Raw genomic sequence first — 288358 nt, 5'->3', positions numbered from 1 at the left:
ATGCTAAGAGTTGGCTCAAGGGCTTTAGAGAATGATTGGGATAGAATCTGCAAGAAGCTAGGAGTTTGGACGGTCAGTGTGTGGAGCACAGAGATGGTTGAGAGCTGAGGTACTGAAGCTGAGAGGCTGGGAAGACATTACGGCATGACCAAGGGTTTGTCAGAAATCAAGAGAGATGCTAAGGGTTAATTTGCCAAGGACCCCAACATCCAATGCTAGGGGTTGTCACTCCAGTCAGTGAGTGTCAGGACTCTAAGATAGAGCGTTTTGTTTGTTTGTTTGTTTTTTGGGGTTTTTTGTTTTGTTTTGTTTTGTTTTTTTTTGCCTCTGCCTTAAGTCCCTAGAACATTAAGCCTCCATCTTCAAAAGCTTGAAGCCATGGTGGTTAAAACTGTCCATTTGACAGGTGTTAGAACCACAGGTCCTAAGAGGGATTCTGTAGATTAGGTCATCAATGTGGGGCGAGCCACCTTGACTGTGGGCACCACTATCCCCCGGGGATGAATAAGAAGAAATAAGGCTCATTGGGCAAGAACATTTGCTGTGCACACATTAAGGATAAGAGTTTGAGTCCCAGCATGCCATGAAAAAAAAGAAAATCCAGTCATGGCAGAGCATGTCCGTAACCTCAATATTGGGGATGGGGAGTGGAGACAAGCAGGTCCCAGGAGATCCCTGGTCAAGCTCTCCTACACAAACAAAACATCAAAGGGTTCTGGTTAAGTGAGGTACTCCATCAGTAAAGAATGAGGTAGAAAGTGATAGATCTTATCCTTAATGTGCTATAGTAAGGATCTGGAAATGGAGGGCCAAACTTCCAAAGTGGAGTGGGGAGAAGAGAGAGACAGAGACAGAGAAGACATGAGATGCAGGGACACAGAGGTTAACAGGTAAATGGACCGGAACAGGGCAGAGAAGCAGAGTTGCCGAGTGCCAGGGCGTCGCACTAGGATGAGTTGGGTTAAACTACATCGCTGGCTGGGAGACATTCCCTAGCTAAAAGACCTGAGCTATAAAATATTAAAGAGTTTGTCTGTCATTATTCGATGGCAGGTCTGAGAAAGTCCCACTGGATGGGAATGAGAAGAGGACACTGAGGAGGGCCAGGAAAAGCAGTAAGCCAGGCTGTGCAAACATTCCTGCTGAAAGCAAAGGGCCGGCTATGGCAGGACAGAGGATGTGGAATTCGATGATTTCTGTGTAGCTTGGAGGTGTGATAAAAACAGAATCCATAACCCTGAGCCGAGAAGCGGGGTAAAGTCAAGGAGTGTTGTCTTGTTTCGCTTCTTAAAAAGGTTAAAAGAAAAACCCTAATAGTTAACAATATGGATTTTTGAGACAGCAAGTTGGGGTAAAGGCTATATCATGACACTGTGGGAAATGTCCTCTTTTGACAACTTATTTTTGCTTTGCATTTTTTCATTCTTACTGAATCCTATGCCTTGTAAGGCTATAGAGGTAATTGTGTATCATACTTTGTAAGGCTACAGAGATACCTGTTATTAAGCATTTGGTTGAAGAAAAGAAAATAACATCTCTCGCCTCCTCCCCTCCTCTCCTCTCCTCTCCTCTCCCCTCCCCTCCCCTCCCCTCCCCTCCCCTCCCCTCCCCTCCCCTCCCCTCCCCTCCCCTCCCCTCCCCTCTCCTCTCCTCTCCTCTCCTCTCCTCTCCTCTCCTCTCCTCTCCTCTCCTCTCCTCCCTGGTCTTTGTAGCCAAATAGTAAAAGAAACGGGTATGGTGGTGGAAACCTTCTGGCAGGTTTTTAAAAAGAGCATGCTGTTTAATTTCGAAGCTTCAGCAATTATGATGTCATAAACATTATCTACATGCTCCTCTTTTAATCTTAATGCCAAGTGATGGTATAAGTACAATCTGTGTTGTGTGCGCACATGTGTGGAGGCCAGGGAACGATGTCTTGTGTCTTCCTCTTAGTGTCTGAGATTCGATCTCTCAACTCAACCTAGAGCTCCAGCATTTCAGGTAGACTGGCTAGCTAACAAACAAATCTTCCCCTCTGTCACTGTCACTGTCCTTCACTCTGTCACTGTCCCCTCCAGCTTGGGTTACAGGCCAGACCAGGCTCAGTTCTTTCTTTTCTTTTCTTTTTTCTTTAAGCACTTTACCCATTGAGCCAATCCCCTGGCACCAGTACAGGAGATTACAGTAGTGTCTTTGATAAGATATATTTGCTGCTACAAATCAACTCTTTTTCATCAAATAAAGTTATTTTGAAACAGACTGTCTGAGGAGCAAACTGTTTGCAGTAGCAAACAACAAATGAAGCCAGCCGACTAGTGCTTCCCTTGGCTTAGAGCTTGGTAAATAGACATGGTAAGATGGAGGAAAGCATGAGGAAATTGAGAGGAAAAAAGGAGGGGAAGAGAGGAAGAGAGAGAGAGACAGACAGACAGACACACACAGAGACACATGGTGGGGAGGGCATTTACACCAGGTCTTGGATTCAAACCCAGAACTTTAAACAAAGGAGTGCCACCCACCAGCCCAGCGCATCTGTAGCAGGTTGGTCCCTTGGGACTTCCACTCCATCCAGTAATCCAAACATCTTTACCTGCAGCTACCTCAGGACCCAGATCTGAGTTCAACAAACACAGGGGTGTCAGTTGAGTCTGAAGACAACAGAAGGCAATTTTGTGAGCATCTCCACACCATATATCTCTGTTCATATCTTCTTGTTTTTACGATTCCAATTTGTTCTATTCGCTTATTTTCTTCCTTCATTTCAAAACTGTTCCTCGCCACCATAACTTAAGGAATCCTATTTACCTTGTACCCCAAGATCACAACCTGAACATGAACAGGAAAATGCAACATAAGGGGAGTATTATCTAGGTGACTTTCAAAACTCTTTCTTGCTCATCACATCCCGTCCCTCCAAGATCTCAAATCTCTTCCCTGCTTTGTTACTTTCACTCCTAGGTCAACAAATATGTGTTCGTTTTTGAACGGCCGCGTTTATAGATTTACATGAGGCTCCCGTGAGAAGTAAGTTAGGGCGAGGGAGAACGCAGCCCCCCCACCCACTTTGGAGAACTTTTAGTAAGTAATCTCTACCTAGTGTGCCTCAGGGCAGATTATGATCTATGCCCAAAAAGGCTGGAGGAAGACAAGCTCCCTGACCTGCCAGCAAGCAGCCTCTGCTCTCTCCAGACCCAAAGGCTGGACAGATGAAACCAGCCAGCTCCACACCTGGCTAAGGTCGAACCACAAAGGGCAGCGCTGAGCCTAAAGTTGATTTGCAGCCCACTCGTTGCGAGATGCCCATTGGCTGCAGGCCGGCGCCCCTCAGTCTGAAGGGGCGGAGTCTGGAAGGGGTGGGGCCTAGTAGTGATTTGACTGTTACTCCCACCCTACCTTGGGATATCTTCTAGGGGGTCCCTTGTTTGTCGGTTTCTTTTTCCCCTTTGAGAAGAAAGTTACCAACTCCATTGCCCCTCTGCGGCTAGTCCCTCCATCCCCATTCCCGAGAGGCCGAATTCCGATGCTCGGCAGACGCCGCCCAGCGGTCCAGGCTAGGGGCCCCGTGACTCGTTCAGGGTCGCCTTTTCTCTGCTTGCACCCACGCTGCCAGGTCCCCTCTCCTGACACTCCTCCACCCCTTAACTAACACACTACAATCTCGCCATCGCCTCCACCTCACGCCGGGTTCTCTCACGTGTACCACCTCCACTTTCACCGAGACTATGTCCCGCGCAAAACCTCCTGGCTCACATTTAGGGACGGTGCCCCTGCGCGCGCATTCTCCGGTATCACCCACGTGCTCTCATTCGAATTCTGCCCCCGCCGCGGCCCGCACTGCTCAGTGGCCCTTCGCACCGCGGATCGTGAGAACCAAGCTGGGCCCCTTCGTCCCTATCCCTCCTAGGTCATCCATCTCCCACCCAGTCTGCTGCCGAGACTTCAAAGGCGCCCCTGCCGGCGCGGGCTCTCTGACCCAGTGCACAGAACAGACTGGGGCTCTCGGCGCGGGGGAGGCCAGTTGGAGCATCCTGACACGCTCGGTCCAGCAGGCGGCTGCTCGGGTACCGAAATGGCCTCGGGTCTATCCATACGATAGCCCCTGACAAGGCCGTGCCACGCTCCGGCCACCTAGGCTTGCGGCTCCCCACCCCACCCTACCCCCAGTCCCTGCAAGGTCCTTGATTCGTTTCTTCCGGAAGGAAATCTGGATCGGGACTGACTCCAAGCAGATTGAGGAAAATCATTCCTAGCGCTTGCTCTCCCCCTCCTAAAAATAAAATAAAATAAAAATATAAGAGTGTCCTCTGGCGCTTAAGCTACACTTCCTTCTTCTTCCCTCAGTCCCATTCGGACACCCCTAATTGACAGGCTCTAATCCCCGGATCGGAACTACTTCTGCCAGGAAGATTTGGCCGGCTTTTCCTTTTCTCTCAGCATTCCTGAAAAGCCAATGCGTTCTGAGCAGCATTGACGGAGGGCTGGGGGAGGAGGGCTACTTCCAACTTATGGCACCACCTGGGTGGTCGCCATAACCCAGCGGTTCCCTGTCAGCTGTGTGTTCTCCTCCACTCTATAAAGGCTGCTTTGCAGAAATCGTTAAGGTTTGTCTCTTTGTCATTGATCTGGGGAGTTCATGTATTGATTATATTTATAATCAACTACAGTGTGAGATATTGGGGGAGGGTGATGGTGCATTCCCTGCGCATGACCAACTGTGGCTGTGTCTTTTGGTTATGTTGAGTTCAAGCAGCTTTTTGCGCGAAGCTCTCTAAACACTCTTTTTCACACACTTAAAAATATTAGGACTGGGGGTTGGGGATTTAGCTCGGTGGTAGAGCGCTTGCCTAGCAAGCGCAAGGCCCTGGGTTCGGTCCCCAGCTCCGAAAAAAAAAAGAAAAAAGAAAAAAAAAAATCAGGACTGGGCTCCACAAGTCTTCATCTTGATTGGCTGTGGTTTTCTGTAGATAAAACACTCCAAGAAAAGGTGTGTGGGGTGTTGAGAGCGGAGGTGGGGGCGGGGAGGGATCTCAGCATCACTTCAAGTCCTTTGAAAGGTGTAGGTTAAACTTATGTCATCAGCACTAAGATAAATATTATGTATCTAAGCAGGAACACAGAAGCCCCGAGACTACCACTAAACAATTCAAGCTCACTCAGACGAATCATTGTTGTTCTGGTATAAAAGTCGAGCTGTGAACATGAGAGTAAACTGGACACGGATTGCTCAAATGTTGAAGATGTCAACTGCTTCAGCTTACAGAGGATTTGTCCTCTAGTGGTGCCTGGGCCTCACAGTGCCAATGAAGATGAGGGTAGACTCTAAGATGTGGACCCGGCCTGGAGGTAATTAGGTCTTGGGGACACCAATCTCAAAACCGGTTAGGTTAATGTGGTTCTTGTGGGATCCTTCTTAGTTCTGACGGGATGAATTGTGACCCTGATTTTGTCTGGCTTCCTGTCATGTGAGTGCTCCTTCTTCCCTATGCATTTCCTTTAATGCCATCTCCATGAGGTGAGCTTAAGGCTCCTCAGCACCCAAACCAATGAAGTTACCTGATCTTAGGATTTCAGTTTTCAAAACTTTTAGCCAAATAACCCTCATTTCTCTACAACATACCCAGTCTGGAGTAGTGTGTTGTTGTTGCAAAAGACAAATTCAGTAACTTAGGGTCTCACTGGCTTAGGGTTACATCCCAGATGAGCATGGTAGTGTGCACCTTTGATCCCAGCCCTTAGGAGGCAGAGTCAGGCAGATCGCTACAAGTTTGAGGCTAGTATGTGTTACATACTGAGTTCCAGAACAAACAAAAGTAGAGAGATCCTGTCAAAAAAAAACCAAAAAATAAAAAACAAAAAAAGCCAACAACAACAAAAAAACCAAACAAACAAGCATAAAACAGCAAACTAAGTTATTAAAATTGTATTTCATTTAAAGTATGAACAGAAGTTATAAGTTTAAATTTTTAGGAAAATTGGTGGCAACTCAGAATACTAAAATAAAGAACAGTTCATGACAGTATTCATGAACAGAACAGACCCCCTGTAAACTGTTGACAGTCAAGACCATTTATTTCATCTAACAATGGATTTCTGTATATTTCTTTTGAGCCAATATTGGTCTTTATTTTGTCTCTCATTGAATAAGTACACAGGCCTCCAAGCAATTAGTACTCACACTCCATTTGCTATTAGATAAATAATGTAATAACAGCTCTTAGATAAATAAAGTCAGTGGGCTCCTGACTTGCATGTGTAATTGTGTCCCTTGCTTTTGCCCCTAGATGTAGGATTTGCCAAGGTGGACAGTCACGTGTCATCATATTTGCCCTTTTCTCCATGTCTCCCTCAGGTGCTCCGCTCAGTTTGGGATATGAAATAATATGCAGTTTTAATTTAGTATGTCTTAGTCACAAATTCAAACCTTTGAAACCACCATGGTTCAATAGAATGTCCCATAGGAGTAAACCTGTGTTCCCTTGAATGGTTTTCTTTCCATCCTGAACAATTTTCTAAATTATCACCTAATTTCCTATAAAGGAAATCTCACTGTGTCAAACCAACACCTTTCAAATAGGACAGATCTGTAGAAGTCAGTCAACCTCTGGTTTATTGTCAGCACCAAACTCTAAGGCTTGCTCAGAAGCCATCCCACCCACCTTGTGTCTCCAGCTCCCACTTCCACCTCACCGCTCTATGCTAAAGCCTCTTAAAGATTGTGAGTAAGGGGCCTTTTCAGCTTGGTGTTGCCCTTTCTTCTCATACCTGCCCACACTATTTATTTTTGTGTCATCCCCACTGAGTCTCATGCTGACAAAACAATATTTCCTTATGTTGTATCTAGTTTCCACCCTGGAGCTAGCCCAGCAGCTCAGTTTGTAACTTACTGGCTTTGCGACTTACTAACTGTCCAATTCAGTTATTTAACCTCAGGAGGTTTTCTCATGCCTTTATTTGTAGGTGGGTAATGAAATTATGGGGAAATATTGAGTGCTAGATACGAAAACACACAGAAAGCTCTTAGAATCAAGTGTGGAATAAAGCATCCATTTCGTTACTATTAAAATCAGCTGGTGGCCTGTGAGGTGGCTCAGTGGTTAAAGACGCTTACTACCATGCTTGAACGCCTGAGTCCCACTCCCAGGATGCACGTGGTGGGAGGAAAGAACCAAGCTCTGTAAACCGTCCTTCAACCTCCCCACAAGGGCTGTATGTGGCACACCTTGCCTAATGCCCACCATGAGTGAATGCAATAAGTATTTAATCTAAAAAATAAAATGAGCTGTCAATAAGTATTTTTGGTTTATTACTGAACTATTTTTGCAGAAGCAGAAGTGGTTGTTTCAAACATGATCTCAAATGCCTTCAGGTTGTCACGATGACAACCACAGACTGGGCATGGCAGTACCCACCTTTGATCCCAGCACTTAGAAAACAGAGGCAGACAGATCTCCATGAGTTTGAGGCCAGCCTGGTCTACAGAGTGAGTTCCAGGATAGCCAGGGCTACACAGAGAAACCTCATCTCAAAACAATGATAAAAGCAAAAATAAACTAAACCAAATAAACAAAACAAAAGGATGTCAACCACAATGAAGAAAGCTACATCTAAAGTATTCTTGCCACCTGTAAGTCATCATCTGTCTTCTGGTGGTTGAGTAGCACTGTGTTTCACTGAAATATAGAATTGAGCATATTGATTTCCTGAAACTCTTGAAAGAGGGAAGGGCATTAAACCTTTCTCAACCAAGCCATGTAATTTTTAAAATTATTTTTAATTTTATTTATTTGCTTATTTTTAGAGACAGGATCTTGGTATGGAGCCCAGGCTGGTTTTGAACCCTCAGTCCTTTACCTTCTGCCCACCAAATGCTGGAATTGCAGGCATGTGCCCTGCTACCCTCGTGATTTATGCCAGACTAAAGTTACCTCTAAGAAAGGAAGGTAACTCTCAAGACCTTTGCAAAGATTCACTTCAATATGAAAACCCACAGTGCCTTTGGGTCCACCAATCACTATGTTTAAAAAAAAAAAAAAAAAAAAGCCAACCCTAACCCCCAGAGCCATGGCCAAGACAGAAAAAGAAAAATGGTGTTTTAATTTCAGATTCACTTGTAGGAAACAAATATTGTGGTTGGATCAGTGCTCTCTAGCTTGAGGTTACAGTGAGAGTTTAAATGGCTTTGCCCTTTGAAATGGCAGGATTCACATTTTCTGTCACCATGCCGCTGACAGTATCATCTTTGTCTCCGAAGCAGTTGCCTATCAGTGTTTTTAGCAGAGATCTGTAGCTCTCCAGAGGTGCCATTCAAATGAGAGCAAATGAGAATGTCAGACGAGAATGCACATTTACTTCTCAGGGTGATACCACATCACAGAAAGATTCACTTGTGTCTAAGCTGCTGCCCGTGCCCAATAAAACCATCTAGCTACAAAGTATTTTACTTCTTTTTAAAATATATGTTATTCCATATATAGAGATCACTGGTTGGAAGATACCAGAATTGATGGTACTCCCTGGAAGTTCCATAATTCATTTAAAATCAAAAGCAAATTGAAATGGCTACCTAGATAGAAGAGATGACATGTTCGAATACCTTGGAGTCTGGAGCAAAATCAAAGTCTAAGTGCAAAGGTTAAAAATTCCCCCACCCTCCTACCTGAGTGGCTATTCAAGCCATTACAAGGTTCTGAGAACTGATTATATTTCAAAACCCTATGATACTAATAGGTAAGACTTATAAGGAATCAAAAATTGAATTTGTGGACAAAAGAAATAAATGGTATAATATTCCAAACCAGAATTAGGCCATCTGTTTCACAAGACTTGGAGGACAGAAAACATTGTACAAGCAGATATACCTTGTCCCCTGGAGACCAATCTAGGGCAGTCTCTGTTGCGTATCTCAGACCTCTTGTACCCAAACTATGTGAGCTATGTGAGAATTTTATCAGGTAGAGAAGGGAGGACACAGTCAACAAGCACATGCTGTCAAGAGGCCCTGTGACCTTGGTAGTGGCAGCTGCCTTGATATGTCCTCAAACAACAGAGAGAGCACTTTTATCCAAGGAGCGCCCACACACGATTGAAACAAAAAAAAAAAAAAAAAAAAAAAAAAAAAAAAAAAAAAAAAACAGTCTAACAAGGTTCTGGTGAAACACATTACCTGAACAATTCTGTATGGTCAGGGGTTGAACATAGTCTCCTCTAGAATTATTGAATACCATTTTCTAAACTCCGGCCACTGGACTTAGATGTACTGACGCCTAAGCAAATTCTAAGTTCTCCTCTGATCGATGAGACAGCCTCTGTGATTAGCTGGCTCTGAAAGCCCGGGTGACATCGGACCAATGGAAGAGCAGCCCTGAGATGAGCCGGAATGACACTCTCCAATTGTCACGGGAGACGGGAGAGCAGTGTTGAGATGAGCCAGCCTGGCCTTCACACCACACCCGACTCATCCTCTCCTCACCCCCGTTCATCTCAGGAGACCAGGCTATCCTACTTGCTCTGTGGTGTTTGTGAAGAAGCCATTTTCAGCAGGGCTATACCAGGAATTCTTTCAGAAGCCAGTACAGTAGAAGCCAGTATGTGTGGGAGACTCGGCAGCCCGTAGCCTGCATTAGATCGTCATGCCTTGAAAGCAAGGAGCTATTCCAATGTCGGTGCAAAACAAGAGGTTTTCTTGACATCTAAATGGCCTAACATTTGGGGAGGTGTTCTGTTAAAAGCCCTAGGATTTAGGTTTGGAGGATTTTATATCCCCTTCACGGTTTTTGTAATGGCTTGAATTCTCTTAAATGCTGGATTCCTAGAGACAGAGGAGAGGAATGTCTCCTCTGCTCTAATGCGGGCACAGAACTATCTTTATTGGATAGTCCAACCCTCGCTTTCTTACTCAGCTGACCTTGCTCTCTTCCTGGGTAAAACCAAGGACATTTGTCCTTATATAAAATGACATCAGGCCTTGGGGTCTGTAATAGATTTCTGTAATTCTTTGCTTTGGAGAGTGTGTGTGTGTGTGAGAGAGGGGTGGGTGTTTCATGCATACTGTGAAATCATGTTTTAAATCTTTAAGGTAAGAATTTTAATGAGAAACAACTGTCAAAGAAACTCATTTTTCTGAATTTGTGTCACAACTTTACTGTGAAAAATGACCGTTGGTTGAAGCCAGCTTTGACTGGGGTTGGCCCAAGGAGGTCCTGTTTTTGAGTACCTGAAAAGAACTTGAAAACCCTGGGAAGACCCTTCCAGAGGCAGGACGTGCGCTCTGTAGGGAAGTCTCTGCCTTTCCGCCAGACTGCTGCTGCTAGCACTCTGTGCATTTGCCAAGGTGGCAGAGACACACGGCTCTTGACTGGGAGGTACCAGAAGCCCCCAACTCTCAGAAGAAAAAAGGGGCCAATGCTCAGAGACCACCCTCAGGTTTCTTGGGGTTTTTTTTTTTTTTTGTTCTTTTTTTCAGAGCTGGGGACCGAACCCAGGGCCTTGCGCTTCCTAGGCAAGCACTCTACCACTGAGCTAAATCCCCAACCCCCCACCCTCAGTTTTATTGGTTGGGCGCTGGGGAGTGGGAGATGCTTGCTAGTACTGCCCAGACCGCTGCAGCTCACACTGGAGCGTCTATCAACTCCCAAGCACCGGAACTGAACCCTCATATTACCATGAGGGTAAGCATAGCCCTCTCTGGCCTTATGAGTCACCTGATCTTTTGGGTTCTTTTGTGCCTGAGTCCACCTCACCAGAAATCCTTTGTTTATTCTCAGCAGACAGGAAACTCATAATTCCTGCCCATTTTATCGATTCTCCCTCTGTTCACAAATCCCCCTACATCCCCTCGCTCCTGTTTACCTCATTGTCCCTCTAGCCCCCACAGAGTCACTTCACACCCATGAGCCAGACAGATTAATGTCCTTGGTTTCCAAGGTGTGCGTTTGGTCTGACTCCAGCTGACCACTGGAATTTTGAGTCTTGACCCTTTCTTGAGGGTAAACTCTCCCTGCACCCTGCCCCCCCTTTTTTTTCCTACTAAATTTAAGCAATTGCCAGTCCTCAGTCTGAATTCGGAAAGAGATTAAAGAAATTTATAGTCCCAAATATTTCCAAGGTAGGCAAGGAGACTGAATTTCTCTTAGCAGACACAAACCTACTCTTCAATCCCTGCCCCTTGGGGGAGACAACTTGAACTCCATTGGTATGGTTATAGTTCCTAATAGCACAGTGAGTTTCAAAACTGTCCTGTGGATATTTTCCTGTTACTTCTTCTGGCATTTCTGAAGCTTTGAAACCATACCATACTCAATCGGCTCACCGGGTTCTTGAGTGTTACTCAGAGATGATAAGAGTAACAGTGTTTCTACCTAGGGAGAATTCTCACCAGAGCAGAGGACGGAGCATTCCTATCCCTCTTTCCTCTTCCTCCTTTCCTCTCTTCTCTTACTCTAGTGAACCAAAAGAAACCAGTAACCTGAAAGTTTCCAAATGCGATTTTTAAAATTGTTCCTTGAAGCTCTGGAGTGTACATTGCGCACATATTCTTCTACTGTAATGAGTCTACTAACCATTGCTCGATGCTAGGCTGAGATTCAAAACAGTATTCTGTGGCTTTAGACCAGCGGTTCTCAACCTTCCTAACACTGTGACCCTTCAACACAGTTCCTCATGTTGGGTGATCCCCAACCATAAAATTACTTTCATCTCTACTTCATAAGTGTAGTGTTGCTGCTGCTATGAGTCATAACGTGTTTTCTGATGGTCTTAGGTGACCCCTGTGAAAAAGTTGTTTGACATCCTCCCTAAAAGGTCACGCACGACCCACAGGTTGAGAACCACAGCTTTATGCAGCAAGTGTCTAGTTTGGTTCTCCCGCCTGCTTGACTGAGCATCTTAGGGCAAGAGCGACTTTGTAGAAATGCTTGTCCCAGGAGAAGAAGGCTCAGAAAGGGAACTAGAGAGACAAAAGAGATCAGGGAGGAGCGACTCTTCTCCATTCACCTGTGCAAACTTGCACGTTTGCTGAGTGGCACGCCTGTTCTGTTCAGGTGAGTTCAAAGCCTCAGCCTATGGTTGACTGCAAGAGCAAGAGCTAAAAAAAGCTTTACAGCGGTCTTGCTCCTGATGTGGTGATCATAGCAGAGAGTTCGCCACATTTGTGCAACACATGAGCTTTACCCTAACTCAGGTACCCGCTTTAGCTGCCTTGCATACATTTAGTAAGTTAGTCAGGCCAACTAAAGAGTAGTTTTGAAATTATACTCTCGAGAGGAACGTTATAAATAAGATGTGGTGGTTTGCCTCGGGGAGTGGCACTATTTGGAGGTGTCACCTTGTTGGTAGGTGTGGCCTTGTTAGAGGAGGTGCATCACTGTGGGTGTGAGCTTTGAGAACTTCCTCCTAGCTGCCTGAAGATGCCAGTCTTCTCCCATTCACCTTCGGAACAAGATGCTGGACTCTCATCTCCTCCTTCCTGGATGCTGCCACGCTCCTGCCTTGATGGTAATGGACTGACCCTGTAAGCCAGTCCCAATTAAATGTGGTCCTTATAAGAGTGGCTTTGGTCATAGTATCTCTTCACAGCAATGGAAACTCTAAGACATAAGGCCTGGAGTGGTTTTTTTTTTCACTAATAAATGAAAGAAATGGTAACTTATCAGACAGATGTTTCCAGCCTTGTTTTCACATCCACCCATTGTATGGTAGATCTTACTTCCCAAGAGGGTTGCTGTAGGATCTCTCACGCCATATAACCTTCTTACAGCTTGGGGCCAACACTCTTCTGATAAAGGATCAAGATGTCATTTTCCAATCTCAGAATGGACAGATCTTACACTCATGGCAGAGGTAACACTATGGCTTCAAAAAGCTATTCCATTGAAGACCATCTAGTCTCTTCCTTGTTCTCTGGGGACACTGCTCCTGGACCCTGGAGAAGGAGCCAAGAAGAGATCAACAAGCCACAAGCAGAGAGCCCCGTGTAGGTTCCAACTGGCAGATTGTGGTCTCCCCAATCAGCCCATGGCAATCACTGGTGACCCTTAAGGGGGTCCAGTCCCCAGAGGCCATCCCCAACATTTGAGTGAGCTCTCCCTACTGCCCATTTGTGAGAAAGAAGGAAGGAAGGTGACTGAGCAAATCCCCAAGTTCTAACTGTTCTCTCATGAGAACATGCCCTGTGACTGTAATCTTGATCTCTTCTCTTCTCTAAGACATTGTTGATTATTCAAATTCAGAATGGAAATATCTACCTACAGAAGAACCACCTATACCAGGACAAAGGAAGTTCCTTATAAAGCAAGGGCCAGGAACTGAGAAGAAAACACCTCTACGGGCAATGGAACCATTGTTAGAAGTACAGCCACGGGCAGCTACAGGGCACCATATGCTTACAGCACTTGAGCTGGGATGGACTGAGAAATGCTGTCATAATGGAGGGAGCTGCATCGAAAGATCAGAAGAAGCAGCAGATGAAGGAAGGATTGAACAGACAGAAGGAATTGGTGCAACGACGCAGGGTGAGGCTGTTCTTTGTACCATAGATCACAAGAGGCTAATCAGGTTCCGTCTAATTTACTGCTTTCACCAAACCCCTTCGTCTCGTCTGCAATGAAAAATCACACTCTTGTTTCTGGTTAGAAGGCTCTGATGTAACGTCCCCCAAAGAGCTACTAGAAACTTCTACCTCAGATGGCGCAGAAGGTCCCCTGCAGCTCTCCCCTGGTGATTCTGTTGAGAAGTAGCCTCTTCTACCGGAGACTTGTTCCTAAACTCACCATGAGGCATCAGGGAAAGATAGCCAAGCAGGGTCATGAAAGTTCCAAGAGTTTTCAGGCCTTCGTTCTTCAACCAACATCCCTCCCCTCCACTGTTGGAACTGATCATGGTTTCTATGGCCGAAAGTTGAAATGGTAGTCATTCTACATTTCAGAGACAAATGGATAAAAATGGGATTTTTATTTTCAGGACTAGAGGCCTAGCTTAGTGGTAGAGAACACACCTAGTGTGTGCAAAGTCCTAAATTCAATCCTCATAACTCCCAAAATGTATTTTTCGTGGCTACAATGGTACTCCTATAGACAAGAAGCTCATGCTCTGAGCGGGAAATGGCTGTAAGAAAAGGAATCCATGCTCACTCTGGGGCTCATGGGCTCTCATTAAATGAAGTGGTTAGAGGTGTGGCCTACGTTATGTAATTGCATTTTTCTCTTAAAAATTAGGTTATCTGTGTAGGGCTTACATAATTCAATTTGTTTGGTTAAAAGACATAGGCAACACCAGGGCGAGCCTGCCTTCTGAAGCTGTATGGGGGAATGTTTGACATCCTCACTGGGAACGTGTTTGGAAGCAGTCACTAGAATTCTTGAGGCAGTTTCCACATATCATCATTTCTTCAAGAGTTCCCCACAGACCGTGGCTGAGTGGTGAGCCTCTTCTCATTCTTCTCTCCCCTCAGAACAGATCTGAACACGTGTCCTTACGTGCAAATCCCAGGTCTGATCAAACTGTCCAGGCAGAGGTGATGATACACCAGCAGGCTCGCTTCTGTTGCTCCAGCCAAAACGTGCATTTGGCAAGGCCTTCCTATTGTTGAATTACAGCTAGCAACTGCCGGAGTGTGTTTCAAAGTTGCAAATATTTAAGCATTCAGAAAGCAGAGTAGGAGATGTCAGCAAACTCATCACCGAGAGTAGCGTGTTGGCAGCTTGTCTTTCTTCCCTGGAGATAACCGTGTCTTTCTTCTTTTCTCCTCATCTCTGCTCCTAAAGGCAGTGTCTTGCTGCGTACTCTCAAACCAGTGATGCCCCTGCCTCCAGCGTAATGTATTTAAGATAGGATCTCAAATAGCCCATGCTGGCCTTTAGCTCACCATGTAGCTGAGGATGAATGTCACTGATTCTCCCGGCCCTGCATGCCCACAGTGGCTTGCAGACACTACCGTGCCCATCTCCATGACAACACTTTAAACTAGTTGAAACATTACTGTGCTTCTGACTGTGATTTTTTTTTTAAATGCTGTTCCCTCTGCCTGGAACTGCTTCATGCCCTCTTCTTCCACGATTGATATTTAAGACTCAGTATCACCAGCTCTAAGCACTCTTCTCTGAGCAGCACCTGCTGTTCTAGTATCCGGTCTGTGGCTCTGATAGAACACGCTGACCAAAAGTACCTCAAGGAGGAATGGGCTCATTAGCCTTACACTTCCAGGCCACAGGCTGCCTTTCAGAGAAGAGAGGGCAAGACCTCGAAGCAGACACTGTAGACAAACGCTTGCTTGCTCACTTACTCAGACTCCTTCTCAGGTGGCTTCCACATGCAGCTCAGGAAAAACCTGCCCAGGGACTCGGCCCTCTCAAGTCAACTAACAATCAAGACAATCCTTCCCACAGATGTTTCCACAGGCCAGTCTGGTTTGGGCAATCACTCAGTTGAGAGTCTTATCTGATGACTCTGGACTGTGTCATGTTGACAGATGAAGCTAACTGGGAGACTTGCTCGGTGGGCCCTGACGTGACGCGCGAGGTTGTGGTGGTATGATCCTTAGCTACCCGTAGTCCTACCGTCATCCTTAGCTACCTGCCCTCTTCCAGACTCATCTTGAAAAGTTTCAAAGGAAAACTATTGCTGTATTTATCTTCATATGATCCAGCCTTTTCAATGTGTCAGAACTGAGGAAGCACCAGTCCATGCATCGTGGGTGCTCAGAAATACCTCATAAAGAAACACAGTGTAGCCCAATCCCCCTTCCCTCCCTGGTGAGCATCTTTCCCTCCTTCTTCCAGTAGGCCCTCCCTTCCGCTACACCGGGAAGCCGTTTTCATCATGAATGGTTCTTGACTCTGAAAGTCCTTTCTCATACCGTACTGTCAGCTTCCTGTGTGAGCACTCGTCCTCCGGTAAGTCCAGTCTCTTTTCTGAATGGCCCTCCCCTGGGTAAGTGAGCCGTTAGTGACTGTGCCTGACACATAGCTCACTGAACTAAGGAGACCATTTTGGGTGCTGGGGACCGAGGCACTACGGTGGCATTGCATTAAGGAGCTTTTACCCTGAATTCTTTCCAGAAGCTAATTGGGGCCACGAGGCCCACAGAGCACAGGTGTTCCATGTTCTCTACAGCTCGGATTCCTACGTAAACATGCCTCGACTTTCTCCAGCCAGGCGAGCTCCTGGGTGGTCCCAGGCCGCCTTCAAAGGGGGAAATACGTTGGCCTTCTCTCTCATTACCAATCATCTGAAGACTGAGTTGGAACACAACTGGACTTTATTCTGGACTCTACGGTGACAGAGCCCATGAATTCTCACTGGAGGGAAAGCCTGCCTGACCAAATCAGGTCCCAACCCTAATAAAGTAGTCAAAACAGAGAGAAGGAAACCCAGAAGAAAGAAACAGGTAACCGGTGGGAGGCTCGATATCTTTTGTTAAGCATTGATCATAACTGCGAGAAGGAAGCAATTGACATTTTCCCTCAGAAATACAGGAACACCAACGAAACGGCTATTTCTTTAAAGATCCCAGCTTTTGTGGCCCGGGCTGTAGATTGTTCCAAATAGTAAACAGTTGTCAAACTTCTGTAACAGAGCATCCATTATTCCCTCAGTCGAGTCTAGAATGTCTGTGCTAAGTACTTTGTGGACCATAGATGGTACGACCTTCTACCAGTTTGGGGAGGAAAAAAAAAAAGATAAATATTAGCTCCACTTTCCAGGCAAAACACAGTAGGCTCAAGAAAATTTGGAAACCATGCCCATTGTCAGAGAGTCACTAAGGTGCTAAAACCCATGGTGGTCTGTGCCTGTTTCCAAAATCAGCTTTACCAGGAGAACCTTGTTCTTGAGTTGGGCACTGAGTCACTTCCTGATCCTGTGTCTCTGCATCTGGTCTGCCTGGGATTAGGTACCACCCGTTTACAATACAGTGTCCTTACCTCATTCTGTTTACCCTTAAATATAGCCAGAGCACAGTATATCATTGCCAGGATGGCTACTTGTGTCTTCCTTCTACCTGGTATTGGGAGTAGCAAAAGGAAAGTAGGTTAGAGAGTGGGGGATGAGTTTTACTTAGAGCTTTCAAGAGTATGAAGTACCCAAGCCCTTTGTGTGGGGAAGACAGAAGCGGGTAATGACCTTAGCTTTCCCTCCCGATTCTGCTCTTAAGTTCTTCACTTCATTTCGGATTCTGCCAACCAGGAGTGAGCTGAATCCCAGTCGTCACTTAAGTTTGCGGGTGGGGTTTTAATCTCATCCCGCCACATCCAGTCTTCCCTGCCATGGCTGTTTGCAGTGAGAGGAGCTGCTATGAGGACCTTGCAGCCCATAAAACCCAGAATGCTTTCCGAAGGTTTGCAAAGCTTGTCTGTTGACCAGCTCTAGGGCAAAGGTCAATGATGCAATCCAGTAAGGAAGCTCTGTGTCTAGACACGAATACAGAGGACATTAGGCTTTGATGTCCGCCCGGGCTCTTAGAACCCTGCACTGTAAAGACTTAAAACCCGAGCATCGTCATCTATCTTCCTCCTCAAAAGCAAAGCTCAAGAGGAAGGAACAGGGCAACAGATGTGAACGGGTTGCAGAAAGTACATTAAAAACAGGCATTTCTGCTCTGCCAATTCCGACTACGCTCAGGCTCGAGTGTACTGACGTCTACTTGCAACACATTAATCCAACCTTGAAGACACCCAGAAGTGAGTACGGGGAAGCAAGCCATGCCCGTTTACATGGATAACAACAAGTGTCGGAAAGAAACCTCGTCACACGATTGCTTCGCTTTGCTTGTCGGTGTTCGTAAAATATCGTCCGTGCCTTCTGTGAAAAACTCCCTCTGGTCATGGAAGCTTGTCATTTTGTAAACATTTTATTAATGTGTTTATTGACCCACTGCTACAAAAGTGGAGATAGGTACACTCCCTGGAGGAAGGCGCTGCTTGGACTCTGTCCCCAAGCCTCAGGACCTCTTTCGATGTTATGATTAGTTTTTAAAAGTATTTCCATGTAATTAAGATGCATGTCTGAAAAATTGTGTATAATGTCAGAGGCCCCAAACCTTGGGACTTACAACCAGTTACTCCTCGGCATCTCTGGGATGACTGCATTTTACATAGAAAATACATCTTTTGAAATTGCAGGTTTATAAGCCTCCCGTATTCTCTGTAGGTCTTCATTTGGCTGGCTCAATGGTCACCTGGTCTTTTAACTTGAGCCAAGCTTTCTGTGAATACATGAAGGATTTCAAAAGTAGATATTTAAAGACATCTGATCCCAGATGTACCGTTTAGGATGATCATCTATAAATATATATATGTATACATAGTTTGAAATATTCATTTGGCATATTTTTCAAGCATCTCTAGTAGGAATGCACCGAATATAAATTATTTTCCTGTTGAGTTTAAAATCACAGCAAACATCTGTGAGTCAGAGAATAGAAATACATATGGAAATTCTAAAATGATTTGCGCAGAGAGAAAAATACCTATGACTTCAAAATGGGAAGAGATCCTACCTGCTAGGGAAAAACTTTGCTTGGTTCATGCACACTGGAGATGGCTTGTGGGCATGACTCTGCAGGAAGTGGGAGCTGCCACTGTGACCATGATCTGATGGAATGAAAATGGCCCCCAGAGCGTCATCGGGATTGGCACTATTAGGATCTGTGGTCTTGTTGGAGTGGGCGTGGCCTTGTTGGAGTGGGTGTGGCCTTGTTGGAGTAGGTGTGACCTTGATGGAGTAGGTGTGGCCTTGTTGGAGGAGGTGTGGCCTTGTTGGAGTGGGTATGGCCTTGATGGAGGAAGTGTGGGCTTTAAGGTTTCAGAAGCTCAAGCCAGGCCCAGTGTCTCTCTCTAGCTGTGCCAATCTGGATGTAGAGCTCTCAGCTCCTTCCCCAGCACCATGTCTGCCTGGATGCTGCTGTGCTTCCCACCTTGAGGATAATGGACGGAACCTCTGAACCTGTAAGCCAGCACCAATTCAATGTTTTCCTTTATAACAGTTACCATGGTCATGGTGTCTGTTCACAGCTAGAATATAACTAAGACAGGATGTTCCCTTATCATTCTCGTTGGCTAATATACAAATATTTTTGTCTTGTTCGTGAGAATGAAACAAATATTCAACATACCTTTTAAAAATAGGCCCTCTTTTTTTCTTCACCTGGATATGTATAATAAAATATTTAAAGCTAGGCACTTAATACTTGTTGATGGTTGACTTCGGTGTCAATCAGCTTCTCAGACTATAGGCTGAGCATCTCCAACAATAGAACATTCTTACAGACAAGAAAACTTGAGAGACAATTTATCGGTTTTGGAATTATTTAAAAGAAAACGTGATACTTTGTATTGTTATGTTATATAATAATTCATTACTCTAAAGTTTATTTAACATAATAGCAATTTATCTATAGATTAATGGGTTCAGTGACCCATTTGCTCATTTAATGAGTCAATTTTTTCCCCCAACAAGTTAATAGTGTAACAAATTTACCTCTGGGCAAAGTTAGCTGGTAATCTATTTACTTTAGAAAAAGAAGGGTTCTTTCTGCTTTTTTTTAAAAAAAAATTGAAGAATAAGGTCTGGGAAGATTGTTTTTATAGTTGAGAACATTGCCTGCTCTTCCAGAGGACCCAGGTTCAATTTCTAGCACCCACAGTGTGGCTCATAATATTCTGTAATGCTAGTCCCTGGGGATCTAATGCCCTCTTCTGGACTTCTGGGGCACTATATGCACATGTTATACAGACATACATGTGTGCAAAATGCTCTTACACATAAAATAAAAATAAAGGGTGATTCAAAAACTGAGAAAAAATGTAAAACGTGGGTAAAATACCTAATACTGTAAAAAAAATTGGAAGAAAATTAAGTGGTACAGTTCCACTTGAGTATAGTGTGTGTGTGTGTGTGTGTGTGTGTGTGTGTGTGTGCGTGTATGTGTGTGTATAAGTGTGTTTGGATGTGCAGATATGTATGTGGAAGCCACAGAGTTCAGTGTTGGATGTTCCTCAATCATTTCTCACTGCCCCTGGAGTTCACTAGTCTGGCTAGACAGGTTAACCAGTGTTCCCGGGGACCCTTCTTGTCTCTGCTCCCACTGGAATTACAGGCAATTTCTACCTGATGATTCAAACTCAAGGCTCAGTATTTGTGTTGCAAGTACCCCTTCCATGTCCTTCCTTCCATCGCCTTGGTACTTTTTTATACAGGTGCATACTCTCCTAAGAACCCATAAGTGATAGATGTACAAGGACCGAAGATGGAAGGTCCACCTCTGGAGCAGCCAACCATCCCCAGATATGGTAACAAAGAGTAAGAATGAATATCAGCCATTGTCATGCCTGCATTGCCAGTCCTCCTCTGACCTTAGAAATTGGGGCAGTAGTCAGAGACCGCATACAGATCGCTTTGGAATCTGAGAGTATGTGTAGTTGAGCCATCATCTCCCCTTTGATATTTTCAGTGGTGGCAGTTAAGAGCTATGAGGCGAAGGTAGCAGGAAGGACTCTCTGAATAATGAAAGGCATTAAGCATCTCTTCCAAAACATTGATCTATGTTGTTGTTTGTTTGTTTGTTTAATTTTGTTTTGGTTTCCTTTTAATTGGACATGGGTATTGACCAAAGAAAGTCTTTATAGGAAGCTCTCAAAGATGCTTGCCTATGTTTGTTTCCTTTGCAGCCAGAGCAGATTTCAGGGTTTTAAACAGAATGTGGGGCTGGAGAGATGGCTCAGTGGGTCAGAGCACCGACTGCTCTTCCAGAGGTCCTGAGTTCAATTCCCAGCAACCGCCTGGTGACTCCCAACCATCTGTAATGGGATCTGATGCCCTCTTCTGGTGCATCTGAAGACAGCGACAGTGTACTTATATAGAATAACTAAATCTTAAAAAAAAAAAAAAAAGAAAGAAAAAGAAACAGAATGTGATACGGTGTTTAAACTTTTAAAAGATGTTTTGGGGCTGGGGATTTAGCTCAGTGGTAGAGCGCTTGCCTAGGAAGCGCAAGGCCCTGGGTTCGGTCCCCAGCTCCGAAAAAAAGAACAACAAAAAAAAAAAAAGATGTTTTGTTTTGTTTTGTTTTTAAATTCCAAGTACCAGTGCAGAATGCCCATGTCTCACTAATCAGTTGTTCTAGCTGAAAACGTAAATACCAGAGACACAGAAATTCCTTGTCTTAGTCTTTAGTCCCAGTCTTTTGTTTCCTGTTTTTGCAAGACCTGAATCCCATGCCTTTCTTGCATCGGATCAGACAAAGGCTTTTGCACGTCCATGATTTAGGTAGCAACACAGACATGCGGCAACGAGCAATCAAGTAAACGTCTTTGTATTTCTTCTCCCTCCCGTTTTGAAGGGAAGAACTATTTCAGGTGGAGGCAACCACTAAGCGTCTTCTAGAAGTCACCAAGCTCAGCTCTTTCAAGACCTCCGTTAGCGATCAAACTAAATATGGTTTTTTAAAACATCCCTTAAGCAGAAGCAGGGTCTGCATTCACAAAGAATTTTTAGTAAGATCTCTTTTCCCGGGGTTTGGACCATCTGCTTGCCATTTTATTAGCTTTTTAAATATTATTCTGCCAACAAGCTCTGTCTGCACAGGTAAGAGAAGATTTGAAATATCTGAACAGACAAATCTGTGAGTCCAGATGAGATGCATTCTGGGAGTCACGAGGGAATTGGCAAATGCAGCCTTGCAAGTTAATGCAAGTTAATTCTCTCAAACAGCCATTTCTCAATACAGCTTCTAAAAACCACTCTCCTTAGAGTAACTTTGTAGAGATTTTGTTTGTTTTTTGTGTTGCAATAACCTCTCCAATCTGAATAAGCCCGAGCAAAGAAAACACAACTCGATTAATATGAATATGAGCTCACGCCTAGACTGGGCAGATCCACCACTCCAGTCCCCAACCCCCCCCCCCCCATGAGATCCCTTATAACTTGCGGTTTCTCCATGCTTCAGCTCCATCTTCCTTCCTCCTCTCTCCTGGACCCCCTCTCTCCCCCTCTCCTCTGCTCCACCTTTCCTTCCCCTGCCCAATCACTGGCTCTCGAGTTTATTTTACAAATTAAAATGGCGATAAGTTTCTGATGAAGTCACCTGAGTCCTGAGTAGTAGCTGGGCAGCCGTCCTTGGGGCAGGGAATTAGCATCAAAATACAGACAACTCCAGGGCAGACCACAATGTATTTTTTGTCTTTGTTTTTTTTTTTTTTTTTTTTTTTTTTTTTTTTTAATAGTAGTCAACATTTCCATAACTCCACCTTTACCTTGTATAGTGTCTTTGTTAGGGTTTCTATTGCTTGGTATAAAGACCACAAAAAAAAAAAAAAAAAAAAAAAAAGGCAACTCAGGACGTAAAGCTTTTAGTTCATCTTACAACTTTCAGGTCACTGGGGGAATTTGGGAACTCAAATTAGGAACCTAAAGGCAGGAACCAAACAGAGGCCATGGAGGGGTGCTGCTTACTGGCTTCCTCCTCATGGCTTGCTCAGTTTGTTCTCATATACGTCCTTGGACCACCAGTCCAGGGAAAATATCACTCCAATGGGGTGGGCCCTCTAACATCAATCCTTCACCAGGAAAGGGCTTACAGGCTTGCTCACGGTTCGGTCATGTGGGCAATTCCTCAGTTGTGGTAAGATAACAAAACAACAACAAGAACAACGTGGACAATAATACCCAACCAGGACAGTCTATCTTTGACAAATAGGTACATCAATTTTACCTAAAAACAAAACAAAACACCACAGGGCACTAGAAAAAGCAAAGAAAACAAACAAGGAGTGTGAGACAATATGCATTTCCCTACAAACATATAGGAGATGTTTGTAATGAAAGGGAGACATGTCAGACTGTAAGCCGGAATGCTGCTAACTATGACTCTGATTGCCAACCGCCCTATAAACACTCTATGACTGAACCTGAAAAAGACCAGGAGGCTGCCTCCTATTTTTGGATAGTGAGATGTTAGGGACCCCTGTCCTCAGAGTAGAACATGACTGCGTCATCTTGAAATCAAAGCAGTTGGGATTATCTCCACAAGACCTTCTGAGACCCACCCTCCTGCACACACACACACACACACACACACACACACACACACACACACAGAAGGAACTGAGGAGGATTATGCAGGATCATATGCAGCTGGCCGGAAGAGGCAAGGAGCAGAGGAGAAGGGTAAGTGGTTGGCACCCCTCTTCCTGCCAGCTGCACCTAAGCCTGTAATCTCCCCCTAACTGTGGTCTTGGGGTACTAAACGCTAAAAGATGCAACAGTTTTTGTTTTGTTTTGACACAATTGTCTTTGACTCACCCCTGTTTCAGTAAGCATTCAGTCATGATCCTATAAGTAGCACCAATAAGTCTGTTGAGTCACCACCAAGCTAGATTTGTGTGGAATCATTTCTTTGGTCTATTGGTGTCTTATCTGAGCCAAATAGGCATTTCTGTGCCTTTCTACAGGGAAAACCATACAACACGGGGTAAATTTCCAGTGGCTCCAATTCCTGAGCTCAGTGAACACATCCTTATTCTCTCACTTAAGCTCTGGACCAAATAAGAAAGAAGACAAACAGCTAACTAGGGTGCACAGGCTGCCATCCACCTGCTTCCTCTTCAGAAAGTTGGCTCTCAGGATCAGTCACACTTGACAGAACTTTCACAGTCAGCACAGTTCCTCATCCAAGAAGTGATGCACCTTTCTGAAGATCATGGCACAAAGGAAGTAAAGTAATAACAATGCCTGTTTTCATAGATGTGCAATTTCCAAAACAAAGTAACGAGAAACAAAGTAACAAGAAGCGGCTAGTCCAATGCTGTTTTCTTTTTTTGTTTCTGTTTTTCATTTTTGTTTTTCTAAACACACCCAAATCTCTCTGTCCTGGTCAACAACTCTGCTGGACCCATTGCTTACTCTGCAAACTCCATTTAGGATAGAGCTGCACCCCACCTCCCACCTCCCACCCCCCTTGTAGCGCTACTCCCTGACTCTGCCAAACACCTCCCACAGGCAGAGAAAACCTGGAGTGCTGTTTCCTGGGGCAGCAGATACTAGAACCCTCCTGTCATTCTTCCATGAGCAAAGGTCTCCTCTCTCTCAGCTGCACCATTGTTCTGCATTGTATGTGTTCTGAAGACACATGCCAGAGAAATCCACTCTGGCTGCAACCCGGGGAAAGATGTGTGTAGTCCTCCAACCCGCTCTGACTTCTACAATTATAGGGAAGAAGACAATCTCTTTTGCTGTTTGGAGACATTTTGCTTCAGACTTCAGGGAAAGGTTGTGGTTTGCCAGGAGAAGGTCGGAGTTTGCAAGAATGACCTTGGTCGTGGTGTCTCTTCACAGCAATGGATACCCTAACTAAGTCGGGGATAACAAGAACCATTGCTTTTCATTGTCCAGATCTGATCTAATCTAATGAAAAGAAAGTTTCCCTTAGGGAGTTTTAAAGGTCTTTGTTGTTGTTTTGTCTTGTTTGTTTCTTTTTGGTATTTTACTTTCTTTTATTTTCACTGCTGAGGATCAAACTGTGAGCATTGTGGGAGCTTTTCAATTAGTCTATCCTTCGCTCTCTAGGGAGTCACACATCTAGGTAAAAACGCTATTTCTCCATAGTTGTTTCTAGAGCCTCCAGTTGTAGTAGGCTATAACTTAAAGTCAAAAATCTCTCAGTAGCCATGACTGCTGGATAACATGAAGGAAACCTCGGTTGCTGAGGCAGTCTTCCCGCCCCAAGCGCTGAGCTGCTGTGGCCTGGTGGAGCTTCCACCGAAGGTCACATAGCAAAGCTGCCTATTCTGAAGGAAGTGGCTCAGGTCACAATGCCTGGCTGGTAAGCTGTAATGGTGATTGTCAAAACGCTGCTACCTCAATTACAGGCTGATGCCTGTGAACTGAGTACCTGTAAATGGACCACTTGAAAGTGCCTCCGTAAGTCCGAGTCGGAAACCCCTAGCAAGCGAGCTAGCACCAGGGACAGTGCTCATTAAATGAACAAACACAGTGCTCAGGGTGCAGAGTTCTGTATGAAGTATCCTGGAAGCCAGTGTTTTTTTGGTCATTTCCATAGGTCAATTTTACTTAAAAGGATTGTACCCTGGGGCTAGGGATATGGTGCTTGCTGACCAAACCTGAGGACTTGAGTTCAGATCTCCAGCACCTATTATTATGCTGGTCTGTGACCTCTGAGCTGGGGACAGAGCCAAGATTAGGGTGACCCTGGATACCAGGGGCTCTCTGAGTCAGCCAATCTGGCTGAAACAACCAGCTCCAAGTTCAATGGAGAGGGGGACCCTGTCTGGGGGAGGGAAATGTAGAGAGAAATAGAAGAAAACCCCTAACATTTTTTCTCCTGTGCATTCATGAACACGCATGCACCCACAGACATACATGTACACACACACACACACACACACACACACACACACACACACACAACCTTCAACCTAGCATATGGTGAACTCTGTTCAATAGCCCAATGTGACAAATTTTTTTTTTAACCTGCCAGTCCCCAAGCACATCAAATCACTTGTGTGGGCAGTGAATGGCCTTATCAGAAAGATATCTCAAAGGAATGTGTGTCCTTCCAATAGCGTTTCTTGGTTGCTTCACACTTCGTTTCAGGGAGAGCTCCATGTAGTTCAAGGCAGGAACTTTGCCCTTGTCCTTGGAAGTTAGCTCTCAGAATATTTTGAAAACGTAGCTTATTCACCCCCTGATTTATATGTTGTCAAGTTTAGGCTTCGATGTACTACATTTTCTGCTTTATAGATGGGCACACCTGAATTAGCTTTGGGGATAAAAGAGATACAAGAGACTTGACTGAGAGCAGACCAGCTGATATAGTTTTACTCATAAAGTCCACATTTTCTGAATGGGATCAAGATGGCCAGGTTTGCAGTATGGCTGAAACGCGAATGCATCTGACTCCTTGCCTTTTCACAAGCACTTCTCCTTAAGTGCTTCTCCCACGCATGCTCGTACTTCTGCGCGTACCTCCCTAGAATAGCTTCAACCCAGAACCTTTCTTCTGTTAGAAAGTTATACCCCCGTCCCCACCCCAGCATTCTCTATAGATTTTATCTTGACTATCCAAGTGTGAAAACCAACCATTTAAACAGCTACAGTGTTGGTATTCTGTCTAAGCTCCACCCCCACAGCTACCTGGCAACAGCCAGGTATGCTCCGCCCCACACAGTTGCCTGGCAACGACCAGGTATGCCTGACTATAAAAAGGGCTGCTTGCTCCCTCCTCTCTCTCTTGCCCTTACTCCTCTCTGCTCTCCTGCTCTCTTTGTCCCTGTCCTTTCTCTCCCCACCCACCCCCTTCCCTCCACGTGCCCATGGCGGGCCTCCTTTGTTCCTCCCCTCTTCTACTCTTCTTCTCTCATTAAACCTCTCCATGTGGAACCATGTTGGTTTGGTGTGTTCTGTCTGGACATGAGTGGAAATTTCTACTCCAACATATAGTGTAGAGAGCCTTTTGGGGCCACTTCTTCTAGACACTTGGCTGGAATTTGACATGACCATGACAAAAGGAATAAGCTCAAGGCAGGAATCTGACTTTGGGCCTGGGCTTAGGAGATAGGCCCTGATTAAGAACGTCTACATTTGAGTTAATGCAAAGCTCAGAGCAGGCTCTGTGGAGACCTGTGTAGCAGTCCTTTTGTCTTGGTCATTCTGACCAGCCCCTAGAAAGGTGTTTACAGTATTTTGTTTATTGCCTTGCTTGTTCCTTGACTCAGAACTGATCTTATTATTCTGCATGTAATTAAAGTGGTATAAAATTAGATTGGAAAATAATAAACCCACTTCAGCCTCAGAACTGACTGGAGTCCTGTTAAATGTTGTCTAATTGTCTTTCTTCTTTTTAATCCTCACTCCTGCCCTGGAGAACGTATTGACTGACTGAGCTAGCCTGGCCACTACAGACTCTGCTTACTGTTGGGGGAGGCTCTGTATCCCAGCCCTTAGGCCCTGTAAAGTTGTCTCCCTCCCCTCCCAATGAAACTTCTGTCTCCTCTCTCCAGTGAGGCAAAGCCCTCTCCATCTCCAAGGAAGAATGGAGCACCTGGGAAGTGAGTGAGTGAGGTATCCACATTTGGCTTACAGTCCAAGGCATGGAGTCCAGATGAGACTTGCTTCAGTTACCAACGATACAGTCCCTTGGTCCACCTTATCCTCTCCCAACATCTGCCTTCTTAGTCTGTTCTGTGGTGTTGGACTTTCCCAGAAGAGCCACACAGGCTAAGTTTCACCTCCGTTCTACAGGAAGATCCATATTGTAGAAAACAGGATCCTGTGCTCTCTGAGCGCTTTCTCCTCCAGGCAGGGAGACTCTGCTCCTGAGATCATTGCTGTAGCTGTGAATTCTCACAAAGAGCTGAACCACTTAGGTTTTGCCACACAAGCTACAAACAAGATGGAAGTCCTTTCTCAGAGTAGAATTCTAGGCCAGTGCTCTGTCCGGTGTCTAGCAAGGTGTTCTGTGAGATCTCAGACCTGGCCTGAATCCATCTCCAGGCTCTTTGGGTTGTAGGTTCTACATCAAGGTCACTGTGATGACGACCAAGTTCTAAGCAGTGCAATGGAGGGGATTTTGAAGTCTGGTGGAAGGGCACCTCTGCACTGTCTCATGGGAAATCTTTCCACAAAGGGCCATTTCTGCTATGGTCTATAGAAGCTTAAATGAACCAGCCCTTCTGTAGAGGAGAGAGGGGGAACTGCAGGGTTCCAGGGAGACTTGAGCTTCCTATAGCATAGAATTGCTCTTGCTCCAGAAGGCATGATGGCCTTGGGTAACAACACCTTCTGTGTCCCAGTCAGAACAAAATTGTCAGCCTTGTTTTTCTTTTCTCTTCTCTTCTCCCTCTTCTCTTCTCTTCTCTTCTCTTCTCTTCTCTTCTCTTCTCTTCTTTCTTTCCTTCCTTCCTTCTCCTCTTCCTCCTCTTCTTCTTCTTCTCCCTCCTTCCTTCCTTCTTTCTTCTTTTTATTCATCTTTCCTGTTCTTATTCTTACTCTTTTTCTTATTCTTTTAGAAATTACCATAAAGCAGTTTTACTTCACCTTATGCATGTACAAGGAAAGTACTTTTAATTTCTCAATTAAATTAAATCTGTGAGCCTTTTTTTTTTTTTTTTTGGTTCTTTTTTTCGGAGCTGGGGATCGAACCCAGGGCCTTGCGCTTCCTAGGTAAGCGCTCTACCACTGAGCTAAATCCCCAGCCCCATCTGTGAGCCTTCTTACATCATGACACTTAGGAAAACCTCAATTATTCCTTGCTTGCTACCTCCTTCCCAGGGGCACATAAAAGTGGGATGGAGGTAGAGACAGTTCTGTGTAGTTTCTGAGGACTGAGGAAAGTGCCTCTGTCCCTGTGGCATCACAGTGCCCCATGGGAGACCCATCATGTCCTCTAGTACAAATGGAGAGAGGATACTCCACTCCTTCCCTTCCAAGGGTTGAACATAAAGGTCCTTGCCAAAGCCGGCATAGCAGCCTAGATGTCAAGAATACAGGCTTTCCTGCATACTGTGCAGCTATCTCTTCCCTTCCTAAAGCTGCAGTCCTGCTTCCTTCCCAGGTCCAGCCATTTCTGCCCTTAAGGCTTCCAAACACATCTTCTGAGCTGTCCAAATCCAGACCAGTCCAACACCACATGTAAGCTTTCTATTGTTATGGTAAAAATAATAACCAAAAGCAACTCAAGAGGTGTCTTAGCTACATTTCTATTGCCTAGCTAAGACACCCTGGCTGCACAACTTACTGAAGAAAGAATTTACCTAGGGTTTATAGTTTCAGAGAGTTAGAGTCCATAACCATCATGTCAAAGAGCATGGCAGCAGGCAGGAAGTTATGGCACTGGAGCAGTAGCTAAGAGTTCATTCACATCATGAGATAGCAAAGTGGATAAGAGAGACAGAGATAGACAGACACAGAGAGAGACAGAGACAAAGAGAGACAGACTGACTGGGAATGGCTGAGTCTTTTGAAAACCCAAAGCCCACCCTCCTAATCCAGACAGACCAGACCTCCTTCAACAAGGCCACAACTCCTAATCCTTCCCAAAAAGTTTTACCACCTAACCAGGGACCAAGCATACTAATATATGAGCCTATAGGGAACCATTCTCATTCAAAGCACCCCAGGAAGAAAGGGTGTGTTGTTGTTGTTGTTTTGTTGTTGTTGTTGTTGTTGTTGTTTTAAGTCTTACACTTCCAGATCCAACACAGAGGGAAATCAAAGCACTACACCTCAAGACAGGAACCTGGAGGCAAGAACTTAGAAACCATTAAAGGCTTACTGCCTTGACCGAACCCCTGTTTGCCCAGGAGTGATGCTACCCACAGTGGCCTAGATCTGCCACAGCAGTTATTAATCAAGAAATTGCCCTACAGCCTTTCCTTTAAGCAATCTGATGGAGCCAGTTCTCCCAGATAACTGTAGCTTGTCTCATGTTGACTAAAAAAAGCCAGAACATGACATTTCCAAGGCCTTAAAGAAAACACCTTTGCCTATCTTTTGTGGACTATGACAGGAGATTCTGGTCCATGTTTTCTGCCATTGTTCTGAGTTCCTTGTTTTATCTGTTCCTTTCTAGCTGTATTTTATAATGCTGTCTCAAACCGCTCGGGCTATTTTCACCATCAATTATTTTGCTGACAGTGTCACAAATTGACTTTGACTTGCTGGTAACAGAGCTCTGACAAGAAGGTTAACTAGTAAAGGGTTTATTCCCTCATGTATAGGAAGTCCTGTACAAGTTCAGCAGTTCAGCCCAGAGTCAAAACAGAGCTCTGTGGCATCATCAGGGACTCCGTGCCTCTTTGTCTTTCTACCCTGTCACCCTGACTCATGTCTATCATCAGTAACCCAATATGGCTGCTAGCGTTCCAGCCATTGCCTTTAGTTCCAGGCAGGAAGGAGGGGTCAGGGCAAAAGTAAATAGGATGCCGATCTCAAATCAGTCCTCGCCTTTTACATAGCTAACCTTTAAAAATATTGGCAAAGAATTTCCTTTATAGCTCATTGTCTAAACTTTTTCACAAGAGCGGCTAGAAGCTACAGTCTTACCTAGATACATTGTTGCACCCAAAAGACTTGATTTTGTTATTAAAGAAGAGGGTGGGGGAAAGGGATACAGAATGGCCACATAGTATCTGCCTGCTGCAGTCACTAAGCCTGCGCCATTTTGGAAAGTCAGATGTTTGCAGCTTAGCAAAAAGGTGCCTAATTTTATTAGGACTAGGTTATCTCTGCCTCCGACTGTCTTCTTGGCTTGGCGTTATCCTCCAGAGCTAAGTGGTTGTTAGCAGAGATGTCAGCTACTCAGTTGCTGAGCTGTCTCTGATTCTGTGTGCGCTGTTGGTTTGGAGTTAGTCAGGCTCTTACTCCAGGCACTTCTATCCACGGAGTTCTAGAGAGCCCATTTTTCACTTTAGAACATCAAGCAAGATCTTCGAAACATTTTTGTTTTGTAAATTCAACTGCCTGACAGATGTTATTTTATATATATATATATATATATATATATATATATATATATAGTATAGAATAGAGTTTATTTACGAATAGGGGAGGGAAGTTGAGAGAGAGAGAGAGAGAGAGAGAGAGAGAGAGAGAGAGAGAAGACGAGAGGAGAGGAGAGGAGAGGAGAGGAGAAGAGAAGAGAAGAGAAGAGAAGAGAAGAGAAGAGAAGAGAAGAGAAGAGAGGTAGAAAAATAGAAGATTAGAGGCCCCCATGAACATGTGGAGAGAAGGAGGAAGGGGAAGGGAAGAGAAGGGACAAAGGGGGAAGAGAGTAAGAACAAGGTGGCAAGAGGGAGCAAGAGCCAGATGTTGGTTTTTTGTTTGTTTGTTTTTTGTTTTTAACAACAACAACATACCCAAGCTGGAGAGATAGCCTTGGACCTAGGGTTCTCCCACTTTCTGTTCCCAGAACCCAGGTCCAGTGCCTCGGAGGGCACCCACACATATGTATGTACCCACACACATTCACATGCGCTCTCTCTCTCTCTCTCTCTCTCTCTCTCTCTCTCTCTCTCCCTCTTCCTCTCCTCTCCCTCTCCCTCTCCTCCCTCCCATCCCCCTTTCTCTCTTTCTCATAAACACACACAGACACACAATTAAATTTTTTTAAAATACAAATAGCATTTTATTAAATTTCCAAAGAAATCACTTCTCTTAATGCCAAATCTTCCCAGATTCTATCAGTCCCATTCCCCTGACTCATACATGCACTCGAGTAAATTTTCAGAAAATGCGTGAAGCCAAAACCAAAGAAAGACAGGCAAAAACTCAAATATTGATTATGTGCCACCGATTCTGCCCAGTCGGCGATTGCATCTCCTGGCCTTCATACAGGGCTTTGGAGTCACCCTTCCGAGGATGGTATCCATTCTCAACTTAAAAATTGCAGGTACGCTCACCGTCTATCCTGTGATGGGAAGACAGACTTGGAAAAAGTTTGAAAGACAGAATAGTTGTGCCATTGACCTTGCTTCTGATTTGGGGATTTTGATATATGAAAATAAGGATGTTGCAGGGCATGGCTCTTAAAGTAGCAGTGAGTCCCAGAGAAGTCGATCGCCATCCCTGATTTCAGTGTGTATGCCCTCCACGCTCTCCTCCCCTTTCACAAAATACTTTTATGAGTCCTTTTCTCTCACTTTAGGAATCCTGGCCAGTTGCAACCTGGAAAATCAGAACTCTGTTGAGGGTAAAGGGTCCAGCATTCATTCTCCCTGAGGGAAATGGAAATTCCTTACATTCCTTCTTCATGAATTAGCCTCTCTCTCTCTCTCTCTCTCTCTCTCTCTCTCTCTCTCTCTCTCTCTCTCCCTCTCTTTCCCTCTGTCTGCCCCCTCTCCATCCCTCCCTCCCTGTCTCTCTTCCCCTCCCTCTCTCTCTCCCATTCTCTCTCCCTCTCCCTCCCCCTTCCAGGATTATCGGTAGCTCTTAGGTAAGATAGCCCCTTGCAAGCTTAGCTACCAACTATGAGTTTCACTACTTCTTCACTGTGTGCATTTGGGTACAGAAGAGATTCTTAGAAGCCTCAGCTTGCTTACCTGCTAAATGGGATTACTGACACTTACTGTGCAGGATTGTTAGGGCTAATGATGTAGCTTAAATAAGTAGTAGCTGATACAGGTGACCCTGGAGGATGTAGCACGTCAGGTGAGCTAGTCCTTTTCCTTTTTTATTATTATTCCTCTGTTTTTCTTCTAATGCGTGAGGCGGAGGTAGATTGTGGTGGCTTATTAATGATACTGGTTTATAATAAGCAGGTCATGGAGACACGTGGCTCTACCCAGCTAGGCTGCCTTTAGCTGTGCCTGGGGAAGGCACTTCCTGTCCAGATGTTAGCACTATAAAGTCTCACAGGGAATTTTGAGTAGAACTCCAAGATTCTCTCTGTGTATCACACATGCAGTGCGATCCAGGTCCCTCCACTGTGGGTGACACTTGGAAATGGGATGGGATAATTGCTCCTGGGGTGGCATTACTGTAGGTTATACTCTCCAGACGTCAAGCAATGCTCCACCACTGACTTTGTTGAGAAATTAGCTGCCAATGCAAGCCTAGATCTTGAAGTTTGGTGTCTTATTTGGGGTTTCTATTGCTGGCATAAAACATCATGACCAAAAAGGAAGTTGGGAAGGAAAGGGCTTATTCAACTTACACTTTCATAAATGCTGTTCATCATTGAAGGAAGTCAGGACAGGAACTCAAACAGGGCAGGAACCTGGAGGCAGGAGCTGATGCAGAGGCCATGGAGGGATGCTGCTTACTGGCTTGCTTCCCCTGGCTTGCTCAGCCTCCTTTCTTATAGAACCCAGGAGCCCCAGCCCAGGGATGGCACCACCCACAATGTTTGACTCTTCCTTATCAATCAGTCATTATGAAAATGCCTTACAGCTGGATCTTAAGGCAGCATCTTCTCACTTGAGGTTTCTTCCTTTCAGATAATGTTGGTTGGTATATCAAATTGACATAAGACAAGGTAGCAAAGTTGACATTGGGAGCTAAAACTGAGCCCAACAGGAAACATTGGTGTCCTATTGTCTATTCACTGGATTCTACTGAAGGCTGCAAGAGAGCTGAGCTTCAGAGAACAGTAGCCCAGAGAGCACCCTTTCTCCAGCCCAGTGAGACTGTAGTCACTCAGGGATTTCTGACCTCCAGAACTGGTAACATAATACCTGAGTGTTGCTGACCTGGATTGTAGGACTTTGTTACTTTCCAATAGAAGACTAACTCCTATCGTTTTCTTCTAGGTTCTGCTAGGCCTAAGGTCAGGTGGTAAGAAATGCCATTTCTCTTTCTATGTAGTCCAGACTGGTCTAAAATTTGCAACCTGCCTGCCTCAACATTGAGATGGTCATACAACAGACGCTATACCTCAGATGGGCATACAACAGACACTATACCTGGTGCAAATTCAGTTTCTTTATTGTGTTTGATCAGGTTTGAGCTTAGTACCAGAGAAAACTCACTTGTAAAGAGGAACCCATAATACTTAAGTTTTTCTATCTAAACAGGAGTTCCCTCATGGGATTTAATATTACCAGAGGGGACACAGGTTCCTGATGTTTTGCCTGCAATGTTTGAGTTCAGAAATTATTTTCTGATACCGGGGGTTTTTCTGACGTTCAAACACCTGATGCATAAGCACCAGAAACTCTTAACTTGGGATTTAGAACCGTCGGGATTTCAGAGTAGGGTTAACTAGTATTAATAATGTTTAATGACAAGCACAGTCCATGAGACTTAAGTAGACAGACTGCTGGTTATAAGTAGAGTGGCCATGCCTGTTATACAGAGATATTTTGTAAAGTACAGATGGCAGCCATACTTCAGGTTCAAATAGAGCTGTGTGTGACAACCTAGGACAGGGTCAGCATAGAGAGGTCAGACTTACAAAGAGGCTGTCTCCACTCAACACCTCTGTATGTTTAGCGCTTGCCTTTGTATCTCATTTATTTAAATGCTCACATTTCGACAGCCACCATAAGGTCCACAAATCCCTTCTAGAATGTGCAGAAGACTCTCCACTTACAGGGGGCCTGAGCGCTCTTCCCACTGCCCTCCCTTCAGAGAAACAGTGACACCACTAGCTTTTCCCTACATCTGCTCCAGAGAAACCAAACTGGAGAAATTTTGGGATGCTGGAGCAGATACCACCCATTGAGAAGGGAGAGCTGTTTCTTTGTTTCTTTTCGTTTCTTTGTTTCTTTTATACAGTCACTCACATTTATTCAAGATGACGGTGCGAATGCAAATTTTGACCTTCAAGTTCCACCTTCTTTCCTGTAGATTATTTTACTTTCTCCTATATTTCCTTTTGTATTACTTCTCAGGCCCATGCATCCCCAACTGTCCCAGTTGCTTTAGTGGCCTAATTGTGCAGTGGCATATTTAAAAGTCATTATTCTCACTGTCCATTAAATGTAGTCCAGAGCTGTTTAAAAAATTGGGTGAGGCATTTTTTTGTGAAAGCATTTATGATGTGGGCTGCCAAGGAATCTGCAGCTGTGGGAACTTCCTTCTCTAATCTCTGCCTTGCAATTGAAAATGTATTAAGGGCGGATACCTGTGAAGAGAAACCAACTGGATGTCCCAGGAGCTGCTAGCACCAGAGAGGGGGAGACATTTGGTCTGGACATCCTGCATCTATTAATCTTGAGAAGCATCCTTTCTAGATGGAAATGACCTAGCCCACCTTGGCTTGCACACATGGTTCCTTATAGCTCTGAAGAGAGGGCCCTTCGCACCACTGAGCCAGTAAAGGTTTAAGAGCAATCTTGGGAGTCTGGGAGCCTGTTGTGTTTTATCTGCAAGTCTCCTTTGTGTAAATCAGTGGTTCTCAACCTTCCTAATAGTGCATGTGGCACTTTAATACCTCAAGTTTGGGTGATCCCAAACCATACAATTATTTTCATGGCAACTTCAAAACTATATTTTTGCTACTGTAATGAATCATACTGTAAATATTTTTGGAGATAGAGGTTTACTAAAGGGGTCCCAGCGCACAGGTGCCCAGCTCGTGTGAATACTCCCACCACAGCTGTTTGGGAATGTCAGTGAGGTCATGGCTGCAGAAATGGGAAGAGATGTGCAATGGCATACCATCCTACGATGCCTGGACATAGGTAATGACGTAGGTAATCACACAATGAAGGATAATGACCAGGAAGTGATGATGATCCTTGAATAAAGTCATCCCTGGATAACCCTGGGGAATGGTTACAGGACTCCTCTGAAGCGACTCAAGTCTGCTATATAAAGCAACATAATTCATGGCATCCTCCTATAGGCAAATGTACAAATGATTGCTATGGCTGTAATGTTTAGGGAATAATTAGAAAATCTGTCTGCACATATTCGGTAAGTATAAATTTAACTTTTTTTTCTGCCCAAGGTTGCTTCAACCTATAGATTTAGGATATGATGATTCAGGACCCATGGCTGTTGGGGGGCGACTGGGTTTTTTGGGGGGTTGTTTCTGTTTTTTTTTTTTTTATTTTTCTTTTCAGTATAATTCATCTGGTTGTAATTTTATGTCACTTAAATTTTAAATAATGACAGTGGGAAACACCAGTTTTATCAGACCACTGAGCCCTAGTCAGTCATTAAATGATTAAACTAGGGTCATTCTGCCTCACTGTGGGTAGAGCCGCCAAAGACTGGGAAGTCAACCATAAGATCCCACTACTTTCCAGTAAGATAGGAAGAGCGAGGCGACAGACATTGGACTTAAAGAGGCTCTAACTGAGGTGGTTTCTGAAGTGGAAACTTAAGGGTTCTTTGGAGAATCGGTTGGTGCCGGATGGTGTTTTGCTGGTGCAAAGATGGGAGGGGGTGTCTTCCTGAAGTAGACACGGGTGGAAGGACGTTTCACTAAGACAGACTTGTGAAGGAACATTTCGCTGAAGCAGACACAGGTGAAAGGATGTCCTACTAAAACGAGCACATGAAAGGACATGTGATAAAGGTTTCTTCACTAATGGTAGGCATTCATATTGGTCTACCTTACAACTTTCCAGAGTTGAGTTCCTTTTGTCTGGACTCCATATAGAGAAAAACACCAAAAAACTCCTGGTGGTATGCTGCGGCTTCTTGTTGCTTCCACTGACATCGGTCAGCTGAGACAGACTCACATGCTCCAGCAAGACATGTGCTGAAGCAAGACCTGTGAAGGGCACATGATGTTTCATGGGAGTATAACCAGGAGGCAACTGATGGTGAGAGGGGCTCGCTTGTAGAGCTAGCTACTCAATGCTTCTTGGTCTCATGTCTTCACTGATAGAGGCATGGCAGAGAAAGTCTCCTGACATCCCTGGTGATCCCTGTTCCTCCTGCTCACTCAGCTGAGGCCTGGTTGTCTCTGCTAGGTCATGGCTACTATCCCAACTCTACGGAACGGGAATGCTGGTGCATCTGTCAACTGTTTGCAAACGGACGGAGCTGCTGCTGCTGACCTGTGACCTGAACTGCTGATTTCCTTACAATGCACACGGGATTTGCACCAAAGAACAATTTCTCAACAGGTCCACTTCCCCCCATCTCCTGAGGACCATTCTTTCCCACTACCTCTGCTGCTAGGTGGTGGGCTAGAAGGAAAGTTAAAACAGTCAAGAATCCTCATTAAAAGTAGGCTTTGAAAAAAAAAATCAAAGCTACAGATTTCCCAGTGTTACATCCTTAAATGAGAGGATTTCTATGTTCTAAAAAGAAGTTAGTTTTTTTTTTTTTTACCTCAACACACGCTTCCTTAAAGGAACCTACATGGAAGATGCATATCGACCCTCGGGAGCTTGGGAACACAAGCTCTCGGTCTGGTACAGAGTAAGAATAATGAGCTCGTGCCCATAGCCATTGATGCCCCACAGAGACTGCAACAAGTTTCCTAGACTACCTTCAAAGGGAGCCAGTATGCAATGCACCAGGGGCCATCCCACTGAGAGGCTGTCACTCCCTAGAGGAAGATGGGGTCCTGATGAAGGAAGAGACACCCCCAAAACCATTTGGAATGGCAATGTTAATGCCTGTATGTGAAGGTAGAGGTCAGGTACCTAGCCAGGCTTCACCAGGTGCCAGCCACAGCCCTGCTGCAAAGCATCTGCCTGCTCAGCGGCTACCAAGACCAAGGCAGGTCTGCATCCCATGCTCTCTGTCCCTCCCTCCAGCGTTCCAAGTCTCAGAAGGTGGAACAAGAGAGTAGAGGGTGGAGATGGTCGAAGAGAGGACTAATCCTGAGGTCGAAACGGAAGTATTTCATTCTGTCTGTGATAGTGGACTACAGAAAATGAGGAATGGGAAAATTGGTGGGTTTCACCAGCAAAATCAAATGCTTGATTATTGTCCAAAAGCAGTGGGAAAAGCTGGACAAAGTGTCACATCTCAGGAAGGGGAGAAACCTAGAAAACAAATTAGAAAATATATAAAAGCATTAGAGGTTTTGCTCCCCTTTGTAATTTATTGATGTAAAATTAAGGAACCAATTGCTCCTGGATACTAACCTCTCCCTTTGATATGGGATATGGTATAGTTGAGAGCAGCCTAGAACTGACCATATAGTCAAGAATGTTTATAAGGACTCTACCCTTCCATCCCAGTTCTGGGATCGCAGGCAAACACCTTGTGATCAGTTTCATTTGGTGCTGGGGATTCAACCTTGGGTCTCTGAAATGCAAGGAGATTTCTCTAACAAGTGAGCTACACCCCTAGCCCTTGTCTGGACTTCCTGCATTCTGTCCTTGAGACTCCTCACCTACTATTAAAGGAATGAGGGAAATAACCCACACTCGTCAGTGTGGAACTTTGGGGAGAAAAATCTATAGTGAGAATAGATTAAGTTTGGGATGTAAATACTAAAGTCCTCCTCAGAAAACCTTGTAATTGGGCAGCAAGGATATGTCATCTTCAGTTAAATCTTTGCCCCCCCAAAAAATGATTAAAAAAACAGTTGTCTTGTAAAAAATGAAAGTGAAGATAATTTTCCAAGGATGTCTAAATACTAACACAGCAATGCATTAAAAAGCAAAATTAAACACATGATCATTGTCAATTTTGGAGTTCAAGCAACTGGTGTTTTTCAAATTACCAGTGATGCTTTTGGTCTAGAATGTTGCACAGTCCCACAGCCTGAGAATTCGTGTTAGAAGGGATTTAACTTTTCCCACTGGAGCACTCTGTCTCTGTCTCTGTCTCTGTCTGTCTCTGTCTGTCTGTCTCTCTCTCTCTCTGTCTCTGTCTGTCTCTGTCTCTGTCTCTCTCTCTCTCTCTCTCTCTCTCTCTCTCTCTCTCTCTCACACACACACACACACACACACACACACACAAACACACACACACACAGATTTCATCCTGGCTGGGCTATTTGAGGGATAGGATAGGGCCAGCTGTAGACAGTCCCAGTATCAGGTTGGAGACTTATACTTCCACAGGCATAACACGCACTCATGCAGGCATGTACACATGCATGCATGCTTTAAGAAGGAAAGAAACCCCATTTCATGAAATAGCCTCGTGGCTGTTCAAAGTCTCCACGAGAACTCATTTGCAACAATGACCGAATGTAGAACGTGCGGTGACATCCCAAGACTGGGAAGCCAGGCAAGGATCCCCTTTCCTGGAAGGGGAGTTCGGTTCACACTCTAAATTCAAAATGATAATAAGCGTCATTTAACATCCAAAGAATGTTGATGCCCTTCCTGTGCTAATGGCCCAGAAGCAAAAATAACTGACGCGTAGATCATTGTAAATCACTGTCTCCAGTTCCTCTTGATCAACTTTCACCATTAAAGCAGCTTCCACAGTGTAGGACAGGTTCGGCAGCACCAGATGAGTGTGGGACACTTGAGAAGTCAGACCTATTGATTAGCTCCTGGAGCCCAGCTCCTCTCACCGTCACCTACCAAGCGTCACAGTGGTGGTTAGAAGCACGCAAGGGTGTGAAAGGATCTATGGTTTCCATGATGTGTCCACGATTGGTTGTCATCTGTTCAAAGAACAAGTTGTTTCAGAAAGTGTCAGGGAGGATGATACCATCAACGTCACAGATGTTTCCCTTTCGAGGTGGGCTAAATGCCCCACTAAAGAATCATTTCTTAAATTCTGTCCATTTCAAACTCTCTCTAAACAGCCCAAAGACTCGGTCATCTTTGGAAAGGAGGACTTAGTTAAATGCCGAACATCCCAAGATGTTCTCACCTTCCTGGACTCGGAGACGTGGTAGAGTTATTCACAGAAAGTTCCTGAAAGAGAAATGAGCTTGAGAAAACAGAGAGCGGCAGATCTGAGGTGGAGATGAGTACAAGAGTCTAATGGTCTGATTTATGCTCTTCAAGCCTAGATCTCACAGACAAAGAAGCAAAGCCGCCATGCTTTAAAAAAATTAAATCATGGGCTGGGGATTTAGCTCAGTGGTAGAGCGCTTACCTAGGAAGCACAAGGCCCTGGGTTCGGTCCCCGGCTCTGAAAAAAAAAAAAAAAAAGAACCAAAAAAAAAAATTAAATCATGACTACTAAAACAATTATACACACATATAATATAAAATATCTCTGTAAGGAAAGCTCTATTGTCTGACAGGCACCGCCGCTGCCGCCTCCACCGCCACCGCCGCCTCCACCGCCACCATCATCATCCTCACTATTATTACAGTACTAGGAACTGAATGTAGGGCCTTCTGCAAACTGGGAATGTGCTCCACCACAGAGCTATATTCCCAGCCTCAGGCAAGTGATATTTAAAACAGTTAGCTGACGTTCTCCTCCAGTACCTTTAGAGGTAGGTAAGATTCCATTTACAGAGTTTTTAATGAATTCCTTTTTCCAAATGGAATATGGTTATAACGGCTTTATTGAAATTGTTATTAGAAACCGTCTCTTCAGTTTGGAGGCTGTGGGAAGGAAATAGAATGTCAAGCTCCACATGAACAAGGTAGGAATGTACGGATCTCGGGAGGAGACACCGAGCCCGGAACTCCTTCCCTCCCTAATTTCTATCATTCCCGTGGAAAGCGATATTAATTAGGATTTACTATTATGGCTGAGAAGGAGTGGCGGTTCGGGGCAGTTCCACTTGGCCTCTCTCCAGCTCTTTGATACTCTGACCCAGCAGCAGACTCAGCACTGAAGGTCAGAGGTCAGCCAGCTATCACACATATGTATCTTGCAGTAATATGTTTGGAAACCGGGGAAATGACTGTCAGGTAGCCTACACACTCTTACAGACCTTGGGGCCTGCACTCTGTGTGTGCTGTCACGTTGCAGGGGCCTCCTTCTGGGGACTTGATTTCTTTAGTCCTTGGGTACCAGGATCAGAAATTGATTCAGGTTCAAAAGCATCTATGAGGTGACTGCTGCCATCCTCCTGGCGTTCACCCCCCATTTCCTTTGTTTCTATGGATTGAGTAGCACCCTTGTCGGCTGTGCATTTAGTGTGCCCATAGGGATTCTGCTCTATGAACAGTTTTCTGTGATACCTTGAGCAGGAGACCCTCCTCCTTGCCTGTGTGACATTGCTTTTCATTCCAGTAATTGTTCTACTTGGGCTTCTCATCATCCTCACTCCTGTTGAGAATGGGATCCCATCATTAGCTCAACACACAGGGAGCGGTCACTTAGGGACACCGTGACTCTCCTCATTAGCATGTCCTTCGCCACTAGGAAATGGTACTTGACCCCAGGCCTCCTGTCCATCCGTTGTTCTCTAGCCAGACATACAGCAGCTCCGGGATATCAGTCTCTCTACGCTTTTTAAGCTTCCACTCACACTACCGTGGAGGTTCTGGTATGTGCACACAGATCTCCACGTGTCTAAGTTATCAGGCTCCTTTGATTCTTTTCTTAGAGTCATCATAGCCCCTGCATCCCTACCAAGGCACTAAATCCTGCACGGTCAAGGAAGGTCTGCATGATAGCAGCCTTGAGCTGCCCTGAGCCAGAACGATCCATCTAAAAAGCTAAATGTAGGGAAAATATTGGTAATATTGGATAATACAGAATGGAAAAAGTTTATCTTTGTCATCGGATCTAGAACCAGATGGTATATTCTTGAAAGATGTCTGTTAATGCTGTAGATCTTTCTAGAATTTTGGTGTTGTTTCTCTTCTCTTCTCTTTCCTTCCTTCCCTTCCCCTCCCCTCCCCTTACCCTTCCCTTCTCTCCTCTCTCTCTCCTCTTTTCTCTTTTCAGTGTCATGCCAGGTGTGAAGGCTTGACCCTTTCAATCCCAGCGCTTAGAAGGCAAAGGCAGATAATTCTCTGTGAATTTCTGGCACTATAAACTAAAATGTTGGGAACCAAACAGCCTATCCAATAACATAATTTATAAAAGATACTTTTAAAAAAAAAAACCCTGACAAACAGTGTTTGTTGTATCAATTGCAAACAAATTATACTTAGAAGAAAATCTAGAATTTTACAAAGTGGGTGAAAATTCAACAAGTGGGTGACTAACGACTGGACTGAGCTTGACAGAGCCTCCAAGGCCAACTGATCTCGATGTCCTGTCTAACATCTTTGTTCTACTAAAATGTTACCTTTTTTTTTCTTAGAAACAGTTGCCTTCCCTCTTCTTTGCTAGATATTCCTATATGAATTTAGTCTCAACTCCAGCTAAAGCCAGCCTGGTGTACAGAGCGAGTTTCAGGACAGTTGGGGCTACACAGAGAATCTCTCTCTCTCTCTCTCTCTCTCTCTCTCTCTCTCTCTGACACACACACACACACCAACCAAAAAATAAATCAACCAACCAACCAATCCCCCCAAAACCAAACAACAACAAAAATAAGTAAGTGAATAAATAAACCAACAAGAAAATACATAAATAAAAATATACCTCATGTCTTATCATTGCAGTATGTTTCATTGGACCTCGTTTAAATTAATTTCTAGCAAACATAGGATCAAGAATTAAATATTTTCACATAAAATAAAGGATTTGAGAATTTCTTAGGACAGATCTTTTAGAGTAAAAATGTTGCTTTGTTCAGGTGGATGGGTATCTCAAGCCTTCTCAGAACACATAGCTATTAGTTAGTGTGTCTGCAGAGCTGTTTATCAGAAGCTGGTTTTGTCTGTAAGTAGGCTCTGTTCAAGACCAATGCAGTCAAGGTTGTGTCTGTTAATTGCTGGACGTTTCCATTGTCTTGGCTTAGTTTGCATGAGAGGGATCCTCTGAAACTCATGCTACGCTAAGGACGTTTCTAGAAAGCATGAGTTTTCCACCAATTAAGGAAAAGCAGATACATTTTGCCATCTGTGGGCTCAGGGATGAACTGACTAGAGACGTAGGGTGTCAAGATGGGTGGCTTGCCCTGAGCCTGAACAAGGTCTCCCGAAAGAACTCGTCTCTTTCTTGGTGGTAAAGCTCTAGACCACCAAGCACACGAATTGTCAAATAGAATAGCCAAACACACCACAAAACCCAACGTACGGACGTTCCTCCTTCACAGCTGTTTTCCATTGACCGAACCTGTGAGCGTCCCAAATAGTTTGAATAATTGAGTAGACCTAATTGACAATTAAAAGCCTGCGATTTCTTTATCATTGGGTAACTTTATGGACTTAACCACTTGTCAGTTTCACAACCGAAATCATGGCTACATTATAAATCTATATAATTTATAGCCCAGAGCATCAGGATCATACCGGTCCTTGGGTGAAATGAACAGAAACAGAGCTAAGCACTGGGTTAGATGCTCCCCCCCCCCCCTTAGCCTTCCGTCAGCTCCCTGGGAGAAGAGTATGTCTAGCTATTTCACAGAAATATGCAACAAGTGGTAATGTGTCTCAGAGATTACAGTTGAAAGTAGATTTGTCTTGAGATCAAAATCACAAGTAACTACGATGATCGTTATTTTATCCCTCTCCCCGTAATTTTTGGCCTGTTGCACTTAAAAAAAAAGAAAGAAAGAAAGAAAGAAGGTGGATTTACAGGCTGTTCTTTAATCAATAGAATCACTATATATTACAGCAGATTTTCTTCTGAAGACAGAAGTTGCAATTTCCTTAAAAGATTCTATCTACTTTCCTGCTGCTCCATGAAGCATGCCAGGTGTATCAATTCTGCAATCAGCTCTGATAATTAGAGAAACAACAAGCGTCCAGGGGGAGCATTTTCTAGTGATTGTATCATAGATACATAATATCTTTATAAGCTAAGCAGGAAAGCATTCTCAGAAGCATATTGTTCGGGTCAGTGACTTTAAAGGAATTCCATAGGATGAATGGCCCCTCTGTCAGAATAAAAGCCGTGGTGTAAATGCTGTTACGAGTTTCTTCTCTCAATCACTTGGAACCTTCTCAAAACGTCTCTTTCCGAGTGTCCCCGGTGACCGCTTCGCAAATGCGATTTTTTTTTTTAAGTGAAAGGAAAATTTGTTTCACCATCCAAGAAGGAAATAGCAATTCAACTACTTAAAAAAAAAAAAAAGACTTTTAACTATACATACTTCAAAACGGAAACTTTCGAATGCTGCTGAAAATTTTTACAATAAAATTTGTAGCACTCAGCGATTGCTGTTTTTGTTGTGTCCATTACAAACAAATTATGTCTAGCATTATAAGCAGATGTACCTAGCATTTGACAAAGCTTAATAAATGGTTGAGCTATTAAAAGTCAGAGTGAAGGCAGGACAAGGTTCGTGGAGGCACCAGTCGCTTGAGCTTGAGTAAACACTTGACTGAAGTTTGGGTCGCTGCAGTTTTTTTACACAGCCAATCGTAGTCAAGAGTAAGTAAGCATCGCCTCATCAAGCCTTCAGATGTCATGAAGGCTTGGGTGCAGCTGCATGCTGACTTTTGATGCTGGGCCTCTGTCCTCAGTGACTCCTACTCTGAGGAAGGTCTGATTAACGTGAGCTCAGTGGCCACCTGGACCTACAGAAGCCAGACTCACCTTCACCTTCAGCCTAAGAGTGACCAACTGAGCACCCCCAGTCTGCCCAGAGCACCAGAAAATGCAGAGTACCAGAGCTGCTTCTGCTCACGAAGGAGTTCCTAGATTGTGTGCATTCATACAAATTCAGAAAACAAACAAACAAAAACTTGTTAAGACAGGCACAGGAAGTATTTAACCATGGGGTTTCCATGAGAGGTTACCTGAACGAGCTACTGAACTAGCAAAGGTCACACATTATGCCTAACAGAGAAAGACAATCCAGTGACAGGCGTGCAAATGCATGGAAGGTAAAGCAGGAGGCAAACTGAAAAGTTGTCAAAAGTCAAGGAAGTTCTGACCACCTGAGTTTGTTTGAGAGAATTTTAAAGTTGAAGTGTGCTAGTAACTGGTGTGGAACTTCAGCAACAGAGACAATCAGATGTGTTATTAAGTTGTACTGTGTTTCAGCTAGGTTAGTTTAGCTTCAGATAGATAGATAGATAGATAGATAGATAGATAGATAGATAGATAGATACATACATACATACATACATACATACATACATACACAGATACATAGATATATAGATACATACATAGATACATAGACAGGCAGACAGGCAGTCAGACAGGCAGACAGATAGACAGATAAAAGCAGTTTTAACAAGCTGGGAGTAGGGTGGAAGAGATGTCTCAGTCATTAATGGCTAGGCTCACAACCACACAGAAGTGGCTAGTGTAGGTCTTATAACTGTGGAGTCTGAAGGTAGTTAGTTGATCCTGGCCAAATGGCTTTCCCTGTCAGAGATCAACCTCCTTCCAGGTTGTTCCAGTTCAAGAGAGCCTTCTGTTCAATGATGGCAGAAAAACTCAACAGGGTGCCTCCAGTCTAGTCTACATGAGAAAGGTACCCAGACGTTCGATGTGTTCTCTTTTCAGTTTCATTTACATACTATGGACTAGTGTCTTACTTTGGGTTTCTATTGCTCTGATGAAACTCCTGGCCAAAAAAAAAAAAGCAAGTAGGGGAGGAAGGGGTTGATATAGCTTACACTTCTGTATCACACTCTTCATCACTGTAGGAAGTCAGGCCAGAAATCCAAATAGGCAGGAACCTGGAGGCAGGAGCTGATGCAGAGGACATGGAGGGGTGCTGCTTGCTGGCTTGGCCTTATAAAACCTAGGGCCACTAGTCCCAGGATAGCACTACTCACAATGTTCTGGGCCCCTGTCCATCAAATACTAATTAAGAAAATGTCCTAAATCTGGATTTTATAGAGGCATTTTTTCAACTGAGATTCCCTCTTTTCAGATGATTCTATCTTGTGTCAAGTTGATGTAAGACTAGCCAGCACAACCAGAATTACTCAGGAGGCCACAGGAGACACTGGAAAAAACAAACAAACAAACAAACAAACAAACAAACAAAAACCCTGTCTTCATTCCAGGAGGCTATAAGGCCAGTTAAGAGACTGGCCACCTCTTTGCATAAGAGAAGAATGAATGTTTGTAAAGCTAATCATTTCAGCCACCCTGGTTAATGCTATAGCAGTTACAGTAAAAGAGAACCTGCTCCAAGCCGGGATCCTTGGGTTGAATTAAGCAAGAACCTGAGAACGTGACCGGTGTGGAAACCTCCTTTCACACGCTACATTTTCCAAATTTACTGAAGGTCCTGAGTGTTTGACTTCTTGAATGTTAAGGTCTAGGTTGAAAAAAGAAAAAAATACAGATCGAAGGCTGCATCTACACATTTCAGAACAAAGTGGGTCTGCAGCAACTGACGGTCACTTAGACTGTGTAGTACATCTAAGTGTTAAAAATGTCTCGACATTGTCAGAGATTTACCTCAGTCCAAAGAGTTCTCGCTTCATCCACACAGGACCATGGGTTTGATCCCACAATCTACAATTCCAGAAAAAGAAAAAAGAAAAAGAAAACTACACAGACTCCAGAATTATCCTTTCTGCCATTCTATCCTATGCTCATGCTTAAATATTTATGATCTCCTGAAAAGATCTGGTTCCTAAGAAAATATGTGTAATGCCATCCTGTCCATTTAGTACTTGGCTCCACGGTGCATTGCTCAAATATTTTAACAACGTAAAGTTCCATTTCTCTCTACATCTGTCTGTTTCAACAGGAAAGGAAAATATTTGCACGGTGCGGGACGATACTGCAACCTTTGCAGAATATATTCTTAGCCTCCCAGAGAAGCGTATTTTTCTGGTGGCGTTTCAGGGCACAGGTGATGCCAAGGAAACAGAGGGTTAGGGATCTGAACCGCTTTAGAGACAATAATGCAGGTTGTGGTTAAGAGAATGGGGTCTGTGCAGGTAAGGTGGGGATGAATGACTGCTCTGAGTTTCAGAGTTGGCTGTTGGTTATAAAGTATAGGACTCTACTTCAAAGAACTAAGGGGCTAACACATGTGTGCTCTGCATGCAGCAAGACATGAACAAAAGCTGGTGATGCATTGAAGACTAAAATTGTTGGTTTACATCCGACAGCTTATATTTTGATGGCGATCCTCAGATTCTTTTTCATCAAAAAAAAAATTTCCTTGATCAATTTAAAGTTTCCGGTTGAGCTGACTTAAGTGAGAAGAAGAACGGTTAAATTGACTTCATCGTTCTCTCTTCTTATGGAGCTGATTCAAATTTTTAGAATTACCGATTCGTAATTTTCTCTGGGATGCTAAGAACATATTCCGCAAAAGGTCGCCATATTGCCCCACACCGTGCAAATGTTCAAATCCTCACAGACACTTAGTTGTTGAAAAGATCTGTGAAATTTGCTTTGGAATTGAGCCTTTCACCACCAGTGCTCTGAGAACTACAAAATAACTGTTAAGAACTAAGAACCAAATGCACGGATACCGTTCTTCACCTTCCACCTCCTGTCCGTAAAGCATCACTCACCGCGATGGACCACGCTATCTCACAGGTTTTTTAGCTGAGAGAGCACCGCATTCTAAAGAATGAATATATCACAGGGGAAAAAACTGGAAAAATGTGAGTTATTACATCATCGTTTGCATTTCATATAAACATCAACATTGCTGTTTCCAAAGAAAATACGTAGACTATTAATTCTGATAAAAAGGAACCATTGTTAAGGAGCCAAGCACGTAGGAGATTTGCTTTACAATTTGGTTAAATAAAAAGCCCTGCTGCAAGAATTTTGTGGTACATCTGGGCCCTATTCTGCATTTTTTTTAAATGTAGGCCCAGATCTCTCTGCATTCAATGGGAGTATGCATTAATTAAACATAACAAACATATTTCCAATAAGGCGCCTATTTCATGCGCCTTTTCCCAGGCACTACTGTTTGGATCAGTAAAGAATGCTATGGTTTTATAAGAGGGCCCCATTCTGTGTCTCTAATAGTGCATATGTGTAGCTTGGAATGTCTGTGCAGCCAATAATTCAAGCAAGGGTTTTCCCGGTGAAGTCATGTCAACATGATGCCAGATGATTGCCAGCTCTTGTCAGTTTGCTGCTGAGCCAAACTGTTTGGATGAAGCCAAGGCAGGGGCATCAGAGGTTAGGAAACGCTCCCTGATGGCCTGCAGTGCTGTGATCACACTTAAATGTGAGCACCGAGAAGTAAATCCCATGGTCAGGCCTAGTTGCCCTAGTAACGGAAAGATGTCTTCCAACATCTCGGGCTTTGTGACTGGTGATAAAAGGTGGTCACTGAGTTATCTTCCTGAAGTGTTTGGTTTTCAAAGAACCTCTCTGTGTACAAAGTCAATAGCTGAGATCTCAAAAATAAATAGGTGGTGGGGCTTTGCCCTTCACAGCACACATGTGTTCCACTAAGCAAATGTATAAAACTAGTGGTGAAGAGGATGAGCGTAGAGTTACCAGCAGGAATTACACTGTACACTCTGCTCTGCTCATAGAAAATACTAATCTCTTAAAGTCACTTGCAGATGCCAGCCTCCCTCCTAAATCAGGGGAAAGTATGATTTGAGTGTTAGAAAGGTGGACTAGTTACAGTTTATTGCAGATCTTACGATGGTTAGATGAAACCTACCGTTTGATATGAGTTTAGACTTCAAACAATGGTGTTGGAAGATTGGTTTTTCAAATTGACCATTCTATTTTAGCCTTTAAACTGATTGGATCAGCCAGGTGTGGTGGCACATGCCATTAATCTCCACATTTGAAGGGCAGAGGTAAGAGGATCTCTGTGAGTTCAAGGCTAGCCTGATCTACGTAGCGAATCGTGGGATAGCCAGATCTACATAGACAGATACTGTCTCAACTGTCTCCCTCCCCAAATTACCTGATGGAATAATTTTACCTCTGATTTTCCTCTGGGCTGTGCCTCTTGTGTAACTAAGCCCCAGCTAAATAGAGCAGGGCTCTTTCTCCTCAGCTTCCCTCCCTCTCCCCTCTTCATAGCCACTTCTCACCTCTTCCCCTTCCCCATCCTTCCCTCTCCCGCTACCCACCCACTCCTTCTGGTCTCTTGCCTTTCTTTTTTGTTTCTTTCTTTGCTGTTTTCTTTCTTTCTTCCTTCCTTCCTACACGGTATGATTGAGGCTCCACCACACCTGTTTACAGCCAGACTCTTGACTATAAGATGATTTTTAATGAAGCTGTTTCTATTGTTTTTCTTCTCATCATTTTTAATTTTTTTTAAATACATTTGGGAACTACATCACTTTCCTCTGTCGGGTTCCTAGATGGCTGTGGATGTGTTATGAAGGCTTAAGAAGAATAACCTCTTGTTTTCATTTAGTTCCTCTCTTTTTCCTTAAACAGTTACTTTCAAAAACAATTCCACACAAAAGTACTGTATTTTACATCATTTCTACCCCATGTGTGTGTGTGTATGTGTGTGTGTGTGTGTGTGTGTGTGTGTGTGTGTGTGTGTGTAAAATGAATAAAACTCTCTGAGTACATTTAGTGCTCCTCATATGTGTATGTGTTTAGGAACATGTGCTTTGGCTTGGATAATTTGTTGATGGAAAGACTTTATTATCCACCATTAATGCCTACAGTCCTTCATCTAGAGGTGGAACCTTGTGAGGTTTCCCCATCCACACTGGGATGTGAACTGGTGTTCTCTTTGTGCAGGGGTTGATTAGGTGACTATATTATGAAGACTTCATGGGTGTCACTTTACATTCTACACAGAGGATGCTATCTCATAACAGATGCCCTGGTCCTCTGACTCTTACAATCTTCCTGACCTTCACTCCATGATGTTTCTTAAGCTTCAGGGGTAAGGGTTGTGCTGTACATGTACCAATTGGGGGTGGATACCCACAGTCAGTTCCTTTTTACACTGTGACCAGGCCTTTACATCATGCTAGACAAGCAGATAGATTATGAGCACAAAGGCATGTCTTTGCTCTTCTGTTGGATGACAACTTGTGAGTTAATTCTAGAGCTCAACGCTTTTGTCCTACTGGTTAAATGCTGTCTTGGCATTGGGGTAGGTTTACAAGTTGGGATGCTTTTGCTTTGAGGCAGTCCCCAAAGGATCCACCCAAGTCTTGATGTTGGCAGTGATCTCTGTCTGCGGGAAGTGTTTCCAAGTTCTTGGTGTCTTATTCAAGCCATCAAAGATGTGCACACATATAGAAAAGCACAAAGGTCTTCTTATTCAGAAGCAAAGCAGAGACACAAAGCAGATAGGCTGCAAGAAGGAATGGGTGAGATTTAGTCAGGAGCCCTGGCTTACCAGGAGTTGTAACTCAGGACAAAGTGTGGGTGGTTTCCTGTCTTGACTGATAGGCTTGGGTTATGTGAGCCTGTGTTCACTGTGCTTGCCTTCTTCCATGATGCTTCTGCTCTTAATCATGCATTCCTGACCATACACAAGCATTTATGATCATACACATGCATTCATGGTCATATATATGCATTCATAATCACATATAGGCATTCATAACCAAATAAATACAGACATTCATGATCATACACACACTTTCATGATCATTCACATGCATTCGTGGTCATACACATGCAATCATGATCACACACAGGCATTCATGCTCATACACAAACATTCATGATCATACACTCATGATCATACATACGCATTCATGACAATACACAGGCACTTATGACCATACACATGCATTCATGGTCATGCGTAGGCATATGATGGTAAATAGAGGACTTTTCCCTAAAATATTACTCAAAGAACAATGCCTGTATATGGGCCTAGAAGCCTCGTAAGCTAAGAAGGTACACTGTCCCTAGTCAAGATTATGGCCCCGTGTGTCAGACATGAAAGAGGAGTTGATAGGAGACTAATAGAAAGCTATTACACTGTAGTGTGCCTTTTATGGAGGAGTGTAGATGCGTAGATCAGTATTCAGTGTGTGGCCCTGGTTACAAAGCTATCCCTACAAATTACTCCATTTCTCCAATTGCTGTGACTCAGTAAACCTGCAAGTGGTATTATCTGGATGGAAATAAGGGTCTCAAAATGAAGTTAAGTGGGTAGAAGGTATGTCTTTTACCTTTTGATTTGGATTTTATTGGTATGAAGAGACACCATGACCAAGGCAACTCTTATAAAGGAAAACATTTTTTTTTTTTTTTGGTTCTTTTTTTCGGAGCTGGGGACCGAACCCAGGGCCTTGCGCTTCCTAGGTAAGCGCTCTACCACAGAGCTAAATCCCCAGCCCCAAAGGAAAACATTTAATTGGGGCTGGCTTATAGTTTCAAGGGTTCAGTCCATTGTCATCATGGCAGGAAGCATGGCAGTGTGCAGGCAGACACGGTGCTAAAGGAGCCAAGAGTTCTACATCTTGATCCACAGGCAACAGAAGGAGTCTGCATGCCATACTGGGCAGAGCTTGAGTGTATAAGACCCTGAAGGCCTACCCTATAGTGAGATATTTTTCCAACAAGGCCATACCCCCGATAGTGCCACTCCTTAAGACCAAGCATTCAAATCCATGAATCTATTGGGGCCATTCCTATTCAAACCACCACAGGGTATGCCCTAACTGTAATGCCTGGCGTCTAACAGAGTGAAAAAGGGAGCGTTTAATGTAGCGGAGCATAAAGGCAATGTGGAGATGGAAATAAAGGTAGAGTGAGGGGTTGGGGATTTAGCTCAGTGGTAGAGCGCTTGCCTAGGAAGCGCAAGGTCCTGGGTTCGGTCCCCAGCTCTGAAAAAAGAACCAAAAAAAAAAAAAAAAAAAAGGTAGAGTGAAGAAGAGACGGACGACTGTAGCTATCCAGGACTAGATGGGGAGCACAGACCGCTCAGAGCCTACGGAACGAACGGTAGGCTTCTTGACCTTTGAGCTACACAGGCAGCCCCAGGAAACTGATACACAGAAAGAACCTCCAGTGTGGCCCTCCAGACTGTCTGTGTCCCCAGTGCTGTCAGAATATGTTAGTCACAGCTACAGAAGACAAACTCTAACTGCTGTTTTACCAGCTGTTTCCTGAAGGAGATGGGTACCCCTGCAGCCATGCACTGGCTTCAGCTGGTGGAAGCAATTGGCCAGGGTTGCTTTGGAAGTCTCATGTTTATGGATGAACAGCTCAATTTACCCCAAGTGCCCCCAAAAGATAGATTTCCTTGGGAAGAACAACTTAGAGGTAAAAGGCAATTTAAATTGAAACCCTCTACTCAGTGCCTTTGTCAGCTACACGCCAACTTTTAGCTTTTCCCCAGGAGTGGCGCTTGATTTCCTGAGCCACTGGAAAGTTCTCGGTTTAATTCCCTTTAATTCGCATGATCTGAAATAGCTTACAATAGCGCAGGAGGAAGGGAGAGAGGAAGAAATTAAATAAGATATAATTGAAATAAGTGAAACTGAAAAGCGAGAAAGGAGGAAGGGAGAAGAGAAGGCAGTATCGGGTGATATGCAAATCAGACGGTAAGGAGGGAGGAGCCGGCCTGGTGGCTATCTGGAATGTGGAAAGTACCCCATGAACTATTAAAATCAGGCTGCTTCTGGAGAAAGTATTTAGTGTATTGTTAATTGAGACCTTCCGTGTCCTTTTAACCACATAAAGATATATGCTCATGTGACCAGTGTGGGACAGAGAGGTACAGAGTGGCCTCGTGGCAAGGGAAACCCACACCCTGGCTACTGTGTTGCAGCTGCCCCTGAAGTCTACACCTAGCCCTGGGCAGCAAGACCAACGGCCGCCCTCCTTGGTAAGGTGGGCAGCGATTGACTGCACCCTCAAGTTTCTCTCACGCGCAGCTGAAGTGCGTGCTGCCTGCATCCCCATAGCAGAGAGCTGGGAACTGCACCCTCCTATATCAAGACAGCTTTTGACCCACCAGAGATAGCCTTGTAACGATATTTCTCCTAACCCAATTTTCTCTTATTTGGGGAAGGGGGATCTGGCCTTCGGTAAAACAGAATTTCCTCTGCTTTTTTCCCCTCTTCTTCCCTCTCAGAAGGGGGAAGGGCGAGCCACAGGACAGGACATCTGGCTCCAAGCCACAACGTCCTGCAATTGAATAGTCTGCAGATGAGAAGAATGATGGCATTTAAGAACAAACAAAAGGAAAATATAAATCCTCCAAGCAGCAGATATGTGTAATTTAGTCTAGTTTTCTGTTTCAACTTTTAAAAAGAATTCAAGATCTTAGACAATAACGACCCTGACGTCGGCTCGCTGCTACACTAAATCTCCCTCGATTAGGCTCATAACGAAAGCATTATTTATAAACATGTGGTGCAACCTGATGGGTTTAAACGAAGGTGGATCTAATTTGCTATCTCCATCCACAAGGTCCCCGGAGTGGTGGAAACCCCTTCCTCCTAGAGCAGTCTCGAGTTCTCAGCAAACCCTCCACACTGTGGATTCCACAGAAGGACGAGATTCCTTTGTTATTGACTTACTTCATCTTTTTCACGTCTGCCAGTTCCCATATCTATGCAAAGTACGATTTAGCAATACACCAGTGTTGGTAAAGCCATGCATGTTTAAGGGAAAGTATTTGTCACGGCCTCATTAATAAGGCCTTGTATCTTTTCATTATGTGTAATTCTAACACTAACATCCCTAACCCCCAGGTCCAATCATATGAGTTCCTACAGAAACCCTTTAGCCTTTGTCTGTGGGTGTGATGATTTTCATCACCATGGTGAAATATCTGACACAGAGATTTCATTTTATTTGTAGTTTGAAAGCTCAGGGGCAGGTTACCTGTATCAGTTTAGACATAGTGGGGCTTCATGGTGAATGACTAACGGGAAAGTCTGTACAGGAGTGGGTGCCGAGGTGAGCAGTCACATCTCATGCCAAGAAGCAGAGTTGGTGAGACCCAAGCTTTCACTTTTTAAGGAAGCCCTCTTCAGAAAACTCAAGAGGTTACATGATACCTACTTTCCAAGAGCACGGCCCTGAATACCCAAAGACCTCCCATGGAACCCACACCCCAAAAAGTCCTTAAGTACTACCACTCTGTGGACAAAACTTTCCAATCACAATGGAGTCTGGAAGATACTTATGCCCAGAACACAGCAGCTATGCAGTACTTCTACTGGCCTTTAGAGCCCTCCCCAGCCATACCCCAAGTCCCTATCCATACACTGCTCCTTAGCACAGATGGAAACATTGACGTCATGTAGCTACACGGTGTTTGCTCTCTCCTTTGACCCTCTATTCCTTTGTTTGGATGTAGTGATTTTCTCTCTCTACCTCTTACTCCATAGCTTTACACTATATTTAGAGTAATTGTCTGTGGTGTCTGACAACTACTTAACAATACACTCTGTAGGCCAGAGGACTCAGCCACTTGTACCCCTCCGTACTCATTATCAGTCCGAGCTACGCTACTGCATGCGCGGTTTACCCTCTGGAGTCTTGCCTGCATATGTGACTAGACCACAAGTCTGAAGATGGACATTACATGATTCCAATAACAGCATAACTGGCGGGAGGTGGGGAGTGATATCAACTTGAATCACTTGTAATTAGCATGTCAAGACGAAGGAATGTCCTCTGAGTCATTTTATGTCTTTACCACGTGTTAGAATTTACACTGGGAATGTCCGTGTGCCCTTTTGAGTTTCCAGTGAAGTCAAATTGGTAAGAGGCCATTTCATTTGTAAAATGATAATATGTCACATCAATCCCAAAGCAATTTTACAATATCCCTGCCAGTGGAAATTTGAGGAAATGAATGTTTTAAGGCAAAGACTGCAACCACAAGATTTGATCCTGAAATGTCAATGATGCCAAGTCATTGAGAGAATCCAGTGGCCTGCACTGCTCAGTGGCCCGATCACCTGAGCGGAGCTCCCTGATTGCTTATCTGAGTGCAGGAATGCTTATGCCATGTGTGCATTTGATAGGAAGATTTATGTAGAAAGGAAACTATCGAGAAGGTATAAAATAGCATGGATCCCTTGGGGAGTGGTTGAGTCAGACAGGTAACACCTCTAAACTGACAGCATCTTTAATAAGTAGCCCAGCAGCTGTTTGCTTTCATAAATAGTGAGGCAGGACATGATTTTGGTGTTTAATTACTTGCCGATTAACACCAAAGGCTTTGCAGTATCACCTTTCAAAGTACCACAAAGGAAGAGGCATAAACTAGATTGCCATAAGGCAAGTGTGGGCCATAGGAGGGGGCGTGGGTTTGATTCTCAGAATGCATATAGAAAAGATGGATGCAGGGCATGTGCTTGGCCATTGGGATGCAGAGACAAGAGTGTCCCTGGGGCTCGCTTAATTAGCAAACTCCAGGCCGACCCTGTCAGATCACTAGGAAGGGCAGAAGAGACGACGCAGGGCTTAAGAGACCTCTGCTCTTCAGAAGACCCACACTCAATAGTCAGCACTCACAGCCGTTAGGCATGCCTGTGGTGCACAGAGACACATACATTACAAAGCACACAAACACACAAACAACAAGATAAAGTAAGACGAGAACCAAAGAAGACAAATAAACCACAAGGAAGGCAGCTCCAGAGAAACACTAGGCATTGACCTCTAGTCTTTACAGGCATCGACAGACAAATGCTCGTGTGTGTGTGTGTGTGTGTGTGTGTGTGTGTGTGTGTGTGTGTGTGTGTTTCCCCATGTGTGCACACGCTCCAATGTTGGATTTTATAATTGCATAACCTAAAATTTTTTTTCAATGTTCAAAAGTGCATTCTTCTTTCAATGTTTTTCCTTTTGCTGACGTTATATGGACACTTGAACCCAGGAAGCTCTGATTTTATTCCCAGATTGGCCACCTAGAGCTATGAGCTAAGCCTTTTATCCTGTTCTCTCACAAAGGGGTAGAAATGTAAGCTTAAACCAAAGCTCCTGAATTTGTCACTCTACATGGTCACATTTGCTCTTGAGATCATCCCAAACACAGTTTTGAGGATGTTCCAAATGAGCTGATTGTTTGAGTGAGTTACAGATCATCCCTGAGGTTGGGTGGACCTAGTTCCATCAAGACTAGGTTTCTGAATCATTAAGAAGATAAAAAAGGAGGGCTGGAGGGGTGGCTCAGTGGTTAAGAGCACTGGTTTCTCTTCCAGAGATCCTGAGTTCAATTCCCAGCAACTACATGGTGGCTCACAACCATCTGTAAGGAGATCTGATGTCCTCTTCTGATGTGTCTGAGGACAGCTGCAGTGTACTCATATATATAAAATAAACAAATCTGAAGAAGGAGGAGGAGGGGGGAGGAGGAGAAAGGAGAGGAGGAAGAAGGAGGAGGAGGAGAATAAGAGGAAGAAGAAGAAGAAGAGGAGGAGGAGGAAGAGGAGGAGGAGGAGGAGGAGGAGGAGGAGATAAAAAGGGCCGGATGGTGGTGGCACAGGGCTTTAATCCTAGTACTTAGGCAGAGGCAGAAGCATCTCTGAGTTCAAGGCCAGCCTGATCTACTCAATGAGTTCCAGAACAGCCAGGGCTATACAGAAAAACTCTGTCTCAGAAAAACCAAAACAAGCAAGAGAGAAGGTTAAAGTGAGTCTTTGTCTGTCAAGCCAGTGAGCAAATAGGCGTAAGGTAAATTCGTGGCTGTAAGAAAGCCACGGGGGATAAGAGTGTGCAACTGTTTGGTGATTCTGATTTTGTTTAAGCAACATATTAATGTCTGTACATGACTACACATGTATCTATACTGAATTCCAAACAAGAATAGCTAACATGTTAATTCTGATAAAAGGAGAATGTTTGTCTATAATGATTTGCTTGGAATAGCAACAGTTTCTCAAAAAGCAAATCCTGGAAGATTTTTACTCTAGGGATTTGTTAAACAGAAAGAACTGGAAAGGGACAGAGAAGGAGAGAAAGCCCTTTCTGGGTGCAGTGATAAACAATGGTAGTTTTGGCTGCATCCTGCAGGAGAACTTTGTAGCAGAAATTGTGTCTCAGTATCACTTCAGCCTGAGGTACAGCCTGAGGACTGGGATTCCCCAGTGTGACCCTGCGATGGGACCTCTGGCCTAGTAAACTAATTCCTAGAACTCACAGTTGTCTGTGCATTAAAACAGAGGCCATCGCTAGAGGCTGGGTTGGAAGACTCTCTAGCAAAAGATATAGCCAATGGCTTCTGGAAATAAAACATACTAAGCTACAGGGGAAAGGGGACTGGAGAGATGACTCAGCGGTTACACTAGCTGCCCTTGCAGAGAACCTGAGTTCAAATCCCAGTGTGCATGGTGGTTCACAGTGGGTATAACTGCAGTTCCAGGGGACCCAATGCCTTTTTTAGAACTTCATTGTACCACATCCATACCTGGAGGCTAAGTACTCGTACACATAAAATGAAATAAAAATAAACAGATCTTTAAATTACAATTATATATATATTTATATAGTATAGACATGTATGATTTATAAGTGGGAATACAAATACTCATATACATAAAATAAAAATAAATAGATCTCTAAAAACAATTATACACAAATTACACACACACACACACACACACACACACACACACACACACACACATATATCTCACCAGGTGAGAGTTGTACAGAGAACTGTGAAGCAGGATTGAGAGCAGAAGGTATAGGGTCAGGCCCAGATACAATGCACGATTATGGACAGACAGATTCAAACCACACAGTCTGTAAGATGCTCCAGTCTCCACCGAGAGGCTACTCTGAGGCATCTGGAGATCTGAAGCTGCTGTTGCCCATGAAGATGCCACTAATCCACTGCCACTTTAGGTTCCTGAACACAATCACTGTTCCCTCCCCCAGCCCCCGGTCTACTTGTCACCTGTTCTTTTGATGCTCAGTGGTTCTGGGTGACAGGTTCACAGCTCTGCCACAATTGGACATCAGGCAATATCGGGCATATGAGAAGCAATATCAAAGAAACTGACAAAATCAGCCCCATTTGTTACTGTGGCCTCTCTGTTACCTACAGTTCCAATGTCCAGTTTTCAGATTGTGGTTGACCTCAGTGACCTCAAGAGTGTGTGTGTGTGTGTGTGTATGTGTGTGTGTGTGTGTGTGTGTGTGTGTGTGTGTCTACAGAGTTTGGTACCATCAGCCTGAGCATCCAGGGGATGGACTGACTCATATTCCCCATGGATAACCTAGAATACGGGGACTTCTGTACTGTGTAAGTTTTCAAAAGAGTTGTGGCTGTGCTGGGCCTGTATTGTATGACTTAAAGAGTTAATAGTATCAAAAAAAAAAAAAAAAGAGTTAATAGTATCATGTTACTACTAGTTAGTTGCAGTGAAAAGACACATGGCCAAGGCAAATTTTATGAAAGTATCATTGGGGGCCATACTTATAGTTTCAGAGGGTTAATCCATTATCATCATGGTGGGGAGCATTGCAGCTCTCAGGCATGCATGGTGCTGGAGAAGTAGCTAAGTGATTCATCCTGATAGAGAGAGAGAGAGAGAGAGAGAGAGAGAGAGAGAGAGAGAGAGAGAGAGAGGCACAGAGGTAAAGACACAGTGAGAGACAGAGACAGACAGACAGACAGACAGACAGGAAGGAGACAAAGACAGAGAGACAGAAACAGACTGAGACAGAGACACACAGAGAGAGACAGACAGCTACACACACACAGAAAGAGAGCGAAAGAGGGAGAGAGACAGACAGACAGACAGAGAGATAGATAGAGAGACAGGAGAGACACAGACAGAGAGACAGAAACAGAGACACAGAGACAGACAGTTTTACACACACACACACACACACACACACACACACACACACACACACACACATGCATGCACACCCCACAGAGAGAGAGAGAGAAAGAGAGAGAGAAGGAGAAAGAGCAAGTTTGAAACCTCCAAGCCCACTATCAGTGATATTCCTATATTCCTCCAATAAGCCCATAGCTCCTAATCCTTCCCAGACACCTTAGGTGCCGGGGATTAAACATGCACACATGTGAACTAAGGGGGGCAATCTCATTTAAACCACCAGTGGTGCTCACTACACAGACTAGTGCTAAAGCATTTAAAGTGAACAAAAAGCAGTTGACATATTTTGACCTGGAGCTACAGTTGGAAGGGTGAGTGGGCTATTTTTCTTTCTAACTTTTGGCTTCTTACTTTTCAATTGTGTGTATGCCCATAGCTCTTGAGGGTATGTTCATGTGGTTACAAATGCTCTTGAGGGTCAGAGAAGAGCATTGATCCCTTGAAGCTGTAGTGACAGATGGTTGTAAGCCATCTGACAAGGGTGCTGGGAACTGAACTCAGGTCTTCTGTCAGAACAGTACATACCCTAACCTCGGATCCCTCTCTCCAGGGAGTCACAGAAGAGCCCACAGAACACGGACACAAGGGATCCAATCTCAAGGGAAGAGTTTGTAGTTCAGACAAGAGGAAGAATGATATCTCATCGAGCACTGTTCTTTTTTTTTTTTTTTCTTAAATATTGATGAGATTTTAACTTCACACATGGGATAGTTGTTTCTCTGTTGCTGCGATAAAGGCCCAAGACAACTTACAGGGAAAAGAGACTATTTAGGCTTATGGTTCCTTAGTGCCTTTAAACTGTTTAGGTATGGACAGATTTACTCACACTTCCCTTATTACACAGAAATAGAAACCAAATAATTCTACATTGTTTGAATGTTCTACGATGGGGATTTCCTTTAGTAGAGCGTGTGCACATTTTTGAGGAGACATTTTGTAAGAGCTTGGAAAACGGCTGAGCTGGACACAGACCCAACAAGGCCCTGAGTAGCCGCCTTTATCCTCCACAGGCAAGTTTCTTAGTCTGCCTCTTCGTGCTGGGGAAAGAAAAGGCAGACAAGGTTCTTTACAACAGACAGTTCTGCTGGAAAGTCTAGTCCTCAGGCCCTGGTGGGTTTGCTCTTTCAAATGCCGAGGTGCTACCTCAAACACTACCTCAAACACCACAGTCTTCACCCCACTCAGCTAGAAGCAGGAGGGAGGGCAGGACGGAAGGAAGAGGCCAAACAGAAGGAGGGGTCCTGGCTGTGCTCTTATAACAGCACGGAACATACCCACGAAGGTCCTTCTTTTTTTTTTTTTTTTTTTTTTTTTTTTTGGTTCTTTTTTTCCGGAGCTGGGGACCGAACCCAGGGCCTTGCGCTTCCTAGGCAAGCGCTCTACCACTGAGCTAAATCCCCAACCCCATGAAGGTCCTTCTTAAGCGTCTTAAATGTTGCAGTGAAATTTGAAGAAGGGATTTGGAGAGGACCGAAGGCCAAAGCGCCACCTAGAATCACGAAGAGAAAAACCTGGCCGCTGTCGGACAGAGATCACTCCGACTTCTCAGTCTAGTGTCCCAGACTAAGTCACGATCCAGATCTGGCGACACAGCGTATTTCTGATCAGTCCCAGGTCACGGCAGGTGCCTTGTGCAGGGACCACGCTCCAACCTCATTCACTGCTTTGTATGTCTATATTAAGATGCAATTTACATCCCAAACCTTGTGCCCATTTAGAGTGCGCAGCTCGCTAGTTTTCAGGGTATTCACAGTTGTGACGTCGTTACTACAAACAGCTGTAGAATTCTTTTTCTCATTCCCAAAAGTAAAGCTCTCACCGTACAGCAGCTGCTCTTCACTCCTCTTTTCGTTCTCCACAGAACACCAACAGACTCTCCATGCCAGCGCTTTTGTCAGTTCTGGATATTTTACATAAATGGAATCATTTTAAAAGAGGTAATATGAGTACATGTGTGTGTACGCGGGCTTGTGAGTAAGAGTTCAGTGGCCAGAGAGGTCAGAAGAGGGCCTCAGATCCCCTGCAGCTGAAACTGCAGGACGTTATGGGCTAGGCAGCATGGATACTCCAGGCCTCTGGAGGATGAGTCAGTGCTCTAACCACTAAGCTATCTCTCCAGCCCCATTAATGGAATTGTACAACAGTAGCCTTCAGAGTCTGGCTCAGCACATTTCTTTCAAGAATCATATATAGCATGTGTCATACATGTCCTAGCACATGTCAGTACTTCATGTCTTTTTCACTGTTGAGTACTATCCCAGATCATGGATGTACAGATATAACATTTTATTTTTCCAGTTACCAGATCATTAGCAATTATATCATTTATACTTGTGCTTTTCCCATGTTTTAGTCATTATGGCTACGTGGATGTATGTTTAAATTCTCCTTATATGTGTATATGTAAATGATATGATGTAATATGAAGAGACATGTTGAGTGTAGGAACTCTAGTCAGTGCGAGCATGACAAACGTGGCTCTGTCAAGCCTTACACTTCCTCTCTTCCCTCTGTCTTGCTAAGAACCATTAGATTGCACTCCTAAAGCTGGCCACCAAGGGCTAGTCCCTTATTTGGCCACTTCCTCCCCCTGAGGCTGACCAGCATGGTCCAGTTATCAATGCATTGAAGTCCAACCAGTTGTTGTAAAAATATAAAAAATAAAACAGTCTTTTATCTCCCACTAGATCCAGCACCTCAGTGCCCCAAGATATCTGTCGGATATCTTAATTCTCAGTCAGCAAAGCCTCTCATCCGCTTTGCTCCATCCCATATCACACTGCCAAAGGCCTCTCTCTGAGCCTGGCAGCAATCTCTCTACCTATCTAGTTCCCAAGGCAGGTTTCCATGCCAGAAACACACATCCCAACTCTGTGGCAGCCCAGACCAGCTGCTGTACACTTTCTCACACTTAAATGGCTACATGAAAGAACACACAACACAATAACCTTTGGCCCAATTGATAAGATATAATTGCCCACCTAAACATACAAAGCCCAATACACATCCATCGCTTAAGAACATTTGTAACAACCTGTAAAGGTATAGTGTGGAATCTTAACATCACCTGCCATATTGTCCTGCCACGGCTTCTCTCCCTCTCCCTCCTGTCTCTTCTTCTTTCCATTCCAGTCTCCTCCTCTTGCTTCAAACTTTTCTCCTGCCTATCCTTCCTTCTCGTCCAATGACAGGCCTGCTTCTATCCTGTACCTGCCTTACCTGTGACATCATCCCACATTTCACTCTTTTTGTCTAATTAAAAAAAAACTTTTCTCTCAAATATAAGCTGATCACAACTATTATCATTTTGTAATTAAAAGCATAAAATATATCTTTTTTTTTTTCGGAGCTAGGGACCAAACCCAGGGCCTTGCCAGGGCCTTGCTCTTGCTAGGCAAGCGCTCTACCACTGAGCTAAATCCCCAACCCCCAAAAGCATAAAATATATCTAACACCCAGTCCAACACTATATCAGTTAAACAGAACATTTAGTTATCTATTCCAGCTTAAGAAAGGCTTAAAATCTGTATTATATCTTGGCTAGTTTGTATACTATCTGATAACAATCCAATAAAATATGTATTTTCAGAGTTAAACAGTCTGATAGGCTATGAGACTATAATCAGTCTTCAACCCCTTCAGAAATCTGAGAATAACCAAATATCTATACACATAGGAAGCCTAACACGGCTTCCAGAACTGAGAGGTTGTAGAGACAAATCTCCACTAGCACAGTCCCCTGTTAGCAACATGTGAGCGCAAGTCTTCAGCCTTCTGGCCCAAAATCAACAGACAGACTCTTGAAATGCAGATTTTGAAGGGCTGATCACCCTGTCTTGGCAGGGTTTATCAGTCAACTATCTGCATAATTTGTCCTTTTCTGGACAGTATTAGTCTGCAGATGAAGCAGGCAGTTTTGTGTAGTGGCTGCCTAGTCACACAGTATTGCCTCATCTGGAGGTAGAGATGTTCACATTCTTCATTAAATCCACCAAAGGGAAACTGTTAGGAGCAGATATGTCTCAACAAAAGATAAATAACTTTAAATCTCAAATTTTGTGGATTTCTGACGTCTTTGAAGACCATCTATCTATATAAGACAATCTGGACTGTTGTCTTTATATCTCAATATTATCTTGAAAGTACTCTCACAAAGTCAGAACCATGAATGTGCTATTTGGCCCTTAACTCACAGGTGTAATTAACTCAGAAGTTTGTAATGACATTAATAGAAAGACTGTCTCTAAACCTTGTACTTTTAAACTTTTTTGACAAATAAATTCTATACTAAAGCAAAGCTATGATTTTAGCTTAGTTACCAAATGAGATTATGACTGTACGACTCAATCTAGCTAATTCCTCCCTGTTAAATTACAACCATTTCTAAATTCTTCATAAAAACAACTTTAGAATAACCACTTTCAGTCCCCCAAAAGTCCAGGGAATTGGGGTGATGACTCCTCTATAACTTCTTCAAGCTGTACATGGACGTTAAGATATCCTTGGGGGTAGGAGGTAGGAAGAATGAAGCAAATGCTGTAGCCGATGTGTCCTGACTGGACCCAGCTGAAAGTCCTTGAGACCAGGAATCCAAGTAGGCACACTCTGCAAAATACAACTCTCAAGACAAAAGTTTAGAATCGAGATATCTTTTGTTTGATTCTCCTGAATCAATTTTTTCAGGCAGTCTACTTCTATCAAATCAGATCAGTATGGCTCTGTGAGGTTTCCAGAGCCTAATCACACTTTTTAAAAACACAAAGACAAAATCTTTCTCCCAAAATACTGTGTTCCTTGGTCTGTAACCAGAAAAGCTTGTATCTTGCACTCTCTCCCGGAGTAATAATATAACCATAAAACTCAAAGTCACACTCATCATGAAGACTAAACGATTTTTTAAAAAGGAAGTAAGCTAAACAATGAGCCTGGTAGGCTTATGTACTCTGTGATACCAGGAAATTAACCCAAAATTCCCATGGAGCCCACATTAAGAGAATCTGAGCTTCCTATTGTGGTAAATATCAAAAGTAACCACAAACCTCACTAGCCAGCATCAACGAGCCATATGACCTTTAGCGGGGTAATTCATAAAACAACTAAACACCTCCTATCAATTCTGATACCCATAAGCAACATATCAAACCAGGACTTTAGCCCAAAATATATTGATCTGTTAAGCTCTCTACCTGGAGCCACAGATTTTTACTTAACCTTAATAACTTGTAAATATCACAATACTCTACTTGGAGTCAGTGACTAATTTTTCCCTATCTAAGTTCCGAACCATGGATGAAAATCCCCACATGATTCGGGTAATCTCTGTACTCCCCTTAAAACAAATTTAAACACCTTCTATCAATTCTAATACCAATAAGCAACTTAATCAGGACTATAGCCCAAAATATATCCATCTGTTAAGCTCTCTACCCGGAGCCATAGGTTTTTATTTAACCTTAATAACTTCTATAATATATGTCTGTATTCACTCTGCCTGGTTGTTAAAGACATTTATCACAACTCTCTAGTTGGGAGTTAGTGACTAATTTTTCCCTATCTAAGTTCTGCCCAAACCATAGATGAAAATCACCACGTGATTCCGGTAATCTCTTTACTCTCTTCTTTCTAAAAACAAACTTAATCACCTTTTAATAAACCTGTCATTAAGAAGTAGCTTGTCTAACTAGGATTTCAACCCAAAATTCCTGTGGCACCCATGTTAAAAGGAATATGAGTATCCTGAAAGACTTTCTAAACAACTTTCTTTTAAAAGCAGCTTTTAATCTCTAACTCTCTGATCTGCCATTACTTATCACACAGCAGGGGACCTACAGCCTGCCAGCACAGTTTGCTTTTGTGTTTGTTTAAAGTTCCTGAGCTTGAGATATCATGTGACTCAACATGGCGCTGGCCTCCTCTTAGAAAATAAAACTTTCTCTCAACTCTTAGGATTACTAGTGGATTCTTGCCCGTCACATTGGTTCGCCATCTGTTGTTGTAAAAATATAAAAAATTTTAAAAAGTATGGTTGTCTTTTATCTCCCACTAGGTCTGGTACCTCAGTGCCCCAAGATATCTGTTGGATATCTTAATTCTTAGTCAGCAAAGTCTCTCACCCGCTTTGCTCCATCCCATATTACAATGCCAAAGGCCTCTCTCTGAGCCTAGCAGCAATCTCTACCTATCTAGTTCCCAAGGCAGGTTTCCATGCCAGAAACACACATCCCAACTCTGTGGCAGCCCAGACCAGCCGCCATACACTTTCTCACACTTAAATGGCTACATGAAAGAACACACAACACAATAACCTTTGGCCCAATTAATAAGATATAATTGCCCACCTAGACATACAAAGTCCAATACACACCCATCACTTAAGAACATTTGTAACAACCTGTAAAGGTATAGTGTGGAATCTTAACGTCACCTGCCATATTGTCCTGCCACAGCTTCTCTCCCTCTCCCGCCTGTCTCTTCTTTCCTTTCCAGTCTCCTCCTCTTCCTTCAAACTTTTCTCCTGCCCATCCTTCCTTCTCATCCAATGACAGGCCTCCTTCTATCTTGTACCTGCCTCACCTGTGACATCATCCCACACCAACCATCAAAAGCCCCTGTTTGGCCACCTTAATTATTATGCCCAATAAAAATTAGCCAACTCGTCCAACACAGGGTTTCCCCTTTCACCTTTACAAACCAACATTTATCATGGGCCATGGCTGTCTCCTCTCTATCCAGAGGCAGTTTTCTGTTGTGTCCCTCCCCTACCCTGGACTAATATACCACTACCCTGTTCTCCCCCTCCCCCTTGTCCTCCTCTTCTTTTCCCTCATCCTCTATCTCCTACCTTTGTCTCTTATTCCCTGCTCTCTATTCCTCTGGGACAAATAAATCTCCTTTGTGCTAAGAACTTGATTTGGGGTTGTCTTGGGCTGACTCTGAGGTCCCTAAGGATGAGTCCTGTGGAAAGTGTACTCCTAAGGTTCTCATGAAAGACAGTTTACTCAAGCTACCACATCACATCTCAAAAAGCAATGTGTGAATGCACAAGTGTCCCTGAATCCTCATAACCACTTCTGCCACATGCATTGATGATCATAGCTCCCTAGTGGGAGTGACGTCACTTCCCTATGCTTCAGAGGATGACTACCAGAGCCAATGGAATATCCCTCAAATAGCATTATGAGCAAAGTCCAATGGCTTCAACCACGGGCATCCAGCCCTCCCTCTGCGGGACTAGGCATCCAATCTGGTTTTATTTCATGTGACTTCATAACAGAACTGAGGTTGTTTCTGCCATGGTGGAGCGACGGCTTTCAGATGACAAGCAGGAACAGGCTGTGGCCTGGATCTGGCACATGACACTTCTGCTTTCAAACTGTTGTCCAAAAAAATCCCTGTCACCAAACCCAACTTCAATACAGCCAGTAAGTAAACTTGGCTTGCAGAATGGAAGAGTGAGAGAGTGCAATTTTTACGGAGGAAGGAAATGAGTTATTGGGAACAACAATCCAGTTTCCCTCTCCACTCAGTTCTCTGTCTCATCTGCATCTTACTTCCTAGTCACTAACGCACTGAATCCATTATTACACTCAGACTGCAGACATTCCATCCCTTCCCCCAAACAACATCTTCCCCGAGATCTCCATTTGGGAGGATACATTAACATTTGAAATTATTAGAAGCTGAATGATTAAAACTTAGAGTGTTGGATTACACCAAAGCCGTCCCTTTGTATCAAATATTGCTAGTCACTACCCAGTATTTATGTTTACGTCCTTCTTTAAAAATCACTGAATCGAGGGGGCAGCAAAGCATTTGTGGAACAAGTATAAGAAACAGGGTTCATAGTTTCAGAGCCCCCAGAAAAGCTGAGTAGGCCTGGTGTCCATCTGTGACCCCAGCAAGCAGAGGTAGAGACAGGCATCCCCAGAGCAAGCTGACTGGCTAAGCGCCACATTTAAGAGAGACCCTCAGTATACATCTCAGTTTTCCACAGGCTTGTGCACCTGTGTACCTGTACACACATGTACCCCCCAGCGTGTGAATGAACACGTATGCCCAGCACACAGACAAACATATGAAGAGAAATTTAAGCGACAGATTTTAAACCAGGTGTGTAGCACATGGCTGTGATCCTAACATTTATAAGGTAGGGGCATCATAAGGTGGGAATTAGCCTGGGCTACACAGTGAGTTGAAGGTCCTTCTGACTTGTACAGTGAGCCCTTGTCTTAATGAACAAGCAAATCCCAAGTGATCTTATTCAGGGTAGTAAAACATCTTATATTTTATTTTTTTGCTTCTTTCTTTCTTCTTTCTTCTTTCTTCTTCTTCTTCTTCTTCTTCTTCTTCTTCTTCTTCTTCTTCTTCTTCTTCTTCTTCTTCTTCTTTTTTTTTTTTTGCAACCTCTCTCATCGGGAGCTGAGACTGACCTTGTGAAAATCTGCTGTGGATTTCTGGACCAGTCTGTTTTCCTTATTTTGCTCCTGTTTTGTCTAGCACGTGGCTGCTGAACCAGAGGTACAGTGGCCATATTTTAAAGGTGAGGTAATCATCTAGGCGAAAAGAAGAAACTTAGCATCTGGGCAGAACATGGAAGGGGGAAGGCAGACAGGGAGACTCAGGGACTTCTGCCTCCCTGGAGGATCACCGGATGTCACATTCTCGTTGATAGGATATCACTGCCTTTAAATTTTCTGCCATGTGATTTATAAATTCCTTAGTGTCGTAACATTTCAACAGATTTAACTTATATAGATTTCACCCCACATCTATTTCTTATTATTGAATTTTCCTAGGGAAGATGTAAATAAACATCTCTGTAGCTCAGATAGGACACACCAGACCATCGAAACAAATCCACACAAGTCTGGCTTGGTGACCCCATGGATTTAATTGGGGTTATTTATAGAAGCATAGGTGAGCGCTTACCCCAGAGCCACAGACAACTAACTTATAGACCACTTAAAGGCAGTTTCCCACACAAGTCATTAATGGCTTACATATATAAGAAAGAGGACTTTATACATCTCTTAGGTCCTTCCTCTATTCGGGAATGTTAGTCTTAAGGGTCAGCCCAGTCTTAAGGGTCTCCCTTAGGTAATTGTAACCACTCTTATCTCAAGGCAATAACAGCCATATCCTGTCTGGAGACCATTTGTTCTTTTCCCAAACTCATCTCTCAGTGCTCTGTTCTGTTCTATACTTAGAGCAGTAGTTCTCAACCTCCCTAAGGCTATGACCCTTTACACAGCTCCTCCTGTTGTGGTGATTCCCCCACCCCGTCCAATAACCATAACACTTTTTTGTTGCTACTTCATAACTGTAGTTTTGCTACTGTTGTGAATCGAAATGTAAATATTTTCAGAGGTAGAGGTTTGCTAAAGGGGTCGTGAGCCACAGGTTGGGAACTGATGGCTCAGAGGCTCAGGCTGGTGGTCTCAGTCACGCAGGATTCCTTAACCATGGCTGTCCTTGAGTTTGAGCAATGGTAAGCGTGACCTAAGAACTTTGAAGAAAAAGTGGGAGAGGTCAAGGTACTTTTCTCACCTCGTCGCTTCACTAGAGCCTCCTCTCTGACACTGGTCACATACTTGTCCTGGCCTGGGCTCCTACCAATATAGCTTGGGCTCCTTTCAGCATGGCTCCTCCACTTGTGCCCAGGACTACAGCATGACTTCCTCCCTCTCCTTCAGCCCTGCCGTGACAATAACTCCTCAATGCTACGCGCATGTAGGTAGCTCAGCACCTCTGTTCCTATGAACTTGTGGGATCTCTATCCTCAGCCTTTGTGACTCAGTGCTTCCCAAGGACCATCTGCCGGGAATTGTTTCCAGCTGCCTTCTGCCTAACAGACAAGCAAAACCTCTCTGGTGCGTGGTTTCAGGTTTGCATTCCAGCAACTTTTCCTCAGAATCCTCCCTAAAATTCCATTGCCCACCTCTGTGCCTAGCTGTCCTCCAAGACCCTCTGGAGGACCATTACCCACAAGTAGTTTACCATGTTCCTTGTGCTCAACACATACTCAGTGGTTATTCTTGTCTTCTGCTTTACCTTATACTAACTTGTCTACATGTAACTCTTGGCCATTTGATCAGTGTTTTGGAGATGGAACCCGCCTCCAGGTCTGACGTGCTTTTATTTCCTTCTTTCTCCTTTGTTCTTCTCTAACCTTTGGCTGTTGTCCAAAGCAAGGCTTGACACCAAGTGGATGCTCAGTTATTTACTCTTATCAGTCCTTCCTGTTTACCACTTAGACTCATATCCTACAGCTACAGTTGGTTCTCGGGGCAATGGATGTTTTGCAACAAATATACAAATTTCTCTTTGTAACAAATATATTTGTTACACTCGACACAGGCAATGTTCACCTAGGATGCACACAGTTGCCTCCTGATGTCTGCAAAGAACTTTCTCTGGAACTTCCTGCAGATGACGAAATCCGCTGATGCTCAAGTCCCTTACAAAATGGTGTGTAAGACCTATAAACACCTTCTACTACCCTTGAAGCTTCTCTAAATTGCTTATAATAATAATACCTGACACAACGTAGATACTTTGTAAACACATGCTTGTTGCATTGTTTAAGGAATATCGTCAAGAAGAAAGTCTGTACATATCCTATGCAGAAAGTCTGTACATATTCTACACAGATGAAAAATAAGATTAGTTGTTGATTGAATGTCAGGACATGGGATTCTTAGTGTGGAAGGCTAAGTGTCTATAGTAGAGGATTTTATTAGTTACTTCTTGTTGCTGGAAACATGCCTGAGGCAACCTGTAGAAGGAGTACATAGGGAGACATGGTTCTAGAGGAATAAAAGTGTGTCTTGGTGGGGAAACGTGGAAGCAAGCAGCAGGCATGTGACAGGAACAGGAAGCTGAGACCCAACATATTTAACCTCAATAAGAAGCAGAGGGAGCAAACTGAAAGCAGGTGAAGGTCATGAACTCTCAAAACCTGCCTCCATTGATGTATTTTCACCAGTGAGGCTTTACCTCCTAAACCTTCCCAAGCAGTACCGCTAACTAGGAATTAAGCATCTAAATAACCAAGCCTGTGTTTCTCATCCAAACCAAGATGATTTTACTTAAGAATTTTCAGGTGGGGGCTGGGAGATGGCTCAGCAGTTAAGAGCACTGACTGTTCTTCCAGAGGTCCTGAGTTTAATTCCCAGCAACCACATGGTGGCTTGCAACTGGCTGTAATGGGATCTGATGCCTTCTTCTGGTGTGTCTGAAGACGGTGACAGAGTACTCATTGTAAATCTTAAAAAAAGAAAAGATAGAAAAAAAAACATGTTCAGGTGATAAATTTGATTTTCTTCTACTACTTCCCTTAAGTGTCTGAGGTTCTGTGTTCTGCCTCTCCTCTCAGGGTGTCTGGATACACTGGCTTGGAGAGGACAGGGCAAAGTCCAGAATGGCTGGGGTATGCAGTCTACCTCTTCCCTTTGTGTCATCAAAGACTGCTGCCCTTCAGGTCAGGAAAGAGTGAAGCAGAGTCCTTGGTAAGCAGGATCCTGGTCAGGTTGGGAGCAAGTGCAGGAGAAGGAGGTGTCCTCTTCATGTTATGGCTCCTTTAGGCAAAGGCCTTCTCTGACAGCCTCGGAGATGATCTTAGCTTGTACACACACACACACACACACACACACACACACACACACACACACACACAGTGGTTTTGTGGGTGGGCTTGAACACATGCATTTTATTCAGGGTGAAGCAAGGGTTATATAGTTTTTGGAGAAGCATGTGAAACTATCCAAGGAGGGGAAAAAGTCATTGGCTGAAAGCCTAAGGTACAGAGATGCCTCATTAGCATGGAGAAGCATTCCAGGTGCTGTGCTATGTGACTGACTACTTGTGATCACCTGGTTGGGAGTCTCTGGGTTACATGCCCCAAGGCAAGCATGGGAACAGAGAGGGAGTTAGTCCCACTCCTGCTGGTCTCAACTTTCAGATTTCCAGGATTTGAGCTTGCTCTACCTCCCCAGGTCTATGCCAATTCCTCTGGTGGCATGATCTCTGTGCCCCACAACTGTCAAAGGAAAAACTCATGTATGCTTCAATATTCACCTGCAACTGAAGGCACAGACCTGCAATCCTAGTAACTTGGGAGGCTAAGGTAGGAAGATTGCAGCTTCAAAGCATTGTTAGACTGTAAGACAGTTTCAAAGCCAGCTGTACAAATAAAGGAGACCCTGTCTCAAAATAAATATAGGGGACTGAAAAGATGAGTGAGTCCCAAGTTAAATACTTCCTCCTCCTCCTCCTCTTCCTCTTCCTCCTCTTTCTCCTCTTCTTCCTCATCTTCCTCTTATTCTTATTCTTTTATAATAATTACCTTATTCATGGCATCTCGTCACACGAATAGCAAAGTGACTAAGATAGAAATCGGTACCAGGAGTGGGGTGTTGCTGTGACAGGCCTGACCTATGGTGTTGTTTCGATACCTATGGAAGACTTGAGGATTTTGGACTGGAAAAGCAGTTGAACACTTTTAGCAAAGCTTTCTGGGGAATCCTGATAGGAGCATAGGCTGTGCTGAGAGTGATGTGACCTATTGGAGTCCAGCTTAAAAGAGTTCAGAGGGGACCGATATTAGAAAGTGGCCTAGAAATCATTCTTGTGATATTTTGACAAATGATGTGGCTGCTCTTTGAACCTTGCCCTAAAAATCTGTCTGAGGCTAAATTGAAAGAGTTTTGTATTAAAGGCATTGGTAGAGAAAGTTTGAGGACAGCCTAATATTGACTGTGTCCTGTGAATAGCAAACAGCAAGGAAAAGGCAAAATGTACAGTTTGAGGAGAAAGGGGACATGGGGAAGTGTTTTGCTGGAGTCAGTCCTGTGCTCAAGGAAATTTAAAGTTTAAAGACAAGCCTGATGCTAAAGGGAATAAAGGAAGTGGGAACCTTGAGGCAAAACTCTACCCTTAAAACTTGGCTTTCAGCTTGTAAAAAGGTAGTAAAGAAAAGTTTAGGTAATGAAGAAAACAAAAGAACAAAAACTGATATAAGTGTAATTGAAGGGAGTGGGGCAAGTTTCAGCCTTAGTAAGCAGTAGAGCTTTGCCACATGGTTCTGGCTCGAGAGTCAAGGATATAAATAAAGAAGGGTTTGAGACTCTCCCTCTGTGAGTTAGGAAAGCCATAGTGAGTGTTAGGGGTGTCACTGCATGGAGCCTCAGAAAGGACACTGTGTGAAGCTACGAGGTAAAGCCTGGATTCTGTTGGAGATCCCAAGATGTTTGAGATGCCAGAGTCACAGGATTCCTGCCAAGGGAAGAAAGCTATAGGCAGCTTGTGAAACAAGCCCAAGAGAGGGAAGTGTGTTGCAACCAGTCAACAAAGCTGGAAGGAGTTGGTGAATCGAAGAATGGGACATCAGACATGGAGATGCAGAGTTTGGAGGTTAAGCAGTAGCAGTTCCGTCTTGCTTTGGTCCAGTCTTTCCTCGCTGTGCTTCCTCTCTTCTCTTTGGAATGGTAAATGTATATTCCATGCCATTGAATGCTGGAAGTAAGAGAGCTTCTTTAAAAAAAAATTGATTTTACAGTGGTTTACAGTTAAGGGCTTGCTCCGACTCTCCAAACTTCTGGCTTTTAAACAGTGTTGAAACTGTAAAAGACTATGGGGACTTTTGCAGTTGGATTAAATGCATTTTGCATTATGATATGGCTATAAGCCCATGGGAGGCCAGGGATTGAAATGGGTGGTTTGAATAAGAATGGTCCACAAAGGCTCATATAATTGAATGCTTAGTCACCAGGGAGAGGAACTTTTGTTAGGATTAGAAGGTTTAGGAAGTGTGGCCTTGGTGGAGGAAGTGTGTCAAGGGGCTCTGCAGCCCACCTGCACCATGCTCCCCACCATGATGATGACAAGCCTCTGAGAGCAGATCCCAATTAAATGTTTTCCTTGGATAAAGACTTGCCTTGGTCATGGTGCCTTTTCACAACAATAGTACAAAGACTAAGAAATGCACTGATCTTCACAATTGCCCAAACTTTAAGCAAAAAGGAAAAGAAAAAAGAGAAAAATAAAAGACACTCCAGTCTGCAAAAGACTCAAATATCTATACCTCTAGGCCAATAGAATTATCACTCAGTGTTGAGACTGAGAAGGCACAGAAGACTCTTAAATGCCTCTAAGTGATGGAAGAAAAATCTAAAAATCTAGAAAAAAAACAGAGCTGAGCAGATAGTAAAAAGACTTATGGTTGCCTTGGATCACTGGGGAGAGAGGGCTATCTAGGCAGAACCACAGAGAATTTTTGGCCAGTGAATCTCACTGTGCAGGAGACTGTTGAGGTGGAAACACATATTTGGGGACAACGACACAGGGTATATTGGTGTCACAGGGTGACTCTGTTACTGGCGGTACATTAACACAGGTTTGACACTGGTACCAGCATCCATAGTTGTGTGCACATGAAAGGACATGGAGGATTTTCTGTTCAATTCTGCTATTATCCTGAGACACTGCTAAAATAAAATTTATGAGTTAAAGGCTAGAAAAGAAGTATCAGAAGTGTTCTGTAACTTATGCCAAGCATACAGTGTCTGAATCTACCAATTGGCAATTACGGTTGGTTGTACCTGACAGAGACTGGAGATGCCAAGAGAACTGAAGTGGCTCAAAGGGGATCAAAGCCGTTGCTCATAAATTCAGTGTCGAGGTCAGCAGGTCAGGGCAGGGCTGGGAGAGTAACCCCACAAGTAAGCAGAACAGAATTCTCTTTCTGTGTTTCTTCTCCACTACCCTTAGTGTGGCTGCTTCACAATCTCAGAGATGCTTTCTGGAACTTTACTTATCTTGTTTGCATTCCTGACTGGAAACAGAAAGAAAATAAGGAGGAGGTCCGAAGGACGTTGCACGATCCCTCCCAGCTGAATCCGCTCTTTAAAGAGCTTTTGCAGAAGCCTTCTCAAAGACTTCTGCCTCTGTTTCCCCTGATCACCCCCAAAAGAGCAGGAGATGCAGCGTCTTATGGCTGATCAAATTTCCACCTTAATTCCATGAGTGTCCTTTTGGTAAATTACACGGATACATACAGAAATACATAATAGGCTCGGCTTTCCAGTCTTTTGAGTAATCACAGAGGCTGTTTGTAGGTCTCTTTCCTGCCACATGCTGGCATGCTGACTTCCCCCATCCTGGGAAACCAATAATAGACACTACATTCTTTTTCTTAGATTGTATTATGGTTGGCTGAATGGGTCTTGACTCTTAATTTGAGCACTGGTAGAGTTAGTGATCCTTTCTGCCTCTAGGACATCTGAAAATTTGAAAATTATACCAGGATGCTGATAAAAGAGACCACCTTTGAAGTCAGTGTCAGCACAAAGGAATGCACAACAACCAAGCCATATTTCTTTAACTCTCCACAAGGATGTCGTGAACACCACTATTAAATGCTTACTTAATTCCAGGTGCTCTGTTCTATATGCTCTGTTTTATATGTAAATTAGAATACACACACACACACACACAATGGGGCCAAGAGAAGTAATGTTGTATATGAATATTTATTAATGTGAAAAACATGTACAGCATGTTATCTAGGTGAAAACAAGCTATGAAATCAGAGGTACAGTATGAACCTGTATTTGTTCATCTAATTCTAGAAGGGCTAACATGTTTTAGGGTTATCTCGGCGTGATAAGATAATGAGATATTTTCCCATGACTTTTCTAAGCCCTATAAGTCCATCAGTGCCTCTTTCAGTTACATTTGTGATAGGAAATAAATAACTAAAGAAAAAATAAACACGAAGAAAAGCTTATCAAACCAAGTATGATAGAGCGTGCCTGAGGAAGAAAAGAACAAGAGTTGGAGGCTAGCCCTCGCTCTACACCAGGACCGTGGATCAAAATAAAGATGAATTTTTATTATTAAAAATTATAAATTATTAAAAGAGAGATTCTTGTAGAAATCACATGAGAGTGGGTTAACAAAGGATGAGACTAAAGGCTACATCAGGGACACTGGTGAGGGAGCCATCTAAATAGGAATGGAGAGGCTCTGAGTGTGGTGCAGACAAAGCAGGGACCAACAAGAAGGCAGAACTGTAGGGATGAGGGATGGAGAGGAAGGGATACTTATTCCAGGATACGGGGAAATCCCAGATAAAAGCCACATGAGGTTTTACTTGCACATTGGGACTACTAATTGGAATCTGTGTCTATCAAATCTAGTTTTTAAGTGACAATGGTGGGTCACATTCCAAACCTAATGATCCATCCAAAAACATAGTTCTTAAACAAAAACCGTGTGTGTTTGTGTCTGTGTGCATGGTAGTGTGTGTGTGTAGGTTTGTATATGCTTGGGCCAGGGAATGGCACTATTTGGAGGTGAAGCCTTGTTGGAATAGGTGTGTCACTGTGGATGTGGGCTTTAGGTCCCTTTTCCTAGCTGCCTGGAAGCCAGTCTTACACTAGTAGCCTTCAGATGAAGACGTGGAACTCTCAGCTCTACCAGGCCTGCCTGGATGCTGCTCCCGCCTTGATGGTAATGGGCTGAACCCCTGAACCTGTAAGCCAGCCCCAATTAAATGTTGTCCTTATACGAGTTGCCTTGGTTATGGTGTCTGTTCACAGCAGTGAAACCCTGACTAAGACAGTGTGTGAATGAGGCAGAGATCATATCCCCTCTACATCTCCGTTCCCACCATCCTGGGTTAGTTTAAACGAAGGGATTGGGAAGATTTAGAATTACATGCATGAATTGATGGGAATCTTTCCCTAGCTCCCAGAGTCTTACAGCCCTGGCTTTTGTTTCCTGTTTTGTTTTGTTTTGTTTGTTTGTTTGTTTGTGTTGAAAAGGGAGGGTCTCACTGTGTATGTAGTGCTGCCTAGAACTTTCTCTGTAGACCAGTCTGGCTTCAGACTCAGAGATCTGCCTTCCTCCTCCTCCCAATGCTGGGATTGAAGGCACAAGGCACCATGCTGGCTACCAACATGTTTAAGCTGAATTTGAATTTCTTGGTGCTTTAGTCTGGGTCATAGACAATAGATAACTCTGAAGCACGGATTTATATTTCTATTTTATTTAGGAGTAAGCAGACACGGAGATGAGGCTGAAAGAGATAGAAAGTGAATAAATCAATGCTTTGCTTTTTTTTTTTTTTCCTGGTTACAGCTTCTCTATGGGCTCAAGTGTCTTATGGGGGAAGGGAGGAGAGGGGGAGGGAGGAGGGGGGAGGGGGAGGAGAGGTGCTATTGCAGGGAGAACAACTCAACATAAGCATGTGAGTAACTGTGCTCCAAATCACTCTGCTTTAATTCTCCCTTGTGGCACAACAAACAAAGTCAGTAACTGGCATATCAGTGAGTGATTTGCTCACCATGTTGTAAGTCAGAAGTCAGTTATCCAATGGCTGAGGTCCCTGTGAAATTGTCAACATGCTGGGCTGTTTTCAACAAGGTTCTGGGGAAGAGGTGGGTCCGATTTCAAACTCTGTTCTTGCTGTTGGAAGAACTGACCGCTTGCTTCTCATTTGGAGAACCCTTGCTGGCAGTTAATATAAAGCTGCCCCCAGTTCCTAAATACATCCACATTCCCTGTCACATAGCCTGTCCACCCTCAGACTTGCGACAAGTTGCATCTTCCTTGAACTTCCAAAGTCTGGCTTCATCTGTTAAGATGAGGCAGAAAAAATTATCTCCCTTCCATGACTTTTGCCAATACTACATGTTAGGCATTCAATAAATAGATTTCGAGTAAACTACGGGGGACATAGAGAATAAACACTTGGAAGTATTTAGCACACTATGAACTTCAAGTGTCTTTCTGGATAACGTACCTCTGAATCCTGGGAGAAAGACAGATAGCATAGGGCAAAATCAGGTCAGTATACAGTCAATTCATTCGAACTCAAACTTTGTTGAAAACAAACTTATTTTGCTTGGTAATTCTCCAATGATGTGCCCACCCCATCGTCACCACTGGAAGCCTACCTTGGTAGCAAGTAGTCCTTCATTGTGACATCACAGGAAGCCAGCGGAGGTGAGCTTTCCTACAGTTTACTGAACACCAAGCACCAAGAAACACAACTGGGTCTGAGCCATGCAAATGCGCTCATTTTAAACACTCGAAATGTTTTTCAGCACAACTATAATGAGAGCCCCTAAAGACAGAGAGAAACATTGTACTATTACTAAGTTAGTTTATATATGCATGAAATTGTTTAGTAAATATTGGCTACACTTTTGCCACCCCATACGGAGTCACTTCCAAAATACCTGGTTAGAGTGATCCCATATAGTAAGATGTGTCCATAATGAATTCCGGAAGTTCTGAGAGGAAACCTACAAGCTATTTCTGACATGTGAATATGTTAAAATGTAAACATCATGTTGGGTAAATCTTGAGAGCCCTGATCTCCTCATCACAGCTGAATCTTCCTTTGAGAAGAATGAAGATGTCTTGCTGCAGGGTACTTCTCTTATCCTGTGTGGTATGTTTTATAACATTGTAACTGTATTAAAATGACCTTTGTCTTAGTAATGAATTAATAATGATCACCAAAAGTTTGCTATGAAGGAAATAACATTTAGATAACATGAGTGAGACAGAAACAGGGATGAGGCAATGGCCGACACGCTGTCTGTCTTCGGGGACTATACAAGCAATTTTCATATAATCATGAGAAAAGTCGAGAGGACTAAATGTCACACAGGTTGTCAAGACAGGGCTAAAAAGCATTCCCATCCAGTTGCCTTTAGAAGTGTCTCATTGTGACCCACTATCAACAAGTACTGTCTGCAAACTTAGTATGTCCTTTGTGTCAAGGGTAAAATAAGAACGATTTTGCCTGTTATGCCATAGCAGACATTGTGAATTCTGAGCACCCAAATTTTCTTTCTTTCTTTTCTTCTTTCTCCCCACCTTCCCCCAAGACAGGGTTGCTCTGTAGACCAGGCTGGCCTTGAACTGGAAAAGATCTGCCTGTGCCTGCCTCCTGAGTGTTGGGATCAAAGGCACGTGCCACCACTTCCCCAGGTGCACCCCAGTCTGTAAAGCATGTAAAGCATGGAGTAGGAGATCTTAGAGCAATTTTATGCTTGTGCAGAGAATTCAATGAGAAACACTTGGACCCAAATTTTCTATAGTATCTCAGTTATTTTTAAAACTGTGTTCTGAGTCCTCTTGTTGGATTTTACCAACCACTAATGCACTTCCTTGCCTGAGCTAAACTTCAGTCTAAAGTCTGTGTCACAGATCAGGAGAAGGCTTATTGACATACACCTAGTGTGCTGATACTCGGTTTGATGGCAGGTGAAGGAGAAAAGGAGTGATTTAGTGTAGAAAAGCTCAACCTGGAATGAATGATTGCTACAGAGAGGATAGAGAGGACCGAACGATCGAGAAACTTAAATTTGGGGATTAAACTTAAATGTGAATGAGAAAATGTTTCCTCAAGACAAAAATATAACCATTGAGCTTAATTTAAAAACTGTCATATAAAGATACCACTTCAATAATAAAATCTTGATAATTTTAAAACAAGCTTTTATGCTTTGCCTAAAAGAAAAGAAGTATACAGTAACTTGAAAGGATTAGGCATCAAAGAATAACAATGTATAAGGCTAACTAGATAAAATCTAAGGAAAAACTTGTTTATATCCTTGTCTCTATAAACTCAAAAGGGCTCACATCTGAGAACGAAATGGAATGAAAACAATTGACTGGATGTCCCAATTTTTATGCGCTTCTCTTAGATTCTAGGTTAATGCAAAACAACAACAATGACAACAAAAAACCCAAAGCAAAACCTAAAACCAACACACACACACACACACACACACACACACACACACACACACACACTAGCCACACAACAACCAGTTCAAAGCTCGCCAGTGCCATCTCACCCCACCCGGGGTGGGAATCTCTTGCTAGCATTTGTGCTTTAAACAAACAAACAAACAAAGATCCAGGGAGATAATGTGATTCTCAGCATAAAATTAGCTGACTGAAATCCTGGGTGACTGTTGCTTAAATCCATCCCCTAAAACTTTGCCTGTCCTTCTGGCAAATCGTAACCAAACAAAAATCAAAACAGAAGCCTATATTATGCATGTATGTAAAATGCACGCATCAAAAAGTAAGTGCAATCACACACACACACACACACACACACACACACACACACACACACAGAGGAAACGTGCAAACTCCTCGGCTAGGAAATGTCAGTGCACTCGTGAGAAGGTGAAATTTCAGCCCCTTTGATGAAGATACCATCTTTCACCCAAGCCCTGACAAAACCTTGGGTTCCTGTTAGACCCCTCCCTCGTCATTCAGTTGCTGGGCTCCATCTGGAGGTATGGGGGGCTCTTCCTCTCCATCAGAGCTAAGCGTTCCCAGACTCAACGCCAGCCCTGGGTTCCTGCAGAGCACTCAATGTGAAGTGTCCCAACTCTGCAGAGGGCAGCTGGAAAGGGATTTAAAACGGCAACGTTGACCAATCAGCACGGTCGCGCCCAAGCCGACATTTATACGTGCCTCAAGTACAGCGGAACCTAGCAGAGACTAGATCCTGGGTTTAGGGCTGTAAAGAAGGCGTTTTTATTCCAGGGTGGTCTATATCTTTGTAAGAAAAAAAATTCTTCACCGAGTGAACATTTTTATTTTGGAGTCAGTCCAACACAATTTTGGGTGTGATGTGTGAAAATCTGACCCTAAGATTTTCCTTTTCTTCCCCTTTCAGTTTTGTGTTATTCAAGGATGAAAAAGAGGTACATTTTAGAACGTTCTACGACTTTCAAAATCCGACTGTGGTCACGATGGTGCTCGCATAACTTAGAAACAGCCCAGACTATAAAATTAGGATTTGGCAGAAAGGAATTCTGAGGGAGAGGGTTAAAATAAAGGTAAACTTCAGGAAGAGCTAGGCAATTGGTGCGGAGGAGGGGTAAGGAATCTGTAATATTTTTTATACTCTATAGGCGTTCGAACATGGGTGCACAGCGTCTGCTCCAGTAGTCAGTCCCGGAGGGGAAAAAAGCTCCACGAAGAAGCTGGCACGCTCGATGTTCCTGTGTACGGTGTGCAAATGTGTGCATTTATTGAGAATGTAATTGCTGGCACCATCGTGTGCCTGGAAGTGTGGATGGGCAGGAGTTTTCGTGCGTGTTTACCAGTGAAGTGTGTGTGCGCGCACACGTGCATCTGCGTGCAAGCATGTCTGCGGTCACACCCGTGGGCGCGTGTATCTTCGTGCACGCTGTGTTTGTGCGCCGGCCCGTGCGCTCTGGGGTGAGGGCTCTTCTCAGTGGAGCAGAGTCGGGGATGGGGGGTGGGGTGGCGCTCCGACTCCTTGGCCACCCATTCCCCGGGGCTGAAATACTAGACAGCGGCGATTGACCCTGAATGCTTCTGGAAACTTCGGGCACGGCTCGGTGGAAGCGCAGGTAGAGGCCAAGCTTCCTAGGGTAACTCTGAGATGGTCATTTTCTCTTTCCTTCCTAGGACAACCGCCCAGGGGTGGCCTCCGGCGGCGAGTCTAAGCCCTGTCTCTTTAACCCCACTGCAGGCGGGAGCATGTGAGCCAGGGCTCCGGGTGGCACCCGGGCGCCTCCGCCGCCTCCGCCGCTGCCCAGGCAGTTGTGTTTCGAACGTTGCCTCTGGCCGGCGGCCAGGCGCCTCGGCTCGGCGGTCCGCCTGGCCTGGCCTGCCCCCTCCCCTTGCTTCTCCTGCAGCCCCCTCCCCTTTATCCACCCACGATCAGAGGTGGGCACTCCCCACTCCCGCCACCTCCTCCGCAAGTGCAAGCGCGCGTACACACACTCACACACATACACACACACCCGCGCGCGAGCACACGCACACACTCATCCCCCTTGGATCCGGGGCAGTAACTCAGAAAACTTGCATCCCGGGCTGGGCGCTCCGGGTGCAGAACGCAGAGGCCAGCAGCTTGTCCCTCTGCGTCTCGGCAGGGCCGCCGCCGCCGCCTGACCCCGCCACCCGAGGAGGCGCGGTGCCACCCACTGCTCTGTTCCTTGCTGGAGTAGAGCTGAGTGCCCCACTGGATCCCGGCAGAACCTTCCCACTCTCTCCTTGCTTTCTGACCGCACAGTCTCTGTTTCTGTCTCGTTCTGTCTCTTTGTCTCTGTCTCCCCGTCTGTCTTCTCTCTGTGTTTTTCTGTCTCTGTCCCTCTCCCTGTGTCTCTCCGTGTCTCTGTCTCCCTCCCCCCTCCTTTCTTCTCTCCCTCCCTCTCCCTCTCTCCCTCTGGGGTGGGGGAGAGGAGGAGGAATTCTTTCCCCGCCTAACATTTCAAGGGACACAATTCACTCCAAGTCTCTTCCCATTCCAAGCCGCTGCCGAGCGTCCCAGTACCCACAACTCCCGAGCCGTAGCGGAGAGAGGAACCCTCTCCACCTCCAACTCTCCCTCTCCCTCGCTTCCCGCCTCCTCTCGCTACCTCCACCTCCACCTCCACCTCCGCCACCCACCGCCCGCAGCGCCTCCTCCTTTCCTCCTCCTTTCCTCCTCCTCTCCTCCTCCTCCACTCTTCCTCCCTCCCCTCTCTCTTTTTGGCAGCTGCTGGACGTCCGGTGTTGGTGGTGGCAGCGGCGGCAGCCTAAGCAGCAGCAGCCCCCAGCGCGCGCCAGCTCGCCCGCTCTCGCCGCCCCTGCCCTCTCCAGCTCTCTCCATCCCGTCTCCCGAAAGGTGTTGGGCGGATCCGAGGCAGCGGAGGCCGAGCGGCTGCAGCGGCGGTACCGGCGGAGGCAGCGGTAGCGGCGGCGGGAGGCAGGATGAGCGCACGCGGTGAGGGCGCCGGGCAGCCGTCCACATCAGCCCAGGGACAACCTGCCACCCCGGCGCCACAGAAGCGAGGACGCGGCCGACCCAGGAAGCAGCCGCAAGTCAGTACGCCGGCGCGGAGGGGCCACTCAGCCCACCCGCGACGCCTCTGCCCCGGGGCCCCGCGACACGCCGGGCGACCGGAGCGCGGGAGCGCAGCGGCCACGGCGGCGCAAGCTAGCCCGCCCGCCACCCGGGTGTAGGTGGGCGGGAGACTGAGTCCCCCTGGCGAGTGAGCAGAGCAGTCTTCCCATGTCCCCGCGCAGTCTTCCCTTGTCCCCGCGCCCCAAGGCTCCAGGAGCTGGGGGTCCCGCGGCTCGCTGCAGCCACCGGGCGGGAGGTAGGGTCGCGCGAGGCGTGGACCGGGACTTTCGCTATTGTGAGCAGTCCTGGAGCGGCGCGGCGTGGCTGGGGGGACAACGAGCCTCTGGGGTCCCACGGATTAAAAGCGTCGCTTTGTCAGCCGCTTTTGGCGACCGGGCGACTGGGGCGTTCAGGAGGGTCAGGACGCGGCGAGTCGGAGGCTCTGAGTCCCGCGGCTTCCTCCAGCTTCTCGGGGCCGCCGTTCCGCAGGAGGCTGGTGCGCCTCGGCTGTCTCCTCGGTGCCCTCCCCACACTCCATGGCCCAAGGCTCGCGCCCTCCCGACAAAGAACGCGTGCGGAGCCTACTGCCCTCCGGTTGCTCCTCGGGATCTTTAAAAGCCCGCCGAGCTGCTGAAGCCTTCCGGGCTGGCGGGGAAGGGGAGCCCGGGGGATCCCAGGCCCCCGCGGGCCCGGGAAACGCGCTTCGCCCAGGGAGCTTTGGAAGGAGAGTGCACAGTAGCTAGGGTCGCTTCCCGCCAGGAGCCGGGTCCCCCGTTGGCTCCTTGATCCCGCGCCTCTGAGCAGCCTAAGTTTTAGCGTCCTCCTTGGCGAGTGGCTGGGGGCTGGGAAGGGATGGTCGAGGGGCACCCAGGACCCCGCGGAATGGAGGGTTTTGTCTGCGGATGCAACTAATTAAGCGTGCAGCCGGCTATTGCAGAGCTGTGCGTTGCGCTCAGGGCCGGGGGCGGGCGGGCGGGCGGGCGGGGGTTGGGGCGTCCGTAGTAATTTCCAAGCCTAGGGACGCGTCTATTGAGAACAGTTAAACTCCCTTCCCGGCCTTAAAAAAAAAAAATCTCATTTCTAATTTTGCTTTAAATCGCCTCCCTCGAGCGGATTAGAAAATAATCCTAAAGTCCCAAATTGCCCCCAAAGCGCTAGGTGGGAAATCGAAGAATGTTTGCTGGTGTGTTTTAGGAAAATGAGGAGTGTACCTTTTGGAAAACATCAAAGGAAACAAACTAATCTAGAGGCCTCCGAGTTTTCCCGCTCTGCCCTTAGCGACACTTTACAGTGCATTTGGATCCTGTTTTACACCTCCCAGGAAGTCTCCGCTCTACCCCCTTGCTCCCCACCAGCCACCCAGGTTTTCTGAATTCTACTAATCGTACCCCCTCCCCCAAAGTCTAAAGGAAAACGCAATGGGATCCGGAGGTGGCTGGGAGTTTTTACCTTTGAGTTAAGGCCGAGTTCACAAAGAAAAATGTGTTTCCGATGTGTTTGCTCTAAGTGCCCACTGGCGCTAATATCCAATGGAAGTTTCTAAGCACCCCCCTCCGCTATCCCCCTCCCCCGCTCTCTAGAATGAGAACTTCCATTGAGAACGCTCACGAGTTGTAATTAGGCTCATTTAAGCACCCAGTCTGAATGAAACAAGAGCAGATGATTCACCGGGGAGACGCTCAGCGTTCCCGGCGAATCTATCGTCGCATTTTCTTAACTGCTGACTGAGTATTGGCTACTCAACCTAGCACCCAATAAAGTAAAACGTTCATATACCTGGTGACCTCGTGGCTGTTTCAATTTCTCTTTCCCAGATACTTAGATTTTTCTCCCCACTACTCCGATTTTCTTCCCAGTCCACCCCTCCTCCGCCCAAGAGTTTCTTTCTTAAAAACGTTTTTGAAGACAACATGTTTATTTTTGTAAAAAAAAAAAGATATTTGAATTTTGACTGGAAACCATGCCTGTCTCTCCAAAAGGAAGTGGAGAATTGAAGCAATTATCTAGATAATTCAAGCAAAACCTCCCACCTCAGATTTACCATAATTATTTGGAAATTTTTAGGGGGTGTGGAATTATTCTGAGCTGAAGAGTTTGGATAATCGCTCCAACATTTCACTCAGAATGTGTGGGTTGAATCCTAAACCACCTGGAACACAGGCACATAGAGGTGACTGCAGGCCATGCATTTTTTTTTTTTTTTTGGTCTATCTTTCCAGCTATCCACGATTGTTTTTGTTGTTTGAAATGGGTAGTGGTACTCATATAAAAATGTTTGTTATTTCTGTGAGTTGCCAAGGGCATCATAGCCATGCAGACTTTACTTCGTAGCTCTAAAATCATATGCTTTTCTAGAATGGCTCTCCCAGGGTTTGCCGTCATTCCGATTTGGAGATACAACCCAGTTTTCACAGGGTAAATAGCTTCCTCCTTGAACACTGGGATTCAGACTATGGCTCTATGTTTTTCCCTTTGGTCAAAGCTGTACCACCACCATCCAACTATGCATTTACCGAATGACTTCCAGCAGGTTGGTTAAGCAGCATATGCAGAAGACACAGCCAGAGTCAGGATGGATTTCTTTCAGCCGGTCTTTAGCCACAACAGCTTGTCTTTCCTCTTTACAATCAGGAGCCAACCTGTGAGCCCTCTCCTAAGAGACCCAGAGGAAGACCCAAAGGCAGCAAGAACAAGAGCCCCTCGAAAGCAGCTCAAAAGGTGAGAGTTTCCAATGCAAGCTTTTCCAATGTTATCAATGACTTCCATGTACGTTTTTTCCATTCTAAATCTACAAATCTGAGGACTGGTCTCAGCTGGGTAACTCAAGACATTTTCCCTGTGTTTGTTATATGGGTCTTAAGCCCCCTCCCCCTTCCTGGGTTGAGGCTTAGCTTAAAAGCTTCCTGAAAATACAATGATTTTAGGCAAACAAAAAAGTCATCAAATAGTATAGCGCTTAAGGGGTGGGGGAGAATGGGGTGAGGGCTGGGGGAAGAAATGAAACTGTTAATATTTACACCCATGGTGAACTAGTTGAGAATAAATCAAAGCTAGAGATTTTGACACGTGGTGGTATTCCTGCAATTTCCTCTGGGGGGAAAATAATTGAGATTAATTTATTCAGTGCTTATTTACATGATGACTAGAAGCCAAGTCTCCCCCCCCCCCATTAATGTTAAGCACTTGCCAAATACATGCTAATTAAAAAGAAATCCAATTATGGGTCACTGAAAAGAGTTTCATGAGTTTCACAGCTTTAAATGTGGTGACAAAGTATGCTGTTTGGGTCAGATCTGCATGATATGGTGTCATAATTAGAAGAAACTTTCCCCTAGACCTGTTGTGTGACAATTTTAAATTTTTAAAACAAATATTTTATATATATTATATATATAAATATATATAAATAAATATATATATATTTAGTGGTAGTGGGGGATGCAATAGAATCCAATCAAGTGTGACAGTTTTTAAAAAACAGATTTTAAATTGCACCTTTAAAGTCATTTCATGTTGGTCATGTGTGGTAGCAAAGAGGAAGTATCTTCGAGTAAATAAATGGCTACAGAAAGAAAGGATGAAGACTATATGTCACCTTTTGGTCTTATAAAAAATTGGTGACAGTTTGCATCTTATTTGTGATTCTGTGTTGTCATCAAAAGTAATGGTTCAAAATGAGAAGTAAATCCCCCCACACCTTCTCAATAGATTGAACTATGCAACATTAGAAAAAAAAAAAGACTCTGTGCCTATCCTTGGGGAAATTAATCTCCTGTGTGTATTTTCGTGTTGAGAGGATTGCACTAACCACATTATATGGGGTGCTTCTCAGTGGTCCATGCCTGTCATAGGGACTGGTGATGTAGAAAGGCCACTTAGGACGTCATTATCACTTCTGGCTATTGAAAGAGCAGGTTTCTCTAACATTTGAATTAACTGCCTTTTAAACTTGAGCTCTGTAGTGAATATTTAACCAATTATCTCCCAGTCGTCTCTAAATAACCTTGCTATTTAAGTAACACATAATCTGGTATTCCTAGTAGGAGTGCTTTCTCTTTCTTCTATTTATAAAGGAACTAAAATAGGACTTTTTTTTTTTTACCCAAAAGATCCTGTGTTGTGTTTCTGTGACACTTATTTACTGTGTTCCCAGGGGCAGCACAGGAGTGTCTTGGTGGTAGGTATTGCAAATATGATGTGATCACTCTGAAACTGCTTCATCATAATATAAGTTAAGGCATCTTTAAAACTCACTGTAAATACATGATTTGAAAGTTAATATAAGACAGAAAGTGGATTATCTTCTTGATGTCCCTGTATAACTCTTCCACTTGAATGAATAGGTAGGAATGGTCTCATCATGGTCTCTTTAAGAGGTTTATTGTGGACAGAACGAATGGTAAAACTTGTGCCTGATTTAACATATAAAGAAACAAAACAGATAAAGCATATCCATTTCCAAGCATGTTTGGTTTTCAGTGACTTTTGCCAGAAGTATCTACAGCTGGCCCCGCTAGGCTGCCTCTTCCTGTAATTCCTCTTGTCCGTATACACGCTTGTGTGATTGCTAGAACACAAATACCCCTCCCCTCACTGAAGACCTTTCTCTGAAATCCTTCATTCTTTCAGGCAGCATCATTTCATATACTTCTGTTACAAATGTTTATAAGGGTAAACGTTTAAAATGTAAGACTTTACATTTTACAAAAGTAACAGTTTACAAGTATAAAATGTTACAAATGTGAATAAGTCCATTAGCCTAGAACTTGACTGCTATTTTTCTTCACCTCTATAAGTCACACTTCTCTTGGAGAAGATGACATTGAGGATATTGATAAATCATATCTGGAATGGATAAAATTAAGGTGTTTCACTTCCAAATGTTTTCATTGGGGATGCTCCTATGCCTTTATACACAGGACTACCAACTGTGTAGTGTATTCTAAAAAGGCAGGTTTCATTATGATGTTTCTGAACTGAAAACCCTTTTCAGGAAGAGCTGTACAGTTCAAAACATGTAAGATGAAAATACCTTACCAGAATAAGCTGAATATGTGTGAGAAAGCCTTCTATATGATTAGTGAAGTGAGTATTTTTCTGTACTCTGGGCATCTCACACACACACACACACACACACACACACACACACACAGTGGGGGAGGGAGAGAGAGAGGAAAAGAGAGAGGGGGAGGGAGAGAGAGAGAAAAAGAGAGAGGGGGAGGGAGAGAGAGAGAAAAAGAGAGAGTGCTAGTAAGTACTTGAGAGAAACGAATCTTTAAGTAAGGGGAAATGTAGTGTACATTGGAGTCCTGATGGATGCTGTTTAAATTTTCTTGCTGGTTTGGAATCTTTTTTTTTTTTTTTTAACTAAGTTTATGCTTGGACTGAGCAACTGCCCTTGGGCATTTAAAAACAAAATTGCTCATTAGAAACTTAACAGTGAGAAAGTGCATGCAGAATGCTACAAGACCAGGTGAATAACTAGTTACTAAATTAGCTATTCTTTACATTTCAATAGAGTTGATTTTTTTGTGTGACATGGACAAGAAACAAATTTGTAAAAAGGCAATTTGTTGTGTTTAGAATGTATGAAGGAGATGATGATTATTTTTCCATCAAAATTAATTCTGGGGGTAATCCTTGTGTAACAGTCATTCCTGGGAACTCTTCCACTCTGGATGTAACCTTAATAAAAGTGAAATTAGAAGTTGATATCTTCTGGACTAATGGTTTGTCTGAGTATGTGAATGTGTGTCTTTACCTTTACGGTCATTTGTTTCTAGCTCCAGGGATACCGGTGACCAATTATCTCCTAACCTTTGCATTGTGTTGTATTCCTCTTGTGGGTGGGCTTGACTCGAGATGCTTCCTATTTTCACCTTTCTTCTGTTCAGAGAGCAGGATGGTGTCATCTCCTTCATAGAATTTTGTTGTTCCCTTTTAATCAGGAGAGAACTCTGGAGGGTGGACACTCAAATCTCTACTTCAGGCCACAGGTCAAACAGCTTCAAGCTTCAAAGCGGGTCCCATTCAGGCCCTTGTGAAGGTGTTGAATGAAGTCTCATCAGAAAGATTTCAAGCATGAGGAAACCCTAATTCATAATCTCAGAAGTTTGCCCGCCCCCCCCCCCCCCTTTCACTTGAGGTGCCATGGCCAGACTAGAGAACAGAGCACAGAGTGCAAGTTGTATCTGGGCAAAGTCTGTACACTTGAGATAACACATTCAGAATAAACATTTAATTCCATCTTCACACATAACAGAAACAAGCCCCGAGGCTAACTGGGTACTCTGCAGACTGAGCCCACATCATTTGCATTCCTGGAATAAATTTTATTTTTTCCACAAATCACTACGAATATCAAGGACAGTTTAGGGATAGAGAAGGAAGGTGGGACGTATTCATCATTTCGTATCAACTGCAGAGGCTAGCTGCTTGGCGAGGACAGGATTTTCTTTAGAGGACTCAAGTTCATGGAAGAGAGGGACAAAAGGCAGTCTTTGTTGATTCGGTCCAAGATGACCCTGGGATGACCATGAAGCTCCAGCCTGTAGTTTCTACAGCACTAGTATGACTTACTGGGATCCCTGTATGCTGTAATGAGCAGGTAAGTTCTGTGAGACCCGAGGGTCCCAGCAGAGCACACATAAGGGAGGTAAAATGACGGAGTTATTGTCACTGCCCTTTTAATCTTTCGAGTTGACTTACTTCAACGGGAAACTCAGTTCTCAAAGCCTCACTTTGCTTGGGGAGAAAAAGCTTCAGTGAGTCTGTAAATTCCATAGGACACCACCGTCAAGTTATCTTAGATTGTGACACAAATCAGGGAGATTCAGATACATCAGGGTTATTTTAATCTTGTTACTTTACACCAGGGAGACCCACGCTACTATTTCTCTGGAAACTACCAGGTCTCTTACCTCTTTCCTCCAGAGCCCCGGATGACTTCAGCTGACCTATATCTTTGACCCATATCATCTCAGGGCCACAACAGATCACTTTGCAAAGGAGGCTGAATGTTCCACATTGGGATTCTATCGCATTTCAGCTCTTTGTTGAGAAAAGACAGGGTGGTGAGGAGCATTTTTTTTTTTTTTTTTTGCCAGTCATTTAAGCCTGCCTTGTCTTATGAGCTGACCTATTGCAGTTTCCAGAGTTCACCTTGGAACCACACAGCTTACACAAGGGTGGAAACTTAAGTTCGGAACCCCGGATGCTAAAGTCCTTAGCTGAATGCCTTGCTCAGCTAACCGGAAGAAAAGGGTGACCAGAGAACCAGCAATATTTTAAAACTGGCTTATGCTTATTTGTATAGCTTCACACACTGAACAATTTTGAATGGCATATTCTGCCGTTTATTTGTTTGTTTATCTTTTAGTGCCCGAAGTGGAGTCTGAGACCTTGCACAGGCTAGGAGAGTGCTTAATCACTGGACTAACACCCCCCAGCTTTCCTGTAAACCCTTATACCCATTGCTATTTCATCTGATTGCAAAGGAGGAAGGGAAGTTTAGAGTAGGGAAGTCTCCAGCTTTCAGCGAGAGAACTCTTCCAACAATTTCGGCTCTGGTTTAAACTTACTGTATGTGTATGTGGAAGCAGATGAGCGAAATAATAAGAGGAGAACTCATGCATGGGATTCCTCGGGTACATGAGCGTGAGCCGCAATGCACCATGGGGTTTTCCATATGATGTAAGCAAATTGTATCTTTTCAAGACTAAAAATGGTGGTACTTAAACTTGAGAAACCACAGAGCTAGGTTATTGAAATGATGAAATGAGAATTTACTCAACGTTTAGGCCGAATGATTGGGCCAGTTGAATTCAATGCCAGTGTGTGTTGGTTCACACTACTTGTTATTATATTATTGTTATTGTTGTTGTTGTTATTTTAGGGAAGCTAAAAGAGTTTATTTTTCTAGGTTTTGATTAGATGTCCTCATGTTTTATAGACTCTTGGGTTCAAGCATGCTTTAATCTTTAAAAAAAATGAGAATACAAATATAAGAAGATAAACAAAGCCCCTTTTGCATACAGCTCTTTTTGTTAGTTTTTTTAATTTCCTAGTTCTCTTTCTGTGTTCAAACACTTACTGGTTTGAAATAAGGATTCCTGGCTCATATGTAACGTTCACTATAACAGAAACTACAATGAGACTATTTAGAATGGTAAAAATTGAATAGCTGTCTAAATGTCTGAGCTTGACCTGAAGTTAGACTTGAATTAGCCTCTTGGTTCCAAGTCATCACTCTCGTTCATTTATTCACAGGAATATAGGAATACTGAAAATATTTTCCTGTCACTACTCATTTATCCTAAGGTATTTTCTTTTTAAAATTTTCTTTTCTTGTTTTTTTCTCTTTCATTTTCCTTTTCTTTTTTAAATTCCCTTCTTCTTCTCACACCTTGCCTCTGGTGATTTCATTTTGTATATGAGACCATCTCCATGAAGGAAAGATCTATTCAGTCTTGCCATTAGGTTGAGTCCGGTTCAACTCCTGTAGAAGTCCACCACACTATTGAATCTCCCATGAAGTGGGACCCTGGGGAGGGAATGGCTGCCCTATTTAAGTAGAAGTGTTCCTGGAAACCTACAGACTCAATAGGGACTCTTTGTAAGGGCAGTGTTTAAAAGCAGTAGTGTGTTACATTACATTTGAGTTCCTATTCAATCCTGTGGTCTTGCTGGGCCCCCTCACCCAAAGATGGGTCATTTAAAGGGTGAGGGATCACTGTGGTCCTCACAAACAATAAACCAGATTCAAAGTTGTAAACTGCCACATGCCCAGGGTTCAACCTCTCTGAAGCTCATCTTTCCATTTCTGGGGATTGCCCAGTGTTTATTCCATTCCAACCACAAGGTCAATGTGTCTCATCTTCCTTGACTACCATTCAGACAGACGTAAGTGTGTGAGAAACTTCAAGTGCGGCTGTCTCCAAGTCACGAAGGTGGAGAAATATGTGTCTTTTGCCACCAATGCTCAGAGACACTGAGCCCCAAAATAATCCCTAAGGTTTGGAGATTGCCACAGTGCAAATGTCTTATTGTTTGTCAAATAAAAAGACTATAGGAGATGGCTTTAAAACTTTACCAAGCTCCTGAGGTTTGATGGGAATAGGGAAAACACACACACACACACACACACACACACACACACACACACACACACACACGTGCTTCTTGTCTCTCTATCCTTTTCTCTCCTCTCTGTCTCTTCTTCCTCACCTCCCTCTCCTCCTTCCCTTCTTCCCTCTCTTTACTTCCCTTCACAAACAGGTAGTAGATACTATCTCCGATATGCTGGCACCAACCATCCACATTTCCCAAGTCAAGGGGGAGATGTTCACAAGATAAATAACTTTTTAAATATGGAAATAGCCACACAGGCTCAAAGTACCCATCAGCTCTTAAAGAAAGAGATAGTTCTTCCATTCACTGTGGCCCCACACTTTCACAGACTTGCCTCTGAACATTTAAAATTTAGGAAAAGATTCTGAATTATGCACTTTGCCAAGTCATGAAGAATATAATGAAGGCAGCCAGGGAAGAAAGCACCTTAAGGTGTGAGGGATGTGGATGCTAATGTAATGGCGCTGGTAAGTTTGAAAGTTTAGTTTTCTCCAGGGCAGAAAGCCTACTGGTTCTCTCTCTCTTTCCCTCTATAACAGCAGAAAACACTTAGAACTAGTTATGTCTCAATTATGTGTGTGTGTGTGTGTGTGTGTGTGTGTGTGTAGTACAGAACCAAAATCTATCCCAGAGAAAGCAAGGCAAACGTTTGCCTTTACAGTATTGTATATGTTGCTGATGCTTTAAAACAAGTGCCCTCCGTGTTTTGTTTGCCTTCTTTGAAAGAGAGTGTCCCAGTGAGCATTAAAGACACATACACAAGCCTGCTAAAGGCACAATTTCCCAGTATCTGAAAAGCCTGGAGCTAATCTGGTTTACAAACTAAAACCCCCAGCTTGTTTTGCAGCCTTTGTGGAGTTGGATCAGAATGTTTCTGTAATGTGGGTTTTAAAGAACAAGCAAGCCTCCCAGATCGGGGCCACACAGAGCAGTGGCATGTTTCTCCTAGATGTCATCTCTGAAGAGGGTTTCAGGTTACATGGGACACCAGCCTCTAAGACCAGGGGAGCAAGCTTACTTTTAACAAGTCAGAACGATAATCGTGATCTTGCGCCCTTGCGTTAATGGTAAGAATTTTATTTCTCAATGGGCTTTTTTGTAAATGGGACAATGGTTTAAAACTTATCTTATTTGCCAGGCTCCCTCTCCCCCCTCTTTCTTTGAGAGATCTGTTTTCTTGGAGTTTAAAATGTAGGGATATCCTTTTTTAAAAAACTCCTTGAGTAGATTTCAGATACAGCTAGGTCACATCACTAGCCCCTAGGATGTAAGAATTAAACAGAAATACCTGATAAAGCCCCGTTACCTTTAAGGTTAATAGCAGTCTTCCTCCATTCCATGGACCACCCAGTTCCCATGAGAAAGGCTTCCTGTGTTTCATGTTCCTGTAATTCACTCCTGGGTAAACTATGAACTCTAAGCTGCTTCCAAAGATGAGCTCAAATGAGGCTCTCTCCCAGAGGACTGTGAGCCTTTACAAGTCCCTGCATACAGTCAGGCATTTCTTCAAAGTTTTCTTCTAGAGGAGACAAGTCAGGTATACTGGAATCATTTTGCCTTGTTTTGACTGCTTGTGGGATTGGACCAACTTGAAGGAAACCTTTGCCTTAAATCTTCTCTCTGATAGCTATGAAAAGACATTGAGCATCTTGTTTGGGGTAGGCACTTCCAGGTACCTTGATGTACCCCTCAAAGCTAAAGTTACCTGTACTTTGCTGAGGAAATCCAATTAAGGTTTTTAGGGACAGGTCATAAAGTTAGGATGTCAGAGAAAGGTTTTGGACCTAAGTTTTATAAAGTGCGAACCTTCATCCATGCAGGGGACAATTTGGGAAGATTGTGGTTTTCTGGGTGTCCCCAGCTTTCACTGACCTTAAAAATCCATGCTCTCATGACTAAAGGGGAGACAGTGCTCTAACTGAGGCATCCTTGGTTGACCCTGAACAAAGCCAGAAGCAATTAGCAACCTCAAATCTTATAGTTAGCTAAAGATCCTAAAAGTACTGAAATTTCTGTTAGCTTTCAGAAATAAGCTAAGTCAGTGGCTCTGGTAACAGAGCCCTCTCAAGCACTGGGAGGAGGGTAGTAGCAGTCTTGAGAGTCAGACAGCTGGGTTCAAATTTCAGGGCCATCACTCACTGGCCGTTGTGTATGACCTAACATATCTAAGGGTTTAGTTGCGCATCTGCAAAGTGAAGTCATGATGTTGCTGCTACAAGGCTGCTATAAGGATTAAAGTAACACATGTACCTAACTTAAGCCAGAGTACTTTAAATGCTTAATTAAATCAGAGATGATGCTATAATCATATAAAGCTTGTGCTAATGATGAATCTGGATTAACCTGTGGCTAGATACCTATGCCAGCTACCTATATGCAGATTCTCTCTCTCTCTCTCTCTCTCTCTCTCCCTCTCCCTCTCCCTCTCCCTCTCCCTCTCCCTCCCCTCATCCCCCCTCCCCCCCTCCGTCCCCTCTTCTCTCTCTCTCATCATTTGTATTCATCTATTTTTATTTGGTAAGTTGAAGGGGAAGGAAGGTTTCATTTGTCACCACAAGGCTCTTAATATCACATTTTAGTATCACTGTATCAAGATCCACTAGCTCTTCACTCAGGTAGCAAAACTAAATTGCAAAACAAGTTGTCCTGATTCAGTCTGCCTCCATTGCGTTTGCGTTGAGGGGGTCTTGGGATGTTTCTTTTATACAACAGTGTGTTCTCCGCTCTTTCTTCAGAAAAGTATAAACCTGTGCTTCTTATAGAAGGTAGATGGTGTGTGCGTGTGTGTGTGTGTGTGTGTGTGTGTGTGTGTGTGTGTGTGCGTGTGTGTGCGTGTGTGTGTGTGTGTCTGGTTGTATTGATGTGCTTGGGGAATGGAATGAGGGTGACTAAGACTAGTTACTTTATGAATGTTAATATTGGAATAAAGTAGAAATAAATAACTAATATCAGAAAAAATCTATGCAGTTTAGTCATGAAGCAAACTTAAGAGGAAGTGGATTCGTGTCAAATTCATGTTGAGTGTGGGATTATTGTTAATAATGCCAATCTTTAATTCGTTATTTTTCTGCAGCCATGGTTTAAATCTCTGACACATATCAGTGCTTTTCGTTGGTGTTTTTTTCATCCTCTCTCTCTCTCTCTCTCTCCCTCCCTCCATTACTCTTCCTACTTTAAGCTGAATGATTGACAGGTGGTTGAGAGCATAGGACAGGAAATTAATCATTCAGAAGTTGTCGGCTATTTATTGTTTCATATTAAAGCATTTATAAATTATTTCCTACACTCAGACTTGCTTCCCATCGCTTCTTGACCCTTTGGCTAAGACGAAGTATGGATTTGCTTTCCGTAGAATGCAGAGAGAACTGCTGGATGGTTTAAAATGAACATGTCAGCATTAATTTTTCTAACTGGTTTCAAAAGGAGAGTCTTGACCACTGAAGGAACATTCATTCTGTAAAATGTTAATTTGCATAAATTACAGGATGTGGGAATATTTCCTTTGTACAATCAGAAACAAAGGCGAAATGGATTTAACAAAAGCATCTTCATGAATTTCTGAGGGGGTCACTCCACAGGAGTCTTTCATGGTGAGGGGTTGCATAGATACCTCTTTATAGCAGCAAATAGTGAAGAAGCAGCAGCCGCTGAAGATCACAAAAGACGAAAAGACACATTCTTGATACCTCATCTTCAGTCCAGAACATTCTAACTGGAAAAGTATTCCTCTGTTCAGCGCTTGCAAATACTGCCAGGCAGGAGACTACATGGTTCCTTTTTTTCTCCCCCCTGTTTTGCAGAAAGCAGAGACCATTGGAGAAAAACGGCCAAGAGGCAGACCCAGGAAATGGGTGAGTAAGGAGTTCCCATGCTTAAAGGGAAGAGAGTGGTTTTATTTTCTCTATGGATGGTGTGAATTGCTAACTTCTGACTTGATGAAGCCTTGGAAGACCAAGGCCCAGGACCTATGATTAACTCCTTACCATTTGTCCCCAAGAATTTACAGCTTGTTTTCCCTGGAGGTGACTCCTTCCTTCTTTCTCTTTCCATATCAAAGGAGTCTTCCCTCTCCCTCCAAGAGTAACAAAGAGACGGTTTGTTTATGGGTTTGGGTAACTAGAGTTTAAGGTATTATGAACCTTCAGAAGTTGCCTACAGTGCTGATAACATTCAGAGGAAACATGTATGAGGTCATTTTTCAAAACTCCTTCTCTCTGTTTCCTCTCTGGCACTTCTTTTCGACTGGTCTTATTCCCTAGGTGGTCTGCGTGTTCTTGAGCACATTGGCGACTACAGGAAACAGGTGTAATTTCCAGTGTCCCGGCAAACCTTAATTATCATCCTACATAGGGACAAGAGAGGCCCTGGTGCCAGGCCCCTTACCCACCTTCTCCTGGAATCTCTCTCCCACTGGCGTCTCCAAGGCAAAGGAGGCTGTTTCTCAAGAAGGTGGCTGGCTCATCTGGCCCCAGCCAGTCTGCCTTGCTCCTTTGCTCCCCTCCCCCAGAGTGTTTCTCCCGTCTGTGCCTGCCCTCTCTGACTAGTAATGTCCCTTCCTGCTCTTCTGGGCTGTGTTTTCCCTTGTTAGTTTGCCGGTCCTTAAGCCCCCAGTTCTGTGTGGCTTTCTATTTATACATCGGTGTTGTCTTTCATTTAATTTATTCATCTTGTATTCCCCCCCCCCCTGCTCCCACATGTGTTAGGATTAGATTTCTTAGCACAAGGAAACAGGGATGATGTTTAGATTAAAAACATCTCAGTGCTGTGCAGTGTGAGGGTAAAGTGAGTGCGTTTTATTTAGCCTGCTTCCCAAGAAGTGAATTCTCTCCAAATCTTATCTGCAGGGCCATTCTTCAGTCTAAAGCCTGGTGCCTTAAACAATGGGGTCGCACAGCCCTCTAGGCTGCCTCTTCCTTCCCCACAAGTGCTCAGGACTTAGAAAATCTTCGTTCCTCTTTGGAAACAACCCTGCCCCCACCCATCTCCATGCCTAACCCCTGAAATATGTAAAGCAGTTGCTTTCATTGTTGTTCACGCTAAGCCTTTAAATATTTCAGAACAATTAACAGGACCCATTTGTTCTCTTTTCTGGCGTGACTCTTTTCCAATCCTTCCGTCCCACCTCTCCTACCTCCCTACCCCTACCCCTTATTCTTTGCTGAGTAAGTTCTTTAAATGTTCTGAAATATATTCCCCAGGGCTAGGCATCATGTTCTAGGTGCAGGTTCTGTAGGTGGTGGCTTTATTACCTCTCTTGTACACATGGTTATCTAGTGCTACCTAATCAACTTCCCTGGAACTCACTAGTGTGAACAAGCTATTTCATTATGCTCTCCGGCTCTTCTGGTCAAGAGTATGGACAGGTCTTCATGTAGAGCAGAAAGGCTCTACATGAAGAGGTCAGAATCCTCTGCCAAGAGGACTCCAGCATTTAGCAATGCCTCTAAGGCCTAGCATTTGTAAGCTTCTAAACTTCAGGTCCAGTTACCTGATTGGTTGGAAGTTGTTCATATCTGAGAGTGTCCCGAGACAGCTCACACTGTAGTCTAACGGTCTCTCTAGTCTGATGCTGTCAGCCTTCTTATCGGCATTCAGGGTTCAATAACTGGGAAGTTAGCCACATACTTGCTCCTGGAAATCGGAAAGTACCACTGCTGTTCCCTTGTAGCTAGCCCAGTGCTGACATGTTGCTAGAGAATACAGGCTAAATGCAGGCCTGTCTGGTATTTCCTGAGCATCAGACTCTGAAAGCACACCCAGTCCTGCAGATGACACAAGAAAGACCTGAATACTTTTTCTAATAGTCAGTCGAATATCTTTGAGGTCAGGATTAGTAAGACTAAAGTGAAATTAAATGAAATAAGCTGTAAGCGGATACGGATGAAATTAACTAGGCAAATACCTTCTAGCAAGTAACTCCCTGCTTTCCGTACCCACCACCTTCAGGGTACGCTCTAAGGTTCTCGAGTTAACCTCCACAGGTCTTGGTCATATCTGCTCTTTTCTGAAACATTCCGTGGCTCCAGAATTGGTTGACAGGTTGACAGCCACTCCCTCAGTGGCTCACAAAATTGTTTCTACCAAATACAGAGAGTGATGTGCTTATAAAAAGATAAAGAGAGGAGGGAGTATGTTCTATGGAGGTGTGGTGAGGTATGGGGAAGGGGGTGCCTCTGTGCACCCATGCTGAAGCATCCCTCCCCCCCAGGGACCAGCCACAGGATGGTATAGCATAGAATAGAGTTTATTCAGCGCATGGGGAGGAGAGTTGAGAGGGTATTAGGTGCAGAGAGAGAGAGAGAGAGAGAGAGAGAGAGAGAGAGAGAGAGAGGAGTAAAGAAGAGTAGAGGAGTAGAGGCCAGCCATGAGCACTTGGAGAGAAGCGGGGAAGGGAATGGAAAGAGAGGGGACAAAGGGGGGAAGAGGGTGAGAGCAAGAGAGAGAGGAGGGGACAGGCAGCCACTTTTACAGTGTCAGACACACCTGGCTGTTGCCAGGTAACTGTGGGGGTGGAGCTTAGACAGAATGCTAGCATTGAGCAATTAAAGGGTCTGCATAATTTTTTCCCCAAGGGGTCCTTGTTTATTTGGAGGCTACCTGGACTATAGGTGTCTCACCTTCCAGCTGGTTAAGAAGTGCTTGGACGCATCAGCCAGTAGACCTTGGCTTCCTGCCAACAGCTGCGTGACCCCCCTCCCGCCCCCCCATTGACTTACCTGGTCTGTAATTTTTCCTGGCTGTGAGAATGGAAAGTTTTGTGTGGTGCATGGTAGCGAGTCCCCGATTTGGTCTTAGAAGAAGAGTCTCTCCACTTAGGAGAGGAAATCAAAGGAAATGGTGTATTTTTTCTAGACAACGTGTTTCCTCTTTGCTTGTGTATCTTCTGCTGGTGACTTGCGCAATCAGTCACAGCGGGGCCTTCGGCTCAGTGGCGTTATTTACTGGGAAGTTTGTATGGAGAAATAAATCACTGCATTTTCCATAGGAAATGAGCTTGTGCTTTATGTAGGGATGATGCTTTCCAACAGTTGCATTCACTGATATCCTTGAATTGGAGATACAATTTTAAACTGTCTGGATTTACTAGGCTAGATTATTCCCCTTATTCTTGTAGGTTTCGTCTTAAAGTGTTTTTGTTTTTGTTTTTTTTTCTTAAAAAAAAAGTCCTATAATTTGTTTTAAAAAACAAGTTTATTTAAACAATATGCTTGACTCAAAGGGAGTTCAAGGATCCATTCTTTTTTCCAGTGTAGTTTACCCCTACTCAAGGCAGGGTGACCTGCATGTAACATCTATATAGAGAACAGTTACAAATTGCCTTTGGTTTCACCATGATAGGTGAAAAACATTAAAATTCTCCAAGTGAACAAGATAGACAGGTAATTTCATGAGGTTTTGTTTTGTTTTTTGACTCAATAAACAGCTCACTGGATTATTAAGATATAGAAGCATGATGGGTATGTCACCAATAGAGAAAGGGAAAATTTTCACAGAACCCAGTGACTCCCCCCAGACCATCTCCAACTAATGGCGACCAGGAAAGAACATTTGCCATTTAATGAAAGAAAGAAAGAGAAAGAACAACAACATGTTTGTGCACATGCTTATTACATTGTGTGTAATTAAGGGATGGGGAGGAGGAAATGAGAGAGAAAAGTACACTGTGGTAGTCAGGATGGGGTGGAGCCAAGATGGGGATATCTTTCTTCTTTTTTTCTTTAATAAAGATTTATTTTATGTATGTGAATACATTGTAGCTGTCTTCAGACACACCAGAAGAGGGCATCGGATCTCATTACAGATGGTCGTGAGCCATCATGTGGTTGCTGGGAATTGAACTCAGGACCTCTGGAAGAGCAGTCAGTGCTCCTGTCAACAACACAATTCTGGAGTCAAGCAGCAGCTTCCCTTTTTCAGTAGACACCCCCAGTCTGTCCCTGGAACACATCAATTGTATTTTCAGTCTCCATTTCTGACCGTGTTGTGTGTGTGTGTGTGTGTGTGTGTGTGTGTGTGTGTGTGTGTGTGTGACTGTCATCTATTAACCTTGACCCACATCTACCTCACTGACAGACAGGGCTGTTCACAACAGGCTTTCATTAGTTTAATGAAAACCTGTTTCCTTCTTGAACTGCACCACAGAATGCTCACCCCCCTTATGTGACCGTTATTCTCAGTCTTGACTCTTTCCTTGGGTTTTTTACCAATCGTGGCAAACATTGGAGCCTCCTCAGCTGCTGCTTCATAAATTTGGTCTCAGATACGTACCCTGTCTTATTAATCTTGCAGATACATATAACCTGCCTGGAAAAGAGCCTTTCATGTAACTGGGATCAGTAGTTGGGTATTTAATCAAGAGTTAGTTCACCAAAAATGTGTAAATCTGAAAAGCGCCTGGTCTCAGCCCTGCCCCTTAGAAAGGTGAGGGACTGATGGGTCCAGTGATCCCGTGAGCATCTGAACTAGAGATGGCTAGGAGGACCGCTACTGTCCATTGCTTCCTTTGGTCTATTCTCTCGATGGTTTGATTGGATTTCAAATCTATTATTTCCATAGGAGTTTTCTGAATTTTCAGTCTGTCTGCAAGTAAGAGGCCAGACATAAAAAGATAGGAGAGGGTTGGGGATTTAGCTCAGTGGTAGAGCGCTTGCCTAGGAAGCGCAAGGTCCTGGGTTCGGTCCCCAGCTCCAAAAAAAAGAACCCCCCCCCAAAAAAAATAGGAGAGAACGGAACCTACCTTCCCATCCCAGCCAAGGGCTAACGTACAGGATTTGGGTTCAAGTTTTGATCCATCACTCATCTTGAACAAATTATGTGTTCATTCCATTTCCTCTGGAAAAGGTAGGCTTCTCAGAATCTGTGTGAGTGTTATGTGAGAAAACGTGTGTGAGGGCTCAATACAACTCCCAAGGCTTGGTAAACATCAGAGATCATACTTCACACCATTGTTATGCTTGCCGCTTAATGCCAACTACGGCCTGTGCTTCAGTGATCCACAGTGCTAGTAGTTAAGCATGAGGCACAGTGAATCTCTTCTGTGTATCCTGTTTCCAACATGTCTCTGTTGTACGTCATCAAATTTGAGGCTTGCTCACCAGTGATATTCAAGCAAGATCATGTGTCTATTCACACGAGGGAAAATGTTTACATCGCTGCTCAAAGCCTTTCTCTTTGAGGTAGAAGTTGGATGTTGTGCCTTGATTTAATTTGAAGAGTACTGTCTATGCTGTGTACTTCAATGTGTACTTGGAGAAACTTGACAGCTCTGGGTCTCAGAACCTCTGCAGCCTCCCCTTAGTCCACCCTCTTACCTGCCACATTCAGGTAGCACCTGTATTTTTCCATTTTGCTTTACAGTGGCGCTCATTACGGACCTGGTCCACGGGCAGAAAATATTTAGGAAACATCTGAGAGTGTGGGACTCAGGCTCAGGGGAACAAGGAAATAGTAAAGATGTTCTCTTCACTCGTGAAGCATACCATCTACTAGGGCTTCTGGGAGAAGAGGAAGCAAGGGCCAGACATGAGGCATAAGAGGGTGAGGACTATCAGTGCCTTTACCTGGTTTGCTTTTAGAACATTTTCAAGAAAGAAAAATACACCTTAATAGAAACTAATACTTTTTTTTCCAAAAGGAAAAAAATGATTCTGGAGATCATGAATTGCCCCAAGGACCAGGTGCTGACTTTAGAGGGTCACTAGAATGTCACTAACAGTCCCAGCTGCTTCCTTGACCACTGATAGTCTTTCTTTGACAGTGGGGTGTATGCAGGATGTTAAGTTAAAAATATACATTTCCACTTTACCTCCTTCCAGAGGCACTTACTTTTATTAAAAAGAGCTTGCGGCACACAGGAAAATTATGTCACTTCGTTTGTTAGTCACATACTTGAAGAGTCTAGATTGGCAAGATGGGAGATTTTTGTCTTTCCTGCTTTGTAGCCATCTCGAGACGTAAGAGATGATTTGAGGACCTTGCAGGAGATGCTCACTCAGAGTAAATTCGGATCTCATCAGACCAATTGAAACCGTTTTCTTTCAAGGACTCTAAGCATCCAGGGGCTGAAGAACCTGGAAATCTACTTGAAAGAAAGGCATTAGGTCTCTGTTTCTATTTCTTTACTTTCTAGATGTATGTTTTCTTTAAAAAAAAAAAGTGTACCCATTGTAACTAAACTTGCCTTGTTTACAATGAATATAACTTCAGTGTCTAGGAAGAGTTATCCAGTAATGCAGAGTGCAGACAATTTTAAAGTTATATGGGGGAGAGGGGTCAGAGGGAAAGAATCAACTTTGATATTAACATTTAAAAAAAAAGTCAGCTAAATGGAATTTGTAAAAACAAGATCATTTATTTTTCCTTAAAAAATTCCAATAATAACATGCTTTTATAAACTAGCAGATCTTCCATACCAATCAGCTGTTGCACAAGAATATTCCACGTGTTACCAGTAGATAGATTTGCACATTTACTGCCACTCTACTTAAAATAGCAAGAGGATGGAAGGGACTAAATGTCCATCAACGAATGAGCAGATCATGAAAATGTACTGTGGTTACATGATGGAATATTATTCACTCATGAAGAAAAATGAAATCATGGAGTTTGCAGGAATATAGTCGGACTTGTAACCCAGGAAGAAAACCACATGTTCTCCCTCATCTGTAGATCCTAGCCTGTAATGTAGACATGCGTATGTGAACAGGCGAGCGCATGGGTATAGTCTGAAGTTTAGAACAAAGAGCAAGCAAGCTATTAGGTGATGAAGATAGAGGGGATGTGGTCTAGAGAGCATCTGAGTCATGAGGGAGTATCCAGAGCTAATATTTTAATATCGTTTCAACTCTGTCATCGTTTTCCTTTTTTTTTTTTTTTTTTTTTGTGGTGGAGAAGTAGAAAAAAATGTAGTTGATAATAAGGCATGAAACCGCAGGGAAGCTCATGGCCTCAGAATGTCCATTACCATATGGATGCTCTCTGAGATGGACAGAGTTTGAAGCAGGGCAAGTGTCTGAGTGGTGCCCTTAATCTAGTTGTGCCATGCTTTATTTCTGACTTCAGTACAATAAAGTGATTTTTTAAAACACACACACACACACACACACAGAGAGAGAGAGAGAGAGAGAGAGAGAGAGAGAGAGAGAGAGAGAGAGAGCGAGCTGTGCCATCAGTAAAGCAAATATATTTCTCTATGTACTTAGTAATTACAGTAGGAAGGTGTCATGGTGTCATGGCTGGGCATGGTGGCACAACTTTAATCCCAACACCTGGGAAGCAAGGGCAGGTGGTGCTCCATGGAATTTCAGGCTAGCCTGAGCTACATAGTGAGATGCTATCTCAATAGCCTGAGCTACATAGTAAGATGCCATCTCAAAGAAAAAGAAGTGTCATGTTGATTCTAATTATATACTATGATGATAGCTTTCATTGTCTTGTCCAGATCCCTGTATGACACACACACACACACACACACACACACACACACACACACACACACACACGATTCCAACATTTCATAGCATTAATTCAACCCTCCCTTTTATACTCCAATGTGAAAAAGGACCTCTGCACTCTGTGGTCTAAATTCCTTTGGGCAAGTTGCTTCGTTTATTCATGCATTTTCTCATACTGAGGGACCCTAAAGAAACATCGTCTATGTGTAATGAGTGCCTCGAGTTGGTGGCTGTAAGACCCAAAATCCCCTATTGTCACAGCCGGTTCCATCAGCCAGGGGCTGAGGATGGAGTCTTCAGGCTCCTCCTTTGCTGTGTCCTTCCTCTTTGGCCATTTTGCTATTAGCACTTTGACCAGATGGAAGCAAGGAAAGGGACGAACGCTGGTAAACAGACTGGCGAGAAGAAGCCTGGAAACTGTGTCCAACAGAAGGTCTTTGGATTATCGGAGTGTACTTTCCCGAACACTGTTTGCAGGAAGAGCTGAACGCAGCCATGAGACTGAAGGCTGTTCCTCGCCCAGCATCTCTCCATTCTCATAAGAAATATGATCCTACAACTTAGGAAGCTTCATTTTAGGACTCTCTGGAACACAAGTATCTGTGAAATCTCTTTAACTCTCATTAGTAACCTCAGGCTGTACTTGATCTAAGGCTTCTTTTTTTTTCAACCTAAGGAAAAGACTTTGCAGTCCAGGTCCTTTATTTCCTTTGTGTCCATTAGGCCATGAGTCCGTATGGACTGGGCTCCAGCAGCTCAGGCTCCTCTCCGTTAGTCCTCACAAAGTGGGCTTCTCTGGGTGGCGCAGGCTGGCGCTTCAGCTGAACCCAGGTGCCCTTCTCTTTGGCTTCCTTTTTCTTCTGATTGTTCTCCTTCACCCACTTCAGGAAGCTGTCTCTGCTCTTCAGTGCTTGATGTGCTCAGTCCGCACATTGATCCTCTTGGCCAGAATCTTGCCTTTAACTTGCTTGTTTACAATGATGCCCATGGCATCTGGGTGACACTGTAGACTCTTCCGGTTTTGCCCTGGTAACACTTATGGGGCATTCCTTTTTGAACAGTGCCCATTCCCTTGATGTCTACCTTCTTGTAGATCACCCTTCTTGTAGATTCACATGTATGTGGCCAAAGGAATGACTCCATGTTTCCTAAAAGGTCTAGAGAACATATACTGAGTACCTCTCCTCTTTCCTTTAGTGTGCGTCATTGTGGCGAGTTACTGGAAGATGGCTGCCCCGGCGGAAAGCAATCTAAGGCTTTTTGTCCCTATTTAAACTCAAAGAATTGTACCAAATCTGTTACTACATTAGATTCAGGTTGTGGAATCTCGGCTCTTTAAATTCAGACAGCGTGGATGAGATTGCCTATGATGTTGAAAGGGTCTTACCTGGTTGTTAAAATGTTACAAAGCTCTCAATGCCCTAAGCTTATAATAATTTTTGGTTTTGTTTCTTTTTGTTTTTGAGACAGGGTTTCTCTGTATAGCATTGGCTGTCTTGGAAACTACTCTGTAGACCAGGCTGGCCTTGAACTTAGAGATCCACCTGTCTCTGCCTTCCAAGTGCTGAGATTAAAGGTGTGTACCACCACCACCCAACACGTGTAATAAATTTCATGGAAGGAAATGTCATGAAGACCGTGTTAACCAGGTGACTAAAAGAGGTCCACGTGACTATGTGTATTACGGTTTCAGGACCTTTGCCCAGAAAATGGAGCTTGAATGTAGCTGTGGCTCACACTGAGGTAGCAACTTCCTAAGCATGTCTTTGTTCCCTTGTTTGTGCTTACCTCTTGCTTGGATGTACCATTTAATCCCCAGGGCTCCAACTCAGAGACTCTGGGATTGTGTGACTTTTTTTGTTTTTTGTTTTTTGTTTTATTGATCGAACATTTTGCTAATGTCTTCTAAGGGTACTATGGGTCAAACCTGTGCCAAGTCTTGGGGAGGTAAGGGCCAGCAAAGTAGATGGGACCTGGCTTAGCCTGGGGAATCTGCAAAGGAAACCCATCATTTGAATGGACTATTCTTAATACGTAATTTATGAATGGGTGCTGTAGTGGCCATTCATACGGAGTTCTTCCCGACACTACAGCAGGTGTTCAGAGTTAACCCAGGCTTGGAAATTTGGGCATCCATAGTCCGTTACACATTCTATGGAGAAGAGAAATGAGAAAGGCCTTGATAATTCTATGTAGATATCACTTCCATACAGGTTGGTCTCGGCGTTTCTGAACAGCGATGGCAGCTGTGGGCCATTTCTGTTTCTGAAGATATATTTTAAATTACCAGGTCTTAGGGAAGCTTCCCCGCATCCTTGGGAATTTCTGAATACCCTCTGTATTTAAAAATGAGCTCTTAGCAGGTCAGAGGCATATGTACTGACCTCTGACCCTTGGCACTGGAGACAGGAGAGAACTGATCAGAGTCATTAGTAGCTTAGGCTGCCTGGCTTCAGTAGCCACTTCTTCAAGGCAAGTCACTCATTGTCACCAGTCAGCAGGTCCATGTGTGTAAGACAAAGCTTCCTCATGGGGCTGTTGTGAGGAATCCTGTGAGAAGACATTAGCAGCCTTGTTCAGCAAGCATGCATACGTTCATTATGGTTCTTGATACTCCATGTCAGGCCAATAGCAATGTCTAATTAATATTTAGTGACTAGAACGCAGTTGTTCATTAGTGTAGATAAGCTATATTACAAAGCAAGCTCTTTGAATGTTTTTTTTTCTCGTAGCGAGCGTAGTTTGACATTCATTTTTTAGCTTTATTTTTTCTCTTTAATCCAATTACGTTTGTAAAGAAACTGTATAAGGTTTATGCTCACACAGCCTGCAGTTGTGAAAACATGGCCTCCGAATAGCTTCAAGTGCTCGCTCATGCCTCGCCACTTAGTAAACTGGTGGCAGGTCTGTTTCACAGGCCCCCAGAGGATTGTGCCTCATGTCGCTTCTGCCTCCACCTCTTCACTCTGGAAATGGCAGTCTGACTTCTAAAATAGGTTTGAGCTCAGTCCCTGGAAAGGACTTTTTGACCCAGTTTTGGATCAACTCCCAAAAGAAGAGCTCACAATTGGTTTAAACTTCACAAAATAGTTTTCTAAGGCGGCTCCTCGTGTTGTAGACAGAACTCATTCTTACGACCTATTTGCGTTCTTTTCCCTTGGGGTTAGAATTTACTACTAGCATGACATTAAAGAAAAGGGGAGAAATCGGTCAATAATGCTTTTGATCTTCCATGGGGATCTTGTAGAGTTTACATCGACGTAGAGAGGCAGTGGGTGTGCTTTCAGTGTTTCATGGGGAGGTAGTCGAATCCAGAAAGCATTTTTCTCTAACACTCTTCAAGTGCTACCTGTGTATGTATGTGTGTTTGTGTATGTGTGTATATTGTAGGTGTGTATTTGTTTGTGTTTGTGTGTGTGTATATATATATGTGTGTATGTATATGTATGTGCATAAGTATATGTATGTGTATGTGTGTATATATACATATGTATGTGCATATGTATATGTGTATATATATATATATGTATATGCATAAGTGTGTATATGTATATGTGTGTATACATAAGTATGTATATGTGTATATGTGTGTATATAAGTGTCTATATGTGTATATGTGTGTATTCATAAGCGTGTGTGTATGTGTGTATATGTATATGTGTGTATACATAAGTATGTATATGTGTATATGTGTTTATTCATAGGCGTGTGTATATGTGTATACATTTATGAACCTTTCTTCTTCTGGATGTAGAAATTGTGCCCAGTTCTTCCTTCCAGCCTGATGTTCCCAGAACATTTATAAGACTCAGACTCAAAATATATTTATAAATACCTTGGCCATAGAGCCTGGCTCTGCTCTGACTAGATCATAACTAAAGTAAGTCATTAACTTTAATCTACGTTTTGCCACATGGCCAGTTGCCTGTGACCAGGTACCATGAGTCCATCTCCTCACACCTTCCCTGGGGGGAATCTCTTAAATATTTACGACAACATTTGGGATATGAAATGGTTGATAGCTGTGTAGTTTTATCCTATTCCCCAAGAGATGCCCAGGAGGGTATTGCTTGTGTCATTATGATTAAAAGCCATGGGTATGCATCGAGTCACTTTCCCCTTTTCCATAACATCCCAGACAGTTTTAAGTCTTGTTTTTCTAATCTGCCGGTCCACAGGTCTTAGGTAAGCTGGGTGGAACACTGTGCTTGAAGTGAAAATTTGATCTGTCTGGCTTCTGACCTAATGAGTTTCTAGGTTTGTGGTTTGGCTTTTAATTCTGCCTGTTTACTTCTTTTTAAAAAGATTTGTTTATGTACCTGAGCACTCTGTCTGCATGTGAGCCTGAATGACAGAAGACAGCATCAGACAGCATCAGCTCCCATTACAGATGGTTGTGAGCCACCATGTGGGTACTGGGAATTGAACTCAGGACCTCTGGAAGAGCAGACAGTGTTCTTAACCACTGAGCTATCCCTCCAGTCCAGCCTGCTCATGTCACACCTGGGGATAAAAATTGTTCCTTCTGTGTCTTCCTGAGATCAGAATAAGGTAAGAAGAAGATTTATAACTCTTGGAGCACATAGAATCTTAAAGAGATGGCAGTAAGTCAAAAACGCTATCACACAACCAGAGAACAAACTTGGTCTTGTCACACATGTAAGTTTTAACACTTTACTCAACATCTGCAACCTCACCCTCGTCTCCCACAGAAGGTGTTTGTTTCATGTGCATGGCTCTTTGGCCTGTACACACTTTTGATTCCCACTTGTGAGCCTGATTCCTGCAGAGGCCAGAGAGGGAATCAGATCCGTGGAGCTGGAGTCATTGAGTCACCGTGTGTGTGTGTGTGTGTGTGTGTGTGTGTGTGTGTGTGTGTGTGGTGCTAGTTATCAAACCCAGGTCTTCTGCAAGAACAGTGTGTGTGTGTGTGTGTGTGTGTGTGTGTGTGTGTGTGGTGCTAGTTATCAAACCCAGGTCTTCTGCAAGAACAGCCAGTGCCCCTGTGTGTTGAGCCACCTCTCCAGTCCCCCCACTGAAGTTATGAGGCATTAACTTAGTTCATTTCCATCTGCTTTTGTTGTTGGAAGGTTAAAGTTCCAGCACCGACGGTGTCACTGGTGTGTGGAGCTGGGTAATGTTTAGAAAGAGTCAAATGATGTTAGTGGGAATGAGAGAGATGGGCGGTGAATGTGCAAAGGAAGGCTTGGGGAATTTTGCCACCTGAAATAGTAGCTGTCGCATTCTAATAGAACGTGTGGACAAAGCACACATGACAGGTTGTTTGGTATAAAAGTGACCAGACAGTTGCAGGGACTCCAGACAAAGGGTGTAGCCATGTCTATGGAGATACACTCTTTACGTGTTAGGAAAGAAGAAGGTTGATGAGCTGAGTCGACCTGTGGTAAAGTTGAATCCTTGAGCTGAACCACCCAGACTAACACTGGGGAGAAACGGAAGTGTGGTAAACATCGCAGTGCTTCAGAATATTTTCATACGCTATTGTTTCTATAGCTTAAATCTATCCATGGTACAGCCAGGGCACACAAAACAAGTGTCCCTTCCTCTATGTAATTTTTTGGTTCTTTTGCTCAACTTAGTTTTGTTTCGCACTAACTGCGACCCTGAACATACACACATTTGGGCATTCTAAATACCACAATAGAATTTGGTCCGGTGCTCCTACAGTTTCTTAGCATGCTCCTGCATCCCGGAGAACCAGCTATCATGGGGCAGCTGATCTTGAGAGAGTCTCAGGGGGCTGCTTCCCTGAGGCATTTCCTTCATGGTTGCCTATGACCTTAGTCATTGAATCATTGAATTGTTTCTGGCCTCCCAAGTCAGTGACTGAGAGCAGGCAGGGTGGTAGGGTGATGTTATGTCTGGGGCCTGAGCCTGAATCCTCACCACACACGGGGCCCACCCTTCCTGGTCTGGAAAGCTCAATGCACAGTGCTTGGCGTACAGTGAACACTCAATAAATTGACTTGTTTTTCTGTCTCTTTTGGGATCCGAAGTAGAAACACTCAAATCTGAGAATGCCACCCCCCCAGAACTCTAGGTCCCCTAACTGGAATTCCCCAAGAAGGATGGGTAAACGTGTATGAATGGAGTTCCAGTTAGCCAACCCGGGAAAGGTCATGGCTCTGGCTTTATGACTGGGCTGACTGGACTCAACGATCTTAAGATTTCTGTCAGAATGGATGAGTTTTAACTTAATGCAGCATCTCTAAGCGCTTGGCATTTGGGAAAGCATTTTATAAAAAAAAAATAGCTGATTGGGTGTCACTTCTGACATCTGTGTTTTGCCTATGTTATTTGTGTTTTATCCACCCCTACACACACAAACAAGCTCGCACGCACGCACACACCCACACACGCACCAGTAGAAGTGTCTTCTACGTTTCTCCAGCTTCCTAGAAGAGGAAAACATTGAATTGGAAGAGAATCTTTTGATAGTCTTACTTGTGTATATTTATTAAATTAAAGTGGCTTTCTTGCCCTTCTTTCTTCCTCCCCTGTTACTCCAAACTCCAGCTGGATTATTTTTGTCTTCCTGGAGACTCACATGTAGTTTTAAGAAATGCCTGTTTTATTCTGTCTAGCTCCTTCACACTGGTGCCTTTTTCTCTCTTCTAATTTTTTCTGCAGCTCTGGGGATCGGCCCAAAGCCTCTACTACTGAACGATGCTCTGGCCTGTATAAACCATAGTTAACCCTGTCCACCTCAACTAGGATGCTGCTGTTAACCAGAGTCCTATCACACTCCTGGCCCCAGTTTTGTATGTAATTATTTGTGTGTGTCTGTGCAGAGATGACGTTGTGGACCACTTTTTATCACACATTTAGGTTCAGAAATATATCGTCAGCAGTATTGTCTTTTAAGATAGTTGCTTGAGAAGTTTTAACTTAGCCCATGACAAAAGACACGGAAATATGCCATGTCTTTTCAATATACTAGGACAGGGCCTAGCTGTAGGAGGATTGGCAGAGGGGCCGGTGTTTCCTTCCTGTGGCTGTATGGGTGATTCTTCAGATTCCCTTCTTATGAATAGCTGGCTAGCCCAAGCAGAATCATAGGTGGGCTTGGCACACGGTTTCTAACTTGCCTGGAGTAAGCCGTCCTTTACTGCATTAAGAGTTCTGCCAATTTGAGAGGCCGAGAAAGGAAACTGGCACGGGAGTGCAGCACACACCTGCTTTTCCTGAGGCCACATGCACCATACCTCGTTGAGTACCTGTTTGTCTTTTGGGATATGTTAAAATACGTCATCAAAGTTGTGCACTTATGGATATACCCTCCTCAGAAATAAAAGCTGTGGGTGTAGCTCCGTGGTTCAACATGTGCAGAGCATGCTCAAAGCCTTAGTTTTGATTGGCAACCCTCAAATCTAAATAAATATAGATAAGTACATAAATAAAAATTAGACCAGAAGTTACTTGTTTTACATAGATTTGTATATGTCCACACAAGCAGATAGTCGCTGGGCAAACTGCCCTGTTAATTGTACTTTGATCATCTATCCCGGTCTCTAGTATGGAGTGCAGTCAAACCTCATCACCTTGACACTGTTAGGAAGCCCTACACGAGATAGTGCAATCACAGCAGTGGGTCTCCCAACTAAAAATAATAAATATGTAAATGAATAATGAAGAAAGAAAAATGCCAGGCATCGTTCTTAACGTAAACACACTTGTGCATGTGTCTTTCTTATGTGCATATGTACACATAGACACACACACAAGTGCACACACACACACGCACACATGCACACACGTACACAGATGCATGCATGCATGCACATACGCACACACATACACATGAAGCAAAGCCTTAGCAAAACCTGGTGAAGGCCTGTCTCTGGCTAAGAATCTCCACTCTGAGAAAAACTGAGTTCATAAATAGTCCAAAGTCCTGACATTACCATTTTAGAATGGAAAGGCCTGCTGTATTCTACTGGTCATGTCTGGGATCTCAGTAGTTAGAGGACAGTGATTTATACTTAGGTATAATGACCAATGAGCCAGCTCTACAAGTGATCATTGTGTGGGCCCTTTAGAGAATATGTCGATACCTAGAGAATACATATCCAGTGCCCTGTTAGAACCCGAGTCCCTACTCCATGGTATTCTACAAGAGTGATTTTTCCCCCTTTTCTTTCGGCTAATACTATTCCTACTGACACTTTAAAAGAAAATATTTCTTAATTATAAGTGATGTTCTAATTTATTATATATGCAGATTTAGAATTTATAGTTATGTATATTATGCATACTAATTTATTATATATATCTTTTATTTAAGTAAGATGAGCACACATACACACGTGTATGTGTGTGTGTGTGTGTGTTTATCTTACTTAAATAAAATCTCACTTTTAGATTAGCCAGAGACATTTTCAGAGAATCTTTGAATTGTAGGGAAAACAAAGAAACCAACAGCACAGAAGCAAAGCCAGCATTTTAAAGGACAACATTTATGAGAGAGTACCAGAGCAGGGTACTGTTATTTCCATAGCAGGCTTCTTTCCTTCTTACCTGGTTCACATTAATGTGTGCAGCCTGCTGGTGTGGACGCGGCTGGCGGCAGATGAAGACGCAGCTGTGTTCCTGTGTCCTGTCACTGAGGTCCCTGCAGTGCCAAAACTGGAACCACGAAAGCATTAAAATGTTGCTTTGATTGGTGCTCAGCCTCCCCAGATATGAGCCTGGATTTAGTCTGTAGCTTATGGAGTTCCAGCCTCTCGTGTTCCGCAGGTGATAAAGCCAAAGCAGAGAGCAATTAAGTGTCCAGCTCCAGGACGCAAGCCCCATTACCACGACAGGAACCAGGTTTCCTGACTGCCAATCCCTTGCTTTTCTCTTTAACGAATGGCTTCATCTTATTGGCCTGACTTTCTGACTTTCCTTCGTTTTCCATTTGTAATGTTGGCCCTGATCCCCCTCTTTCCCCCAACCCCCACCCGCACCCCAGGGTCCTGTATTAGGTTTTCTGAGGGTTGATGTAACAAAGGATCGAGTGCAACAAAGTATCGCATGCCTGGGTGCCTTCGCACAATAGAAACTTACTCTCTCTCTCAGTACTGGGAAGCAGAAATTGTACATCTAGGTGTTTACAGGGTCACACTGCTCTCCAGAAGCCAGTAATGCATGATCTCTCTCCTCTGTCTCCGCACATGCCTCTTTCTGTACCCACCCCGCCGTGTGTGTGTGTATGTGTGTGTGTGTGTTAGTCTGTGTGTCTGTCTCTGTTTCTTTCTCCTTTTTGAGACAAGATCTTCAACCAGGCTAGCTTTGGATTTGCAGTGATCCTCTTACCGAGTCTCCCAAGTGCTAGGATTACAGGTGTGAGGCAGGATACTCTAGAAGCTTCTATGTGAGAATCATTTCCGTGCCTTTTCTTTAGTGTCCTGATCACTCATGGTTATTAATGTCTCTTGGATTTTAAAACTCACCACTCTGGAAGGTTTTGTCATGTACTATGTACTTTGTTGCCAATGGAGGTCCTTATGTTATGTGTTCTAGAACTCTCTCTCTCTCTCTCTCTCTCTCTCTCTCTCTCTCTCTCTCTCTCCCTCTCTCTCTTCCTCCCTCCCTCCCTTCCCTCCCTCCCTCCCCCCCCCTTAAAGGATACCTGGCCATATTTGAGCATAACCCATCCAAATAACCCTATCTTAACTTGACTATGAATACAAAGACCTCATTTCCAAATAAGGCTTCACCCCTGTAGATGCAACGTGAGTTAGAACTTCAGCAAATCTTTTTAGGGATGCAGTGTAACCTGGAGCAGGCCTCGGCTTCAAGCTCATTTGAGAATAAGGCAGGCATTTGTAACCCATGAGGAAAACGAACATGGGGTTTCATTAAATCCAAAGCATCATGGCCAACATTTGTAGTTTGTTATAAGAACACGCCGGAAAGATTTATAGGCTGTTTGGGGTGTGATTTTTGGATTAACTCCTTCCTTTGAACTGTTTGTTGGGCCCAGTGTTTTAAAAGTGGGGAATGAATAGATCCGAAAGCATCTAATTTTCATTTTCAATGAAGCTTGAAAGCTTGTGAATTTTTAAGAAGACATCTAAATAAGATAGCACAGGACACCAAGAGTGTGCCTATGGTTTCCAACTTTCTCCTCCCTTGTTTGCTTGTGCTAAGCCTCTAGTTAAGACAAAAAGCAGGACTTCAGGTCATCGTGCTTGTGGCGGTTGTTTGCTTGCTTCTGTAGTCAGACAGTCTAGAACAGAATATTTGCCTGAAATATTTAATGGTGAATGCCTATGAATCTTACTAAACATATCCCCCATTCTCAAACGTATTCCTTCCCTTAAACTTCGCTGGTTGTATACAATTCTTTTTTATTATAACCATTCTCTCTAACATGACATAATCGGTTTAGGAAGAGGTGTATATAAAACCTTAATTTGTATCTTTTAAAAATATTTTAAGTAATTGGAGTAAATTGTCTTGTCTTTTTTTTCTTTACTAACTTTTATATATGTGATTCCAATCTGCCTTTAAATTAATGTAGTTTAGCTTCAGCCTTACCCTTCCCATAAGGCTGTTCCCCATTTCCTATAATCTTACAGACCTAGGAGAACAATATTTTCCCTTTTGTCATTTTGATAATTATGTGTGCTGTGCTCAGTGGTGGCCTATTAACTCACATGAATACCTCAGGCTTGCAAAATAGCCTCAGATTTCCATACACTGGAACTGTGAGAAATTTCTGTAATGGGGCTTTAGCAACAGTGATGGAGGTGCAGGCATTTCCTGGGATTAATGACCAGCTGGGAAGAACCAGTGGCCCTTGGCTCTGCCTCCCAGCCAGCCATTAATTCCAAGGAAATGTCTTTTGCTGAGGTCGTTACTGCTATTATAAGCTTAAAATGGAAAAACATAACAGACATATGAGTTATTTTTATGGTTTGATGCCGGTTCCAATCGTATGTACCAATTCAAGAGGCTGAGTGTGCATACGTATGAGGTAGGTTGAGTCGTTTGACTCATCCCCCGGTAATCTGTGTGTTTGATGGCTGATTTTATGGTTCTCAACCATTCTTTCCCATAAAGAGAAAGAAAGAAATGAGAGAGTGGGGGGGGGGGGAGGAAGAAAGGAAGGAAGGAGGGAAGGAAGGAAGGAAGGAAGAAAGGAAGGAAGGCAGGAAGCAGTTTGGCTTGGTAATCCTACCTTGGTCTGAGGTTTGAAAGTGCAAAGTATTTATATTTGTTTCTCTTATCTTCTGCAAGTAACTCTCTCTCTCTCTCTCTCTCTCTCTCTGTGTGTGTGTGTGTGTGTGTGTGTGGTGATTAGTTTTCTTCTAGAATAAAATCCTCTAAGAATGGGGGAGGGGCAACTCCCACCCCAATAAGGACATTGCTGGGTCTCTTCGGTCTCTCTGTGATATTTAACAGACACCCTTATGCTTTTGCTTTTATGCATTGAATCCACGAGAGAGTAACATACAGCCTAATAACTCAGCATTCCAAGGCTTTAAAAAAGTATATTAACTATTGCAATAAGGGGGATCCTTTAATGCAAAGCTACCTGAAGGCCAGGCCAGAGTCAGAATGTTGTCCCTGTGCTCCCCTGTGGTTGTCCCAGTGCTCCCCTGTGGTTGTCCCCGTGCTCCCCTGTGGTTGTCCCCGTGCTCCCCTGTGGTTGTCCCCGTGCTCCCCTGTGGTTGTCCCCGTGCTCCCCTGTGGTTGTCCCTGTGTTCCCCTGTGGTTGTCCCTGTGCTCCCTTGTGGTCGTCTCTGTGCTCTTCTGTGTTGTCTCTGTGCTCCTCTGTTGTCCTTTTCAGAAACTGGCTCTCTGTGTCTACCCTAATTGACCGTCATGCTGTGTTATTTTAACCTAGATTATTAAAGGAGTCTCTAGGAATATTCACTAAGGTCATAAAAGGGAAGATCTTGACAGTCACAGATATATTGTCACCCTTGATCTTAGGAGGACATGTGGGTGGCATTGCCTAGGTAGGTGTGACGTTGGGGACCCATTTAAAATCTCTTTATTAGTCAAGGGCTCCACACTCATCAAGCATCCACCACAGGCTGGACTTCTTGGAAGACTTAAGACAAAATCACAGAACATGGGTTGCACTACAAGAGGCACAAGTGAAGCTAGGTGCTCAGCCCTGGCGTGCCCACTCCTCCTCTCTCCCCATCAGCCTCAGCCTCTACAATGGACACCATCAATAGCACCCACTTCTCCTAGGCAGAGGCAAGCCGTCTTACAGAAGGAGCAGGGATGTCCATCGAGCCCTTGCTTGCAATATTACCTGGTTTTGCTTACAGGGATCACTTTGGAGCATGATTTACATTTGATGCCATTTACCATAAGCTTCGTGTATGTGTGTGTGTGTGTGTGTGTGTGTGTGTGTGTGTGTGTGTGTGTGTGTGTGTGTAATATCTAGCTATTAAATAGTAGCTTCTTTGTACATATTTGTTGAATGGAGAAGAAAAAAAGCATGTGCTGGGCTACTCAAATCTCACAAAAAGACTTCTTAAAACCATGCAACTGAAAGTTTTAAAAGCGTTTTTCTGTAGCGTTATGTCATTAGTTACTCTATCCCAAAGGGTAGCTTCTGTTGCTAATCTCTTGGCCCCTGACACTTAGAGAAATGAATATAAGGCATGAGAACCACTGTTTTTAGTGAGATCGCAAAGTAGGAAGCAGCAGGTGTTGGAAACAAAATCTTTAAAGATGGGGAGACATAGGCTCTCTCGATTAGGCCTTGTTCAAGGTCATGGGCTTAGGGTGATGCTGTGGAAGGAGGAGCATGGAAACGTGGGTGCAGGCGCTTCTGTGCAATGGGAAGGAGATGTATTACTCCCAACAATTCCTTAGCCAGTGACTGAAGAGAGGAAGAGAGCAGTTACAGAAGAAAAAAAAATTTGCTGATCACCACAATGCACGAAAACCGAGTTGGGTGAATCAGATTCCTTGTGTTTTGTTCATTGCTCCCTGTATGCAGTTCACTGTGAAAACACGTTTCTTTTCCTTTTCAAGACACTTTATTTAGAGTCTTTTCATCTACGACCATCCATGTGTGTATCTGTCCACGTGATGTAAGCAGCTTATGTATGTGGGACCATTTTTAGTGTTTTTATTTTATTTTATGCGTACGGGTATTTTATCTGAGTACCATGCATGTGCCTGCTGGAAGAAGGTAGGTTGTCAAAGTCCCTGGAACTGGAGTTACATAGGGTTGTGAGCCAAGCGGTGGGTGCTGGGAATTGAACCTGGGTCCTCTGAAAGAAGAGCAGGTGCTCCTAACTCTTGAGCCATCTTTCTAGCCTGATATACGAAATTTTAAAAGAGTGAAGAAATGTGTGACTCTTTTCTGAATAAACTATATTTCGCATGCTAACACGCCAACCTATTTTGTAAAAAAGATCAGTTTATACACAAACTTTTTCCTAATTTTGTGGTACGACTTGGAGACGCATTGAGTAGATTTATCTGTTCTCAGAATCATGCAGCAAACATGGAGCTTATGCTGTAAAAGGAAAAAGGAAACATTTCTGAATTTACATTAGAATACTATTTTAAAATAGTCAGTATGGTGCGTATACAAAGGAAGCTAGCTATTAGAAGTCATTTGTATTCTAGAAGGTTAAACAAAACAAGGAAAATGTTTGGACTAAAAATAAGGTACAGATATTACACCTACTAGGTTTAAAAAACAATCTTGTAGAAAAATAATGGACATGAGGTATTAGGTGCAGAGGCAACGCTCACATACTCAACTACATACACATGGAGTCTAGGGGAGGGGCCAAGCTAAAGACTTTAAAACAGGACACAATGGCAGAATAGCCATAGCTGTGATTGTGGGTCGAGATCCCGAGAAAGAATGGAGGAGACAAGCGTAGACGGTGGAAAGGAAGGGGACGGTGAATGTAGAGGAGATAGAGAAGCTTGTGTTGTCTGGATGACCATCGTCTTCCCCAGCCACCTCACTGTCTACACCTCTGTCCCTCCATGCCCAGCTCATGACAGTGGCTTGGCTCTTACCGTCATTAGCGGTTGAGACGGTTCCCTACTGAGGTACATCATACGGGTTGGCCTCCTGGTAGAGCAGGCAAATGAGCCTCGAGAGGGTCCTGTGGGGGGGCTACATCATTAAGTCACACTGAGTGACGTCCCATTTGCCATATGGAAAAGATAAAGTTTTGTTGTGCAATTATCTTTATGGGACAGAGTGTTTCTGTTGGTTTACTAAAGCCATTAAGTCAAAACAGGGTACAAGTGTAAGGCCCGATCTCCCAAGTTGCCTGTACCTTCCTCCTCGTAGGATAAAATGAACATCTGTGAAGAGGACTAACATGTCTCCAGTGAGTTTAAACTAACTGCTTTGGCTTCAAGGATCATTAGATTTCAAAGATTAATATATATATTATTACATATATAATTATTAATACATATTATATACATCACTGAAACTTTCTTTGAATGGATCAGATGTTGAGAAAAGTCAGTTGTAATTTGGGATTCATTCAGACGAAGTGCTCTGCAAGATTTCACGTGAATAGGTAAAGGCCGTATACCCTGCCAGTCTCCTTGGAGGATTCTCTTGTCCAGACTACTACAGTTGAGACCCCCACAGTGTAGGGGCTTGTAAAACTTTTGTAAGCATTTTGAGGTGAGTTGGCCTGCCACAGAAATTAAACTTGGGTCTGATTTTAGCTAAGCCATTTTAGTGATCTAGCAGAAACGCTCACTTCTGCAAAGTGGATTGCAAAATAAAACCTTTACTTCTCTAGACGGGAAGCAGGTAGTGCAAATGCACCAGAGGAAAGAAATGGTTTCCCGCAGTATGGTTCTGCCATTTCAGAGCATTCCTAGAACACCGTATGTGTGCAGTAAACATTTATGACCATATGTAGGTCCAAGCAGCATGAGGGATTTTGTTCTAGTGGTGGCTGATGAGTACCCCAAATAGGAGTCCTTTAGATCTAAGGTATCCATGGTAACCAAAGAGGGTCCATTTCCATTGTGCTTACTCGTTTCCAACCTGCTAACCACACTTAGGCGCTGTGGGCTCCAGGACTCCTGATTCACGTAACGCTCTAGAGAGTAAGAAAGTGCTTTTTGGAGAAAGCAGACTTAAATAGGGGGTTTTGAGAGCTTTGCTAGGTGGTAACTCAGCAGCCAAGACAGTAATTTTTGGTCCAACTGTCAATTTAATTGAGCGGTGTTATGCAGATCAAATCACACAGGGAGAGGCAGAGTTATGATTATTAAGAAAACCAGAGTGGGCTTTTGTTTGCTCGGTTTGTTTTTGGTAGCTCTTTGGGGTCTTCTATTACCCACGCTGTTGTTTAGCAGTTTTATGAATAGCCCGCGACCGCTCTTTTCATTTGGCAAACTACACCAGCTTCACTCTTCAAGTTCCTGCTCTTTCTTAACACAAGGAAAGATTTAATACAGTAGGAAAAAAATGGTTTGAATCCAACTAGCTTCAATGTTGCAGTGTGACTATAATCCCCTTTCTCCAGGAGCACATTACGAATGCATTTTTGGGCTTCCACGCAGCCTATGTGCAGTATAACCATTTGGGTTAAATGGCAGTCATAGTAAATCGCTTCGTGAAGCGTGCCATCTACCTCTTAATATTGTTCGCTGGTGACTAGAAATATCTGGATACATTTTATGTACTTGAGCTCATTTACATATTAGCATATTCTTGATATTGTGAGAATGAACTTTTATGCTATGTATGTAAAAGTGCTGTAATAACTAAGTATACACACACACACACACACAAACACACACACGCGTGCGTGCGCTAAAAATCACCTGGGGACATGCCATGGATATGGTCAGGGTTGACGAAAAGGAAGCCTGATCCCTCGTATCCGTTCTCTCTGGGACATTCATGTACATTGGTGTGAGGTTTAAAGATGAAATAATTATTATCTTCCCCCTCTTCTCCTACCTCACATGCTTCAGCACACACTTTAGGCAGCGTTCTAAGTCGTCATTAGTGTAGTGGCCACGCTGCCTGTAGGTAGTGATAACCTGTTACACATAGACGACTCGGGTCTGAGATGTAAACCTATGTGCACCAACACTGGTTGGCCTCGTGGGCCTCGGGTGTCCCCAACTGGTGGGACACGAATGATCTCTGGGGAGAGTAGAGAAAGAAGAGGAAGAGGATGGTAGGAAAGGAATGAGTTCTGGTGGGTTCTTTGGTTTCTAAATTCTGTGGAACAAAAATAAAACAGTTTGCATAGGAAGGAAGCGCGAGACTCCTCAGCTGAGCTAGCCCACTAGTTCACGTCATGGTGGCTAAGCGCTGTGGTGACAAGATCAAGGGCCTGTCCTGCCAATTAGCTGATACTTCTGAATGTAGCCAAAGACACGGATCTGTTCTGTGATAAGCAGAGAGGTCAAACCCACTGTGGCTCCAAGCGGTTCTTTTCTCACGATTCATGCAGCCAAGAACACCTTTGCTTTTGGATAGACATATGAATTCCACCTGCCTGGTCAGGAAAGGAACTTTTAGGAACTTAATCTGTGAGGGAGAGAGCTGGGACATAGTTGGAGTGGCATCTGAGCAGGAGTCGTCAGCATTGGCGGACAAGACTTCCCTCAGCAAGTGTTTATAGCGGTAAAGTTGCAGAATTAACAACTGGACAAAGACATGAGGGACCGAGGATCCGGAAAGCCCATCCTCACGATGCTGACAAACCAGTTGGACCGTGCACACAAAGAACATGGCTGCCAAGTTCAAATAATATAAAGGGGGAGGACCTAAGCCTTGTGGGGACACAGAGTCGACATGAGAGCAATTAGTTGGCCAGTAAGGACGACTGGAGAAGTTTGGGTGGGGTTTTGAAGCAAATTAGAAGCGAATCAATGTATTTAAAGTTTCACCTTTAAGGCGAAGAGCCCCGAGAGAGCTATCATGCAGTTTCTCTGTCTCTTATGTCCCTTTTTGCCTGCTAGACTGCACATAGCAGAATTCAGCAAGAGTGATGTCAAGAGTACCATGTCGGTCTGTCTCTTTTGTTCCCTGATGTACTTCCCCCTTTGAGCCCTTTCACCTTCAGACGTTGCTCACAAAGGAAACTCTGCATCTGAGAAGGGACAGATACTCAGGCACCTCCTGTAGCTAGCCCCCACAGAGAAAGGGGGAGAAATCTCCTGAATGCTCCTCGAACTGCAATTGCGGAGTTCTCTGAGCCTGGAGCCCCCTTTTCTCACTGGAGCACCGATAAGTGCCGGGTCTTACAGTGTCCTGTTTCAGACTCCTTTGTTTTGCCTTCAGGTTTAAAAACGCCAATTTCATTTGTCCTTCAGAGTTCAGAGCATGTCAAAGAGTTCCTCTGAGTGGTAGGTGGTTTTACAGAGCACACGGAGAAAGAAAGCCGAGTCTCATCCGGGCCACTGTCCAGGGAAGACAGAGAGGGGTCGAGTTACCTCCAGTGGTGTCTGAACACGAAAAGGGAAAGAGCTCTGAGCTGATACATTACCCCCTCCGGGCCCAACGTGCCCTTTACCTCAGAGATGGAGAAAACACGAGATGTGGGTTTATTTTTCAAGATACTACATAGGCCATTGCTCCCTTCTCCAGGGTTCTTTTCCAGTTCAGGACATTTCAAAGGATGGTTACAGAACCAACGATGAGCTGTCAGGATAACCTGCACCATATCTATTTCTAACAAACACTGTCTCTGAAACCCCCACTAGATCTGACGAGAATGCTCATGTCAACATTAGTTAAGTTGTCAAGTTTGCTGAGTGTCATGATTTATTGGTTCTTAATTCAGTTCTGGTTTCAGTGTCGAGGAGAAAAGAAATCACCATTTTATCTAGGCTGACCTTGAACTTGTAATCACCAAGATTTTGGTTTCTGGAGCTGAGTGGCTACTGCACGTGGGTGTTGGTTATATTCTTTCCTTTTTTTTTAAATAAAGATTATATTTTCCTTTTAATATATGTTGAGTACACTGTAGCTGTCTTCAGACACACCAGAAGAGGGCATCAAATCTAATTACAGATGGTTATGAGCCACCATGTGGTTGCTGGGAATTGAACTCGGGACTTCTGGAAGAGCAGTCGGGGCTCTTAACCTCTGAGCCATCTCTCCAGCCCTGTTGGTTATATTCCTGCTAAAAGAATAGAACTGTGGCATTTTGAGATGGGAACTAAATTAAGAATTGTGCCAGTGACATGAGTTCCCTGGCACTGCAAGTTGACCGTGCATGTGTAGTCAGGTGAAGCTCATAGAATGCCGCTGTTACTCTTTGTACTGTGTGCTTTAAGAGAATGGAATTCCTAAACGGCCGAGCTTCCCTGGTCACCAGGGCAAACCTATTTATGAAATACTCAGCCTAAGGAACACTTGGTGAGACTGTAGCTAGGGGTAGTTTCCTCAGGACCCAACTCATGACTCAGTACCACGTAGGCTGTACTTGAATTCTGTTGTTTTTGTTTTTTGGAATGCACCCTAGGCCACACTAGTTTGCATGGACGTCATTCAAGAGCACAGTTCCATTTCCATCACCGTCTCTTTGCGCCTTCCCAAGTTGAAACTGGAAAGGGAAGATGGTAGGTCGAAGACTAACTCAGAAAGATGACAGTCATGACCAAGACACGGAAGAACTTTTATGACTGCATTTTCAGGGACCTTACTCAGGCACACATGGAAAGTTTACCTGCTAGCTGGATGGATTCTCAGTCTGATCTGATGTCATAGCTGAAGTTCACTCTTGCTGTTTGCTGAAGAAGAAGGTGTTGTCCATTGGATCAGTCCTCAGAGGTTATAGGAGAGCTCTTTCAACTGTCTGGCCTTTTTCCACAAGAAAGACCCAGAGGTTGCTGCTCTGGCTTCTACATTATAAAATCATGGTTGGGAGGTACAATTTCCATTTCATTCAGGCGTGTGCTATTCTGAGCATTGTTCCACAATGCTGGCAAAGTAAATAGGTCCTGTTTAATATTCTCAATCTATTGGTACTAATAGCAAGTGTCACAGTAGTCTAGAATGTTCCTTCAAGACATTTTATTCAGAGTTTTAGGAAAGAAGAAACAGAATGTCAGAAAATTTCAGTAACTTACATAGAAACACAAGCTAGACAGTCACCAAATTGACTCCTGGTCCTGGATGTATAACCCACATGTTTCATGATTTTCTGCGTCATATAGACAAGAAAACCCCAGGGAATCTTGTGTTTTAGCCCTTCTCACATTTAGCATCATTTATTATTAAAATTCTTTTTTTTTTATTAACTTGAGTATTTCTTATATACATTTCAAGTGTTATTCCCTTTCCCGGTTTCCGGGCAAACATCCCCCTCCCCCCTCCCCTTCCTTATGGGTGTTCCCCTCCCAACCCTCCCCCCATTGCTGCCCTCCCCCCATAGTCTAGTTCACTGGGGGTTCAGTCTTAGCAGGACCCAGGGCTTCCCCTTCCACTGGTGCTCTTACTAGGATATTCATTGCTACCTATGGGGTCAGAGTCCAGGGTCAGTCCATGTATAGTATTTAGGTAGTGGCTTAGTCCCCGGAAGCTCTGGTTGCTTGGCATTGTTGTACTTTTGGGGTCTCGAGCCCCTTCAAGCTCCAACTGATATTTAATAATCCTTTATTAAGCATATAATATGTACATGCAAGTCATTTTAAGTTGTGTGCAATTAAACCAAACATGGCTTTAAGCACAAGGATTTATATAGCTTAAGGGTAGGCGAGATAAAGCTATTTATTTTGAGCTCCAACTCTATTCCCGACATCATGGTGGGCTTTATTAACATCGTCTCACCTCCTTCTGTAAGCCGTGTGAGTGTCGCATGAGGTAGTTATTTAATTTATGTGCTGAGATGTGAACCATAAGCTGCAATCTAGGAGACTCTGATTCCAGCCATGTAAAACAAGGAAGGCCTTTTGCAAAGGATGTCTGTAGTTTTTCAGTTCAGGACTACGGAATGGAAGGGATTTTGATGGGTGGCTTGTGGAGGAATTTCCCGAAGAAGGCTTTCTATGTCACATCAGGGTAGCACTAGGTCAATGGTGGCAGAGACGTAGAGGGTGTGTTCAAACAAGAGCCCCGAGTGTGAACTGGAAAGGGTACATTAGGGCCATAGCCTAGGGGTGAACGTGGAAAGTGAGCTTGCAGTGTAGACAGTATCTGAGTCAGGAAGGCCAGCATCTCAAAGGACAGACGATTAAACACCTTAAGCAAGGGAATGACCAACCCAGTCTGAATTTGGCTTAGAAAAGTTGTAAACACAGCAGCAGGAATCATCAGCCACAATCTAGTGACCCGGGCGGTAGACTGTGGCTTATACCAGTTTTGCGCTTTAGAAATCAGTTTTTAAAACACGTGTTTCTGGGCTCAGCGGTGCACACCTGCAGCCCCAACTACTTCACAAGGTCTTGGGTAGGTGTATGGAAGTGAGAGCAAGACCCTGTGCTCCCCACCTTCAAAATGCACGTCTAGAATGCAGATGTTTGTGTTTGCGAACAATTGACAAAAAGAAAAACTAGCGCTTTACTGCATGAAAATGTCAATGAGTTTCTGTATTTGTTCTGGGCACAGCAACCTGTTTGTGGATGCATCGCTGGTGGCAGCTTCTTCGTCTGTGGTAACAGAGCTTAGGTAGGACCTGTCACGGAGACCATCTAGCTAACGAAACCCAAAATATTTATTATCTGACCACAGAACATGTTCACCAACACCTGCCTCAGTGTCTCTTCCCAGGCCTCTTAATCCATTTAAATGGATCCCTTCCTCTGGTGTGTGGATGGAAAATAAATTTAAGGTCATTAATAGAAGCAGGAGACATTTTTGGCTTTGCCTCCAGCTATTATTTCTTCCCTCTCTGGGGGATTCTGAGCGGTCCATGTCTAAATTCTCAAAGCCAAAAGGTAATGAAGTAGAGTTGTGTTTTCTCCATCTCCCCTCTCTCTCCTGAGGTGATTGGGAAAGTGTGGATTTCCCTGCGGGTGAGAGGGCACGTTCTTTTTTCTAGGCACTTTTAGTCTGCACTCTGGTGGCCAGCTCTGCGGAGCTAGGTCAGGCAGGCCGCTGGAGTCTGTGAAAAGCCACCCCGGAAAGCTCCAGAAACAAAGAAACAACCTTTGATTTCAACGACATTCTTAACTTCCCCGCTTGACCTATAATGACTGTGTCGGTATCACAGACTTGTAGCAGAATGCCAGAGCATTCCTGAGTTTTCAGGGTTCGGGTATAAAGGAGTCAGTGTGGACTCTTGTTTGTAGGTTCATAGCATGTGTCATGGTGGAGGAGCAAGAAGTAAGCTTACCTCTTTGTCTCTTCCGCTCCTGAGACTGTGATGGTGGCTTCTGCTCATCCTTCACAGACAGAACATAGTTTAAAATGAGGCTTCACGGGCACTCCACGCTGAAAAGGCCATAGCATTCCCCAGCCCTCTGTTAACGTCTGTTCTGAAATACCCATGTCACCGTTTCCCACCTTGGATCCCAGCACAAATGCTTAACTTCCTGTGTCCTTTCTTGCCACATATGGTCTTCTCACCCCAGCTACCGAGGGCCGGTTTCTCATCTCTACTCGGACCCTCTCTGGTTTTCCTTCCATGCATTCACTCTGAGCCAGCTCCCACCACATCTGATATTTCAGCTAATTGCATCTCAGTGCCCATGTTCTTAGCTTGTCCTCCCTCTTCCCTCAGACCACCCCTGACTCATCTCCTGTCTCCTGCACTCCCAGGTATGCCTTGATCCATAGGCTTCCAGCTTTGTCCTCCTCCCTCTCTGCTGCTGTAGGGTCTGTCATCACTGCTCCCTCAACCGTTGGTTTTCTGAGTTACTGCTTCACTTCATCTCCCCAAACCCGGTTCTAGCATGGCGGTCCTCTTTTCCAATCATATCTCTCCTTTCTTCTTCTCTGCCGAGGCAGCTGACACACCTGAAGCAGAGCCTGTCTCACGGCGTGCTGTGACTCTTCATGAAACTGCGTTTCCCTATCTTTGACTTTGGCATGCAGAGCCCAGGGTTTATTGTGAAAAGCATCTGCAGAATAAATGTATCTAAGTTATGGGGTCTGCGTCCACCTGATGGGGCCGTTGGATTCTGGTGCCAGTTATGTTAGGAATGAATGGCACTGTGGGAACATTACAGCAGAAACTACCCCCTTCCCCGACAGAAAAGCCTTGTTTCCTCTCAGCATCTTCTCTTTCCTTTTTGGCACTGAGTCAAGTTAATTATAGATGTCAACAGTTATGGGATCAGGTACTCTTCTCATCTTGGAGGATGACGGTCGTCATGGGAAAGGAGAATCTTTCAGTGTCACAGTCAGAGAATCACATTCATCAAGATTAGTTTAACTTCCCATAGAAACAGTAGACAGCCTCATTGGCCGTGAGGTTATGTGTCTCTGTATCATGTGTGTAGTGCATGTCATGTATAATACATATCTGTATCCCTAAGTACCCACATACACTTATGTGGTGCCTAGCACGTCACTTCATTTTTAAGTGGTGACATCCATCATTAGCAAATGGTCATCACAAACCCAGCAATGAAGATGGGGGCGGGGGGGGTACAGTAGTCTGTTTCTTAGTCTTGATCATGGTATTTGCCCATGCTTATAAACAGGAACACTAATGACAGATTGTTTTATTAGATGATTAAGATTCAGGATATAAATAGGGATTAACATAGGGTCCCTACCCTTGTGAAATTTAAAAGAAATAGAAATAAAAGAGATAAGGCTGCTTGACAGGTATGAATTCACAGCAAACAAGAAGTGAGATTTCACTGTGTCCCACCTCGCACCCCATGGTAGTACTTTTGACACACTGACATCTGGTATGTGAGGGCCGTCATAATGAAGCAGGCAAATCTGGAGGAGAATTTCAGATTTCTTTTACTATATATTAAAATGGAGTTGGGCCTTGGGCTGTGTTACTGATACCTTGCATCAGGAACGTAGGGCTTCACCTTTCACATTTTCATATAATCCGTTTATTATCCACGAAGTTAAAAATACTTTCCTTTCCCATTTAAAGTGAAAAATCAATAAACACCTATCAGTAGCAATTCGATATAATCTATCAGGCTAGTGCATATATAGAATACATATTTAAAGGTACACGGTCTATTATATGTGGTTGAAAACTTTGTTGGTCACATTGAAAGGATGTCAAAGGACACGAGAAATTTTAATCATCTTTCCAGTGGGAGCACTTCTCTCTCGTACACACATCTAAGGTTACCGGTAGAGACGCAAACCATCCGAGGACTCGTCTTAGTTTTCTTTTTCAGAAAGAGGCATAAGATGCCCTCAGGTGCCACTGCTGTCTTTGTTGGAGTGGAGTACAGGCGACCTGCAGATATGGGTTCTCTGAGTGGATGCTCTACACGTGGGGCTGTCCAGATTCACCCTCAAGACCTCCTGAAAACTGGGCAAGATATTTTTTCTTTATGACTAATAGATGACTGTGGTTCTAACATGCCCCGTTTTCCTGGACCTTCACGTAACAATCTGAAGGTTAATATCGGATTCTTAGAGGTATGGGCAGCGTGTAAAACAGCTCCAATATCCTCTTTTCCCCTACCAGTTTGTCATCTCACCTCAAGAAAACAGAATCACATTTTGCAAGAGACCTTTCTACAGACACCCCCCGCCCCTGCTGAAGAAACAATAGACTCTCGCAGATTTGCGTGTACTAGTCGGTTCTCACCTCCCTCCGTCGTAATAATGTTTCAGACCTACTGTGTAGCCTGATACCAAAGCCACCATAGCCAGTTTTGCTTTAAGTTAGAAATGGGGGCGTGTAAAAAGAATTTCCTATGTTAAACAGCATGCAGTAGTTACACAAGGAAATTATTCCTTCAGTGTAGCCCCAGATGGAGTTTTTCCTCCTCCATTCTCAGCCTGGAACAAACACTCCTGTGTCCTGCTCTATCCTTCTTTGGTTGTGTTAATGACACCTGCAGCCAGGTTATTTCACTATTTAATTGGATACTGGTGACAATGAATAAATCACTTGACACTGTTTATTGACAGGCACTAGAAATTGTAATCTAATAACCATTGGTCCCTGAGTTCAAGGACCATTAAGTACAGCAAACAATCCTTCACAGAAAGTTTCATGTATTCAGTTTCCATATCAAGTCCTCCATTGGCCAGTACTCTGAAGCGTCAATGCCGTAGATAGACATGCTTAGTCTTGTTCCTATCTCTTCTTCCCTTTGAACTGTTTTTACAGTCTTGAGGGAATAAGTTGGGCTAGCAAGTAGCGGGGAAAGCTCTGCTCTGCTTCTCCAGCTCGTTTTGGAGTATTTTATTCAAATTAAAAGTACTTAGAGGAAGGAAATAGAACCCATTCTTTCTGCCTGATTCTGGATTCCCTCACTGTGGAAATCAGGGAGGGCCTTGTCATTGCCTTCAGTTTTTTGACAAAACTATTCCTTTGGAAAAATCTTTATTTTTCTTCTAAGTTATGTTTTATAGGGATATAGTAGCTACAATTCAGTTTATCATAGGCATAAATGATTACAAGTCGTTTACCTAGCCGTTGTGGTCCACCTTACTGTACAGGCAAAGTACTTTTAAAAACATATTAGGGGGGCTGGGGATTTAGCTCAGTGGTAGAGCGCTTACCTAGGAAGCTCAAGGCCCTGGGTTCGGTCCCCAGCTCCGAAAAAAAGAACCAAAAAAAAAAAAAAAAAAAACCATATTAGGAATTCTATATTGTGGCTTCCACAGAATGGATTCTAAGTTACCATGGAATTAGTCCGTTGCTCACATTTAAATATTTCCAAAGTTTTTGCCCTCAAAATGGATATTGCACACTTCTTCCCCAACCATAGTGTTGAGCTCCATATACTAAAACACCTTTGGTTTTTAATATTTTCCCATGGGCTACTTTGCATGAGATTGTGATGGGTGACACCATTCCTCTTCACATTTTAGCACATACGCAGTGACACACTAAATTTTTCTTTCAAGTAATCCGTGTCCTCTGTGAGCCTAGAAGGAGATTCTAGATGGGCAGTTTGCAATTATTCTTTATGTCACCATAAAGCAGCAAAACTACCTCTACCTCTGAGTGGCTTTAGTTGTTCGAGACATGTATCCCAGGCGAGCCTGGAGCTCATGCTTCTCCTGGCTTTGGATTATGAGTTTTGAAACCTGAGAATCATTGTCACCACTGAAGTCCCAAGGTTTTTAAAAATCACATTGTTACCTAAGAACAAATGCTTTTGCCATGTACAAACTTTGAAAGTTTCAAATAGAACTTTCCAGGCAGCCTTTGTAGACCCATGTCCCAAAAGCCCCTTAAATTATATAGTGTACTACCATGTCTGTGCAGTATTTGTCACAGCAGGGAAAGAACTTTGGATGCTGTGTGTGCCTGTGTGAGTGTACGCATGCATGAATATGTATGTGTGTATCTGCGCACGTGTATGCGCCTGTGTGTGTGCCTGTGTGTGCATGTGTGCTTGTGTGTGTGTGTGTGCCTCTGTGTGTGTGCGCGTATGCGTGTGTGTGTGTATACAGTTGAGCCTCTTCAAGGACTCTGGAGCTGGAGCAGGGTATGAGGGCCTCAAAGTCAGCTCTGGGTGGCTGGCTTTTTCTTTGTAGCCCTAGCTGTGAAGTGATTTATGGGAGCTGCGTGGGCCATACATCACCTTCCTGGTTGCCTTTGGTGACACCTTGTCACATTCTTGTGTGCCTGAGGAATTCATTGTTCTTGTTTGAACTGATAAGAGCAAAAAAGAACAACAACAACAATAAAAAATGGGATTGGAGGAGAAGGAAAGAGTTAAAGACTTTCTGAACAAACCCCTGGGAAAATACAAGAGGTGGGACGCTGACCTGGGACATGTGAGGACTCTTGTCTCCTGCAGTTCTGCCCAGCCACAGGAAGCTGGGGTGTACTGGTATACTAGCTGAAGTTTTGTCTGTCCTCCAGAGATTTTTTTTTTTTTTTTTTTTTTTTTTTTTGCTGGGAGGTTTTGCACAAAGGGCTGAGAGGGAGGAGTGGCTTTCTTCAAGACCAGCAGATAGAATGGCTGAGCAGTGTTTGCGAAGGGAGGTCAAACGACACCAGTCTCTGGGAAAACTAAAACTCAGGGCTGTAACTTTTGATGTGAGCTGGTGTCTGCAAAGTTATGTTTTACAGGCACAGCGCCATGTTGCCCTCTCGCCTTTGAAGTGTAGGGCCTCTGTGCTTCACTTTGTATTTTGATGGTCTGCATACAGAGCAGGGGCTGGCTTTGAGTCCGGTGCTTTGAAAGACAAGGGGAAGAAAAGTTTTGGCACGGGGACTGGCCAAAAGTGTGCGTAGTGTTTCCACGGTGTTATCTTCCACTTCAGCAAAGCGAATGAATGATCCATCTGTATTTTTAGATCTCTTTACTGATAGCTTCTCTTCAAAAAAAAAAAAAAAAAAAGTTCTTTGCACCTAAGAAAAGTAGATCAGATCGCTTGTGCCACATCATGGAACTGGAAATCCTCATTACATCCTTTGGTGACAATGGCTGTTTTTGTTCAAAGCAGTGAAGCACAATTGTTCACTCATACTCTGTCATGGGGTTTGTTGATTGGAGGAACCTACTTACACTGCACCCGCTATGGCACTGCCCGACCCTGGCTTAGCAGTGAGGTAGCAGGCATCCATTTGTGTTACTCTGTTAACAAGCCTATGCTGTGTTACACTGTAAACAAGTCTGTGTTTAGTGCCATAAATCACTTCACCTGGAAGCACCCTTCCCCCCACCCCCTGCCCCTGCCATGAACCTGGTCTTGAACTCTAGCCATTGAAAGCGGTTTTCAGTCTTTCAGAAATGTATCTTTTTTGCAACAGTGTTGCCTCCAATCATGTTTGCACTGCCTTACCATTCCCTAAGGCTTTATTGTGCTGTCAGCAAAGAGAGCAGGAAGATCTGCAAAGGTAGGTGCTGGGATTCAAGAGCAGACATCCTTATTTCTAAGTGGCAGTAATAGTTAACCATCTAAATATATGGGGTGATGTGCATATTTCCAGTGCATCAGATCTTTCCAGGAATATCTACTTTTTAGATCTGTAAATGCAGATTCTTTGTGAGTCTGCGGGGCCCGCCAGTTCTACTTTGGCGGGGGCCCTAGCTTGCAGTCTCCTGTGGTGTTTCACTGCTCTCTGCTGGAGAAGCCCAAAGCCAGCCCAGGCATTTAGGGTGAAGTGCTGTGAAGGAACACAGGTGCGCCCACTCACCTGATAATCTCCCGGCCTCTGCACTTAAATTCAATGCAAGATTTTCTCTCTCTTTTTTTTTTTTTCCATACTGATCAGAAGCTGAAGGCTCCAGTCATGTTATACAGGCTGGAAGATACAAGTGCAAAACCCACCCAGACTAAAGCCTCTTCCTGCAAACGCTGTCCTCCACAAAGGTATCCTGAGTAATACGGCACTGAGTCTGTGGGGTTTCTCAAGCTATTTCCTTTCATTCCTGACACAAGAGAATAATTTATTTTGTTCTATACATCTATATCAATAACCTATATCAATATTCCCAACTCCAAGGGAAAGTCAAGCTCTTTTGAATAAATGGTATTATACTTGATATATATATATATGTATATATATATACAATATTATATATATGATATGATCCAGAGAAAATGGGTCAAGAGCATTAACTAAGCATAAAACATGTTAGAATATGTTTCCCCTAGACTTTCCAAGGAGGAATAAATATTAATTTATGTCTTCATTTGCATGTATAAAAATTGCCACAATTTAGAAACTACACTTTTCAAGTCTGAAACAAAAGTCCAAGTACAAAACTAGTAAAATGTTTTAGAGGAGCATTATTTTAAGTGTGCATATAAATATGTTTATACACATGGAGCATGTCCACATACACACGTGTCCACACATATGTATTTCGATGGGAACACGGAGTGAAGATGCAAACTCAACCCATCTCCAGAATATTTTACATTCTTTTCAGTCCGACATCTTTTCATGTAAAAACAATTTGATGAGTAGCAATCCTAAAAATGCCAGTCTCCCAGCAGCATTAAGTGTGACCGTTCCTCAGCATTCCAAGTGAATTATTGCTGTGCTGTCAAAGACAACAAAAACATTTGGGAAGGACTGTTTATTTTACAGTGGTTGACCAAAAGTATGTAAGTGGTTACCAAAAAAAAAAAAAACAAAACAAAAAAAAAAACCCAAAAAACAGCTAAGGCTGGGAGGTGCCATTTACACACCCTGAAATCCATTCACAAAGGTTTGACAGGTCACCCCTGGTCACTACAGAATAATATCTGAGGAGCGTGTACCTTCCAAAGGAAAGATCGGCTCGGCCACAGAGTGTTTCAGTTCAGAGCATATTGCTAAAACTGTTTGTCTACTGTTCTGGGTCACTGCCTCCCCTCCTCACTCCTGAAACTTCCTGGGACAGTTAGTTCTCCCTTCGTTTGTTTCTGGTTTGTTTTGTTGTTATTTTGCTTGCCTTTTTTCTAAAAGAGCTAGGAAACTTTTCTAAAAAAATATTTTGTTACTACTGTTGTGCTGTGCAAGTCTATGCTGCCATTGGTATTTAAGGGTTAAAATGAAGACCGCTGCTGACAATAGATTCTCGAGCTCAAAATAGTTCATCTTAGGACTAGGTGAGAAGGTAGAAGGTCCCTAAACATTCAGGAAAACAAAATGTATGCTTAGAGAGGATCCATGAATTTAACAGGCTGTTAGACATGACTGTATGGAAGGATTAACCAGAAATAGGAGAGAGGCACACACACACACACACACACACACACAGACACATTCTCTCTCTCTCTCTCTCTCTCTCTCTCACACACACACATACACACACACACACACACACACACAGAGACACATTCTCTCTCTCTCACACACACACATACACACACACACACACACACACACACACACACACACTCACACTCATACCGGGCAGGGGAGAAATCTGAATGAACATGTATGTAGCCTGAGAGTTGGACAACTTCCAGTCAAGATCTCATTGGAGAATGTTAAATGATTTCTCCTTGATGAGAAGACATTGTTCCAAGACTCTGGATCTTGAATCGAGGGTTTTTTTTGTTTTGTTTTTTTGTTTTTGTTTTGTTTTGTTTTTCACTTCAAGAACAAAAACAAAACCACCAGGCTGGGGTTCATTTAACTTTGTGGCAGCTCATTGTTTGCACTTCTGAGAGGTAATATCAATCATAACTGGCTCCGTGTAGCTTTTCCACGCTGATGTTTGACATGATCTAATGTCACCCAGTAAATATTGATTGACAGCACTTATTTAAAGCCACACTCATGCATTTGGTAATGTCCATACAGTTCCACGCAAGCAGCTGGCTTTCTTGATGGTCTGGTAGCCTCTGCCGAGTATTAAGAGAGTAGTGAACTGATATTGAAGGTGCTATGGGCATCTGAGGCTTTGCCTTCAGAGCGTAGATCAGGAAAAGGAGGGATCAGGCAAGCATTGCTGGCCACTTCCAACCTACCTCTATAGCTTCTCCTCGTCCCAGAGTGTTTCCAGTTTGCACAGTTGTCCAGTTCCTTCCGTGGTGCAGATGCTGTTTGTGCCTCCTGAGTCCCACAGCCTTCTCTCTGCAGTGTTAATCACGTGTTTGCTGGCCAAGATATGTAAATAACACTTGGCTAAAAACATTTAAAGGATTATGAAGTAATCTTCCTTAATAGTAACGAAACAAAACAAAACATTACTCCCACCACTCCTCTGGCATGCTACTAAGTAGCAGAATGATTCAGTACTGATTGGAAAGGTTCAGGCCTCAGCCTTGTCCTAGGCCATGGGAGAGAGAGGGAGGGGAAAGAACTAGAACACCCTCCACGTCCCAGACTCCTGCACAGAGCAAGCACCAGAGAAGGGCCCTGTTTAGCCTAGAACCCAGTCTTACAGCTTATGAGGAGAGGGGTACAGTTCCCTCTTGCAACTGCAGTCTTTTCCCTTAGCACAGACGTGGCCTGAGGGCAGCGTCTGGCAGGGCTGCTTCTGCAGCCTACTCGGAGGTCCAGGCTGTGAGGTTTGGATGTGGCTTTTGCTGATCGGTATTTCCATCTCCTGTCCCTGGGCGGTCAGCTGCTGGCGTGGAACCACAGAACCTTCATTACCTCCCAGTAATCAGTCTCTCACCAAAGCAGTCTCCCCTGCCCAGAGGGAAGCGAGCACAGACACCACTGGTGACGGCGTGCCCAGAGCAACCTTCGCAGTGAGCTGGGCAGAAGGCGTGCCCGCCCTTCTGTGGCTCCCGGGAGAATCCTGCTGCTAGTTATGCACTTCTGCCAGTTGGCCCCCGCACACCCTTTTGGTTCATACTGAAACGGCCAACAGTTCGGGGGAAGGAGGACGCCTCTGCGGCTCCCCTGTGCCGCTGCCAGGATTGTGTCTGTACTGGGTCCAGCAGCAGAAACAAAACAGGGCAGAGCCCGGGGTGGCCCAGCCAGAGCAGCTGAGCACTCAAAACAAAGCCGCCCTCCTTGAGGGCAGCCGCAGCAGGCGCCAAGCCTCAGGCCGGGACGCAACCTCGAGGGTGGTTGAATCTTCCCAATGTTAGGAAACTGAGGCCCAGAGAAGGTATTGCACATCTGGACAACGGCCCAACTTGGAATGGAAATGACATCACCGAAGGCTCCATCCTTACTTCTGCTGGGTTTTAATAGACCGGTTGCTAATGATACAGTAACCTTGACAGAGTACCTTAATCCATTCGGCCTTCATCTCCTCAGGAAAACAGGGATGCTAGTAATAATAGCTTCCAAGAGCCGTAAGACTGAAGGAGAAAGTGTAAACAAAGTAGGTGAAACAGCGCCCATCCCCGGAAGCCTTCAGCCAGTGTTGCTCTGCTACCTGTAAGACAGTTTGCATTGCAGGTGTAACGGGACAGTCGGGGACTTCTGTTAGGAAGAGATTTTCTAAGACAGAGTAGCTTTTCTCTTTCCCCAGAAGGGACATGTTTTAATTGAGATCACAGTTACTGGGCAGGCAAGGTGGCTTAGCTAGTAAAGGTGCTTGCCTCTAAACCAAATGACCCAAGTTCAATCTCCTCCGCCTACATCATAGAGATTGTCCTCTGACCTCCTCACCTGTGGGCTGCATGCCCGCATGCCTGGTGTGTACATGTTTCCATGAAGAGCCCAACTTGAAGTAGGAACAGTGTCTGTGTTCAGACTTCTCCCATTCAAGGATGGCACCTGGAGTTTTCAAAGTTCAAGGTCAAAGTGGTATTTAAACGGAAAACACTTCTTGGGGGTGGAAAGATTGTCCTACGGGTAGAAGAAGAGGAAAGTCAAGGTGGCCAATGGTGAATAATAGTAATAGTTGTAAACCCCTTCAGCTCAGAGCTCCCAGGGACTAAACCACCAACCAATGAGTACACATGGAGGGACTCATGGCTCCAGCTGCTTGTGTAGCAGAGGATGGCCTTGTCTGGCATCAATAGGAGGAGAAGCCCTTGGTCCTGTGAAGGCTCGATGCCTCAGTGTAGGGGAATGCCAAGGTGATGAGGTGGGAGTGAGTGGGTGGGAGTAGGAGCACCTTCATAGAAGCAGGGGGAGGAGGTGGGGGAAAGGGGATAACATTTGAAATGTAAAAAATATATATATATATATGTATATATATATATATATATATATATATATATATATTCAGTCCCCTGACTCTAAAAGTGTTTTGTCTCTTGTTCCGAAACCAACCCGTGACTTGTTGAATACTGATCAATGTGACAGCATCAGACATTTCCTTAGCCCTTCCTAGATTCCAGGCATTGTACAAGGGCTCTACTGTAGCTCACTGGATTTCTACAGTCCAGTGAGAAGCTCGGATGGGAAGGAAGGCAGAGCTTTAGAGGTTCAGTAGCTTAAGGGGAAGCTTGTGTGTGTGTGTGTGTGTGTGTGTGTGTGTGTGTGTGTATACACCCGTGCTGAGCGCATGTGCGTGTCGCTGGGTGGAGTCGGGGTGTTAGCCAATGAGTACCTTAGCTCTTAGCTGCTGTAGTCTGTTCTGGTTGCCTTTTAATCTCAGCCTTCTTCTAAGTGTGACGTAGATGAGTGCCTCTGCATCCTGGTTTTTTTGTTTTGTTTTGTTTTGTTTTGTTTGTTTTTTTGGTTTTTTTTTGTTTTTTGTTGTTGTTTTGTCACCTGTGGACGCCATTATTGCTGGGGCTTCTACCTTTGAAACTGTAAATATTTCCAGCTACAGCACAACAAACAATGCCTGGTCTGGTTTGTTCTTGCTTTCAAGCAATCTCTCAGACTCTGGCTTTGTTTTCCAGGCTATTTGCCTTGATGGAATTAATAACGCTATCGATGACGGATGTTGGGGCCATTAGATTCGCTTGTGTGTGGAGTGGTTCACAGTGCCCCTGGAGCATACTGAGTGTCACAGAAGTGTTGACTTAAAGCATCAACCACTTGTGACTCCCAAATGGGAGCTTTCTTCCATCGGTGTCGAATACAAACTGAGTCAGAGCAAGCGAGTCAGAGCAAGCCTTCCAAAGCTGCATTTTTAGATGCTACCGGTTGTATAATTTGTCCCCCTTTTATCTGTAGTCTGAATTATATTTGCATTGAGAGTCTTTTTTTTAATGAAATATATATATGTATATTTTATCATCTTTCTGACCCTATGGAAATTTCAGTTTTGTTTTAATTTAATTTCAGTTTCTTAGGATCTTTATCTGGAGCAGCTTTTGTTTTTGAATTGTCCTATGACGGGTCAAACTGTGTTCATTGGCTCTGCTGCAGCGTCTGAATTACAAAAGTTTGCCATCGAAATCTGCCGAAGGGTTTCTTTCTTGGTGCCCAAGTTGCAGGGAGACCCGCTTCTAGGCAGCTGTGTTCACGATGAATAGTGGAGTTTTACATGACATCACGAGATCCACAGTTTGGAGACACAGAAGTTTGTTCTGTTCTTTTGGCTGGAGAACACAGTTCTTCCCGGGAACTGTAGCCACAATGCTGGGCTTGGGTTTTATTAATATCCTTGTAGATTGAAAACAAAATGTTTTCCTCTGAGTCTTCGTTCTCTTCCATTTGGCAAACATTTTGACTTGTCACATGAGCTAATGTGTCTCATTCCCTTGTTTGCCTGTGCCCTGGTGACAGTCTTTGGAAGGTGTACGCTCCTGGGAATAAGTGAGATGCCGGAATACTTGTTTACCTCATAGCACATACTCAATATGCCATAGGTGTTATATGCAAGGCTGGCTGCCCCTCCCACATTTCCTGCCTCAAGCCATAATCACATAAATAATAAGAGCAATGGTAACTAACGGCTAAGATAAGCTTTCAAAACTGTGCGATCCAAGAATGTCAAATTGAGTGCCACGAAACTGCCCATTACAGAGGTGAGTGGCTGGATTAAACTGATCAAGAGAGAGATCAGGTTCTGAAGCATGGATTGCACGTGTGTCCTTGTGGCTGCTGAGTAAGTGGTGTGCAAGGTAAAAGGATGAGGTGTGAAGAGATAAGCAAGAATCCGAGGGTTGCTCGTAGGCTGTGTCAGTCTGAGCTTTCTGCTGAGTTGAAGGCCCTCAGGCTGCCTTGGTCCCTGCTGCTGCCTTCTCATAGAAGGGAGATCCTTGCAGGTGTTCCTTGCAGGGCATCCTAAGGAAGGAGACTGATTACAAGATAGCATAGAGGTCCTCAGAGGAGGGGGTGTGGATACAAACCCAACCCGGGCACATTGTTGAGTTCAAGGCGTTTACATGTGTAATCAGCAGAGGTCAGAGGACAACTTGTAGGGATGGATTCTCTCCTTCCCTCATGTTCCAGGACTGACAGACTCAGGTTGGCAGAACTGGGAGAGCCTTCACCCACTGAGCTTCTCACCAACCCTCCTCATTCTCATCTTTCTGAAACAGGATCTCATCTTATCACATCAAGTTGACTAGGTTGACTGTGAGTTCTAGCCCAGGTTAGCCTTGAACTTGTGATCTTCCTACCAGGCTGTGCCACTCAGTCCCGAACTGTATAATTGTACCTGTCACATGACTTTGAGTAACCTGATAGGTAGTTAGATAGTTAAGATTTCTCTCACTTGGATTTTTTTTAAAGATTTATTTATTTATTTATTTATTTATTTATTTATTTGCTTATTTATTTATTTATGTGTACAAATGTTTTGCCTGCATGCATGTCTTTGTACTACACGTGTGATTTTTGATGCTTACAGGTGCCAGTTACATATGGTGTTGAGCCACCATATAGGTGCTGGGAATAGAACCCTGGTCCTCTGGAAGATCAGCCACTCTTAACCACTGAGCCATCTTTCTAGGTCCCTCTCATTTGGATTTTGTTAGAATTGGTGTGATGAACACAGGATAATTATCATTTTTCCTCTCTCAAGTCCCCTCTACCAGAAAAGAATTTTTTAAAAGATGTATGTATGTATATATGTATGTATTTATATGAATACACTGTAGCTGTCCTCAGACAAACCAGAAGAGGGCATCGGATCCCATTACGGATGGTTGGGAGCCACCATGTGGTTGCTGGGATTTGAACTCGGGACCTCTGGAAGAGCAGTCAGTGCTCTTAACCACTGAACTATCTCTCCAGTTCCCCCAAAAGAATTTATACCCCAAGCTCCCAGTGTTGTTGGGCACTTGTTCCTCCAACAAAGCGATGTTGTCCCTGAGTTGAGGACTCTCAGAGCAGCTGTAGAAGCTCGTAGGGGACTCATGACAATACCCACACCCTACTAACATAATAAGCAAGTATCTAATGAGTAAGGGTTCAAGCATGTATACCTCCAGATAGAAGCAGCAGGTGGTTTAGAGAGCCTCTGGTCTGAGGATGCTGGGGAACACAGTACAGGAGGCCAGCAGTGATTTGGACAGAGCACTGCAGCAGGAAGAGTGGCAGGTGGATCAGACTGTGACTCTAAAGCCGTGGGTAGGTGACGGTTGACAAACCTGAGTTGAGAAATGGATTAGGTCATGGGAAAGCACATAGCAGGGCTCTTGTGAGTATTGTATTTCCTTGGAGAAATAAAGCCCATGAGATAAGCGTTCTCATCAGCCTCATCCTGCTGATGAAAGAAGCAAGACTCAGAGATAAGTCACTGATGGTGACAGTGCAGGCAGGGCAGCTGGTCTTCAGAGGGGTCCTATTGTACCACCTGCTTCTATGTCCTCCACTCACTTGTGTGGCCAGTCACCCTGAACATTTCCTCTGCTCTCCTCTCTAAAGGAAATCCAAATGACCTTTGCCATTCTTTTCTACCTATGTTTATTTTTTCTACAATCACCACCATAAGTAAGGATCCATGGAGCAAAGACATTACCAGGTCTCAGAGGAGGGAAGAAACAAATCCCTCTGGGCTGGGTTGACCAATCAAACAACTTAGTCGGGGAGAGTTTCCCAATACCACCCTCCCAAATAAACCGTTGAGTTAGTAGTTGTCAAGCATAGGGTACAACTGAGATAATTAACTTTAAACATTTTATTATCTTAGTAATCTTGGCTCCCCTAGGATAGAAACCATATTTTACATATCTCTGAGTGCCCAGCCCTTCACAAAGCCTGAGATGGATTTGCTGTATAATTGATGTTTGTTGGGTAAGGTGGGCTAAATACATGTGTAGGTGTTGGCTAGAGTCTTTTCACAACCCTTCCTATTCTTTTAAGTACATGTTCCTATGACTTGACCAACGAAAAAGAGCAAAGCTAACACCTGGTATTATTCCAAATACTACGGTTCTAACATTCCGCGTGGAATGACTACGGTTCTAACATTCTGTGTGGAATGTAGAACTTGGGGTGGGGGCTGTGATGGAGAACAGCTGTATTACACATCATTTCTCCAATACTTCCACACAGATTTTGCCCTCATGAAGACCAGAAGTACTGAATCCTCCCCACCCCTCCCCCCTGGTTCAGGCTGCGGTGGGTAGGTCCACACAACTGCTTCCTCTATGTTTCCTTCAGCCCCTTCATCTGTCCTTTGGCACAGACATCTTTCTGATGTAAACACTGCTTTGATGCCAAACCCTAGGACCCGACAGGCCCTTTAGAAAGACTGGGATAAACAGGCATTGTAACTCCAGAGAACATCCCAGGTTCGCCATTCATGCCCGCCTCTGAGGATCCAGAGAGTGAGTGCCAGGCTTACAGAAGAGTCACAGAAAACTGGCAAGCCATCTGCAGTTAACCACAGCAATAAATGAACACAAAGGAAACCCGTGGTAAGTGCGGGATAAACCCTGAGCAGCTCCATCAGAAGTTATTCACCATGTTAAAAAACAAAAACAAAAACAAAAACAATATTTTTCCTCCATACACTCCTGGTTTCCATGGTGACCCCAGAGTAGTATTTGGGGTGACAGTAAGGCTTAAGGATGGTTCTATGACAAGGACCATGGAAGAATGACTGTTCATCTGGGTAACAGATAACTTGCCCACATAGGGTATGTCCTATTGAAAGAGGTACCATAGACACGTAGGCAGCCCAAGATGGTCAAAGGACTTCCCAGATGCTCCTAGTGTGAGCTGGTGAACGGACAGTCGAGATGGATACGATGCCTGGATAGGTCAGAGTTCCAGCTCTCTCTGTCTCTCTTTGTTGTGTGCCTGCCGAATGTCACATACCGGGCCTCAGTATCCTCCCAGGATGTCTGTGATCACCCGAGCAGGAGAATGAGATGACTGAATTTCAGGAACCCAATTCCGTGCCAGCCTGACAGAGAACAACCTTCCCATTTCCGCAGCCCTCTTTCTGCATGTCTTATCCTTTCTGCTACTGTTTCTCTGCCCCATCTCTCAATTGTCCCTTGCCCCTGTCAGATCAGCCATTGCCCTGTTTACAATAGCGCGCCTCCTTGTCTCCTGGCTAGTGAGTCTGGAGCAGAGGGCTCTCTGTGCCTCTCCACCGGTACTCACGATGATGGTCTTGGCTAGGGGACAGAAGCTGCTGGCAGAGACCTAAGAGGGACACACTGTGGTAGCAGCATGAAAGAATTTGGCAAGGAGGGGCTCATCACATGATCGTGATTCATACTGTACTCTTGAAATGTGGCAGGCGAGTGAGGGGGGAGGCTTTGAATGGCAGCCCAGAGCAGAGACACTAGTTTTCAAACATCACATTCTTTTTATAGTACAGGCGTGCCTCACAGGGAAAATATTGAACTTGGCCCTGCCAGCACCACGAGAGTCGCCCCGAGTGTGATTTTTAATGTTTGAGTCGTTCTCTGAATCAGATCCTCGCGGCACGGAGGAAGTCTTCTATTAGGGGTACCTTGAAACTGTGTTTTTAATTAATTAACACTAACTCTGGGCTGGTATTTCATTTATTGTTAGCTGACTCCTTTCTCTCTCTTTCTCTTTCTTTTTTCTTCCTTCTTTCTTTTCCCCCTTGCCTGAAACTTTGAAGACCTTTTCCACGAGGTCTCAGCTGGATTATTTTTAAGTTATCTCCATGAGAGAGTCATCCGTGTAGGGTAACAGAGCCCAAGAAATCTTGGGATGAACCTGATACGTGAGAACGGGGTGGCTAGGGAGAGGGTCTCTGAAAGTCTGGCTTTCTGATGCCTTCCACAGTGCTCACAATCCATTCATCCTGTTGTTAAAACTTGAAACTAGGACCGGCCAGCTGTTGGGAAAAGTCCTTAGCTTTATTTCAACCAAATGGTACTGCCTCCTGGGGCTGGAAGGAGTCTGACTTCAAGCACAATTATAAATGTGTAGTTCTTTGGAAACGGGCGGAAACCTACAAAATGGCCTTGATTCACAAGGCCCCGTTGGCTCAAAGACTCTCTGCTTCCCGTGCGCCATAAATCAGTATCTGCATCAGAAAGTGTAAAGGCGGCAGTGTGTGGAGGTCCTTCTTCCTCTTCGAGTGTGTCTCTGACAGATTTATACTGATGGCCACGCTGCACCCCACTCACAGGCTGCTATTCTAGGCATGCCCCACTGACTCAGGCCCCATTTCCTGCTGAAGGTGAAGGGTCCTGCGTGAAGAAGGTTGAAATTACATCTCAACTCTTTTAATTGCTGTTAATACAGGGGATCCTTCAAGGACCATAGCAAGCCCTGTTCTGTTCATAGCAACTTCTACTGTCTTTTCACGAGGTGTGGTCACAGCTAAAATACCAGGCATTTAGTTTCATGACAAGATCTGCCATGGCAGGGCACCCCACAATTCAACCCTTTGTGAAAAGAGCTCAAAGGGATGCATTGGAAAAGAACATACCCCCTCTTTGTTGTAGGATTCATTCCCTCCATGTGGTTTTTTTTTCCTACCCTCGAGAGTACAGTTCTAACACTTGGAAAAATAATCTTAAAAAAAAGAAAAAGATAGCGTTGTTAAACTTCGAAGTTGGAGAGATGGCTCGGAGGTGAGGAACATTTGCTGTTCTTGCTGAAGACCCCAGTAAAGTTTGCAGCACCCACACATCCGCTCACAGCCATCCATTGTTGTACCATAACTCCAAATCCAGAGGATTCCACAACCTCCTCTGACCTCCTCCTGTACACGGTACATACACACAGCTCATTCAGAACACTCCTACACATAAAATAAGATAAATACATCTAACAAAACCATCCTTCATCCTTTTAGATATTTGTAAAGTAGGACTCGTCTTCAAAATATCCTTGTCGCCCGAGACTTTCATTCTTGCAAAAGCGGAACTGTCAAAAAACAGTGACTCCTAAAGACCCCAGCTTTGACTTCTGCACTCAAGGTTAGACTCGGCAACAGTCCCAGAGTAATCCTTACAGAGAGCAGCAAACCGAAGCTCTTCCAGGAGCCAAGGGATACAAATCATTTGGTCTTCTTCAAGGATGAGAATCCAAAAGGAGAGCTATTAGGATGCACGGGTCAAGTCTTCATAAAGGCAACAAATACAACGCTAGAGTCCCTTCCTCACAGGGTAGCCATTGTACAGCCTTGCGTGAGGTTTTGCTCAGAATTTGCAAGCAAAACCAAACAAAAACAAATTACAAGCCAACATCTCACTGATGTTTGTCATTTTAGTTGAGTTTTGAAGGATTATAATACCGTTAAGATTATCTCAAAACGTAAAAACACACGTACATATTGATTGCTCATATTCTCTCTTCCTTGCTTTCTTTCTTCCTTCCTTCCTTTCTTCCTTCCTTCCTTCCTTTCTTTCTTTCTTTTTTTTCTTTCAACTTTTCAGTTCATATTATTTCTATTGTCCAACTCAGCATGAGCCTGGTGTGCCCCAGGTGTTGGTATGAGGGGCCCTGCATTTACTTCAGCGTGCTAAGGACCCAGGCTTACATTGGAAGTTAGATTGCTGTTTGCAAAGCTTAGGTGTAAAACTCTTACCATCTGCTGCGAGGTTTGCGAGCGAGGGATCTGGCCGAATGAGAGTTATGTGTGTGTGTGTGTGGTTTGTTTTATTGGCCCTGCGTGTTTCTTTGATGATCCATTTTCCAGGTTCTTTCTTATCTTTTAGGAGATATGTTCAGGATTTATGCATCTGGCAGGCTTTCAGAGGCCTCCAGAGTGGTGGCGAGGTACCCTCCTTTCCTAAGGTATCTGAAATGGGGTCATTCTGAGCATTTACCCTCTGCTGTATTGTTCTCCTCTGGACATCTCTCCCAAATGGATTTTTCTTTTCTGTCAGCAAAACTAAGGGCTTTATCCATGGACACTCTAGTAATGAAGCTACTGCAGTCCAGACCTAGGAGGGAATTTGTAAAATGCATTGAAGGGGTTTGTCCGTTGTTTTCCTGAGCCACTATGCATGCTGCAAACAGTGCTACGATCATTAGCATTTGCAAAACTTCCTGTTTAACTCGATGCAAAGGCCAGGCTGGATGCTCTCTTTTGGTGTGCAGACATTATAGGAGTACACCCCCAGGTAGAGACTCATTGGGGTAACTCTTAGAAAGGGCAAGGGTGGCCATAAACAGGGGTGCAATCACCCCACAATTATGCACATGTGGTTATTTGCAAGGGGAGTCTGGGAGAAGGTTTCATATGGCAAACCGTGAAGTGAGTACTGAGAAACACAACCCCAAGGTTTGCATCTGTGGTGTGTACCCCAGATAGCATCCTCCTCCAGGTCCGTTAATGTAAACCCACTGGTACCAGTAAAATGGCATTTAAAACAAATAGTAAAATGAACGGCATTCACAAAGCAATAAAGACACCACCTTTGCAAGCCCTTTCCTATGGATCCGGGGAAAAAAATGTCAGTGAATGGCTCTCCGAAGATGCAAATAAATAATATTTTATTAGATTTCAGCCCAGGAGAAAGGGGAGGAAAACCTTCAACTAGAATTACATGATTATTACTTTGCTTCCCCTCAGCCCAGCAGACATTAAAATGGAACATAAAATAAGTCTATAACAAGAGTTATGAGGAAAAGGTATTGCACTTAGGGGCACACTGTGCAGAAAAGTCATTAAAATTGTTTGGGCCTTAGGAAGCTGGGGAGTGGGGGAGTGGGAGGGTGGGGGGAGTGGGAGAGTGGGGGGAGTGGGGGGTGTCCTTTTCAGAAAAATGAGAAACTCAGATATACAAAATGACTTGCTGAGGGCTACCTAAATCTTACGTTAAAAAACAAACAAACAAAAAAGGAATTGTGTTAGGTTCTGGTTCACCCCTATTATACTAGCTGCGTCCCACCGAACAAACCAAAAGTTTGTCTTTCTGGGACAGCATACTGAATGAGGTGTAGCACCTTTCCTATAGACCTGGGCCATTGTACAGGCAAAACAAAGCAAGTGTGCTGTGTCTCACTGGTGTGAGGGGCTCTGACTTACACACACGGCTCTTGTGCACAGACGTCCACTTAAGTGCGGCCTGCAGATGCCCAGGGTGCCGACATCTTATCTATCCATCTTTACCCTGTAATAGTCTGCCTGCGGATCCTCTTTCAGGTTGCTCATATATGTTTGGATGGTAGCTCAGCATAATCTTTCTTCTTTGTTTCGGTCTAAAAATGGTTAACACACCCGGGTCTGCTCTGACATGCACTCCTCCACCCCCACCCCCTGCTTCCCTGCTGACTGCTTTCATGTTATGCTAAATCTCAGTTTACTCTGTCAGTAAAGCTGTGTGTGTGTGTGTGTGTGTGTGTGTGTGTGTGTGTGTGTGTGTGTGTGTGTTCCTATCTGTAAAGCTTTAACTCTGGTTTACTGTTTAACTAGGAGACCCAGCAGGACAAGGGAGATCTCACTAAAACTATACTACAACTAAGAATGGCCAAGGTTGTGCTGCGCTATCAATGGGTGCTTTGGGTAGAAGTTCCCTGCCATTCATCTTTATCAGGACCCCCCCCCCCCCCGCTTCCTGGGAGGAGGTTAAAAGGAATGTTTCAAGGAGGTCTTTGAAAACCATTTTCTTTAAATGTTCATTGCATCTACGATCCCATTTTTGTCCTTTATTTGCTCCAGAATACCACCAGGCTGCCAACAAAGAGGGGCCTGTGTGCCCAGGAATTGTCTGCATTCCTCTCCCGAGTAGGCATTTTCTCAGCTAGAAAGGCCCTTTGGCAAATTCCCTCTAATCATTGGATTTACCCAGGGCTCTGATAGGTGCCATTCATGGACTTGGTCTGCTGTTTCATGGGGCTGAGGCATTAATGGGGTCTTTTCATGATAAACAAAACCTGGGTAACATTACCAGAGGGATCACAACGCGGCTGTTGTTGGGAGGTGTGCTGTGCTGTATGCATTCTCTTCCCCCTCTCCCTCCCTCCCCCCTCCTCCCCCCTTCATTCTTCCTCATAGTCTTTCCCCTCCTTTATTTTTACGAATGTACATTTTGTGGGCATTCTGTATGACCATCTCTGGAAGCAGATCTTCTGCCCCCAACTGCTGCTTGTGAGGTGATCACCAATCGTAGGCCTCTGTTGGCAACAGGATGATTCTGAAACCCATACCTAATAGTGCCACTGCCTAATGGGTTGAACCTTGGAGGAACACAGCCCAGAGCCTCTGCTTTAGATGTCCTCTGCCCGCCCCAGCATTTACTTGCTGGAGATAGTTTGTAGTTGAGATGAATGGAGTTCTAGGAATTGAAATAGCTTCGGAGCTGTATTACAGTCCTGCTTGGCAAATGGTTTGGGTTTAAAGTTTCTAAGTTAGGCTCCATATAGGTGGTCCATGAGGACATCCGAGTTTCCTCCCGTCTCCAAATATTTCCAAGGATTGCTGTAGTTTACACTGGAGATCAAGTCCTTTCCAATGTTTATGAATTCTGTATCATGTCTACATTTTGAAGGGGTTTCCCCCCGTGATGACTTTTTTAGCATACGGGGCAGGGAGGTGGTACATGCCCATGCGCGAGCGTGCGTGCGTGCGTGCGTCGCTGGCTGTTTTGGCTATGTTGGCAGGCTGGTGAGTAATTTGAATCTTCCCTTCTCTCTACCACGTCCTCTGCTAGCACTGGAGTTATAGGTAGCTGAGGCTATGTCTGGTTTCTCATATGGGTGGTGGAGATTTGAACTCACGTCCTCTAGTGTTCCCAGGAAACTCTTACCACTGAGCCATCTCCCTAGCAACCCATGACAAGTCTGCTCACGCTTTTCCCCTACTTAGCTTTCATAGGACGTGCACACCTTGGAAAATCTACTGCCTGATAAAATTATTGCAGGGTATTTTCTGAGTTTTGGGAAGCTGCAGTGGAGGAAAGTGAGCGTTTGGGCTTCTCCCTGGACCAGCAGGGTTCTGGTTTAAGGAGTCAGGTAGATGTGCACCACGTTTGTGGATGCTGGTTAGAGAAAGGCCTGGCTCACTACACGCGGCTCCTTGTGCCCCACACGTTTCTTTATCATGGCCTGAGCCTTCTTCTAAAGGAAGGAAGTGGCTTTCCCAGGTTGTGATAAAGAGTTGAAGTTCTTTATCCCCTGGCTACAGAGACCGCACTGTACACTGGGAAGGCTTGCAATTTTTGCTCCTTTGTGAATTCACCAAGTCCCATTGTAAACGCACCACCTACACATCTACTTTCAGGATGCTTGGAGTTCAGGCCACTGGTAAAGGCCGGTATGGAGGCAGCTGTGTAGGAAATGTCATAAATACTATAAAATAGAAAAGGAGGAAAGCCTTTGTCATACTCATGAGTATTTTGTGTTTGTAGAAATCCCCATTGGGGTAAATTCTACACTATTATGGATTATTTTCTATTTGTGTCTTGGAACTTTTTTTTTTTTAATTTCCATTAGATTAGGTCCTGTTTGGTCTGTTGACAGTGAAAGTGATTTGGGGTTATTTTAGTCACTGCTCTCTGTCCTTTGTAGTTCGGGTCTTACTGTACTCTGAATTATTATGTGTTCTGTTCCCTTCCATTTTGAGAACAATTGGCAGACTAGACTGTCTGGAGGCCTCAGACAGTTTCGTTGCCACACCAAAGGCAATAAATAAGGCAGGGAGTCAGCCTAGAGGAGAGCAGATATCTATTGTAAAGGGGACCTCTTAGCTCCGCTTACAGATGCAGGCTGGGTAGTCAGGCAGTGGCTGCCTGTACAGGGAAGCGTTGCCCCGTCCAGGAGGCTGGGTACCTCAGCAGTACAATCAGTGAAGGCCTGGAAAGTTCCTAGAGAACCACTGGTCTTCAGTCCATGTTGCAAGGCAGGAGAAGCTTTGTTGCTTTGCCAGTGAAGGATGGGGCAGCCAGGGGCAGCTGCAACAGGGTGGATCCACTCACCTACAAAGGTGGACAGGCGAAAGCATCACAGAACCTCCCCACACTGCTGCTGAGAAGTGCTGAGAACTCTGGGCTAAGCTTCTGCTAATCCTTCCATGAAATGCTAGCACAGCCCTGCCCAGAGGTGTGTCTCTTAGTTGATCCCAGATCCAATCAAACTGGCAACTTAAGATCAAGCATCTCAGGTAGGGCCTGGCTCGGCTCCAAACTCTTCTTCCACGGTGTATTCAAGCAAGAAGATCTGTTTCCTAGTCAGACTGGAGCTTTGAGCATGTTAGGAATCAGACCAGTGTCGTTTCCTGTGAGCTCACACTTAGGTACTGGACACAATGTTCCAAAGAGGACTGAGCCCCACCGGGGATTGCAGCTAAAGCAAAGAACACAGTCTGAGGACTACAGTTAACAATTCTGCTTTCCCTCAGTCTGGCAAAGACAAATCGAAGAACAAAATTAGCTTAGCTTTTATAATAGAGATGTTAGTTCCTTTTAGAGACTCATTAAATCCTCTTATAAAGCTAGCAACACCCAAACTGGCCACAGCTTTTAAGGATGCTTATGTGTTTTTGGGTTTTGTTTTTGGGTCAGAGAGCCAGTTTAGAGCCAGTTCTTAAAATCTCAGAAAGTCTGTGAGCTTGCTGATAACATGGTCACTATTCACAAATTAACATAAATTTATAATAAAATCAGGCTAAATATGAAAGCAATAGGGCAAAGCTCATTGTTTCAAAGTGTGTTTCTTCTGCTTTACTCCCAGTTATGGTCTGAGGGTTTGTTGTTTGTTACTTCTGTCTGGAGAAGACACTGTATGTGGCAGTGTTGCTGTCCATTTCTCACCACCCCTTTGTATTCTTTGAATGATCCAAAACTCTGCTGTAATTTGGAGAAGGAATCACAGAATTTATGAGTTAGTAAAGTGCTGACTTGACTTAATAGCTTTTTTTTTTTTGGAGTTTTTTTTTTTCCTGTTTGGTCTTATGTATGTGTTAATTGCAAAATTGTCAGCTCTAATCTATGTTGGAATTTTACTAATTTGTTAATGAGATGAGATATTTGTTTTTTGTTGATTTGAATATCAAATATTTTGTTTGTGGTACAATTTATATTATTATTATTGGTAATGGGATTATGGAAAATTAATAGCAAATTCCACGAACATAGCAGTTAACACTAATGCCACATGCATCCAGAATTTACCAAGTATTATGCTTTTCTATGTATAAAATGCTTGCACCCCCTTATAAAACTTAAAATATACTTGGCATAAATATGTTTATGTGCACACACATTTCTGTTTCCTCCCGGAGAGACAGGTGTTACACATTCACTAGATAATAGAAGACAATGGGAGCCTCTGACCTGGGTCCATAAATCCTTCAGAGCTCTGGTTGGCTCTAGCTTTTGTTCTCAGGACCCCAGCAGAGCCTTTGAAGCAGAATAAAAACCATGCTCGTGAGCCGGCAAACATACATGGGTGCACACAGTGCACACACATACACATGAGTGTACAGTATGCATACTAGAACACACAGGTGCATATATATGTGTGTGTGTGTGTGTTGTGTGTTTGGGTGGGAGCAGCTCCACAAACCTATTCTCATGTAGGAAAACCTACCTGAAATGACGTCAGAAATATACTGGCTATGAAGCCAAGTATTTTATAGGAGGTCTCCAAAGTCATATTTCAAGAACAGCACAAATCGACCCTAATTAACTTTTCATAAAAAGAAGTATCAGTTTCCTGATACTTTGTTTACTTTGTTTCTTTTCTATTTCAAATGGGATCCCACTATCTAGCCAGACTAACTTCAAATCCCCGATCCTCCTGCCTCGGCCTCTGGAGTGCCACCAATGGCGAGCATTCATCTTCATCGGACTCTGCCTTGTGTCCACACGGTCCAGGCACAGTTTTTGCTTGTAGATCAATCTCAAATGCTCATTTGTAATGTGGATCAGCGGACTTTAAAGGTGGTTGGTTTGTCCTCTATTGTTTTGCTTTGTTTTCCCCCGTTCCAAATACATGGCAAGATCCCAGATACCAGTTTGTTAAGAGAAGGAAGACGCCGTGAAGGCGGTGGGATCCGAGGTTATAGATCCCATAGGACAGGATGATAAGGCAAAGCAGCTGCCACAGGCTGCATTCTACACAGGCTCTAGTCTTCAAAACCGAACTTTTAAAGAGCTTCGTGTGCGAGATTCTAACATCTACATTTTCCTGTAGAAACAATACCAGCACAGCTTCTTACTAGTAAAATATCACAGAGGGGAGACCCAAGTTTCCATCATTCTGACTTTAAGAAAAAAAAAATCTTTCTCGCAAAGAATTTAACCCCGAAACCTCTTCAAAAGAAAACAACAAAAAAATGATACTCCTTTGTATGTTATCGCTGAGTACACATTGAGCCCGGGGAAATGCTTTTCAACAAGTGTGAGAACAAACCCAAGTGGCAGCCGGGTGGCCAGATCTCTTTCCTGCAGGAGACAGTGCCGTGTGAGAGCAGCTGCTCCGAGGTGAGGAAGTGGAGGGGACAGCTCTGTGTGTCTGCATCTCCTTACATCGGATGCAGAGAACCGTGCTTGCGTCTCCTCTCACACAACCGATTTTTTTTTTTTTTTTGGACGTACATCTCAATGCTATGCTGTTTAATCATTTAAAGCACAGAGTGCCCTAAGAAGGATCCGACTTCTCCCTCAACTTCTGTCCCTGTGCAAACTGTCGATGGTAGTCATTCAAAACCACATACCTATGTTTTGTGGAGTGCCGTGGTCCTGCAAGTCAGATGGTCTTGTGAAGCAATGCTCCAAGCACACTTACATGACACCCAGACCTCAGCACCTGTATTCACACCTTGTTATTAAGGAAAGACACCAGGATGGGAATTATTACAATAAGTGCCACTTACTTGTTTCATACTGCATTACCTATTAATCTAGAAGTCGCTTTATCTGTTTCTCCACAAATCCGAGTTGGGAACCAGTGGCTTTGCTGACTTAAAAAACAAAACAAAACAAAACGCACCTGAAACTTGGGTCACTTCACTAAAGCAATGCCCTATAGACCATGCTGCAAACGCAAACAGATCTACGGGTGATGTGTGCCAGATAAAGACAAGAAAGGAAAATAGAGGGTTTTCAGTTTTTTAAAAACTTTTCAGTCATTTTCTTTTCATGCACATCAGTTGCAACACACTGCTAACAGCAAAACCAGTGACCCAAGTTGGGGGTTCCAGTCTCACAGAAGAGGCTGGAAAGAGGTTCACAAAAATGACCATGTTTGTGCACATGCAGCTAGGGCAGGCAGGGCAGAGCACGGGCCCCAGCTAAGACGTCAGAGGGAATATCTTTTAGGTCAAATGTAAGTACAATGTTTCTGGCAGCCCTGTCACTCTGCGTGGGTGGACCTAAGAGAGGTCATCTGCCTTCCAGTGACAATGCTTCTTCATCCCAAGAATGAATATGGATCAAGTCACAGAATACACAAACCTACAGTTACGGCACAGCTCTGGGCAGACCGCTTGGGGGTCACACACCCTGTTCCTTTTAGTTGCTGTGTTAAAATGGCACTTATCACTGACTAATTTACTTAAGTGCTGTCTGCCTAAGGGAGCTTGGTTTCCTATTAGAAATGAAGAGAGGACGCTCTATTTGAGGGAAGGGGAGTCCCAAGGGCCAGCAACGCTAAATAAAAAGCAGACGCATCCTCCAGTGATAGTCACGAGTGGCCATGCTTTCTCCAATTTGTAGAGTAATGGGCAAAGCTCCACTTTCCCATTCAGAACTTTAGATCCTTAACTTTGTTGGCAAGAAGGCGCTGGGCTAGAGCAGTTGGACAGACTTTGTCCAAGGTCACAGAACTGGTGGGCTGAGAGGCTGGGTCTGCGGTCTGAGCTTAGAGCCTTCCACCAGTCTGTCAGTGTGCTAGTGCACAAAGCCACAATGGAGTCTCTGATTCACGCTCACCTGAGTGCTGCCGGCTGTGGGGCATCCCATTTAAAAGGACTTCTGGTGTCAATCACAGCTCCCCAGTCAAATCTTCTCTTTCAATGTATGGTTGTGCCTTCATGCTAAGTGTCTAGTCAGGAGCATCTAGAATCAAGACAACAGGGCCAGCCCCAGCACTCCATTCGGTAACTGGTTTTCTAGTCAAATGTTAGGTAAAACAAGGTACAGAGAGGATCATCTGACCATGACTAGCTGGTTGCTCAAAGGATTCTAAATGATGCCATCTGTTAAAAACTTTCAGTCATCATTGTGATATGTTGGGGATTAGCTTTATCTGCTAGTCTGGTGACATTTGATGACTCGTATTAGAACTTGTAAACATTTTTAATACATATAACTCTGTAGCCAAGTCAGCTGTTTTTTCTGGACAAATTATGAACTAAAATAGCATTGTTTTTAAATTACAGATAGGGTGGTGATGTAGTCAGTGGCAGAGCACCTGCCTGTCTAGCATGTGTGAGGCCTTGAGGTTTGGTGTATAGCATCCTCTACCTCAGCTGCAGATGAACCATCTCATATAGCAGACTTTGACATGTACGTCCTACTATTTCTTACAGAATTGGCTTTCTGATGGTGTGGGGAATAAGATGATAAAATGACTAGAACTTAGATGTATGCAATATTCAATTAGACCAAACAGCATTGCTCATTTGGTTTGTATAAAGTCCTTGGACACCGTCTGTTTCTCAGGCTTTGGTCTGTGTGCCAAAGCCTTTATTTACCTTAAAAAAAAAAAAAAAAAAAAAAAAAAAAAAAAAAAAAAAAAAAAAAAGCTTTCTGGCACCATGCTCTATTTTTGAACTATTTGTTTTTAGAAACAAAACCCGGAAACAGAATATTATCACTGATGTAAGCATTGCTTACACGTTAGCACAGCTTTCTAACCTGAAAAAATAGAGGAAACGAATAAATAAATGGTAAGTCGTAAAGTGTTTCATTTCAAAGCCACTACCCAGTATGTCTAGTGAGCGTCCTGGCCCTTGACTGCTCTTGTTCCTAGAATATCCGCAGAGAGTCAATAACGTGGGTGGACATATTTGCTTTTATCCCTATTCACACACAGAACTTTTAACACTCATATTTATCGCTGGAGTATTTTTCATTGAAAGTCCACTTTCCTTGGATGATTCATAAAAAAAAAAATAACCTGGATTAAAATGTAATTTTCTCTTAAACCTACTGCTCAAAGGAAGTCAGAGATAATATTTTAACATCCACTTCTCAGCTGTGAAGAACTTGGTTTTACTCTGTGCAATAGGGAGCCTAACTCCTTCAGAAAAATCTGAATTTCACCTTACGCAGAACTTGGCATTTGACCTTTTACATTTCCTGTTTCAGTATATGCGTTTCCCACGTCATGTGACACTCATTTGAGAAACTGTACCACCGCAGCAGTGGTTCACTTAAGACCGTGAACAAGCTGTTTGTGACCCTCAGCCGGAGCCTTACCAAATAGCTTATGCTACGAATACCAGTCATAGCCTAGCCGCTGCTCCATATGTTAATCTAATTTGACAGGGTGAGAGGCTTTGAAGTCCTAATTCTCTTTTGCATCCAATAAACCAGTTTTTATAGTGACTGAACTCTTTAGACATTAGCCTGAGGCTAAACTCATGTCAGGAAGTCGCCATGAGGTCACATGTAACCATGGCTAGAGGGAAGTCTTGTGAGAGAGGCCAGTGGGCTGTCAGGGGGTTGGGGTGGGAGACAGGGGTCAGTGCCTCTGAAGATAGCCTCTTGCCGACTTGTTGCTGTCTTACACGAGCCCTCAAAAGACCTTTCCTACACAAGTGGGCCCACCGAAGCTCAGCGAGCCATTACAGAGGGTTTACGTCCACCTCTGAGCTATTATTAGTGGTCTCTGCGGCATTTGCAGGAAAAGTATAAGCAGAACCCTCTTGGGGAGATACGGATGGTTAGGCTTATTATATTTCAATGGGAAGGCAACTCAAGGCGCCCATTTGCATTTCGATTCAGAGTTGCGAGGTGGTTCAACTAAAAAAGAAAAATCCAGTTCTTGGAGGCTATTTTGTTTGATGTTGATTTTGTTGGTGGTACTGGCTAAGGGGGAGTATGGGAAAAGGACAAGGGCATTCAAGAAGACCCAAAATGACAAACTGTGTTAGACATCCAGTTCTGTAGAGTAAGGGCTTTATGTTCTCTTTTGTTTATACTGTAGGTTCTTTGAAGGCAGAAAATCCTATCTATAAGGTATTATAGGCTTAGGATGAAAATCCATTGTCTAAAAGCCAGTCCAGTTGACCAACATCAGATGAGAGTGTTGTGATGGCTGGGTGCATTAAAGATCAGGGATCTTGTCAACTTGAGTTTCTCTCGCAATCGCTGATGAACTAAAACACGCCAGAACCCAGGCAGTGTTAACTAGCACTTTCCTGTGAGGCTACTGAGGCAGGAGCAGGGTCTGAATGGGAAAGCAAGTGCCAGGACTCTGTTCTCAGGAAAAGAGAGATCCACATCCGGGAGTCCTGAGCCCTAGAGTTCTTATCCCAGTTACCGCTCGGCACTTAATAACCTCGGGGTGGGGATACTACCAAAACTAAAAGAAGAACCTCTGTATCTCTCCGTGGAAGCCCCCAGAAGTCTTTACTTTGGTGAGTTCTTTGTGAGTGACAGTAGTTTGGGAAGAAGGGCAGAAAATTAAAGTAGCAACTCAAGACAACGTTTAGGGAAATTGGTTATTAATAGGAATTTATTGGACACATTCTTATTTTCTGTCCCCTGCCCCCTCAGGATGTTACTAGGTAACTATCATGCTGTGGCCCAGTGGTTCTGGGACAGGGTAGGCATGGGATTAAACAGCTGCTCTGGATAGTAATAACGCAGTTCTTTCCAATACAATTTCCAATCTCGCTCCTATCTTTCCTATCTTTCTAGGTGGTATCAAGGTCTAAGCGCCATTTCAGCAGTCCAGTTAGCGCCTGCTACCCCGTTACCCAGTGTCTCGATTCTTAATGATCTTAAGCGAAACTGATGCTATGTCTACAGCCTGCAGATAGAGTGATTAAAGGAAGTGAAATGCTTTACTTTATAGAGGCGTTTTTAAAAAAGCCAGATTAAAACATGAGGTAAAATTTTGCCTAAAATTTGTTATAGTTTTAGAAGAACTTGCTCTATTTTTATAGTGAAATATGATGTAATATAAAAACACTGTTTGGGCTCGGAGAACCTAGCCTTCATACTGCTTCTGTGTAAGAATGTGTCCACCCTGGAGTTAACCTTGCTCCCAAGTGACCAGCACCACAGAGGGCTGTGCCCCCAAGTCAGCCTGTGGCATGGGCCGTCTCATAGACAGTGTTTCCTGTTCGGCTCTCTGTGTCTCATTCCTTTGAATGTCTTGGCCATGCATTTAAGTGCCTTTGGTCTTTACCGCCACTTTAAATTTTTGTTCTCATGGCTTACATATGGGATTTGTGCACAGCCTCCTCTCTTCTGGTTCTTGGTCTTCTAGTTGACTGTAAATACCCTGAGAAGCAGAGGTGAAGGTGCCACTTCCTCGTAGCATCTCTCTTGTCCCATAGGAGGCGCTCTCCTGTGCTGTGTACTTGTCTGCCCCTGTCTGAAAAGAACTCTTCATTTTAACCATCGTTATTTCAATAGGAGTTTATTCTGTTTTCCAAATAGCCAATTTACAAAGAACCGAACTTCTGAAACACAACACCTTACGTAGACTGAGGACTTCCTGCAACGAGATCCAACTCTAGCAGGAGGCTTTTGTTACAAACCTAATCTTGATATCCTGTGGCCCCACCTGAATGCCACTGTAATTGCCTTCAGAATGCACCCTGCCATCAGCTCTGAAAGCTGTCTTTCTAGACACATCCTTTCTAGGGCTCTGTAGCTTTCCAAACTCTTAGACCGAACGTCTAAGTCAGGGTGTTCTTCCTTCTTAACTGTTGATCTAATTTTGCAAAGTGAGTAAAGAGATTAACTTTAATGTGTTGGTCTACTACCCTTAATAATCATGTTGGTAACTAAATAATTTTAATTTCAAAATGTACATTCAAGCCTTCTGTTGGGTCTGCACATTAACCTCATACCTGTATAAGCCACAGTACTTTCAAAAGCGCACATCAAAGTAATTGTTTTGCCTGGCGCCTGTGCAAATTTCTGCTGGGACCTGCCCTATTTAATATAAATTATATTACCTGTGGCGTTTAAGAGGGTGTAAGGTATACTATGCCCCACAGGCAGGAAGTTTAAACTATGGGTTGATTTTTCCCCCCAATCTCAGATTTGTTCCTGTTATGCAGAATATTTAGCATCCCTGGTTTTCTGTTTAATCTTTCTACAGGCATCTTTTGAATTTTGCCTTCACAGGCAAGACAAATTCTAATTTTCTTATATCCTTTTAGGCTAAGAGTGACAAATTCTCATGTCAGGGATACACTTTAGAAGAGGAAGGAAGGGTCAAAGGGAAGGAGTGGGGGAAAGAGGGAAAGAGGGAAAGAAGGAAAGAGGGAGAGTGGTAAAGGTAATGACATAAAACCAGGGCTCTCTGACCAAATTAACCAAAGCATTGTGCTTCTAGCATGACGTCATGCCTCTGCTCTGTCCACACTTGACATCATACCCAAAGTACAGCATCTATAAGCAGAAACCCAGAGACAGAATCGTGTGCAAATCTATTCAACACAGTCCAAGACATTAGCCTCCAAATCTGTGTCAGACCACGTGATCACTCAGCATTGGGGTGGAAAGCTGCAGACCTTCACAGGAGTCCGCACTTCCCAGACTCACTGTGTTACTCATCTATAGCCCATGGAGGTCCTTTGGTTGGAGACTGTACACGTTGTGTTTTGGGCATTGAACTTAAAGACTATCCACTTTTAGTAGGACAGAGAAAAGGGTAAATTAAGGTAGCAGCAGAGAGTAGAGGATATTTGAACATGGGTAGAAAGGAAAGTGAGAACAGGAAATGGAAAGAAGTCATGGGAGGAGGCTAGGGAGGCTACTTAATAAAGAAGCATGCCTCACCCAGGCTCCTTGGTGTCAGGATGGTCCCATTTACCACAGTTCTGCCTCATTGAAGACAAAGGCTATGTAACCACTGTTCTACGGTTGACTAAACTGAGAAGCTCAAATTCAATGCTCCAGTTTCTGAAATACGGACTGAGCGTAGTGATGACTAGTCACTGAATGCCAGTAGCAGGGGGAACTGTTTGATAATTTTCTGTAGACCCCTCTTCTTTTGCTTAGTAGAGCCCCTACAGGCTCTGCAGCAAGGGCCAGAGTAGTAGGAGGACAAGAAACAGTGGGAAGTCCTGACAAGTAACTCAGGCATTTCATTCTTTTTAGTAGTGTGCGCTAAAATACAAAATGGGTTTTGGTATAACTTTCCTTACATGTGCATGAAGCAGTTCCATTGTGTTCAACCCCCACCCCCACAAACCCTTCATTTTAGAACAACACTCTGTATATCCAAAGCACTTGGGATATTTAGTAATTATAGTATTTAAGGCCAACTTAAAAAGTTACTGAAAATGTCTCCGGGCCCCATGGTTGGATGCAGGGAAGATCCCAGTCTTGTCACAGAAAGTAGATACTCGAAAGTTAGACTAACAAATGCACACCTCTACGCTTGGCATTAAAGTTAGTTTTCAGATTAAAGGATGAATTAATAATTGGGCTGGTTGTTCAGAGAATCGGGCTCCTAAAAACCTTTACACACTTCCCTGCTTCCCCGGAAGCAGGTGATAGAGCAGTTAGCTCCCACATCCTCGTCAGAGCTTCTCTGCTGGCGCACCGCTTGGCAGAGCGCCAAGGCAAGCTGTGCAGTGACAACAAGATTAGAATGCAGGAAGCAGGCTGGGTCACAGTCACTAAGCTCTGTGCCTGTTTCTCCTATTGTCTTATCCTGGTCAATCCCATGCTAAATACTGACAGCTAACACCAGCTACCCACAAAGCCAAGACTCCAAAGAGCACTGGTTCATTTGAATTTCCATCAATAACAAATGGAACTCCTTTTAGCCTCTCATCTTACCTGGTCACCCTTGTCACATTTGAGAGGGTGGAGTCTATTACATTATAAAGAATCCCCACATTTCTCCTGACACACAGACCCAGGGCATTTTTTGGAGGAAATAGTGACACACAGAATGGTAAAGTTTCTGTGTCGCCGAATATCCAAGATTTGGGATTCACTACGTATAGCTGTATGCTTATTAACAATTTCATGCTTGAAATTACTTTATGATCGTGACCAAAGAGGAATGAGGCAACTGCAGGGGTATCCTGTTATGAAAGACTAATTTCTATGAGCTGCAGCACACACGTGCACACACATATATAGACACCCATGTATACATGCACACACATATATACATGTATATATACACACCTGTGCAATGCACATATATGTATATATGCACAGATACACAACACAACACATGTGTACATTTGTAACTATACAAATATACATATTGTGTATATGATCGCATATATATGCACACACTATATACACATATGCGTATGAATATGCGCATTTGGAAGCCCTGTGTGTAGGATTACAGTGGTGATGCTTGGACACTGCCTATGCTTTCTTCTCTGTAGCCTTTCTGATCTCTGTGAAATCCTCAAACACCCCACAGTTGTGTTCCCCACCACCCTCCACAGAATGATCCTGAAGGCAAACAATAGGTATTTAAATTATTTTTATTTGTGTCCGTAAGCTAAATTAATTTTTAAAAATTAATGTTAAAGTGAAATCGGCATGTCTCTATAGTCAGGAATTAGCCTCCCTCAAAGTACACTAATGTAAAACTTTTCAACACAGCAAAAATAGACCCGACCCTGTGACCTCATCTGTGTTAAATTTGAATAAATGAATGAATAAGCAAATGAAGGAAAGAATGTTTTCTGGACACCGAGTAGGTTTCAACAAAGAACAGAGCTTTCAGACATTGTTCTCCGTGTGTCCAAAATGAGTCTCACTGGCGTGTGTGCAGGATGACGTCAGTGGCCGGGATACAGGGTTCGTCTGTTGTTCTGTTCCTCGGGATTGTTCATTGTGTTTATCAGTTCTTCCGCCACCCGAGGAAGCAATCTCTAGAATTACAGTCATTCACATGGATGTTAAAAGAACGAGCCAAGGTAGCACGGTTGACAGGCAGCCAGCCCTCACAGTGAGTTTGGCAGACCAGGCTAAAATTCCGAGGGGTGGAGGGTGTCTTGGGTTTGAAATCAATTCAAGGACTTCAATTTGGACCTGAGCTCTGTTGGTTTTTTGCTAGATGGCTCCTTAGCTTTACTGGATCACAGCTTTCACAAGACTGAAGTGTAGATTGTCATAGGATATTGTCCGCTATATAGTGGGACACAGTGGGCCAATACAGTATTTTAAATGGGAACATTATTAAAACTACATAAATACCAAGTTTTTAAAAAATTAACTCTTCTGGAAGTACAAAAAAAAAAGTGCTCAGTTAGCCTTTAAATGGTTTAATGCATTCTGACCATTCTCCAATTCTTCCATTTGAATAAAAATCTGTATAGTGTGAAAATATCTTTGGAATTATACCAGACTTTCTTTGTTAGTGTTACAGAGCGAGTGTGCGTGTCCATGCGTGCGTGCCTGTACACATATGAGTCAAGGGTTAACCGAAGGTATTTCCCCACACATTGTCCACCCTGTGTTTTGTGACAGTCTCGTAGTCAGACCTGAGCTTGCTGATTCGGTTATGATGGTAGCCCATGAAACCCTCTTGCCAGCGATCCTCCTGCTTCTGCTTCCCCATTGCTAAGATTACAAGCATGCACCTCTATTGTTGCGGATTATTTACCAGAGAATTGCTCAAGCTCAGACTTGAGTTTAAGCCAATAGAAAGGCTTTATGAGCCAGCCAGCGGCTACACTGGGTGTTTGGGATCACAGTGTAGCCCGGAACCTTCTTAGGGCATGGTTTAAGCATGTAAACCATGTTCTGGGTTGACAAACTTCAATGAACAAGAACAGTTAGCCAGAAGTGGAGCTACAGAAGCTAAAAGTTAAGGTTAGTGCATCTTGAGACTTTCCTGGAACTATATGGATTTTGGTAGCTGGGGTCTTTGTTTTAGTTTTGGCAGGGGTGCTGTCTGTCTACCAGCTGATTCTCACAGCCTGAATGGTACTTCTACCATGGAACAGTGCAAAGGTCTCAGAGACTACTCAGGTCTAAGGCCTGTTATGGTATACCCAGCTTTATGCGGTGCTTGGGGTCAAACTCAGCTCCTCATGATTGCATGGGAGGAACGTTACCGACGGAGACCGCTCTCCGCTAGATGTGCTTACAGCTCTCGTCACTATTGTGATCACAACTCCCATTTTCTGTGTGGCCCCATCAAACCTTTCTCCAGTTGCTCCTTTCCCTCATCATCTGCTGGTTTGGGGTGGTGCTATGCCAAGGAAGATTTTCTCTTCTTCCTTCTCTTGTCCATTTCTGTATTATACTCTACGTTTAGGGCATCTCCACTTTTCCTCTCTTCTGGGTCAGCCATCTTGACTTGCACAGGAAGAAGATTCCATAGCGTTTGGTCCTCAGCTACTAACTCCAGAACCAGTAAGCCTTCTGTAAGGAAGCTTCCCTTCGTGCTGTGGCCGCTGAAGCCTATTTCCTATGCCTCTTTCTTCAGAGCAGCTTTCAAAACAGCTGGTTACCATCCCCTAGGTTAATCCTTCCTAGACAGTACTTCAAAAACATTATATCATTTTCCAGTCTTTTTTTGTCCGGCATGAGTTATAGAACTTCCTTTAGCTTTTTCTCACAAGGCGTATTATCCAGCCCTTTAATAAGCAGCGTGGTATAATTGAAAGAATATGGGCTTCAGAGTCAGACCTGAGTCTGAATCAGAGTCATGTTACTCACTGGCTGCTTGACCCCAGTCAGAGCTCCTAACTTCCCTGAACGCAGTTTCCTTGTCTGTTAGGTGGGACTTGATGAGAGAGAACTATCTTACAGAGGCCGCGACAGAAGGTCTGATGCAGCATGGTCTCCATGTTGTGATGGATGTTGGTTCCCTTCCTTCCCCCTCCTCTCTTTGCTCCTCCACCACATTGGGTCAGTTTCCTACATTACAAGCCTAGATCTGAATAAACTCTTGAAACTTTGAAATAATTCTGTCTTATCACTTCTGAGATGCCCCCCCTTAATTATTTTTTGTTGTTTTTAACATTTTCATATCACTTCCATACCTTCTACAAACACACACACACACACACACACACACACGTACATGTGCATAAGCGCACATGCATACACATCCGCCTGCACATGTGAGTGTGTGTGTGTGGGCACACACACATGTGAGTGTGTGTGTGTGTTCCTCCTAGCAACCAGCTCTGAAGAGAGATCATGCAAGAGGAGAAATATTCAAGGTAGTCCCTTAACTGGTATTGGCAGAGTTAAGATCATTCCCATCTCATGTTCACCTTAAGGAATTTCTAAAGTTAGTTCTTTCTTTGTGGTCTTTTTCAGCATTAGGGACCCATTAGATGTCATTCAGAGATCATTCCAGGCTAAGTTATTCATTCTCAGTCACACGGCCATCTTAGGTGGCACCCTTTGTGCAGAGCTGCCAAAGGCACCCACAGAGGTAGAACTGTGCCTGGGAAGACAGCTTAGAGCACTGAGGCTGGCCGAGGAGTCAGGTGCTTCTAGGCCTGTGGTAGCTAACCACAGTGTTGGCTCTGGCAGGACTTCATTTCATAAATAAGACGCTCAAAACACGCCTGCTGCCCTTGCCTCTTCTGTGCCCTCTGACGCCAACCAGCCATTCCTCCTTCCCCGTCCCCTAGAACTGTTCCCCGCCACACACACACACACACACACACACACACACCGTGTTAATAGCACTGCATCCCTCACTCAAGGTAGCTCCAATTCTACCACACCTGGCTACTTCTTTGTGTGGCTTTTGATGCCTGCCGTGATGTGCACAGTTTGAGGGGTTCCCCTTTCTTTGTGTCTACACATTGTGCAACTGGAGATTCCATAAAACAGCCTTTACGAAAGTCTGTTAACAGGGTCTTAACAAGTGGGGAACTGGCAAGAGCTTGTGTCAGCGTGGCTTATATTCCCCCTTTGCCACATGAATGAGTGTCTCAGCAGACTTCACTGGGGCAGTGGGCGGGAGGAGAACCACTGGATAACGAACAGAACACATGGGTGTTTTTTATGGGAAGAAAGAGTTCTGTATTTACAAGGACTCGGGGGCCATCTTCCTGAGCTACACTCCTGACACCTCCCTCCTCAGACAGAGGAGGACGGAGACTGAGTCACATTCTTCCGAGGTTGGTCAAATCAGTTGTGCTGGCTGAGGAAGCTGTAAGACTTGGCTGGCTGAGGCTCATTTCCCACAATGCATGGGCAATGCCTAAATTGGTCTCCGGCAGTTGGAAGACAGTTGGGAAGCAAAGGGATGAAAAGCAAAGAAAGGGGTGGGAAGGAGGAATTGGGAAATGTGAAGATGAGCCAAGGAAAACCTTCCTGACATCTTAACGTCCTACAGATGGGTCTTTTGATGGATATGCCATTAAACTTACCTTGTCTGGACTTTTCTTCCTTTATTTCTCTTGTGCCTGGTGAGGCCAGAGCGTCAACACATTTGTGCCTGGGAACACAATAATATAAAAACCATTGAGTTAAGTGAACAGTGAAGGCTAGTAAACAGTCGCTTAACTCCATCCTAAAGCATTTCTTTATGCTCTTAGAAATCGGTAGGCAGGGGCTGGGGATTTAGTTCAGCGGTAGAGCGCTTGCCTAGGAAGCGCAAGGCCCTGGGTTCGGTCCCCAGCTCCGGGAAAAAAAAGAACCAAAAAAAAAAAAATCATTAGACAGCATGTGATAGGAAGCACTCTCTTTGAATAGAGTCCCCTAGAAAATGTTCTTATTTATGACTTGTCCTTGAGTATGACAGTAGATGGATGGCTTTGAGGCTTTGATGCAGTTAATATCCAGAATAGTTCTTTGGCTATGGAAATTTAAAAAAAAAAAATCTGGAAGGGCCTGGTGTGGTGGTGCACGCCTTTAATTCCAGCACTCAGGAGGCAGAGGCAGGTGGATCTCTGGGAGTTTGAGATCAGCCTGAGGCTGTGTACAAAGATCCAATACCCCATCCCCACCTCACCCCCACCCCTGCCACCCATACACACCCACAAATTGAACTGGAAAAATAATGTAGAGAAAGAGCAAGGAAGTATTCATTGCTCTTTGTGAGGATGTGAGGAGGGGGTACAGAGGAGAAAGAAGAGTGGGGGTGGGGAGCTGCTGAAACTGACCCCAGAACTTGGGCACTAGGTCTTATAAGGCCGTGAGGAGGTAGCCCGCTGAGGCTATTGTGGGAGGAGAGATAATATCCAGTCCTGACATGTCTGTTGTAGATGGCAGTGAAATATCTACACTACATACTTTGTAGGCATAAAGAAATATGGGCCTGAAGAGAGGATGAAAGGTCAGGGCTAGCGATAGGAGTCTGGGACTCATCTATGATGGGTGCTAATTGAATCCATGCGGGTGCGCAGAGGGAATATCTAGAGGAGGAGGAGAGCAGGCAGCCCCTGGATGAGCCCTGGAGTACTAAGTAATACTGCAGAAAGGAAGAAGAGGAAGTGAGCAGACCCAGGCAGATGACCGTATCTGAGAAGGCGAAGCGCCATGGCCCCACCACTGAGGCCCTGAGAATGTTGCTTGCCCATTGCTGTGGTCCCTTAGAGTATGCCTGATGGCCTTCCTAAAAGCCAAGGGCAAAAACCAAGAACCTTGGTATTTTGTTTTTCAGACAGGCGAGGCGGGGGCCAGAATCTAGCTGGGTGCGTCATGTGACCTAGCGCAGTGCCTTAGCACTGGTTTAATGAATGGCTGAGTGAGGGAATGAGTGCATGCACGGAGCAGATGAGGTGGCACCAATCATGTTTGTGGTTTTATTTAATGAATGCGAAGATAAATACCTGCCTATAAACATCACCAAACGATCCAAAGTGTTTAAAAGACACAAAGGAGAAATGGAGTTGAGGAAAGCAGACGTGGCAGGGGAAGGAAAGAGAGGCGAGCACAAAGAGGAAACAGGGCCAAGGTTTCCCTAGCCTGTGCAGTCCCTGGATCCGCCATCTTAATATATGGATTGCCATTGGTTCGTTTAAGTATCTACCTGTTTCTTGTTCCTTCTTTCTCTGATGGGCTTTTAAGCTTCTTAGGGAAGACACAAATTACTTCTGAGTATCTCTGTAGACTGTAATGAGGCTACCCAAGCATTACCCTTCACTAAGTGACAAGCCGATGGAGAGGAATGTTTTCACTAATTACCAAAAGTGAATAATTACCCAGAAAATTAATCAGGGAGAACTTCCGTTTTGATAAAGAAAATGAAAGCACTCAATTTCCCGCCCTCCCAACTCAGAGACAAAGCTTTTAAATTGGGATTTTTCTAAGTAAATGATTTCCAAAGGAGGTATCGGGTGTGTTGCTTGTGGCAAATTCTTCTGAGTCAGCTCTGCAAAATGTCCTTTCTGATCATGGAAAACTGAAGGATCTGAAATATACATTGTTTCTCCTTCTCTCTTTGTGAGTGATCTAACAATAGCAGTCTTGAAGAACATCACTGTTCATTTAATTTTATGACCTGAGGATTAGTAAAGGAAAGGAAGCTTGGCTGGTGCAGTAAGAGGTGCATTAGGAAGACTCAAGAAGGGGCCTTTGGAGATCAGTAGTGTCCGGTTAGTAATTTTGAGCCTGGGAAACATTTCAATAATTTGTCTACAAGGTCTCTTTTATTCTGGACACCTGGACACTTGGAAAACTCACTCTCTCTCTCTCTCTCTGTCTCTCTCTCTCTCTCTCTCTCTCACACACACACACACACACACACACACACACACACACACACACACACACACAATATGCAATAGTGATGGAAATGTGGCCTCCAAACGTCTGAAATGTCACTTTCATCTACTTATACTTCAAAAATAAGTGAACACACTTTTCTCCAGCTTAATGAAAGAAAAAAATAATGTATCATCAATGATCATCAATGTGAAGATTGATGATTTCAAGAGGTCGAGAACTCTGAAAACCATCCTGGGGACGATGCCTGACAGTGCTCTACCAACGCAGTGCAGTGGGGGCAGAGGAGAGAGTTCCAGAGTGTCAACAGTGGGACCTATCAAACATACTAAGGCCACCTATTTGTTCCTCATACATAGTAAGTTCTACTTTTAAGAAGGCAGGCAGTGACACTACAGAAGAGGGAAGATTGCTTACACACACACACACACACACATATATATACATATTTACATACGTCTTTGTATAAATTAATATATTTATACATGTACACATATATGTATACTTTATATTTGTATATGTATTTATATGTATATAAAGACACAGTAGATGATAGATATGTGTGACTGTTATATATATAAATATTAAATACAATTTATTTATATATTATATTATCATTAATATACATTTAATTTCTGTGGGAGAGGAAGGGTACCACTGTGGTGGTAAATTTCCTAACAGAATGGAAAGGAGGCGGCAGAGCTAGTCTAACAGATTTTTTTTTTTTAAACTGGAAGGGACTGCTATCAGATAAAAGTATTTTTCAGACCTTGTAAACTTTGCAGCCATGTCCCTTTGGAAACTTTACACCACAGAGAGAGAGATGTAGTTAAGTCCCACAAACAGCAGACAGAAAACACTATAAAAATATAGACTGGTTTCCGGAACAGAACAATAGCCCATCTGTGTCACTCACACTGATAAACACATCAGGCAACCTGCGAGAACTCCACAGGAGCGGGAGTGGATGGTCTGGCTCCCGGGTGGATGGTGGGGAGGAAAGGCCAGCCATGCGTGAGCTCTGCACATGAAATAAAATAGAAGAAATGTAAGGTTTACCCAAAAAAGTTATTTCAAAGTGTAAACTAGTCATTCTCCATCATTTGTGTAAATCTACTAATTTTGTTAACCCTGGAAGATAAAATCATCATTAAAATTAGTGAGGAGTAAGAAGCCTGTGACCCTGGTGGAGTAGTGTACTCAGCACTCAGTACTCAGGAGGTGGTAGTATGCTCAGTACTCCAGAGGTGGTAGTATACTCAGTACTCAAGAGATGGTAGTATACTTGGTACTCAGGAGATGGAAGTGTATTCAGTACTCAAGCAGTAGTAGTGTGCTCAGTACTCCAGAGATGGAAGTGTACTTAATACTCAGGAGATGGAAGTGTATTCAGTACTCAAGCAGTGGTAGTGTGCTCAGTACTCCAGAGATGGAAGTGTACTTAATACTCAGTACTCAAGTGATGGTAATACATGTGGTATTCAGGAGATGGAAGTGTACCCAGTACTCAAGCAGTGGTAGTACACTCAATATTCACAAGGTGGTAGTGTGCTTAGTACCCAGTACTCAGGAGATAGAGGCAAGAGGGTCAAAGGCTAAAGATCCCATCATCTTCTGCTACAAAGGGAGTTCAAGGCCAGACTGGGCTAGAGACCCTGTCTCAAAATGAAATGAAAGAAAGTCATTATTCCTTTGCTAACACTAAAACACAAGTCAGAGAATGATGTTAATGACAAAAGAGCTACCTTAATTATTAATAGTAATAATAATAAATAAAAATGCCGCTGCCTCAGTAGAGGATTTTCAGATGTGCCGTTTATCTGCGGGTGAATGGACATCGATTGTCACACTCTCCACTGTCGGAAAAGAATTCAGAATGGCTTACAGAACACACCACGGACCGGGCATTCAGTGTTTAAAGACGGAGCTGTTGTCCCTGGCATTTGGTAATTTGTTGGATTTCTCAGGCAGGAAGTTAAACCTCTTGAATGCTCATATTTGGCAGAAAATAATTTCATTTATGACTCAACACATTTCCAGCAGTCACATTTCAGTAGAGCTCCGGGTGGTTACTAATTTGAGTTTTACATAGTTAACACCCTTCAGGAGACAAAAGTCACCTTTTAAACTTTCTTTGTGAAAGTAGCTATTAAGAGAGAGATGAATCCTGGTCAGTGTGGACAGACAGTTGACTCCTGATGCAACTGTGTACAGGAAACCTGTGCCTCTAGGTAGTAATATGGCTTCAGATGAAATCCATACACTTGAACAAAATATTTCCTGGGTTCCCAAGTTTAGAGACTGGGAATCTGGGGATACACCAAGTCCTCAAAAATATCAAAGGCATAGTAAAATATAATAGAAGGCTCTTGAGAAAAGAGGAAGGGCGGGCAGGAGAAGTTGGAAAGGCATTGCCTAAGATGTGCATTTCCATCGAGCTCATGCAAGCATGGCTTTGGGAAATGGATTCCCATGGTCCTTCATCTCCCCGATTGGAAGTTGAGGTTAAGCTGTATCCCCACTAGCTGGCAGAAAGGTAGCATGCTCCTCTGGTTGATACACTGGCAAACTTGGACCCAGTCTAGGAAAAGACAATCAGTAAACAAACAAACAAACAAATGTATGGTCATTCATAAAGAGGGTTCCCAAGACCTACCTACAAGAGAACAATCACATGGTGTCTTCTTCATATCACCCTCCCGTATTTCTGTCTTCTCCCACATGATCTCCCCTTCTAATCTCAGAAGGAGATGATTAGATAGGTAGGATGATTAGATGAAAGACAGATAGGTAGGTAAGTGGACAGACAGATAGATGTTAGATGATCAGTGACAGATAAATGATAGATCTGTGAGAGATAGATAGATAGATAAATATAAAGATGTTAGATGATAGGTAATAGATAAATGATAGATCTGTGAGAGATAGCAGACAGATAGCTGGATTGATAGACAGATGTTAGATGGTAGGTGATAGGTAAGTGATATATAGGTGATAGATGTGATATTTGTAAGTTTAACACTTTTTAACTCAATGATGGTCAGTCTCATCCATTTTCCTACACAGTTCTATTCTTTACAGCTGAGCCAAGTTCCATGTTCCTCAATGCACCACCACCCTCTTTGTGTGCGTGCGTGCGTGCGTGCGTGCGTGCGTGTGAGTGTGTGAGGGAGGGAGGGAGGGAGAGAAAGACAGACAGAGACAGAGAATGAGGACGAGGAAGATCCAATCGTCTGTTGATGTTCATCTCAGCTGGTTACAGGTTTTCTCCTCAGTAAACACGCATGCATCCACGCGGTGTCCTGCCTTGCACTCCTTGGGTATTTCTTCGGGTATTTCCCAGGAGGGGCAGGCTGCATCGTAGGCTAGCTGCGGCTTTTCAGGTGACTACTGCCTTTTTTACTTCCACTGTGGCTGCCTTACACACTCAGACATGAGATTTTAAGTGAACCAGCTTCAAATGAAGGCATGAAAATACGGGGTTTTTTCCTTTTTCAGTTTCTTAACCTTCCTTTACCTAATTTCACTGTGTTTGGAGAGAGCCTCAAACTTCTTCTATGTACTCGTTTATGGGGTACCAATTATATCTAGGACAGGCACTCAGAAAATTTCTAACCCTGGGGCTATAATTAGTTGTCTCTTTAGTTACCACGCCTACTACAACACCACACAGGCACATGCACGCCGCACACGCATGTACACACGTACGCACAGGGTGGGGGGGAGACTTCTGAATCCTTTCAGATGGTAATCTGAGGCTTTGGAATGGAAGAGAATGCTGGGTGGCTCAGGGTGGACTTCCCTCTGCCTTCCCTCCCTCCAGACTTCACATGTAAAAGTCGTACATAGATTTTTCACCCCTACAAGTCTCTCCCCACTTTCTGCTTTCCTCTTTTCCAGCTTTCTCCGGGTCTCGGGGCACACGACTCTCCTCCACTCCATGCCCCCTTCTCCCCAATCCTGTCATATTTCTAGAGGGGCCCTGGTAATAAATATATCAGAGAAGAGAGAAACCATGTGTTTTGAGGTAAAACTTTAACAGAAGAAAGAATGCTGTTTATCTTTGGTCTTTGAGAAGGCCCAGGAGCGTCCAGGAAGACCCTCCTTGAAAGTTTCCACCCACTGTCTTTTATTAAACCCTGGTCTTCCCAGGATGTCAAAGCCCAAAGGTGAACTTTAAAAATCCTGTGTAGAAACTTTTAACTCTTTTAATTAATTACGTTTCTGCTCAAAGGTATATTTTCCAGCAGTTTCTGATAGAAATGCATTGTGTTCTAAGTGGTAAGCCTTTGTCCCCTTGTCTCAGAGTCTAACCATCACCAGGTTATACCTTGTACTTACGTTAAAAATACATCTACACAGTTGAGAAACACTCATGAGCAAATCAGCACTGGGACTGTATCTGTTCCTGTCAGGATGTGGTTATCCCTGAGCAAGAGGAAATGCCCTATTGGTTTATGAACTATACTTGAGGAAAACACACAGAAGACCCCTAAGATATTCATTTCCAAGTCTTTGGGAGAGTTACCCCAGCCCCATCTCACCTATGTGGCCAAGACCAAGATGACTCTGGACACCAGAGTTCCCACTCTTGCACCTATGTCATTCCACTCCGGGAACACTGTCCTTATCTGCATTTTGTGTCTGAGCTTCAAACACAGTAGGCACTTAGTGATTGCTCCCTGAATGAAGGCCAATCCTAGGCTGACGCACCGTTCTTGACTCCTATGGAGTGAAGGGAAGTTAAATGCAGAGCCTAGGCATTTTCAGCTCTGTGCACCAGGAGGTGGATGTGCCTGTCACCACATAGGTTCTTGCAAGGCGGAAGTAAGAAGTGAGAGGGGATGAAACAGAGCTATTGACTGAAGGCCCACAAAGCTGTTTTTAGAAAGACAGCTTCTGTTGTACTGGGGGACACTTCCTTAGAGAAGGGAGATATTAGGCATCCTCTTTCCATTAAGTCTATTTTGGGAAGAAATTACAGAGGATAATATATTACCCAGGGATCTCTGAGCAGCACAGCCTCTATTCTCATTAAGCACTTGCTCGGCTCAAAATAATTACTCCATTCTCAGGAATGCTAACCCAGGACCATCAGTGTCTCCACTAAATCACGCAGTTTATTAAGGAAGTGCTGATTTTTTTTTAAGTGTTAATCCCAGCACCCCTCCCCTTCCCCAGAAGCCCTAAGCGAGAGGGAACGACTGGGCAGCCTGCAGCCCCGCATTTGTTTTCTGAGCAGCATGGGGCTTCCTACTGGGGTTGAAGATTTATCTGCATTTGGCAACTACTCCAGTTACTGCGGACAAGGAGTTTACTTCTCAATAGCTTTACAAATTATGTGTTTAACTTTGTAGAATCAATTCCTGGGAGGTAGGGAGAGGAGTGGAGAGCAAAGCTCACTCTGGGGATTTAAAGTCACAGCACCCGTTTCCCTCTGTGAGCCACAAGGTGAACTTTTTTCTTTCTTTCTTTCTTTCTTTCTTTCTTTCTTTCTTTCTTTCTTTCTTTCTTCCTTCCTTCCTTCCTTCCTTCCTTTCTTTCTTTCTTTCTTTTTCCCCACCTGCTCACAGTTGGCACGTTCTCTACGGGCATTGACTTAAACATTAAAAGATGGTGACTGAAATGTTCAGTAGTAAGCGTTCATTTAATCATTAAACCAGCACCATTTTTCTCTTGCCCTTTAAACCCACCTTCAATCAGCTCGGATTCTGGTTTACAGTCTTATTAACTACAAAGATCACAAAGGAAGTGTTCTTGGGGGATCACCAGCCACAGCCAGGAGCTCTGAAACAGCCCCATTGTCACAGTCAAACTCCCTTCAGGCAGCCCTTGACAGTGGCTTGGAGGGAGCTAGGGGGATAAGAAAAATGCACCCAGCAATTCGAGAAAGAAAACAAAGGTCTTCTTACATCCAGCCTCTGGCCACTGTTAACTGTGTTAGCATTGCTGCTGGACTGTAGTGTGAGCAAGGTGGATCACTGGGGTTCCTTTCTGTAAAGTCAGGAGGAAATGCACTGCTTTGCGGCTCTTTCAGAACTTTTGAGTTCTATCACTAATTTTAAAAGAAAAAAATAGCACAGGTTTGGAACCAACCTTTGATCCAGACCTAAAAAAAAAACAAATTACTTTTTACAAATGGCTTCTTCTTCCCTCACTTCAGAATGACCACCATACTTAGAGGAACTGAATTGGTTTCCCTTGTGTGTGAGAAACACAAGATGGTTTCTCAAAATGTCCTCCGGTGCGGTACCATCTAAGCCCTGTGAAAGGAATCATGACCCTGTATGGACTGTGGGGTGTTCCCTAAACAGCCTGTATGCCTTTTGGGTCCTTCTGCTGTTCAGTTCTGCTGCCCAATACATAAAGCACACTGAAAAGAACCAGCCCTTTGAAGTGACCTGGTAATTAAGGAACAAAAATCTGCGCTTTGCAGAATTGGAGAGTGATCTCCATTCGAACGGGAGAAGTGAAAGCCAGAGAACTTAAGAGATTTGCTTAATGCGTCAGAGAGACTTTGGAACAGAAAATGGGTTAGAAGCTGGGATTTTTCCTTGTGATGTGGGTTTTTCAAAGTCTTTACTAGATTAGTGCAAGTGTCTTCTGATTCTCCACTTAGAAGCTAGAACTCATTGGATGTCATTCATTAATATCCTCTTCCTCCATCCCTTCCTTCCTCACTGACAGGACCCAGTCACAGACATTCTGACCTTCAAACCAAACAACCTAACCCCTCATTTACTTTAAGCTTTTGCATTTTCTAAATTTTTAAAAATTTAAACTTGGACCGTGTACAACAAACTTGCAGAATCTAAAACAAAACATCCAGGGAATGATCCTAGTTTTTGTATAGTCTTGAACACTGAGCCTACAAGGGCTTCCACTTCTTTGCTCTTGGAGTCATTTCCTATGTCAACCTTAGGAGGAGGGGGCTGTGAGCAACTCTGACCAGGCTACCTCAGGTCCCCATCTCCCTTGTGGCAGTGGGGAGGTGGTGCCCTCAACACATCTGCTATGGAAAGCAAGGATTGCTTTCCTTTTGGAGCTCACCCCCGACCCCCACCACCACATCTTCACATCTGAAGACAAATGGAAGACATTGCTAATTGCTTTGAATTAAAAAGATTTTTCATGCTGTGCATTTTGGTCATATTCTTTTCCTTCTCCCAACCCCTCCCAGATCCTAGGAAGATGTTGCTAACTTTAAAGACTCACCTTGGTTTGATTTTCTTTTCTTTCCTTTTTCTTTCGTTCTTTCTTTTTCTTTTGTAAAAACAAAATCTATTTCAATTAGATCTTTCTAAAAGGATGTATATTGAAGTAGCTAATCCACACTGGGAAATAAATCTTCAAGGTATTTCAAGCCATTTCTGTCAAGCACTCTGAGGAATGCCTGCTTCTAGTCCATTTTATACAAAACTCAGTTGAAAGTTGACTTGGAGGAGACTATTCAATCAAGTCACTGAGCCGCTGGCTAAACTGGCTGGCTGCCCTTGCCTCAGTAAGTCGCTGATCCATTAAATGAACTTTGGTGAAGTGTCGGGACGTAGCATGCACCAAAGTGTAAGGTGTTTGGGTAGGAAACAGAAATTGTTCTATGGTCCATAGGTGAAAGAAAATCTCGAAAGATGGACGGGGGTGACAGTTCAGAGAAGCTAAACCGGCAGAGGCCATTTTCGGAGCCCACGGTATTGTGTATGAGTCCTGACATAGTTGGATGCTTCTAAGAAAGAGGTGCCTCCAGGAGCTCCTTTGTTCTCTGATGTATGTCTTATGTCTGCACAGATGTGTCTTTCCTGTGGCTGGACAGTAGGAAGTAATCTATCTTCACTCTTCCTTGGTTTGTAAATAAATCTCTGAAAGGGGTCTACTGACCTCTAGACAGGGTTCTCCGGTTTGCTCCTCCTCACTCCTGGAGTTAAGTCAAAGGACATGGCCAACACCACCACCCCAGTCCTTCTGGGACTGTCTACAAAAGACTGAAAAATGTGCCCACACCTGCCCTTCTGCAGGCCTGGCTCACTTCCAACTCTAATGGGTGCAGAGGAGAGAGCTTGGAGGAGCCAGCGCTCGTATAAGCTCTCTCTGCTTTTGCCTGCTGAAATTACACAGTCCGTGACACTCAGCCTGAAGAGGTACCCTGACTGTCTCTCCTCCTGCCAGCCCCTTTGCAGACTCTGTGCCTCCGAAATAACTAAATAGCCTATTTCCTCCTCTCAAAGAATGAAAAGCGGAAATGCAAGTTTCCTATGCAAGCCCCAAGTATTAGGTAATATTTCCTTGATATATTGTTCCTAACCTTTGGGAAAAATCAATAACAGAAACTGACTTTGGGAAAGGAAAAGGCGACCAAAGTTCTATATGTGAAATAATCAATATCTTTTTTTTTCTAACGGCATAAATCTTATGTATCACCTTGAATTTTGAAACTTGGGAAGGGCAAGAAAGGTGACATTGAACAAGGCATCACTATTTGTTTAAGGCTTTGAGAAAAGGAAGGTTTACTGGCGAGCTTTGCTGTTAACTGGGTGTTTTGATACCTAGCATCCTCGTGCAGAGTTAGCATGAGGCCCCTGAGATGGTGGGTCTGAGCTGCGCTGGAGGGAGAGACATCGGTCTTCTTCATTCACTTGTGCGGCAGCCCCAAATTTTCAAGCTTGCTTTTTGTTCAGCATCAAACAAAAATGCTTTTGTTTTTTGTTTTGTTGTTGTTGTGGTGGTGGTTTTTTGTTTGTTTGTTTGTTTGTTTTGTTTTGTTTTTATACTGGATTTTCCTTCTTTTAGACCCACATGTTCCCTGAAAGGGGCAAGAGGCACTGGGCTCTTCAATTTAGTCTTTGCAACGTTACTTTCTTGCCCATGGTCCTTCTGCATGCCATTGCGCTGGATAGGAAAACATGATTTTGTTCTTTTTTTTTTTTTTTATCTCTTCCTTTGAAGGAAAAAAAAATTAAGAGGTCTAAATACCATTCACATCTTGGAATTTCCTTCTTTTTTTCCTCCTAAACCACTGTCTCACAACGATATAAAGCGATCCAATGTTGAAAGAGTTTCACTCCTATAAAGACCTTTTATATGATTATAACTCTCCTGTTTATCAAGGGCTACAAGAACGGGAGCCAGGAGCCAACAGAGTTTACAGCTATGCGTCTATGAATATACGTGTTTGTGGGTGGGGAGGTCTACATATCTTTCCCAGTGTGTCCAAACACTCACATCATCTTTAGCATACAAATTGCCAATGAAACATCTATAGGTGTTTTTTTTTCCCCTCTACAGTTTTGAACATGGGATCTATTAGCTGATGGGGGAACACTGACACCATCAATAGCAAACTGAAATACATAACAAATCCAAGACACTGTGGTTTGTCTGAGTCCCTGGCTCTTGGATTAGCTAGTTAAATATTGTGTCGTTTAATTAGTCTCACTTTTCAACTATTTCTTGGCTTTGGGCGTCCAGGTTCTCAAGTGAAAGGAACAGCCTAGGGCCCATGAAGTAGAACAATCATGGCTGCAACCGAGAAATGGAAAGAGGGGTCCTCCTGTTCTCTCCCCTCCCTTTTCCTTCAGCCAAGGACCCTAGCCCATAGAACGGCACCACCAGCTTTCAGAGTGCTCTTCCTCCTCATGAAAGGTCTTGAGAGATGCCCTTACAGAGACCTAGAAGTATATTTCCCTGGTGATGGTCACTCCAGTCCAGCTGACCCTGCAGATCAACCATCACATCCCACACTTCCGCTTCTTTTCCTAACATTCTTTCTGACAGTATTGTTAATCCTGAATGGTTTCTAAGTATCTGTCAGCTGCTCAAATTCTTCACACATGGTTTACAAAATTACCTATGTATTCACGCCACCCCTTCAGAGAGAAGAGAATCCTCACCGCTCCTAAAATAAAGCCACCTAAAGAGAATGTGGCATGAGCGTTTTAACAAAAGTGAGCATTCTGGGAGAGCTACTGCTCCACACAGCCCAGTAAACGGGGCACAGCTTCTCACAGTGGCGGCTTTCTGAGCATTCATAAATTATAGAGAGGGTTAAACTAGCATTGTAGGAGTCCCGTGTCCTGTACTCATTTTTCTCGGTATCATAGCAATGCCCACATTGTTTAATAGAGTTAGCATCATTTTATACTTTGTTTTTGCTTCTCATTAGAGAACTACTGGAGTTCATGCCACGTTTGTTCTGTGCAGCCCACTGGCATGTTGGCATTCTATGTTTTACTGTCTAATATGTGGTGGCCATACCCGGAGAATGCAAAGCTTGCCTTCAGAAGACCCCTGGCCCCCTGAAGTTTTACCATGCTTTGTCATGGCCCTGTTTTTCCCAGTGCCATAGAGAGCTTTTTTGCTGACATGTAACCTTCTTCATATAACTGGAGGTTTGCAAGTCGACTGTGATCTACGTATAGGTTGAAGGACTGGAACTGAAAGTCCCCTACCTGGCAGCCTGGCAGTTGTCACACTTGACTTCTTGCATTCTCTTAGCTGACCTGGAATGAGCCTGAGAAGCCATACGGTTTTCAGGAGACAGACTCAGCCACTCAGAGGTAACTAAGCAGCCGTTCTCTGAAGGACTTAAGGGCACTGCAGAGCAGACGGAAAAGAGCTGTCTCTTACAGGAAGCCCAGCAGAAAGTAACCCCGCCAAGCCAGCAGAGGTGTCAGCTCCCCTAGAGTTGGAGTTAGAGGCATTAGTGAGCTGCCCTGGTGTGGGTACTGGGAACCGAACCCAGACCCTCTGCGGGAGCGGTAGGTGCCCTTAATAGCTGAGCCATCTCTCCAGCAAGAAATTTAATAACATGCATGCTTCTTTCTAAAGAAATCCCCTATAGTGGTACATTTTGAAGACCGCCTCTCTTTCCTAGACACCCCCGTCCCGAGTGTTACAGGTAGGAGAACAGGAAAGACTTGAAGCTGAGCCTTGCAGGCAGGCGCTGGGTGCTTCGGGGGGGCTACATTCTTGCAGTATCATGTTATAGCAGTACTAGGAAAAAGCTTCAGGGAATTTTCATTGATGCCTAATGCATACTACTTCAGTGTTTACTGACTAGATCCATTGATAAACAGAACCCATAGGTCAAATGTAGTTTGTGAGCCACTGTTAACCAGCAGGTTTACTATTAAGTACTGATTCCTCTGAATACTGTGAATGCGCTCTCTCTCTCTCTCTCTCTCTCTCTCTCTCTCTCTCTCTCTCTCTCTCTCTCTGTGTGTGTGTGTGTGTGTGTGTGAGAGAGAGAGAGAGAGAGAGAGAGAGAGAGAGAGAGAGAGACTTCATTCATTATTCCCCTTTCCTTAAGATTAATTGGGGAGGGCAGCTCTGTCCACTAATTGGGTGCTTTAAATAACCAGGTTAGTGCTGAATGAAGGAAGTGAGTCTAGATAATATCTCTGAACTGTGCGCCTCTGAACTTTGCATCACACAATACAAGGGGAACTTCCATAGTCCTGGGGGGGGGGGGTGCCAAACAAAACACATGAAACACTCTGTTTTGGTGGCCATGAATATTCCTGGAAGGCTGAAAACCAGAATCCTAAAGGCCGCAACAATGACAAGGCTCCAGTGGCTAACCTTAAATGGGAGGACTGTGTGCACTCTAAGTGCGTCCTGCAGAGCCCTGGGATCACTCCCAAGGGTGCCACCAAGGTCTTTGATACTGAACAATGAAATCATAAACACTGTTGCTACCCGCCCCCTGCCGCTGCTGCTACCCGCACCGCCCCTGCAGCAGCCACCCGCCCTAGTGCTATTAAGTGGTGTTTATTACATTCCTACCGCCCGCAGTTGCACTGTGCACTTTAGTGACTTCCAATTTAGTTACCCCCAACAAGCCAGCGAGGCATCCACATTACACCGATGAGGAAAGCGACATTTAAGTTCCTTAAGGAGCCGTACATACTCCTTGTGCAGAGTGAGTCCCAGACCCCACCTCTGGTCTTTTCTTATTCCGAAACTGCATCTTATAACACTATCTTGGAAGTCCGTTCCCAGTAGAACTCCTCGGGTACCAAGATAGTATACTCTCCAAACTTTGCAAAGTCAGTTGAGTTTCTTGGACGGAATCCCAGCCCTACCCCAAGGCCCAAAAGGTTGCCTTGTTAGCACAACCTAACCGGCTTCCACATCCTGAAAAAGCAAACACAATCAGTGCCTCCTCAACCTCCTTCCTTTATTTAAAAAAAAAAAAAAAGTTACAGCACTAACACTCCCTCCAAGATCAGAGGTGCGTACAGGTAGCTGGCAGCAAGTCCAGACATACCAGAGTGTGTGTTATCTAGAGCCAAGGACTTTACACCACAGCCTTCGTAGGGAGACAAGCATCTCATTTCAATAGACAACTTGTTCATACAGTTGGGATCCTCCCAGCTGAACTGACAGGGAGTCGGAAGAGCAGCCTAAAACAAAGAGAGCAGTTATCGCGGGCTCAGGGGGGCCCCTACACACCCTGGGGTTCTGCTCTTCTTCCGTGTAACTGAGCAGAACTCCGGTTGACTCCCATTAAAAGCCTGTCAGCACTGTCCGATTCCTGAGTGTGGGCAGAAGCTTAGCATTATTAATTTGCTTACTACCCGTCACCTCTGGAACTCTTGTGGGGACAATAAATCACAGCGTGACAGAGTCACTGGGTGTCAGGAATGGCTTCACTCTTCAGTCCATGGTGAAGTGAATGGACTCGGCTGAGTTTCCAGAGATAGCCCAGACAAGCCAGGAAAGCCATCTATCTCACGGTAACTGTAAAGCTGACATCTGTACAGTGTAAAAGGAGGACTGGTCTACCTCATCAGACACGGCCCACAAACGCAGGGCAAAGCAACACACAAGGACAAGCCTGTGCTTTAATTTCAGAGCCAGGGAGGGGTTCCCACCAGCCACCAGGGACAGGCCAGTATAGTGAAAGCCAATTGAATAAACCCAAACTCATCCCCTTTGCCTCCCTTCCAGCTATTGTTTGGGGACACAAAGGGATCTTTCTCAAGAATCGGGAATGGGTTAACTTGCAGGAACTGGTCCTGTTGCCCGACAGGGAAATTAGTTCAGCATGAAGGAAGAACATGTTAGTGGTGTTGTTTGTTTGTTTGTTTTTTCTTCCTTTGGCTTAGCCGTTCTCAACCTGCAGGTCTTGACCCCTTTAGGGATCAAATGATATTTCACAGAGGGTGCATATCAGATACCCTGCATATCAAATATTTATACTACGATTCATAACAGTAGCAAAATGACAGTTATGAAATAGCAATGAAAATCATTTTGTTGTCTGGGGTCACCACAACAAGGGGAACTGTATTAAAGGAAGGTTGAGAACCACTGCTTGGCTGGACATTTCATTACTGAAGCATCACCTCTTATTCTTGTGGTTCTGAGAGGGAGGGAGGGAGGGAGGGAGAGGGAGGGGAAGGGAGGGAAAAGAGGGAGGATATAAGAAAACAGGGTAGAAAGACAAGACTCTGACCAACTTCTGACTCACAGAATTTATCACTGGAGAAGGTATGTCATCAATTTGCTGGCTATATCCGAAAAAAATATATCCTTGCTAGTCAGCTGGAGTTGGGGTTCCCTTGCATTCCCAAAGCCAACAGTCATTTTCTTTGATTTATTTGAGACTCGTCAGATATAAATATGTATAAACATTATATGTATAAGTGGGCTCGAAATGAGGTGTTCTAAATAACTTCTTCTGTGTAGCAAAGCAATGTACCATGGGTAAAAATTGAGTGTCATGGGTGGGCACATTCCTAGTGGCATCAGCAAGTGAGTACAGAGACCATCAAGGACAAGGGATTAAAGGCAAGAAACTTACGCATCTCTTCATAGGAAGCCATAGGAGTGAGATGATAGCAGTCTGAGGATGGATGAGCTTCTATCCAGCATCCGTAGAGAGGGCAAGCATCCTCATCCTGCCTGACACTTTAATTCCACACAATAAAATATGAGATTATAAACTCCATCATTGTAGAAGCTCTGTCTTACACTTCCTATGTTGTACATACCATAAAATGTATAGCATTCGTTCTATAATCAAATATAAGAGCAAGTGACAACCAAAAGTAAGACAAGGTAATAAATAATTCACTAGTGTTTATCACAAGTACCTTTGCAGTCGAAGGCTTACGTGAGGAATGAGAGAGAAATACAAAGATTAAGAGAGGGTTGTAGCTAGTCATATTTAATGAGGTGGAATTTCTATTTTCCTAGAAGTCTAAGGAGAAACAAGATGCTATTTGATTTGTAAAACACTTGAGCCTTCTCATGTAGCCTAAACTAGCCTCAAACTAAGGATCTTCCTGCTTCAGCCTTCCTAGGTCTGAGATTATAAGCGTGTACCATTGTGCCTGCCTTGACATCTTGAACTTATGACAAAAAACTCTTCTTAGCCAAACAGTTACTATAAAAAAAATTAGTTTTCTAATGCTGATTTCTCCTTAAAATATATTGGAGACATTCTTTCTAATCCTGACCTGTAAAAAAATTGTTACTTTAAAATACAGTTTTCTCATTTGGCCATCTTTTCCCCTCATGAAACAATGGTCTCAGAAGTATTTTAGTTATATATTCTTTAAATCATAACTTTTCAAGCAAGTTGCCAAAACACTGACTTTCATTTTTTTAAAAATTAAAATAGGTGTAAACTGAATGATTGCCCAAAGGCCTACCCCGGGGCCATGTGGTATGGAGATGGGGATGTGGACCAGGTACTCTGGGCTAGAACTGGAATTGCCTAACAAGTGCCCTTCGAGCTTTCTGAAAGTCATATCGCCTACACCTGTGAAACTGAATGTTACTACTTCAGGTGGCCATTGTGAGGTTTATGTTGGGCCCATGTGCATTAAATCACTTCATTAAATACGTATTGTACAGTTCCCATCTGGGCAATGGAAATACAAAATTAAGCCACTTCAGTCATCACCTCACCTGAGTTATAATTAAAGATGCTCTGGTTCGGTGATGTGAGGAAGCAGGGTTCAGAACTATGCTCCTAGAAAACGCCTGACAGTCCTAGGCTAAAAATGTGTAGTCGTAGTGTGACAGACGGCCTGTTGGAGAAGCCAAGGTGGATAATTCCGGGGTTGACGTAAAGTTCCACTCTGGTTTGGAATTGAGTAAGTTGGGAGCCAGCCACATGGCTTTTCTAAAATAGGAGCGGAGACCTCGTAATTCACGGATTCTAAAAAAAAGAGTCACGGATGCACAGAAAACTAGGGAAGGGCCAACAGGAAGGCATCCTTGGGAAAAGCCAGGATGTGTGAGAATGTGGAAAAGGAAGAATTCACTTCCACCAGAGTTGAAAATGTTTTCACGATTCAAGCTAACTCGATCGGGAATAGTTAACATTTCTCCGATTGAATATTAAGCCTCCTCTAAGGAGAATCACGCTGCAGCTGAAGTCAGCTGCACGTCGGTGCCAAGAAAACAGTGCTGTATTTCAGGGTCCAGGAGAGAAATGAGTCAGCTGAGTACCACAGGGCTCCCAGCTCATAAACCATCATCCCTTTGTAGTTCTGGAGAAATGGGAGACTACCAATAAATTTATCCTTTAGGAAAGGAAATGCCTAACACCGTGATTCGGCTTTTAAAATTCCGTTTCTGTGACTACGTGCTATGGAGCTTCTAGGAAATCCTATAACCAGATCGCCAGATGAAGCTCTAAAGCCATTTCAGAGCTGGGTGTGGCATTGTGGTACACAGTAGAATTCAAAATCTGCCCCAGCTACACAGTGAATTTGAGGCCATCCTGGGCTACATAAGACCTTGTCCCCTGCCCCCCCTCCCAAGTAAGTAAATAGGTAAGTAATTTAAAATGTTACATGATTCGGTGTAAGACCAGAAACAATGTTTTTTAAGTCAATGAAACAAGTATTGATTTCTAAATCTTTTGTGAAAGTAAAATATAATGAAAGTAACCACATTATCTCCTCTCATAAACATAGACGCCATTCATACGCCAAGTGTAGTGGTATCTGCCTTTTTATCTCAACACTTGAGAGGCAGGAGCAGGCAGATCTCTGAGTTTAAGACCAGCCTAGTGTTCATAGCAAGTTCCAGGCCAACCAAAGGTACACAGTGAAAGAAACCCTGTGTCCAAGAAGGGGAAAAAAAACAAAACAAAACAAAAACCAAAAAACAAAAACCTACTTTGCCCTTTGCCCTATTGCTGTATGGGTCTCTGAATCTCCAAAATACGCCATTTCCTTTTTCATATTTGTTTTACAGTGTCATGGGATTCAGACCCCTAAGCTGTTTATGTGGATGTCAACACAGTTATTTCTTTGCCTTGGGTTTAGGTTGACGTAGCCCTAGATAAGCTAAGCAGTATGGCAGCTATACGCTGAAGCTTTAGAGAGCCCCCTCTCTGTCTTGACAGGATTATGTCCCATTAATACAAAGCATTTGGTCAAAGTTTCTTGATATTGCTCTTGGTGGTGATGGTGATGGTTTTTCTTTCTGAGTTGAATTTTAGAAGTTTGGAGTCCAGGGAGATGGGTCAGTGAGTAAAGTGACTGAAGCATATGTCCAAGGTCACAACTTCTAGACCTGTAGCATTCACATAAGAGCCAGGCATGACGGCTCACAGCCCTGACTCCAGCACTGGGCAGGCAGACAGACGGACGGATCCCTGGAAGGTGGTGGTCAGCCAGCCCAGCCAAATAAGTGAGGTTGATTGAAAGCCCCTGCCTCAGAAAGTAAGACAGAGGGCTGGCCATGCATGCAGCTGGTGGATAAAGACTTCTTGCTGCCAAGACGGATGGACAGTCTGAGTCCCTTGGGACCTACATGGTAAAAGAGAACTGATTCCCACAAGTTGTCCTCTAACCTCATATATGTGACTGCAGCCATACATGAGCCTCTGTGTATGAACGCAGACATAAAATATGTAAGTGTGAAAAAATGTATTCAGATAGAAGGCACCTCACATTGGCATCTAGACTCCACACGCACTCCTACTCTCTCCTGCCCTTACTCTTCTCTTCTCTCCCTATCCCCCCTTTCCTCCACGTGCCCATGGCTGGCCTTTCCTCTCTTTTTCTAGTCTTCTTCTCTCATTAAACCTTTCTATGAGGAAAAAAAAAATAAAAGACTACACATGCATCTAGACTCCATGTACATACACAGGTGAACAGATGTCACACATACACATGCCTCTAGACCCCACATGCACATGCATCTAGACTCCATATGCACACACCTGTGCATTGCACACACAGGTGAACAGAGACGCCACAGGTACGCATGCATCTAGACTCTACATGCAAGAAGTTTAAATGAGGGGGTGTTCACACAAGCTCTGTGAAAGGTGTCAGTCTCTTATGGTGAATTCTAATTCTCCATTTATGGAAAGGCTGAATACCAGCCAAATGCCCCCACTAACAAGTCTGTTGTGCGTACACACTCAGCAGAAAGAGAACTGTCGGAATTGTCTGAACACCTTGAAAGATGTTGCTACCTCTGGAAGAAAACAATCATTATAGAATCCATGCCTTTAAAAACATTTCACAGAGAGCTTCTACTATTAGAAAGAGAACACTCTCTAAGTGAGGTGGGAAACCTGGACCTCAAAGGGTCCTATTGACTATTGGAATCAACATCTAAGAGCTGACCTAGCAGGGCTCCCCCACCCCCCACCCCTCATAGTGACTGCCCCTGGGGGCTCCTGAGAGATACACAGAGGAGAGTGAACCCCACCCCAAGTAGGTTAGAAAGCACGTCCTTTTGGGCTGGCTCTAGACTGGACCTCTTTGTTCTGTGGAAGTGAAGGGGTTTCCTCAGGAGAGAGAATTAATCAGTTCAGGTTGTTTCCGTTTCAGGAAGATGAAAGTTTCTATGCCTTAGTTTCCTGGTGAGAAAATAAAAGCAATGAGACACATACCTTCCCTGAAGAGAGGGTTGGGTGTTAAAAATAGAAATGATTTTCACCTTTCTGTAGGGTGTCTATGTATGCATGCAGTATTATATATTTATCGAGATGTATGAAAACAGTGTAGAGATTAATAAGCAGTCATCATTCGGTCCTGAGGAAGACGAAGTGGCCAGTGTGCGTTGGCTTCCAAGAATGGTAAGAACCCCGCCTCCCTGTCTCAACACTCAGTTCTGAGCTAAGCGATGCTGCGAGGCAGATAAGGAACTTGCAGTTTGTTGCCCAGAAAGCTTCCAGCTGGCAGTTTACTTCCTTTCTGTTTTTATGAATGGCAGTAGTATTATGATTTGGTCTGTGTTTTTCTCACTGAAGCCATTCATAAAAATAAAAACAAAACAAAATAACAAGAAGAACAGCAGTGGCAACAAAATAACAAGAAGAGCGGCAGCGGCAACAACAACAAAACTTTCTGGGCACAGTCTGGAGCAAATGGGTGCCAGAGGCTGGGAAAACATCCCAGCAGCCTTAACCACAACCAGTGTTGAAGGCATTCAAGGGCCTGTTTGTTTGGTGGTCTGAGAAGTATGAAGTGCTGTGTCTAAGTGTAGCCGGGAGAAGGTCTGACATGAACTAGGCCGGGAGCCAAGGCTGGCAAAAGTTCAGACATTGTCTTTTCCCCTCACTGAAGTGTCAGGACCTAATTCATGGAAAATTGGGTGAGCTGGCAGCCCTCTCGGAGTCTCATTGAGACACGATGTACAGGACTCGCATGAATGGAGCTCCTCAGCCAAAAAAGGAGGGGGCTGGTGAGCGGCAGGAGCCAGACAGCCTGCGTGAATGTGTGTGCTTTGGAAACGGTCTGGGAGTAAAAGTGTGCAGGTGGAAGCGGCAGGAGAAAAGAGGAAGAAAGGCGGCCTCTTCTTAAAAGTGACCTTTTGAAAATGAGCACTCTCTCAGCACACGCTTTTGAATCCTAAGAAGCATGGAGCCCTGTACTTCCTGGGTTCAAGTCCGCCTAGAGGAAAAAAAAAAAAAAACTCATCTCAAAACCTGAGCTTTGATGATGTTATCTCTACTGCAGATTAAAGTCATGAGTTAGACCTTTTTTTTTTTAAGTGAAAATATCTTGCCAATGTCTCCTTTCTTATTTTAATTACCATCCATCTTTAAAAAATATACTCTGCTAATTTTAGATATTTTCGAGATCCAAGAAAAACATCACTTCCTTACAGAGACGTTCTGTATTTTGAACACAGTGCATCTTAGCCCACCTCCTGTGTTTCTGAAGGACTGGAGCAACTTCATTTCTTTTGCTTGAATCTCTGAATCAAGGTGGCTCGGTTATATTTGTAAACTTTAGGAACATGTAAATGGAATTAACAGGGCTTATAATCAGATGTAACCATGTTGTCGACCAAAGGTCAGGGGCTTCGAATCCATCTTTTGTACCACTGAAGAAGAACAGTAATTTCCGTAACTTGATTGGGTCATTAATTCAGGCTGCAGAAAGATCTCAGAAGCTTCACTCAAGAGAAGAGTGATACAGTGACATAGATATGAGAATAGATATTCATAGGACACTGTCACAAAGGCAGATGGATCCACATAGGAGGAGAAAGTGTTTGCAAACTATGGATCTGAGAAAGGCCCATACCCAGAGCATCAGAAGAACCCTTGGGACTTGTCTTGTCAGGGTCTCTACTGCTGTGACAAAGCTCCATGACCAAAAGCAAGCTGGGGAGGGAAGGGTTTATTCAGTTCACACATCCACAGCACATTTCATCACTGAAGGAAGCCAGGACAGGAACTCAAACAGAGCAGGAACCTAAAGGCAGGAGCTGATGCAGAGGTCATGGAGGGGTGCTGCCTACTGGCTTGCTCCCCATGGCTTCCTTGGCCTGCTTTCTTATAGAACCCAGGACCACCAGGCATGGCACCACCCACAATGGGCTGGGTCCTTCCCCAACAAACACAGATTAAGAAAATGATCAACAGGCTTGCCTATAGCCTGATATCATGGAGGCATTTTCTCAAATGAGGTTTCCACCTCTCTCAAATGACTCTAACCTGTGTCAAATTGACCTAAAACTAACCAGCACAGGTCTCAATGTTGAAAAAAGATGTTTTTTTTTTTTTTTTAATGAGCGAAGCCTTTGAATACACATTTCTTTACATAAGCTAAATGGATGACTAGTAAACACATGGAAGATGCTTCCTGTAATTTAGGGTAAAGGAAATTCAAACTGAAGCAATGGCATTTAACTTTCCAGTTGGGGGTCGAGAGTAAGAATGACAGACAGTAACAGGTGCTGACACATATGTGGAAAAAGTTAGAACTCCCCTACGCCACTGGTGGGTCTATAAAACAGTGTGCCTGCTTTGGAAACCCATCTGGCGGCTGCTCAAATCAGGTGGGGGTTAGAGTGTTGCCACTGTCACTCAGCAGTACCACCCCTAGGTTATCCATAGTAATGAAAACATACCACAGTAAAGCATGTTTAAAAGCTCATAGGAGATGCTGATAGTAGCCAAGAAGTGGAGACAGCCCAAATACACACCAGATAGGTAAAATATAAAAGTACTACTTGGCATACAAAACAATTAACTACTCACACCATGGGAGTTATTTTCCCAATTTGGTTACGAAAGATAGAAAAGATGTGGTTGGGCTTACAGTTCGAGGATACACAGTCCATCATGGTGGGAAGCAAGGGCAGCAGGAGCCTGAGGCAGCTGACATTACTCACTCTGGAAGCAGAGAGAGGTGAGCCTGGTTGCCCAACTTCCTTGCTCCTGTTTCATTCAGTCCGGAACACAGACAGTGGGATGGTGCTGCCACTTTCAGGGTTGGTCTTCTCTCTTCAGCTAACCCTTTTTGGAAACACATTCACAGACATACCCAGGGGTGTATTTCCATGGAGATTGTAAATCCAGTTAAGACTAGTCATCTCGGATATTACCATATGACTTACTCTCCTCACTTGGAAACTAAATGAGAGGGAGAAGGAAAGGGAGAGGTGGAGGAGGTGGGGAGGGCAGAGGAGGGGAGAGGAAGTGGAGGGGAGAGGAGAGGACACACAAGAACCTGTCGCATGATTCTTACAATATGAAATGTCTGAAACACGCTAATTTGGGTAACAGAAGGCAGATTGATGGTAAATTAGGCTCAGGGTAAATTGACTAGGAAGGTGGACAGCCCTAATGGAGTGGTCACAAATAGATATAAAGTTTCTTTTATGGAAAATAAGAATGTTCTAAAATTAGGTTGCGATGCTGATTATATACCTGTTGGGTAGCAAAGATTCCTGAATTAACCTCTTTAAATGAATGGCCTTGGCAAAGAGTCTTCTGGATCTTCTAGTTCTATGATAGCAGACTAAAAACCGAGTTATTCCTATAGCAAGCCTACTCCAGTACGAGTATTAAAGTGCCTGGACTGTCACTCCTTCACAAGTGGAGATTACGAGAAAAGGCTCTGTAACTTAGATGAACTTTCTGAATGTTGAATTCTCTCCTTTGCTTTGCAGATCCACAGCCACACTGAAGGTGTGGGTGAGGACTCAGGTTTTGCCCTCCCTGTGATTCCTTGTAAACCATAACACTTCTTTTGTTTGTTTTCTCCCTCAGCCACAACAAATTGTTCAGAAGCCTGCTCAGGTAAGACATGATCCCTTATGACTTTTCTCCCAAAAGAACTCAAGTAAAATGCATATGGAGAAAGGCTTCCAAGCCTTTAGTTAGCGTTTTCTTATTTTGAGTGTGTCAATGTCAAAAAAGTACTGAGCACTTGTTGTAGCCTTCAGAGCCAGGAAGATAATACGGTCTGAGATTATATTATTACAAACCCCAGACAGGGCCAGTGAGCTAACGCAGCTGGTTAAGACACTTCCTGCCAAACCTGATAAGGTGAGTTCCGGCCTCCGAGTCCACTAGCACGTCAGGGCAGCCATGTTTGCTTGTGGATAAATGGAAATAAGAACAATAGCAAAACACCAGGGTCTTTGGTGTAAAAGAAGCATTGGTAACGTGCAAAATAAAATCACGTGGGGGCTGTAAGTCAACATTTCAGTTTATTGTATGATTTACCAATTCTTTCTGTTTGTTGTCTGTTTTGAGATAAGGTCTTTCTACGTAGTCCTGAGTCCTGGAACTCAGTCTGTAGACCAGGCTGGCCTCAAACTCAAGAGATCCTCCTGCCTCTCCCTCTCAAGCGCTGGGATTATAAAACCATGCACGACTGTGATGAGGTTGCTTTACCAATTCTTAACTGCTGAGTTTTGTCCTTTCCCCTTATTGTGTCTGTAACCCTTTGACTTGATACATAACTTACTAGGTTGTAAGTGACTCTTAATGTTTGCCTGAAAATGGCTGATCGCTGAATCGTTCTGTAGTATTTGATATCCTAGAATGCCTCCAGTGGGGATGATCAGCTGGAAATTAATGTCCCCTATTCCAGAACTCTTAAGTCTTGCTTTTTAAAAAAGTCACAACTCGGTAATATTGAATTAAAAGTACCCTTAGTTCTTTTGGATCACAGGCTTGGAGTTTCTCGTCCACACTGCAGTGTATGTATAGAAGCATAGATAGAATTTCATATTTGTTGAAGAAATAAATACTTAAGATATAACCGATGTATAAATTAATCACAATTTCCCAGGATATAAACAAAGAACGTATAAGAGCGCCTGTCCTGGGTTGGGATATAACCCAATGGTAGCGTTTTGCAGAGCATTTGTGGGGTCCTGTGCTTTCGACTCTCAGCATCAGGAACAAAAGGAGGCCAGGTGTTTTCTTCCTGTTTGGATTTGAACAGACATTTAGGGCATGTAGGTAGAACCTATTAATGTAAGTCACTCAGTAGCCGTGAGTCACGAGGTTCTCTTTCAACTAGTTGTGTAGACTTCCTTCACATAATTAAAAACCGCTAGAGAAATGTTGGTTTCCCTAGAAAGCTTTCTCTTGAAAGAATGTTGCTTTACTTCATGCAGGCAGCCCTAACGTACATACTCCTGTCTGAAACTATTGCTTGGGAAAAGCTAAACTTTTCAAATACCTATGCATTGTTATTGATAGAACAGCAGCATCAAAAATCACTTTGTTGTCCCAAACCTAAAGCCCAGCATGGTTGGAGCAGTACTAAAAATATTCAGTGTCTTTACGCAGTATTTAACTATATAAAATGTGAATAAATGCTCGATCCGATAGGATAACCTCCTATCCTTCATCAGGAAGAAATTCAGAGAAGGGAATGGCTAGGGCTATATATATTTGAGTCAGAGGATGCCACAGGCTTCAGCATCTCACTGAGATCTAGAGATTAATGACTTCTGTGGTTTGCAAGCATTGATCCCAAGTCTGCTCTTGGTATGGTAGAGAGGACGCATTGAACAAAAAGCAGTGCTTTAGTAGAACTGCAAAATGCAGAGCTGAGGTGACGACTGCAGCCGTGCTAAGGAGCAATTCATACATACGCTCAACACCTAAACCCTGAGTCAGTTGTGGGCATCTCTTTGGAATCCTGTGTTTCTCTATGTGAGAGCCTTTATGCCACAGAAATTGACATAGGCCTCCTATCCAGACCACCGTTTTCCTAGAGAACGTGTCTCAAAACACCAGCAAGCACTGGCCATGCACACCATCCATTCTGTCTGACTCAGTTTGAAGGCCTTTGCATGAATATTTTCTATGAGCCCTCTATGTGATCCTGATGGACTTCCGAGAATGAAGATGCTCAGTGAAAAAAGAACAACAAAAAAACCATGGCGAGATGTTTGAACTCCTGTTCAATGAGCAAATGTCTGCAGAGTGTCAATGCACATGTAAAGTCATGAGTGAGGGAAAGTAGAGACACAAAAGGAGACATTAGAGGTGAGATGAAAGTCATGTGCAATGGTGGAGTATTATAGTGTAGACTGTATATGTATGTATGTATGTGTGCATATATATATAGAGAGAGAGAGAGAGGGAGAGAGTGTTATATGTTAAACATACTATATGTAGTAGATAGTACATAGTATACAGTATATATAGTATAGAATAGAATATAGTATATGGTAAAGAATAGTATACTTGCTATATATTATTTTGTATATATATAACATACACATATATATAGCAAAATAATAGATGCATATGCACCGCAAGTAGGAATCATTAATGTGTGTCTGTAAAGGAGTATAAGTTGGGCTTTAAAGCGCCAAGGATAATATAAGTGAAATCACACACACACACGCACACGCACACACATGCGCTCCCCAGGAATCTGACTCTGAAAGACGTCACAGGGAGGCAATGGCCATCACTGATCTGTCTGGCTGTCTTACAGACTTCGTTCAAATTTTCCCTTTAAAGGAAAGCGGCTCCGACAGCATTAGCAGGGAGGAGAGCACAGCTCACTGGACTACCTAATTTATATTGTCTCGAGTGAGGCACAGGGATGAGTTATGTAAACACTGGTACTACATGGGAGTTCATGGAGGATAATGTAAATTTTACAGAGCTAAAGACTCCCTTCCCTTTCCGTTTCTTTCAAGAATGCCCTCCCAGATGGCCTGTCCCTGGGACAGTGCACTGACTCAGGTGCATGCTTTGAGCTTCTGACAATTAGCACAATTAAGTCCGTCACATGTAATACAGAGAGATAGCCACGCATGTGACTTGAGTGTTTCCTTCTGGCCATCCCTGGGCTTTGTCCTATGTATCCATCTAGGAAAAAAAAAAAAGGCCCGATAACAATTACTGTTCCCTGATTCTCAAGGAAAGCATGAGAAATGCATAATTATGTAAATACCAAAGGAAGATATTATCTTCAACCCATCTTTGGCTGCTAAGCTCTCGTATCTCATGATTTACATTTAAAACATTTTTAATAGCTTTAATTCAAAAATGCCCCCCTTTTAGCTTGTGTTCTAATTGCATGTTTTTAAAATGTTTCAAATTTTAAAAAAAAATAAGATTTTTTTTTAAATCAGGGGAATTGTATAGCAATTGCTAAATCCTTTAATTGAGATGAAAGCCTTATACGAACGTCACATGAATATTGGACTACAGAGGCTCTGTGGTAAAGATGCTTGAGCTCCCTGGGATAGCAAGCACCATAAGGTCATTCTGAGGGGGCAGGTTCAGCACGATGCTAAGTCTCGGCATCTGTGTTTGTATTAGTAAGCACACGTGTTTAGAAAAGTTCACAGCAAGCTCTATTATGCCGGGGGTTCAGTTTGGAAAATGCACCAGGTGCCGTGAGTTGCAAACCTTAAGTCTGTCCCACAATTCTTTTGGGCGGGAGCTCATCCCTTCTGGTCTAAAGGGTTAGGTCAGCCTGCAGTGTTCACAGTGACCCCCTTTAAGTTCACAAACCACAGAAAACAAGGCTTACCAGAAGCTCTGCTCTGTACTTTAAAGTCATAAAATAAGCAATAAATAGAAACTAGCTAATTAGAAATCAGCAAATTTTTCAGCAATCTGAAGTAAGTCCTCACCATGTACATTGAAACTTGTTTTAGAAGGAAAAGGTGATAGGGTTTTTTTTTCCCCCTTCAAGTTATTATTGACCAGCGGAACTTTTTTTCTCATTTCTTTTTAACTCTGCCTTCTTAAAATGTTCTGCTAGCTTGTCTATGTTCTGTTGTTTCTCAAAGTCCCTATTTTAATGCACTGAATCAGAAGCTCTTTGTGCTGTTTTGTTTAAATTCTCCCAACATTCCTTCTGTGTCCAATGTCCAATGCACACTGTCCTTTTGAAAGCATCCCCCGAGTTATTAAAACAGGAATAAGCATTCTTTTCTCAACTTGCCACCAAGAGAATTGAAAACGTTTCAGCTTCTGAGTGACTTGAAACCAAGTACTCTGCTTCACAACAGATGTCTTACCTGTGGAGATCTTCCACACCTGGTGTGCAGCAGGGACACAAGGGACTCTGAGGAAACCTCGGTTGTCCTGTGGCACCCCACCCCTTCCAAGATGTTGAATGTTTTCGCAGAAACTTCAAGGGTGGTTTTCAAGGGTGTTTACATTGCAGACAACCTACACATTGTTTGGAGCAAAATGAGAGGTTTCATTTGGGGGCAAGCGAGCTGATAAATTGCAGCCAGCGTATCCTTCTCAAAGAAGGCATCTTTACTGGGCACTTTTAGTCTAGACAGCCGAGGAGGGAGGACGAGGTCATTCTCACCCCTGCTCACCTTCTACATAGTACCTTGGCCAAAAATGCAATAAATGATTCATAATAAATCAGACTTACAGTCACCAGCCAGCTCACATGGGAGCCTGTGATTTATCCACCTCAGTCATAAAGAGCGCTGACTGATTTACCCCCCTGCTCACATTCCTCCAGGCTGGCAAAACATTTTGTGGACCAATAAATGTTTGGTACCGAGCGGCAAACACGAAGGAACCTATCAAAGACTTCCTTGAGTGTCAGTGTTCTGTTATATGGGAAAGAACTTCTTTTGACTTCCCCTCTGACCCCTGGCACTGCAAAGGTCAAGGGAAAAGGAGAGAGGGAGGCTAAAACCAGTGTGTAGCCCAGCTCAGGGGCATGGCAGTGGGGGACGGTAAAGGGCAGAGGGGGCACAGGAAAATGATCGTGATCATTAACCCTCAACAGAAGCGGTGATTAGCTTAGCCCACAGTCGAGTGAAGGAGCAGTGACAGGTAAGGCCAGCTGCTGCTAGGCTGGGGTTGCTCACAGATAGAGCAGTAGCTCTTCAACAGAGGGCAAGGGTGCTCAATGGGTGCAATTCCCAAAACTCTGAAAGCCGAATTCAGTGTTTCTGGACTTGAGAGATTTGCTTTGTTGTTGTCCTTTAGTTCAGCTTTCTAACTGTATGAATTAGCCTACCCACGAAAGAGCAGTGCTATCCAGTCCTCCTGCTCACATGGGAGAGGGTCATCCTACACCTTGACGTAAGCTGGATCAAATTCAAGTAGTTATCACATATCTAAATTATTGTCCACACTTGCCAACCCACATTAAATACAGAGCAAAGAGTAAGGAGCCGTCAAGACCGGCCTTTGTGAACTGGTCCTCCATGATCGAATAGAATGGGCTATCCGGCAGGAAAGGGTGGCTGAACCCTCAAATGTCTGCTGAATACTTACTTCTTAGTCTACTACAATTATTGGTATTTTTAGTATTTTCATTCAAAGAGTCAAAACCCAGGACAAACCTGGGGAGAGGATTTAGTGGCTAAAGTGCTAAGCTCACAAATGTCAGGTCCAGAGTTCAGATCCTGAGAACTCACCAAAATGCCGTGGACACTGTAGCCTGCTGGTTATAGCCACAGGAGACATATGTTATTAGAGATTCTTACAAAAGGCAGAGTAGCAAAGAGCCACTGACCTCTGGCTGTCAGTGCATGTGTAGACTGGTGCATGTGTGTGTGCACTCAGCATAATAGAAAACAGTACAGTTGTCACTAATGTTCAGGAAATGTTCTGCTGCATAACAGGAAATACAGCAGCCGGGCAGAGTTTTATATAAAGCAAAAAGGGAAAGAAGGGTTCTGGCTTGTGCCAGCAATGGGCAAGTCTGCACTCCAGTCTTTAGTCAGACTTCACCTGAACCATATTTTAAATTACTTTGCATTAAAATAAGGCGATGGGTGATTTTGGCGGTTTTTCTCGAATGCTCTTTTTAAACACCTTTGGCCACATCTTCAGTTATTTCTCCAAGGCTGTTGTCCTAAGAATGGAAAGTTTGGCAGAATCCATGGTCCTCAGGAATTGCGGATCCTGAAATTTCTGAGCAGTTTGTACGTGAAATGATTTCTCTGAGTGAAAGTTGTGAGCTCTAACTCAAGATTGAGAGAACACATCCTTGAATCCCAGGACAAAAATCCTTGGTATCCCAGAGACCAGTGCTACATCTGTGGTAGGACTAGTTCCATGGAGAACTATGTCAAGACAAACATTGGTGCATTTTACTCCTGGCTTCATGGAGCAGGCCTGGAGTTCCCTGAGTAGGAGGTGGGCCTGCCTGGGCTACAGACCAGCCTGAGCAACTTATCCAGGCCTTGTCTCAAAATCAAAAGTGAAAAGGAGAAACTGGAAATAGAGTGCAGGGTCCTAGATTCCATGCTCAGAATCACAAAAACATTGCTCTTTAAGAACTTTGTACATCTTTTTCTCTTCTCCGTGGAGAATTATTTAACAACAGTTGAGGTTTTTTTCTTTTTCTTTTCTTTTTCCTTTTCCTTCTCCCTCTTCCTCATCCCCCTCCCCCTCTTCCCCTTCCCTTCTCCTTCCCCCTCCTCCTCTTCCCTTCCTTCTCCTTCCCCCTCCTTCTCCTCTAAAGACTCTACTATTCACAGGTATAGAAGCAAACACAGAATGGATGACTGGGTTAATGGCCAACATTCTACACCTTTGTCCAATAGGACATTTACTCGTGTGCTTGTCGCACTTCTGCCATAGAACCATACAAAACAACAAGATGGATATTGTCCTTGCTGGTCTCCCACAATGAAAATACAACATCGATTATATGGCCACCTAGTGCCATGGTTAGCATGTGTGGTCAGTGACATCTAAGATCTAAGATCAGCCTTCTTTTTTTACTTTTTTCTTTTTGAATATTTTTTATTTACATTTCAAATGTTATCCTCTCTCCCCCACCCTGACATTCCCCTACACTGGGGTGGCAGGATGGGTTCAGCCTTTGCAGGACGGAAAGTTTCTCCTCTCTTTGATGCCCAACAAGGAAGATTGGCCTTCTTTACATGAAACCTGCCCACATAAGCCCTCAAAAGCAACTTCGCTGAGTGGAGGTGGCAGACACGAGGTGGCCCTGATTGTTGTATACTGTTATATCTGTGTGGCATGAACAAAGATAATAAATAATACTTACAATATAGTATAATAAATAGCCCATCTTTGCAAATCTTATTTTAAAACATTTATTCCCCTCTCAGCATTTCCACTAACACCCCCTCAGGTTATATATATATATATATATATATATATATATATATATATATATATATATATATATATGTTTTATTTTGCCTGTTTTTAAAACATGCCTTCAAGTGTTCCTAGTTGGAGGAAATAATCACTTTTCATGACGTCACAAAGCCCCAGTCCATTTTGAGTCAAATTATAGGACAAGAGGAGGAAAAAAGTAGAACAACCTGACTGTAATCTTCTGGGTCCTTCGGATAGCGCTGTGAAGATTGGTGTCTGGCCTTGGCTGCTGGGGAGGGGACCCTTTGTTTCTGTTCTTAGAAGACGGGCCTCAAACACTCATGAATGCAGTGTGTTGGAGAATGTTATTTCACTGTAGTGGCCCTTCACTCTGTGTGCTGGTTGGGGAGACACCTTAAATCACAGAAGCACTTCTAGTCTGTGGCATCAAATGATGAAAAACTGGCAGAATTCTTTTAAATATGAAAGGACATACGGGCTGGAGAGATGGCTCAGTGGTTAGGAGCACCGGCTGCTCTTCCAGAGGTCCTGAGTTCAAATCCCAACAACCATGACATGTTTCATATAAGGAAGGCCAATCTTAGTTGTCACTCTCCACAGATGCTACCTGTAGCACTAGGCGGTCACATGATCGATGTCTTATTTTCATTGTAGGAGACCAGGAAATACAATATCCATCTTGTTCTGTGGTAGCTCACACCCATCTGTAATGGGTTTGATGCCCTAATCTGGTGCGTCTGAAAATAAATCTTAAAAAACAGGAAGGGGGGTTGGGGACTGAGCTCAGCGGTAGAGCGCTTGCCTAGCAAGCACAAGGCCCTGGGTTCGGTCCCCAGCTCCGAAAAAAAGAAGAAAAAAAAAACAGGAAGGAAGGAAAGAAGGAAGGAAGGGAGGGGGAGAGAGGGAGGGAGGGAGGAGGAAGAGGAGGAGGAGGAGGAGGAGGAGGAGGAGGAGGAGAGAGAGAGAGAGAGAGAGAGAGAGAGAGAGAGAGAGAGAACACAGCTGTGTGGTGGTGGTACATGCCTTTAATCCCAGCACTGAGTTTGAGGCCAGCCTGGTCTACAGAGTGAGTTCCAGGACAGTCAAGGCTACACAGAGAAACCCTGCTCAAAAACAGAAAGAAAAAAGAAAAGAAAAATATACAAAGGTTTATTACAGCCAGTGTGAACTTCCATGATTTTTATCCCCCTTACCACACATAACACAGAGATTCATAATGTCACCTGCCACCAAGTTTGCAAGGTCTCTTCCACTACAGGCTGATCTCTGTGGCGGCGATATCATTCCTTCCAGGGAGACAACAGAGACAGTCACTTATCCCAGATACCCCTTGTTTCTGACAGTTCCTTGCACAGCCCAGGAACCCTGGGTTAAGTCTGGTAGAACAGGACTAGAGTCAGTTTCTCAATCGTATCTTTGTACCCAACAGGATTTTTTTTCCTTCTGTTAGTTGCTTACACCCTGGAGTGGGGGTGGGGGTTTGGGTGGTGGAACCACACACCACACGGGCGAAAATCCAGGTCGCTTAAGGAATGTAAGAACGGAGGTTGGTGGAGTTGGGAAGTGCCACCCGCCCTACCAGCATCACCCTCTTGGCCAACCTTGCCTTGTTTTGGAGGGAGGCCAGGCCAAGGCTGTGCCGAGAAATGAGCTCTCCACTCACTAAGCCTTTGAGAAACCGGCCGTGCCATACATATGAGAGCCACATGGCCACCCAGCCTTCAGTGGAGTGAGATTTCCCAACCCTGAGCTCCTTGTTAAGTTCCCGGTCCTAATTGATAGTTAAAAGCAGATTTCAAGGTCAGCGGAAAGACACATAAATAAAACTACTCTCCCTCCGTGTTGTGTTAAAAACTGCTAAGCAAAAGAAACGAGGGGCTGTCCCTTGGGGCTGAGGTGTATCTAAGGGGACTGACTGTTGGGATTTTCAGGCACTCACACCCAGCAAGGTTTCTGAGAACCTCACACCAAGCTGGCCACATTCCACCGGGCGCAAGGTCTCCCATAAGTTCATAGCCTGAGAAATTACTAGTTCCCTCCCAATAGAGGAATATCAAGCTCATAGAAACTGAATAATCACAGCTTCGCCCAGAGGGGTTTTCAGCTTGACTTCATCCTATTAAAGCTGCTCACTGTGTGTGCAGGGTGAGGTGCAACCCAGCTACCCACTCCTCTGCTGTGGTTGCTTCCCGAGGAACAGCCTAAAGGGAGTCCTTTGGGAGAGAACAGAGAGGGTGCCTGCCAAACAGCTTTTCCGGGATTTAAATACTGAGTGAAAAGACAGGGTCATAGGATGGCCGATCTGCATCTCTCCTTCGTCTGCCCGTGGCTTTGATTGAGCTATGTCCTCCTCTCTAACCGGGACGCCACAGAGAATCTCGGGGTCATGGCCTGTTGCCTCGTCAAGACGTGAAGCCTACAGTTTGGCGGGCCTGGGAGGAGAAGGGAGGTAGCTTCATGCGTTCCACATTTCCCACAAAACCAAAAGCAGACTAAACAAAGCCAGTGTGAACTCCCGTGACTGGATGCTGCTGTGGTTCTGTTTCTGAAGCTGTAATCCATTCATTTGTATGTGTGTTTATTCCCAGGATTTACAGCTCTCTCTGTAAATCTTTGAAATCTCTTGTGAAGGACTTAGAGGAAGCCGTGGGCTGTGGGGCAAGACCAGAATAGAGGCTCCATGACTCTGTGTGTGTGTGTGTGTGTGTGTGTGTGTGTGTGTGTGTGTGTGTGTGTGTGTGTGTGTTTGCACGTGCACATGCCCATGTTTGCATGTGTGCATGCCTGTGTGTGTGTGTGTGTGTGTGTGTGTGTGTGTGTGTGTGTGCTCTCATTCACGGGAGGGCATGAGCAGCCTGCCGTAAGGGCTTCTCCTCTCCTGCTTGCTATGTGTTGGGAGAAGAGTCACACATGGTAACATTTAGGAGCCCCTTCACAGCTGAAGTGTTTCAGACACTAATGAATGGAAGTTTGGTTGTGTAGTACAGACAGGCTCTGAGGCATGCTTTACTGAGTGGTATACTGTAGTGACCTGGGAAAGGAAGCAGGGTATAAATTGTGTCAGTTAGCCACCCAGACAAAATGAAGCCATGTGGAAAATCAAATCTATTAAAGTATGAAGGCTGTTGTAAGCTGGCCATTCTTAAAGGGGCTCCGTTGGCTGCCGGAGTAAATGTTTACCTCTCTCCCAGATCTTTTTCACATGCTGTCTTTGGACACAGCCAGCAGCGTTTGATAAAAATCATCCTCCCACTAATGACACTCTTTATCGGAGATGTTTATTATCTCCTCCTTACCGCCCATGTCCTGAAAGGTACTGCAGGTTTGTTAAATAAGCAAAAGTTAAAAGAACTTTGTAGCTCACACCAGCTTGCGGAACCCCGGCAAATTCCAGAGCCATAAGGAATGAGAGGGAGGGGGTGGGGTTGAGTTAGATTTATATGGAGGAGAGGCCCTGAGAAAACATATATATTAGGTTTTCTCTGCTTGGCTGGCCCACCGTTAAATGTTTGCCTGATGTTGACGGATTTAATATTGAGATTGAACAGTTATGTCAAACTTAGCCCGTTGCCTCCAAATGTGCTTTAATAAATGTGAAAATAAGGAAATGGCTCTCAGAAGCAATGTGCTTGCAGGGTGGGTCTGCTGTCGCTCTCCCACAGTCTCTGTTGAGAAGTTCTACTTCAGCCCTGTTTGACCTAAACCTGCCCCTACGTGCCTTGTAACCTTGGGTATGTGCTTGTCTGTGCACTAAGAAACACATCTAGCAAACACCCAAACAGTGTCAGCTACCATTACCAGCATCTGGTGGGTGGATTTACTTTACTTTACACCATTATATAGAGCAGTTATAACAATTTTTAAAAACCCGATGACTGTGGCACGCCATGGGGGAAAAAAATAAATCTCTTTCTTGGTGAGTAAAGCCTCCGGGGATCCCACAGTCTCCTGACTGCAAACAATTGAATTTGCTGACCAGCAACCATGATGCCTTAAGTCAACAGTGACTAAAAGCAACCCTGGAAAAAGACGACCCCTTGATTCCTCAATGACGTGGGTCAGGGGTCTGGGAATAGAGGTCAGGCAATGCTGCCACCATGTTATGCTTAAGCAAGCACCGCATGGTGGAGGCGGGTGCAGGAGTGGTACTCGGGAAAGCATTGGCCCAGGAGCAAAGCCTAACCCACCTGCCCTCCATGTGTTGCAGGAGACTGAAGAGACATCCTCGCAAGAGTCCGCAGAGGAAGATTAGGGGGCGCCGACATTCAATTTCTACCTCAGCATCAGTTTGATCTTTCGAAGGGAGAAGACACTGCAGTGACCACTTATTCTTTACTGCCACGGTCTTTCCACTTTCTGCGGGGTTGGGGCATGGGCGGGGCAGGGGCGGGGCGGGGTAAGGGGCGGGGGCGGGGGCGGGGCGGGAGAAATCACATAACCTTGAGAAGGACTATATTAATCACTTTGTAATCCCTTCACAGTCCCAGGTTTAGTGAAAAACTGCTGTAAACACGGGGGACACAGTTTAACAATGCAACTTTTAATGACTGTTTTCTTTTCCCTTAACTTACTAATAGTTTGCGGATCTGATAAGCAAGGGCGTGTGGTTGAAGAAAACCTCTGGGGTGGGCTTAATCAGTCACTACATGCAAACCCTGAACCGGCACCCTGGTGACCGGGGTAATTCGTATAAGAAAAGCATTGTATGTGACTCTGTGCCCACTCAGATGCCACCCCCACCTTGATCATAGAAAAATCTTCTGCTTAGGACACCAAAGATGAGGACTAGACACTACTCTCCTTTGCGTATAATCTTGTAGACACTTACTTGATGATTTTTTTCTTTTTTATTCTAAATGAGACAAAATGCTGGTATCTCTTTTCATACAGCTAGCAAACCAGAATAGGTTACTCTCGTTTTTGTTTTTGTTTTTTTTTTTCCAAAAAGGGAAGTAAACAAATAATAAATGTTGACTCCTATGTTTATGGACTCACATACATCAGCAGGAGTGATAAGCCCACAAGCTCTCTTTCCCTCCTCGGGAGATCTACACAGCCGAAAGCCACTTAGCAACAGATGACACTTGTCAGTCTCAAAGCCTCCAAGATAACTAGGGGAGTAAAATGATTCTCTTTCGGAATTGAACGGAAAGGTACAGTACCTGATGAACTCACCCTAGTGATGATGTGGGAGGAGTGAAAACAAATTTCTTTGGCTACATAAAGGACACTATTTTTAGAAAGAAAAAAATGACTCCCACCCGCTGTTGCTGTCTCCCTCTCTCCTCCCTTCCCTCTCTCCTCTCTATATTCTCTGTTCTCCATTGTGTACCAGTGTCCGTGAAAGACCGCAGTACCACTTACCTCAAATGAAGCCTGTGTGTTACTCCAAGTAACTCCTTTCATTTTGACATAAGATGGCTGGCCGAGGTGTGTTGCCTTGGTTCGGTCAGCCATCTCTGCATTCACGCTGCACTTTTAGCCAGAGATGCAATAACCCTCACTACTCAATACTACCTCTGAATGCTACCGTGAATTTACAGTCCTGCACTTGTTACACGCTGCTAGACACAAGCCCTGCGAGAGAGAGAGGAAACAATAACACAAACCTTTCTCGGTCAGCATCTCAGCCACCCACAGTTCTCTGTCATTCTTGTCAAACAAGTGCCCTTACTCTGTCTCAGTGTGGCTATGCATGTTTCTATGATTTTTTTTTAAATTAAAATGTTACAAATGCTTGTGGCAGCTTCCCTGCTAGATTGCTACATTAATTTGAAACAGTTTTGAATCAAGTTGCTCCTAGGTTCTTAAGGATAATTTTCTTCAGTGACACTACATTGTATCACATACACACAGACACACACACACATACACACACACACACACACACACACACACACACACACACACACACACACAACACATCTGTTCAAATATAAGTCTCCAAGTCTGTACCTCAAAAATGGACTTAGTGATTTGCAAGGACCTACCTCCACACTTCAAAAGGAACAAACTTGTAGTTTATAACGCTCTTTGATTTCCTTCCCCAGTGTTTGAAAGAGCTCAAACTTCACCTCTTCTCTCCCTCATCAAAACTATTTTTTGTAAAAGACACTTGATAGAAACAATTTTACATACTTATTTTTCAAAAAATAAATGAATTAAAAATCAAGCCAACCTTCAAAGAAACTTGAAACTTTGTAGGTAAACTACAACCAGCTCAGCCTTTTGCCTAATGCAATCAAAAAAGAAAATAGGTTTTTAAGATTAGTTGCCTATAAGAATATGCTTGACAGATATTTTTCATGTATTTTACACAATGTGGTTTTTGTAAAATGTCTTGAGCAGATTTATTTTGAACGCTTCTTGTGTAGAGTTCTATGCCTTTCTCTCCTAGTAAGTGTGCTGGCTTTTCCATGGTGTTACCCACTGGGCCAGGAGGTAGTCTCTCATAGTGGCTTGTGTCAGTATGACTTTTAATACTGAAGCCAAATGAAACAAACAAACAACCATGTCTCTTCCAGCTGTTTTCAGGGAGGTCATTTCAAAGGCCACATACCGCTCTGAAACTGGCAGGTTGCTCACTGTCGTGAGTCGCCAAAGGAGCTACGGAGAGATTAAAGCTCAACATGACTGTTAACTGCGCATTAAATAAGCAAACACACAGTGGCTTATAGGAATCGGATTCCCATTCCATATCTTTGGATGGGCCTTTCAGAAAGTTCATTTTGGCCAGCTCATAAAAACTGAATCAGTTTCTCATGCCGGCCAGACTTGGCACACCGAGCGATATCCATCTCTGATGAAGTTATTCTTTATTTCCTGTATGTTGTACAATCAAAACACACTACTACCTCTTAAGTCCCAGTATACCTCATTTTTCATACTGAAAAAAAAGAAAAGAAAAAAAAGAAAAAAAAAAGGCTTGTGTCCAATGGAACAGTGAGAACATCATAAAATTTTTATATATATAGTTTATTTTTGTGGGAGATAAATTTTATAAGACTGTTTTTTACTGTTGTTGGTCACGGCTAAGTAAGACTGGACATCTGACTTCTCTACCGTTTCTGCAAGTTAAGTATGTTTGCAGGAGAAACTTACCAAGACGATTAACTGCAGCCGACTTTCTCCCCGTTCCTTTGTACGCCCTCTGCCTTTATTCTCTATTCCTTGTGTAGAATTGCTGTCTATGATTGTACTTTGACGGCTTGCTTGTGGCAATACTGCTCTAGTGGATTATCACTGTCTGCACAATAAACATAACAGCCTCTGTGGTCCCCGTGTGTGTGTGTGTGTGCGGATTCCTAGTCTTTGTCTCACCTCCATTAAGTAAATAATAAAGTTGGGTCAAAACAAGAGGGGAGGCGTTCAGTCCATCTGGTCTACCCTGGAATGTACTACGGCCTGCGGGCACATGTTGACATGGACTGTGCTTTAAAGTGTAGTTCTCTCACAGCACCGCACGCCTGAGCTTACCTGGGTTGGTCTGCTGTTGAATTCCACAAAAACTAGCTGAGAAGGAATGTAAAGGAAGAACAGGATGTAATTTAAAACCGCACAGTCTTAGGAGAAGTGCCTTCAACATTTGTGTAAAGAAACAGTGTGGGACCAGGGAGATGACTCAGTCAGTAAAATGTCGGCCTCTTAAGCACAAGGGCCTGAGTTTGAATCCCCAGAAACCACATGAAAAGCTGAACCCTTGGGCTGGAGAAATGGCTCAGCAGTTAAAAGCCCTTGTTGTTCTTACATAGGACCTGGATTCATTTTCCAGAACCCATATGGTAGCTTACAACCATCTGTAACTTCAATTCTGGGGGATCCAGTACTGTTTTCTGGCCTCTGGCTCCAGGCATGCATGTGGTACACATACATATATGCAGGAAACACACACGTAGAATTTTAAAAATTAGCTTTTAAAAAGCTGAGCATAGTCGTGTATGCCTGTAAACCCAGTCTGAGGGTTAAAGGTAGGGGCAGAGAAATAGGCCAATCCCTAAAGCTCATGGGTCAGCCAGCCTACCCAAATCAGTGGGCTTCAAGTTCATTGAGAAAGCCAGTCACAAAATAATGTGGAGGGGCTGGAGAGATGGGTCAGAGCTTAGCAGAACTGGCTGGCTTCTCTTTCAGAAGAGCTGGATTCAATTTCCAGCACCCACATGGTGGCTCACAATCACCTACAACTCCAGTTCTAAGAGATCTAATATCATTTTCTGGCCTTTTTGTGCACCAGGTATGCAAGTAGTACGCTGATATATATGCCAACAGAACATAATTTGTAATGTTTAAATAGAGTAAGTTAAGAATATGGTGGAAGGTAACAAAGCGAAGACCCCTGGCATCTGCCATGGGCCTCTGTGCTTGCACATGGACATAGATACTTTCACCCATGTGCACACACTTATACAATAGCATATGCATACCATACCTCCACCCACTCAACCTAATAATAATAATAGTAATAATAATAGTAGTAGTAGTAGTAGACAATAATAATAATAGTAATAGTAGTCGTAGTAATAGTAATAGTAATAGTAATAATAATAGTAGTAAAAGAAAAAAGGAACCAGCAAGCCAGCTGTCCATGAAGTAACATTTGGGAATATGTGTGAGAAAACACACAGAGGGTTAGTGACATAAATAATAAACAAAAGCCACGGAAGTGGGGTTGGAAATTTAGCTCAGTGGTAGAGCGCTTGCCTAGCAACCGCAAGGCCCTGGGTTTGGTCCCCAGCTCCGAAAAAAAGAAAAAAAAAAAAAAGCCATAGAAGTTCTCCACAACAGTTTTTGTAATTCTATAGAAACCATTACCAGACCAACAGAACCAGAATGATTCCACGAAACACAAAGTCATCTCTGTGTCCCAGGCTTTTCAGAAAGCTAACGTCTCTGGTTGGAGATCCAGCCACAGTTCTCATTCAGCTCCTTCAAAGGGAAGGTTGTTTCTAAGAATGCAGTTCATCTAAGACATCTCTTGTTGAGATTTTCTTTTTTAAAAAATCAGACGCAACCCTTCGTTCACTGATTCATTCTCACAGCTAATATTTAGGGAGTTCCCAAACGTATTAGGTCCCAGGCCAAGAGGTATTGCTTCAGTACATAACTGGGAGCGTCGTGTAGATGTAGGAATAGTTACAGTACAGACCATATATGAAAACGTCAGGCAAACCGCAGGGAAGTTTTAAACATTCAGAGGATGGAAGCCATTCTTTCTAGAGGGCTTACATTTACCATTAGTTCAGCCCCGAAGTAGAGACTGGGCAAGGTACATTCCTCATTTTTGAAGCACATAACAGGCAACTACTTTACAACAAATGAAGAGAGAATCATTGCTTTGCAGCTAGAGAATGGAAGAAGATATCATCTCCAGATGAGGATAAGTGTTTTTATTCCAGAGGCAAGGCTTAGTAACTGACCTCTGAAATAGTGTCTTTCAATTAAAGAATTACCTTCAGACAATGAAAACACATTTATGATGGATATATGGAAGGAACTCAAGTTTTTAATCTGTAAATTCCAAGGTCATGTCCTAAAGAAATCAGCCAACAGTGAGTCCTTGTATGCACTTGATCTCATTTGGGGCAATAAAGGTAAGGGAGACTACCCTTGCTCATGGTGTCAGAAATCACGGATCAACGAGTGGATTCCAAGGCGACTGAGGGTATTCTGACAACCTGCAGATGGTTGCATCCTGTACTCCCCATCAGGAAAAAATTGTCCCTAGCCCTCTCAGAAAAGAATGCAAGGTCCCCACCCCAAAATTCCCAGGTCAGCATAGACAATGACTTACAGCCAATGTACCATTCACCTAGTGGGAGAGGTGTAGGGAGGAGGTGTCTTTTTTAATAGAGCCAACGGCACTCAACTATCTGGTGAACTCAGGAATGGTAGGTGGTTTAGACATACAAGAAAAAATAAAAACAGAACCAAAACAACAAGAAAAATCAGTAGTACTTCACCCAATGGGTGCCTAGGATGCAAACCAGACGATAATAAAACTAAATAGACCTGGGAGATTAAGAAGCCCAAGAGAAGAGACCAGGACAAGGGATGAGCTGCTTTTCAGGGTTCATTTGTACGGCATGGCTGCTTACTGAGGAAGACTAAGTGAAGCTATCCTTGAGCAATTGCTCTTGAGATGGAGGAAGTCTGGCTTCAAAATGAGCAAGAAGCCCTTTAGTCAAGATCATTCTGATCTGTGTTATGCAGATAGATGACCAGAGTCAAGGCAGAAGTTACAGCTCCTGCCTTCCTTTAGCTGTCTGTAAGTTTTACAATCTGATGTAGATGTGAGCCTCTGCACTCAAGACTCCATCCATTCTAAGCCAGGCATGCGTCTGTTCTCCCTAGTTATGACCTCTGAGAGAACACCTCAGGTCAAGTGAGCAGAGCCCCTCTGTGTCCAGTTGATAGCTGCAGGCTTGTCTTACTCCTCTGAGTTTGACTCAGTACAGACATGAGCAGCTTCCACCTCCCCATTCATAACAACCGAGCTTTTGTCTTACCAGCCTTCCCAGGGCCCCAGTTCATTCCTCTGAATTTAACCAAGATCGAAGCTGAATGCATGTGACCAAGGGTGGGGCCAAGCCCCTGTGACCTAGCCATCTCTCCACCCTCCTCTTTTTAACTCTCATCTGGTCACCTATTTATTTTCTCACTAATGTTCTGCCTGTCCCATAGCTGCATTTGTCTTAGATTAAAACATACATTCTTGGAAACATGAAAAACTCTCAAAAACAGTGAACCACCAGACCCCACCCAGATCACGGAGAAAGCTCCCTTCAAAGAAAACTACCATGGCAGTTGAAGGGGTAGAGACCCAGCGGTGGCTGCTGCCCCTGAGAACCCAGGGAGGAAACAGGAGTCTTTTACATGCCATGTGTTTTTCTGAACTACTTAGGATCTCAAATCCTGTCCGGCCATGTTGCATCCGTACTGGCTGCTCTGCTGAGCTGGTCAGTCAGGTCTTGGAGGAATCTGAAGTTGAGGAGTTGTCATGAGATGTCATTGTGCCAAGACATACTCCGAACAAGGACAACATTAATAATGAAATGCCCATGATTCAACGCCTTTCAAAAACCATCAGGGGGCAGAGGAAGGTAGATCTTTGAATCAGAGGTCAGCCTGGTGTATAGCCCGGAGTTCCAGGACAGTCGGGGCTACAGAGAAAAACCTGTCTCAGAAAACAAAACAAAGGCGGTGACTGAAGTCGAATCATCACCTTTGATCATGATTAGACCAAATCACCTGGTCAAATCACCCCTTTACACATGACAACATCAAATGTTAGTCTTGTAAATTAGATAAGTCAATGCAAGTAAAATGCTTCTAAAAGTTTGGTGTAAGTATTGTCTGGTATTTGTTAGCCTCCTGGTTCCTATGTAAGCTAACCTTTCCCTCTTACTCTTTGTCATTATTGACCATGATAAGTAGAGACATCTAGAAATCACCATAAGAACATATATGTTTTTCCAAATGTCATTTATTTAACTTGCACACTGCAGGGACAGAAGTCATTAATTATATGTACACGGTCTTTTTTCCCCTGTGTGGTTTGTACTTATGAACTCATTGGAACTGAACACTACAAAAAGTCATCCCTGCCAAACTCAGCAAACTGCCAATTGCCTCCCCAACTGTAACAGCTCTTGGGGTCCCTGATAATGAGGAGGCACTGTTCAGTTCTGACTCCCCTATCTCCTGACTACCTGACTCTGACTTTGCTGTGTATCATCATTATCATATTTCAGTATCTGGGTTCTGGGAGTTCCCCCTCTTCCTGGCTGGTAGCATTTAGCTCCCATTAACCCCTAGTGCAGTCTGATTAGCTGCTCTTACTCAGCCAGGCTTTGTCCTTCCCTTGCATTCTTTAGACCACCTAATTACCCTGACCTGTCCCGTACTCCCTCACCAAACTTAGCCTGCCTTGGGTTACCAATGGGATACTAAGGATCCTGGGGCCCCTTTCATAAGGAATAATAGAATGCTTGATACAAACAGGGAGGAGAAAGAAAACATAGAAGAGGAGGAGGAGGAGGAAGAGGGGAGGGGGAGGAGGAGGAGGAAGAAAAGTGTCTCTTCCTGGGCAAACTCTGCCATCAACCTTTCTTGGATGCCCATCTCTAGCTTAACCCTATCCTCTTTGAGCTAAAATTCAAGTTTTCAAAGTTGGTTTCTTGGGGAACCAGTGAAAGAACAGCCTCCCTAATCTACACACACACACACACACACACACACACACACACACACACACACACACACACACACCCCACCCCCTAGTGTGACCCCATGGAAATCTTCAGTTGCATTATGGAGCAGTGTAACCTGAATGAATAGCCCATTGAGAAACCAGCCCTACGCACAAGAAGAAAATCATGCTGTGACAAACCCAGTGCGTGATCCCATTGCAGCAAGCGTGCTGGCTGCAGGATTCACCTTGTTCCCCAGAGCCTAGGGTCTTATTCCTTCACCTCCAGCTTAGTTCTTCACCTCCAGCTTAGTCTCCAAGCCCATACACTGGATAGAGTTCCCTTCGGCCTTGTCTCTTAAATCAGGCCCTAGGCAGGCTGATACATGACTATTATTTATTACAACGGGATGTGTTCAGCCATAAAGCCATTATGTGTGGCTGACTCCCTGGCCAATTTAATACTGTCATGAAAAATAAAACCTGCAATTCAACTAGTTAGTGAAAATGTGCTGCTTATCCAAACTCCTAAAACACACTGTCCTGACTGCCCAACTGATGTCGTACTCGCAGCTTCAGGACATTCAAAAACCCTTAAAAATGTTTCTGGTTCATCTTCAACCTCACTGCCACATCCAAGCCTCCATTACCTTTGTTGGTTCTGACTCCTGGTCCTACACACAGTTCATGAGTAGAAGAGGAAGTGGCATCGAAAAATCACAACATACCCAAAATCGAAACAACCACCAATGCGTGTTAGGAATTATGGGGCATATCTGAAGTGGTTCAAAGATATATCTAAGGCTTCACTGATTTCTTTCAAAAGAAATCGTAAATGAACAGCATTTCCCTCAAGGGCTCACAGGGTCTCATCTTTCCAGGTCTAATGGTGCAGGTAAAATCCTGTCTGTCTTGTTTTATGGTTCAGATGACCCAACTGTTGCGATTTCTGCTTCCTTCTGGAGACTCCTTTGACTGTTACTCCAGATTCCAAAGAAATGGGAAAATGTGACGACTTCCCCCACTGTGACAACTTCCCCCACTGTGACAACTTCCCCCACTTGCATGTCAAGGCATGACAAACAGGCATTTGGGCACAAGCCGTTTAAAAAGCATTTCACTTTCTTCTTTCCTGGGGCTATACAATTACATGGCACATTCTCGTTTTACCTAGGAAGTCCCTGGAACAGGAGAACTTAGGAAATGGTCATTTCCCATGGGAAGAAGGAAATAGGCATAGCCTTCTTGCTTTGGTTCCCCTCTAACGTCCTGATTGAGGTCAATATTTTTAGCTCATTAGCCCTTTCTTGAGTGCAAACAATCCATCTTTTCATTTGTTTTGATGGCCACACAATATATGTTCATGTTTATGGGTGGCATTTCAGCACACATACCCCATAATGATCAGACCAAGTAGTTGGGAGATCTGTCTTGTCATACATACATCAGTTTTTATGTATGTTGAGACTATCCCAAATCCTCTCTACTATTTGGAAATACTCTAAATATCTTTTTGTCAGCCATAGCTCCCCTTGATATACACATCCTACCCAATTACAACTCAGTGGCCATTAAATATCCCCTCTCTATCCTTTGGGAGTTCTGGGCACACCTTTACCAGAGTCTGACCTGTTTTATGCCCTTTGAGGCTGACTTTTGGTACTCTTTACGTAAGTGAGAGCATGGGACGTTTGTCTTGCTGGGTCTAATTTCTATCTTCAGCTCCTTTCTTCCCACTTTTCCTGTGGCTGAATAATATTTCACTGTGTATATGTGATGCATCTTGTCTCTTCAGTGGACACCTAGCCTGATTCTATACCTTGGCTATCAGGAACAATGCTGTAATAAGCATGCGATGGCAAATGTCCCTTGAATGCTGGATCTCAGTTCATTTAATAAGTGCCTACGGTGAACCAAATGGACCCTAAGGTGGCCCGCTGCAAGTATTCTGAGGAAGCTCATTCTCTCCATAATGGCTGCACTCGTTTACATTACAGCCTTGCCAGCTGCTGATCTAGCAGAGGGTCTGGTTGCTTGGGATTCTTTCTCAGGGATCATCAACAAAAGCTAAAGCAGGACCATTCTGTAGTGGCAGTGACTTTCACCCATGTGTTTCCTCACACAGTAAGTGTTAGATGAACACCCACTATGTGCCAGGCACTGACCCACACTCTAGCAGTAACAAAACCGGGGCTGCCATCCAACAGTAAATTCGACAAAATAGCAAACAGAAAGAGGACACTTACCTTTGTATGTTGTCTATGCCATTTACAACCCATGAAGTTGTCCTTCTGACCTCTCAGAAGAGAATCTCTGTACTGCCTAGTTCTACATCAGCCCAACATAAATTGGAGTCACTTTGGAAAAGGGAAATCTCAGGTGAATCAATGCCCCCAACAGATTGGGCTGTAGGCAAACTAGGGTGCATTTCCTTGATTGGAATGAGAGGGCCCAGCTTACTGTGGGCAGTGTCACCCCCTGGACTGGTTGTCCTGAGTGCTATAGGAAAGCAGGCTGAGCAAGCCTTAGAGAGCAAGCCAGTAAGCAGCACCCCTCCATGACCTCTTTGTCAGCTCTGACCTCCAGTTCCCTACCCTGCTGTCCTTTGATGATGGAGTGCAGTGTGGAAGTATACAATGTAATACACTCTTTCCTTACAATGTTGCTTTTGGTCGAGGTGTTCTAATCTCAGCTGCAGAAACTCTAAGACACTTTCAAAGAAGGATGATATTACAGACAACAAGAAAATACTTTCCAAGAAGGAACAACCTGTAACTAGGAGAATCAAGAATATCACACACAGCATGTTGTTGACACTGCTCTAAACAAGCAGGCTAAGAGTCTTGCCAGGAGGAATAATGTGCAGACAGAGTGTGAAAAGACTCAGAGAGCTGAGATAACATCCTGAATGGCTGCAGGGAAATCAGGAAAGGAAGGTACGAAGAAACTCACCTGGGTTCGGTGGTAACCCCAGGACGCTCTACCCAGAGCAGCGTGCATTGTATGAGAAGGAGCTGGGACTGCTGGAGCCATTCTCTGAAATCATAGCTAACAGACGTCAAACGTGAAAGGCCTCTAGACTATTTCAAAAATACCTCCCGGTCCAGCCTCTGTGTCCATACAAAATGGAAACAGTAAACACGTGGTGTTGGCTGTAGGTCCATGAGGTGACACGCTAGTGCAGTGTGCCAGGAGCTGAGAAGAGTGCAGAATAGCCATGTGGACCGTGTGGCTTTCTAGGGGGGAGGGCACAAAGCGAAGCATGAAAGACGGAATAGAGGTTAGACTTGCAAAGAGAAACAAGGAAGGGAGGGCGTCCCCCAACAGATCCATACTGTAAACAGTGGACACTTCCAAGCAAAAGAACTGTGGCACAGAATGTCTTTTGAACAAGTAGCATTATTTAAATATCACTATCAGACTGACTGAGGAATGAGTCACCATGGCTGTGGGCTCCTGTTCTCCTGAGCAACCACACCCAGTGGATGACCATGTTGTGGTAGCACATCCCACACAGGTCGGGTGAGGTAAACCAGAGCTAACATTCCAAGATGGTGTCAGAAGCTGCATCCCCCACAACAAGCTCATTCATTTCCTGAAACAGAGGTCAGTACACTCCAGATGAGCTGACTGAGCGAGAGGAAGATGGAGGGAGGCAAGGAGATGACACGGACAGATGTTTGCAAATGAAGTCATGCACGGGTTTCCTCTCTGCACTCCCAATGGCAGGACTGTCCGAAGTCCTATAGAGTCTTACTCAGTGCTCTCCCTCCCTCCATTGTAAGGGTGCGGGTAAACATAACATTCATATCTGCTATGAGGATTGATGAGCAGAACTTATTCAGCTGGGTTTATGTCGCTGAATATTTATATCTGGAGACTGAAGTTTTTCTTCTACATAGGTTAAATCCAGATGTTTTCCATGCATGCACAATGACAGCAGATATGTAATACATTCTTCAATAATCCATACACAGCTTAGCACAATGCCTAGCATGTAATAAATGCTCAATAAAGGTTAGCTATTACTGTTGTTGATATGGTGTATTTATAGTAAATACATACAAAATGTTTTCAGAGGCGTGTGCACCCTTTAAATCAACAGTACACACATCTGGTGAAAAAGCAAATCATTTGCAAAAAATCTTATAATGAAAAGCATCAATGGCCTGCCTCTTCTTGTGCCCAAACTCCCATGCTAGTCCTCAGAGGCAATGGATTAGCTCCCTATCTGTTCCCTCCAGTGACGGCCACCGTGGTTCTAAATTATAGGCCTGACCTGCTACTGCTTAGGACACCTGAGCCCTTACTGAATGCCACCTTTCATAGCTGACACCGTTCAACTCCCTTGTAGCATTCACTTCTCAGGCACCATGCTGGGTATGAGCAATGCTCTAGGACAGCATTGCCAACTCTCCTAAGGCTGTGCCCCTTTAATTCAGTGCCTCATGTTGGAGCGACCCCTGTTGCCACAAATATTAAAAGATACACTATCCCACACTAGTGCTGCTGGCTCCAGTGGGCCCCATGGCATCTGTGGAGTATTTTCATCTCAGTCAGCAAAGGGTCTCACCCGCCAAGCTCCCAATCTCCATCCCACGCTGCAGAGGGCTACTCCTCCCCAAGCCAGTGCCGCCCTCTTGCATCTCTTGCTGTGGACTCTGCTCACATCCCCAGCACCCGCCTCCTGTCACAACTTCCAGTAACCCGTTAAAATCAAAACTCAATAAGCTTGTAATTTAGCAATCGGATTTATATCAGTAAGTCCTCACCCCGCAAAACATCCACAGAATAAACTCTAAACCAATTAATATTAATGTAAACTGCCCACCTACATAAGACAAATTGTCCTATAAAAATCCATCCCTTGTGAAATACTCATAACGACCTGTGGCTCTTTAAGGCCACAGGGATCTGGGCTGTCATTCTCCTCCTCAATCTTGGTTCTTTCCTTCTTTCTCCTGTCTCCTACCTTACAAAAACTCTGCCCCTGCCTTTTTTTTTTCTCACCACCCAATCACAGGCCTTGCCTTATCTTGTGCCTGCCCTCACCTGCATACAGACATCAACTACAGATCCCCAACCATAAACATTATTTTTGTTGCTATTTCCTAAGTATCGTCTTGCTGCTGTTATGAATCATAACGCAAATATTTGTTTTCTGATGGGCTTAGGCCACCCCTATGGAAGGGTTGTTTGATCCCCGAAGGGGTCATGACCCACAGGTTGAGAAGCACTGAGTTAGAGGCTGGTTTGGTTTTACATCTGTCAGATATCTTTATATAGCCATATACAGATGACAGGTCAATCTTCAGCCATTAACAGTTGTCGCTTGGACGGGAAAGCAGGTTATACAGACCCTAAAAAAATATGCTAGAATAAACAGAGGAACAGAAGAGAGAGATGGGGCAAAAGGAGCTCCCTGTGGCCTGAGAACAGTCGCTCAGGAGCAACACTGGGAAAGAAACCTGTGACGGACCACACCTGCAGGAAGCTCACCCTCCTTCCCTTGGGGAGGTTGAAGCACAAAGTCTCAGTGCACAGCAAGTCAAATGTCGTACATTCAGTGGAAACCTGAGTGGTGGTGGACACATGTACACACACACACACACACACACACACACACGTGCACACATGCACACACGTACACATACTCACACACACTCATACACACATGTGCACACATGCACACATGTACACATACTCACACATACACACTTATACACACATACATGCGCACGCACACACAATGTGAAGGACACTGGCAAAGAACACACAAGGAAGAGCTACACTTTAGATGGCTCCGGAAAAAAAGCTGGCACTTGAGCAGCCTCTAGCCTTGACGCTTTTCCTGTGTTGTCTCTTTATTAATTCCTTCACCTTTGCTATCTCAGATCTGTCTTCTGGATCCCCTGTAGTTTAGACAGTGACCCTGATGCTTTAATTCTCTTGAGCACCTGGATTTTCTTCTGTGTGTTTTTGTTTGTTTGTTTTTTGAGATAAGGTTTCTTTGTGTCCAAAAAAACCTCACTCAGTTAGACCAGGCTGGCCTTGAACCAGGGATCTGCCTGCTTCTCTCTTCCACTTGCTAGGTTTAAAGGCATGGGCGACCTCTGCCTGGCTTCTGTGTATTTTCCTACCTTAATCTTTTCATTCCATTGTCAGGAGGCTCTGCTGATTTGTTACTGTAGTATAACTCTCTGTGGAACAGGTAGGTGAAAGTTCTTTTCCTTAGAGGCTTTGGGGCTCCTTAAAAGTCACCTGAGACCCTCGCTTGGGACACATTGGCAGAGATTGACTGCCCTGTCAGTCAATGGAGCCATTGAGCTCCCTGATTTTAGACCCGAGCCTACGTCTCATCACAACTGGGCCTGGAACTCCATCTCCTGGGATTCTCCTGATTGCTTTTGCTTTTCTCTCTGTGTATATGGAGGCCGAGAAGCCATTAGGTCTGATACATACCGTTTCAGTTCCAGTCTTTTTGTCTCCATGAATCTATACATCTTATAGTCTAACCTTGATTCTAATGGGGTCTAGGAAAGAGGAAACTAATGTGTTGTTTGATCTGCTGGCCATCAGTAACTATCCACACACTGTTCTGAAAAGTGTTGATTACTATAATCCCTATTACACACACACATAAGCATGTATGTATACGTGTGTGTGTGTGTGTGTGTGTGTGTGTGTGTGTGTGTGTGTGTGCTGTTGTAGTAGGGGAGGCAACTAAAAGGGACAACTAACTGGTAATTATAGCCCCAAGTCTACAAAATTTGAGTGCCTCTCCTAGATGCAATTAACACCCCATAAACAAGTACACAGAAGAAGTTTGAGGCTCCCTCCAAACACAAAATGAAGAACAATGAAATTAGGTAAAGAAAGGTTAAGGGATTGAAAAATAATTTTCTACCCCAATTTGAAGCTACTTCACTTAAACTCTCACTTCTGAGTGTGTAATGTGACCAGAGTGGAAATAAAATACCGTGGTTGCCTGAGAAACTGCAAATAGACCTATATCATATGACCCAGCATGCTTCTCCTGGGAAAATACCCAAAGGAACACAAGTCAGGATACCACATGGATGCATGCGTGTTTACTGTAGCATGATTCACAGTGGGCAAAATATGTAACCAGCTGAAATGACCTTCAACAGATGAGTGGATATTACTCATTCTCTGTCTCTGTCTCTGTCTCTCTCTGTCTCTGTCTGTCCCTCCCTCCCCCCTCTCCCTCCCCCTCTCACTCTGTGTGTGTGTGTGTGTGTGTGTGTGTGTGTGTGTGTGTGTGTGTGTGTGTGTAGAGGTATGTCAGAGTTTATATGAAGTATCTTCCCACCCCAGAGACTCATATGTTGAAGGCTGGTGTCCTATGCAATGTTCAGAGGTGGGACACTGGAAAAGTCACATGATCATGAAGGTTGTGACCTGACAAACTCATTAACCAAGTCTTCATTTGATAGCTTTACTGGGAGGTGGCAGACACTAGTAGTCAGGGCCTGGTTGGAAGAAGTGAGTCACTGGGAGTCAGAAGGTTTGCCCTACATTAGGCCCTATTTCTCTGCTCCCTGACCACCATGAAGTGAACTCCATCAGTCCTTCCCACCTGATGTTCTGCCTCAACACAGACCAGTGCCAGCTGTGCGCATTGGACATGTGAAATCCTGAGCCAAAGGAAAGCAGCCCTCTTCAGTTGTCTGCCTCAGGCATTTCGTCACAACGGCAAGAAATTAAGCACATACAGATGATCTGTGTGTGTATGCGTGAGAGAGAGAGAGAGAGAGAGAGAGAGAGGAGAGTGTGTGTGTATGAGTGTGCGTGTGAGTGTGCATGTATGTGTGCGAGTATGTATGTATATATGTATGTGTGTATGTGTGATTGAGTGTGGGTGAGTGTGAGCGTGCATGTATGTGTATGTGTGTTGAGTGTGTGTAGGAGTGTGTGTGAGAGTGTGTATGTATGTGTATATGTGTGTTGAGTGTGAGTGTGTGTAGGAGTGTGTGAGAGTGTGCATGTATGTGTATATGTGTATGCGAGTATGTATGTATATATGTGTGATTGAGTGTGTGTGAGTGTAAGTGTGCATGTATGTGTGTATGAGTGTGTACAAGTGTGTATGTATGTGTATATGTGTGTTGAGTATGAGTGTGTGTAGGAGTGTGTGAGAGTGTGCATGTATGTGTATATGTGTATGCGAGTATGTATGTATATATGTGTGATTGAGTGTGTGTGAGTGTAAGTGTGCATGTATGTGTGTATGAGTGTGTACAAGTGTGTATGTATGTGTATATGTGTGATTGAGTGTGTGTGAATGTGGGTATGTTTGAGTTGAGTGTGAGTGTGGGTGTGTGTGAGAGAGTGTGTGTGAGAGTGTGTAAATGTGCATATATGTGTGTATGAGTGTGTACAAGTGTGTATGTATGTGTATATGTATGATTGAGTGTGTGAGTATGGGTATGTTTGAGTGTGAGTGTGGGTGAGTGTGTGTATGTGAAAGTGTGTGCATGTGAGAGAGTGTAAATGTGCATGTATGTGTGTATGTGTTGTGAATATGTATGTGTATATGTATGTTTGAGTGTATGTGAATATGGGTATGAGTTGAGTGTGTGTGTGTGTAATCTTTTTTCCATCGTTCCATTATTATGTAAACATAAGAACTATTTTCAAAACCTGCTTCTGGTAGTAACATTTGTAATCCTGGCACTAAGGAGACTGAGGCAGGGGGACTGCTGTAAGTTTGAGGCAGCTTGGCTTATAGAATTAGAACCTTTGTCAAAACAATAAGCTGCAAAATATAAAGGTAAGGTTTACTTATTAGTATTGTGTGTGACATGTGTGCTCGAACACACCTGTCACAGCTTGTGGAGGTCAGAGGGACACTTTCTGACATTAGTTCTCTCCTTCTGTTTTAACATGGTCTGGGGATCAAAACCAGGTCACTGGGCTTGTAGGTCAAGAACTTTTATTTGTTGAACTATCTTACTGTCTCTGCCATTTAAAGAGTAAATAATGGGGCTGGCAAGATGGCTCAGTGGTTAAGAACACTGACTGTTCTTCCAGAGGTCCTGAGTTCAATTCCCAGCAACCACATGGTGACTCACAACCATCTGTAATGGGATCCGATGCCCTCTTCTGTGTGTCTGAAGATAGCGACAGTGCACTCACATACATAAAATAAATAAATAAATCTTTAAAAAAGTAAATGACTATTATCACTGTCAAAGATATGAAACCTTACACATCATCTTTTAAGGTACAAAGCATCAAACTTTGCTGGGAGTTGTAGTAAGGCTAGGGTCTCGATTGGTTTTCAGGAGAAGTAAATGATTACAAATAGTACTTAAGAGAGTTCGGCAAAACAAAGCTAGACCACGAAGAACCAGATAATCCATGTTGCCAAGCTTGGAATGCCTTCTCCAACTTCAAAGGACAGTGACTCGCTACGATGTACCGTTTAGAAAGGCCAGTGACTCCAACAGGGGAGATTGAGCAGTGGCAGAACAGATATGAAGTCACGGGGGACTGCGGCGATCTAAGACTTGGTGAATGGTGCCTGACCTGAGGAAACCAAGCACAGCCAGGGAAGAGTTAACAGGCAGGGTGAGCCTCCGGATGATCCACTCACAAAGGAGCTAAAAGGCTAAAAGCTGAGGAGATTGGACCAGAAGCCGGGGCATCCACAGACCCCAACACACACAGCAGCATCCTCAGTTGAGCAGATAGCTGCCACACGCTGACAAAGACTCCCCAGCACAGCTTTAAAGGAAGCGATTTGGGGCCACAGTAGAAATAGGAACCATATTTAAAAGTTCTCAGGAAAGATGCCATGTTTCCGCAACTTGAACCAGGGACAGGGATGTTTACTCCCACTGAATAGGTTTGAGATTGCTGTCTGGTTGCTGGGCAAGCGTCATGGATTAAGGTCTCCAATTACAGCTGTGGAAAACTCTTTATTCTACAAACTAAAAAAAGCCAAACACACACGCTCTCTACGCAAGCACACATAAAATACTGATTAAGAATGACCATGTACCATGTACACAAAGGAAAGCTCAAAATCTCTCCATACTTCGGTTACATACAGATTACATTTTAAAAGCCACGTCACCCTCCACTTGGACACCAACAATAACAGTCCAGAGGGAGAAACACTTTGATTCACATCTGAGTTAACTGTGCCTACAAACAACTCATGAAACGAAGAGGAAACGACATTGAAAAAAAAATCACAACACATCTGAAATCCAAACAACCACAAATGTATATCAAAAATTATGGAGCATATCGAAAGTGGTTCGAAGATACGTCTAAGGCCCCGACTGTTTCTTTCAGAGGATATTGTAAATAAACAGCACTTACCTCCAGAAAGTGTGTAAGTCACTGGAGGGGCTCTGCAGACCGGAGTGAGATGCCATCTTCAGGCTATTCCCTTACTGTGTAAATAAGCATCCTTTATTTGCCCTGAGCTTTTGAAATTCCTATCGGTCAGGTAATAGGATTTCATTCTCTGTACTTTTTTTTTTTCATCTTTTTTATATCTGGGTTGATCAAAGCCCTGAGTTTTGAGGTCTTTGGCTTTCTCGTATGTCTTATGTATATTTTATAAGCTGACGGCAATATAATTCTTGTCTGTACATATAATACCCTAGGTTGGACACGATAGTTCCAAATTGAAAACATTTCTGAGAAAAGCAGAAAGAGCATGGGGAATGTGACCAGGGGCCTAGCGGTCGGGTGGTAGCGAATGCCGTCTCTGCTTTACCTGTTGTTGATAGCTGGGTGACGTGGGCACATCTACAGAGCCTCTGCAATGTCCACTTCCATGACAGTGTCTGTAGCAGCGCAGCCATCTGCACCGTGTGACAATTCCAGGTCACCAAATACACGAGGCTTGCATGGATACACAAAGTCAGAGGTTACTAAGTATCAGAAAGCTATTAAAATTAGGAAGGGATCATACGCTATGGCAGAAGGAGACAGCTTTGAAAAGTACTCCGATGAGTCTCTTCTATTTGGTTTTTAGAATCATGAGATGCCATGAGGTAGACCGGATCGTTTATTCCCATTTTAGAGTAGGACACTGTGGTACGGTACCAAAGGTTCAAGTGATTTGTGTTAAACCACGTATGGAGCCAATGGTTGTCACTGTCTAGTAATGGAATCGGGACTTCCTCACTCCTGGTTCACTGGTCACCCTGAGACATGTCTTGGTGGGGTTGTTGCTTAGAGAGAGCTGATAAAAGACTGTACCAGGGTCTCTCTCTCTCTCCCTCCCTTCCTCTCTGCCTTCTACTTCCTATCCCTTCTGAGTTTGGATTCTTTCTCTTAGTGATGTTTTACAGATCTATCCACTTTGTCGCCTTCCTGCTGTACCCTGGACAGAATCACTGTATATGGATGCACCATCATCTCCCCTTTAGCCAGAGAGAGCTACGCACTATTTCAGGATGGAGTGAATACAACACCACCTAAAGCCTTTCTTTGCTGTTTTAACTTCCTTCTCCTACTTTCATTTCTCTATAGAGAAAATATGTAGATTCGCACTTTCTGCTACCCAGCTTCAGACAGACAGCAAGGAGACAGAACCAAGCAGATGTCCATCAACAGAGGCGTGGATACTGAGAATGTGCTCCATGTACACAGTGAAATGGGACTCAGCTGTAAGGGAAAAGGCAATCATGGGATTTGTAGGACTATGCCACGAAGCAGAATGCCAAGGGAGTGACTCAAATTCAGAAAACTACAACAAAACACACATGTTCTCCTTCATATGCAGATCCTAGTTTATAATGTATATGTGCACATATGTAAGCATGTGTACATGTGGGTATGGTCTAAAATTTAGAAAGAAGACCAAGAGAGAGCAATGCCAGGTAAGGATGAAGAGACATCAGTAGTCAAAGAGGGTACAAAGCTGTATTTTTTTTCTAGTTTCAACTCTACCATATTCTCCCCCATGCCCATGGTGAGTAAGTAAAATCAACTTTCAGGGTGTTGAAGAAGCAAGAGCCATGGACCTTGATTTGTTTGAAATGTAATTGAGAGTAAAGACCTTAAATTCCTAAGCAAAGCTGCATTGACCCAGAATGGCTCGTCTAACCGTGTTGAAGTTTGATGATGTGTGTAGACTTGGGGACTAGGCAAATGTTTGAGTAGCTTTCTCAAGTCAGCTGTGTTATGAGTCTATTTGTGACTTAATTAGAATAAGGCTGTTTTATTTTAAAAAGAGGAAAAAGAGAAAGAAGAGAGGGAGAAGGAGGGAGGGAAGGAGAGGGAGGGGGAGAGGGAGGGGAAGAGGGAGACCTTTAACAGCTTCTTATTGTCCATATGTGAATATTCAAACTCTTCAGCTTTTCCCAAATCACCAAATCTTTCTCAGGCCATCACTTCCCTCAATATAGTATAACCCTCTTCACCTCCAGGGGCATCCCACTCCTCTCCATCCCAAGTCCTTCGTTCCCACTATTCCTCAGGCCTGGACCACATTTCTCCCAACTTTCCACATCACCCTTCAAATATCTCAAACTGAACACATTGGAGCGTGTTAACTCTCCCCAGGCATAAATCGATTCTCACCATGGTCTCCCGAGTTTGCTTTTATGATTCTAACCCACACCGGTGCTTACCCTTGGACTTGCTCATTTCTACAGCTCTCTGGGTCAGATGTGCACTGACTATGTTCAGTATGTATTCTCATCCCCAGCTACACTGCCTGACATACAGTAGGTAGCTGATAACATCAGATGAAATGAATTAATAAATAAACAATGATTAATAAATAAACTGAGACAGTTTAATATACTTCTTTAGAACTCTGTCCTGTCACCTCCTGGAGTTTGTTTCTGCCTCCATATCTAGCCTAAGAATTATTACTGCTTCCCCTGAAGCCTTTTGTGGAGTCCAAATGAGGCTGACCATGTCCCATTTCCACGGGGACTCTCCTTTTTCTGGACCATAGGAACCGATTTTATTGAACATTTATGATCCAATTAATGTTTTGTTTCTTCACAGACCATATTGCTAATCATAATATTCATCATGATTAGCAATGTGTGGGGGAAAAAAAACAAGAATTAGCCCAAAGAAGATTCTGAAATGGTGTGTTTAGTAACACCTGTAAGTCAGACTCATGACAAACCAGGAGCGACTCATTACATCTTCACCAGTTATTGAACACCTAGTTATCCATGGCCTACCTGGTTGGGAAAGTTGAGAAGCCCAAGATTCAAAACATGAGAAAGCAATTTTAATTAAAATAACAGGACTGTCCCATTCCTAAACAACTCTTTCTCCTCACCCTCCTCCTCTTCCTCCTCTTCTGCCTCATCATAACCATCCTCATCACTATCCTCCTCTTCTTCCTCTTCTTCCTCCTCCTCCTCCTCCCCGCTCTGTACTGGGGCAGGAGCCCAAGGCTGCGGGGCTTCAATATTACTGAGACTGTTTCAGATTTCCACTTCCTTGATATAGCACAATTGTTGATAGAGGTTGGATGCAAAAATCAAGAAAAAGATCTGATGGCACCGTGTGCCTGCAGAGGGATGTGTAGAAATATTTCTTTCTTACACGTTCAGAAGACTATATCACACAAATTTCTCTATGTGACCCAATCATCCATTGCTGGAAGTCAACATTTCCTAGACAAGGCACTGCCATTCACTCCAGCAAAGACACACAAAGACAAAGGAGTCTGGATCTGGAATTACTCTGTCTACCTTGGGCTACTCTGAAGCTCATAGGATGTCAGGTACCAGACGGTTCTGTGGAGTTCTCTCAGACTCTCCTCGTCCTCTTCTGACTCTTGTTTCTACACATTACTGTAGACTGAACAACAACATCCTAGGTAAATGCAGTGTAGATGAAGAGGGACAAGCTCCGGAATAAAAGCAAATCCTGGCGGAAGCAAGGGATTTCCCAAAAGGTGGGTATAGCTTCTCCCAAGACAGTCTAGGAGGGAAAAGCATCTGTTAAGAGAGCTGCAAGGTTGAGGACTCGGGAGGAAGTGAGACACAACTCTGAGGAGGAAGCATGTGAACTGGCCAATCCCTGCGGTTATTTTCTCTGTGTATTTGGTATACAGTTTTAGATGCATTATTAACCCATTATTATATTATTGCAGAGTCATACTATATTACTAACATGATATTAATATATTACTACCACCTTCGTGAGGCAAGTCTCCTTAGAGGTTGCATCCTTTGGTGAAATTTGGTCTTTGTAAAAGGATGCTGTGACACAGCGCAGAATAATCGCATATGTCAGACACTTGGGACCGTGACCCACAGGGATCAGTGAAAAGAGAATCAGGTCACTCAACTGAAAACCCCGGTGCTCCAATTAGGTATTCAGAGCTGTTTCTTTCACTCTGTGACTCTGTTTTCTCCCTGTGGTCATTATTTCTCAAGCAGTCTCTCTCGAAGGCTGTTGAGCCACTAATCACTCTGATTTGGCCTCTCTCAAAGCTTTGCTTTCTGGACTGTGGTGGAGGCAGCTCAGAAATGAATACTCACTTGCTCCTTTTGTCCACATACTGATCCCTGAGGACAGGGGCAGTGGCCGAGGCTGCCCGTTGATAAATATCTTAAATACATTGTAAAATACAGAAATAGATGAGGAAGGAGGTTTTTTATTCTTTGTTTTGTTTTCTCTTGTTTTGTTTTGTTTTTTAAGAAAGGTGAAGAGAGAGTAAGAGTAAAAAGCAAAGGAACACAGTAAGATTGTTCTTTCAAGAACAGAGAAGTACAAGAAAGAACAAGAGCTTAATGCAAAAGCAGTGTGTGCCGGGAATATTGGAGAGATGGTAAGGGACCACTCATGTGAAACACAATAAGTCAAGAGGAATCAACAGACAGGAAGTGAGGAGAGAAAGGTAGAGAGAAGGCAACGGGAGGACAGCTCAAGGACTTCAAGTGGAATGGATTGTATTCTTAAAGTAGTGTCTACCAAGGATATTTGGGTGCAGGACTAACTTACATTTTAAGAGGCTGACTTTACACCTCTTACAAACTTTAGGAGGAGCAAGTAGTAGAGGAAGAAGGGAAACACACGAGCTAAGAGGCAGAGTAGCATCAAGAGACAGTAGGACCAACAACAGAAACATCATACCCAACAAATCAAAGAGTTCTTTTGAAGTCAGCATCATTGGGATCAGGGGTTTAATACAGGATATGAGAAGGAGCTGGGTGAGTCTTTAGTTCCAGTGCTGGAGCAGAGGAGACCAGAGGACCCCTGAGCTCACTGGCCATCCAGCGTGGCCAACTTGGCTAGCTCTAGACCCTGTGACAGACCAATGTCAGCCTCTAGCCTCCATACACACATACTTACCACCCAAATCCTTCAGAGATCTTCCCAAATCATTGACCCTAGCCATCCATCTGTAGGTACATGTATGATGTTTCTAATTCATAAATTGAGATGTTAGGACAGATGTGCTCATCTGAACACTGAACTTCTGAACAAGGCTGAGCATTCATGCACTTGCTCTTGCCATTTCAGGGGTCAGCTCCTGACATGAGACCCAGAGGCCAGCGAGTTAACAGTGGCAGCGCTTGTCACTAGCCTCCCTGGCAAATCCAACTTTCCTTTCCAACCCATTGTCGCAAACCTCAGACTCATGGTTCCATTTGCTTGTTATGGTTTGGCTCTTAAATGCCCCTTGATGGGCAAGGATTGAAGGTTTAACTCCTCACTCATGATCCTATTGGAAGGTGGTGGAAATATTTGTGGTGGATGGACTTCTGTGGAAGAAGGAAGACACTAGGGACCATGTCTTTGACGGATATTCTGGGACCCTGGCTCCTTTCTCTGCTTCCTGGCAATTAGGAAGTGAGTAATTTTGTGTTTCACACTCCCCACTGATGTCCTTCCCAGCCACAAGCCTGTAGAGCAGTGGGGCTCATCCTGTGGGTCTTAACCCCTTTGGGTCATCACAGAGGTCACCTAAGACCATCTGCATAGCAGATAATTACATTATGGTCCATGACAGTAGTAAAATTACAGTTATTGAGTAGCAATGAAGATAATTTTATGGTTGGGGTGAGCACAGCATGAGCATGTATATTAAAGGATCGCAGCATTAGGAAGGTTGAGAACCACTGGTCTGGAGTGCGCTGAGCAGCCATGTTCAGAAACTTGAGAAACCATGATCCAAAGTCAATCTTCCTCCCTTTCCTATTCTCTCAGTCATGTAACGCTGACTCAGTTTCCCCATTCCCATTTGGAGGTGTGGTGTCACCACTACCAAGTTCTTCCCTGAGGTCAAGTTTCCAGTTAATTGATAAACTCAAAAATTAAGTAGAAGCAAAGAGAACAATACAAATCAAAGACGGTCAATCTCTGATTAATATATTTCCAAGAGCCTCGTACCTTTCTGGATTTCAAAACTCCCCCCACCCCTCGAAGTCAGAGACAAGGGTTAAACAGCACGGAAGACTTTGCATGATGAGTTAGTGTTAATTAAGGGCAGGCAGCAAGCATCATTAGAGAAATCTCCACCGAGATGGCCCTCGTGGTCTACGTGAGTTCTCCACTACACTCAGTCAAAGGTCTAGTTTGCCCTCCTGCTCTTTCATTTGCTCTTCTTGGCTTATCTGCTTGCTTCCTTCTCCCTCCCTTCCCCTTCCTTCCCCTTCCTTCCTTCCTTCTTTCCCTTCCCCTTCCTTCCCTCCTTCCCTTCCCCTTCCTTCTTTCCTTCTCCTTCCTTCCTTCATTCATTGCCTTCCCTTCCCCTCCTTTCTTTTTCTTCCTTCCCTCCTTCCCTTCTCCTTGCTTCTATCCTTCCTTCCCCTTTCCTTCTCCTTCTTTCCTTGGCTCCCTCCCTTCCTTCCTTCTTTCTTTCTTCCTTCCTCCCATCCTTCCTTCCTTCCTTTCTCTTTATTTCCATTCCTTTCTCCCTTTACTATTCCACTCTGTTCCCTATATTTACTGAACCAGGAAATATTCCAGAGTTCTGAAAACTAAGGAAGTGTGGTCCTCAGCCCTGGCTTGTTTTTCCATTGAGATGATGTCTAGTGAATGCTTAGATCCAAGATGCTGTCCAGAAATGAAAAGCGAAACCAAGATAAATGAGCACTGTGTATGCCCTGAAGGAGTTACGGTCTGGAGAAAGTGCTCAGATGTGTGTTCAATCATTCAACACGTATTTATTAAGTGCTTACTGCATACCAACTGACTGCATAGCAAACACACTCCAAGCATAGGAAAACTGTAGGAAACACAGAAAGTCATTGTGTATCCTGGGGAAAGGAGACAAATAGTGAAATAACTCTATAATCTATCTATTGTACTATGACCAGCTTAGTGCTGTTACCACATGTCTCTGGGCCTGTCTACTGGGTGTATGGTGACATTGCCTTTCCTCTGTGGCATTAGACATTACTTGTTATGACTAAGGAGTAAGGTATCAGATTTTGTATGTCATTTGCAGGCAGGAGCTTTAAAAGGCAGTGCACAAAAGACCATTCTCCTCCTCGCTGCAGCAGTGACTGTGAGAATCTGCTTCTCCCTTGTCTGGGGAGGTAGTGGTACCTTTAATCCCAGTGCTCGGGATGCAAGGGCAGGAAGATCTCTGTGAGTGTGAGACCAGTCTGGTCTACAGAAGGAGTTCCAGGGCAGCAAGGGCTACACAGAGAAACCCTGTCTCAAAAAATGAAAAACACTTCTTCCTCTGTAGCACAAATGATAAATAAGCATGAGTAGGTGAGTCCCCACAGCTCGCACTGGTCATGTCAGGGAAGGCAAGGTTTTGTTCATCTAAGCACTAGCATTTGGGGACTATCAGACACAATGAGTCTTTTCTGATACTAGAAGCTTCTAGAAGCTAAGATGTCTGTAGAAAAAAAAAACAACTATGGGTAAAGGAAGCTAGATGTCTCTGTGGGTAAAAATTGACAAGATAAATGGTGTGAGTCCCAATCCTAGAATCCACACCATAAAGGAAAAAGAAAAAGAGAGAGTGCGTGCGGTGACTCACACCTATACTCCCACCCCCTATTGGGCAGTGGAGACAGAAGACGAGCTCCAGAAATGATCAGGGTGGCTAGGCTCTAATATGCAGCCCAGTGGGCTCAACGAGAAACAGTCTGCTTTAACAGGGGAAAGAATGGGCTCCAGAGAGTCATCCTGTGGTCAATGTGTGTGCCCTTGCATGTGCATTGCACATACATACACACACACACACACACACACATGCACACATACACTCACAGTTCTATCCCCGTACATGCACACGCACACGGCAGTAAACAAGTAAAATAAATCAATCAGGGTTAGAGTCTCCAAGATTGTCATGGGATGATGGATCCTGTTGCATGGAGGGGAAGGGAAATTATTTTTAATGATCATTTTTAATAAGCTAATATTGGTGCAGGGATCTGAGAGAGATCAGAGTGTCAGCATAAGATGTGCGTGAGGGGGGTTGGGGATTTAGCTCAGTGGTAGAGCGCTTGCCTAGGAAGTGCAAGGCCCTGGGTTCAGTCCCCAGCTCCGAAAAAAAGAACAAAAAAAAAAAAAAAAAAAAAAAAGATGTGCGTGAGGAGCAAATGAGACGGGGAGATTTCTGAGTATTGGAGAAGACCAGTATGGCCAAGAAACTCGAGAGGGAATGAAGGCGAATGCATTTGAGAGAGTTGAGGAGGAGCAGGAGGAAAAAGGCTTCTATTCTATAAGTCACGGATGTAAAGTCAAGTGTGAAGGGAACTCGAAGCGTGAGAAATGTCAGCACACAGACGGCATGCGAGCCACTCGTGTTTGACACCTGCCACTGTCTCATCGTTTATATCTAACTCATCATCAAATCTTACTGACACCTTGACACTCTATGCACATCGTGTTCTGGATCCTGTTGCCTAGTGGTAGTCTTTGGCTCCAGCCTTGGTCACCTGGATGTGAACCCCTGCGACAGCTCTTTACCTGGATGAGCTCCCCTCGCTCTGATGACACTAAACATGAATCTTCCACACCACTTTTGCTTTCTCCAGGATCTGATCCTTTGCGAATTCAAAACTGACCAAGTCACACACCCAGGTCATAACATTCCCTGATGAAACTCAAAGCAAGTCCTTCTCCTTCACAGTGAGGACAGGTTTGCCTGTGGGTGGGTCCTTCTCTTTTGTCCTGACTCTGAGGCCACCCTCCAGAATTTTCTCACTCCTATAACTCCCTACATAGTGTGTTCACACATCTACGCCTGCTCAGAACACTCCCTTGGCCCTTTCACATCCTGTTCTGCCAGCATCAGGGAACAAGTCCCAAGACACCATTCCCAGGACAGGACATTATATCCGTGTTTGCCCCTATGACCTACTGTATGTTTGTGTACAGGTGTGGCATCTCTAACACTGTGATTTGCTTCTCTGATAGACTCTGTAGATGTTTTCTCCCGCCACACTGCCAAGGTGATCTGTGTCCCCTTCCAAAACACTCTGAGCATTTTTTCTAGGCCTTATTTTTAAGCCAGTTCCAGGCCCAGTTGCTCTCTGTTTGCGCCTAACTCATGTCTGCTTTCTGTCTGATGCTCTTCATGTTTTAAACCTGATACATTTCAGTGTGGTCCCAGATCATGTTAGAAGCTTGGCCCAGGGCCATGGGATTGGAAGGGACGCTGACTCCTTAAGAGGTTAAATAATGGGATGTCCTCAAGGCAGTTGAGGGTGCCAACCTGAAGAAGAACTAGAGTTCTTTCCTGAATCTCTGGTAGTTCTCTCAAGAGAGTTATTGCAAAACTCTATGACTGGTACCACTCAGCTGAACTCCTGTTGGCCCGTCTGTAATCATCTGTTCCCACCCCTCTTCCCACACTGCCATTTGCCATGCCATGACACCACCAAAGAGGGGGCCACACCAGAACATGCACTGTGCCCTTAAGACTTTCACCCTCCAAAAGGTGAGCCAGATAAATCTCTTCCCTTTTCAGTTAGCCTGTCTTGAGTAACTCTTGACAGGGCTGACAAGATGGACCAGTTGAGAGAGCTGTTCAAATTTCCAGCCTCAGACTTTGCAAGGAACACTCAAAACAGAATGCTGGGCTTGTTTGGATCAGTTCTGGATACTCACTGAGTACCACAGCTGCTCCAGGCAGGAGCTACGATCTGCCCCCCCCCCCCCCCCCCCCCCGCCCCAAGGTCCTTGGAAAGGACACAAACTGAAAAGGATTGAAAGGTGAGTGGCAACAGTTTCCTGTAGCAATCTGGGTGGTCTGGGCGTGTGTGTCTGTGTTTGTGTGTGAGTGTGTGTGTATCTGTGTGTGTGTGGGTGTGTATGTGTGTGTGTGTGTAAGGGGGTGTGGCACATCTTCCTTAGCTTCATGTCTTTGTCTTTCTTCTCCCCTTAAATTCTAAAAACCGGTTCTAATCCATCACTTAGGAATAGATGGGAGAATCTGTCCAAGCCTGTCTGAAATTGGGATACAAAAACCACAAGAATGAAGTTGCGCACTTTCTTAAAAAAAAAATTGGTAATTGTCAAATATGCATCGAGATGTGGGTGAAAGGTCTGAATGAGCTGTACTTCGTGTCTGACTCTGTTAGCACAAATCTTTTCCTGGGGCCATTTTACCTCTGAGAGTAGGTTTTGAATCTTTTCTGTCCTAGTTTAAAAAACCAAAAAAAAAAAAAAAAAAAAAAAAAAAACCCAAAAACAAAAAACAAAAAACAAAAATAAAAACAAGCCCACGGGAGCTGTGAGTAAGGCTGGTGTGGAGCTGTGAGTGAGGTTGGTGGCATGCAGGGGCTTGGGTGTCGGCTGAGACAGTTCTTGCCTGCTGGCTCCGACATTCTGGGAACAGAAGAAAAACATGGCAGAAAGAATCTCTTTGTAAACTGGATCCCAGGGAATGAAGGTAAAGGGGAATGCTGAAACTCACAGATGAGCCTTCGTCAGGGTCTGTCTCAGTCAGGGTTCCTATTCCTGCACAAAACATCACGACTGAGAAGCAAGCTGGGGAGGAAAGGGTTTATTCAGCTTACACTTCCCCATTGCTGTTCATCACCAAAGGAAGTCAGGACTGGAACTCAAGCAGGTCAGGAAGCAGGAGCTGATGCAGAGGCCATGGAGGGATGTTTCTTACTGACTTGCTCCTCATGGCTTGCTCAACCTGCTTTCTTATAGAACCCAGAACCTCCAGCCCAGGGATGGCCCCACCCACCATGGGCTGGGTCCTCGCCCTTGATCACTAATTGAGAAAATGCCTTATAGCTGGGTCTCAGGGAGGCATTTCCTCAAGGGAGGCTCCTTTCTCTGTGATAACTCCAGCTTATATCAAATTGACACACAAAACCAGCCAGTACAACTGACCCCTTGACAACTTGACATACAAACACATCACTATTAAGCCTCAACCCTTAGTTTCTTACTCATCCCCAAGATCTAAATAACTTTAAAAGTCCCACAGTCTTTACAAATTCTTACATATTAAATTTTCAATCCCTTTAAAGTATACAATCTTTTTGAAATTCAAAGCCTTTTTACAATTCAAAGTCCCTTAACTGTGGGCTCCACTAAAATACTTTCTTCAAGAGGGAAAAATATCCGGGCACAGTCACAATCAAAAGCAAACTCAAACTCTAACTGTCCAGTGTCTGGGATCCACTCACGATTTTCTGGGCTCCTCCAAGGGCTTGGGTCACTTTTCCAGCTCTGCCCTTTGTAGCACACACCTTGTCTTCCAGGTTCCAGATGCCTGTGCTCTACCACTGCTGCTGTTCTCTGTGGTCATCTCCTGGTACTGGCGTCACCAAAACACTGCTGCCTTCCGCTGCAACTGGACTGCACTTTTGAAAATAGCAGGCTCTTCTCATGGTGCTAAGCCTCAAGTTCTCTGCATGACTCCTTCAGTCCTGGGACTTCAACTGCCACCGAGGCTGCACCTTCACCAAATGACCTCCTGGTCTCTCACAGTGCCATGCATCAGCTGCTACCCCTTCATGTTTCAAAACCAGTTCCACCTGGGTGATTCATATATTACTAATTCTGGCTGCTAACTTGAGGTACAACTGTGGCTGCCTCTGGAACACAGCTTCTCTGTGCTCCCAGGAAATGCTTTCCAGAAGATTTCATCTCAGTGATGCTAGCCTGTTCTTAATCACTGCTGATTTCTTAGCTCCAGCTGACCAGCACCAATTGTTCCAGTAATGCAAAGGTTTCCCTTTAGTAGTTCTGGTATCTTATTAACCACAGCTGATTCTTCAGCCCCAGCTGACCAGAACCACAGAATCTTCACAATCAAAACAGTAATGGCCCTGAAAAGAGTCTTTAATCTTCCCTCTGAAATTTCACAAGCCAGGCCTCCATCTTCTGCACTGTTCTCAACATTATCTTCCAAGTTCCTACAGAACATCGCACAGAGCTCTAAACACCCCAATGGCTCTTCTAGCTCAAAGTTCCAAAGTCCTTCCACAGTCCTCCCCAAAACATGGTCAGGCTGTCACAGGAATACCCCACTATGCTGGTACCAATTTGTCTTAGTCAGGGTTTCTATTCCTGCACCAAACATCATGACCAAGAAGCAAGTTGGAGAAAGAAAGGATTTATTCAGCTTATACTTTCCACATTCCAAAGGAAGTCAGGACCGGAACTTAAGCAGGTCAGGAGGCAGGAGCTGATGCAGAGGCCATGGAGGGATGTTACTCACTGGCTTGCTTCCCCTGGCTTGCTCGGCTTGTTTTCTCATAGAAACTAAGACCACCATTCCAGGGATGGCTCCACCCACAATGGGCTGGGCAATCCCCCCTTTATCCCTAGTTGAGAAAATGCCTTACAGCTGGATTTCATGGAGGCATTTCCTCGAGGGAGGCTCCTTTCTCTGTGATAATTCCAACTTGTGCCAAGTTCACACACAATGCCAACAGGTACAGTGTTACTTCTTGATTGGTAAAAAGAAAACCTCAAATGAGGTTTTGAACCTGTGGTATCCGTGACACCCTCAAATATTTTTTTTTTTTTAGTTTTTTTTTTTAAAGATTTATTTATTTCATGTATGTGGGTACATTGTCATTGTCTTCAGACACCAGAAGGGGGCATCGGATCCCATGACAGATGGTTGTGAGCTACCATGTGGTTGCTGGGAATTGAACTCAGGACCTCTGGAAGAGCAGTCAGTACTCTTAACCACAGAGCCATCTCCAGCCCCCACGATACCCTCAAATCTTAAAGGTAAAGATCAAAAGGACCCAGACTAGGAGAATTTGGCCCCAAACACATCAGAGATGTCACGGTTAGTCCCAGCTTCACGACAGGAAGCGAGGATGAGCTGTGGTTCTGCAGAATGAGTGGGAAGACCACCCTGACAGAGTGAGTTGCACATATAGTAGGCCGGATCCCAGATAAAGGGAAAGAGTGGAAGACGGGGACTTCATTTCTCAAACACACATGCACAGGCACATGCACACGTGCACACACACGAATATGCACACACACACACACACACACACACACACACACACTCCACCCCATCTGTCTTTGCCTCTCTCTGTCTATCTCTCTCTCTCTTTGTCTCTCTGTGACTCTATCTGTCTCTCTGTCTCTGTCTCAGTTCCTGTTCTTTCCAGAGAGCTGCACTTTCTGGAGCTCTCATTCTTGGACATCAGATTTTAATCTGCTCTGGAGGCCCCGGGGGACAAAGGGAGTATCTCTCTGACTACAACTGGGCCAGCAGTCCCCCTTTTGTTTTGAGGAGTCTCTTTTCTTATGACTACACAACTGGCTTCCAAGCACCCCAGATAGCAGGTAGCCATTTGCAGAACTTCTCAGCCTCTGACTGTGAGAATTCATCTGAGAAAAGCCATTCTGCCCTCCTCAACAGACCTATCTTCTACTGACTGGCTCTCAGCATGCTGACAGGCTTATGGGATGTCTCAATAGACCTCTTACCTTAGCAGTTGTGCTAATGTAAGAGAGATCAAGTTCCCCCTCTCCCTCTCACTTCCCACCTCTCCCCCTCCCTGTCTCTCCCTCTGCATGTCAGGCAGCTTCCATCCCTGTTACAAAATACCTCAGAAAATCATCTTAAAGGAGGAATGATTTGTTTGACCCTGGGTTTCAGAGCTTCCTGCCCGTGGGTCCTCTGATTCCATTGTTTCTAAAGTCTGTGGTGAGGTAGAACACCATAGCAGAAAGGCATCATGGGGGAGGCAGCTTAAATGGCTTGAAAGGCTTAAAACCAATTAACTTCTCTTATATTTTAGTTATGCACAAGGCTCATTCAGAGACCACTGAGAAAATATAGGACTCCCCTAGAAAGGTAGAAAACTGTCTTTTCCTGTGAATCCCTTTGTTTGTGATCCTCTCAAGATGATTTTAATGCTACAGTTAGGTAATTCTCAGGTCACTCAGCAAGCACTAAGGAGACAGAAGCCAGGGAGTAGCTCTCCTCTGTGCCTTCTCGTCTCTGGTTGTATATTGGGGTTGCCTGAGTATACTGGACGATTTTGTGTGTCAATTTAATAAACCCAGAGTCATCAGAGAGGAAAGAGCCTCCGTTGAAGAAATGCCTCCATGAGATCCAGGCATGTTTTGCAATTAATGATCCGTGGGAGAGGGCTTAGTCCATAGTGGGCGGTGCTATCCCCTGAGTTTTATAAGACACCAGAAAGCAGCACCCTCCATGGCCTCTGCATCAGCTCCTGCCTCCAGAATCCTGCCCTGTGGAGGTGCTGTCCTGTTTTCCTCCAGGGATAGACTATGATCTGGAAGTGTAAGCTAAATAAACTCTCTCCTTCCTGGCTTGGTTTTTGGTCATGGTGTTTCATTGTAGCAGTAGTACTCCTAAGACACTGGGATTTTTAAGTTTCTAGGAAAGGGAAGACAACTTCGAGTGGTCTCTAAATGGAAAACTGACACAACAATCCAAGGAGAAGTTAAGAAGACACTGACTCAGCTGCAAGCTAAGAGAGGGATAATCCCGGTATGTGGAAATTCCCCTTCAAAGAAGGGGATAGGGAGGAATTCTTGTATTTGAAAACAAAACGAGTGTTCGGGTTCCTGGTGCACCACACGACCTGTGAGACCTTCCTTTCTCCTATGTGCCTCGCATGCCCCGAAGATGAAGCCTGGGGTCAAGCATTTCTGGGAACAGAGCCCCATTCTTCCAGCCCTACTCCTGTGCCTCAGTTGTGACAGAGGACACTGAGGCAGTGACTGTCCAAGAAGTCACAAGATTTAATTAACACTGTGGACAAGATAGATAAGAGTGTGGTAGGAGAGTTCCAGCCCAAGTCCCAGAGTCACACAGGCATGATAGAAGCCCCAGTGAAAGGAAATGGGGGATCCACACAGCAAAAGTAGGAGTATTTTCTGAGGATGGGGTAGTTTCCCAGTACAAGCCGGGAGCATGCTCCTGATTCCTATGCAGAGAAGTCAGGGGACTCAGACACAGTGTCTCAGCAGCATGCCTGTTGGTGTCTGTGGAGGAGGAATGGCTGCTGCAGGACTTGGGCCTGAACAGCTGCTGGATGCTTGCATTTGATAGGCTTGGGGGTGCAGGGTGTTCTAGGCAGCTAAGTTAATCTATGTATTTGACTGATAGTTGTGTGTTGATGGTTGACTCCATCTCCACTGAGCTAGATGCTGGAGAACTGTGGCCCCTGCATCTAATCCTGTCTCCCTGCTTCCCTGTGCATTGTATATGCTGGTCCTGCTGGTCCTTGTATTATATTACTCACCATATGGTTCCAAAGCAAGACACTTAGTGTTGGGGTTTATACAGAAGGGGACTATGAATTTGGTCTAAGTCCCTCTCCCCGATGACTGACTTAAGAATGGGATCATGAGCTCTTACTAGTCAGTCAGCTATGATAAGGTTCCTATATTGTCAGAAAAGACAGACAGGGATAGACAATATATCCATTCTCTGACTGTAGGTCTGTCTGAGAGCCGACCCCCAGAGGACAGTGGAGAGAAAGGTGGATGGCAGAGAGAGGAGGAAGAAGAGGAGGGAGAGGATGGCAGAGAGAAAAAGAGGATGGCAGAGAGGAAGATGGGAGGGAGAGAGGATGGGAGAAAGAATGCCTCCCAGGCAAGGTTCTATGGGGGACCAGACCCTTTAGAATGTACGCACACATCATAAAAGTGAGTTTGCTAGATTGTCTTTGGTAATTCTACCATGACTGCCCGCATTCCAGACAGACAGGGAACCAGGTAGCTACCCAAACCAAGAAGTCAGATCGCCTTAGCAGTCACAATAGAGGGGATAAAGGCCCGAAGGCTCCCTGAGAGTTGCAGCTACTACTGAGCTCAAAGAGGAAAGCACCTGGAGTCTGGTGCCAGATGACTGTGGCAGAAGCAAGGGTAAGCCATTCAGTCAGAAAACGAAGAGATTCCACATACATGTATAGTGTCTTCCTCAAACTCCTTTTCATCTGAGCTATTAGCCTAAGGTGCCACCCACATTCAAAGTAGTCTTCCCTGAACACCACTGTTCCTCCTGTAAATAATCTATGAACACACCCCACCCCATCCCGCCTCCACACAGGTGCATTTCTCTAGTCTTGGCCAACCCTTAATTCAATCAAGTTGACCAACTGGGCCAACCATCAGGGAAAGAACTCCAATCCTTGATTGTATTGTTGAGTCCACCAACTGACTGCAGAATACTTCACACTGGGTCTATTTTTTAGGTTTCTGTTCTACTGCTATAAAGACACCATGACCAAAGCAACTCATGTAAAAGGAAGCATCTAATATTGGCGGCTTGCTTATGGTTTCGGAGGGTTAGCTCATGATCATCAGGGCAAGAATCAGACAGCAGTGCTCTGGAGCAGTAGCTGCTGAGAGCTTATAGGCAGCAGGGAGAGAGAGAGAGAGAGAGAGAGAGAGAGAGAGACAGACAGACAGACAGACAGACAGACAGACAGACAGACTAGGCCTCTCATGGCCCTTTGAAACTTCAAAGAACACCTGCAATGACAGACTTCCTTCAACAAATTCACACCTCCTAATCCTTTCCAAACAGCTCTAACAACTAGAGACTAGCCATTCAAAGCCATGAGACATTCTCGTTCAAACCACCACAGATGATATTAGTAATTTTTAAGACAAATAGTTGCATTCCATTCTAAGAATATACCCAAACTTGAGACGTGATACACACAAAAGATAAAATAGTTGTTGAGGGGTTGGGGATTTAGCTCAGTGGTAGAGCGCTTGCCTAGCAAGTGCAAGGCCCTGGCTTCGGTCCTCAGCTCAAAAAAAAAAAGTTTTTTTATGGCCGATGAAATCGTGTTAATGAATTTGACACTTGGAAAATGTATATTGAATTCTACATATATTTAAATAACATATTCCATAATATAACATTCAACAACCAAAAGCCTTCAGGTCACTACCCGTCTTTAGATGAATATTTAATACTGGTAGACTACTAAGCTCAGAAAAAAATTTTTCAATAAGATCAGTGTTCCTTTGAAAAGCAATGATTTTATTATTAGCATCAAATACTACCACTTTTCCCCCATCGAAGCAAGAATCTTAGTTTTAATTTGAGATTGTATTTTAAATTAATTCCTAATTCTAAACTACCCCACAGACACCCCTGTGGTGGTTTGAATATGCTTGGCTCAGAGAGTAGCACTATTCAGGGTTGGGGGCCTTGTTGGAGTAGGTGTGTCACTGTGGGTGTCGGCTTTAAGACCCTCACCCTAGCTGCCTGGAAACCAGTCTTTTAGCAGTCTCCAGATGAAGATGAGGAACTCTCAGCTCCTTCTGCACCATGCCTGCCTAGATGCTGTCACATTCCCCTCTTGACAGTAATGGACTGAAACCCATGAACCTGTAAGCCAGCCCCTATTAAATGTTGTCTTTTATAAGAGTTGCCTTGCTCATGTTGTCTGTTCACAGCAGTCAAACCCTAACCAAGACAACTCCCCATTCTCCTTCAAATTCATAATCTCTTTTTATTAGTTGTTACTGCCTGCATATATACATATACATGTATACTAGTAAGTACAGCCTGTTGAGTTATATACTGTTACTGGTATGCACATTTTCAGGGCTATTTGGCACTAGACAACCATTTGGTGTGCTCCTCCCCGGGAGGAGTCACCTCTCCTGCTCCCAGCTTTACTCCCAGCTTTATCAGTAGTGAATATTTTTCTTATGATTTGGGTAGTGATATAAAAGCTTTTGATTGTTGAATGTTATATTATGGAGAATGCTATTTAGATACATATAGAAGTTAGTGTATATTTTTCAAGTGTCAAATTCATTAACATGCTTTCATAGTTCATGTAACAGCTACTTTGTCTTTTGTAAGTATCACTTTCCAAGTTTGGGTACACTCCTAAAACGGAAGTTACCTATTTGTCAGTTGCCTGACATTCTTTGTACTTTCTAATATCTCACACACTAAGTACATTGATCATTGGAATTGACACGTGATGGGGTGGTCTATTATTTTCATGTTGAATACCCTGGGTCAAATACAATTTTTTTTTCTTTCTTTTTTTCGGAGCTAAGGACCGAACCCAGGGCCTTGCGCTTTCTAAGCAAGCACCAACTACAAATTTTTGATGCTTACTCAAGAAGAAATTACTAAGCTCACAAAAGACAGACAAAAATAACAAATTTAAATCATTGGCTCAGCCTGGTAATAGAGACTTATAATCTCATCTGCTTAGGAAGCTGAGGCAGATTGGTGAAAAATTTCAGAACAACCTGGACAACTTAGTCCCCATGGAAAGAACAAAGAGAGGGTGGTAGTAAGGTGATAGAACTCTTCAAAACAGGAAGGAAAAGAGAGATGGGGGAAGAGATAAAACAAAAGATCTTAAACCATTGTCAGCGTGGTCTAAAGAGCCAATAGACCTTATCAAACTTTAAAGAGCCAATAGACCTTATCAAACTTTAAAGAGCCAATAGACCTTATCAAACTTTAAAGAGCCAATAGACCTTGCCAAACTTTCCAAGACACATCCATTTTATAGTGAGTCCTTACAATTCTAGAGGTTCAAGTAAGAAATCCCATAGTGATTTGCATGAAGCTAATAAAACCTTGATATTAAAGCTTCTCAACGGTTAAAAGTACTGACTTCTCTTTCAGAAGGCTCAGATTCGGTTCCCAGAACCAACATGGTAGCTCAAAAATATGTAACTCCAGTTCCAGGAGGTTCAATACCTTCTTTTGACATCTGCAGACACCAGACACACATGCAGTCCACATACATACACACAGGCAAGACACTCATGCATACAAAATTAATAAGTAAATCTTTTCAATTTAAAAGTTTGCCTATGTTGAATTATAAGAGATATCCAAACCAACAGGTGCACACGTTGCAACACAGAGATGTAAGCAACATGAGAAAGCAAGGCAACATGACTCCTCCAAAAGAACACAGGTTCCTCCACTACTGGATTCAAATGGACTGAAATTAATAAAAGCAAGAGGAAGATGTAAATGTTAACTAATAAAAATGTTCACTTACTGGAAGGATTACACATGAGCACTTTAATTCAACCTAGGACATGGAGCAAAGTCAGCAACACAGGGAGATGTTAGCAGCAAAAATGAGAAGCTCAGCAAGGGAATAATTCTGTACTTTGAGAATTCAGAATTAGAAATGTCAGAAGTTAAAACTCCAAGGTTGGCCGCTGAACTTTCTCTCTGGCTTTAAAAGCTCCACAACCCACAAAACAGCTCCAAGAGCTGGTTGAGCAAACATTCAGTACATGAGCCTGTGGGGGACACTGTGAAGACACTGGAAAGACAAGAGTTAGTGATGTTCCAAAATCAATGAAAGATGCTTTAATGGCCTGAATTCTGGAGCTTCTATAAAATTATGCATTGAAACCCTAATCTGTACCTCAGAATATAACTTTATCTGGCTTGTAAATTTGTTCAATATGTGATGAAGTTAAAAACGAGATGTCTGAATGACCTTAATCCAATCAAACTGCTGTCTTCGCGTTTAAAGAGATCTGGACACAAGGAGAGTAGACATGTGCACAGAGAAGAGACTCATCTGCAAGGCAAGGGAGGGGACACTCAGAAACTGAGCAACTGACACCTTGCTCGTGAGCTTTTAGTTCTATTAATCCTAGAAAATGAATTTTTGTTGTTTCAACTACATAGAATGTCACAGCCCTACAACCCACATAAAAAAGTAGAGAATCAACTCTCAAAAGTTGTACACACACACACTAAATAAGTAAACAAACAAACAACGTAGGAATTAATGGGCTTATCCACCATTTGGTAAAAGGTAGCTATGAAAAACTTGTAGCTAATATAATACTTACAAATGAGAAACTGCCTGGGTACAGTGGTACACTCCTTTAATCTCAGCATTTGGGAGGCAGAGGCAGGTAGATCAATATTTAAGGTCAGCCTGTTCTACAAAGAGAGTTCCTGGACAGCATGGGCTACACAGATAAACCCTGTTTGGACAAAGAGAGAGACAGAGACAGAGAGAGACAGGGAGACAGAAAGACAGAGAGATGGAGACAGGGAGATACAGAGGGAAACAAGAGAGAGACAGAGAGGGCAAATATATGTTCATGTGCATTTGTGTGTGTGTGTGCATGCATTATGTCACATAGGTGTACATGTATGTGTGAACATGTATGCACATGTGCATGGAGTCTAGAAGTCACCATCAGCCACCTTTCTCCGTCACCCTTTGCCATAATTTTTGACACAGGATTGCTCTGAAATTCACTGACTAGGTGAGACTGGCTCACCAGCCAGGCCCAGGGATCCCTTAGAGGTGCGTGCCACCACACGAGCTTTTTACAGGAGTGCTAGGGATCCATGTTTTCACAGCCAGTACGTTAGCAACTGAGCTAGCTCTTAGCATGGCCCACATTCAATGCCTCTACTACACATGATTGTCCTAGACAGTGCAGTAGGGCACACAAATCAGCAAAATGCCTGTATCTGGAAGGGGAAAACTAAACTGTCAGGAACTACTTAAGAGGACTGCAATTCCACTCTACCTGCAGATTAGTAAATTGGCTGCCTTTCTCCCGTGCTGGCAGAGGTCATAATGTCCTTTGATCAGAGAAAAATATTTTACTTCTCACAGCAATACTGGTTCCTGGAGTGTAGAGGAATTTTAATCCAGCAACATGGGTTGCTCCTGATCACATCCAAAGACCTTCTAGGTCTGTATGAACTGGCTGGGATTCAGACACGCCTTTAGTACACACCTTTAATCCCAAGCGATGACATCTACTCGGCAGACAAAGATTTGACAGAATGAGTCCGAGACAGGACATGCCCAACTCTCTAGAGAAAAGCTATTTAAGAGCCGTGCAGGAAGAGGGTATATCAGACAAATAAAAGTTAAATTTATACTAGAACATCAGCATTTCTTTCTTTCTGTTGGTTCCTCCAGCATTTCCTACGAGTAGTACCCAAGGTCAACTGTGTGTGGTTAGAGTACCCAAATATTGTATAGGACAGCTTGAAGCTACAGATCAAGGGAGAATTTGACGGGCAAAGAGACATATTGTTGAGGAACATGATAGAAATATTTTATACTCTAAGTGAGGTGGTGGTAATAAAGGTGATTGCCAGGAAGGCACTTGAAGCATAGATTTTACTCAATTCATAAAAACTGTATACTTCAAAAGGTAAATTTCACTGCATCTAACTAAATTAGGCATTTATATGTTAAAGATAAATATATATATACATATATATATATGTGTGTGTATATATGTATATATATATATATATATATGAAATGTATGTGAGTGCACTGTCGCTGTCCTCAGACACACCAGAAGAGGGCATTGGATCCCACTACCGATGGTTGTGAGCCACCTTGTGGTTGCTGGGAACTGAACTCAGGACCTCTTGAAGAACAGTCAGTGCTCTTAACCGCTGAGCCATCCTCCAGCACCCCGGCTTTTATATTTTAATATATGAGTTGTCATGAAGAATAGACAAATGTACCATCTAGACAAAAGGGAGCCCCAGGATGACAGTCACTGTGTTTTCTCTTTGCTTCAGTTCCAGTTTTCCGTTTGAAGTTTATAACCATTTAGTGTTTGTGTTTTACACTATCTATTTTTTAGATACAGAGTCATTGATTTTGTTCTTATAGTCACCTAAGTTCATGAGCATTTCTCCATCGATGACTTTTAAAACAACACTAAGCTACCCCATAACGCCCCAACAAGGAGAACCAAATACAATCATGGAAGTTGGACAATTTTTCCATCATGTCACGGTGAGTTGTTTAGATTAGTCCAGCTGCAAGGCAAGGAAGGGCCTCCCGTCTTATCCTGCGCAGTGTTGTGTGTGTCTGGCTACTGTTCAAGGTCAAAGATCCACAGTCCAAACCTGCCAGGCTAAGGGAGAAATCAGAATTGGAGTAGGATTACCGTGCTATACATACAACCATGAAGACCTGAGACAACGCAGATGCAGGCGACAGGAAGCAAGGTCGACGGCCAGGAGCTTTGGAAGTCTGAAGCAGGCTTTCAAGTCAGGGTCAAAGGGGAGCCCCAGAGGAAATTCAACCCTTCAGGCTTTCTGCTGAGAAAGAATGAGGTGAGGGAGGTCAACTGTGAGAAAGGGAGCCTAAAGCTGAGACTCTGCCCTAACTTCCAGTATCCTATACTCTCGGATCCAGGCTTAACGGATAACTTGTGCTCAGTTCACTCGCTCACCCTGCTTGCCTTCGAGTGCCCACAACTGGTCAGCGAAACGATTTTGGAAAATGAAAAAGTACTGTTAGCAATTTGTCGGGTCGTCTTCCGGTGTTCTTAGGATCAGTTCTTTGGAACAGCCTGATATTTCAAACCATTGTTTTATATTTAAAAGAAACCTAAAGTAAGAAAGATGTGGACGAGTACGTGCCACGGCGTGCACGTGGGAGTTCTGGAGGTCAGAGGGCGGGTCCTGGAGGTCAGAGGGCAACTCTGGTGTCAGGCCTCTTCTCCTTCAACGTTCGCATGTGTTCTGGGACTCAAACTTAGGCCCTCGGGCTTGTGCAGTCTGCTCAGCCATCTTGCTGGGCTCAAAGAATTTTTTTTTTTAATTTAACCGTTTTTATAAGAACTCTATTACTCTTGATATTTCTGGAGGAAATACAATGTGACCTGATCTAAGATGTTGTGGTCTGAGTTTCTACATAAAATGAAATGATCCCCCCCCACCTGCCCCTCAATATAATTGAGCCCTGGAGACGTGTTTGCTAGCTCAGGAGAACTTCTGAAGCCTTTATTATTAGAAAGCACCCATGTAAACAGCGGTCTTGCACCGGTTTGCTTGGGAGTTGCAAAACTCAACCACCAAAGCGTTCTTGATTCTCTTTACTGGCTTTGCGTGTTGTTATTATGAGAAATCACACTAACAAGCATCCGCTAATGTGAGATGAACTGTCGATGCCAAGATCCAAGGAGGGTCTCTCACGTGGCTGGGATGCCGATGGTGGTTGAGACCATCTCAGGCCTCCTCTCTCTCCCTCACACTGACACATGGAGATGCTTGTTTGCAGTCGGAGCTCCTGTGTTCTCTCTCGGTGTGGCAGCAACGAGAAGCACATCTGTGAAGTGTTTGCTGGCATGTCAAGGGTAGCAGGGATCTCTTGAAGCCATTTCAAATGTCATACCAATCCTCCCGCATAACATCTTTAAGGAAATTGCTACTCTAGAGGTCTTAATATTTAAAGAAAAAAAAAGGAAAGAAAGAGAAGAAAGGCAATACATTTAGCCACTTAAAAGTAGCATTCTTTTTCACTGAGCAAGGCTGAACTCTCCTAAACTCCTTTTCACCAAACAAGTCTCCTTTTTCAGCGGTGAGGAAATAAATTAGCATTCGAGTCCTAAGTGCTCTTAAAATCGTGTTGCTATAGACCTGTCCACTGTTTATAATTCTTAAATAAAGCTGAAAGTCAAAAAGCCTTTCTTGGAAGGTTTATGAGCAAATTTTTTTTTCTTTCCATGAAGCAGAAGTCAAATAGAAGATCAAAGAGATTCAACAAAATACTTCAAACTCAGAGTGGGCTGAGCTGAAGGGCCATGTAAAGAAACCAACCTCTCCAGATAGTCTGGGAGATATGTCTTGTTATTTCAAAATAAAACAAAACCAAAGCACGATGGTCTGAATTTATCAAACTGACATCTCCGAATGGTGTGGTTAGAAGTACGGGTCTTTGATATTCTACCCAGAGCATCCCAGACGTTTTAAAAGGTCAGGTGACCACTTTACCGAGCGGGAAATATGAACAGCCTAGGGTGAATTTCCCATCTCTCCTCTCCTCTTCCTGCTGTGAGTGACTTCAGAGAAGATCTTTTCCATCTCTGGGACACTAAGGTACACTTTTGAACTGCCTCAAGAAGCAGATGGCTTCCGAAGTTCTGAACACTGTCTAACTGGCCTGTACCATCCTAGGCACTCCTAACTTAAGCACCTACTTGTCATCTGATTTAAAAATAGAAAAAGTAAAGATAAACTGATTGACTTCGCTAAAAAAGGCATGCATCTACCCGGCCATGATTGAGTCCCCGATAAATCTGTTTCTAATCACCCATTGGTATTTAAGTATATAGTAACTACTCTATTAAATTTAATTCTCTCTTTAATGACAGTTATTCTGCATTTAATGACAGTTATTTGAAATACATACCCACAGATTATTAACAACTCTTTAACGAGATTTTTAAACGGTAGAGCGTGAGTATGAATCTACCAAGTGTCAATAAATCGATTACTGTTTAATGCAGAATGACCAAATTGTTAACGCCCTATTGTTGAACCTGGGTGAGAACAAGATGACCTGAAAGCATTTCAGTGAAAAAGTCATTTGCCAGGGGAAGAGAATTCATCTGTCTACTGCGAGTATTATCTTGGGTAAAGTCGAAGATGCATAGTTGAAACATTGACGTGGAAGGATGCATTCGGGAGGTGCGAATTAAGCTTTTCTGCTTGGAAGTTGATTTCTCTCTGTGGTCCATAGCAACATCCCAAATCGAGTGGCTCTAATTCAAATTCATCTTTTCCAATCGCAGATGTGAAAAAAAAAAAAAAAAGGTCACATCCTATTTTATTCTGGGAATCCACATCCATGTTTTTACAGAACATTACTTCAGGGCTTTTCAAGCTATGGTATCAACCAACTACAACCAAAACAAAGTCCTTAATTCAAATACAGTTCTGCTTCCCGCTCTTGGCACATTCACCTCCCACCCTATGAGCTCCCGTTCCGTTATTGGTGAGTTTGAATGGTCCAACCCCATCCCATGTGCTTCTTTACATGCAACTGAGCCATTTACAGGAGCAGAGGTGTGGGCTAGGAATCTCTGCCGATCCACAAGCCTGCCCTGTGAAGCACATCCATAGACACTTTGTAGCATGTGCCGCTTATTATAGCCTCCATTAAAAGGATTATGTTTCCATACTTTACAACCATAAAAGAGTAAATAATTTCAAAGGACCGCTTGATAGGAGACTTCTGTTTTAAATGGAACTTAGAAATAGCTGGGAAATCACTGGAATAAAACGTACTTAAGGGACCCAATGTTGTGAAGTCCTTTTTAACTGCTTTCTTAAGCACATAAAAAAGATACACCATTTCCTCCAACATTTTTGGAAATGGGTCCTGGGTTGGAGTTTTTCCTCTGTTGACATTTGACTCATAAATATTTCTTACAACGCCTTTACTGTCCATTTCACCATGGCTTCGTCCTCATTCTCTCCTTCCCCTCCCCTTTCTCCCATTCCACAATGGGCATTTCTTATCATCGGTGGGCCCTGGGCTCAATTCTGCTTCACTGCTAAATACAGGATACCTTAGGGCTTAAGCACAGACAGCAGCATGACAGACTACTGAAGAGAGTCCGCTTCACAGCCTGATAAGTTGGAAGACATATGTTAAATACCCTATGGGGAGATTTTCTTTTTAAAGGGAAGCAAATTCCACCCATGGAACTAAGCAAATATCTCATCCATCTATGCCATCCAGGAAGCCTATATATACAGCATTCTTTGCATGGAAAAGATTAGGTCACGTCACTTTCCAAAATGAAATTATTTTTTAAAAAATACAACCGACATCGACATTTGAAGAAAAGGTAAATGGCCTGTAAAAATATTCACATTTATAAACTGATTGAAACTGTCGGCATTTGCTGTTTCTATGATCTTCATTGTCTGGGAAATAGAGGGAAATCCTCTTTGATCTTGTCTGTGTCGACATTCTGTTGGGTGGTATCCTTCTGTAGAGTTATGTTTCAGGGCACCAGGCAAAGGCTTCAGACACAAGCTGTTGAGCAAATTAGAGGTCTCAAAAAAGGTGAAGATTAGCTTTTCTAAACTAAAGAAGAGTTCCCAGCAACCACCTCTGTAAGTGAGAGGAATGAGCTCAGAGCAGTTGGAGGCAGTTTCAATGGCTCTGTGAGCAGGGCTTGTAGAATCCATAGTAGAAAACATCAGGCTTGCTTCTCAGGCTCTATATTTGACTCTTGGCTATATCATATTACTGCTTGTGTATGTACCTGTGTGTGTGTGTGTGTGTGTATGTGTGTGTGTGTGTGTGTGTGTGTATGAGAGAGAGAAAGAAGGAGAAAGAGGGAGAGTTCATGTGTATACACACGTGTGTTTTCCTGTGTGTAGAAACCAGAGGTAGACAGGAGATTTTTTTGATTACTCTCTACCTTATTTTTTGGAGACAGGGCCTCTCAAACATCCCACAGCAATTCAGAAAACCCCATGAGCTCCAGGGATTTACCGGGTCTCCCCATGGTCCCTCTCATGCTCACCCCATGCTGGGGTTACAAAGCTGTACAACCCAGACTTAGGCCATCTGGTAGCCTTGTCCATGGGTATTGGGGATCAGCCTTACCTTAGCAGGCACTTTACCACCTGAGCCCTCTCTACTCCCCTTAGGACTTCCTTTTGATAAACCCTACCCATCTTCAAGCTACAGATGAGGAGGATCAAGATTGGGCAAATTCCTCCAGACCGTAGTTGATGGTCTTAACCCACAACTGTTTCATCCACACCACAGAGGGGGTTTAAGCCACATCTGGTTGAGTCTAAAGCAAAATCCCTTGGCTGTCATCCATAACACCTGCCCTGCTTCAGAATTAGGAAGAGCTGGAGGACAGAGCCTAGAGTCAAAGGTAAAATGTCATCAAAAAGGAAGTAACACAACAGCTAAGGTCTTTGGGGCCTAGATCCACCCAACACCACTGGCACGGGAAGTCTGGTTAGCCGGGAAGGAAAGTGGAATGTCCACCGGCTGCCTCTTGGATCTGGAACCGGCTCCCTTTCCCAGTGACACCATGTAAAAGGATGAGTAACAGCTACCTACATGCCCCTCCCCTCCCACATGCAGACCAGGTTTAAGTATCGGGGTTGTGTGAGCCCGCAGCTTCACCTGACTGAGGGAGGCAGGTCAAGAGGAATGAGCGTGAGGGTACGACATCGAAGTGGGGTTCGGGAGGTTATGACCTTGGAAGGCATGGAATTCACACAATGTCATGACAGGAAGGTGGCAGCTGGGAAAGGAATGGGGTGGTGGTAAAAATCCAGGGCAATCAATCACTTCACTTGCCCAGGAGGGTCAGTACAGAAACCAAAGGGCTTTCTTCCACAAAACACTCAGTCTCCTGAAAGAAAGAGCACACACAGAGTCGTATTTGCCAATGACAGTTTCTAAATGTTTAAACTAGCCAGTGACACCTCACAGATGGAGAAGCTAACACTAGTGAAGCTGGGAACCTGTGCCGTTTTCACTCGGGGGGCCAGAGATAGAACAGACGTAAGCTGCCGACCTCTGGATTCCCAGACTGACACACAAGCCACCCAAAGAGCAAAGCGCCCAGCCTTTAAATCTGCTTAGACCTTTGTCTACTGTGTGGTCCCTGTCAGCCTCCGAGCCAGCCCTACGGAGAGCGGTTGCATTCCTCGCACACACTCTGTGGGGCTTGATTAGCCACAGAGCCTGCTTCCCACGGCTGCTCTTTGATCTGTTGATTCTACAAATACTTTTTAAGTGTCTAATACGTGCCAGGTACTGGTGTAGGTGACAGGGCACAGAGTCTGTTCTGCAGGGCTGAGGGCTGTAGAAGGGCAGCAGACAAAAAGACAAAAAGCCCATGAACGTCGTTATTGAGAAAAAACAAGGAGGGTAAACACTGTAGGCCCAGAACTTACCACATGACTAGCAAGTACAAAGTCCTGGGTTCTATTTCCAGCAAAATATATATATGCTTATATTACACATTACATATTACACTTTACACATTACACATTGCATCTTATATATGTATAATCAAGTATACATTTAACTATATAATCATATAATTATATATTATATGTTTATACATTATATATAATTAACATAATAACATATTCACCTAGTAATATATATCAATATATAATATATTAGTATATAGTTAATTTAAACATGATATGTTAATAAATGTGTTAATGAATATGTTAATATTTGTTAATTTGATATAATGTTAACACATATATGTAATATATGTTAATAGATATTGTATGTATATTATATAGATATAATATATTACAATATATAAATTAATAGAAATATATATTAAGTGTATAGATAACATATAGTATATCTGTGTATATATAGCACACACACACATATATATGTGTGTGTGTGTGTGTGTGTGTGTATGTGTGTGTACTGAAGTCCTACTCTCCTACACAGTCATAGTGTAGATTAAGACCTTTAAGGAGCTTAAAGGGAAAAGGGAAACTGAGGGTAGGGCCCTAACTCAGAAAGACTGGTGTCAAAATGTGAAGAAAAGACACTAAAGCAGACTGAGAGAGAAATCCCATGGGGACAGATGGGAGGACAGCCTCTGATACCTGTGAAGACAGGCCTCTGTGAGGACAGAAGCTCACCCACAAGAGGAAGTCTGTCCACAGAGAGGAAGTCTGTCCACACAGACGAAGCCCACACTCAGAGACCAAACTCACCCACAAAGACAATCTCCTGTTAGTCCCCAGAACTCTGAGAAAATGGAAGGGTATTTCAAAGCCTGAGATGGTGAGTCCATAGCTAATGACCCTTTCTGCCCACATCACCTTTCTGACTACCTCATCTAATACCATGCTCCCATCTCCCCTTTGTTTTAGCCGCACTGGTACTAATATTGCTCCTAGAGCCTAAAAATCACATCCCTGGATGCACAACACATACACAAGTGGTCTATTCCTCTCCTCCCTACTTTATTTCTGTTCAGAGTGCTTATATGCTTACTGGCCAATACGGCGGACAACTAACATTTCTTTGGGGCAATGTCTAAAGTTCTTGTCTGAAAGGATACCTTATCAATGTCTAAAATCAAGCTCCCTGAAGGCAGGGACTAATGTGTCCTTTGAATCCCTGCTATCTCAGGGATAGCTGAGGGGGAGGGGGGAAGGAGATAACATGTAGGTATGAAATGGATGAAAGAGAAAGTCAGGTAGGAAAAATAACGACTGGATTAATCAAGGTCATCTTTATCAGGTTTTCTGACCAGGTTACCTAGATATGTCAAGTTATAAATTCTAAGCCAGGTGGTGATGGCACATGCTTTTAGTCACAGTACTCAGTAGGATGAGGTGCATGGATTCTCTTGAGTTCAAGACCAGCCTGGCCTACCAAGAAAGTTCCAGGAAAGCCAGAGTCACACAGAGAAACTGTGGACTTACATTTCTTAGAACCTAGTTTAAATGCTTAAGTACTTAAATGCTTTAACTCCCCCCTTTTAGCCTACCACCCAGGAGAGGCAGTGGAAAGGAAAGGTTAATAGGGCCAAAGAGGATGTGGACCCTGTTCAGAAATAGTTCTCTGGGGCCATCCCATTCTTCATCGTTAGGATAACAGCAGTTCGGTTCACAGGAATCAGCAACGGTAGATAGATCCACTCAAATACTAGTCACGAATCAGCAGTGAAGGTTTGATCCAAGAGATACACAAGACGTGGAAGCAAGCCACAGGAAGCCTCCGCCAGAACGCCACCAGAAGGTCTGTGGTTTATTTCTCTATACAAAATCAATTGATGTGATCAATGAAGAAGGCCAGGCAAACCAAAGCTACAGTCATCAAGGAAGACCAGCATCAGCAAAGCCCAACGAAGAGCGGCTACGAGTGGCAGGGCAGGGCAAACCAGTGCCACCCAGCATCCTCCACTGTCTGTTGGGTTATCCGTTTACCTCTTCCAAACAGCACTTGTTCTCTCAAGCTTCTGCCATAGCAAACCATTGCACACCCCTTTTCCCAGGCAGCTTCCAGAAAGAACACCATGTGTCTGTTCTCGGCCAAAAATCCTCTCACAAGACAGTTTCCAGAAAAACATCACATGACACAACTGAGTCTCCAGAGAAACCAGAAATTTCCATTTCGAGAAACCCTGTCTCGAAAAGCCGAAAGAGATAAAATGTTTTTAAAAGTTGAAAACGCACTGAAGAGGGCTGTCACGGTTTAATGATCACGTTGAAATCAAACACTAAAGCCACCGATCCTATGATTATTACACACATGACCCAGTGCCCCAGAATGACTCGCATCTCCTTATCAATTTCTGTCCTTTTGTTGGCCTGGCTCTGACCAAATGTTCATAATTGGTTCACACACCAAAGGTGCTGTGTATTTGTATTGGGGTAGAGGGAGGATAAGAAAACTCAGAATTTCCTACGTGGTAGAATAGGAAAACGTTTCCACAAACTTCTGTACTAGCCCTGTGTGTAGCAACACTGGCGTTTCACGGCACAGCACATCTACTAAGACTCTGTTCTGAAACTTTCAGTTTTTATGTGGACTATTTCTTTTTTTTTTTTTATTAACTTGAGTATTTCTTATATACATTTCGAGTGTTATTCCCTTTCCCGGTTTCCGGGCAAACATCCCCCTCCCCCCTCCCCTTTCTTATGGGTGTTCCCCTCCCAACCCTCCCCCCATTGCCGCCCTCCCCCCATAGACTAGTTCACTGGGGGTTCAGTCTTAGCAGGACCCAGGGCTTCCCCTTCCACTGGTGCTCTTACTAGGATATTCATTGCTACCTATGGGGTCAGAGTCCAGGGTCAGTCCATGTATAGTCTTTAGGTAGTGGCTTAGTCCCTGGAAGCTCTGGTTGCTTGGCATTGTTGTACTTTTGGGGTCTCGAGCCCCTTCAAGCTCTTCCAGTTCTTTCTCTGATTCCTTCAATAGGGGACCTATTCTCAGTTCAGTGGTTTGCTGCTGGCATTCGCCTCTATATTTGCTGTATTCTGGCTGTGTCTCTCAGGAGCGATCTACATCCGACTCCTGTCGGTCTGCACTTCTTTGCTTCATCCATCTTGTCTAATTGGGTGGCTGTATATGTATGGGCCACCTGTGGGGCAGGCTCTGAATGGGTGTTCCTTCAGTCTCTGTTTTAATCTTTGCCTCTCCCTTCCCTGCCAAGGGTATTCTTTTTCCTCATTTAAAGAAGGAGTGAAGCATTCACATTTTGATCATCCGTCTTGAGTTTCGTTTGTTCTAGGGATCTAGGGTAATTCAAGCATTTGGGCTAATAGCCACTTATCAATGAGTGCATACCATGTATGTCTTTCTGTGATTGGGTTAGCTCACTCAGGATGATATTTTCCAGTTCCAACCATTTGCCTACGAATTTCATAAACTCGTTGTTTTTGATAGCTGAGTAATATTCCATTGTGTAGATGTACCACATTTTCTGTATCCATTCCTCTGTTGAAGGGCATCTGGGTTCTTTCCATTTTCTGGCTATTATAAATAAGGCTGCGATGAACATAGTGGAGCACGTGTCTCTTTTATATGTTGAGGCATCTTTTGGGTATATGCCCAAGAGAGGTATAGCTGGATCCTCAGGCAGTTCAATGTCCAATTTTCTGAGGAACCTCCAGACTGATTTCCAGAATGGTTTTACCAGTCTGCAATCCCACCAACAATGGAGGAGTGTTCCTCTTTCTCCACATCCTCGCCAGCATCTGCTGTCACCTGAGTTTTTGATCTTAGCCAATCGCACTGGTGTGAGGTGAAATCTCAGGGTTGTTTTGATTTGCATTTCCCTTATGACTAAAGATGTTGAACATTTCTTTAGGTGTTTCTCAGCCATTCGGCATTCCTCAGCTGTGAATTCTTTGTTTAGCTCTGAACCCCATTTTTAATAGGGTTATTTGTTTCCCTGCGGTCTAACTTCTTGAGTTCTTTGTATATTTTGGATATAAGGCCTCTATCTGTTGTAGGATTGGTAAAGATCTTTTCCCAATCTGTTGGTTGCCGTTTTGTCCTAACCACAGTGTCCTTTGCCTTACAGAAGCTTTGCAGTTTTATGAGATCCCATTTGTCGATTCTTGATCTTAGAGCATAAGCCATTGGTGTTTTGTTCAGGAAATTTTTTCCAGTGCCCATGTGTTCCAGATGCTTCCCTAGTTTTTCTTCTATTAGTTTGAGTGTGTCTGGTTTGATGTGGAGGTCCTTGATCCACTTGGACTTAAGCTTTGTACAGGGTGATAAGGATGGATTGATCTGCATTCTTCTACATGTTGCCCTCCAGTTGAACCAGCACCATTTGCTGAAAATGCTATCTTTTTTCCATTGGATGGTTTTGGCTCCTTTGTCAAAAATCAAGTGACCATAGGTGTGTGGGTTCATTTCTGGGTCTTCAATTCTATTCCATTGGTCTATCTGTCTGTCTCTGTACCAATACCATGCAGTTTTTATCACTATTGCTCTGCAATACTGCTTGAGTTCAGGGATAGTGATTCCCCCTGAAGTCCTTTTATTGTTGAGGATAGCTTTAGCTATCCTGGGTTTTTTGTTATTCCAGATGAATTTGCAAATTGTTCTGTCTAACTCTTTGAAGAATTGGATTGGTATTTTGATGGGGATTGCATTGAATCTGTAGATTGCTTTTGGTAAAATGGCCATTTTTACTATATTAATCCTGCCAATCCATGAGCATGGGAGATCTTTCCATCTTCTGAGGTCTTCTTCAATTTCTTTCCTCAGTGTCTTGAAGTTCTTATTGTACAGATCTTTTACTTGCTTGGTTAAAGTCACACCGAGGTACTTTATATTATTTGGGTCTATTATGAAGGGTGTCGTTTCCCTAATTTCTTTCTCGGCTTGTTTCTCTTTTGTATAGAGGAAGGCAACTGATTTATTTGAGTTAATTTTATACCCAGCCACTTTGCTGAAGTTGTTTATCAGCTTTAGTAGTTCTCTGGTGGAACTTTTGGGATCACTTAAATATACTATCATGTCATCTGCAAATAGTGATATTTTGACCTCTTCTTTTCCGATCTGTATCCCTTTGATCTCCTTTTGTTGTCTGATTGCTCTGGCTAGAACTTCAAGAACTATATTGAATAAGTAGGGAGAGAGTGGGCAGCCTTGTCTAGTCCCTGATTTTAGTGGGATTGCTTCAAGTTTCTCTCCATTTAGTTTAATGTTAGCAACTGGTTTACTGTATATGGCTTTTACTATGTTTAGGTATGGGCCTTGAATTCCTATTCTTTCCAGGACTTTTATCATGAAGGGGTGTTGAATTTTGTCAAATGCTTTCTCAGCATCTAATGAAATGATCATGTGGTTCAGTTCTTTCAGTTTGTTTATATAATGGATCACGTTGATGGTTTTCCGTATATTAAACCATCCCTGGACTATTTCTTTTTAATGGAACAGAGAAGCCTGAGTTAAAGAGAAAAGGTTTGAGGTGTGTAAAACAGGAACCCTATCTGCAAACGATTGCCTCAATCAATCCTTCGAGTTGGGATTGTTTTCTTTTGTGTATTGGTGGGTGTGCACACATGTGATTTTCTTAAAAGTAGACTTTAGTATTGGAATCAGCCGTGCTGCATACACAGCAGTTGGTTTTCAGGTAACTGCTTGTCTGCGGGCTGCGCTGTGGACAGGAGTTGACTTTCTCTTATCCCTACCTTCGGGGCTTCCTGAGGCCAGCCCTTTTCCACCAGAAAGCAGCATAAATCTAGTCACCTAAGTCAAAGGAAGTAAAAACTGGAGAGATTGGTGGTTAAAACCATTAACCATAAATGCTACACTGAAATTTCCCTTTGGATTCCCATAAGCCTGGGATCCTAGCCCACCGAGCTAGATAGCTGAGCCATATTGTTATCCATCCCTTAGAGATGAGAGAGGGGTTTCTTACATTCAAGGACATCTACATCCCTACGTACAGCGAGCACAGCTTCTTTCACTCTAAGAGACTGGATGTTTTCATCTCAATGTTACTTATTGATCGTTTTATTTATTGTTTCAGTAAAATCAAAAGCTAGTTCTTGTCAACTTGGCGATGACTATTTGAATTATTATTTGTCCAAAAACATTTATTTAATGCTGTCAGTATTAACGTAAATCTCAGAATATCAGAAGAAATAATAGAATAAGTGCCTACACATATATGATGTTGACATTTATTAAGTGACGGAAAAAGCTGACTTCTGTTTGAAAAATGCAAAAGAAACTGAAGGAAAAAGTGGTTACTGTGTGCTACTAATACATTAAGGGCTGCCAAAGCATTTATGTTTATATTTAATCCCATGATGGTTGTAGGAGTTAAAGAGTTGCTGTTTTCAAAGACGAAGCATCCGTGGGGATAGAGACGCCTTCTGCATCCGCTCTAGAGTTGACACAGATTTTTTTTTTTAACAACTTTTTCGCGTTAAGTTGGGAAGAGATCCCATTTGAAACCAAGTAAACAACACCAATTTTATATTTAAAAATTGCCTGGAACTGAAATACAGAGAAAGAGAAGGTACTCTACATAATGGGATTACATGAATCACCCACCACCCCCATTTCTGCAAATAACTCTCCGAATATCCATAAATCCTAGTAGCTGCCCTGTCAGACACCTTTCCAAACAAAGCGTAGATGAGCACAGAGACCTGAAATGCACAAGGCAGGCTTGGAGTATCCACTTTGACCCTCTGGAATTTATTATTAGAAAGCAGAAATGTCACCCAACTGGGAATTGCACACAGGAGGGAAATATCCCAGCATGCTTTTATTCAAATGGCTTGGACGTGATGCAGTAGACTCCGCATCACTTATAAACAGAACTGTGCAGACCACTCATCCAGAGAGCGGCCAATACAAACTCCAGCGGGGGCGGGGGAGAGTGCGTGTCAGAGACATCTGACCTGCCGCTAAGAGACCGTTCTCTTCATGGCCTTTAAATATATAGATGCTCAATAAAGCTTTTATTTCCTATCCCTCAAAAAATGCATTCTTATCTGTGAGGCTGGGAGAATATGTAAGATCATACCTTAATTTGCACACAGCACAAGGGTTGCACACAACAACAACCTTAAGATTTCATTCTTAAAAATGAAGACATCGCTAAGTCAACAGTAGTCATGCATCTCAAGGATGATGGTTTAAGACTAACCATGGTCCTCAGAGTTAACTTGATTGCTGTCCCCATCCATCTTGCCGTGGTGAGCAGCCCACATCACAGAAAGCCACTGTATATGATATGCCTCCAACAGCCAGCTCCCTCGCAAAGAAAGACTTCAAATAAGACTGAATTGTTTCAGATGTGGAGACACGAGAGAAACCTTCTGTAGAATACTTCAAATTTCACACTAACAGAAAACATTTCTGTAGTTGTCCAGAAAACCTACTTCTTCACTGTGGTCACCTCTGGGCTGTAGCCTGTTTGTGTGTGAACACTGACAAACGATTAGCCTTCCTCTAGTACTGCTCTGTCCAAATCCCTCTTAGCACTTGTCAGAACCAGAGCCGATAAATTTTCACACAAACGTATTTCCTCCTCCAGATTACTACAGTCCTACATCTGACACACTTCTCAATAAAACACAATGTGTTAGTCATCACTACTTCTCAAACGGATTTAACCAACATCTCCCTCCTTGGAACGTTATTTCAGTAAAGTCTGGATCAAAAGGGTCCCGCTTATATGGACATGAAGTGAAGAGGTTTTACAAATAATAACTTTCAATTTACTCAAGTAATGGTACAGCTGTATTATTTTCTTTCTCACTCCAAACTCAATAAATATTGAAAATGGTATGTATGTGTGCATGAGTGTGTGTGTGTGTGTGTCTGTGTGTGTTTGTGCGCACGCGCATGAGAGAGAGAGAAAGAGAGAGATGACATACCATTCAGTTCAAGATTTTCCCATTTAAAAATAAATAAATGACCAAAATAAATGTTCAGTAGTGCTAGTTATCAGGAAATGCCAAAAAAAAAAAAAGTTACAAGATATTACCTCATCCTTACAGAATGGGTGTTGTCAAAAAGACAATACAAATGTTGATGAAGACTGTGACGAATGAATTCTTCTGTACTACTAGCTGGAAGGTAGATTAATATGGACATAATGGACAACAGCATGGATTAAAAATAAATACACTACAAAAATTTTCATGCAATTCAGTAATCAGCATTCTCAAGGAATTGAAGTCAGTAGGACAGAGTGACTTCTGCCTTCCCATGGGTGGTACAGTACTAGTCACAGCTGAGGAAACAGCTAAGACATAAGATTCCATCAGCAGATAAACAGATGAACAGAAAGAATGGATATGATATACATATACAAATATAAAACGAAACACTATTCAGTCTTTTAAAAATTCTGTTGGGGTTGGTCTGGTACTGTTATGATTTCATATGCTAAATACTGGCCCCCAAGACCTTGTTGCCCTCAATGAGGAGATTCTTGTTGTATACCAGGCGATGGCTGCTATGTAACCTTGCCTCCCAAGTTAATTGATTGAAAGGCTAAAGTCTGTGACTGGGCAGTAGCTAGAGGTAGGTGGGTTTTCAATTACCTGGCTGGGGGAGTCATGGCTAGAGATGAGAGAGAAAAGGGAAAGGACAGGAATACAGGAAGAGAGGAGGAAGCAGCCATGAGAAGAACTGAACCATGAGCATGTGGCCAGGAGAACTGCACGTAACAAGGGATGTGTGGCTGGGGTGTCAGTTAGTAAAGCTCCAAAACCTGCCCAATCTAAGCTCGCAGCTTGTGAATAAAACACCTGGGTTGTGTGCCTTTTTACACGGGCCAGCTAGAATGTGTAACTCCTTCAGAAAATTCTGTTACTCGTCATAACCAGTAGGGGCAACCCGGTAACAGAAATCGCACAGCGGAGATCAAGTCCACATAGACTCACTTACATGTGGAAGGTTGAAGAGCAATAGGAGAGCACGATTATGATTACACAGGCTGGAGGTAGCAATTGCAATGGAAGGTTGGTAATACAGGAGGATACAAAGTTTCATTACACAGGAGGAAGAGGTTTTGGGGATCCGCTGCACAGCCTGGTAAGGAGAGTAGATATGTTATTCATTTCAACATATGAAATGTTAAAATGTTTCCACTAAAAAAAAGAAAGGAAGGAAGGAAGGAAGGAAGAAAGAAAGGAAGAAAGGAAGAAAGGAAGAAAGGAAGAAAGAAAGAAAGAAAGAGCACCTGTCTAAGGCAAAGAATAAAGCAGAATCAGACTATATATCCTGCCCTGACTCTTAAAGCATACAAATATTGGATCTGTAGAGAAAGTTCAAGGTGAAAGAGGTTACAATCGGCCTCCATTGTCAACTCAATCTATACATACTATCCTTTTTGTGTCTCTGCACTGTCCAGGAGGTAAAAACACAAAGCCCCAATACCAATGTCATGGTGCTGGAGAAATGAATCAGAGGGTTAAAAAACAAAACAAAACAAAACAAACAAACAAAAACAAAAACAAAAAATGCCATGCGTGGAAGCTTGTCAGTCTGAGTCTGACCCCTGGAATACACATAAAGAGCAAACGGGCATCCAATCCAGTATTCCTGTTGAGAGGCAGAGACAGGATTACCTAGAAGCTTGCTGGCCCACTGGTGAATACAGCAGGAAAAAAATGAGATCCTGCCTCGACAAAATAGAAGATAGGAACCATTTGCCAAAAGCAGGAAGAGAGGAGGAAGCAGCCATGAGAAGAACTGAACCGTGAGCATGTGGCCAGGAGAACTGCAAGTAACAAGGGATGTGTGGAGAACCAGAGGAGAACAAGAAGAACAAGAAGGAGAAGGAGGAGGAGGAGGAGGAGGAGGAGGAGGAGGAGGAGGAGGAGGAGGAGGAGGAGGAGAGAAGAAGAAGAAGAAGAAGAAGAAGAAGAAGAAGAAGAAGAAGAAGAAGAAGAAGAAGAAGAAGAAGAAGAAGAAGAAGAAGAAGAAGAAGAAAGAAGGAGAAGAAGGAGAAGAAGGAGAAGAAGGAGAAGAAGGAGAAGAAGGAGAAGAAGGAGAAGAAGGAGAAGAAGGAGAAGAAGGAGAAGAAGGAGAAGAAGGAGAAGAAGGAGAAGAAGGAGAAGAAGGAGAAGAAGGAGAAGAAGGAGAAGAAGGAGAAGAAGGAGAAGAAGAAATAATAAAAAACCAGTATCATGAACCAAATTACTCAGGACTATCCTTTATTCTCTGTCTCTTGATTGGTGGCTACTTCCCTAACCAGAAGCAGCCATTTTGATCATCAATGTGGAAACAGTACTTACAAAGAGGCCATTGGAGGTGGGGGTGGCCTGTGTGGTAATGGGCAATGAAATGGAAGAGAAACATATAGGCATACCAAAGGATTACCCCAGAGTCATTGGAGAGAGTGATTGTCTTAACAGACCACAGCCCCCCTCAGAGATTTATACATGAATAATGTAAAAAGAAAATGGTTCCTGCCATCTAGGATCCTTAGAAGAGTCCCATTAGAGAGTAGCCATTTAAATTCAGCCTAAACTAACTTTACTATCACTTTGGACTAAACCTTTACATATAGGCCTTTACAAGAGGCCGCTATCCAAACCTGACCCTGTTCTTGATTTGAATCAAGTCTCAGAAAGCCAGCTCCTCTCCTTAACCACAAGAAAGTCGACGCATGTCAGTTCATTGCTGTTCTAAAGATTTCAGTTGTGTTTTCCAAGCGACATATTTAAGTTCACCACTGTCACGCTCAGTCACCCAAAGTTACTTGCTCGGTTAATTTCTACAGATTCCGGGCTTATAAAGTTTGAATTCCCATGCTCCGATTGCTGAGTAATTCTTAAAATCTCATTACTCGAGTGCCCCGTTTAATCTCAAATCAAATCTAGCAGGGGCGTGAGTGGATGCCACAGAAATAAACCACCATCGGAAACAACCATTGAAACAGAACCATAAAGTTGGATGTCGAACAATAGGGTATTGTAAATGATACCCTGCCCAGAAGGTCCTCCCTGATAGCCACAGCAGGGAAACATATGATAACAATAAATATGGCTTCCACGCTGCCACAGCCCTTTCACCACTTGCTCCATGTGGGGACGATAAGCCACAGTTCTGCTCTGCGTTTTTTTTTTTTAAGAAGAAGAAGAAGAGAGAGAAAGAAAAACTCTTCCTGGCAAATAGTAAATTTATAGCAAGGGAATTTTTTCTTTGTGAGTCCAGCTTCCATGAGTTACTTCTTTGAGGCACATAAATTCTACTAGGCTGTGTGTGCAAAGTTTGTTAGGGCAGCTTAGAACCTGCAGGAGCAGGTAAACTGTTTAAGAGGAAAATGGGCAGCTCACATTAGAAGCTTCTCCGCTCCCTGCAGCATTTCTGGTTGAATACCCATGGCTGCTGCTTCAGTCAACACTAGATTTGGGCAACAGCCCACATTAATTCATTATATTTGGGTAAAGATCAATTGGGGGACGGTAACATGGCATGCACATGTGTGTGCCTTGCTGGTCATCTGCATATGCTTCAGAATACTGTATCTTTAAATTTTTGAAATGGTTTTGTTCTTAAAACTATTTCAGTGTTCAATTAAATGGTTCATTCTAGTTTCTCAGCACAAATGGGAGTGGGGAAGTCGGGGGAGCTTATAACAGAGCCATTCCTTGTACAGTGATTGTTTTACTTAAGCAAACTCTTAAGTGGTTTTTATGAGTCAACACTACCCAGGTAACTAAATATTCTTTTTAAAATAATAAGATCCCTTCAATATATAAGGAAACCGAGAAGTGATCTTGTTGTCTACATTTCAATGACAAATAGACAGGCATGGTGACCCATCCTTGAGATCCCAGCACTCATGAGGCTGGAAGATCACAAGTTCAAGACTAGCCTGGGCTATAGAGCAAGACTCAGTCTCAAACAAACAAAACAAGTAGTCAGTGGTCAGCAGTTCTCAGCCTGTGGGTCATGACCGAGTGGTCTTATATCAGATAGCCTGCATATCAGATATTTACCTTACAATAATAACAGTAGCAAAGTTTCAATACAGGGGGCTGGAGAGATGGCTGAGTGGTTAGGAGCCCCGACTGCTCTTCCAAATGTCCTGAGTTCAATTCCCAGCAACCACATGGTGGCTCGAAACCATCTGTAAAGAGATCCAATGCCCTCTTCTGGTGTATCTGAAGACAGCTACAGTGTACCTATATATAATAAATGAAATCTCTTTTTAAAGTTTCAATACAAAGCAGCAGCAAAATAACTTTATGGTGGGGGGGTCACACATCATGAGGAACTGTATTAGAAGGTCACAGCATCAGGATCTTTGAGAACCATTTCTGTGGAGTCTTTCTCCCAAAAGGAAGCCATTAAGCCATTAAGCACAAAAGTGGGAGTTGGCTCTGAGAGACTTTTCTCACCATTGAGCAAATGATTTACTTTTGTCTGTTAAATCAAATAGTAAACATTAGAGGGACTTGTCCTGTTTTAGAGAAGGGGTTTTTTTTATGTCCTATTTTTCTAACAATATGTCTTTTTGTTATATTTCGCATAAGCATGACTGATTGGAAATTTTTTGCCCATATAGTTTGAAAGCCAGCAGTCTTAGCTATGAAGTGACCTGCAGACACAGATAACTGTATTATGAAGGAAATATGGAGTTACACACACACACATTCATACTTATATACATACACACATGCACCATGCGCGCAAACACACACACACACACGCACACACACACGTGCACACATCACAATGCTTATCTACCAGCCCTACACAAACAAAGCCCAAAGCTCAGGGAATCTATTTATCTATTTTCTCAGCCTTTCCAGATGTGCCAGCTAGGAGACTGCTCAGCTAGGTGCTCTCTGATTGAATGCTTAGAGCAAATGGCGTGTTGGATTGATTGCCTCCCTGCCCCCCCCCCACGCTTGCCTGCCCTCCCTGCCACCCTCCTTTTTTTTCCCCTGTTCTTTGTAAAGGCCATACCGCCCCCTCTTAAAGAGTTAAATCAAGAGGGAGCATTCACACTTATCAATAAAATATAGCTAGGCAAAAGAGAGAAAAAGAAACATGGAAGATACACAGAGAAAGGAAACTCTGGGGGTGGGGGGACACCAGAATACACTGGACACCGTGCCCACAACAAGCAAAAGAAATCCCCCTCATGAATCCCCTGCAGTTCATACTTCCTGGATGCTATTATTGATACATTTTCACCATCTAGAAAATGAATATTTTAAAATCAGAATTTTTGAAGACCTCTTCTTGATTGCTTAGCCCATGGAAATCCCAAGAAACGGCTGCTAAAAGCCACTCGTGAACATTCCTGTAGCTACGTTTGGCAAGAGGACTGGTGAGGCCTCACAACTGCCACACACCCCCGATGAACAGGGTGTAACACAGGACTTACATTAGTCATAGAGACTTTCCCCAAGACTGTGAGCTGTGGGAGGTTAAAAACAGGACTCCCCCACTCCGCCCCCTGACTGACTGTATGTCCTCTGCCCAGGATGCCTCTCGACTGTGCTCAATACATTGCAGATTTGCTCTGCCTCACCTGTGTCTAATGTTAGACGCATCCATGGGAGTTGACGGCTTTTGTGTTTTATTTCACAATCAAGGGAACGTGCTTGCCTGGCTCACAGGGAAACAGAGAGATGGATCTGTGTGCCTTAAGCTCTGCAATCCATTTGTCTTCTTTGTCTGCTCCGAAGACCAAATTCCCCGGGTTGAGATTTTATACTACGGTTTTGTCTTCTGCACTATCCTCTTCCCCCCTCCATTATCTGCACCATGACTCACTCCCTTCGACCCACTCCCTTCCCTCACCCTCGTGGTCTTTGGCTCCAAATCAGAACAGCTTTCAAGGGCTAGAACCATGTTGCAAAGCTCCTGTGCTTCCTAAAGATGTTCCTTCTTTCCCCAGATTTTTCCTGGCTTCCTCCAGGTGGGGTTCTGACCACAGAAACTGAAGCTTGCCCCCACCCCAACCGTAGGAGTCTATATGAAGTATGGTACTCTTTGCCTGCTTCTCTGAAGCACGATAGTCTTACAAATGTCATTTCCCCTCTACTGTAAATCAAGGGACAGCTGTCTTTGGAATAAATTCCAAATAGTTGGTCTGGAAATGAACTTGGCAGTGGGTCCCTCCTCCATCCTGGCCGACATTTCCCCATTCATTACTTTTCCTCTTTCATCCATTCACTGTTTGATGAGTCTATAAATACACCTCATCTGCTTCTACTTTGCTTGTTAAGAATAAACCGATACCAAACACACTGCCTTAATTACATCCACCGGCAAAGCACCGCGAGTTAAAGTGTTGTCACAGCATAGTCTTAAAACTTGACGTTGTTAATTATGCCAGCTGAGATAAAACTGGGGAATGAGGGGGAAAAAATCTCAATTCGGATGCATGATTGAGTAATCCACCAGGAAAGACAGGTTTAACATGGATAGCTGAGAGTACCTAGGAACCCACTATGCAGAGGAAGGGGCCTGTGCCGGAGACTGATGTCAGGCAGGGTGGCGAAACAGGGGAGCATGGCCCCAATCCCTCTCTCTCATCACACCTCGGGAACCAGACTCGTCACTTTCTCCAAATTCAAGTCAGACTCAGAACGCTGTCCCCAGTGCGACCTTGAGTGTCCTCCTTGTGAGGCGGCTGCTGACACAGGAGGATCTGAATCACGAGCACAGAAGGAAGAGGCAGGCGGCTCTGACTCATTCCCGGAAAGCCTTAGTTTGGGAAAGCTCTACCTTTGGGATGCAGATGAGTCCTAAAGAAAGGACAAGTTATCATTCATATCTTGTTGCTAGAAAACTACTTCTTTAAAAGTTTTTGATTGACATAATAGGGTTCATAAGTTTGAGACAACAGAAGTCCACTGAAGACTGAATGTTTTGTAATTTTTAAAGAAAATTTTATTTGCCTAAATCATTTTCTCGAAAAACACATTCACAAACAAACACACACACACACACACACACACACACACACACACACACACACACACACACTGAGCAGCTGTTTGCATTCACCAAAGACTTCAAACAGTGCAAATTTAAACCATTATTACATATGTTAAATAAATTACCCTCACCCATACTGCAATCATACTTTGCAACCCCAGCAAAGAATGCAGCTTCTGAGTCACTAACACACAACCATGAGATACACTGCTTCTAAAAACAAAAACAAAAAAAAATTTTTTTTTTTTTAAAGCTAATGGGGCATGGTGGTGCACACTCTAATCCCAGCAGGGGAAAAGCAGAGATGTGTGTGAGCTCCAGGCCGGTCCCCACCTCACAAACAAAAGCAAAATAAAACAAACAAAAACATCGCAGAAGTAGTCATGGTGCTGAAGAGACACTCTTGAAAAAGACTTGGGAAAGGAACATCTATTTTTGAGTAAGAAATAAAAGTCATCAGGAAACTCCCGGGACAGGAAATCATTAGAGAACTGTCGTTATCACACACAAAGAGGCACAAGGGAGGAGCAGTTAATACATATTGAGTCGTGTGTGAAAACTGATAAACATCAGAAAGATTTTAGGTGAGTTAAAAGAAGGTGAGACTTACAGATGGTCTCACAGCTAGGCAGCAAGATAAATCCAGGAAGGGTGATGACCAGATGTTTCACAGATTGTATAAGAACTATCCAAAATGAATTTGATTGGATGGTAAGAAAAGTTAACTGTGGCAAAGTACAAGAAATTATGGACCCTGCTTGTTGGTGGTTTGAAAATGCTTGGCCCAGGAAGTGGCGCTATTTGGAGATGTGGCCTTATTGGAGTAGGTGTGGCCTTGTCGGAGTGGGTGTGGCCTTGTTGGAGTGGATGTGGCCACGTTGGAGTGGGAGTATTCATGTTGGAGTGGGTGTGGTCTTGTTGGAGTAAGAGTGGCCTTTCTGGAGTTGGTATGGCCTTGTTGAAGGAAGTGTGTCACTGTGGGTGTGGGCTATAAGACCCTCATCCTAGCTACCTGGAAGCCAGCTTCTCCTGTTGGCCTTTGGAACAAGATGTTGAACTCTCAGCCCTCCTCCACCATGCCTGCCTGGATACTGCCATGCTCCTACCTTGATGATAATGGACTGAACCTCTGAAACTGTAAGATAGCCTCAATTAAATGTTGTCCTTATAAGAATTGACCTAGTCATGGTGTCTGTTCACAGCACTAAAACCTTAACTAAGACACTGCTGGAACCATTCTCCATTGGAAAGGTTTACTGGTGGCAACCGTGGAAGAGCTTACTCTAAGAACCATTCCCCTTCCTTGACAGAAAAGAGGAAAGTCAACATGCATGCTAAAGGATTTCAAATTCTGAGGAGTCCTGGACAGCACAAATGTGTTACTGGCTGTTTTCTTACATTTTATTCATTGAAAGAATCAGATACAAATTACACTCAGAGAAATACAGAGTCCTGGGTTGTCACGTGCATTTTCATCCCTGTCAAGGTAAGGGTGCTATGAGCTGCTTCTGTCACAAGCCACCATTTTGAATACCAGCTGATTAGCAAACACTTTGAGGGATCCCCTGATAGGATATTGCCAGTTAACACGTTGGCAGAAATGCCAGCAGATAGACAATTCTATGAGCTCACAAAATCATTTGGTTTCTCCTCTGGGCACATGAGAGAATGATACCCAATAGTCCTCTTGCTTTCAGATGGCATCTCATGACAACGGATGGCCAGTAGACACACATACATGCAGATACCTCCACCCTGGCCCTTAAAGTGGCAGATTCTCACTGTTTCTTTTTTTCTTGTTGCTTCACAGCTATCAAGAGAACAGATCCAACATAAGCCTGCAGGGAGGCTGCAGACCATTGCAGAGCCACTGGGAGATCATAGGAAGCCCCCTGAATCCATCCTAATGAAGAGACTCAGGAGGTGGGGAAGATGGCTCAGTAGATAAAGATGCCAGGCACCAAGGCTAACAATCTGAGTTTGATGCCCAGGCCCTACATGATAGAAAGAGCAGGCTCCTACAGGTTGTCCTCTGACCTGTGCACTGTTACAAGTCCAGTCGTAGTCTTCCTTCCCACCCCCACTGTGTATGTTCAACCCATTGGTTCACTCACTATCTAAAGATCAATTTGCCAGAATGTTTTCAGGATCAAAAGTGCCTATTCACTCATTTTAAAGACGAATAACAATTCTCCCTGAAGTCCTGTTAATAAGTAATAGAAGTTAGATCCAAGATCTGCCTTGCCTAAAGACTCGTTTTATCAATACCTCTTCGTAAAAATTTAGATATCTGCTTAACTTTGAAGGAGGAAAGAAAGAAAATGATCCTACAGCGCCCCCGTTTGAGCACTATGATGCCAAGATGGAGACAAAAACATGACTTAATTTTGTGAATGTTCCTGGAAACTGGTCCTTGGATACCTAAGTGAAGAAGTGCCAGGCTGCCTTTTCCAAACAAGACTTTACCCTATGAAATGTTTCCATTAATTTAAGTGGAGAATAAAGTTATAACATTATAGGCCATGCTACAGTTTCATGTTCTACACTGCCGGCTGAGAACTTGGCCCCTGTCCCAGAATTCTGCCTCAATTGGTATGTCTCAGAAAGAGATAATTCCTACTATCTCCATACAGAAGCCCATTCTGAAGAGTGGTGATGGATACAAAAGGCTTCCAAAAGTAGAACTGGCAAACAGAAAGCCTGCAGAGAGATACCCTATATTCCTTGAAAAGAAGAAAATACTGAATTTATCAATATCATATAACGGCCCATAGATTGACATAAAGAGACCATTGTGATGGCTCATGTAACAATGCCAAAGTGTATCAAATACTTCAACCAGAAACACTGTTTCTCATCAAAGTAACATTGTTACATGTAACAATGTTACATCCAGTAACATTGACATTATGTACTCTCTTGGTAGTTCACTTTTACAATTCAGCATCGCGGTGGTTTTTTGTTTATTTGTTTGTTTGTTTGTTTGTTTTGGGGTTTTTTTTGTCTCAAGATCTTTCCGAGGTGGTTAGACTTTGCTTGTGGGAGCTAGCAGTGCAAAAACAAGATTGGCAGACTAGAGAGATAGCCTAGCAGTTAAGAGCACTGGTGTTCTTTCCAAAGACCTAAGTTCGGTTCCCAGCATCCAACTGGGCAGCTCACCTGTAATTCCACTTCCAAGGACTCTGACAGCCTCTTCTGGCCTCTCTGCCCACCAGATAGGCATACGGTATAGATACATGCAGGTGAATACTCATAGCCATAAAAAAATATTTCTAAAAGCTCTGATGAAGTTCTATTGTCAATATACCTCTGGACCCATAAATATACCTCCAACTGTAGCAGTTCCACCAAGATCCGTGTGTGATGGATGTCTGTGAAGAGTCCCCTGTCTCTTCACCCTTAGCACTGTCCAATGGCCTGCCCATACAGGAGAAGAAATAGACACTTAAAGAAATCATTAGTGATCCCCTACACTCATTTAAAGCTTGAGACATATATCATTTAAGACATCAGAGCCACCAAGCAAGCTCTGTGGTTCACTGTCCACTTCTGCAAACACGGTCTCTCCCGATCACATCCTCAAGCTGTATTTAAATCTGGGAAATGACTGAGGCGAGGGAGGCCATACCGTGAGTTCAGCGCTTGCTGCATGTGCACGAGGACCTGAGTTCTGATCTCCAGATCGCAGGGGAAAAGTTGCCTGTGGCTGTGTGGGTCATCACCCCGATGCTGGGGAGGCAGAAATAGGACAAGTCCTAAGATCCACTAGCCAACCAGCCTAGAATTAAGGCATTTCCAGTTCAGTGAAAGACCCCACCTGTCTTCTCAATGGACATACCACCCTGAGCACATTCGGTCTTGTCTGAACTCAGAAGCAGACCAGAGTCAGGCCTGGTTGGATGGAAGAATCCATCTCAAAAAATAAGTAGTGTGCCATTGAGAAAAACACCTGACATCAAACCCCCCCCCCGCTTTCATAGCCACATGCACACACATGCACATACATGAACATGTATACTACACACACACATGCACATACATGAACATGTATACTACACACATGCACATGCATGAACATGTATACTACACACATGCACATACATGAACATGTATACTACACACATGCACACAGGCACAAAGTGGAAAAAGAGACATAATGAACTGAGGGTATGAAGAAGGAAAGAGATCTTATCTATGCACATCAGCACAATAGAATGCTACAAACAAAATCTCTCTGCTTAGGTCACACCTAGGAGACAGCTGCAGACACTGAGAGAGTGGGAAGGGGATCCAAGACAATAGAACATAGACACATTCCAGAAGTGTGCATCCAGCGGGGTGTTACAGTGTAGACAGAGCTTATCAAGTCTAACAAATGTTTGTGGGGATCAGGCTAGCATGTGGGTTCTGCCTTAGTCATCAAGGATAGGGCGTAAGGGATCTGTTAAATGTTTCAGGTAGAAAGCTTTGCAGAACAAAGGGGGAACATGAAGTGCACCATCAGAACGTGGGAGCAGCGGACACAGGTTTTCATGTTCTCACTCATGAAATACAGACTGAGCACTGATGGATTAGTGTGTGAATTCCTCGCCCTCCTTTTCTGACACTTCATAAGGGCTCAGCGCAGTGATGGCCACCGCTATGTTGCATTTATTGGCCTGAGCACAGAGACAACATCCATGACACTGATGCTTTTTGTCAACTGGTTTTTTTAATGGTAGGAGAAAGGTGTGAAGAGCGAGGTGGAGCACGTCAGGGCAGAGATGGGTAGAGGAGAGAGGGTAAAGAAGAGCAGAGCCAGGAAGAAGAAACCACCGTGCGTCCTTCCATGTGGGCTCAAAGAGAAGTTTGCCCAGCGACAGACGCATCTCCGTGAAATCACATTAGGAGAGGTATTTCCTGGAGGGGATGAGGGACACACTCGGTGGTTTCTCTTCTAATTCTCAAAGTAAAGGCACTGGAGTCAGTCTGCAGCTACCAGAAATGCCACACAGCTTTAAGCCCCAAACTTTGATTCTCACACAACATCACACCACTGGCAAAGATCCAGCAACTGAATAATAAAAAAAAGAAGGAAAGGAAAATAATATTTTAGCACTAAGAGTATTCCGCAAAACTTTAAATCTAGTGCTTAATTCTTTCCCGACTTCTTTGAGCTGCAGAGAGAATGATTCTGACTTGTAAAATGACATATTAAATTGAATAAAATTTGAATAATTAAAAATACCCTCCAGTTTTTAATTAGCATTGTTGTGTTTTCAGGATGCCAGGTTTTATGCCAGTCATTTGGAATACAAAGGTAAGATATGACTCCTGCCTGTCAGCAGTACGGATTTTGTAAGGAAGACCTATTATCAGGGGAAACAAGAGGTTTGGAGAAATTGTTCAGTGCTTAAAGATGCTTGCAGCCAAGCCTGACTACACTCATTTGACATCCAGGACCTCCACAGTGAGAGGAGATAATGGGATCTGAAAGTTGTTCTCTGACCTACACACACACAGACACAGACACAGACACAGACACAGACACACACACACACACACACACACACACACACATACACAAACACACAGACATACACACATATACATACACACATACACACATACAAACACACACACAAACATACACACAGACACACACAGACACAGATACACACACACAAACACACACATACACACATACACACATATAGACACACACAGACACACACATACACACATACACACATATAGACACACACACAAACACACACACAAACACATACACACTTACACACATATACATACACACATACACATACACACATACACACACACATACAAACACACACACAGACACATAGACACACACACACACGCGCCATTTTAAAATATTGGAATACATTTTAATTTACAATGGAAGCATTCGCAGAGTATTATGGAAGAGCAGGTAAAGAGTTTGAAGCAATCAACTGAAGTCGAGTGACTGGTGCACCTTTTTTAAAAAAATATTCATTATTATATTTATTGAGTATGCTATAGCTGTCTTCATACACACCAGAAGAAGGCATCGGATCTCATTACAGATGGTTGTGAGCCACCATGTGGGCGCTGGGAATTGAACTCAGGACCTCTGGAAGAGCAGTCAGTGCTCTTAATCACTGAGCCATCTCTCCAGCTCCAGGTATTCCTTTTAAATAAAACATATCTGGGTCTGGAGATGGCTCAGTGGTTAGGAACCTACTACTGCTCTTGCACAGAACCAGGGTTAGAAGAGGTGGCCTTGCTGGCATAGATCTGACCTTGTTAGAGAAAATGTGTCACTGTGGGGGTGGGCGTTGAGGTCTCCTCCGATGCTCAGGCTCCACCCTGTGCAAACGATGGTCTCCTCTTGGCTGCCTTCTGCTCAAGATGCAGAACTCTTGGCTCCTCTAGCTCAAGTCTACCTGCAGGCAACCATGCTTTCCACTGAGATGATGATGGACTAAACCTCTGAACCTGGAAGCCGTCCCAACCAAACGCCTTTGTAAGAGTTGCCTCAGTCATGGGTGACTCTTCACATAATAAAACCATAACTAGGACAAATACGATATTGTCTCGTTTAGTAGTTTTAAGTAGTGAAATACTAAAGGTAACCTAGAATGTCCTATTAATTTCTTAAACACAAACTCTTAAACTCTTTTGGGTTATTTGTTTTTTGGAGGTAAAACCTGATTTTGGGCACAAAGGTCATTGCTTCAGAGCAACATGTGCCTTTTTGTCTTTGTCTCTGTGTGGTCTCAGTTCACCTGTGAGGGCTGTACCTAAGTCTGACTCTCCCATCACTAGTAACGATTTCACTACCCAGGACAGAGCACATTAACACGATAAAACCTAGACCAAAGAGAAATGTTGGCCAGCAGCTAAGTCACTGCATGATGTGTCACCTATTCATAAGAAAGATAATTTTAACCATTTTCTTCTGTGTGGGACTCACTAACATCTAAATCAAAGTGGAGTGCTTAGAAGGCTTAGGGAAGGGAGAAACTTTTGGTGGCATCACAGATGCCTCCTTCAGAGTTCCTTGGGTTTCTCCCATTCAGCAGTAACCTATGTTGTATAAAGAGATGAACAGATCCATCTAAGCACAAGAGAAGGCCGGATCCAACTGTGGCCAGTGAAACACTGTTAATGAAGGTTCTGAAGTTGAAACAAAACAGTCTCACCAGAACATTGTAGCAAACATCCCTCTGTTGGCTGTAAATGAGAAATCTAAATCCCCTTGGAGGGTACACTGCAGCTTCTCCAGGTCTCTGGGGCCCATCAGCAAGGCCAAGTTCTTGGACTAAGTTCTGCAATGTGGGCTCAATTAGCTGTGATGTTAATCAATGCTGTATACGTTCAGATAATCTACACTGATGCAAAAAGGACAAATAAGACAACATGCTGACACCTTGCTTTCCAGGTGGGGCTGGTCTCTCAATGTCCCCCTCCAAGACATTTAAGCTTACTCTCTAAGCCATTCTCCATAGGGGCTGGCGTGTGATACTGGGAGAAGCTCAGAGTGTCTTACTGGCAACCTGCGGGTGGAAAAATACATAGGAAGGATTTCTAGTTTATGGAGTCAAAAGGGAAGGATGTCTACCACCTACAAATCAACACGATATCTTGGCCCCAGAGGGCCAAGTGTCAAGGGCACAGTGCCAGATGCCACAGTGACTCTCATGGGCTGGTTTCTTTCATCCTACATGGAACGATGGAGAGGAGCTGATCTCAGTGGAACAGAACTGCATTGAAGCAGTTTCTCACATTAAAATCAAACTCTCCAAATACAATGATACAAACATTTTTTTTTGTTCCAAACTTAAAAAAAAAAGGGGGGGGGGAGAAAATCTTTAGTGTACTAGGCCAACAAAGAGCTTAGTAGGTAAAATATTTGCTTTGTAAACAAGGACCTGAGTTCAGTTTCAAGAACCCATATTTGAAAAATCAGAATCAAAAGCAGCAAGCTTTGAAGGGGCTCGAGACCCCATATGTACAACAATGTCAAGCAACCAGAGCTTCCAGGGACTAAGCCACTACCTAAAGACTATACATGGACTGACCCTGGACTCTGACCCCATAGGTAGCAATGAATATCCTAGTAAGAGCACCAGTGGAAGGGGAAGTCCTGGGTCCTGCTAAGACTGAACCCCCAGTGAACTAGATTGTTGGGGGGAGGGTGGCAAGGGGGGGAGGATGGGGAGGGGAACACCCATAAAAAAGGGGAGGAGGGAGGGGGATGTTTGCCCGGAAACCGGGAAAGGGAATAACACTCGAAATGTATATAAGAAATACTCAAGTTAATAAAAAAAAACAAACAAACAAAAAACAAAAAACAAAAAACAAAAGCAGCAAGCTTGCAGGCCAACCACTGAGGAGGCAGAGACAAGAAGGTTCCTGGAACTCATTGGCCAGGCAGCCTACACTGTAGGATGATGTCATGCAGCAGGGCGGGTCTAGGATGAGGTGTAGCCTATCATTGGATGAGAAGGAAGGGTTAGTGGGGAAAAGTCTAGGGAGGAGGGAAAAGGAAGAGTGAGGGAAATCAACAGAGCAGGATGATCCAGATCCGGGTGGAGTGGGCGGTTTTTTGTCTTGTCTAAGTGGGCGGCTTAAATCTTTATTAATTGGCAGTGAATTTGTGTGGATGTATTATGGATTGGGAATTTAACACGTAAATCTAATTGCTAAATTACAAGTTTCTGGAACTTTGAATTACCGGGTTAAAGAGGACAGAGTGTGAAAGGAATGGCTGAGAGGCAGTTGGAGTGTGGACTGCTTCAGACTGTCCACAGCATCTGACTTTGATTTGCCTCCTGCTCTAGCAGGGGTGTGATTTTGCCAGTACAGACAGTTTCTACGACCGTGTGATATTTGCAGTTCTAGGGGCTTTTCAGGGGGTATAAATGCTAGGGCCCCAGGAGGTTGGAAGGTTGTTGGTTCCTGCTGGTCGCGGTTTGTTAAGTAGTGTAGTCATGCATAAAGAGAAAAAGAAGAAATTAGATATCCTGATGACAATCATCAAACTTGTCCCAAGAAACTGGATGCGCCTCATCAACAGGAAGTAGTCTAACAATAATGTTGCCCCCTTCCCCTTTTATTCTTTTCTCTCCTATCTAGTGTTAGGAGAAAAGGAGTGGAGGAGTCTGTAAGAAAAAAAAAAAAAAAAAACACAAAGTAGCAAAATACAGCTACAAGGGTCACCTGCCTGCCTTTGGATGGCACCACCCATGGTGGGCCCTTCCACACCCATCTTCAATGAAGAGAATGCCGCCATAGGCTTGCCTACACACCAATCTGACAGGGACATTTCTCAGTTGAGGTCCCCTCTTCTCAGATGATTCTAGTTTGTGACAAGTTGACAAAAACTAAGCAGAACATCTCTCAAAAATAAAAATGTTCTAAGAGGAGGATTATGCTTGAGAAATGACTCCCAAGTTTGTCCTACATATATAGGCACTTGCAGTAGCACATATAGGTGCAAACACACACAGACACACATAGACACACACACACAGATAGGCATACACACATTAAACACACAGTCACATCCACATAAACACACACACAGACATACAAACACAGACATATACACATACCGACACACACATATACACATATATTCATGCATACACACACATACATAGACATACACATAGACACAAACACACACACACACACACACACACACACACACACCTGCACTAGTAACTGCCCATTCCTCTAAATTGTTTGAATATCACAATTAACCCTTGAACAGAAAAAGGTCCACAAATTCCTATTGAATTTTGCCCAGTACCTGCAGAGGCCTGGGTGTGTCACTGTCACAGGACTGGCTATGGCAAGCTTAGTTCACCCTCCTTTCCCAGGCAAACACATACAACAGGACTAGGCTGCCAAGGATCAGGAGGTGTCACCATGTCACCGAACATGCCTTAAGATTGTTTCCTTAAAATTGAATCCAAGCCCAAGGGTCACGTGCAGGAGATCAGATGATGCCTTTTCAACATATAAACGTTCATAAACAGAAATGTGGGTGTTACCAGGAAACCTGCCTTTCTTTCCTTTTGTTCAAAGCATTGGATGAGAAGGACAGACAAGCTAGCATTAATGAGACAGCACAAATGTAAGCATGAAGTGTGTGCTCTGAGTTTTAGTTCTGAGTGGTTGCAATAAAAACAAAAACAAATACTACAGGCAAAGCCATATTCTCTGCATTCAGGAGGCAGAGGTGGGAAGAGCAAGTCTTTCTTGGGCAAGTTTGAGGCAGCCTGAGTGTAATGGCTATTCCTGGTTGCCAACTTGACTGTATCTGGAATGGACTGCATCTGGAATGAACTGCAGTCCAGATTTGGAGGGCTCACCTATGATCCAGATCTTGAGATTGGAAGACACAAGTTTCTGACCTGGATCTTGGCATGGAGATCTTGAGGCATAGTGGCTATGAATCCCAGGAGACTAAGGCAAGGAGCTCTCTGAGTTCAAGGTCAGCTGGGACAAAGCAAGTTCCAGATCCAGACCTGGTGGTACACATCTTCTGCAGGTGGCCTACATAAGGGCATTGGAAGAAGGAAGCTTCGCTCTTCTTCGCTGCTTGCATTTACTTGCCAGCACATCTGTTGGGATCTTCTTCTACAGAAGACCAACCTCATGGGCCTGAGCAGCTACTAGATCCTTGGACTTCCCATTCATAGCTCCCATTGTTGGGGAGTTGGACTGCAAACTGTAAGTCATCATAATAAATTCCCTCAGTACAGAAAGACATTCCGTACGTTCTGTGACTCTAGAGAACCCTAATATACTGAGCTACATGAGACCCTGTGAAAACACCCCTCAGAACAACAAAAGCAACATAATGATTGTGGTGGGCATGGCCAGTGAAAGGTCAAACCTACTCCATCTTAAAAGAAAAAAAAAAGCCTGTGAACTTGACCTCAAGCTGAACCCCAGCTGCACCAGAAGTACCAGGAAGGACCCCATGGCTTGTCCAGACCCATACCCCAGAGTTACTCCCTAGCTACTTCCAAGCAACAGTCAATCAAAGATTAGTCTGATTGCTTCAGATGTACTTCAGACCATTTGTGATTGATCGTGACTTTGATTGGAACACCCACCTGTTAGATTGCAACCGTCGTACAATTAGCTGCTTGCTAGGCTAAACCCTCATTTGCTCACCGTTTCCTATAAGCCTTGTCTCGCTGACACCTCGGGGCTTTACCCTCCCGGATGGTGATGTGACCCAAGCTCAACCTTGAATAAAGAGATCCTAGTGCAATTGCATCGGAATATGCTCCTTAGTGGTCTTTCGGGGTTCACGAGTGCTTCTGGGCACAACATGAAGACACAGAATGCAGGAGCCATACTAGTTGTTGAGCGTCACCTCTGCCTTTCGGTAGCTTTATCTCTATCCTACTGCCATAGAGATGGTAGACTGAGATGGGTAGGTGGGTGCTGGAAAGGTGGCTCAGCGGTTAAGGGCACTGGCTGCTCTTTCAGAGGTCCTGAGTTCAATTCCCAGCAACCATGTGATTGCTGAAAACCATTTGTATCTCTTCTGGTGTGCATGAAGACAGAGGGAGAGAGAGGAGACAGTGGCTTAGGGAAGACCTGGGTTCTGGGTCCTCTCTGCCACCTCACTGTTTATGGTGATTCTGCAAACCTTGGGTGGCAATAAAGACAAGTGATATTTACTGGGTACTTACTATGGGTGGGACACTCTTCCCCCATGTGTCACAACCATGAATTTAGCTCATAGTCGTGACGTTGAAAGGTACTATTTCCAAATGATCTTATACACAAGTGGGCAATTAAGTAAGCCTGCTGGTGTCACACAGCTTAGAAGTGGAGGACTGTGACTTGATCCCAGTCAGCCTGGCTCCAGAGGACAAGCTCTTAACAACTACATTCTCTCCCATCTCTGGAAGCTCCTGTTTTGTCATCTCTAAAAGGTAGCTTATAGGCCCCCTGGAATTAGTGCATTGGTTAAATGAGATAATGCATTTGTCCTGAGCAGAGGAAGTAGGGCGTGGGACACTCACAATAAAAAAAGAAAAAATGCCAGCCATTGTGTTTGATTTGTTTTGTGTTTTTCTTTTCTCTCCTTTTCCTGTCAGCTTATACCCCAAAGGATGGAATCAGCAGGAAAATAATTGAAGCCACTGTCTGTATTTTTTATTTCCCCACCTACTAAGTCTAGTGTTCATATACAACTGTGCTTTGTAACTACTACTTACAATGATAAAAACAATAATGAGGTCAGTGGGTGACAAGAATATTTTGGATATCACACAACCTGCCGTTCTGGAAAGCCTGTGCGCTTCTTAAGCCTCTGAGACATCGTCTGAAAGAACACTAGACTCTCCTCACTGCAAAGTGCTCTGGGTGTCAGACTGAACATGCACCATTAGGTTCTTTCAGCCCTCACGAGGGATAACACCGACTGGGTCAGAATCATGGCTCAACTCCATCCTATACTTGACTTACCCTGCACACAAGGCTGGGGGTACAGCAGCATTTCTCTGACATTCTGCCCCCATTCCAGACTTAAAACAGCAATCTCGCCAGCCAATAGATTCAACTGGACAGTCTCATGAAGCTCCTCTTGTCGACCAGCCACAGCCACCTCCTCTTCTAGCCTAAGAACCCATTAAGCAGAAGACAGGATCCATGTTTTTAGGGCGTGGCAAAAGCTGGCTCAATGGGTTGATTGGCCACGGTGCTCTGCTGTTAGCCAATACCTAACTAGAAGCAGGAAAGGCTCATCCCGAACCATGGTCTGAGGACCGTGATGGGAAGGCTCGGCTCTGTGGTAACAGAAGCATGGGACAGATGCTTATTCTCATCCCTGGAGACCGGGAAATGGACAGGACAGGACTGTTTATAAACCACATCACCACTGCCACCTCTCCTGTCCTAGAGACTCATTTCCCCCAGTTAGGCTCCACTTCCCAGCCAGTGTCACAGCTGGGGACCTAGTGCTCATACACACAATCCTGTGGGAGGAGACCTTTCACACTGAATCCATGACCACAGAGAACTAAGCAGTGCGGAGGAAGGGCAACTCCTACCGCAGCAGCACTTAACTTCTTAGGAAGCCAGAAGACTGCAGTACTGGGTTAGAAACCCGTGCTCTGCTCTGCGTGCTTTTTCTTGGGTTCACTTGTCATGTGATTTAAGGCAAGCCCATCAGCTTCTCTGGGACTTGGTTGTCCATCCAGAGATTAATATTTTCTGGCGTCTTCACCACAGAGTTTAAAGCATTTCCCCATATGTTACCTCTTTACTCCTGAATCCTATAAAAGCTGGGCATAGATATTTAGTACCTCGGAGGAAACAGGAGGAAAAAAAAGTGAGCTCACAGTCACCGTGTATTTCGTGTAAAATACTATTGTTTTCTGGAAACATCTATGTTGGAAAAGGTTAACACAGAGACAGAGAGCCCCACTTGCAAAGTCCCCTGATCTGGGCATTTAAATGAACTGAAGGGATTTGAAAAAAGAAATCAGGCTAATAGAGAACGTTCACACCCTTAGGAAGAGCCCAGATCCCACCAAGCTTCACACCTTGTAACTGTCCCGTATTTGTGGCCTACCACTGTGGAGCAGTGATGACTTCAGTCCTCACATTTGCCTTGTGAAATACATTATCGGTCGTTATTAGTTCCGTTTGACAGATGGGGGAACTAAGGAAGATCGTTCAACCGGCTTCTCTGGGGTCTCAAAGGAAGTCTGTACCACAGGGGACAGATTCCTGTATTTGGGTTCTTTCTTCCTCACACAAATAGAGAAAGCAGGTTTTTCTGGCAAACTCCTCACAGCCGAAGTCATTTCTGCAACAAAGAGCAGGCTGACAAGATGCTAGCTCTGGGTGCAGTCCTAACTGTAGCCTTTCTGCAAGTGTCAAAGCAGTGATGCATGATGGGAAATGCACTTCATGTTGCTCTCTAATTGTGGCCAATGGGCTGTCAGAGAATTCAGAAGATTCCAAGCATCTGACACCAACTCTCCATTCATAAATTAACCATATATCAATGGCATACAATTAAAAACTGACATTTTGTTATGAGTGTATTTAACCAAAAGTAAGAACTGGCTTCTAGTTAATTCTAAAAATGTGGAGTGTGGATATATGTGTGTGCAAGTGTGTGTGTACATATGCATGATACACGTGTGTGTATATGAGTGTGTATGTACATGTGTGTGTTATGTATGTGTCTGTGTGTTTCTAAGTGTGTATGTATATGAATATATGTGTGCACATGTCTGTATGAGTGTGTGTGTGCATGTATTTATATGTTTGTATGAGTGTGTGTCTGTGTATGTGGGCATGCATGTATGTTGCATGTGTATGTGTGTGTCTTGTGTATATGAGTGAGTGTGCATGTGTCTGTATGTGTGTATGCCTGTGTGTATGTACACATGTGTCTCTGTGTGTGTCTGCATATGTATATAAGTATGTGTGTATATGTATGTTGTATGTATATTTGTGTCTGTGTATATGCATGTGTGTCTATGTCTGTGTATACCTGCATATATGTGTGTATACGTGTGTATGAATATGTATGAATATGTGTCTATGTATGTGTGTGCATGTATACATGTGCATATGGTTCAGTGTGTGTGTGTGTGTGTGTGTCTGTGGGCATATGTGTGTGTGTGTGGTTCTTACAGAGTGTTAACTATACCCTAACCACTGTGTTTCTTGTTGGGAAACAGAAGTAACACCCAGAAGTCTTCTCTCATTAGGACTTACATAAACACCATACACACAATTACCAGCCCCATCAAAGCTTAAGAGTTCAAATACGTGTTATTTTAAATTTTTTAATCATGCATTTCTTAATAATTTGTTCATTTTCATTTTATATGCATTGATATTTTCCTGCATGTATTTTTGTGTGTGTCAGATTCCATTGGAGTTATAAACAGTTATGAGCTGCCCTGTGGTTGCTGGGATTTGAACATGGTTCCTCTGGAAGAGCAGTCAGTGCTCTTAACTGTTGAGCCACTTCTCCAACCCCTGACCACAAGTTTCTTTAACTTGTTGAATCTTGATTTTTTTTTAAGAATCATTTCCTCATGCCACTATAAAATGTTCTTTCTCAGCCTGAAAAAATGGCTCTGGAGTTAAAAGCGCTTGCTCTTTGGCTCCCAGTACCATGCGTTCGGTTTGCATTGCTTACAAGCCGATCTCCAGGAGAGCCCACACCTACTTTCTGGCCCCTTTAGGCACCCCCACAATTGTGGCATACATTCAAACACACACTCGGGCAGGCACACACACACACACACACACACACACACACACTCCCCTAAATAATAATAATAATATTAAAAAGTTCTGTCCATACGAAAATTATTTAGTCTTTCAGCCAATATTGAGATTTAGGATTTCCAAATGGACATTGTGCTTGCCTTCTCACAAAATAACTGTATCTGCAAGGTGTGGCGGGACACACCTTTAATCCCAGGGCTTAGAAGGCAGAAGCTGGCAGATCCCTGTGAGTTTGAGATCAGTGTGGTGTGCATAGTGAGTTCAAAGCCAGGCAGCCGCCTCTACATAGTGAGACCCTGTCAGAGGAAACAAACAAAGGAAATCCTTACACCCAAGGCTCAGGGAACACTGCAGAAAAGCAAGCAGGAGGATCGTGAGAGCCAGAGAAACATGGAGTTTGCTGTGAGATTGTGTCTCCTAGAGACTTCAGAGAGGCTACACATCAAGTCTCACCAACATGGCTGCCTGGACAACACAAAACAGAGACAATGATGGGCATCTTAACATGGGATCGGGAAAGCTCCCACTTCAACGCTGGACAAAGAACTGACAAAGAACTGTGGGCATCAGGGAATGCTGAGAGCAGGGGGAGGGGCGTGGGGGAGGGGAGGGGATACATCTTCCCCAAGAAAAAGACTGCCACTGAGTTGATTATCCAATATACCAACTGGTCAGCCCTGAGATCATATATGTACAGGAAACATATACACTGAACGGTTTGCATGTAATGTGTACACACACACACACAATACATTTTCAAGAAAAAAAATAAAGCAAGTCAAAAGAGACGATGAACTAGAGAGAGAGAGAGACAGAGAGACAGAGAGACAGAGAGAACAAAGTGGATACACAGAAGGGATTGAAGTGAGAAAGCGGAAAGGTAGCAAGGTTGTAATTAAACTACAATCTCAAAAATTAAAAAAATAATAATAAAAAGCAAAATAAAACTATACAACAAAACAAAACAATTAAAAAAAAACCCTACATCATTAAGACACAAGTAAAGACTGGTTCATTTTACATTTATATCCCATTATTTTTCTGTTACACTTTCATCCCCATCTTTGAAGTTTTTTTTTTTTTTTTTTTTGGTTCTTTTTTTCGGAGCTGGGGACCGAACCCAGGGCCTTGCGCTTCCTAGGTAAGCGCTCTACCACTGAGCTAAATCCCCAGCCCCCCATCTTTGAAGTTTTAAGTGCGTCCACAGAAATCGTCCACACACACCCTGCTTGTGGAGCAGGAGAGAGATGTGTAAAGCCAAACCTGAAATAAGGGAGGCAAACTCAGGTTGACAAATCCACAATATATGGCCTTCTCTAGAGACAGCCGCCTGGGGTGCACGGGGAGGGGGTGAGCACAGGAGAGCTGTGTGGAGGAAGTGAGATTTAAATGCTTTTGAAACAGCGGGTCCCCATGGTGACAGGGGGATGAGAACTTTTCCAGGCAAATGAAAAAGCATGTGCAAAGGCTGGACACATGATTTGGGAGTCCCCTGGGAGTCTACTCATCAAGAGGGAAACTCCTAAGGAGGATGAGTGGAGGGAGGGTAGTGTCTACAGGAGTTGTCTGAGGGCAGGCTGAGCCCGACACCAGAGAAGCCTCAGCTGATGCCGGCTGCTCCAGAGTCCTCCACCCCTGTGAGCTGTGGTCTTTGAGGCACCTCTAAGTTCTCTGTTCCACCATCCTCCTCATCACAAGATGACAGTGCCTGTCCTTGCCTCAAACATACAACCAAACCCTCATGTTCTATCATAAGAGCAGACAGGCTGAAATGCTTCGTCCACCATAGCAGTTGTTGACCGACTTATAAAGAACGTCTACGAACAGTAGATCTTAGTGAGAACTCCAGGTCCCCTCCTGCTAAGCATTCAGCTCTCTGACTGTCATTTGTGCATTCGTGCAAACACTGGATTCCATTGGACTCCTCTTTCAGCCACTGTTCCTTCTTATATTAAAAGCTGCATGAGAGGGTATACTAAGACTTTAGAACAACTTGTCAGCCTCCATTTTTTTTAAATTGGATTTTTTAAATTTACATTTCAAATGTTATCCCCTTTCCTGGTTTCCCGTCCATAAGCCCCCATCCCATGCCCATCCCCCTTTCTCTATGAGGGTGCTCCCCCACCCATCCACACACCCCTTCCTGCCTCCCGGCCCTGACATTCCCCTACACTGGAAGGTCCAGCCTTGGCAGGACCAAGGGCTTCTCCTCCTATTGGTGCCTGACAAGGCCATCCTGTGCTACATATGCAGCTGGAGCCATGGGTCTGACCATATGTAGTCTTTGGATGGTGCTTTAGTCCCTGGGAGCCCTGGTCAGTTGGTATTGTTGTTCTTATGGGGTTGCAAGTCCCTTCGGCTCCTTCAATCCTTTCTCTTTTTCCTCCATTGGGGTCCCTGTGCTCAGTCCAATGGTTGCCTTCAAGCATTCGCCTCTCTGTTTGTCATGCTCTGACAGAGCCTCTCAGGAGACGGCTGTATCAGGCTCCCATCAGCCAGCTTCCTTTTGGTAGTACGACCTGCCCATTTCACAGAAAATCGAGGCTGGTGTTATTTGGTAGAAGTTAACAATATTCTCAAAAGATTCTTTTTATAATTGTTATTGGTAAAAACTTTTCTACTCACTCTTCCTTGGTTCCTGGAAGTCTGCCATGGTTTCCTGATCACTAAGTAATCTGGCATTTTGTTATTATTTACAAGGGACTGAGGCATAAAAAAGATAATTATGACTCAGGGCCTGTCATAGGCTGGTGTTTTTAAACAAAGAACAGTTGTAAATATGTCTGTTTGAAGTTTTATAGAAGGTTCTAACTTTAATATTTTTTTTCAAATCCTATTTTTAATGATGCTTCTTAAACACTTTAACCTCCCTTCTAGCCCATTACCTACCAGAGAGAGTGATATGGGGGAAGTAGACCTGATTAGAATGATTCTTGGGAGCAGCTCCGTCTGTGTTGTCTGGAAATCGGCAGTTCCGTTCACAGTTCAGCAGGCAGCGGCAGCTCTATCCACTCACAGACACTCACGGATGCACCAGCAGTCCAGTTCGGTAGAGTTGGGTTAGCAACAGAAGGGAGCTGTACGGGCAAGCCATCTCTCTGTCACCCCACGGAGTCCTATTTATACCATAACTCCGAACATCATGTGTCCTCCACATGTCTTGCCTCAGCGCCTGCATTCGATCAGCCTGAGTCCTTGGAAGAGGCAAGAAAGTGCAGCACAGCACGAGAAGATTTTTGGCAAGTTTCTCTCCACGGAGTCCCAACAAATGCAGCTCAAGCACACAATGCAAAGCGGACCAATACATGCGGGTTGTTAGCCAAGAATCCTTTATCACGTGTCCTTTCACGAGCTTCCTTTAGCAGAGCATCCTCTCTCCTGTGTCTGCTTCAGTGAAACATTCCTTCACAAGTCTGCCTGAGCCTTTCACCTGTGTCCACTTTAACGAAATGTTCCTTCACGTGTGTTTGCCCCAGCAAAACACCATCCAACGCAACTGACTTTCCAAAGGATCCTTAAGTTTCCACTCAGAAGGTAAGCCTTGATTGGTAACTACTTATGACATAATTTTTTAAAAGTTGAGCACATTAGGTAATGAGAAATATGTTTTAAAAAAAAACTATATTGGCAAAAGGGAAGTATATGGACCTGAGTTATGGTAAGTGGCACACTTTTCCTAGTGCCTTTCTCAGTGAGCTTGTTACTGGTGTATATAAAAGCTGCTGATTCTTTGTATATCGATTTTGTTCATTCTTCTGAAGGTAGATATAGTTTTGCCAGTGCTATTTATTGACGAGTTTGTTTCCAGCTTTTGTTGCATCATGTCTTCGATACTTAGTTGCCCACACCTGTATGACTTTATCTCTGTGTTTCCTATTATGCTCCATTGGTATACAGGCTTCTTTGTGAGCCGACACCTTACTGTCTGTCACTATGGCTCTGTACTATCGTTTGGGGTCAGATAACATGATGTTTCTGTATGTTCTTTCTGCTTCTACTTACTGCTACTACCACAGTCTTTGTGTTTCCATACAAATTTTAAGATTCTTTTCTCTTCTAGTTCTGCGAAGGACATCATTGGAATTCTTGTCAGTCTTGTAGACTGCTTTTTAGCATACAGCCATTTTCACAATATGAATTCTGCCAATCCAGATGCTTGGAAGTCCTTCCTGTTGTCTAGTGTCTTCAGTCGTTTTTTTTAGTGCCCTAAGGTTTGCCTTACAGACGTCCTTTACTTCCTTCCTTGTATTTATTTCTAGATTTTTTTTTGAGGCTATGGTAAGTGGGACACCTTTCCTATTGCCTTTCTCAGCGAGTTCGTCGTTGGTGTATACAAAAGCTGCAGATCTTGTGTGTGCCAATTTTGCATCCTACATCTACGGAAACAATCGTATTTTCAATATCCTGAGTTAAGGAAAATAAGTACCAATGGGTGTATTTTGAAGAAGAAGGAATGGCTACTGTAATCATCTAGAGGGAACTGAGGACAATGACAGAGCGAAAACATAAGAAGGAAGTAGTGTTGTGTTAGTAAATAATCACACACACATGCCGGACACACATAAAGTCATCTATGTGCCCATAATTTCACTGAATGCTGTGGAAACCTCTTGAGGTGGCTTCATCATCACTCTTGCTAAAGGTGAGAAGTGAGAGGGAGGGAGGGGGAGGGGAAAAGACAGAGGGATGAGAAAGAGAGAGAGAGAGAGAGAGAGAGAGAATCAAAATTTGTCATAATCCCTCAAAGTTAATAACACTCAGAGCACGGTTCGAATTTAGGAACCACTAAGATTGGTGGAAGTCAGGACTTTACAGTTGCCCATCCACTGTCATGCTTGTCCCCCTAGTTGTCATATCGCTTTACAGTCTAAATATCATTACATGTGTTAGAACTCGTGATCTCCGGCACTCCTTCAGGTAAGTGCTACCAGTTTCCTACATCTTGGAGCTCAGTAAATAAAAATAATGAAATAAAAGAACTTGCCTTTGTCAATACGCCTAGTACAACACTGAGTGAAGGCTAGATTATCAGGTTTCCCAACGTTTGCTATTTTGATCCCACCTCTTCCTATTCCAAAGAGGTAGGAGAGTATGATTTACTGGTTTACTCCATAGATGCATTATGTACAGACCCTGTATCTCTGTGTGCCAATAAAATGATAACTCAAGTTAACAGCCTGACAACTTCAACTTCTTAAGTAAAAGTGCATTAGCCATTAAAACTGTTAGCATATGTAATAACTGACAAAGGCCAAAAGAATCCTCCTCTGCATCCGTTTTCGAAGAGTAGTAGAGATCTAGGTGATGGTGGTGCACTCAGGAGGCAGAGGCAGGTGGATCTCCGTGAGTTCAAAGCTAGCCTGGTCTACAGAGTGAGTTCCAAGGCAACCAGGGCTACACAGAGAAACCCTGTCTAGAACCCCCCCTCACTCCCCAAAAAAGAATATTGTGAATTTATATGCTATAACTTTTCCTCGGCTTGGCTATTCGATAGTTTTTTTAAAACTCAAAACTGTTTAGAAACATAATAATGTTAAAAACAGTTTTACTACTGGGGGCTGGGGGAGGGAACCACAGCATCTCCTCCATTTAACTTGAAAAGGGGGCGATTCTCCTAAATGCATCGTTTCTAGCAACTTCGAGAAGTTGATGAACCAAGAGACATTTGGGTCTCATTAATTCCTGAAGTTGAAGCTTTTGATATCTAAAACGGAAAGCGAAGGGTAAAAGTCAATGCTTTTGGAGGATGTTGAAAGGGTAATATCATTTAAAAAAGTCAGTGCCAGCAAGTCCTACCCAGCACGCAGAGGAACAAATTCCTCTTCTGTGGTTTATGACTGGAGAAGAAAAGAAGTCGAAAAGACAAAATTCCCAAGAAGGTTTGAATTTATCCCCCAGCCTCAGAGCCCGGTTCAAGTGTGTGCACTTTTATTGCCTGGCCCACATGCACCCCAGCCCTGGAGAGCTGAAGAGTCAGACTCTGGAAATCCAGACCTCTTGTTTCTGGGGCTGTCTAAGGAAAACGTCAGATACATGACCATTCGGCTCCTCCCAAGTTCAAGGTATGAGCAAAGAGGGAGGAGCTTCAGTAAGATAACTGCCTCCAGCCACAGGTTTAAACGAGGCTGTTCTTTCCAGAGCAGGCAGCCTGGGGCTTTTGAAAGCAGAGAAACATAATGGTATCTTTCAAGTTAGTCAACAGGGAACTTGGCATCCAATTACACTTATAACCAGAATACCACGGAGTTACTTCTTTCTGTACCTACTTCTTTATAGGAAAAAAATAATATAATAATTTACATTTTAAATCGTTGGGATTTAACATAAACCTTTACTATAATAAAACCCAGTCTGGGGGCGGCTGAGGGGTTGGGGGGGGGGGGACTTGCTATGGCATTCCCTTGGGAAGAAAATTTTATAGTTATAGCCAGATGAAATATGATTTCACAGTAAGATGAAGGATACTACCATCTGCATTACATATTACTTGGAAATTATACCGATGCTGAAGTATTAGAATAAAATAAATTGCCTAACCAAAGAAAACATTCGCAAATCTAATGCTGCAAGAAAGGACATGAAAAATCGTTAGGGAGCACATGTTTGTTTACTAAAGTCACGAAGCAGGATGCTGAGGGAAAGCGAGTTCGTGGGCCCAGGAGTTCACGGTCGTCTGTTAAACACCAAACTGGGCATGATCTTCTCACCGTCTTGGCATAACCCTAGGAGCCGTTTGTAAACACGCTCCAGGTGTGGGCGTCTGAGAATTATCTAATACCTTTCACCGCTCCCGGGTACTGCTGGCCAAACTAAAACATATCACCTCTCTTTCCACATCTTCGTAGTCAGCCTTGTAAAGTTCGTCTTCGTTGGTTGTTTGTTTTCGCACGTAGTTGCACCGCCCCTCCCCCAAGTAGAGTAAGTAATCTGAACAGAAACATATCAAACTCCTTTCTCGACCCTTGAAACAGATACCCACTCCAGTGTCTGTGTGTTCAACTTGCTCATGTCCAGGTATTTGATCATCGTGTCTTTATGTATTTTGAAATTCTTCTTCCTGATATAATGGTACCAATTTTTTTTTTTCCGGAGCTGGGGACCGAACCCAGGGCTTTGCGGTTGCTAGGCAAGCGCTCTACCACTGAGCTAAATCCCCAGCCCCATGGTACCAAATATTAACTTACGTGATGTGAGGGTTTTGGTGGCATCTCCTCAGTTGGAAGGTATAACACATTCCAAATGTTGGGGAGTGTCTTTTGTTTTGTTTTGTTTTTTATCTGTTTGTTTGTTGTTGTTAAAAACCATGAGCTATGGCAATGGCTTGTGAGAAGGGTGTCTTCCTCTGAGCTCAAACCTTCCTGATGGAGTTCAATCTCCTAAAGCCATTGGTTAAAAAAAAAACGGGGGGGGGGGTGTTGGGGATTTAGCTCAGTGGTAGAGCGCTTGCCTAGCAAGCGCAAGACCCTGGGTTCGGTCCTTAGCTGGGGAGGGGGGTGGGAAGCCAGCTTCCTCTAGTTGCCACCTGACACACTCACACATGCCCCAACGAGTAAATGTAAAATTTAAAATAATGAATCAATTAATTAAAATCTGAAAAGAAACAAGATACACTAGTTTACAGTTTAAATTCTTGGAATAAATCTAATTTTTAAAATGACTCAAAAAACAAGCGAGATTCTTTTGGCTCAACCTCCCAGGACTTGCTGCTCCTCCAGGCAGATGTGAGGAAGCTGAGGTATTGGGGTACAACATCTGGCCGGGACTTGTGAATCACAATTCTCTTTTACAACTGCAAACTATATCTTGGTCAGACCTGAATGGGGCCAGGAGTGCTGTCAGAGCACACAGCGTTTGTTCTGATCTGTTCTGGAGTTATACACATAGCTTTTGTTCACACTAACAACATCCCTATGTCCGCCCTACACCAATCCAGAGGCCACTAAGTAAAGATTAATGAAACACACTTGGGCTACAAAAATGTGAAAATTGTTAAAGCATAAAAGTGACCACTCAAGCTGAATACAGGAAAGACTGAAGTACATGAGAACCTCCCCATGTTACTTAAGCAAAAACGTTTTTTAAGCACATTCAAGATGCTTCCTTAGTGGGCAGCGGTGTTTCTCAACCTTTCCAACACTGTGACCCTTTAACACCTCATACCGTGGTGTCACCCAGCCATAGAATTATTCTGGTTGCGACTTCAAATGTGTAACTTTCCTACTGTTAAGAATCATAATGTAAATATCCGTGTTTTTCTGGGTCTTAGATGATTGACCACAGAAAGGGCCATTTGACCCGCAAAGGGGTCCCAACACACAGGTTGGGAAGCCCAGGTGTAGACAAAGCAAAACACAAAACAAAACAAAAGACCCAAATTTTAAAACTACCAAAGACCAAGAGATGGGGAAGGGTGAGCCAGGAAACATTCCACTTCCCTAGGGGTGGCTTCTGCTCTGTGACTCTGGTCTGGCCGATTCCTGCCATTTTCTGACCAGAACTGCGATGCTTTAGAGATGAAAGACAAAGCTGGGGGCCAGCCAAAGGTGACTGAGAGCTGAGCAAGTTCTACAGTTTAATCAAAGACTGTGGCTCAGGGCTTCACACTTATTTTTTTAATCTGCATCCAGTGTGCAGTGTAGATAGAGAGTACAGGTTTCAGGGGTAGATACCCTGAATTTATCCATGAACACCTAGACCAGGAACGGAACACTGTCAGCACACACAGAATATTTTTTAACTTAGCAGCAGGTTTCACAGCAGACATGCTGGGGTATGATGTGAAAAAAGGGGAGACCCCTTGTCTGGAACTTGATATGGGACAGCAAGAGCTGATGGTGAGTTCTCTCTGCTTATGGTTCTCAACCGAGGTACATGGTGTTGGCATAGTGTATAAGAGACCAGCTGTTCCAACTAGATCCAAGAAAGGGGAGAAACGAGGAGACAGGACAATGTGCTCCCTCAAGGGCGTGCTCCCTAAGGGGCATGTGCTCCCTGGGGGGGGCATGCTCCCTAAGGGGCATGTGCTCCTGGGGGGGTGTGCTCCCTAAGGGGCATGTGCTCCCTGGGGGGGTGTGCTCCTTAAGGGGCATGTGCTCCCTGGGGGGTGCTCCCTAAGGGGCATGTGCTCCCTGGGGGTGCTCCCTAAGGGGCATGTGCTCCCTGGGGGGTGCTCCCTAAGGGGCATGTGCTCCCTGGGGGGTGCTCCCTCAGGGGTGTGCTCCCTAAGGGGCATGTGCTCCCTCAGGGCTGTGCTCCCTCGGGGGCGTGCTCCCTAAGGGGCATGTGCTCCCTCAGGGCTGTGCTCCCTCGGGGGCGTGCTCCCTAAGGGGCATGTGCTCCCTGGGGGGTGCTCCCCAAGGGACATGTACTCCCTAAGGGGTGTGCTCCCTAAGGGGCATGTGCTCCCTCAGGGCTGTGCTCCCTGGGGGGGTGCTCCCTAAGGGGCATGTTCTCCCTGGGGGGTGCTCCCTAAGGGAAGTGTACTCCCTAAGGGGCATGTATTCCCTCAGGAGTGTGGTTTAAGTTGTACTTTACAAATCTCAGGAAAGCACTGAGTATGTGTAGTTCAGATCCCAGATCTAAAATGTAAGAGCTATACAACTTATCCACAGGGACACCCAGTCCATGGAATTGAGTACCTTGGACCCCAAAATGTTTGAGATGCCAGAGCCATGGGATATCTGCTGAGGAAAGCTGCTAACAGGGAGTAGCACCAGCCCAGGAGAAGGAAGTGTGTTGCAGTCAACAAAGATCAAAAAGGAGATGGAGATCTGAAGTCTGCTTTGACATCAGACATGGAGATGCAGAATTTGGAGTTTGCCCAGCTGGTTTCCTGTCTTGCTTTGGGGATTACAGTTAAGTGATTGGATGAATCTCAGAAGAGACTTTGGACTTTGGACTTTTAACATTGTTGAGACTGCTATAGACTATGGGGACTTTGGAAGGTGAACTAAATGTCTTTTCTATTATGTTATTGCTAAGTATGGCCCTGTAGACTCGTGTATTTGAACAAGCCAATGTGGGGCCGTGGAGTGAATGTGATGGTTTGTATATGCTTGAACCAGGGAGTGGCACTATTAGGAGTGCCACTTGGTTGGAGTAGGTGTGTCACTGTGGGGGTGGGCAATGAGACCCTTCGCCTAACTACATGGGAGTCGGTCTTCTGCTAGCAGCCTTCAGATGAAGATGTAGAACTCAGCTCCTCCTGCACCATGCCTGCCTGGATGCTGCCATGTTCCCGCCTTGATGATACTGGACTGAACTTCTGAACCTGTAAGCCAGCCCCAGTTAAATGTTGTCTTTGTAAGAGTTGCTTTGGTCATGGTGTCTGTTCACAGCAGGAAAACCCTAACTAAGACAGGGATGTCTCTGAAGCAAGTGACTTTGAGGCTCATGTACTTCCCGAACTGTACATCAAGCTGCATCACTGCATGAGCTGTACCATTCATAGCAATCAGGAATCGATCTCACGAAGCCCAGAAAGACAGAAAGCCCCTACCCAGATTTAGACCTGCTGGAACTGAACCACAACCTCCACCAAAGCCCATAGAAAGAGGTGGCTTCGTAAAGGCAAAAGGAAAAACTCCTTGGAAAAATAAAACAGAAGTTACAGTTATAAAAAAAATTCATGGGGGTTGGGGATTTAGCTCAGTGGTAGAGCGTTTGCCTAGCAAGTGCAAGGCCCTGGGTTCGGTCACCAGCTCCAAAAAAAAAAAAAAAGAAAAGAAAAAAAATTCGTTTGTCAGCGTAATAGCCAAGAATATTTTTATTAAAAATTTATCATTGCATACATATGTAGCAATGTGTTATATTTATACATGCACACACATACACATTTACACACATGAGCATATACACAGACGTGTATATGCATAATCCTCTCCTGAATAAGTAACTTCCTGGCCTTCACATTTCCTTTCTTCATTCAGTGCATCCTTAATTACACTCACTTTTGCTTTAAAAAAAATGTTAGCTAAGTTTGATTATTTTTCATGAGACAATTCGATATTTTTAAATAAATCTGCAGTTAAGAATTTGCATTAAGGGGATTGTGTCTGGTTAACCGTGGTTTGTCTTTTGGCAGAGCATGGCGGACTGCAGCCTGTGTCCCCAGCCTCTGGGGGATGCTAGGAGGAAGATTGCCAGTTTCAAGCTAACCTCCATTACATAATGAGATTGAAGCCAACCTGGGCTATACGGCAAGACTCTGTCTCAAAAGTAATCAATGGAGCAGGATGATTATTTATGTAAGATCTCCTGAGTCCATGAGTCTACAAGGCCCAGCTAATTATGTTTTACAGCTGATAAGGGTAACAAAATGTTACTGTGGGTGGAGCAGAAGCTTCTGTGAAGTCAAAGCAATGTTCCTGTCACTACAGGACCATGCACAGGTGATCGGAGACATAGACACATTGCCAGACCACTGGTCCCGCCACCCCCGAGGCAGCCTTACAGAAGGAATGTCTCCTTCCTAGAAAATAGTCCCAGAAATTCTTGTCCAGAGGATGCTGGAGATTCCTGGAGACTCCCCCTTACTGAGCTCTAATCGCCACAGCCTGGCCCTCGGACTGACATTGTCAGAACTGCCTGCTTGTGGAAGATGCCCTAATTCCATGTATTCTAAGAGGGCACCTACTAAATAAAGGCCCTGGGTAAACAGGCCGATGGCAGAGTTTACTTGGCAAATAGAGTGATCAAATGCAATTAAAACAAAAACAAAACTCTCACGATGCAATCATTGAAAATGTGACCTTTGTAACTGAAAAACGGACACTACTGTATCTTAAAGTAGGTTGCTTTATTACTAAAAAAAAAAAAAAAAGTGTAGATTCACTGTAACTGATGATATTACCGAATATTCTTGCTTCTATTTAAACTCAAATACTTATTAATTTTAATTACATTGACACTTTGAAAAAGGATCCTCAATAGAAGGCCATCATTTTTTTTTTTTCTGGCTCAACCCTGAAGGTGGTTTTGCTCCCATGACCATCTCTTCCCTATTTCTAAGACAAACACGAATATGTTTTATAATTAGAAACATGCGTGTTATTATTCGGGAGGGAGAAGATTTTTAGATTCACTAAAACCCACAGACATTTTACCCTAAATTATGTCTAGTCTTTGGGAATTTGTTCGCAGTTTTCAAAACGTTGGAGGACTTCTTAAAGTAACGGCCGGGGCATTCCATTCTTGGCATGATTTCACAGTTAAGAATCTTGCAACTATTCCTGCTTTCTGAGTCTGGTTTGTGCCAGGGTAAGTGGGATCCAAGATACAATGCAATTAGAAAAATTCAGTCTCTGGTGGCTCTGGCCTCTGTGTGGGCAAGCATGAGATTTATAATGCAGGACTAGAGAAAATGTCTCATTACCTAGGATTAGCATAATCCTGGAAATGACAAATTTTAAAATTTGTAGATTCATTTTAAGACCACAGAGCAGGCTGAGAGGAAGGGCCTGTATTTATTGTGACCAGGTGTTCCTGGCCCACTGTCTTTAATAGCTGAGACCACATTGCTTTATCCCCAGAGCTCTGTTCAGGAAGGCATAAAAGGCATGGGCGTTTAAGGGGGCCTGGTAAAATCTTCACCTTTACTGCTCAAAGGGTACCTCGTTCTAGGGGCAGAACTTAGCAGCTTCCACATAAGGGTGAGAAGTGCTGAGGTTTCTAAAAACAGATGTGGCAGTCAGTAAACTCGGTCTGTGTCTCATACGTCATCCTGCTAGACACAAAGGACTTTAAGACATTGAGCTCATTAACAACAAACATGGAAAGGCAAAAAGAAAAAAAAAAGGAAAGACAAATGACAAAATTCTTAATGTTTTACCTCACTTACAATTTTTTCCCAAAAGAATTGAAGCAATCCTTAAGAAGCTATTATTTTAATGCCATGTGTGCTGGTTCACACCTATCATGCTGGTTCTCTGGAGGCAAAGAAATTCCTGTGTGTCCAAAGCCAACCTGAACTATCCAGAGAGTTCCAGGCCATAGCCTGAGACCTCGCTTCAAAGCAGTGTTTATTGTAAGCAGCAAAAAGGCAGGGACCCAGAAACATGGTTGCTCTGCCAGGCTCTCTAATACCCACACTGGCTTTCCATGGGAGTTGTACTCTCCACATGTTCTACTTCACATAAAGAAGTATGAAATGGGAAGAAAGCATCATGGGTATAAACTGACTGATTCTACTCTAGGGCCAGATGCTGCTCTACTTCCCAGCTCGACCCTGAGAGACTTATTTTGGTTCTTTCTGCCTCCATTGGCTTGGTGAGGATCTGATGGAGATGGGTCGCAAATTACTCCACCTCTAAGCAAAAAGCTGACAGTTGGTCAAGCTATGCACTATTTTCATAAATTCACGCAAAGTAAAAACAGAAACAAGGGGTTGGGGATTTAGCTCAATGGTACAGCACTTGCCTAGCAAGCGCAAGGCCCTGGGTTCGGTCCTCAGCTCCAAAAAAAAAAAAAACAAAAAAAAAAAAAAACCCAGAAACAAAAGAAAAGTCAAGTTAGAAGAAAGCAATTGCCCAGTAGTGCAGAGAAAATAGCCTCTCAGCTAAAAAGAACATTGTATGCATGGCTCAGTGCTGTGTGATTTGAAATTCTCCTCCCATCTAGGTGAAAATCTCAGAACAAACTGAATAGAGAGGCACATAGAGCAGTGTCCAAACTTCCCCAAGAACTACAAGAACAAAGTCAGCTTCCTACCAGGCTGAGGCAGGATTTTTAAAGGTACAGCAGATCCTGGAATTACCTATCAAAGTAACAGCAGAAACCCTACTAAGGCTCTCCTGGAAATGCAACATTGTTTGCCTGTCTGAATCCAAGATACATTCAATGGAGACCACCAGTGGGAAATGACAGGAAGAGTGAAGATGTGTCTCACCAACGAGAGTCTAATTCCACAGGTCTCCCTGGGGTCTTTGCATCAGCAGTCAAAGGATGGGGAAGGTAACAGCGGATTATTGCCTTTCACTCAACACTTCTCCTTCTGCCAAGGACTCCTCAGATGTCACAGGAATATTATTTACATGCTCCACAGATTGTGAACAATTTTTCTATAAATTTTCATGTCCAGCAACATTAAAGCTCAATATAACCTAAGCACTCCAGCAAATGGCCTGGGCACCATCTGCCCCACCACACCAGGACCCCAGTGTGGAAGAGGAACTCCCACAGGGCAGGAACTTGGAAGCAGGAGCTGATGCAGAGGCCATGGAGGGTGCTGCTCACTGGCTTGCTTCCCTGGCTTGCGTAGCCTGCTTTCTTATAGAACCCAGAACTACCAGCCACAATGAACTGGGCCATCCCCACTTGATCACTGATTTAGAAAATTCCTTACAGCTGAATCTCATGGAGGCATTTCCTCAAGGGAGGCTCCTTTCTTTGCGATAACCCCAGCTTGTGTCAAGTTGACACACAGAACCAGTCAGTACAGATGGCTTGACATCATTCAACAGTGACCATCATTCTTCCTCCGGCCCTGTTATCTTTCTGTTGTTGAATTTCCTGTGAGTGTGTTTAGGGTTACTCTTAAATGCCCTAAATAGCTATCCTTGTGGTTGCTGTTTTGTTTGGAAGTAGTAATTTGTTGGTTCCCCAAAATATAGTAGCAGATCTTTCCTCGAGCAGCAGGCCTTTCTGTGCTGAGAAACAGTGACTTCACATGTAAGTCCATGAGATTCCTAAACATGGAATGAAAGGCTGGAGTCTATATTTTATGACCATCTTTTTAAATTCAAAAGCAGTGTGCGTGCGCTCGCACTTCTGTGTGTAGCGTACTGAGAGAGGCCAAAAGAGGGCACCCAATCTCCTGGAGCTGGAATTACAGGCAGCTGTAGGCTCCCCTCACAAGGGTGCTGAGAGCCAAGTGAATGTTCTTTGCCAGAGCAGTATTCACCCTTAAGCGCTGAGCCATCTCTCCTGCCTGATGCCTCACACCTGCTTTTGTGTTGCTTCGCCTGTTTGCTTCTGCACGTGGGTATGTTAATCACTGTGGTGATTTGGGTGAGAAATGTCTCCCAGAGGTCCAGGTGTTTGAATACTTGCTCCTTAGTTTGGAGGACTATTTGGAAAGGCTGCAGAACCTCTGGCAGATGTAGTATGGCTGTGGGAGGTTATGACACACAGTATAAGCTTTGAGTATTAATATGTAAGAAACTCTTCCACATATTCTACTTATTCTCTATTTGCTTCATGCTCACGTTGGAAAATGTGAAATCTTAGTTTCTAATGTCTGCTGCTTGCTGCCCCACTTCCCTACCACAATGGACTTATGGAAGATATAGGTACCAAATAGACCCTTTCTTCCATAAAAGTGTTTTATTAGAGCAACAGAAAAGCAGCTAGTAGAATCACTTAAGGAGAATTTGAGTCTAACTTATTCCTCTATCAAAGCTGAAGTATTGATAAAAGGCATTGTCTTAAACTGCTGGTCTCCATGGATCTTAGCAAAGGCAGAACCTTGAAGGATCGTCTTCTCTACCCAAACCCCATTGGAGGGCAACTACTCGTAATGGCGAGACTGCATCCTGGAATAAAAATGACTGCCCTTTGAAAACCCTCTAAACCAATGGTTCTCATCCTGTGGGGCTCTACCTCTTTCGGGGTCTGATGACCCTTTCACAGGGGCCACCTATGACCATCAGAAAACACAGATATCTACATTACAATTCATAAGAGTAGCAAAATTACAGTTATGAAGTAGCAACAAAAATAATTTTATGTCACCACAACAAAGGGTGGAAGAGAACCACTGCTCTAAACAATGGCGGCGGTAAGGATTGTTACCATGGAGAATTAAGACAATGACAGACCAGACCACACCTTAACCAGGACTCGTGATGCACACCTCCTCCCACCTACACTATCCCCTTCTCTCCACAGATAAAGTTCCTCAGTGCCCTGAACCCAGGCCAAAGCCTTGCTAGGTCCCTCTATTTCTTCATCGTTTCAGGGAGGTCATAAAGAATGAGTCTCCTTCTCTGCCTTTCATCTCTTTAATTGGTGTGTCAGGGACAGGTGCCTGAGATTAGCATTTTGCGCTGCTGAAGGCCAGGCATTTGCCCCCCCCCAAAAAAAACACAAAACAAAAAAACAAACAAACAAAAACCAACCTCACTTTACAACAACTTTGACAAGCCAAGCCTACAGAAAAGGTACTTTGGTTACAACTTAGACAAGCCAAGCCAAGAGAAAAGATACCCTCAATGTCTGCCTCTCCGATCATCAGCCTCCTTCCCATACAGAGGAAAGAATATGTCTCCACAGCATTCCTGGGTTTACTTTATTCTCATGGCCTTTTCTGCCTTCCACTTTGGCCATCAGCTCCTGCTTTCTGCTGCTGGGTCTGAGGAACCAAAGGCTCCTTTTGGGTTATTGTCCCTATTAATAAAAACATGTTTAGAGCTATTAAAGGGATGAGGCAAATTCAGAGATGCTTTTGAAAGGAAACTTAAGGATAATTTCATTAGAGTTTAAGTGGAAAACCACAGAGTGGGCAAGCTGTAAAAAGAAGGGAGGGAGGGAGGGAGAGGCAGAACCACACATTTTGAGTCATGGTCCCTGAAAACTGACGAGCAGTGGAAGTGTCGAGCAGCTGCTTGGTGGAAGTTGGGAGAGAGAGCAACAGAGAGCAGCTGAGAAAGCCCAAAGGGTCAAGGCAAGCATGCCCAGGCTTCAGTCAGTAATGGAAAGAAAAAAAGTACGGAGGACAAAAAAGGAGGTCCAAGCAGTGGCAAAGGTCATTTTCATGTTCTCTTGTTACCGAGGCAATAGGTGGTGGGACTCTGGACTGACAGGAGGGAGGAATCCATCCTCCACAGCCTAGGCTATTATAACATTTCCCCACTAAGAGCTGAGATCTTAAGATCACCACGAAAGTGGCTGAAATTAGAGAATGGCTATTGCCCATTTCCACCATGAAAACCAAGAGTCCAGCCCCAGAGCCATCCAGCAGTGGGATCGGTGTCTGCACAGGAGTTTCAGTTGCTTTGTCGTGGATCGCTTAAAGGCAGGGTGCTCATTTAAGAGGAGTGAGATAAGAAGACAGAGTTCCCTTCTGGTATCCCTGGCCTTTGGCCAAGACAGAACCAAGGGGCTGTCTTTAGCTGCTGGCCTGGGACAAGAATGAAAGTGCTGCTC

General features: G+C 43.9%; 1 protein-coding gene and 4 long non-coding RNA genes across 16 annotated transcripts; 2 read left to right on the top strand and 3 right to left on the bottom strand.

Moving 5' to 3' along the window:
* Positions 1 to 64807: 64807 nt before the first annotated feature.
* On the bottom strand, positions 64808 to 76030 carry LOC102547249 (uncharacterized). Of its 4 annotated transcripts, none has more exons than XR_010053327.1 (4): positions 75784 to 76030; positions 75325 to 75615; positions 72578 to 72810; positions 64808 to 69245 (listed from the first exon to the last, which is right to left on the bottom strand). It is a non-coding gene; the product is annotated as an uncharacterized LOC102547249 (long non-coding RNA). The 4 variants fall into 4 exon arrangements; XR_005486996.2 differs by lacking the exon at positions 64808 to 69245 and adding an exon at positions 71187 to 71492; XR_355535.5 differs by lacking the exons at positions 64808 to 69245; positions 72578 to 72810 and adding an exon at positions 75012 to 75057.
* An 85-nt stretch (positions 76031 to 76115) lies between these two features.
* On the top strand, positions 76116 to 197961 carry Hmga2 (high mobility group AT-hook 2). 2 transcript variants are annotated; one of them, XM_039079971.2, is made up of 5 exons: positions 76116 to 76437; positions 83509 to 83595; positions 93807 to 93857; positions 183383 to 183412; positions 194886 to 197961. In XM_039079971.2, exons 1-5 carry the CDS (start codon positions 76396 to 76398, stop codon positions 194928 to 194930), a joined length of 255 nt encoding a protein of 84 aa, XP_038935899.1. In that variant the 5' UTR covers positions 76116 to 76395; the 3' UTR covers positions 194931 to 197961. The 2 variants fall into 2 exon arrangements, with proteins under 2 accessions (XP_038935899.1, NP_114459.1); NM_032070.2 differs by lacking the exon at positions 76116 to 76437 and adding an exon at positions 80330 to 80855 and having other exon boundaries at positions 194886 to 194996.
* Positions 86701 to 95732, bottom strand: LOC120093614 (uncharacterized). The gene is made up of 3 exons (XR_005487003.2): positions 95495 to 95732; positions 93617 to 93795; positions 86701 to 86914 (listed from the first exon to the last, which is right to left on the bottom strand). It is a non-coding gene; the product is annotated as an uncharacterized LOC120093614 (long non-coding RNA).
* LOC102549309 (uncharacterized) lies at positions 97601 to 110981 on the bottom strand. Of its 6 annotated transcripts, none has more exons than XR_010053333.1 (5): positions 110778 to 110981; positions 109998 to 110105; positions 99832 to 100084; positions 98744 to 98863; positions 97601 to 97943 (listed from the first exon to the last, which is right to left on the bottom strand). It is a non-coding gene; the product is annotated as an uncharacterized LOC102549309 (long non-coding RNA). The 6 variants fall into 6 exon arrangements; XR_010053330.1 differs by having other exon boundaries at positions 109998 to 110202; positions 110778 to 110961; XR_010053332.1 differs by having other exon boundaries at positions 97601 to 97875; positions 110778 to 110961.
* Positions 133158 to 161953, top strand: LOC120093613 (uncharacterized). Of its 3 annotated transcripts, XR_010053329.1 has the most exons (3): positions 133160 to 137330; positions 137436 to 137625; positions 139998 to 140396. It is a non-coding gene; the product is annotated as an uncharacterized LOC120093613 (long non-coding RNA). The 3 variants fall into 3 exon arrangements; XR_005486997.2 differs by lacking the exon at positions 139998 to 140396 and adding an exon at positions 151960 to 161953 and having other exon boundaries at positions 133158 to 137625; XR_010053328.1 differs by having other exon boundaries at positions 133158 to 137625.
* Positions 197962 to 288358: the final 90397 nt, after the last annotated feature.

Source organism: Rattus norvegicus, chromosome 7 (assembly GCF_036323735.1).
Source record: "Rattus norvegicus strain BN/NHsdMcwi chromosome 7, GRCr8, whole genome shotgun sequence".
Taxonomy (NCBI): domain Eukaryota; kingdom Metazoa; phylum Chordata; class Mammalia; order Rodentia; family Muridae; genus Rattus; species Rattus norvegicus.
This window is presented reverse-complemented; position numbering and strand designations above follow the sequence as displayed.

Coding starts and splice junctions, on each gene's coding strand:
- Hmga2 (NM_032070.2), top strand. CDS start 80,745: ATGAGCGCACGCGGTGAGGGCGCCGGGCAGCCGTCCACATCAGCCCAG. Junction 80,856..83,508: donor GACCCAGGAAGCAGCCGCAA/GTCAGTACGCCG, acceptor CTTTACAATCAG/GAGCCAACCTGTGAGCCCTC. Junction 93,858..183,382: donor GAGGCAGACCCAGGAAATGG/GTGAGTAAGGAG, acceptor TTTCTCCCTCAG/CCACAACAAATTGTTCAGAA.